The sequence below is a fragment of the Ranitomeya imitator genome, chromosome 4 (genome assembly GCF_032444005.1).
Source record: "Ranitomeya imitator isolate aRanImi1 chromosome 4, aRanImi1.pri, whole genome shotgun sequence".
Lineage (NCBI taxonomy): Eukaryota > Metazoa > Chordata > Amphibia > Anura > Dendrobatidae > Ranitomeya > Ranitomeya imitator.
The window spans coordinates 379241821-379519987 of NC_091285.1; the positions used below are offsets into that span (position 1 = coordinate 379241821).

Sequence of the window (278167 nt, forward strand, 5' to 3'; positions counted from 1 at the left end):
CACCCTTAGTCCCTTTAGCACACAGGCTGTACACCCCTAGTCCCCCCTTTAGAATGCAGGCTGTACACTCCTGGTCCCTTGTATCAGACTATTCACCCCTGGTCCCCCTTTTAGCACACAGGCTGTACACTCCTGGTCCCTTTAGCACACAGGCTGTACACTCCTGGTCCCTCCTTTAGCACGCAGGCTGTACACCCCTGGTCCCCCCCTTTTGCACACAGGCTGTACATTTCTGGTCCCCCCTTCAGCACACAGGCTGTACAGCCCTGGTCCCCCCTTTAGCACACAGGCTGTACACCCCTGGTCCCCCGTTTAGCACACAGGCTGTACACCCCTGGTCCCCCCCTTTAGCACACAGGCTGTACACCCCTGGTCCCCCCTTTTAGCACACAGGCTGTACACCCCTGGTCCCCCCTTTAGCACACAGGCTGTACACTCCTGGTCCCCCCTTTAGCACACAGGCTGTACACCCCTGGTCCCCTTTAGCACACAGGCTGTACACCCCTGGTCCCCCGTTTAGCACACAGGCTGTACACCCCTGGTCCCCCCCTTTAGCACACAGGCTGTACACCCCTGCTCCCCCCTTTAGCACACAGGCTGTACACCCCTGGTCCCCCCCTTTAGCACACAGGCTGTACACCCCTGGTCCCCCCTTTTGCACACAGGCTGTACACCCCTGGTCCCCCCCTTTAGCACACAGGCTGTACACCCCTGGTCCCCCCTTTAGCACACAGGCTGTACACTCCTGGTCCCCCCTTTAGCACACAGGCTGTACACTCCTGGTCCCCCCTTTAGCACACAGGCTGTACACTCCTGGTCCCCCCTTTAGCACACAGGCTGTACACCCCTGCTCCCCCCTTTAGCACACAGGCTGTACACCTCTGCTCCCCCCTTTAGCACACAGGCTGTACACCCCTGGTCCCCCCTTTAGCACACAGGCTGTACACCCCTGGTCCCCCCTTTAGCACACAGGCTGTACACCCCTGCTCCCCCCTTTAGCACACAGGCTGTACACCCCTGGTCCCCCCCTTTAGCACACAGGCTGTACACTCCTGCTCCCCCCTTTAGCACACAGGCTGTACACCCCTGGTCCCCCCTTTAGCACACAGGCTGTACACCCCTGGTCCCCCCTTTAGCACACAGGCTGTACACCCCTGGTCCCCCCTTTAGCACACAGGCTGTACACTCCTGGTCCCCCTTTAGCACACAGGCTGTACACCCCTGGTCCCCCCTTTAGCACACAGGCTGTACACTCCTGGTCCCCCCTTTAGCACACAGCCTGGCTGTACACTCCTGGTCCCCCCTTTAGCACACAGGCTGTACACTCCTGGTCCCCCCTTTAGCACACAGGCTGTACACTCCTGGTCCCCCCTTTAGCACACAGGCTGTACACTCCTGGTCCCCCCTTTAGCACACAGGCTGTACACTCCTGGTCCCCCCTTTAGCACACAGCCTGGCTGTACACTCCTGGTCCCCCCTTTAGCACACAGGCTGTACACTCCTGGTGCCCCCTCATTCTCAGCCATCTCGTCCCTCGCAGCACTCCCCTCTCCCTCCATAGAGTTCCTTGAGAAGTGAGCCCCGCCCCTTCCTGTGCAGTCACGTGAGCTGCGTCCCCCGCCTGTGTGTGTTCCTGCATCCTGGTATCTCGGAGCCTCCATCCTGCTCGCTAAGTGCCCGGACTGAAAACAGGAAGTGAGTATGAGGCCCGGCCCTATGACAGCAGTGATCTGAGCGTGTCCGGGCACAGTGCGGGCAGTGTGCCGCCATGTGCTGGTAGTGGCGCAGCTCCGAGGAGCCCGCTGCCGGCTCACCTGTACCGCACAGCTACCTGGCACTGTATATGCGGCCATGAGAAATGAAAGCTGCTACCTGCCACGGAGGGAAGGCGGCAGCTGCGTGTAGTGTGTGTGTGCCGGCCACCAGTGGTGCCGTGCAGGACGGGCCGGATCCTCCACAGCGCTGCGCTATTCCTCCTGACAGGAAAGTGACAATTGGGTGTTACCATTCTGCTGGTCAGAGGCGTGTCCCTGCGGATCCCAACACTGGCAGCGCTGATTGGTCAATGTGGGGGAACACGCCCCAAATAGTAACACCCAGCTGTCAATTGGCTGTAATAACAGAGGAAATACACAAGAGTTCTGTCAGGCATCGGACGTGTCAGGAGATGGTTCACCTGCCATGTAGCGGGCCTCGTCTCCCTAACATTTGCTGTAGGGGCCTCGTCTCCCTAACATTTGCTGTAGGGGCCTCGTCTCCCTAACATTTGCTGTAGGGGCCTCGTCTCCCTAACATTTGCTGTAGGGGCCTCGTCTCCCTAACATTTGCTGTAGGGGCCTCGTCTCCCTAACATTTGCTGTAGGGGCCTCGTCTCCCTAACATTTGCTGTAGGGGCCTCGTCTCCCTAACATTTGCTGTAGGGGCCTCGTCTCCCTAACATTTGCTGTAGGGGCCTCGTCTCCCTAACATTTGCTGTAGGGGCCTCGTCTCCCTAACATTTGCTGTAGGGGCCTCGTCTCCCTAACATTTGCCGTAGGGGCCTCGTCAACTAACATTTGCTGTAGGGGCCTCGTCTCCCTAACATTTGCTGTAGGGGCCTCGTCTCCCTAACATTTGCTGTAGGGGCCTCGTCAACTAACATTTGCTGTAGGGGCCTCGTCTCCCTAACATTTGCTGTAGGGGCCTCGTCTCCCTAACATTTGCTGTAGGGGCCTCGTCTCCCTAACATTTGCTGTAGGGGCCTCGTCTCCCTAACATTTGCTGTAGGGGCCTCGTCTCCCTAACATTTGCTGTAGGGGCCTCGTCTCCCTAACATTTGCTGTAGGGGCCTCGTCAACTAACATTTGCTGTAGGGGCCTCGTCGCCCTAACATTTGCTGTAGGGGCCTCGTCTCCCTAACATTTTACTGTAGGGGCCTCGTCTCCCTAACATTTGCTGTAGGGGCCTCGTCTCCCTAACATTTGCTTTAGGGGCCTCGTCTCCCTAACATTTGCTGTAGGGGCCTCGTCAACTAACATTTGCTGTAGGGGCCTCGTCGCCCTAACATTTGCTGTAGGGGTCTCGTCTCCCTAACATTTGCTGTAGGGGCCTCGTCTCCCTAACATTTGCTGTAGGGGCCTCGTCTCCCTAACATTTGCTGTAGGGGCCTCGTCTCCCTAACATTTGCTGTAGGGGCCTCGTCTCCCTAACATTTGCTGTAGGGGCCTCGTCTCCCTAACATTTGCTGTAGGGGCCTCGTCTCCCTAACATTTGCTGTAGGGGCCTCGTCTCCCTAACATTTGCTGTAGGGGCCTCGTCAACTAACATTTGCTGTAGGGGCCTCGTCAACTAACATTTGCTGCAGGGGGCCTCGTCTCCCTAACATTTGCTGTAGGGGCCTCGTCAACTAACATTTGCTGCAGGGGCCTCGTCAACTAACATTTGCTGCAGGGGGCCTCGTCTCCCTAACATTTGCTGTAGGGGCCTCGTCAACTAACATTTGCTGCAGGGGGCCTCGTCTCCCTAACATTTGCTGTAGGGGCCTCGTCAACTAACATTTGCTGTAGGAGCCTCTTCTCCCTAACATTTGCTGCAACGGGCCTCGTCTCCCTAACATTTGCTGTATGGGCCTCGTCTCCCTAACATTTGCTGTAGGGGCCTCTTCTCCCTAACATTTGCTGTAGGGGCCTCGTCTCCCTAACATTTGCTGTAGGGTCCTCGTCTCCCTAACATTTGCTGTAGGGTCCTCGTCTCCCTAACATTTGCTGTAGGGTCCTCGTCTCCCTAACATTTGCTGTAGGGTCCTCGTCTCCCTAACATTTGCTGCAGGGGGCCTCGTCTCCCTAACATTTGCTGTAGGAGCCTCTTCTCCCTAACATTTGCTGTAGGGGCCTCGTCTCCCTAACATTTGCTGTAGGGTCCTCGTCTCCCTAACATTTGCTGTAGGGTCCTCGTCTCCCTAACATTTGCTGTAGGGTCCTCGTCTCCCTAACATTTGCTGTAGGGTCCTCGTCTCCCTAACATTTGCTGTAGGGGCCTCGTCTCCCTAACATTTGCTGTAGGGGCCTCGTCTCCCTAACATTTGCTGTAGGGGCCTCGTCTCCCTAACATTTGCTGTAGGGGCCTCATCAACTAACATTTGCTGTAGGGGCCTCGTCAACTAACATTTGCTGTAGGAGCCTCTTCTCCCTAACATTTGCTGCAAGGGGCCTCGTCTCCCTAACATTTGCTGTAGGGGCCTCGTCTCCCTAACATTTGCTGTAGGAGCCTCTTCTCCCTAACATTTGCTGTAGGGGCCTAATCTCCCTAACATTTACTGTAGGGGCCTCGTCTCCCTAACATTTGCTGCAGGGGGCCTCGTCTCCCTAACATTTGCTGTAGGAGCCTCGTCTCCCTAACATTTACTGTAGGGGCCTCGTCTCCCTAACATTTGCAGAAGTGGGCCTGGTCTCCCTAACATTTGCTGTGGGAGAATGGTCTCCCTAACATTTGCAGCAGGGGCACTCCCTTATACACGTATGGCTGGGTTCCCCCATTATGTGTATGGTGCCCTGTCATCAGAGCTTGGTACCAGGGCTGTGGAGTTGGTGAGCCAAAGCGCCGACTCCTCAATTTCCCTGACCAGCTGTTTAAGGCCGGTTTCACAGTCTGTATATTTCCGGTACCTGAAAAAACGGTAGCAGAGATATCGGTGTGTGTTACGTGTGCCGCATGAGTAGCACATGGACAGCCGTCGGGGAAGAAGTGCTACAGTAATCGCTGTTCCCCAGTGGCTGGTGCTGAAGCCGGCTCTCATCATTCTCCCCTGCTCTGCCGGCAAGCAGAGGAGAATGATGTGTTATATTAACCGCCGGAGCTTTTTTCGTTTTTCGCTTCCCTCCTTCCCAGAGCCATAACTTTTTTATTTTTCCGTCAATATGCATGTGAGGGCTTATTTTTTTGTGGGATGAGTTGTACTTTTGAAGGACATTGGTTTTACCTGAAAGGTGACATCAACCCCACAAATATTACCCCTGTTGCCACCGCTACAGGGCAAGTGGGAAGAGTCGGGCAAAGCACCAGAAAAGGCGCATCTAATAGATGTGCCTTTTCTGAGCGGCTGCGGGCCGCGGTTTTTAGGCTGGGGGTGGCTATATAAATGGCCTCTTCAGAGTCTGAGAATAGCAGCTCCCAGCTGTGAGCTTTAGCAAGGCTGGTTGTCAAAAATGGGGGGACCCCACACTGTTTTTTTTTTAAATTATTTAATTAAAAAAACAGCATGGGGACCCCTCTATCCTTGATAACCAAAGAACCAGCAATACAGGTCTACGCTAATAGTGATGACCCTACTCTCCATATGAGGGAACAAATGCTCCCAATATCATACGGGTGTGAAAGTGAATCAAGGGCAAAAGATAGAAAAATACTAAGCCTCGATATTTAGAGGTGCTGGAAACGCTATACAGACCCGGCGAGACAAAATTGGTACGGCCTAAAGGAGTTGAGGGGAGCCTGTGTAGATGCCTGACGCGTGTCGCCACCTCTAATTATCGAGGCTTAGTACTTATCTATCTTTTGCCCTTGATTTACTTTCACACCCGTATGATATTGGGACCATTTGTTCCCTCATATGGAGAGTAGGGTCTGCACTTTTAGGGTAGACCTGTATTGCTGGTTCTTTTGGGGCGTTTCAATCTGGTTTATACTAATCTATTTTGCTACACTGTCCAGTAAGAGGATCTAGGCAGTATTATACTGTTGTATTTCTAAATGATTTTCTGTATTTATACTTATGGATATGTAATATAAGTCTCATGGGATAGTGTATTTTGTATGATACGCAATGATACCTTGTTAAAAACCTTTGTTATGTCTGCCTATTATGGCCTGTTGAGGGACAGCCTTAAGGTACCGTCACACTCAGCAACTTTGCAACGAGAACGACAACGATCCGTGACGTTGCAGCGTCCTGGATAGCGATCTCGTTGTGTTTGACACGCAGCAGCGATCTGGATCCCGCTGTGCCATCGCTGGTCGGAGCTAGAAGTCCAGAACTTTATTTGGTCGTCAGGTCGGCGTGTATCGTCATGTTTGACATCAAAAGCAACGATGCCACTAATGTTTTACATGGAGCTTACAAACAGCGAGAACGATAAGTGAGTCGCCGTTACGTCACTGGATCGCTCCTGCATCGTTCTGGAGTTGCTGTGTTTGACGTCTCTACAGCGACCTAAACATCGACGCTCCAGCGATCGGCTCGTTGTCTATATCGCTGCAGCGTCGCTGAGTGTGACGGTACCTTTAGGCTTTATTACAAGCTGCTTGGGTAGTTTACATGTCATGTCTATGACTTTCTAAATGTTTTTATTGGTATTTATCTGTTGTGTACTTAATAAAACCTTTTGTATTTCGTGGTGATCCTTGTTGTGGTCTTTAGCTTTTTCTATGTATTAATTATGAATGTTTCTTATTGACCTCGGGTGTATCCCCGTATGTATTTTGTGATGCCCTCCAGAAAACGTGTTGTTGTCCTATATCATCATTTTCCTCTGGTCGCCGGCAGAGTAGGGGAGAATGAGAACCGTCTTCAGCACCTGCCACCGGGGAACAGTGCTTACTGTATCGCTTCTTCCCCAGCGGCCGTTCATGTCCCACCGAGGACATCAAAATGTGTTCTCCGTGTGCTTGACGTTTTACTGTCTGTGCTGAAAAAGACGGACATGTCAGTATGTTTTGCCTACGGACACATGGTTCATGGAAACACACTGACGTGCATAGACCCATTCACTTGAGTGGGTGTACGTGTCTCTGGTACGTGTGAAAACTGTCACCACATGTACCGGAGATACGGACATGTGAAAGGAGCCTTAGTGATACATTTACTATGGTATAATGGTAACATCGGGCTTTTCATCACCATGTTGATACGATCCAGCTTTGTCCTGTTCATGCTAGCAGTTGTGAGATGAGTGCAGGCATTCCTTCCCAGTGCTTCTTTCTCCAAAATCCACCTTAAAAACGCCCAATAAAATGAATATAATGTACAGCAATCTCAACACATTGCTGCACGTTTCATCTCTTGCACCTTCTTCTAACTTCCTCAGGGTTTGGAAATCTCAAAGCGGTTATAATGAAGTGTAAACCTCTCCTGCCCGTCCTGCATCGGCACAACAGACAACTTCATCTAGTTCATCAGATTGTTTCCACTGAAAAAAAAAATACAATATGTAAACCTAGCGAATGTGTGGGCTATTTCTCTTCTTGTCATCTTATCACTGTTTTCGCCCTACTGACTAATAAAAAATATTTTTCTTTTACAGAGGATCTGTTTCCCAGACAAAAGTGGCCAGTTTTTGCATTTATTTTACACCCACTGCTCCCCTAAGTAATCAATTATTTATTTTTTTCTTTAAATACGCCATATGGTTGAAGAGATCTGGGCCTTTTTATTTAGTGCTCATTATTATGGTCTTTCCAAAGGGGTGTGGCTCACTGGGTAATTATGCGGAACTGCCCAAAGACACGCCCCCAGGGAGCTCTGTGAGCCACGCCCCCTTGCAAAGACCATAACATTTAGCAGTATATAAAAAAGCCCATATCTGTGGAACCGTATGGCGCATTTAAAAAATACAAAAAATGTAATAATCGGGGGAGAAACGGGAACAAAATAAAATGTTAAATGGCTTCTTTTGACATGGTTTGCCAATGAGATTAAACTTTTGTCAAAGTTGCAGATGAGCATGAATCAAGTAGAGGGTTGATGTATGGGGCTAACGTGTCCAATCTTAGGATCTGGCTTCTGTTACATGGCCGTCTGGTTCACAGTGGTCGTTATATCGGGGTGCGGAGTTACGAGTGCATTGTTCCTCACCATCTGACCTGTATTTTCCGGCAGGTTGAGTATGAGCACAGCTGAAGACGAGGCCGGAACAGTGAAAGTACCAAGCACCAGAAACGCTCTAACTCTCACCCAGGACCTTGATGGAAATTTAATCCTCCATTGTCCTCAAAATGGTACCAGGATTTCCCTATTACATTTATAATAGTTATTGCCGCCGGATAGAATGCAGAAACACAGTATATTTTAAGAAATGGCTTCAAAGATTAAAGGAAGTCTATTAGTGCCAAATTACATCAGAAAGTAAGTACAACTCCATGTAGAGCAGCATATATGCAGCGCAAAATAGCACCATCTCTGATGTAATATGCAAATTAGGTGCACTGTGCAATGTGGGCGGTCTGGATCACTGGCACCGGTCAAGTCAGTGCTGTCAGTCGGGAAGAGCTGTGCAAACATTGACTGAGGGTGGTTCTCGGGACCGCCCATGGTGCCCCCCACAGCTAATATGTATGTAACTTTGCCCTGATGGATTGCCTGTTACTCAGTGCAGACAGCAAGCTCCTCCATACCAATCCCACCAGATCACAGGCCGGTGGGCACTGCCAGGCATATACTAGTGTGACATTGAGGATTACTGAAGCTCCAGTCCCACCTCCGGTTTCAGCTATGTAAGGCTGTCATTTTCCTAACCAGAATAACCTCTCATGCATTTCCACTCACAGTCCCCACAAACAACACAATTGTTACAGCCCTGAAATTAAACTGAGCATTAGATTTTTGAGCATGGCAAAACTAAAGCTGGTGCCCTTGATGCCTGGTACTCTGAGAACATTACACAAGTGGTTGTGATTAGTGCTGAGCGTACGGGCTCAGATAAGGTGTTATCCAAGTGTCTGCAGCGCGCTCGAATAATATGTTCGCGGTCTCACGGCTGTTGGACACATGCAGGGATTTCCCGTTAGACAATCCATACATGTGTTGCAGCTGTTGAACAGCAGTGAGACCTGCAGCCGCGGGGACTCGAACATATTTTACGAGCACGCTGAAGACACTTGGTTAGCACCCGAGCATGCTTAGATAACACCTTATTCGAGCACGTTCGCTTATCGCTAGTTATGATATATTAGAGGTTACTTCCGACACATCTTATGATTCTCAGCTGAGCTGGCATACTCCAGTCCTGCTGTATACGCTTAGGGTATGGTGGAACAATCTGTATTACATGTGGCTATTCATTATAGGAAAATGTGTTTCTATCTGTCAGTCAGTCGATCTGTCCACGATATGTGTTGCTGTGTATATCTGTATCTATATTCTGTGCTTATGTCCATTCAGCATCAGAACAGGACCAGAGCTTCGAGGTGACCATGACTGCTACCACAAAGGTCACAGAAGATGACATCACTGCAGACTCCATAACCCAAATTCAGGTAATGCAAACTCCGGAATTATTGGTTCTTTGCAAAAATGTTTCAATAGCAGCACCATTTTCTGTTCTCTTTTGCTTATTGCTTAATCCCTTCTGTCAGTGACCAATTTTCATTTCCGTGCTTTATTTTCACTCCCCTTTTTCCATGATCTTTTTTTTTTGTATTTTGTCATTGACATTTGAAGCTCTTGTTTTTTTGGGGGGGATGAATTGTTTTGAATGACATCATTTAACCCCTTCGCCCCGCAGCCCATTTTCACCTTTCTGACCAATGTCAATGTATGAGGTAATAACTCTAAAACACTTCAATGGATCCCATTGATTATGAGATTATTTTCTCATGACATATTGTACTCTGTGATAGTGTTAACATTTCTGTGATGTGACTTGCGTTTATTTGTGAAAAAAACAGAAATTTGGAGAAAATTTTGCAATTTTCAAAATTTTAATTCTTATGCCCTTAAATCAGAGAGTCATATTGCACAAAACGTATCTAGATGTGTATTGAGCACCTTGAACCCACAGGTGCTTCACAAAAGTTTATAACGTAGAGCTGTGAAAATAAGAAAATAAAATCACATTTTTCCCAGATAAATCTTTTTTAGCTCCAAATTTTGCATTTTCATCAGGGTAACAGGAGAAAATGGACCCCAAAATTTGTTGCTCAATTTCTCCTGAGTTCACCTATAGCCCACATGTCATCGAAAACTACTTTTGAGGCACAGTGCGAAGCTCAGAAAGGAAGAAACGCCATACTTTGCGGGTTCTGTCTGAATCACATATTTCAGAGATTTACACAGAAACACCGGTGTAAGCGCTCAGCGCAGAGCGCAGGATAAATGTGTGCTGAGCCTTACTGCGATCTTTGGGAGGCAGAATGAAAAAAATCAGCAGCATGTGAAGAATTGGTTTTATTTATTTTTTACGCGGTATAAGAGATTAGGCGACTTTATTCTTCGGGTCGGTGCGATTACAGCAATGCCAGATTTATATCGGGTTTTCATGTTTGGCTGCTGTCACACATGAAAAGACCCTTTTTATTGCAAAAAATAGTTTTTGCATCACCATATGTTGAGAGCTATAATTTTTCAAGACATTTTTTGATAGCTTTCTATTCCGATTTTTTTGAGACAGAATGACAAAAAAAACTGCAATTCAGAAATGGCCTTTTTTTTTTTTATATACCATTCCGTGAAGGATCTTGTGGCTGGGGGTCTCCATGGAGACCATCAGGACAACACGATTGCATCTCCCACTCCCTGCGCGATGCTCCTCGATGTTGCTGTCACTAGTGACTGCGGCATCAGAGGGGTTAAATGCCTGTGATCGGTGCTAGGGAAGGGGTTAATTTACCATTTAAGAGGATTAAATTTGTGGTGTGTTAAAATGGTGAATAAATTCAATTCCATCTTTGTTTTTTTGGGTTTTGTTTTCATATTGTTCATTTTGAGATAAAAATATCTTGGCAACTTGATTCTCCATGTCAATACGATTATGGTGATACCAAACTTGTTTTTTTTTTGTTGTTTTGTTTTTATGTCAGTGCTGAAATTAAATTCAAAAATTTGAAAAAAATGTTTTTTGTCTGCATTTTCTGGGAACCATAAACTTATTTTTTTTATTTAATTTTTAGTGATGGAGCTGTGTGAGGCATTGTTCATTGGGGGATTAACTGCCATTTTTATTGATATTATTTTGGGACACATGTTTTTGATCACCTTATATTGCATTATTTTCATTATTTTGAGGAGGTGCACCAACTTAAAAATGCAATTCTGGCTGTTCAATTTTTTCGAAATGCGTTTACAAGTAAAACCGCATCCATACCGCATTTGGTTTCCTATCGTATATTAGATCCTCGGCAGCACAGGTTTTATTTCCACTTTCACCTCCAAGTTTGCTTACTGAATGAGAATGAGGTCAGTCATCGAGCTGTGGGTCTTGTCTGTGATTTCAGATCTACTGTTTCAAGGTCCATTTCTACATCCTAAAGTGTCCAGCCTGCATTTTCCAGCATAAAATTTGTTCACATTGCTGCTGAGGAGGAAAACAATATTGACAAAAATATATGGCAGGACATTTAGGGAATTTCTGATCAGCTGAGGGGCAGGTGTAGAGGACAGGTCAAAACCATTTTTGAATTCCACCAGAAAGGCTAGAATAAGGACTATCCACTGGTACTCTTAAGGTCCATTTATCTGCGCTGAGTGTTTTATATAACTATGATCTGGCCAACCCGTGGATTTCTAGGTTCATTAAGGCGCGCGTTGGATCTAGGCCTGCTTCCAATCCAAAGATGGCATCCTGGGATGTTAATCTGGTGATTAAGGCTCTAGCAAAGGCTTCAATTGAACCCATGGATTCAACATCTTTTAAGGTCCTTACAGTATATCTTCCTGACTATGACTTTGACTATGGCATGGAGAGTTAGTGACATTCAAGCTTTGTCTGTTAATCCTCTACACAGAACCTAGAAGATAGGGTAGTTCTGAAACCAGCCTATTTTCTCAGGATAGCTTCCAAGTTCCATAGAAGTCAGGAGATTGCCTTCCCTTCTTTCTGTGCTAATCCTGAAGATCCATAGGAAGAGATACCACACTTTAGATATAAGGAGATGTCTGAGAGTATATCTCAGCTGCAACAACCTGGCAAAGATGTAAGTATCTTTTGATGTCCTTTCAGGGTTCTAAAAAGGTATTAAAGCCCCTAAAAGCACGCTAGCTAGATGGAATAAAGAAATGATAGGGTAAGCTTATTCTGCAAATAATAGGGCAGTTCCAGGAGACGTGAAATCTCATATTCTACCAGGGTTATTTCAACCTCCTGGCCGGAGAAAGCAGTTGTCTCCGTCGAGCAAATATGTAACGCTGGTCTTCACTTTGCAACTTCTATAGACCCTACAGACTTGATTTGGTATCTTCTGCTGATGTTTCCTTTAGGAGAAGGGCTCTACAGGCTGTGGTCATGCCCCGAAGTTTAAAGTTTCTCTGTAAATCTCAGATGGTGCTGTCATGGGTGATCGGAAAAGACTAAATTACTTGTCGGAAATGAGATTTTCCAGAACCCATGACAGCACCCTTATATTCCCTCCGGTCACTGGTAATGGGTGGTCACTTTGTTTCCTTCATGGTGTTGGATTCACACAATGTTTAGAAGAAAAAAGTTTGCTGTTTTTTTAATGGTGTAAATAACTATTCCTGTCACTACTAATAGCGCTGTGAACCTGCAGATGTGGAGCTAGTCTGCAAGGTAACAGCGTTATGATGCTGTTCTGCGCCTGCTAGCAGCCGATCTTTATTCTCCCCACCAGCATTAAGTGTTCAGTCATAGGGATAGTGCCGGTTCAGTCACCGCTCTGAGTATATAGAGCGGTGTAACCACTCTCTCCGCAATGTAGAGCCAGTGTCAGTCAGGGCCGGGGGCGCGGACACAGGGGCCGCTTTGTATACTCAGAGCGTGGCTGAACCAGCACCGGCGCCGCCCCGTGACTAAATACCGAATGCTGGCGGGGAGAATAAAGTTCATTTTCTCTCCATTGCATTCAGGTGCTTGCAGGCGCCAGGCAGCATCATAACGCTGTGAGCCTGCAGATTAACCCCATACCTGCAGGTTAACAGCGTTATTCCTGGTGACAGGTTACCTTTAAGTGGTGTCCTCTCATGCTCCGGTGGAGAAGTCTTGCCTTTTTATTCTGTAGGTCTCCTGTCCTTGAATAGTGAGTCTCCTCTTTAAGGTGCTGCTGTCATGGCTTCTGGAAAATCCCATTACCAGCAAGTAATTTAGTCTGTCTTCTCCATGTTTTTGCTACCTGATTCTAATGTTGTAAAATACATGCATTAATATTTATTTTCACTACTCCAGACGTTTACATAAGATGTATAATTTCAAATTCATGTCACTGTGTCACAAAATATCTGAAGTGATTAAAATGGGTTTGATAAATATTCAACTTTCTTTCTTTTTTTTTCTAGATACTTCAAAACGAGCAGCTTGCTGACATCTCTCCTTCAGGTAATGATGAGGTGTCAGCAGTCAGTCGTGCCTGGTTCACCAGCAAAGAAGACAAAGATTCTCTCACCAACAAAGGTAGATCTCTGGTCTTGGTGTGAAATCATCATGGCCTTGTATTTGTCACATGATGAACTTTAAGAAAGTGATCTGGAGGTAAAACGTTTTGTGTTGCCTGGTGAAGATAATACCATCCATAAGCAGGATTCCCAGATGGAGTTTTATTTGCCTTTCATTTCAAGAGGTTGTCCACTACCCTGAACCAGTTACAGTATTTGCCATAAATGCTTAAGGATTATTCTCCTTTATAAGCCTATATACCTTCTCTGCCAAGATTCGTGTCTTCCTGCTTCTCTTCCTGTGCCCTAGTATCAGCATTGTTGTACTTCTTCTTCGGAATCCTCTGCTCCCTTTTTACTACATTTCCTCTCATTTCTTGCACTGGGCTGCAAGCCAGCAGTGAGCACAAACTTGTATCTCCCCATAAACCCTCCCAGTTTTCCCTCAGAGTCCAACACCGCATCAGCACAATCTCCTGTGTAGGACACTACTGGGAAAGACGCACCATTACACCAGCCATGACAATGAGGACTATTCCCTACTCTCCCTCACTGACATGGATGATGGGATGGACGAGGAGAGAGATCTCAATGTAAAGAATCTCTGCACTATTAGTATAATGATGGCAATTGCTTAATCCGCAATGCCATACACCACAACAACGTCTTAACGGACAATGCCATAGTCCAAAGACAACTGCTTCAAAGCAACCTGATTAAATTGCTATCAATTTTGGAAAATTTTCAAAGCATCTCATAGGAAAATGATGGCTGAATCACAGATTAAGTAATACAAATAAGATTGCTAAATAGAACAGAATAAAAATAGCATACTAAGGTGAGCGATGGGAAGTAAATTGCCCTCAGCATGTGTGTTATAAAAGTTCAATGTGTGTCCATATCATGAAAGACCTCTAGTAGTTTCTTCCGAGTTTCAGACAAAGCCGGCTAGAGGAGGAGACATCACCGTGGTGCAGGAAACAGGAATCTAACGGGAGGTTACTTATAAATAATCTTTATTTCTACACCTTTTTCTCACCTACTTAAATTAGTGTGCCAAGATTAGGTTCCATAACTTCATTTTGTTTTCCTTCTTGAATATAAGCTTTAAGGCTTCCAGTATTTTTAGTTGTTACTGGGGAACTCTTGGCAAATAAAATCAGCCACATTTTCGGTGCAAACTTTTACCTGTCAGTCCAAGTTATCATTCTTCTCCCATGGAGAAGTAAAGCTACTTCTTGGCCTTTCATCCACATCTCCAGGTTATTCTGGACCTTGCTTGGGGACAGTTTTATTGTCCAGGACATAGCTGCCGTACACAGAATGGTTTTGATGGCAGATATTAATCTCTCCTTTTTTAAGGTCACAGATGGAAGCAAGGCATGTGGTCTAAGGAGGAAATTTCACTTTTAATGAGCAACATCGAACGATACCTGAAGGTACTAGTAGTCGTTACTATGTATGTGTCACTGTACGAACACAAAACCAGCTAAACCTATTCATCCGTAATAAACCTGAATGTTTAGCTAATCAGCAATGGGCGCAACTACAACCAAGACAACTTTCTGCCATATTCTTGTCTTTTATACCTAAATGCGGTGTCTATCCCTTTTTTAATTTATAAAGGTCCCCATGTGCACTATAAGTAATAAAAAGCATACACTCGCCTAGTGATCTCGCACTCGTCTCCCCTCTTCTTCTCCCAATGTTGTCAGCCTGTGACCCCTGCAGCCAATCAGTGGTGGCAGCGGTGAGCAGGAAGTTTTCACTACCGGGGCACTATTTGACTGCAGTGTTCACTTGCCGACCACACCTGAGGAGGAATAGAAGAGACTGTCAGGGGAACCCGGGCAGTTAGACAGAGAATCAGCAGGTGAGTATGCCCTTTTTACTATTTTTACATCACACTTGAGCCCTTTGTAAAATAAAAATGGGTAGAAAAAAACACCGCTATAACTTTTTACATGCATTTACCACAAAGATGTCATGTTTGTTTCACTGATCAGTCTCATCATTTATATAGGCTCACGGTATTAAAGATGCAACTGAAATCATTTTTGAGATGTCCAAGGATGAGAGGAAAGATTTCTACCGGACAATAGCCTGGGGCTTGAACCGTCCTCTCTTTGCTGTGTATAGGAGAGTTCTTCGCATGTATGATGACAGGAACCATGTGGGAAAGTAAGGCAATTTTTGTATTGTAAGTATTTTCTTAGTAATGGACATGGTATCATTATTTGTTACATTATCTTACTATACATATATGGCTTGTTGTTTCATTGTGAAATGGGAAAAATAAGGATAAGTTCACGTGTTGTAAATCTGCCGTAGATCTTGCTGCAGATCAGCCATAAATTCTGCATCGATATACTGTAGTTACGGATTTGGTTGTTGAATCACCACTGATTTCAAACATACCACTCTGGAAGTGTAAGAGATTCACAAAAGAATGAACAGAACGTGGATTTGTAAAATCTCATCCATTTACCTTACTATAATACACTGTGGATCTTACCTGAGATCATAAGGTTAAATCTGCAGTCTGAATGAGCCATCATGCTGTTTTTTTTTTGACTAGGCAAATGTCTGATACTGTAGAGCAAAGTGTCCCTTGTAATTTCTGACACATAACCTCATCTCATGTCAGTGAGCTTTTACCTACAGTGTACTTTATGGCACTGAGTCACTATCGTATTGATGACCTATCCACGTTATTGGTCATCAATACCAGATGTTACCAGCTCCAGCAGTGTAGTGGCTGCTGACACTGATGAGCCAGAGCTGGTAACGGCTGATCAGTGGGGGCACCGGGTATGGCACCAGCACCAATCTGCTATCATTAGGATATCCAAGTTTTAGCATATAGGTTTATTTCATTATGCAACCATGTTCTAGCAGTATAGGATGATATATTATTAAAATTCTTTTATTTGGTAAATGGTATTCCCTGGAGTTTGACACTTTAGTTGTCATGCCGTCATCAGATTATGGGGTTATTTGGAGTGTTTCTTGTTTTGCAGATACACACATGCAGAAATTGAAAGACTGAGAGAGTAAGTAACCTAAGCTATACATTTTTAGATGTGAAGGGGTTGTCTGATTAAAAAAAAAACTATCATGTATCCATCGGATAGGTGATTACGTTTTGATCTGTGGGGGTTCAACCACTGGGACCCACACACCCACAAATTGACTTTTTTCGGCAGCCCCACAGATAATGGAATGCCGTTCGGGCATCCGACTCATCACACCTTTCTGAAACGGGTATAAAAATTCCCTGATCTGAATCTGAATTGTTTTAATTGGACAACTTTTTTAAGCTCAGAAATAAATTGTGCTGCTTTTTTGCCAATGAGCAGGTATTAGGCTTTCAGTAAATAAGGCATCTCATTTCCATTTCAATTTTCCAATGTACTATCAGTTTTGTTGCAAGCCACAACTGTGATAGTGTGCCGTAGCTGTGATACTGTGCTGTAGCTGTGATACTGTGCTGTAGCTGTGATAGTGTGCTGTAGCTGGGAAACTGTGCTGTAGCCAGGGCCGTATTTAGAGTTTCTGCTGCCCTAGGCACTTTTAGCGCTGCCTCCCCCTCTGGTGAGTATGACACTATCGGCAGTGACTTTGGGAAGAATCACTGATGTGAAAGTTGCCGTTTGCAGCAGATCGGGCAGTTTTTCTGCATCTGCCACGTAACGGATCACTTACGGCAACACTGCGTTTGGTTTCATTCATTCCTTATGGGATTCGCGGTACTTGATGTGATCTGGGAAATGCGGTGCCATACCTCCCAACTTTTGAAGGGAAAAAGGTCTAAAGGTTGCGGCAAATTTTAGGCCACGCCTCTGACCACACCCATTTCACAACTAATCACACCCATATCCAAGTCCCAACCACACCCATTTAGCACTGCTGATCACACTGTTTCATATACATTAAAACAAAAAAAAAATATGGCCACACAGTGCTTCATACTGTACAATGGCTATGCAGTGCTCCACATACTGTATAATGGCCCTACATGATGTTCCATACTGTATAATGGCCACACAGTGCTCCATACTGTATAATGGCCACGTCTGTCCTGTGTCCTTGTGTGTACCACATTGAGAATGGAGAAAAGAAAGAAGACCAAAGAACTGTCTGAGGACTTGAGAAACCAAATTGTGAGGAAGCATGAGCAATCTCAAGGCTACAAGTCCATCTCCAAAGACCTGAATGTTCCTGTGTCTACCATGCGCAGTGTCATCAAGAAGTTTAAAGCCCATGGCACTGTGGCTAACCTCCCTAGATGTGGACGGAAAAGAAAAATTGACAAGAGATTTCAACGCAAGATTGTGCGGATGTTGGATAAAGAACCTCGACTAACATCCAAACAAGTTCTAGCTGCCCTGCAGTCCGAGGGTACAACAGTGTCAACCCGTACTATCCGTCGGCGTCTGAATGAAAAGGGACTGTATGGTAGGAGACCCAGGAAGACCCCACTTCTTACCCCGAGACATAAAAAAGCCAGGCTGGAGTTTGCCAAAACTTACCTAAAAAAGCCTAAAACGTTTTGGAAGAATGTTCTCTGGTCAGATGAGACAAAAGTAGAGCTTTTTGGGCAAAGGCATCAACATAGAGTTTACAGGAGAAAAAAAAGAGGCATTCAAAGAGAAGAACACGGTCCCTACAGTCAAACATGGCGGAAGTTCCCTGATGTTTTGGGGGTGCTTTGCTGCCTCTGGCACTGGACTGCTTGACCGTGTGCATGGCAGTATGAAGTCTGAAGACTAACCAACAAATTTTGCAGCAGAATGTAGGGCCCAGTGTGAGAAAGCTGGGTCTCCCTCAAAGGTCATGGGTCTTCCAGCAGGACAATGACCCAAAACACACTTCAAAAAGCACTAGAAAATGGTTTGAGAGAAAGCACTGGAGACTTCTAAGGTGACCAGCAATGAGTCCAGACCTGAATCCCATAGAACACCTGTGGAGAGATCTAAAAATGGCAGTTTGGAGAAGGCGCCCTTCAAATATCAGGGACCTGGAGCAGTTTGCCAAAGAAGAATGGTCTAAAATTCCAGCAGAGCATTGGAAGCAACTCATTGATGGTTACCGGAAGTGGTTGGTCGTAGTTATTTTGGCTAAAGGTTGTGCAACCAAGTATTAGGCTGAGGGTGCCAATACTTTTGTCTGGCCCAATTTTGGAGTTTTGTGTGAAATGATCAATGTTTTGCTTTTTGCTTCATTCTCTTTTGTGTTTCTTCATTTAAGACAAATTAAATGAAGATAATAATACCAAAGAATTTGTGTTTGCAATCATTTTCAGGAAGAAACTGAGTATTATCTGACAGAATTGCAGGGGTGTCAATACTTTTGACCATGACTGTACTGAGCCCGAGTGACGGGCGAGACACCACATGTACTGAGCCCGAGTGACGGGCGAGACACCCCATGTACTGAGCCCGGGTGACACTGTAATATGTAAGTAACATCAGACTGTATTGTGGGGACCATTCACTTCTATGGGAGGGTGTTAAAGGGAACCTGTCACCCCCAAAATCGCGGGTGAGGTAAGCCCACCGGCATCAGGGGCTTATCTACAGCATTCTGGAATGCTGTAGATAAGCCCCCGATGTAACCTAAAAGATGAGAAAAAGACGTTATATTATACTCACCCAGGGGCGTTCCCGCTGTTGGTCCGGGTCCGGCGCCTCCCATCTTCATCAGATGACGTCCTCTTCTGGTCTTCACACCGCAGCTCCGGCGCAGGCGTACTTTGCTCTGCCCTGTTGAGGGCAGAGCAAAGTACAGCATTGTGCAGGCGCCGGGCCTCTCTGACCTTTCCCGGCACCTGCGCAATGCAGTACTTTACTCCGCCCTCAACAGGGCAGGCAAAGTACGCCTGCGCCGGAGCTGCGGCGTGAAGACCAGAAGAGGACGTCATCTGATGAAGATGGGAGGCGCCAGACCCGGACCAACAGTGGGAACGCTCCTGGGTGAGTATAATATAACGTCTTTTTTTCATGTTTTAGGATACATCAGGGGCTTATCTACAGCATTCCAGAATGCTGTAGATAAGCCCCTGATGCCGATGTGCCTACCTCACCCGCGATTTTGGCGGTGACAGGTTCCCTTTAAGGAGGAGGAGGAGGTGAGCTGTGACATCTCCTATTGTGACTGTTGGATCTGGTTGCCGGGGTCTACCTTCCTGTGGTTGTTACAAGTATCCTCCGCTCACCTTTCGGGGTGTTGCGCTCCTCGTCCACTTGTCTCAGGAGATTCGGTTGAACGCTCGGTCCGGCGCTGACATCCTGCAATATAATGGAAATGGCGGCTGAAGCTGCAGCACAAGGAGACACCGGAGAACGGCGGGGACAGAGCGCTCTGTAGCCGTGGACACGTGCAGTATAGCACGCGGCTGCCGATCATGTGACGCCTGCACTCACTTTCACCAGAGGAGCGGCGCTATAGGTCAGAATATCAGAGTAGAAGCCTCGCTGTCTGATCACCGGATATTTCCGCGGGAGGACGGCGCTGATCCGCGCGGGTGACACCGGCACAAGCGACTGCGGACACGGGATCTCCCAGTGTGGACGGGACTCCGCGGAGGATGGGGGTCGCCTGCCGTTATCTGCTCCATCTGCGCCCAACAGAGAAGACAAACATGTCCGATAACTCTACAGGACCGTGACAGCTGCAGAACATCGCCCCCCCCTCCCTCCCTCCCTCCCTGCAGAGCTTCATCGCCCTCCCTCCCTCCCTGCAGAGCTTCATCGCCCCCCCTCCCTCCCTGCAGAGCTTCATCGCCCCCCCTCCCTCCCTGCAGAGCTTCATCGCCCCCCCTCCCTCCCTGCAGAGCTTCATCGCCCCCCCTCCCTCCCTGCAGAGCTTCATCATCGCCCCCCTCCCTCCCTGCAGAGCTTCATCATCGCCCCCCCTCCCTCCCTGCAGAGCTTCATCATCGCCCCCCCCCCTCCCTGCAGAGCTTCATCATCGCCCCCCCTCCCTCCCTGCAGAGCTTCATCATCTCCCCCCCTCCCTCCCTGCAGAGCTTCATCATCGCCCCCCCTCCCTCCCTGCAGAGCTTCATCATCGCCCCCCTCCCTCCCTGCAGAGCTTCATCATCGCCCCCCCTCCCTCCCTGCAGAGCTTCATCATCGCCCCCCCTCCCTCCCTGCAGAGCTTCATCATCGCCCCCCCTCCCTCCCTCCCTGCAGAGCTTCATCATCGCCCCCCCTCCCTCCCTCCCTGCAGAGCTTCATCATCGCCCCCCCTCCCTCCCTCCCTGCAGAGCTTCATCATCGCCCCCCCTCCCTCCCTGCAGAGCTTCATCATCGCCCCCCCTCCCTCCCTGCAGAGCTTCATCGCCCCCCCTCCCTCTCTCCCTGCAGAGCTTCATCGCCCCCCCCTCCCTCCCTCCCTGCAGAGCTTCATCGCCCCCCCCTCCCTCCCTGCAGAGCTTCATCATCCCCCCCCTCCCTCCCTGCAGAGCTTCATCGCCCCCCCCCTCCCTCCCTGCAGAGCTTCATCGCCCCCCCCCTCCCTCCCTGCAGAGCTTCATCGCCCCCCCTCCCTCCCTCCCTGCAGAGCTTCATCGCCCCCTCTCCCTCCCTCCCTGCAGAGCTTCATCGCCCCCCCTCCCTGCAGAGCTTCATCGCCCCCCCTCCCTCCCTCCCTGCAGAGCTTCATCGCCCCCCCTCCCTCCCTCCCTGCAGAGCTTCATCGCCCCCCCTCCCTCCCTCCCTGCAGAGCTTCATCGCCCCCCCTCCCTCCCTCCCTGCAGAGCTTCATTGCCCCCCCTCCCTGCAGAGCTTCATCGCCCCCCCTCCCTGCAGAACATCGCCCCCGTCCGTCCTCATACTCACCTGTCACTCAGCTCAGCTGCCTGTCCCACACACTGCGCGCGCCGCAGCCGCCGACATCCCTCTGGCGCTCTGTCCCGCCGCAGTGCCTTCTTCCTGACTGAGTGAGCGGTCATGTGATACTGCTCAATAAGGTCATGAATATGCGCATATTCATGACCTTAATGACCGGTACCATGTGACCGCTCACTCAGGACGCGCTACAGACGGTGAGAACAGGCATCGCTGGAGGCTGGAGCAGGAGGTGAGTATCGTCTCTCTTCATGGAGGGTGGGTGGGATGCGGAGGCGGGGAGGGGCGCGGGGAGGGGAGGGGCGCGGGGAGGCAGGCGGGGGGGCGGGGTTTTGCGTCGGTCGCGTTTGTGACTTAAAAAAAAAATAAAAAAAAATCCTTGCCCAGGTGCCGCCCCCCCGCAATGTCGCCGCCCTAGGCACGTGCCCTCGAGTGCCTAGTGGCAAATACGGCCCTGGCTGTAGCTGTGATAGTGTGCTGTAGCTGTGATACTGTGCTGTAGCTGTGATAGTGTGCTGTAGCTGGGAAACTGTGCTGTAGCTGGGAAACTGTGCTGTAGCTGGGAAACTGTGCTGTAGCTGTGATACTGTGCTGTAGCTGTGATACTGTGCTGTAGCTGTGATAGTGTGCTATAGCTGGGAAACTGTGTTGTAGCTGTGATACTGTGCTGTAGCTGTAATACTGTGCTGTAGCTGTGATAGTGTGCTGTAGCTGGGAAACTGTGCTGTAGCTGGGAAACTGTGCCGTAGCTGTGATACTGTGCTGTAGCTGTGATACTGTGCTGTAGCTGTGATAGTGTGCTGTAGTTGGGAAACTGCTGTAGCTGTGATAGTGTGCTGTAGCTGGGAAACTGTGCCGTAGCTGTGATACTGTGCTGTAGTTGTGATACTGTGCTGTAGCTGTGATACTGTGCTGTAGCTGGGAAACTGTGCCGTAGCTGTGATACTGTGCTGTAGCTGTGATACTGTGCTGTAGCTGGGAAACTGTGCTGTAGCTGTGATACTGTGCTGTAGGGGTGATACTGTGCTGTAGCTGTGATACTGTGCTGTAGCTGGGAAACTGCCGTAGCTGTAATACTGTGCCGTAGCTGTGATACTGTGCTGTAGTGATACTGTGCTGTAGCTGTGATAGTGTGCTGTAGCTGGGAAACTGTCGTAGCTGTGATACTGTGCCGTAGCTGTGATAGTGTGCTGTAGCTGTGATAGTGTGCTGTAGCTGTGATAGTGTGCTGTAGCTGTGATACTGTGCTGTAGCTGTGATACTGTGCTGTAGCTGTGATACTGTGCTGTAGCTGTGATAGTGTGCTGTAGCTGGGAAACTGTGCCGTAGCTGTGATACTGTGCTGTAGCTGTGATAGTGTGCTGTAGCTGGGAAACTGTGCCTTAGCTGTGATACTGTGCTGTAGCTGTGATACTGTGCTGTAGCTGTGATACTGTGCTGTAGCTGTGATAGTGTGCTGTAGCTGTGATAGTGTGCCGTAGCTGGGAAACTGTGCCGTAGCTGTGATACTGTGCCGTAGCTGTGATACTGTGCCGTAGCTGTGATACTGTGCCGTAGCTGGGAAACTGTGCCGTAGCTGTGATACTGTGCCGTAGCTGTGATACTGTGCCGTAGCTGTGATACTGTGCCTTAGCTGTGATACTGTGCTGTAGCTGTGATACTGTGCTGTAGCTGTGATACTGTGCTGTAGCTGTGATAGTGTGCTGTAGCTGTGATAGTGTGCCGTAGCTGGGAAACTGTGCCGTAGCTGTGATACTGTGCCGTAGCTGTGATACTGTGCCGTAGCTGTGATACTGTGCGGTAGCTGTGATACTGTGCCGTAGCTGTGATACTGTGCTGTAGCTGTGATACTGTGCTGTAGCTGTGATACTGTGCTGTAGCTGTGATACTGTGTTGTAGCTGTGATACTGTGCTGTAGCTGTGATACTGTGCTGTAGCTGTGATAGTGTGCTGTAACTGTGATAGTGTGCTGTAGCTGTGATAGTGTGCTGTAGCTGTGATAGTGTGCTGTAGCTGTGATAGTGTGCTGTAGCTGTGATTAGTCCTGTATCTGTGTGCCCGTTACATGTCCAGGACAGACCTCCATCCTCTGAAAGTGAATACATTTATTCACTAAATCCATCTTGCTCCTTTGAGTTCACTAAATGGAGTAACTATAGGGGTTGGTGTTTTCAAACTTATTGCTATTCTAAATCTAATGACTCAACAATCAGTTTGTCCCCAGGCTGAGAAATGGGCAATGATACTATTCTTCTTTCTGCCTGCACAGCAATTATAGACTGGGTTGATCTTTTAGAGAAGGGGGGATGTGTGTGCATGGATAATTGGCCACCTCTGTGTCAAATGTAAATATGTGTGCAGTGATAATAACGGCTATAATAGCCATCCTTTGGTCACAGTATAGTAATAGATAACCAGCTGGTCACGGCTGTCCCAGTGCTGTAATCCTCAATGGCCAGCTGTGTAGCAGCCAATGTTTCATCTCTGCAGTGCCACCAAAAGAAGAGTCTAATAGTATGATTGCCTTTTATCTTATTCAGGCTTCGTGTGAAACATGGGAATGACTGGGCGACAATAGGAGCTGCTCTGGGTCGGAGTGCCTCATCTGTAAAGGATCGATGTCGACTAATGAAAGAAACCTGTAAAACAGGTGCAAGTCTTTGTCACTAAAAAGTTATCATTTCAGTTGGATTTATACTGGCCTTGCTTTTGAGTTGCATATATATATATATATATATATATATATATATATATATATATATATATATATATATATATATATATATATATATATATATATATATATATTATGTATTTTTATCTAAGCAGGCTTTAACAAAGTCCCTTTTTTCACAACCGGCTGTGTAGAATAAGATTTAAAGTATTGTTCCCAGTTATCGCCTATCCATAGAGGTCAAAACCCCACTGTCGGGATCACACTCAGTCGGAGCAGCCTTTGGAAGTGGGGAATCACCAGAAATAATACACAAGACACGTCTTGTATAGTGTATCACTGGGAAGTCTCTGAAGCACGCCTGCCTTCAAGGTGCTATCCCTTCTTTATATAGTTGTTTCAGTAGGTTTAGTGGTTATACAAGTTTTGCATGTTTAAACAAAGAGACAAAACAGGAAAGAAAGAAAAGAAAAGAAAACAGTTTCGTGGGCGGCAGTTTCACAACAAACAGTACAAAGGCAATTCCACAGACAAGAAAAACAGGATTTCATACTATAGCTAAAATGTCCTTGAATGGACAGGTCAATATTTATCACAAATTCTTTTTTTTTATTTTTGTTCATTGAGGTAATCATTTTTGTTCTGCTCTTCACAATCCCCCCTTTGACATATTCCATTCAAAACCTTGTCGATCATTTTAGTCATTCTTTTTGTGATATTACAAAAAAAAACTTTATATTCTCGCATCCATTACACAAAATTTATTTGTGCATACCGAGATACCCTTGAGTACAACCTTGAATAATACATATATAATTACAATAACCATAACTGTATGTATTAGGCTTTGCATAATCCCGGTAACCCACCCACCGATCCCTCTGAACCAATTGGCCGGGTTAAGAAAAGAAAAGGTATCTGACCACCAGCTATCCTTATTTTGGTCATTGTCTTTGTCATACTGATCCCTGAGTCGTTGTACGTCTTTTAATTTAAATCTCATACTCATAGTACTATTCGGGTCTATATAATGACAGCAGGTGGGTCCGATGATTTGACACATACCCCCTTGTGAGGCAGTTAGGTAATCCAATACCAGGGTATGTTGGTTAGTGACTATTATAAGCTGATTCTGTACAGCTATACTAGTATTTAATATGTCCAATATATCCCAAATCTGATCATCTAGATAATCCGTGGCTCTAACTAATTTATCCTACATTTGTGTTAACATAGGATAAATAAAAATGGTACTAGCAATTTTGTTGGGAATTCCCATTTGTACTATATGCGGCCTCCCCGAGGGACGTGGTGAGTTATCTGCAGCTCTTTTATACAGTGTGTGCTTGGGCACGGCTTGCATATTCACTTGTTTATTTGAAATTATGAAAGTAGCCGGGGTTAGGCGTCCTAATGTACAAGTACCCTTTATACCTACGGGAAGCCATTTATATGCTCCTTCTCCGCATATCCAAAATGTACCCTCAGGCAGATCCCACAAAGCTGAGTGCTGCAATACCAATCTGTGAGCCAAATCCACAAAACTAGATACATTCTGAAGCATACACCAAGAGGGTTTTTGTCCCAAGGGGCTACAGTACCCGGCTGCGGGATTCCCACATACATGCATTCCGTTGACGTACTCATTGGATTCATTACAAACCAGGTTCCCCGGCTTACTTGTACAACTGTCTGCATCACCTTGGGGGAACAACTCAGAATGTTCCCATTTTCTATTATGTATGTATCTTTCCAATACTGTAGGTTTGAAAGCATCAGAGGAAGGGGTGGTTGTACTGAAACTGAGCTGTAGATTTTCAGTGGGGACCTGTCCTAAATCAGTTAATCCAGTCTTATTCCTAGGTACCCATTTTCCTCCCTTGAATGCTAAATATTGTAAGTTGTCTATTTTTCCTGTAAGATTGCCCTGCCACCAAGGAAATTCTACCCATCCCACAATTGGTATGGCGATTGTAGTATTCCATAGTCTAGTATTGCCAGGTTGGTTGTTGGCCAGGTTGTCTGAACAATTAGGCCAAGCGAATATTTCTTCAGCTGACACGGGAACTGCTAGAAAAGGTATACTTGTGGCTGATACTGGTGAATGGGTACAGATCCAACAATCTGCCAGGGGTTGCGTATTATTTAACAAGTCATGCACTAATTTTCTATGATGTTGTACGAATCTATTGTTCAAAGGGGCTAGAGAATTCAGTCTTTCCCATGCCTCCGTTGAGGTTAACATTATTAACATCAATATCATGAGTCTTATACTGCTTTTTTGCAATGGCTTGCATGTACAGTGGGGCAAAAAAGTATTTAGTCAGTCAGCAATAGTGCAAGTTCCACCACTTAAAAAGATGAGAGGCGTCTGTAATTTACATCATAGGTAGACCTCAACTATGGGAGACAAACTGAGAAAAAAAAATCCAGAAAATCACATTGTCTGTTTTTTTAACATTTTATTTGCATATTATGGTGGAAAATAAGTATTTGGTCAGAAACAAACAATCAAGATTTCTGGCTCTCGCAGACCTGTAACTTCTTCTTTAAGAGTCTCCTCTTTCCTCCACTCATTACCTGTAGTAATGGCACCTGTTTAAACTTGTTATCAGTATAAAAAGACACCTGTGCACACCCTCAAACAGTCTGACTCCAAACTCCACTATGGTGAAGACCAAAGAGCTGTCAAAGGACACCAGAAACAAAATTGTAGCCCTGCACCAGGCTGGGAAGACTGAATCTGCAATAGCCAACCAGCTTGGAGTGAAGAAATCAACAGTGGGAGCAATAATTAGAAAATGGAAGACATACAAGACCACTGATAATCTCCCTCGATCTGGGGCTCCACGCAAAATCCCACCCCGTGGGGTCAGAATGATCACAAGAACGGTAAGCAAAAATCCCAGAACCACGCGGGGGGACCTAGTGAATGAACTGCAGAGAGCTGGGACCAATGTAACAAGGCCTACCATAAGTAACACACTACGCCACCATGGACTCAGATCCTGCAGTGCCAGACGTGTCCCACTGCTTAAGCCAGTACATGTCCGGGTCCGTCTGAAGTTTGCTAGAGAGCATTTGGATGATCCAGAGGAGTTTTGGGAGAATGTCCTATGGTCTGATGAAACCAAACTGGAACTGTTTGGTAGAAACACAACTTGTCGTGTTTGGAGGAAAAAGAATACTGAGTTGCATCCATCAAACACCATACCTACTGTAAAGCATGGTGGTGGAAACATCATGCTTTGGGGCTGTTTCTCTGCAAAGGGGCCAGGACGACTGATCCGGGTACATGAAAGAATGAATGGGGCCATGTATTGTGAGATTTTGAGTGCAAACCTCCTTCCATCAGGAAGGGCATTGAAGATGAAACGTGGCTGGGTCTTTCAACATGACAATGATCCAAAGCACACCGCCAGGGCAACGAAGCAGTGGCTTCGTAAGAAGCATTTCAAGGGCCTGGAGTGGCCTAGCCAGTCTCCAGATCTCAACCCTATAGAAAACCTTTGGAGGGAGTTGAAAGTCCGTGTTGCCAAGCGAAAAGCCAAAAACATCACTGCTCTAGAGGAGATCTGCATGGAGGAATGGGCCAACATACCAACAACAGTGTGTGGCAACCTTGTGAAGACTTACAGAAAACGTTTGACCTCTGTCATTGCCAACAAAGGATATATTACAAAGTATTGAGATGAAATTTTGTTTCTGACCAAATACTTATTTTCCACCATAATATGCAAATAAAATGTTAAAAAAAACAGACAATGTGATTTTCTGGATTTTTTTTTCTCAGTTTGTCTCCCATAGTTGAGGTCTACCTATGATGTAAATTACAGACGCCTCTCATCTTTTTAAGTGGTGGAACTTGCACTATTGCTGACTGACTAAATACTTTTTTGCCCCACTGTATCCATGATGCCTTTCCTTCAAGCTTGACTGCTGTTGGAGTTGTTAACAGGACTTGGAAAGGTCCGTCAAATCTCGGTTCCAGAGTCTTTCTGGTGTGTCTTTTCACGTAGACTTGATCACCAGGTTCCAACTTGTGGCCTCCTTCGAGATTTTCTGGATCTGGAAGGGAAGCAAAAACTTGCGAATGCACTTTAGTTAAACGTTTTTGTAATTCTTGTACATAAGCAGTTAAAGTCTCAGTATTCAACATCAGTTGTTGTGGAAAATAACAACCCAAATTTGCTGCTCTACCAAAAAGAATCTCATGTGGTGACAGCTTAGCCTTCCCCCTTGGGGTGTTTCGGATGGAATACAGGGCAAGTGGTAGACACTCGGTCCAAGGCTTTCCTGTTTCTGCCATGGCCTTCTGGATTTTTAATTTTATTGTCCCATTTAATCTTTCCACTTTACCTGAACTCTGTGGATGATATGGAGTGTGAAACTGGTTTTCTACTCCCAACATTTTCATAACATTCTGGAATATTTCCCCAGTAAAATGGGTACCCCTATCTGACTCGATCACCTCAGGCATGCCGTAACGGGGTATCAGTTCATGTGCTATTTTAATGGCAGTAGTTTTTGCTGAGGCTTTACGAACTGGATAAGCCTCTGGCCACCCTGAGAACATGTCCACACACACAAGCACATATTCGTATCCATTGTACCTAGGAAGTTGGATGTAGTCGATCTGGAGTCTTTGAAAGGGATACAGTGGTCTTACATGATGCTTGGTTGGGGTTTTAATGGCCTGACCTGGATTGTGTGCCAGGCATATAGCGCATGCAGCACACATGTTCCGAGCAAAATTACCAAAGCCTGGAGCCAACCACCTTTCTTTTACCTTGAGCGTCATACCATTTGCCGACACATGCGTGGGTAGGTGGAGGTCACTTGCCACTGCGGGGTACCAGGCTCTGGGTAAACACAACAAAGTTCCTTTTTTCCATAATCCTTGCTGATCTTCTGCCCCTTTTTTCTGCCACTGCCCTCGTTCTTCGTCGTCTACCTGTTTCTGAGCTTCCTTCAATCTTTCCTCATCATCTTCAGAGCTATCTAGTGTGTGGGCATGATGTAAGGGTTTACGTGCTGCCTGTTTTGCTGCCTTATCGGCTTTATCGTTACCCCTGGCTTCCTCGGTGTCGAGTCTCACATGTGCAGCTACCTTTATCACCGCTATTTCTTTAGTTTCTTGTGCTGCCTCCAGAATCTGTCTAATGAGGGAGGCATGTTTAACAGGTTGGCCTGAAGCAGTCATATAACCTCTGGCTCTCCATATTACGCCAAAATCGAAAATAATGCCATGTGCATATCTAGAATCAGTGTATATGTTTGCTGTCTGATCTTTGGCTATTTTTAGAGCTTCAACTAATGCCGTAAGTTCTGCTTCTTGTGCAGACTGATTAGCAGGGAGAGGTTCTGCTTTCAGCACTTCATGCTGAGTTACTACCGCATAACCTGTATGAAATTGTCCATTCATATCTGCATATCTACTGCCATCTATGAAAAGTTCAAATGTAGCATTACAGAGTGGCTTGTCACGTACATTACATAAGCCCTGAGTCTCTTGTTCCATTAATTGTACACAATCATGCATTGACTTTGATGGGTCAAAGGAGTTGGAGAGTGCAGTTTCAAAGGAGTTGGAGAGTGCAGTTTCCTCAGGTATGGTACCCCCCTCAGACTCTAAAGGGAGCAAAGACGCGAGATTAAGAGTCTGAATCCTGGCAAAGGAAATGTTGGGCGGCAGTAGTAGGGAACATTGGAGACGGAGGTGTCTGGCCATTGAAATATGTTTAGGTTGGACCTGGTTAAGAATGCCATGTACATCATGAGTGGTCTGAACTAGAAGTGGGTGATCAAGAACAATCTCAGAAGCTTTATCTAATAACAGTGAAATTGCGGCTACTACTCTTACACAAGAAGGTGCGGCTCTAGCTACAGGGTCCAGATGAGCTGATATGTATGCCACAGGTCTCTGTTTGTTTCCATGTTTTTGTGTGAGCACCCCTGTAGCATGTGAGGATATCTCAGCTGCCATCAATTGAAAAGGTTTAGTGTAGTCTGGGAGTCCCAAAGCCGGAGCTGATACCAGTGCTGTTTTCAAAGAGGAAAATGACTGTTTAGCCTCTTCACTGAGTGAATATGGTGTGTTGGCAATACAGTCATATAAAGGCTGCATGAGTTGACTTGCATGTATGATCCACTGTCTACAGTGTGAAACAATACCTAGGAAAGCACGCAGCTGTTTGTGATTCCTGGGTTCAAGCATGTTACATATGGCTTCCGTACGTTGAGGTGTGAGGTGTCTGATGCCCTGTGATATGCAGTGACCTAAAAACACGACTGTTTGTTGACAAGCCTGGAGTTTCTGTCTATTTACTTTACAGCCTTCTTGCGCTAGGAAAATTAAGAAATTAACAGTTGAGGTAACTGCCGTCTGTTCATCAGGGCAACAAATAAGTAAGTCATCTACATACTGTAGAATGACTACTCCTGGTTCTGGGATGAAATTTTTTAGCACGGTCTGCATTGCTTCAGAGTACAAAGTTGGTGAGTGTACCATACCTTGTGGCAATCTTGTCCATGCTAATTGTTTACCCTTGAATGTAAAGGCAAACAAATGCCAACAGTTCTTATGTAGTGGCACAGAAAAAAATGCGTTTGATAAGTCAATTACCGTAAAATATGCAGCAGTGCTGGGAATTTGAGACAGTAAGGTATGAGGATTCGGTACCACAGGGGTGACCGGTGCCAAAACCTTATTGATTTCCCGTAAGTCGTGCACCATGCGATATTTCACCATAGTTTCTTTGGAGGACACTTTCTTTTTAACAGGATATAAGGGTGTATTGGCGGGTGACCTGATTTCTACCAAAACACCTTGTAACACATAATCCTGAATTTGTTGAGAAATCGCCTGTTCTTGCTGGGCGCTGATGGGGTATTGCCTAAGCTGAGGTAATATGGTTCCCGGGGCAGTTTCTAACAGTATAGGAGCTACTGATAAAAATCCTACATCAGTGTCTCCTTTTGCCCATAGGCTGTCAGGAACCCGAGACAAGTCAATTTTTGCTTGTTGAGTGTAAATTTCGGGAAAATCCTCCATTGCCTGTATTCTAACATATGGTTCCAGAGTTTCTGCATCTTCAGGGATGGTCAGCATAACTGTGCCATCTTCTCTAAAATGGATGTTTGCATGCATTTTACTTAAGACATCAGTACCCAACAAGCAGGTAGGTGCACCTTTAGCAAATAAAAATTTGGATACAAAAGTTTTAGGGCCAAAGCTCACATTTAAAGGTTTTGTAAAGGGCAACGCCTGAATTTTACCATCATACCCTTCTGCATATGTAACCTTTGAGGATATGTTGTCAGGATATGGTAAAAAGTCCTGATTTAAAATGGAGGATGTTGCTCCCGTATCTATCAGAAAAGGTACATTTTTACCCTCAACTTCAACTTGTATTATTGGTCTTCTAGAAGGAAGAGAGACCTGCATAACTTTCAGTCATTCTGAGCTGTCTGTTTGATCAGGCACTGGGTTATTTATCCTATTTTTGGGTACAAAGGTTCCTGAATCTATATCTGTTTTTCTCTTCCTACATTCCCTTTGGAAATGTCCTGGCTTCTTACAGTAATGACAAGTAAACGTTTGATTAGCAGAGCCAGTATTAGCCTGTGCAATTCTTACTGGCTTAGAATTTTCTCTTAAGTCCATTTCTATCCCTACAGCTTTCTGTCTAGCCAGGTGTGGGTCTTCCAAGGTTCTCCAATCAGGGGTTGCGGCCTTAAGCTTTTCCTTCACTTTTGGAGACAATCCATCTATAAAGGTTTTTGTAACTAACCTCATCATTCCTGGAGCGGTTAGATCCATGCCTTCATCTCTGAAATTATTTTCTACACTTAGATAATATTCGTCTACTGATTGTCCAGATTTCTGAGCCACCACTCCCGTTGTTCCTCTCTGCCTCTGTCTCTCCCTCATGAAAACCATTAAGTGATCTACAAATTGTGTACCTGATTCTATCGTTTGTAAGGCACCATCTCCTGCTTGGGGCCTATGTACCTGTAGATTTGCTAATAGCTCCTGGAAGAGTCCAGGAGTCATTTTCATTCTACATAATTCTTCTCCATCTGCCCAAACTCCAGCGTGAGTCTGCATAATTTGCTGTATATATTGTGCAAATCTAACTGGACACTGGGTGGGATCTGGTGCGTTGTGCAAGAGAGACATGCCTTCAGCGGGGGACCAAGGGAAATATTGTCGAGTTTGGTGATATCTAGTTCCCATTACTCCGTCAGCACCAGGTTCCCTAAAGGGTCTTGGTACTACCCTAACAGGGGCAAGTACAGCGCCATGTCTAGGTGTACCACAGGCTAGGCAATCATTTCTCCAGTCTGGATTTTGTTGTCCACAGTGCGGACATACCCATCCTCCTGGTCCGGCTAAAATTTGAGGTGGTGTTTGGAGAAAAGATGGGGCATGTGGGTTAAGGTATGGGGGTGGGGTATTTTTAGATTCCACATTTTGTTTTTCTCCACAGCCTGTGGGTCTAATACACCACTTTTTACTCTGTTGATTATATGTCCATCCCTCATTTTCTGCTACCCTAGAGACATCAATCAATGCTTGGATCTGATCTATCCATTTCTTGTCTCTGATTATGCCTTTTTTCCTTTCCTGAATTCCTTCCCATAGTTTTCTACTAAAAGCTTCTGCCCTAGTAACTCCAAACTTACTAAAAATCTTTTTCAGCCCCTTAGTGGCATCTTCACCACTTCTCTCCTTTATGATAGTATAGATATCTAATTCTTCTGGTTCCGACTTTGTTTGCTTATTCCCCATTTTCTTATCCTGAGCTTTCTTGCCCTAGGTGGTGTTTGGGTATGAGAATACCTCGTTACCTTCTTCCTAAGGAGCTAGGATGTCTTTTTCTTGCCCTAGGTGGCGTTTTGGTATGAGAATACCTCGTTACCTTCTTCCTAAGGAGCTAGGATGTTTAAACTGTGTTGATGTAAGAAAATCCTGATTCCTACACCTATAGCAAACAACACAAATGCAACCAGACAGAAAAAGAACATACAACGTATCTTGTCCCAGGCTAATTTATCTGTCCTGGGCTTATACTATCACATACAACGTATTCTTGTCCCAGGCTAATTTATCTGTCCTGGGCTCATACTATCATACACTTATCCGTCACCAGGTTTTTGTCAAAGACAGGATCAGAGATTGAACATAGGCGCGGAGGTCTCCCCGAAAGGACGCAACCACGTTGCCCAGTGGGACAGTCACTTCTTCTGTTTCAACCCCCTGGGCGGCTTATAGGGCTATTCCCAACTTCCACACACCTTCTATTCACATTCACTCTCATTCAATGCCGTACTCCGTGAGGTGATCAATTCCTAAATAGTTCAAGAACCCGAGCTATAGGTATCCTCCTCTACTAGAACTACCCGCTAAAGAACACGACACAGAAAATCTTACGGACAGTGCAGGGCAGATATAAGAGATCTAACAGTGTCTCTTACCTGACCAGGTTTTTGTTCATCTGCCGTCCATTATCCCAGATTCTCTTTTCGTTCGTATTCTGCCGGTGTTCTTGAAGGAATACACAGACCTCGGGTCCCTGTTCAGGCGCCAGGAAATGTCGGGATCACACTCAGTCGGAGCAGCCTTTGGAAGTGGGGAATCACCAGAAATAATACACAAGACACGTCTTGTATAGTGTATCACTGGGAAGTCTCTGAAGCACGCCTGCCTTCAAGGTGCTATCCCTTCTTTATATAGTTGTTTCAGTAGGTTTAGTGGTTATACAAGTTTTGCATGTTTAAACAAAGAGACAAAACAGGAAAGAAAGAAAAGAAAAGAAAACAGTTTCGTGGGCGGCAGTTTCACAACAAACAGTACAAAGGCAATTCCACAGACAAGAAAAACAGGATTTCATACTATAGCTAAAATGTCCTTGAATGGACAGGTCAATATTTATCACAAATTCTTTTTTTTTATTTTTGTTCATTGAGGTAATCATTTTTGTTCTGCTCTTCACACCACCTTGCACATCAATGCCGTTTTAACTTTTGGGACCCCCACCAATTCCAAGAATAGGGCTCAGAAGTGTCCTATCGGACGTAAACGGACTGCCCTGCAAGCATGTCACCGCTTCATTCATCGTCTGTGAATGCCAAAGGAAACTGAGTTCATTTCAGAGCCATGTACTTGGGGTCCATTGGGGTACCAGCAGTTGCACTAATCAGTAAGTTATCGCCTATTCCATGAACAGGCTAAAATTAGCAATTTTAGGAATTATCCTGTAAAAAAAAGTAATATCCTGGCTACCTGCATCTGCCACTAGAGGGCGCTTGTGAATGTCCGGTGCTATTATTGAGGTTGGCGTACAGCGAGTGCAGTTGACTCCCTCTAGTGGCAGTTGCAGATGGCCTGGACCAGTGTTCCCCAACTCCGGTCCTCAAGAGCCACCAACAGATCATGTTTTCAGGATCTCCTTAGTATTGCACAGGTGATGGAATTATTGCCTGTGCAGGTGATGTAATTATCACCTGTGCAATACTAAGGAGATCCTGAAAACATGATCTGTTGGTGGCTCTTGAGGACCGGAGTTGGGGAACACTGGCCTGGACGTTGAGCATATTTTTCCTGTAAGTAGTGCAGCGATTCTGGCCACAGTGTGCTGTAAAAGCTGCTGTCACCCATGCCACCATGTATTATATACATATGATTCAGTCCGTTCTAATGGAAAATCCTTAGTGTGCAGTCAGAGAGACTGCAGCTATTACATTACTATCTACTGTAAAGCTATGACCAGTCAGTCTACAGTTGTCTGTCGTATCAGTACATATCAGAGAAAGGTTAGTAAAGTCTAGATGTTTCCTGCTGGAGATAAGTTGCAGCCTGTCAGCTCTCTGTGTCATGCCTATGTGTCCTACTGTCATATTGCCAGTCTGCAGACAACTTTGCCTTTGTCTCGGATGAGCCTTGATAACTTACTGGTATTTGGCTGATTGTCTCACAGACTTTCTTCATGGGTTTATGTATTTGGCTTTTAGGAAAATGGACTGATGAAGAAGAGCGACGTTTAACAGATGTTGTACATGAACTTACTGGCACAGAAAGTGGAGATATAGTTACACAGGGGGTCTCCTGGGCATCAGTGGCGGAACGAGTGGGGACACGTTCCGAGAAGCAATGCCGCTCTAAGTGGTTGAACTATTTGAATTGGAAACAAAGTGGTGGAACACAATGGACCAAAGGAGATGAAATTAACCTAATTTTAAGGTATGCTTGTATTGTGGAGAACTTTGGAAGAGTTGACACGTCATCTTCAAAGGACTTGCAGGGACTTTGCTTATTTTTACGTATGTGGACTTACTGGCAGATAGTTGCTAACTATGTGCTTTTACTGCCCTATGACGATCTCTCAGAGTGGTCACAGACCACTCCTGCTGCCAAGTGTTCCTGCTTCCTACAGGGCAGCTTCTTCTCTTCTGCTCTGTTATATCGATGAGGTGTCACTACCAATGTCATTCTGATGGACAACTGCCTTCTGTCAATCACCATGACGTTCCTTTCTGCTAAACATTGCTCACTTAGTAGCAGATTATGATAGAAGTGGGGCACACACTATCATTTGCGACCTTCAATTCCATCAGGAATTCTTTTACTGGTTTTCTCTATGTTCTCTACCTTTTCACATTTCTCTGCTGGATTATCAAATGCTGAATTAAAAAAAAATTAATACAATATTATAGATGGAGCTAAATTTGCAAATAGCAGTGGAGAATTCTCATTCTCTAGTGTTCTGTGAAAACTAACATTTTTATATATTGTTTTCATTATATTCCTCTCCTCTCAACTAGAATAGCAGAACTCGGCGTGTTGGACGAAAATGACATTAACTGGGATATATTGTCAGAAGGTTGGAGCAGTGTTCGATCTCCGCAGTGGCTCAGAAGTAAATGGTGGACTGTCAAACGGCAGATTGCAAACCACAAAGATGTGTCCTTTCCAGGTATAGAGATTTTATTAGTGATTTGCTTTCTGTTAAGTTACCTGATGACAATGTTTTCGACACTTTTTTTCCATAAAACCAGTAATATTGTGAATGCTTATTACTCTGATCCCATCCATTATACCATGTATATGCCACGGACAATGCTGACTGCGTTACCTACTTATAGGGCTCCTGATATGAAAGAGCCGGTATCTGCCTCGTTTAGGATATGTTATTATGACTGCAAATAAATTGCTCATTTGCCATAATATAATACAGTGCAGAAATGTGTTTAGGGAAAAATGGAAGATAATTTTAAAGGGAACCTGTCACCCCCAAAATGGAAGATGAGCTAAGCCCACCAGCATCAGTGGTTTATCTACAGCATTCTATAATGCTGTAGATAAGCCCCCGATGTAACCTGAAAGAGGAGAAAAAGAGGTTAGATTATACTCACCCAGGGGCGGTCCTGGTCTGGTTCTGTTCGGGTCCGATGGGAGTTGCGGTCCGGCGCCTCCCATCTTCATAGGATGATGTCCTCTTCTTGTATTCACGTTGCAGCTCCAGCACAGGCGTACTTTGTCTGCCCTGTTGCGCAGGTGCCAGGCCGCTCTGACCTTTTCTGGCGCCTGCGCACTGCAGTACTTTGCTCTGCCCACAACAGGGCAGACAAAGTAAGCCTGCGCCGGAGCTGCAGCGGGAAGACAAGAAGAGGACGTCATCTGATGAAGATGGGAGGCGCCGAACCCAGACCGCGACGCCCATCGGACCGGACCATAGCGGGAATGCCCCTGGGTGAGTATAATATAACCTTTATTTCTCATCTTTCAGGATACATCGGGGGCTTATCTACATCATTCCAGAATGCTGTAGATAAGCCCCTGATGCCGGTGGCCTTAGCTCACCGTCGAATTTGGGGGTGACAGGTTCCCTTTAAAGGGTTTCTAGTGTTCCAGTTTTCAAGTGTTCTAGGTACTGAAAACCCCATTCTTTACCGCTAATTAACCATTAGTATGAGTGAGCTGTTAGTGCTCCACAGCTCAGATGGCCGATTCCGTAACCTCTTTCTCACCACTTGCGGTCATTCAGGAACATTGCTATGGCATTTCTTTAAAGATTGATTTACAATAGTGGATTTATTTTTTTCAGTATTAATAAAAGGACTGAGGCAGTTGCATGAAAGCCAAACTACTCTCTTGGGAGTTCAGGAGCTAGAGAACAAAGCGGACATCGAGTCCCAGAGCGGATCCACCAGCGTGCAGCATGTACAGATCCGGGTGGCTCACTTGGAGGAGAGCCCAAACCTGCCCCAGAGTTCAATGGCTTCGTTACAGATCCCTGTACAGATCACGCACCTTTGTAAGCACCAGAGAATGTATTGCTGATAACACAAACTGCATCGTAATGTTAATATAATATAATTTTCTCACATTTATAGATATTGACCTCTTGGCGCAACCAGCTGTACGTTATGGTCAGGGTGCGTGGAGTGGGGTCAGGAGCTGTGCCCACTCCATATAGAGCAGATGTTGATTGTAATACACTTGCAGCATCTGGCAACCCACCCCCCATACAATATATAATTCATCTTTTTTCTCAAGATGCTGCTTAAACCACTTTATGTAAAAGCACTGCAGCCTTGCAGCACTGGGGTCCTGGGGTTCAAATCCCACCATGGGCAACATCTGTGAGAAGTTTGTATGTTCTCCCCGTATTTGCGTGGGTTTCCTCTGGGATCTCCGGTTTCCTCCCACATTCCAAAGACACACTGATAGGGAATCTAGATTGTGAGCCCCAATGGGGACAGTTCTGATAATGTCTGTAAGGCGATGTGGAATTAATGGCGCTATATGAATGAGTAAAATAAATAATGAAATAGGTCATCCCTAGTTTTCAGTCGTTCTCGGCTGGTAGTTACTTTCTCCTTTTATTCTAGCCTCGCCTGAATCCTCCTCTTCTAATGCTGACCCAGACATGCTATCAGCAGGAACACTGCAAACATTTGAGATCTTACCAGTAAGTAGGTGACTATATTTTTCGTAGCGCGATGTACGAGTAATTTCTCTCCAATATTATAATTACTAAAGAAAGCATAATATCAGTCCTCTATTTTTAATTGCTAACTCTGTATCTTCCCCCAAGTCCTTTTATTTACAGCCAAGTGGCACCTCAGGCACCTTCATCCTTCAGACAAGTTCTACCCAAAGTCTTCCATTAACGCTGACATCCAACCAAGGTGTGACCCTGACATCAAACACCTCGCCAGCATCACCAGAGCAGATTATTGTGCATGCCTTATCTGTGAGTACGGCCATTCAGATTCACTGCTTGTGTATGTTCTTTCCTTGCTTAAGTTGGTAGGGTATATCATAAGCATTAGTTGAGTTACTTTGGCAGGTTGTAACATTAGTTATGAAATCTTCAGTATGTATTGTGAGGGGGGGTGACACACTCAGCTGCTTTCCTAGGTAGATCCAGGAACCATTCTGATAGGGAATCACCTGCTGGTTTATTACGGATAACATAAACCTTGGCAGGGTTCAGCAAAATAAACAGAGCCTTGCTGGCATAAGATTAAAACAAACAAAACACAGTCCATATGAGTCCATACCTGCAGAGTTCACCTGTAGCTAACCCGCACAGTCCTGAGATCGTCCTGGAGCTATGTGGGAGTTCCTGCTCTCCCAAGAGTCACACCCAACGCTCATGTCCAGGTATTTAACATCCCATGTGATGGTCACATGACCTTGACCTCACACAGGTCCTGGCAGGACTCTGCGGGTGGAGAGATACTGTGGACCCCCTCTTACTGCTCCATGGAGGTCCACTAAAACTAGCCCATAACATTGGTTCCTTTTAACCTTCCAAGCACTTATCATGCTGGAGGCAAAAACACTCTGGTTTCACATCACTGACTGAAGTATGTGCAGTAATACGTATTTCCCTTCACATACTATGCTAGTGACTGTGTCACAATATATTATTTAGGACATCATCAGATTGGACAGGGCAATATGGAAGTAATTCATACATACAGTACATTGCCATTACGGGAAGCCATGGATCATGTTTGGTCCTGTACCGCCGTGTTTAGGACTACAAACATGGCAGGAAAGGTAATTAATTGTGAAACATCCCTATAGATTATCATTGTGAAGAAAAATCACAGCACAGAACATCGTTACCTTGTTCTGCATAGGGACGCCAAGAAGACTGTGCTTCACTACACAATGAAAATAGGGTGCTGACTCCTAGTAATAACCCCCAGTGATCCCATATAAGTTTGTCATGGTTTTTACCTTTCCTGCTTACCATTATCCACATCACTGCTTCCAGTTTGGTTACATCCCACGCTTTATCTGCACTTTCTTTCCATTTGAATCACAGTCTTCTGCATGCTGGTGATGTCCGCCAATCTGGGTACATCCTTAATAGCGCGTAAAAGGGGGTAGGAGTAGGGGGTCAAAAAACAGACAATGTGTAGAACTGCAGTGTGATCAGCACCGCGGCATCAGAGTTTGCAAGCACCGATAAGTCCTCTTGGAAGGAAAATGTTTTTTCCATCATTACTTGAGCTATAATCACTAGAGACATGTTGGTGAAATATTCATATACATGAATAAAAACACACTCACAGACACCGCACATGGTATCTCCTGTGCAACAGGCTGCTCTGCCCTCTCTCCTACACTGCTGCTGCTTTATTCAGTTACTTCCGCGGAGGTGCTTGAATAAATTAGTGCTTCAGGAAGTCATGGGCTGCCTCCCGCCTGGTGTCCACCAACATTTTTACCAGAGTGTCGCGGCACCAGGAGGTTAGGAAACGCAGGTCTATGGAATTGAACCAGCCAATGTGGCATAAATGAAAGCAAGATAAATTGTATAATCTGGGTGCCACACACATTTTAATTGGAAAGCAATGAACCAGAGTTTTGTTTCCCTGGTGCTGGACTTGTGTAATCTCTTATTAGCAGATGGATATGTAACCTACTTTTCTTGTATCCATGCACAGCCGGAAAACCTCCTAAATGCAAGTGACAATGTTACAGTCCACTGTCATACACCAGGGATTATAATTCGGACGCTGGCCTCTGATAACATCTCTTCACCCCTTGCTCAGACTGAGCTTTCTGTTGATCCTCACTTACAGCAAAATGACTTACACAGTGCGGAGAGATCTCTAAAAGCCGACTGCCTTCCCCAAGAGATGCACAACACAGACCTGACGGTCAGCCGGGACTCCTTATACTGCCCTGAGCAGTCCATAAATGTGGGCATCAGGGGTAATGTGAAACTGCTCCATCATCCTGGAACACATGCGGCGGACATGCCAAGTGCTGACCGAAGGACAGATGACACTCATATTGATGTGGCAGATAACTATGTCAAAGAAGTAAGGATGTTTTAAATGAAACCAGTTATTTCCAGTGGTTTGGGTTTTTATTCTGTCTGGAAAATAAAAATGTCTCTAGTTGTAGGGAACTTTGACAGCAACTTTGTGATAGCTAGAAGGAGAGTGATATGTTTATGTTTGCTATATTTGTCAATGTACTTATAACTATAGCAAGCAATCTGAGCTATAACATACAGGACGAGTCAAGAGTTTGGATACACCGGTTCATGGAATGGTTTTCCTTGCTCTTATTAGAATGTGCACATTGTAGATTAGGATTAAACTCAACAAAACCACAAAGAAACAAAACACGTATGGAACCTTGAGTGTGTGAAACCTTAGGTATCTCAATGTACTCCCCCGTTTACTCTGCTAACACTCTTGACATTCTCTCAAGGAACTTCATCGGGTAGTCACCTAGAATGGCTTCCAATGAGCAGGTATGCCTTATGGAGTGATCATCTGAGATCATCACTCGTCTTCAGGAAGTGTCTGCGGCTATCTGGATGGTTTTGCAGTGGCAGTGTTGGTACACAGTTCTATATACAACTGTTCTAAGCCAGAATATGGCAATAAACATTCAACTAAGTAAAGAGAAACAACAGTCCATCTTTACTTTTAAGAAATAAAGGTCAGTCAATCTGGAAAATTGCTAGAACGTAGCCAGAATTTCAGTCATAAAACTATTAATCGCTCTGATGAACCTGGCTGTCATGAGGACTGGGCTAAGAAAATAACACCAAAAATGACCACGGCTGCAGTGGATAAGTTCCTCAGAATTACTAGCCTCCAAAAACTCAAATTTACAGCATTCAGAAATAATGCATAGACATCAAGTAGCAGGCACATCTCAACATTAACTGTCCAGAGGAGAAATAGGGCTTAATGATCAGTGATCACATTACTGGAAATAAGCCCCTACTGAAGACTGCAAACAAGGAGATGCAACACCAAGGACTGAACATTAGAACAATGGAAATGTATAGAGAGGTCTAATGAATCAAAATTTTAGATTTTTGGTACCAACCACCATGTATTTGTAAGAAACTGAAAAGATGAATGCCAAGAGGGTGTAACGCTATCATCAGAGTAAAAGGAAACCTATTCTGTTTCTGTACTCCTTGTTTCCATGTGTTCCTTCGTGGTATTGCTGCCGTCAGTCTGAATCTAGAATGTGCACATTCTAATCAAAACAAGGAAGCATGGACAGGTGAGTCCAACACAGACAATTCATTTTAAAACCATTTAAAATACACTTAATTAAGTCAGAATTTCCTAAGACTAGTTCCCCAACCAGGACCCTACTAGCCAGTGCAGCTAAAAAATGCGTTTCTCTAGAGTCTAGAGTGACATATGTGCAGTACATGGCCTCTTTTGTTGGGCAAAGTTATCTTTCATACAGGATATTATTATTATTTATTTATATAGCATATTGATTCCATGCTGCTGTACATGAGAAAGGGGTTACATCAAAATACAAGTATCACTTACAGTAAATAAGATACTATCATTTTGTTATATACTTGTTAAATGCTGCAGTCACTTAACCATTTAACCGATTATTGTAGTGTACAGCAATAGTACTTACAATTGAAAATAGATGTGATCTTTGGAGACCAGTTGCAATGCGTGCCACTTTGAGTGGGTTGTGCAGGATAATAGAAGAACTGTGTAAGAATTGAAAATGTTGTAATGGACTTTGCGATTTTATGGCACCTCCTAATGTAGGTATTACCGGTGCTCTTTGTTAGAGCTGCCTTCCTCACAGACTGTCGAAAAATTCCAATTCCATACCTGTTTAGTTCCTTTCACAGCCCCGTTCTGGTAGGTCTTTGGCTCATCTGCAGCAGTCTTGGCACTTTGATCATTCAGATGACTGCAGCAATCAATAGATTTATCAGGTCACCTAAAGGAACTGGCGGGTGAGGTCAGTGATTGGCTGCAGCGGCCACATGAATGGTGGACAGGACAGCATTGCTGCAGAACTGGCAGGATCCACCAAAGCAGCAGCGATTGAATAGTATTTTACTATGTTAGTACATTTTCAGCTCTTAGGCTATGGTCACGTGTATTTTTGCTGTGTTTTTTTTTCCTGCAGCCAAAACCTGCTCTCTTGATAGTAAAACTGCTGCTTTGAAAAGGCCCATTTTTGCAGCAGTTTCAGCATGTTTTTTTGGGTGCAGATTACTAGTATGCTTTGTCTACAGTAATCTTTAATACAGTTACGGTAGTTTTATTCACCAAAAACACTTCAAAACTTTTGTGGCAATTTTTTTGTAGTATTTTTTCACTTTCACTGCTTTCTATGGGTCACAAAATGCTCAAAGAATTGACATGCTGCCGATTCCAAAACGCTGCAGTTCTCTAATTTAGTCAGGAATGGAAAAAAAAGTGTGTGCACTTTTATTAATTTGCATAAAAAAGCTGTATGTGAACATAGCCTTCATCTGGTTTTTAACACTTCTTTAAGAATCAGTGTCCCAGGAGGGAAATTTAATGTGAACATTTGTCATACTAGGGAAAAATTACCAATGTGCGATATATGTTGCAAAAAAAAAAAGAATGAAGGAAGTGTGAGCAGGCGCAAACTGCTGTGACCGCAGTAAATAGGAATTAAGCAGAGCAGCAGCACACAGTAAGAAGATACAAGTGCTTCTCAATAAATTAGAAAATCTTCAAAAAGTTAATTTATTTCAGTTCTTCAATACAAAAAATGAAGCTCATATATAGAGTCATTACAAACAGAGTGATCTATTTCAAGTGTTTATTTCTGTTAATGTTATTATTATTATTTATTATATGTTGATGTTGATAATGTAGATGATTATCGCTTACAACCAGTGAAAACCAAAAGTCATTACCTCAGTAAATTAGAATACCTTATAACACCTGCTTGAAAAATGATTTTAAAATCCAAAATGTTGGCCTACTGAAATGTAAGTTCAGTAAATGCACTCATTACTTGGTCGGGGCTCCTTTTGCATCAATTACTGCATCAATGCGGCGTGGCATGGAGACGATCAGCATGTGGCGCTGCTGAGGTGTTATGGAAGCCCAGGTTGCTTTGATAGCAGCCTTCAGCTTGTCTGCATTGTTGAGTCTGGTGTCTCTCATCTTCCTCTTGACAATACCCCATAGATTCTCTATGCGGTTGAGGTCAGGCGAGATTGCTGGCCAATCAAGCACAGTGAAGTGATACTGTTGTTTTTAAACCAGGTATTGGTACTTTTGGCAGTGTGGACAGGTGCCAAGTCCTGCTGGAGAATTAAATTTCCATCTCCAAAAAGCTTGTCGGCAGAGGGAAACATGAAGTGCTCTAAATTTTCCTGGTAGACAGCTGCACTGACTTTGGTCTTGATAAAACACAGTTTACCTATACCAGCAGATGACATGGCTCCCCAAACCATCACTGATTGTGGAAACTTCACACTAGACCTCAAGCAGCTTGGATTGTGTGCCCCTCCACTGTTCCTCCAGACTCTGGGACCTGGATTTCCAAATGAAATGCTAAATTTACTTTCTTCTGGAAACAACACCTTGGACCACTGAGCAACAGTCCAGTTCTTTTTCTCCTTGGCCCAGGTAAGACGCTTCTGGCGTTGTTTATTGGTCATGAGTTGCTTGACACAAGGAATGTGACACTTGTAGCCCATGTCCTGGAGACGTCTGTGTGTTGGCTCTTGAAGCAATGACTCCTGCAGCAAATTTTTGAATGGCCTTTTCTTAACAATCCTTTCAAGGCTCCGGTTATCCTGGTTGCTTGTGCACCTTTTTCTACTACACTTTTTCCTTCCACTCAACTTTCCATTAATATGCTTGGACACACCACTGTTATGGACCTGGTGGTTAGGAGCACCCGGAACGACCTGATGGTTAAACTCACACAGGACAAGCTCTGGGAAGTGGGAGCTCTGCCGACCGCAACCCCTAATCCTATCACACAACTAGAAATAGCCGTGGAGCGTACCTAACATGACCTACACGCCTCTTCACAGCCTAAGAGCTAACTAGCCCTAAAGATAGAAAATAAAGCCTACCTTGCCTCAGAGAAATTCCCCAAAGGAAAAGGCAGCCCCCCACATATATTGACTGTGAGTAAAGATGAAAGTCACAAACAAATGAAACCGGTTTCAGCAAAGGGAGGCCAGACTTACTAAACAGACTGAGGATAGGAAAGGTATCTTTGCGGTCAGCACAAAAACTACAAAAGACCACGCAGAGTGTGCAAAAAGACCTCCGCACCGACTCACGGTGCGGAGGTGCCACTCTGCATCCCAGAGCTTCCAGCTAGCTAGGCAAAATCATGATAACCAGCTGGACAAGGAAACAATGAACAAATAATAACTAGCAGGGACTTAGCTTCTGCTGGAGTAGACAGGTTACCAGAAAGATCCAAGAGCGAACTGAACCAGTACAAGAATATTGACAGCTGGCATGGAGTAACGATCTGAGTGGAGTTAAATGGAACAGCCAGCCAAAGAATAAACTACGTCACCTGTGGAAGGAACCTCAGAAGCAGCAGCTCCACTCACAGCCACCAGAGGGAGTCCATGGACAGAACTCGCCGAAGTACCATTCATGACCACAGGAGGGAGTTCGAAAACAGAATTCACAACGCACCACTCTGTGAACAGGCAGTTTCTTTAGCAATGACCTTTTGTGGCTTACCCTCCTTGTGGAGTGTGTCAATGAATGCCTTCTTGACATCTGTCAAGGCAGCAGTCTTCCTCATGATTGTGGAGCCTACTGAAACAGACTAAGGGACCTTTTTAAAAGCTCAGGAAGCCTTTGCAGGTCTTTTTTATTAATTTACTGAGATAATGACTTTTGAGGTTTTATTGGCTTTAAGCCATAATCATCAACATTAACAGAAATAAACACTGGAAATAGATCACTCTGTATCTAATGACTCTATATATTAATTTCACTTCTTGTATTGAAGAACTGAAATATATTACCTTTTTGATGATATTCTAATTTAGTGAGAAGCACTTGTATATGCAAAGGCATTTAGTAACCCCCAGGTGATTTTTAGTTTTTTTGTTTTTTTCCTCCTCCTTCGAAGAGCCATAACATTTTTTTTCCTTCCACATAGCTGTATGAGGACTTGTTTTTGTGCAAGAAAAGTTGTACTTTTGAATGACATCATTCAATTTATTGTGATGCTCTGAGAAGCAGGAAAAAAAATTCTAAGTGGATTAAAATTGCCAAAAAATAGTGGGTGGGTCTATTTACCATGTTCACTGTATGGTAAAACTGACCTTTCAATACAATTCTCCAGCTCAGTATGATTATGCAGATACCGATCGTGTATAGTTTTTGTTTTTTATTTAAAAGGTAGAAAAACAAAAACCCGAAAACTGCTTTTGTCACCATTTTCCAAGAATCGTAACTCTTTCAATTTCCAGGATACAGTGTTGTGAGGACTTATTTTTTGTCCACTGACCTGATGTGTTACCGATACCATTTGGGGTTAGATACAATGTATTGATCTCCTCATATTGCATTTTATTGCAATGTTGACGCTGCCAATAAACCCCCCATATATCTTGCTTTTTGACTTTTTCTCATCTCTCGCCTTTTATTGATCGGATTAATTTATTTTGTATTTTGATAGATTTACTTTTGTGAACACAGCAATACCAAATGTGTATTTTTTTATTTTTAATGGTGCAAAAGGGGGGGGGGGGGTGAATTGTCATGTCAAGTACGGAGGTCTTCAGTAGTCATGGCATTCCATTGGCGTCCCTCAATCACGTCACTGGTGGGCCAATGCCGGCGTGTGTGAAATTCTTATGTCAGAGATGTAACAGGTTATCAGTCATGGGCGGAACTGTGCTCCGCCCACGGCTGTTAGAGGCAGATGATGATGGCCGGGAAACATGGCAGCGATATGATGTACGTGAAGGGGTTAAGGATTGCGTTCGAAAGAATCAACTGTAAAGGGAGTCTGTCATAACAAGATGACTGTTCAAATCAAGATAGCCACTTGATTCAGGGCACCTTGATCTATCTAGGCCCTTATCTGGTGCTTATCAACCCCCCTGCTGAGAAAGGCTGGGTGTCGTAGGGATGATGATTTAATGGCACGGCAAATAATCTGCATTTCCTTTCTCTGTAGGATCTCAGGCACTCCTCCGTCGAAGAACACGTTGATGAGCCTACTATTGAAGGAACAGTGTTGATAGTCCCATCATGCCATGGTTATATACAAGCAGATGATATTGATGGAGAATCTGTGCTTCCACTTACCACACGAGCAGGTAGTGTTTGGCAGAACTTCTTCACCTTCAGGCCATGTTCACACGATCAGTATATGAAAGCCAAAACCAGGAGTGGGTGATAAATGCAGAAGTGGTGGCATGTTTCTATTATACTTTTCCTCTGATTGTTCCCCTCCTGGTGTTGGTTTACAAATATTAATGTAAAATACTGACCAAATACTGCTAGTGTGAACATGGCCTTCGATAATGGAAGCTATGTGAGATGTGAAGGAGCCGCCTTGTGCTCCTAAGTAACTCATGATTTATCTTTGATGCTGGCCGTATGTGATTTAGCATCTGTTAGTAAAACAGTGATAAAGTTTAATAGAAACACTCGCACTCATGCATTTGTGACCTACTGATATGAAATACTGACAGTGTGAACACGGCCAAACATGAAGACATTTCTGTCCAATTTCTCTCACTATGTTGCTGATTGATTAGGTCATAAAACTCAGTTGGACCAGAACATGATAAAGACAATAAACTGTAGCTGCTTTATGGCCTTTTCAATGAAGCCTGAAGGTCCTTTTAAGTGGACCAACCAGCGGCGGGCTATGACCACAGATTAGTAAACTTACCGGTTGGTGGTCATTTACTAGCCCATTTGCAAAGACTTAAGGTACTGTCACACTAGACGATATCGCTAGCGATCCGTGACGTTGCAGCGTCCTCGCTAGCGATATCGTCCAGTGTGACAGGCAGCAGCGATCAGGCCCCTGCTGGGAGATCGCTGGTCGGGGAAGAAAGTCCAGAACTTTGTTTCGTCGCTGGACTCCCCGTAGACATCGCTGAATCGGCGTGTGTGACACCGATTCAGCGATGTCTTCACTGGTAACCAGGGTAAACATCGGGTAACTAAGCGCAGGGCCGCGCTTAGTAACCCGATGTTTACCCTGGTTACCATCCTAAAAGTAAAAAAACAAACACTACATACAGTGGGGCAAAAAAGTATTTAGTCAGTCAGCAATAGTGCAAGTTCCACCATTTAAAAAGATGAGAGGCATCTGTAATTTACATCATAGGTAGACCTCAACTATGGGAGACAAACTGAGAAAAAAAAATCCAGAAAATCACATTGTCTGTTTTTTTAACATTTTATTTGCATATTATGGTGGAAAATAAGTATTTGGTCAGAAACAAAATTTCATCTCAATACTTTGTAATATATCCTTTGTTGGCAATGACAGAGGTCAAACGTTTTCTGTAAGTCTTCACAAGGTTGCCACACACTGTTGTTGGTATGTTGGCCCATTCCTCCATGCAGATCTCCTCTAGAGCAGTGATGTTTTTGGCTTTTGGCTTGGCAACACGGACTTTCAACTCCCTCCAAAGGTTTTCTATAGGGTTGAGATCTGGAGACTGGCTAGGCCACTCCAGGACCTTGAAATGCTTCTTACGAAGCCACTCCTTTGTTGCCCTGGCGGTGTGCTTTGGATCATTGTCATGTTGAAAGACCCAGCCACGTTTCATCTTCAATGCCCTTGCTGATGGAAGGAGGTTTGCACTCAAAATCTCACGATACATGGCCCCATTCATTCTTTCATGTACCCGGATCAGTCGTCCTGGCCCCTTTGCAGAGAAACAGCCCCAAAGCATGATGTTTCCACCACCATGCTTTACAGTAGGTATGGTGTTTGATGGATGCAACTCAGTATTCTTTTTCCTCCAAACACGACAAGTTGTGTTTCTACCAAACAGTTCCAGTTTGGTTTCATCAGACCATAGGACATTCTCCCAAAACTCCTCTGGATCATCCAAATGCACTCTAGCAAACTTCAGACGGGCCCGGACATGTACTGGCTTAAGTAGTGGGACACGTGTGGCACTGCAGGATCTGAGTTCATGGCGGCGTAGTGTGTTACTTATGGTAGGCCTTGTTACATTGGTCCCAGCTCTCTGCAGTTCATTCACTAGGTCCCCCCGCGTGGTTCTGGGATTTTTGCTCACCGTTCTTGTGATCATTCTGACCCCACGGGGTGGGATTTTGCGTGGAGCCCCAGATCGAGGGAGATTATCAGTGGTCTTGTATGTTTTCCATTTTCTAATTATTGCTCCCACTGTTGATTTCTTCACTCCAAGCTGGTTGGCTATTGCAGATTCAGTCTTCCCAACCTGGTGCAGGGCTACAATTTTGTTTCTGGTGTCCTTTGACAGCTCTTTGGTCTTCACCATAGTGGAGATTGGAGTCAGACTGTTTGAGGGTGTGCACAGGTGTCTTTTTATACTGATAACAAGTTTAAACAGGTGCCATTACTACAGGTAATGAGTGGAGGAAAGAGGAGACTCTTAAAGAAGAAGTTACAGGTCTGTGAGCGCCAGAAATCTTGATTGTTTGTTTCTGACCAAATACTTATTTTCCACCATAATATGCAAATAAAATGTTAAAAAAACAGACAATGTGATTTTCTGGATTTTTTTTCTCAGTTTGTCTCCCATAGTTGAGGTCTACCTATGATGTAAATTACAGACGCCTCTCATCTTTTTAAGTGGTGGAACTTGCACTATTGCTGACTGACTAAATACTTTTTTGCCCCACTGTACTTACCTACCGCTGTCTGTCCTCCAGCGCTGTGCTCTGCTCTCCTCCTGCTCTGGCTGTGAGCGTCGGTCAGCCGGAAAGCAGAGCGGTGACGTCACCGCTCTGCTTTCTGGCTGCCTGGCGCTCACAGCCAGACCAGAGAAGCAGAGCGCCGAGGACAGACAGCGGAAGGTAAGTATGTAGCGTTTGTTTTTTTACTTTTTAGGATGGTAACCAGGGTAAACATCGGGTTACTAAGCGCGGCCCTGCGCTTAGTTACCCGATGTTTACCCTGGTTACCGGGGACCTCGGGATCGTTGGTCGCTGGAGAGCTGTCTGTGTGACAGCTCTCCAGCGACCAAACAGCGACGCTGCAGCGATCCGGATCGTTGTCGGTATCGCTGCAGCGTCGCTATGTGTGACGGTACCTAAAGTGATGTGAACTAGTTTGCACAAAGGCTGCCATTGTTCTCAGCAGTGCAGATCCTGTGCTGCCGAGAACGATGATCTTTTGTGATTCACAGTGGATTAGTTCACTCGATTGTCTTGCTGTGTAAATGCTTTAGTCTATCTGCACACAGGCCATATTCCGTGTATTCTGCCGTAAAATACAGTACCAGCAAAATTTCACCTAAAATCTTTACAAAAAATTAGGAGATTTTCAATGTAGAATTTGACATGGAGTGCATCCTAACTTTAGCTCAGAAAGTCAGTCATATGTGGCGTTGCACCAAATATTGCACCTTTTCACAAATCTGAATGAGGCGAAAATATCTGGAAACACTAAACGCCCAAAAAGTGGAAAACAACAAAACCAGGCGCGAGCAGATATAGAATTGAAGAAAGCGCAAATAGAATAATCAATTGGGAGCCAACCAAAAAAAGGCACAAAGGTAGACATAAAACAGGTGAAAAGACAACGATACATCGGAGCCATGGTGCAGAATGTCCACTCCAGAATTGAGAGTTAAAAAGTCTCGCTGAGTACATTTTCATTACATAAGTTGCCCTGCGGTGCAAGCTTTCAGATTGGCAGCACTGTTAGTCTTTCTGTGAATTTTCATAGCCAATTTCACCATTTGTAATGCTCAGCTTGAACTCCACTACACAATCCTCATGTAACACCTAACCATTTTCCTTTCCACTAGATCCGATTTTGCAGCACCACAGGGACAACGTTCACCGAATCGACTCAGTAGATGGACCAGATTCTGATGACTCAAAAGATATTGAGGATTTATAACCCCCATGCATTCGTAGTGTCTGCTTTGACTTGCTGCACCCATTCCAACCTCACGCCTACATGTTCTAGTTGTTACAGTTTGCTATTGCACCAAATCTGTTATTTTACCACAGCAAAGTTTGCACTATTATCAAAAGCTTCTATTGTCACGGTCATGAAGTCCAGATGATAAGTGACACCTTCTCTCACAGTTTTCGGTTCACTAGTGGGGGGAGAAGAAAACGCTCGGTTTCTGGTAAATGACATTCCAGTGTTCTCTACAATGTTTCTTAAGCTTTATAATGTATCAAGAAATTCTTTACCAGATCCAGAATCTTTTTCTAGACCACTAATGTAGGAGGTGAAGCTAAGAGTGGAGCAAAGTCCTGGAAGCAATATTTAAAGAAGCAGTCTCATGAGTTTTTAATCATCATATTATATAGCTCTGTGTACTCACAATTGCTCATTTTTACTTTCTACCCAGCTAATTCTTATTTTTTCCTTTAGGTCTATGACATCACGTGATTACAAACGGACTAGCTGAATCCTTCTAAGCTCTGTGTAGAAACAAGAGGTCAATTTTCCCTGTAGGAGTCATAAGACACTGAAAAAGTCCCTAACAGCAGGGAGGAGACAGCAGTTGGGGCAAGAGTTGAAGATGGGAATGATAAAGGCAGGGACAAGAGACTTCCTGTTTCTACATAAAACGGAGAAAAAAGAAGAATTAGCTGGGTAGAAAGACAAAATGAGCAATTGTAAGTACACTGTGCTATATAATATGATAATTGCAATATATTAAGAGGATAAAAACTCTGGAGTACTTCTTTAATCTCATTCTTACATTTTAGTTTCAGGTGTCATTGAACATGGCTTACAGGGGCTGGTTCTCTACAATACTGTTTACAAAGGTGATGACGAAGTACAATACATCTGAAGAAGGCGCTAGGGACTGCCCTAGCTGATGGATGCCATTTTTAAACAAACAGGAAAACTACAACTAATCCTGTCCACAAGTCTGTCGTTCTTATGTGTTATATGGAACACAACCAGCAGGCTGACTGTAGGGCAAATGTGTTAATGGCACCATCGAGCCTGGAAGAAATGGCGTTATGACCCAGAAGCGGGGTGTAACAATCGGTGCTAATGTACATATTATCTGCTATTTATAGGTGTCCTGATAGTATTTATACAGAAAGTAGACTTTTCATTATAGAATCTTTATCAAAAACGAGCCCTGCTGCCTTACACATTTTCACGAGGAGCATTTTGGTTTCCCAGCAGTCACTGTAAAAAGATGTATAGAAATAAATTTACCCTTGCTGATCCAAATCTAACACAGAAGATAAACCAGTTACAAAAGATGCTAAAGTCTGTCTAATGTCTATTTTATGTGCAGCTTGTTGCCTTCAAGTATTCCCTGTTGTCTGCTATTTCAGGTGGAGTATAGTTTATTAGGGCTTTTTGGTCCGTGTGTGCAATGGATTGTTAGTCGGAGAGTGCACATGGGCGAATGTCCACTCAATCCCAGTCTGCATGGATGAAAAACCCAACAACTTACAGTATACTAGTGCATATGGATAGTAGGAAGCTCCTGCGTCCATCTGCGCTGCGGACGAGACTAGTCCAAGATCGCTCGGCATTACGTCTGAACCTCACGTAAGGCTTCATTCAGATCGATTCATGTATGAGTTTGGTCAGTAGTTTTTCATGGCTAGAAGCCATACCCATTGCAATCTATGGAGATTATCACATGAGGTTGGTTTTTTGGTTTTTTTTTTTTTGTAACAGTGGCCAGAAAAAAAAACTGATTCATGTCGGTTTTTGAATCAGAATTACCGATACAAGTCTGGGTTTGTGAGAAGTCACAGGTCGCACACATCGCCATCCTTGTGTGGTTTTATTTTTTCACATTGATAGGACTCATGCAGATGACCGTATTATTCGGACGAGTGCTATCCATTGTGTTGACAGATAGCACTCGACCCAATTTTACACGGTGGCTCAGTGGTTAGCTAGGTCGCACCAAGGACAACATCTGCAAGGAGTTTGTATGTTCTCCCGCAAGGAGTTTGTATGTTCTCCCCGTGTTTGTGTGGGTTTCCTCCGAGTTCTCCGGTTTCCTCCCATACTCCAAAGATATACTGGTGGGGAATCTAGATTGTGAGCTCCAATGGGGGCAGATATAACATTTGTAAAGCGCTGCGGAATAGGATGGCGCTTTATAAGCAAAGCATAATAATAACAATAATTCTTTGGGGCCATCCACTTTTCTAATTTTTTTTGTCCTCTGACATGGCCGGGCTAAGGGGAAAAAACATAAATTACTGCCTTCCTGAGTTTGAGCCGATATGCAGATCGCACTTGGCTGTGCAAGTCAATGAGTCCTTGGAAACCATCGGGCTGCACCTGGATAACATCTGAGGGTTGTCCGATTTCCACAGACTGACAGAATGGAGAACATTTTTTTTTTCTCCATCTTTTCCTCATTGGAGAGAATGGGAGCACAGTTTGTTCCGAGTGTGAGTCGCATAACTGACCAAATTATCTCGTATGAGAGAATACAGAATTGTCTGACCCTAGCCATAGGGAAGAGTCAGGCGGTTATGATCAGTTAAGGGGGAGCCGACGGCCTGTTCGAGCATTGTTTTCTGGTCCCCGTCCGAGTTATAAGGACGGCTGACTCTAGAGGTAGGAAAAGCTGTGCAATTTGTCTTTTTTTGGTATATGAGAAAAAGTATTACCGGTAATGGTAAAAACCGATACACTGATGACTTTTTTTTTTTATGTGTGAGAAAGATCACTGTGCAAACCCGGCCTTAGGCTAAGTACACATTTGCGTTCAGCAGCCCTGCATAGGGCTGCGTACTTTTTCCCTTCAGATCCGCACAGCTGTGCATGTGTCATGTGTACCTATCTTTAACATTGAAGCAAAAGAGTGGAGAAGCCAGCGCTGCCTATGGTTAAAACGCAATACATAAAGTGCAAATGCACATATTGATTTCTAACTGTATTTTCAAAATGAGACATTTAGCAAACAATTGATCAATTCTTTGAGCTACCCCGCCACTTCACGGCATTCTCATAATGGGGCAGTCCTACTCTACGTTTTTTATATTCGCTGTGCCATAAAGGCCTCCTAAACTAATTAAAAGCAAGACCACATTAAATGCAAGCTGTACCTAGGGCATTACTGAATCACTCCCATGGCGCCAGAGGGGCAAGCGAGGATAAAGGTCGACCAGGTCCAGGCATAGACATTTCAGGTCCAACCTCCACACTGCCCAGCCAGCACCACAGATAAAGGGTGAGACAGGCTGAGACACAGGTGCATAATTAAACAAAGCCTAGGGCAGGGCACAGCTGCTGTATGTGTGTACAGCAGCCTATCAATCACAAAAACACAGAAAGAATGGCGCACGTAACCTGGCACGCACGGCAACAGTGGTGGTCAGCCACGTACCAATATCAAAGCAAAAGAGGGGAGAAGCCAGCGACAGAGTGATAGACACTTTAAAAAAATTAGGCTGGCTGGTGAACCTTCAAAAGTCAAAACTAGAACCAACCAGGGTTCAGGAATTTTTGGGTCTCACCTTGGACTCAAGTTCTCAAATATGTCGCCTTCCAGTCCAGAAACGACAAAAGATACTACATCTAGTGTCAGAAGCTCACTCAAACCCTACCATGACTCTGAGGAAGGCGATGTCATTACTGGGGCCCCTCTCTGCTTGCATTCCAGCAGTTCAGTGGGCTCAACTCCACACAAGACCTCTCCAGTGGGACATTTTAAGGAACCAGAATTTGCTAAGGGGACGGTTAGAGGGTCGCATAACTCTTAAGTTTGCCTACTATTCATTCCCTAGCTTGGTGGCTAAATCCCAGCACCTATCAAAAGGGATTCCCTGGGTGATAAAGGTGTCTCAGATAGTTACCACAGACGCAAGTCCCACAGGGTGGGGGGCTTATCTGGACAACAGAGTCGCTCAGGGGGTATGGACAAGTCAGGAACTCGGGTCTTCCTCAAACCAAAAAGAGCTGAGGGCAGTAAATCATGCATTGCTATTATTCCTTGACAAATTACAAGGGCATCATGTCAGAGTATTTTCAGACAACAGAGTAGTAGTAGCCTACTTAAACCACTAGGTAGTGACCAGGTCTCAAACATTAATGAAAACCACCTCCGAAATTTTCAACTTTGTACAAACCAACTTTCTATCCTTATCGGCCCTACATATAAAAGGTGTAGAGAACCAGAAAGCGGACTTCCTGAGTTGTACCCAACTAAAACAAGGGGAATGGTCTCTAAATCAGGACATCTTCAACAAAATTACAGATCTGTGGGGAATCCCTGTAATAGACTTCTTCGCAAACATACACAACAGAAAAGTGGAAACTTTCTGCTCCCTAGATCCCAGGGGGAACCCTCAGGCTGTAGATGCATTCACAATTCCCTGGACACATACTCTTGCATATGCATTTCCTCCCACTATCCTCATTCCAGCAGTCCTGCGGAAAATCAGACAGCACAGATCCAGACTCATTCTAATAGCCCCCTTCTGGCCCAAAAGGGCCTGGTACTCCTGGTTGAGGATGCTATCGATCACTGATCCCAGGGTTCTTCCGGACCTCCTATCACATGGACTGGTGTTCCACCCTCAGTCAGAGAATCTCCACCTGACAGCGTAGAATTTGAGAGGTCACTATTGAGGGAAAGAGGGTTTTCTGACAAGCTAGTTTCTACACTAATGAAAAGTAGAAAACCTGTGACCACAAAAATATAAGGCAAAACCTGGAAGAAATTTTTGTCCTCCTCCGGGGTAAGGTTGAAAGACGGGGTCCCAGTTGCTGAAATATTAGAATTTCTACGAAAGGGGTTAGACCTAGGCCTTTCAGTTAGTACCTTCAAAGTACAGATAGCAGCTCTAGGAGCATTGTACTGTGAAAACATAGCGGCCAACCCTTGGGTAATACGGTTTGTCAGAGCAGCCGCAAGGTCTAAACCTGTAACTATACGTAGATTACCAACCTGGGATTTCAACTTAGGGTACCGTCACACACTGCCATTTCGATCGCTACGACGGTACGATTCGTGACGTTCCAGCGATATCGTTACGATATCGCTGTGTCTGACACGCAGCAGCGATCAGGGATCCTGCTGAGAATCGTACGTCGTAGCAGATCGTTTAGAACTTTCTTTCGTCGCTGGATCTCCCGCTGGCATCGCTAGATCGGTGTGTGTGACACCAATCTAGCGATGCGATCTAGCGATGCGTTCGCTTGTAACCAGGGTAAACATCGGGTTACTAAGCGCGGTCCTGCGCTTAGTAACCCGATGTTTACCCGGGTACCTCGGCATCGTTGGTCGCTGGAGAGCTGTCTGTGTGACAGCTCCCCAGCGACCACACTACGATTTACCTACGATCACGGCCAGGTCATATCGCTGGTCGTGATCGTAGGTAAATCGCATAGTGTGACGGTACCCTAAGTCTTGTCAGCTTTAACAGAATCCCCGTTTGAGCCTATAGAATCAGTACCCCTTAGGATTCTTTCACTTAAAACGGCCCTCTTGATAGCCCTGACATCGGCCCGCAGAATAATTGATCTCCAAGCCCTGTCTGCAAACCCTCCCTTTACACAAATCCTGGATGATAAGGTTATACTAAAAACAGACCCTGCCTATCTACCAAAAATTGCGTCCACATTCCATAGGTCTCAGGAAATAATCCTTCCTTCCTTCTGTCCAGACCCTAGAAATAAGAAAAATTCCACACACTAGATGTGAAAAGGTGTCTAGTTCAATATATTAAGGCCATGTTCACACAATGCGTTTTTTACTGCGGAACCGCCGCGATTTTGCTGCTGCAGGTCCGCAGCTGTTTTCCATGCAGGGTACAGTACAATGTACCCTATGGAAAACAGGAACCGCTGTGCACATGATGCGGAAATTCACTAAAAAAGCCGCGCTGAATAGCTGCGGTAAAAAAGAAGGACCATGTCACTTCTTTGTGCGGAACTGCAGCGGTTTTGCACCCATTGACCTCCATTGTGAGGGTCAAACCCGCAGTAAAACCCGCAGACGAAAAAAATATCTGCGGGTTTTCTGCGGTTTGTGGTGCAGAACCGCTGCAGCAGGAAGTGCGTGGGCGGAGTGTGGCTGTCCCCCCGTGCTCCAATCCCACCCCCCATGCTCCGATGCCACCCCCCGTGCTCCGACACCCCCCCCCCCCCCCCCCGTGACCTCATCTCCCCCCCTTATACTTACCGGGCCTCCCGGTGTCCGTCCGTCTTCTCCCTGGGCGCCGCCATCTTCCAAAATGGCGGGCGCATGCGCAGTGCGCCCGCCGAATCTGCCGGCCGGCAGATTCGTTCCAGGCACATTTTGATCACTGCGATAACCTCACAGTGATCAAAATAAAAAAAAAAGTAAATGACCCCCCCTTTATCACCCCCATAGGTAGTAACAATAATAAAATAAAGAATTCCCCCCCCCCACTACAGTTAGAAGTAGGGGTAGGGTTAGAGTATTTTCAGCCATTTTAACCCTAAAAAAACTTCCTAGAAACAGACTCTGCAGAGAAAACTACATAAAAAACCGCACTAAAAACCGCATCAAAAAACGCACCAAAAATACGGACCTGCGTTTTCTGCCAAGAGCTGCGGTTTTTAGTGCAGAAAAAACAGCAGGAAATCAGGAACGTGTGAACATGGCCTAAATCCACCCAGCAGCATAGGAAGGAAGGGTCTTTTTTTATCTGCTTCCAGGGACCCAGGAAAGGACTCAAGGCCTCTAAAGGCACTATAGCTCGATGGGTAACAGACGCAATAGCCTTGGCATACTCATCCACCGGGAACGCCGTTCCGCAGGGACTGAAGGCCCACTCTACAAGGGCTATGGCGACCTCCTGGGCCGAAAGGTCAGAGGTACCATTAGATCTAATTTGTAAGGCGGCCACCTGGTCATCACCTTCAACCTTTTTTAGACACTACCGCTTAGACCTAGCCTCTTCATCTGACCTAACCTTCGGAAGAAGGGTTCTGCAGGCTGTGGTCCCTCCCTAAGCAACAATCTCTGCAATTCTCTCTGGTAGTGCTGTCATGGGCGACTGAGAAAAGCGTAGTTACTTACCGATAACGGTGTTTCTCAGAGCCCATGACAGCACCTGCTTATTCCCCCCCCCCCCCCTCATCACTTGTGCGGTGAGCACATTCCTTGTATAAAATGTATTTTTTTTTTATATAGACACGGTGTTCACTTGCAATATCATAAAGTTGTATATTTTTTTGTTGTCGTCACTAACCTGGAGGACCTCCAATGCTCTGTAAACAAAATTGAAGCAGGGGAGATGTACCGCCCTTTTATCCTGTAGGTTTCCTGTCCCTGAAGGGCGGATCCCCTCTCTCTGGTAGTGCTGTCATGGGCTCTGAGAAACACCATTATCGGTGAGTAACTATGCTTTTTTGAAGAGCTAATACTGCACTCTAGCAGAGAGATCACATACGGTAATCCAATTAAAACGCTCCATTCATTAGATCAGAATACAAATCAATCAAATGGATTCCATTACCCCATAGAGACCAACAACAAAAAAATGGCCAGTATTTCTCGACGCGTTTCCCCACAGATTGGTTACTCAGGAGAACATACTGGTACATAAATCCCATAAAAAGGGGAGACTTATCTTGTCTAAAGATCATCAGAACAGCAGCGTATGGATAATGCCATTTACACGTGTCTGGAGCCGATATCCGCCATTATCGGCTCCAGACACATGTAAATGGCATTATCCATATGCATTTATTGAATAGGTAATGAAAATCTGAAACTCAAATACTTTATGCAGGAAAATAGAAAAACAACAAACACACCCACAGAACTTTTTAAAAAGTCCTAAGGATAAGTTCAAAACGCTGTGTTGTACATTAGAGGCACAGTAGATGGGATATATAGAAACCCCGTGCCCACTGTGCGTCTATGTAATGCGTAAACTCATTCGTGGTGCAGTATTACGAGCCGCAACATGTCAATGTCAAAATATGTTGCATCCAAAGTGCTGCTGATCATGGGAACGTAGCCTAAAGAGCAGATTCATAAGCTCTCTCCCATGATCCCCACCCTTCAAAGAAAAAAAGTTCTAAATGTTACTGAAAGTTTGATGTGGATTTTAAAGGAGACTGACTAGTTTTCGTTCAGTGGATCCACATATACCGTCAGTGATTGTCTCATATGCCAAAATAAATTTGCAAGGTGGCTCCTACCCATTACAATTTTAAGAACAGACAGCACACAGATGGCATGTGCTGTCTGAAACTTAATGTGGGTGATATTGATCTGTGACTCGGATCAGAAAAGGTACGTCTCTGATGTTTTTTTTTCCTTTACGTGGATGCAGTCTGCAAAATAATAATAAAAATAAAAAAAAGTGTGAACAGCCCCCCAGAATATAATTGGTACATGTTACAGTGGGGGAAATAAGTATTTGATCCCTTGCTGAATTTGTAAGTTTGCCCACTGACAAAGACATGAACAGTCTATAATTTTAAGGGTAGCTTAATTTTATCATTGAGAGATAGAATATCAAAAATAAAATCCAGAAAGTAACATTGTATAAATTATATATTTATTTGCATTTTGCAGTAAGAAATAAGTATCCCACTGGCAAACAAGACTTAATACTTGGTGGCAAAACCCTTGTTGGCAAGCACAGCAGTCAGACTTTTTTTTGTAGTTTAGGATGAGGTTTGCGCACGTGACAGGAGGAATTTTGGTCCACTCCTCTTTGCAGATCAACGCTAAATCATTAAGATTTTGAGGCTGTCGCTCCATTCCATAAGTTTTCTATGGGATTAAGGTCTGGAGACTGGCTAGGCCACTCCATGACCTTAATGTGCTTCTTTTTGAGCCACTCCATTGTTGCCTTGGCTGCAAGTTTTGAGTCATTGTTTTGCTGGAAGACCCAGTCAAGACCCATTTTTAATGTCCTGGCGGAGGGAAGGAGGTTGTCTCTCAGGATTTTACGGTACATGGCTCCAGCCATTCTCTCATTAATGCGGTGAAGTAGTCCTTGTGCCCTTAGCAGAGAAACACCCCCCAAAACAATGTTTCCACCTCCATGCTTTACAGTGGGGATGGTGTTCTTTGGGTCATAGGTAGCATTTCTCTTCCTCCAAACACATTGAGTTAATGCCAAAGACCTCAATTTGTCTCATATGACCACAGCACCTTCTCCCAATCACTCACAGAATCATCCAGGTGTTCATTGACAAACTTCCTATGGGCCTGCACATGTGCCTTCTTGAGCAGAACCACCTTGCGGGCACTGCAGGATTTTAAACCTTTAGGCTATGTGCACACTTTGCAGATTCCACTGCGGATTTTTCCGCAGCAGAATTCCTAAATCCGCAGTGAAAACCCGTCGCGGTTTTTACTGCGGATTTATCGCGTTTTTTACTGCGGTTTCTTCTGCGGATTTTCATCTGCAGTTTTCTATTGGAGCAGGTGAAAATCCGCAGAAAAGAAGTGACATGCTGCGGAATGTAATCCGCAGCGTTTCCGCGCGTTTTTTTCCGCAGCATGTGCACTGCGTTTTTTGTTTCCCATAGGTTTACATTGTTCTGTAAACTCATGGGAAACTGCTGCGGATCTGCAGCGGTCAAATCCGCTGCGGATCCGCAGCAAAATCCGCAAAGTGTGAATATAGCCTAACGGCGTAATGTGTTACCAATGGTTTTCTTGGTGACTGTGGTCCCAGCTGCCTTGAGTTCATTAACAAGTTCCCCCCCCTTGTAGTTTTAGGCTGATCTCTCACCTTCCTCATGATCAAGGATACCCCATGAGGTGAGATTTTGCATGGTGCCACAGATCGATGTCGATTGAGTCATTTTGTATTTCTTCCTATTGCACCAACAGTTGTCTCCTCACCCAGGGTCTTACTTATGGTTTTGTAGCCCATTCCAGCTTTGTGCCGGTCTATCATCTTGTCCCCGACACCCTTATAAAGCTCTTTGGTCTTGCCCATGTTGGAATGGTTAGAGGCTGACTGATTAATTGAGTCTGTGGACAGGAGTCTTTTATAAAGGTGACTATGTAAGACAGCTGTCTTTAATGCAAGTAACAAGTTGACTAGGAGCATCTAACTGGTCTGTAGGAGCCAGAACGGGGATCAAATACTTATTTCTCACTGCAAAATGCAAATACATTTATATAATGTGATTTTCTGGATTTTATATTCTCTCTCTCAATGTTAATTAAGCTACCCTTAAAATAATAGACTGTTCATGTCTTTGTCAGTGGGCACACTTACAAAATCCGCAAGGGATCAAATACTTATTTCCCCCACTGTATACAACCCCTCGCAAAAATTATGTAATCAAAAGCCTTGGAGGATGTTCTTTCAGTTGTTTCATTTTGTAGGGGAAAAAAAGCAAATCACAGACGTGGCACAAAACTAAAGTCATTTCAAATGGCAGCTTTCTGGCTTTAAGAAACACTAAAAGAAACAGTGGTAGTCAGTAATGGTTACTTATTTTAATCCAAGCAAAGGGTAAAAAATTATGGAATCACTCAATTATGAGGGGGAAAAAAAAAAATGGAATCACCCTGTAAATTTTCATTCCCAAAACTAACACCTGCATCAAATTAGATCTCCTCATTATTCTGCATCTAAAAAGGAGTGATCACTAGGGTTGAGCGAAACGGGTCGAAATTTTTCAAAAGTCGCCGACTTTTGGCAAGGTCGGGTTTCATGAAACCCGACCCGACTCCTGTGTGGGGTCGGCCATGAAGTCGGCGATCTTTTGAATCTAGAATCGGAATTCCGATACAGATTCCTGATATGTTTATATCGGGAATTGGTATTGGAATTCAGATTTAAGTGGAAAATAAAGAATAAAAATAAAAAATATCGCAATACTTACCCTCTGACGCGCCCTGGTACTAACCGGGAACCTTCCTTCCTTAGAATCAGCCTTCCAGGACCTTGCGGTGACGTCGCGGCTTGTGATTGGCCGCCCATGTGACCGCTCGCGCGACCAATCACAAACCGCGATGTCACCGAAGGTCCTGGAAGGGCTGATTCTTAGGAAGGAAGGCTGCCGGAAAGAAGCAGGGCGCGTCCGAGGGTGAGTATATACCTAATAGGAATATACTCACCCTCGGACGCGCCCTGCTTCTTTCCGGCAGCCTTCCTTCCTAAGAATCAGCCCTTCCAGGACCTTCGGTGACGTCGCGGCTTGTGATTGGTCGCGCGAGCGGTCACATGGGCGGCCAATCACAAGCCGCGACGTCACCGCAAGGTCCTGGAAGGCTGATTCTAAGGAAGGAAGGTTCCCGGTTAGTACCAGGGCGCGTCAGAGGGTAAGTATTGCGATATTTTTTATTTTTATTCTTTATTTTACACTAAAATATAGATCGCAGGGCCTGAAGGAGAGTTTCCGCTCCTTCAGACCCTGGGAACCATGGAAACCCAATGCATTGCATTGGTTTTCGAGTTTCGGCCGACCCCGACTTTTTTATAGGATCGGCCGATTTCACTCGACCCGACTTTTGAAAAAGTCGGGTTTCGTGAAACCCGACCCTATAAAAGTAAAGGTCGCTCAACCCTAGTGATCACAGCTTGGAGAGCTGTTGCACCAAGTGGACTGACATGAATCATGGCTCCAACACGAGATATGTCAAAGAAACAAAGGAGAGGATTATCAATCTCTTAAAAGGGTAAATCATCACGCAATGTTGCAAAAGATGTTAATTGTTCACAGTCAGCTGTGTCTAAAATCTGGACCAAATACAAACAACATGGGAAGGTTGTTAAAGGCAAACATACTGGTAGACCAAGGATGACATCAAAGAGTCAAGACTGGAAACTTAAAGCAATAGGTCTCCAAAACAGGCAATGCACAACTAAACAAATGAGGAAAGTATGGGTGAAAACTGGAGTCAACGTCTGAGACCAAACTGTAAGAAACTGCCTAAAGGAAATGGGATTTACATACCGAAAAGCTAAACGAAAGCCATCATTAACACCTAAACAGGAAAAAAAAAAAAAAAACACGTTACAATGGGCTAAGGAAATACAATCGTGGTCTGTGGATGACTGGATGAAAGTCATATTCAGTGATGAATCGCGAATCTGCATTGGGCAACGTGATGATTCTGGAACTTTTGTTTGGTGCCGTTCCAATGAGATCTATAAAGATGACTGCCTGAAGAGAACATGCAAATTTCCACAGTCATTGATGATATGGGGCTGCATGTCTGGTAAAGGCACTGGGGAGATGGCTGTCATTACATCTTCAATAAATGCACAAGTTTATGTTGATATTTTGGACACTTTTCTTATCCCATCAATTGAAAGGATGTTTGGGGATGATGAAATCTTTTTTCAAGATGATAATGCATCCTGCCACAGAGCAAAAACAGTGCAAACATTTCCTGAAAAAAGACACATAAGGTCAATGTCATGGCCTGCAACTAGTCCGGATCTGAATCCAATTGAAAATCTTTGGTGAAAGTTGAAGAAAATGGTCCATGACAAGGCTCCAACCTGCAAAGCTGATCTGGCAACAGCAATCAGAGAAAGTTTGAGCCAGATTGATGAAGAGTACTGTTTGACACTCATTATGTCCATGGCTCAGAGACTGCAAGCTGTTATAAAAGCCAGAGGTGGTGCAACAAATATTAGTAATGTGTTGGAGTGTTTTTTTTTTGTTTGTTTTTCATGATTCCAGAATTTTTCCCTCATAATTGAGTGATTCCATAATGTTTCCCCCTATGCCTGGTTAAAAAAAAAAAAAAAAAGTGTAACCATTACTGACTACATTTTTTGTTCTCGATTTCTTTAAGGGTATGTGTCCACGGGCCGTTATACATCTGGACTAGCTGCGGATTGAACGCTGCGTGGAGCTGCAGCGTCCAGATGTTACAGCATAGTAGAGGGGATTTTATGAAATCCCATCTCCACTATGCGTGGTAACACGCATCCGGCGGCCCTGCGATTCCGGACATGCGGCGCGTCTTTAGATCGCAGCATGTCCGTTTACCTTGCGGCGACGCTGCGCTGCCGCAAGGTAAATCACAGGGCCCTATGTGTGGGGTGCGATGATTCCAGATGTGTGCAATGAACACATCCGGCATCATTGCGTCTCCAGAAGGGGGCAGGGCTTTGGGCGGAGCGAGTTTTCCCACTCCATCCAAAGCGCCGGCCATCCTGAAGGTGGACACATACCCTTAGGCCGGCGTCACACTAGCGAGTTTTACGGACGTATGAGAGGTGCAGAAAATATGGATTGCACACGGTACAACGATTCTCTATGGCCCAGCTCCTATCTGCAGTATTTTACTGATCCGTATTGTACGGTGTTCTACGGCCGTAGAAAATCGCAGCATGCTGCATTTGTCACCGTATTGCGCAAAAAATACGCCAATGAAAGTCTATGGGGGCGAGAAAAATACGGATTACACACGGACCAACAGTGTGACTTGCGAGAAATACGCAGCGGTGTTCTAGCGAAAAGCCGGCAATTCAGTGCAGTGTACAGTAAAAATCACACTGACAGGTTAGAATAGAAGATACATACATACATTTAATGTATGTATGTATGTATGTATGTATGTATGTATGTATGTATGTATGTATGTATGTTTCATACAGCATTAGATAGCAGAAAAGCCGGTAATTGCCGGCTTTTGCTATCTCCTTCTGAAATCCGACATGATATGAGACATGGTTTACATACAGTAAACCATCTCATATCCCTTCTGTAATTACATATTTATGTTTAGTAATGGAAGAAGTGTCTGTATGTTAAATTTGGTGGCTCTATTAAAATAAAGGGTTAAATCGCGGAAAAAAAATTGGCGTGGGCTCCCGCTCAATTTTCTCCGCCAGAGTGGTAAAGCCAGTGACTGAGGGCAGATATTAATAGCCTGGAGAGGGACCATGGTTATTGGCCACCCCAGAAAAGGCACATCTGGAAGATGCGCCTATTCTGGCATTTGGCCACTCCCTTCCCACTCCCCTGTAGCAGTGGGATATGGGGTAATGAAGGATTAATGGCACCTTGCTATTGTAAGGTGACATTAAGCCAGATTAATAATGGAGAGGCGTCAATTATGACACCTATCCATTATTAATCCAATAGTATGAAATGGTTAAAAAAAAAAAAAACATTATTACATTACATTATGACATTCGGACCACTATTTTGGGGACTTTTCTGCCTATTACGGCCGTAAATAACGGATCGTATTTTCATACCCCGAGTGTGGCGCAGGCCTTAGTGTTTCTTAAAGCCAGAAAGCTACCATTTGAAATGACTTTAGTTTTGTGCCACGTCTGAGATCTGCCTTTTTTTTCCCCCTACAAAATGAAACAACTGAAAGAACATCCTCCAAGGCCGGTGATTACATAATTTTTGCAAGGGGTTGTATCTGTGAAAACCATGGATAGAACACATACATAATGAATGTCTAAATGGATTCTAAGAGTTACTATGGCTAAAATGGGTTGTCCAGACTTGGGACAAAGTTAGCAGTTACTCTCTGCACACACGGTCACGATTCCCGGGTACTCCCAGAGCGAGCGGGTTGTCATGTGACAGTATGCTTTAGATTTTTTGCAGAGAATTGAATAGACTACGAGACAAATTCATAAAAAGGTTTTATGCCAGAAATCTGGCATAATAGCTTTGAGAAGTCACAACATTTTAGGTGGAACTCAGTTTTGCAACTTTTCACATTTTACAAAATGGGCAGAGCTGGAGCGTGACACCATAAGTTGCCCAATTTGACAAGCTGTGGCGTACTCTACGCCAGAAGTCTCACTGACTCCAGTCCCTGACCACAGTGGCATAGTGGATGAGAGTGCATGCCCCTCATTAAATATCACACAAACTGACTAGCAACTCCAAACAGAATAAAAACAAGTGTCAACAGGTGCAAGCCGTTACAACTACACTCTATAGTATGCAAATATTGAATATAGGAGATTGAAAAGTACATTACTGCTATTGAAAATTTCATAACAGCTCAACCGCAGCAAGGTGTACCCCTTAGGTTTGGGTGGGCTCTCACGAATTGGCCAAAGGGGTACACCTTGATGCAGTTGATGAGCTGTCATGAAATGGCCATTCATTTTTAAGTGCATTTTCCATAGCAGTAATGCAGTTCCCCACATCGTATATTCAATATTTGCACATTATAGCATTTCCTACTGCAGCTCTATTTTCACGCCACTTGTTACACGCTCTAGATTCGTGAAGAACCAGAAGCATCGGACTCCAGCACGCCCCTTTCATTAAGACCAGAATAGACAACGGTGGTCTTAATATTTTTCACTCGTGTTTAACCCCTTCACCCCCGGAGCTTTTTCCGTTTTTTTTCATTTTCGTTTTTTGCTCCCCTCCTTCCCAGATCCATAACTTTTTTTATTTTTCCGTCAATATGGCCATGTGAGGGCCTATTTTTTGCGGGACGAGATGTACTTTTGAACGATACCACTGGTTTTACCATGCCATGTAACAGAAAACGGGAAAAAAATTCCAAGTGTGATGAAATTGCAAAAAAGTGCAATCTCACACTTGTTTTTTGTTTGGCTTTTTTGCTAGGTTCACCAAATGCTAAAACTGACCTGCCATTATGATTCTCCAGGTCATTACGAGTTCATAGACACCTAACATGTCTAGGTTATTTTTTAGCTAAGTGGTGAAAAAAAAAAAAAAAATGCGCGATTTTCCGATTCCCGTAGCGTCTCCAATTTTCATGATCTGGGGTCAGGTGAGGGCTTATTTTTTTGCGTGCCGAGCTGGCGTTTAAGGATACCATTTTGGTGTAGATATGTTCTTTTGATCGCCCGTTATTGCATTTTAATGCAATGTCGCGGCGACCAAAAAAAAACGTAATTTTGGCGTTTAGATTTTTTTTCTCCCTACTCCATTTAGCGGTCAGGTTAATCCTTTGTTTTTATTGATAGATCGGGCGATTCTGAACGCGGCAATACCAAATATGTGCATGTTTGATTTTTTTTAAATTGTTTTATTGTGATTGGGGCGAAAGGGGGGCGATTTGAACTTTTATATATTTTTTTATATTTTTAAACACTTTTTTTTTAAATTTTGGCATGCTTCAATAGCCTCCATAGGAGGCTAGAAGCATGCACTACACGATCGCCTCTGCTACATAGAGGTGAAGTACAGATCACCTCTATGTAGCAGAAATGCAGGTGTACTTTGAACGCCGACCACAGGGTGGCGCTCAAAGCAATCGGCCATCAACAACCATAGAGGTCTCAAGGAAACCTCTGGTTGTTATGGCAATGCACCGCTGACCCCCGATCATGTGACGGGGGTCAGCGGTGTGAGAACCCCCGGCCGCGCGGCTGGGAGCGCTAGTTAAATGCCGCTGTCAGCGCTTGACGGCGGCATTTAACTAGTTGCGCACACGTCAGCTGTACAAAACAGCTGACATGTCGCGGCTTTGAGGTGGGCCCACCTCAAAGCAGGGGATCTGCCAGCTGACGTACTATTCAGTCAGCTGGCAGAAAGGGGTTAAAGAAATCCATTTGCCTTGAAGTCACCCAACCCTTATCTGTTACCATGTGTATTTTATTTACATCCAATAAGCTACATGGTAGGTGCATGGACCAGTGATGAAGACGCTGCATCTAGTAATCAATATTGCTCCGAAGACTAATCTTGTAGTGATACAGTTAACCGATATCTTCCGCCCTTCCATATAGGCCCGGCTTTATGGCTAGTTTTGTTTTACAGTGTTCAGCATCACTCATAACTCATCCATCCAATGCAAAATGTACAGAAAGCAGGATTGACGTGGTCTTTGTCCAAACCCATGGTCACTTGATGCCTATACTGGTTGTAGCCCAGAATCATCATGTTGCCCCAGTTGCAGTCTAGCTTCAGTCTTGAGCACAATTCTTACTCTAGTTGATGCCTTTAAACTGTATACTAGTTTAAAAAAAAAAAAAAATAAATAAAAATTGATATACTTGAAGAGACCGGCATGACAATTTATTTATTTAAATTCTCATATTCAAAATGTCCTTTAGCTTCTAATATTACAATTTTGGTCATGTGACAGTACTTACTGACATCTGTTGCATAGTAAAAAAGGAACCATAATATAAGGAAAATAAAGGATATTTAACATTCTGCGTTCTCTCAATTTGTGCTAACCTAAACATAGAACAGAAAAGTGCCAGCCAGTGACTTGCCCCGAGTGCATCAATGGTTAAAAAAAAAAAAAAAAAAAAAAAAAAAGTTATGGCAGTAGCTCTCTTCCTTTCCTAAAAGGGATACGAAATGTCCATTTGTTCCACAGGTCTTCTCCGTGGCACTGCAGTAAACCATGCGTCCTACGAGTTGGCTGCTTCTTCCCCATGCTTCATTTCCCCACATCATGAAAGTATAGGTTGGCACATATACATAACATGACTATAGAAAATAATATATAATAGATCAGATTCCTGAACTTGGGTTCCAGGTCTCCTTGTCGATACCAAAAAATCTGTAACAGAGGACATTTAGTATTACAAATCAAGTCAATGTGGGTGATCTTGAAAAAGAACGTTAAATTATTTTTAAACAACAGACGTTCAGTAAAGCAATCATTAAGGCATGTCCACACATCCGACTTGCGCAGGTTTTGTCCACATGTCCTAAAGATGGGTTTCGTACTTGCCACTAACTGAGCCAAAGACTAACGGGAGCCTGTCAGCAGGTATTTGAGAGCAGCACGATTTAGGGGCGATGTGTCGCCTAGTGGGCTGCCTGTTGGTCATTAGCAGAAGATTATAACAAGGCCTACTTGTCTCATACTTGCTCTGTGCAACCCTGATCCCACCACTGATTGCCCAAGCAGTATACCCAGAAAGCTGCAGTGGTGTGGACGGGGTTATACAGAACTCAACATTCAGAGAACTGCTAGATCAGCAGGAGATGGAACTAAAGATTTTATCAAAACTGCCATAGGCAACCCAGTGACATTGCTAGAATCAGGATATTTGCCCCTACATCATGCTCCTCTCGGATTACACAGACCGATGACAGATTCCTTTTTAACAGAGTTGAAAACATGCAGCTTTGGACTCTGTTGAGTTTTTTGCCCATATTAATCCTTGAAGTTGGAACAGTAGCTCAGTCTCCTGCGTTATTGTTCCACTTCAAAACACAGATATAGGCACACAAAAAAACCCATCAGACTAGAATCCAATGTCACAAGTTTTGGACTGTAATGAAAGTCTACAGCTTTGTCAGGGGCACATCTAAATTCTGTTTTTCCAGGTTTAGGTGGAGCTCGAACACTTCACTGAAACGTGATGCAAGATTGGTTTTATGGGGTCTAAAAGTTTCTGTAGAACTTGGGCAGGTGTTAGGTGAACTAGTGTGTGTGTGTGTATGCTATGAATGAAGTGAAGAAGCAGCTGACAGACCGCTCTGTACCTCCATGGGGAACAATCAAACTGGGTGTTTGTTTATTTTAAATCTACATTAAACCCAAGAGCCTCACATTGTTAACCTTGTTGTGGCAGGCATTTTGTATGCAACCAGATTTCTAGGACTAAAATAGGGGCACAGATCGCCTACATACAGCCAAAAGAAGCTCATGAACTGGAACTTTCTTCTGCTCTAAGGCCTGAGCCACAAGGGCTTTCAGTGAAATCTGATGAAACATTCATTTCCATTGATCTCCTGTCATCTTCTGCTCAGAGATCTCTGAAGTAGCACAGTGCTCAGAAAGGCACTAGTGCTCTCCAAATGTAGCGGTCAATAGTGATGAGCGAGCATGCTCGTGTGCTAACGGACTGTCTTCAGCGTGCTCGAAAAATGTTGGGGTATGTGCAGACGATCAGGAACGGACAGCACTTTGGATGCAAAGCATGCTCTCAGCGTCCAAAGTGCTGCAGTCTATTGAACACAGGTGAATCCGCATGTGTTCACTGAAACGTGCGGAATCACCACGTCAAACACATTCTACGGGTGACATTTCTCTTAGAGATTAGAGTCTGGAAAGACGCGCTGCATGTCCATCTCCGTGGGTGAGCCGTAGGCGTCTATTGGGCATGGGATTTCTTAAAATGCCATCCACTATGCTGTAACATGTGGACATACCTTTAGAGTCCCCACTGCTGCATGTCTCGCGGCTCAGACAGGATTATTAGGCAATCCATGCATGTGTTGCGGCTGTCAAAGAGTCGCAGGGACTCAAACATATTATTGGAGCACGCCGAAGACACTCGGAAAGCACCTTATCAGAGCACGTTCGCTCATCACTAGTCAACAGTCCCCATCAGTGGAAGCAGAAGTTAGAGCAATATTTTTCATTAGAGAGAAAAAAAAAAAAAAGTCATGCAAAACATTGTGTATAATGTAGAACTCACCAGTACAAGACCAGTAACGGAACACAAGAATATGCAGACCGCAAAGAAGACATTCACTGGTTTTGGAGGTGGTTGAGGAAAAACAAAAGCACTGATAAAGGTTACCTGTAAGGTAGTAAGAGAAGAAGGATTAGATCCTGAACAGGTGCCCTAGTTCCTCCAGTCATTAGGAGCAGACAACACATGCAAGTACGGCAGGCTCAAGACAGTCCGCTCTAGCCAAGAAAAATGGTCCGAGGAGTTTGAGCAGAGTTTGATCAGCTTTTTTTTCAGATGTGGGAAAAAAAAAAAAAGGCGAAGATGTGCACGGCCCCATAGAACTCGTACCCATGATATTCTATCACGGGTAGCACTCGTCCGAGATAATAATCCGTTGTGTGCATAAGCCTTCAGAAGAGAAAGGAAAGGGGCAAAAAGGGGATTTGCATATTCCATGTCAATGCGAACGGTAATCCCATCAAAAATACTGAGAATATGACCACATAAAAGCCAATGTCGCGTGTACCAGGCCTGTATAATGGCTCAGAAGACCCCCTGACCGCTGTAGGTTACCAGACCCAGCACCCCATGTGCCACTGCAGGAGGCTTTTCTACTGCACCATCTTCTCTTTGAAGCCACACAATACAGAACTCTATGGCCACATTTAATCAAGCAGTTTTCAACAGAAAAGGGACATTAAATGTAGCAAATCTTCTAAGGAACTGTTTAAAATAAAGGGTTTTTTCCTTAACACACATGGATGTATGCCAGTCCCTGACCGGTGTCCATTTCTGTATTGGCGTTCCTGTGACATCATTGCAAGGGCCCGATCATTGCCAGGGTGACACGAGTTAGTCATGACAACAGCAGAGTCACCAGGCTGCACAGGGCATGGTCTAAGGGGCGCGTGCAGTAGTGACATGTATAAATCATTGCCATGCTTTACAACACCGATCAGACTGCTGAGAATGAAAGTCCTATAAAAGGAAATAAAAATAAATAAAAAAAAATCCTTCAGTGAACATTGATAGAAAAAAAAAATACAATGTGGTAAAAAACGATGCCTTTCATCATACTGCTGAGCAAAAAGTGTAATGAAATGCTATTACAAAAAAAACAAAACAAATGTAATTAAAAATGGTACAGTTGAAATCATCATCTTGTCTTCAAAAAAAACAAAAAACAAAAACAAGCCGACATACAGTTCCATCAGCAGAATTTAAAAAAAAAAAAGTTACAAAAAAAAAATTCTCTATAACGTAGATTGTGTAAAAGCATCAAAAACATGAATAACCATTATAAATGCAAACGAAATTGTAAAAAAAAAAAAAAAAAAAAAGGTAAATAAATTCCTGAATTGCTAGTTTTAGTTCATTCTGCATCCCAAAATAATCGGGATTGAAAGATTAAAAAAAAAAAAAAAAAAAAAAATTATTATGTGCCTGAAAATAATACCAATAAAAACGTCAACTCGTCCTGCAAAAACACCACATGACTGTCGGCAGAAATATGGCAAATTAGAGCTCAAATATGGCGATGCAAAATCTTGTTTTCGCAAAAAAATATATATATATATTTTTTAGTGTGCGATAGCAGCAAAACAAATATAAACCTGGTATCACTGTAATCACACAGACCTGAAGAATTAAGTCATGTAATAACTTCTGCTGCACGAGGAACAGTGTAAAAAAAAAAAAAAATAATAATAAAACCAGTTCTTCACCTGCTGCTCATTCTGCCTCCCAAAGATCGCAGTAAGGCTGAGCTCACATTTATCCTGCACTCTACACTGAGCGCTTACACCAGTTTCCATCTAAGGCCGGCGTCATACTAGCAAGTTTTATGGACGTATGAGAGGCGCAAAAACTATGCATTGCACACAGACCAATGATTCTCTATGGGGCAGCTCCTATCTGCCGTATATTTCTCTGCCGTATTTTACGGGTGTAGAAAATAGCAGCATGCTGTGTTTGTCAGCATATTGCGCAAAAAATGTGCCAATGAAAGTCAATGGGGGCGAGAAAAATACCTTAGATGAACTAGAGCGTGAGAAAATATTCAGAAAAATTCCCACGCTCGAGTTCATATGAGTTTATGCCAGCAGGGGGCGCAGCACTGCAAGTCTAGGTAGCTTCGTTCCCCTGCTTTCCATTCATTCCTCAGTTTTTACAGGCAGGGGCCAGGCTCCTGCTTGTAAAAAGTTTTAACCCCTTCAGATGGATTTACAGCGTGGGAGATGACTGACAGCGGAAAGGTATGGGATAGTTTTTTTATTTTTCCTTTTTTACAGAACGAGGGTCGTCATTTGGATTGAGAGTTTAATAAACTATTAGAACACCCTGTGTCTTTATTTCAATAAAATACGTTTTTCCTAATGTGTGTGTTTTATTAACCATTTCATACTATTGGATGAATAATGGATAGGTGTCATAATTGACACCTCTCCATTATTAACCTGGCTTAATGTCACCTTACAATAGCAAGATGACATTAACCCTTTATTACCCCATATCCCACCACTACACAGGAGTGGGAAGAGAGTGGCCAAGTGCCAGAATAGGCGCATCTTCCAGATGTGCCTTTTCTGGGTTGGCTGGGGGCAGATGTTTTTCGGCGGGGGGTGGGTCCTATAACCATGGTCCCTCTCTAGGCTATTAATATCTGCCCTCAGTCACTGGGTTTACCACGCTGGCGGAGAAAATTGCGCGAGAGCCCACGCCAATTTTTTCCGTGATTTAACCCTTTATTTTAACAGCTAGAGCCCCCAAATTTTGCACACAGACACTTGGGACATTATTAGTGAGGAATATGTTAAAAATGGGCAGCGCAGTGGTTAGCACTGCAGCCTTGCAGCACTGGAGTCCTGGGTTCGAACCCCACCAAGGACAACATGCAAAGATTTTGTATGTTCTCTCCATGTTTGCGTGGGTTTCCTCCGGTTTCCTCCCACATTCCAAAAGACATACTGGTTGGGAATTTAGATTGTGAGCCCCAACGGGGACAGTGATGATAATGTGTGCAACCTGTAAAGCGCTGCGGAATATGTTAGCGCTATATAAAAGATTATTATTATTATTATTATTAAAAATAAGGCATATGAAATGGTTTACTGTATGTAAACCATGTGTCATATCCTGTCGGGTTTGAGAAGGAGATAGCAATAGCCGGTAATTGAATTAACGGCATTTAAGCTATCTAGCGAGCCCATGGATCCATTGTATGTCAGTTTTGCAAGCCGGCGAGAAAGTCTCGCTGTACGGATGCCATACGGATTACATACCAAGGTTTACATGCGCAAAATACGCTGACACACCCTACCTACGGATGACATACGGATCACTATTTTGGGATCATTTCTGCGTATTACGCATGTAAAATACGGACCATATTTCCCTACGCTGAGTGTGACCCCGGCCTAAAGCTCTGAAATACACGATTCAGATGGAACCTCCGTTGGCAGATTTCCTGTTATTAAGCAGATGGAGGCACTGTGGACGCCACCTGGCCTATGATCCGGCAGTGTCCATCTTTTTACATGTGCATAAAAACACAGTCAGCCAGTTTTGTGCACCTCTGGGGGAAAAAAAAAAAAAAAAAGGTCAGTCAGAGTCCAGAGTAACTGCTTCCTCATTATGGCGAATGGATCCCTTAGGAGTTTCATCTGAATCGAGTCTCATCGGGGTTTCCATATAAATTTTTGAGTAAGTGGAGCGCCCCCAGACGCAGGGCCGCGGATTACTCGGTACCGGTCCTCTCTGGCTCAGTTCTGGGGTTGCCACGGTGGCTGGACCCGGTCCGTGACCCTGCTAAGGGGCGTCCAATAAAAGGGATGATGAAAGTCGGCTAAGGTTTCGTGACGCCACCTGTGGTATTTGGTCAGGTTGACGGACGCTGCTCGGGGTCCACTGGGGTGATGTGCTGGCAGCTAGATGGTATACCTTCCCACAGGTGAAGTGAGTCCCCAGGGCTTCCCAGTGGTGTAGGTGGCGATGGTGTGAGGTGCAGTCAATAACGAGGACACAGGGTTGCAGTCTCTTTACTGAAGACTTCAGGATCCTCAAGCCAGAGCACTGTTAACAGGGCTGTCTGAGACCGGCCGGTCCGAAGGCACATCCAGAGTTCCCTTTGCAGGTGGAAATCGTTGCCTACCACTAGCGCCTGTGTGTTGTAGTGCTTCCCTGCTGAGCATTTGGGATAGTCCTCACAACTTCTGTTCTCGTTCTCTCTCTCTCCGTCCCCCAAGTTTGTTATGGCTAGGACGCACCCGTTTGACGGGAAGGCTCGGAGCTATTCTGGGACCCTAGAGACGCCCCTCTCCACGGTTGCCCCCTATGTCTGCTTAGGTGATGTATGGTAGACAGCCAACCAATAATTAACTGTCCTGCGGTATTTGAAGTAAGGCATAAAGTCAGTTACTTCCTCGGTGTTCCGGTCACCGGCTACGCGCCTCAGTAGGATGTTGCCGTTCTCGGGGCACGACTCCTACTGGCTCTCCTTTGTGCTTGATCTCGTTTCTCACTGTCCACAATATCCTTCTCTTTGTGTCCTTTCTAAGGACACCGCCGCAAGGTAGTGCAGGCGCGGTTCCGTTGCTTTCTGTTCTTGTCGCGAAGTCTCTGCCAGGTTCCCACGCCTGACAGGGACCCCTCTGAAGTCTCCCCTGCAACACCCCCTGCCACGGAATGTTGCCTGGGCAAAACCCATTCAGCTTCTGTACTAACTTCCTATCCAACCCCTAGTTTTACCAGTGTGAGGAGTGGCCTAATAAATAGAACCTTTTGCTCCTCCTAGTGGCCAGAGCGTGAAGTGTAATGTGTGCTTGTGATACCTGGTCAGATGAACTCCTTTAGTGCCATCAGACGTACCATCACTCCCCTTAGTGGCAGAGCGATGTTACTGCAACAACCAGGTCTCTGGGGCGCTGCATAAGTGCTCGGCGTAGAGCGCTGGATAAATGTGATAAAAACATATTATGTAAAGATATTCCCAATAAAAGCAAGTTCCCACTCAGGTTTGTTATTTATTAACAGAAATATAGGAGGACTTCCCCATTACTTGTACCACAAAGGCTCGGAAAAGCACTATGGCTCCAACCCCTCAAAAGAAATTTAGCAAATTCTGAATTCCCAAATCCTAATGCCCCCTTCCTTCTGAGCCCCTCAGTGTCTAAACCACATTTAGCGTCCACGTTTGGCATTTCTGTAGAGATGAGAGCCCGTCTAATTTATGGGTGCATGTCCCCAGAAGAACAAGCTAGGCAGTACAACATTCTGGGCACTAGAATAGCAGATTGGCATTTTTTAGTCTGCTTCCATCTCCACTGTTGCATCTTCTAATTCTGAAAGAGGACATGAGGGGCAAAAATAGAGGCAGTGAGTGACATTAGCGCCACCCCACAGCTTCTACTACTGTCCTCAAAACAGACATCAGGGGGCGGAGCTGGTGTCACCCACTGTTTCTTTCACCGCCCCCTGATATCTTCTTCCACAGTTAGAAGCTTCCATGACAGATCAAAGCAGAGCGCTGCACTCACATCTCCCACAGATTCTATCGCCATGACCATGGATCCAGGACATCTTCAGAGGGCGTCGATGCAAAGAAACTTTAGTAAGTAACTGCAGCACTGTAGTCTGATGATGTCCTGTTACAGAAGTGGCGGAGGGGGCATAGATGCTGCAGGGAAGGGAGTGCAGCCCCAGCATCCTGTGACATTCTGTTTGAGACTCAAATGAAAACATTCTAGAAAAAGAACAAAAAAACAACAACAAAAAACACAACATTTAGGAATTAGAAGCATAGGGTATTGTGTACTAGAGTCAATTTCAAGAGTGGTTATAGTGTAAAGACAATTAGAGAGCATTTTAGGACGCTGTTAACTGAAAACCAGGACATGGAGGAAAGCTGTAATAGGCCTATCAAAAGTTCAGAGCCCAGCTAAGGGCTCATTCAGACGTCAGTGATTGTTCAGCAGTATTTGTATGCCAAAACCAGGAGTGTCTCCAAAACACATAATAGGTGTTAACCTTTCAATTATAGTTTATCTCCATAGGTTTCACTCCTGGTTTTAGCATACAAACACTAATCAAAAATAGCTGACGTCAAAAATGGGCCTAACAGGAAGAAGCCAGGCTCCCACAGAAAAAACGTGTGCACGTGCAAAAGACAAAAACACACACACACCACACTTAAGAGCCAAAGGGCAATTTATACCAGCATATCAGTACTTCTGGACATTTAGTTACGCAAACAATTTTGGAAGGTTTATTCTGCTATAAATCTAAACATTAATGTCAGACTATATCCATTTATAAAAATATAGTTCTTACCGATAACGGTATTTCTCTGAGCCCATGACGGCACCACGGAGAGAGGGGAACCGCCCACCAAGGACAGGAAACCTACGGATAAAAAGGCGGTACCACTCTCCTGCATCAGTTGTTTTACATAGAGAACGATGGGAGACTACTAAACATTTGTTAATTTTAACTGTTTATCATAACTAGATACCGCGTGACTTTAAAACTATGAGTAGACTATGGCATTATTTTGATGTGAGCACCCACAAGTGAAGGGAGGGAATGTACGGGTGCCGTCATGGGCTCAGAGAAATACCGTTATCGGTAAGAACTATATTTTTCTCTGATCGCCCATGACGGCACCACGGAGAGAATTGCATAGATAGTACATTCAGGGGGGGACCACCGCCTCCGGAACCCTTTTACCGAAAGTAAGGTCTGAAGAGAAGATTAGGTCCAATCTATAGTGCCTATAGAATGTGGATGGTGAGGACCAGGTAGCAGCTCTACATATCTGGTCAATGGAAGCTCCGGCCTTCTCCGCCCAGGAAGTCGCTACTGCCCTTGTTGAGTGAGCCTTAACCTCCCCGGGGACGGACATCCCACTTGCCGAGTATGAGAGACTGATGGCGTCCGTGATCCATCTTGCTATGGTGGCTTTAGATGCTTTTTTCCCCTTTCGGGGACCCTGGAAACACAAACAGAGAGGAATCCTCCCTACTCTCTCTAGTGACTTCTAGGTAATGTAAGAGACATCTTCTTACATCTAGTGTATGTAGTGTTTGTTCCTCCTTATTTTTAGGATTAGGACAGAAGGAGGGGAGAGATATCTCTTGAGACCTGTGAAATTTTGAAGCCACTTTCGGGAGATATGCTGGGTCTGTTTTTAAAATGACCCTATCCTCTAGGAATTGTGTGTAGTGAGGGTTAGCTGAGAGAGCCTGTAAATCGCTAACCCTACGGGCAGAAGTAAGGGCGACTAATAGAGCTGTTTTGAGAGATAGATTTTTTATTGTAGATAGTAATGGTTCAAATGGAGAACTAGTCAGGGCTTTAAGGACTAAGTTTAAGTCCCATTGAGGAACAACTTTTACTGGAAGAGGCCTTGATCTTCCTGCCGCCCTGATGAATCTAGAGACCCACCTATTTGAGGCTAAATCAAAATTGAATAGGGCTCCCAAAGCCGCCACGTGAACTTTTAGGGTGTTAGTGGCTAAACCCATCTCCAACCCGTTTTGTAGGAACTCTAATATGGAATTAAGGGGAATTTCTTTCCCTATTTTTGCACCTGATGACAAACTTTTTCCATATCTTGCCATATTGTTTTGTTGTAACAGGCTTCCTACTTTGTAACAGAGTTGAGATTAAGCCCGGAGAGAACCCCCTGCTTTCTAGTAATTTCCTTTCAAGAGCCAAGCTGTCAAGTGCAAGTTCTTGACCTGCGGATGACAGACTGGGCCCTGTGACAACAGATCTTGGAGGTCTGGTAATACCCAAGGGTCGGATATTGATAACTTCCTCATCCATGAGAACCAAGGTCTCTTCGGCCAGAACGGGGCAATTAAGATTACCAGCGCCCCGTCCTCCCGAATCTTCCTCAGCACTGCTGGAATCAGAATAAGAGGAGGGAAGGCATAGACCAGATGGTGACCCCAAGATATCAGGAAAGCGTCCACAGCTACTGGGTTCCCCAGGGGAGATAGGGAGCAAAAGGAGGTTACTTTTTTGTTTAGATGACTCGCAAAGAGATCTATTTTGGGAACACCCCATCTTTCTGTGATCTGGGTGAATATCGCCTGATTTTAGTTCCCATTCCCCCTGTTTTAGACTGGACCGGCTGAGGAAGTCTGCTTTGTAGTTGTCTACTCCCCTTATGTGTAGGCTTGTTAGGGATAAGAGGTTGCTCTCGGCTATTTGCAGGATTGAATTGGTCACTTCCATTAGATTTTTGGAACGGGTACCCCCCTGGTGATTTAGGTAAGATACTACCACCCGATTGTCCAACATTACTCTTACATGGTGAGAGTGAAGGACCCCCAAGAATTCCTGAAGGGCAAATTTTACTGCAAGGAGCTCCTTCATGTTGGAGGATTTGTTCACTGTAGACGGAGACCAAATGCCCTGGGTTACTAGGTCGCCCAGATGAGCCCCCCACCCTGAAGGGCTTGCGTCCGTAGTCAGGACTTTCGAGATCAGAATTACCCACGGGACTCCCTGGGAAAGATTTTCCTGCGATTTCCACCATGTCAGAGAGTGATTGGTGCGAGGACATAGAGTTAACTGCCCGTCTAAATGCCCTCCTAGATGGATTTGCTCCGACAATATCTGCCATTGAAGATCTCTTGAATGTAATTGGGCCCACTGGACTGCGGGGATGCAAGAGGTCATAGAGCCTAAGAGGGACATGGACTGACGGAGTGTTATGGAGGGGAGAGATTGGGTTCTCGATACTAAACTTTTTAGTTTTTGTATCTTGTTCTCCGGGAGCCGACATTCCATCTTTTTGGAGTCTAGAGTGAGAACCAGGTACTCCTGGACCTGAGAAGGCATTAGTCTGCATTTTCCTATGTTTATTAGCCAACCCAATTCCTTCAAAGAATGCATCACTATTGCCAGTTGATCCTCGCAATGTTGCGGGGAGGAGCCCATCACCAAGAAATCGTCCAGATATGGAACGATTAGGGTATTTTCTTCCCTGAGGTGAGCCATTACCTCTGCTATCAGCTTTGTGAAAACCCTCGGGGCTATGGCAAGACCAAATGGTAGGGCTGAAAATTGGAAGTGATTTAGGACTCCCCTGATGTGAACTGCCATCCTGAGGAATCTCTGGTGATCCTTGTGTATTGGGACGTGATAATATGCGTCCTTTAGGTCCAGGACCACCATGAAGCATTGGGGAAACAATATCTTGATAGATGATTTAATCGTTTCCATCTTGAATGCTTGAACCTCCAGGTAATCGTTTAGTTTCTTTAGATTTATAGTAGTCCTGAAGGAACCGTCTGGTTTCTTCCTCAGGAATAAAGGGGAATAGTACCCTTGCCCTCTTTCTTGTGGGGGAACCTCCAGGAGTACTCCCTTTTTTACTAACCCGATGACCTAGTTTTCCAGTGCCAGCTGTTCTTCTGCCGAAGATCTTATAGATGTCATCGTAAAAGAGGGACGGGGGCATCTTTTGAATGTCAGCCTCAGACCTGATTCTATAATGTTCAGAATCCATTGACTGGAGGTAATCTTTTTCCAGGCTGGAAGAAAGAGAGATAACCTCCCTCCCACCTGGGGCGAACCTTCATTGAGAAGGTTTCTTGTTATCACTGGGGTTTTTGTTAAAGATGAACCTCTTGTTTTTGTTCCTCTTATCCTCCCACTTTCCCTGGCCTCTCCCAGGGTTCTTGCGGAAAAACCTCTCGTTCCGAAAGGGCTTCCGGTAAGAGGGGAGACCTAGAGAGGGAAAGGACTTTTTCTGGTCCCCTGCTTTTTCCAAGATGTCGTCTAATGTGGAACCGAACAAAAACTCTCCTTCGCAGGGGATAGTACACAGTTTTGTTTTTGTTTGCAGATCGCCAGGCCAATTCTTAAGCCAGAGGGCACGCCTGGCCGCATTAGCAAACACTGCTGACCTGGCAGCTAATCTGATAGAGTCTGCCGAGGCGTCAGCCAGAAAAGCCGCCGCTCCCCTTATTACAGGTAATGTCTTCAGCATCGAGTCTCGGGAAGTTTTCCCCTTTAATTGACCCTCTAGTTGATTTAACCAGGGAGCGGGATGTGCAAGCTGCTGCCACTGCCGGTTTCAGGCCTCCTCCCGCTGACTCCCAAGAGCCCTTGAGGAAGGCGTCCGCCTTCTTGTCCATAGGGTCTTTTAGGACCCCCATGTCCTCAAACGGGAGAGCGAATTTCTTTGATGCTTTAGCTATTGCTACATCTAATTTGGGGGCTTTTTCCCAAAAGGAGCAGGATTCATCCTCGAAGGGGTATTTCCTTTTTGGAGTTAGGAGAGTCTTTTTCATGGGTTTTTTCCATTCCTTCTTAATTAACGCTGCAATTGCTTCATTAAGCGGGAAAGCTCTTCTCTTTTTTTGTTCTAAGCCCCCAAACATGATGTCTTGTGGTGACTTTTTAGGGTGGGAGTCTACTAATCCCATAGTACTCCTCACTGCCTTTATGAGGCCATCGGTGTCCTCTAGCGGGAAACAATTGTGACCTCCTGTGGAAGAAGTGGATGATGAAGATGAGGAGGAGGAGTCGGAGGATGCTGAACTCGCACTATCGCTGTCAGATTTAGAGACTGGGGACGGGGACCTGTGTCTGGTCCTTCTCCGTTTTTTTCCCCTTTTAAGGGATCTAAAGGTGTCTTCCACCTGCTCTTTAATCAGGTTTTTAAGATCTGTTGCAAACCCGGGCAGGCTTTCAGGATACAGTCTGCTGTATGCAGGAATTACATAGCTGCCTCTCCCATGCGGGTGGAAGATCCTCTTTACAGATGGCACAGGCTTTGTGCTTTGTTTTACCTACGCTTTTCCTCCCCTAAAAGAGACAAATAATAATCTTACTATCTAACTTTCACGAAGATCAACTTACCACCTCCAGGACCCATAAATACCAGTTGGGGATTCTCTGCCTCTGGCTTTTTCCCCGACGCCGTGCTGGACTCCTTGCTGTGTTGAGACCTTTGGCGTTCTTTGCTGGTGTCCTGGTGACCTTTCTGCTGTCGCCTTTTTTGCTGCTGCGGCGATGCTATAGGTGGAGGTGATTCAGGCAAGGGAGATGCCGGGTCGCTCATACTGCTGCTGGTCTGCTGTCACTGCCAATAACGCGTGCTGCGCTTGATGCTGCGACAACTGGTAGCTCCTAAGGCTCTTGCCGATATACTGCAGAGCCACTGGGAGGAAGTAAATCCTCCCTTTTAAAGCTCCCGCCGCTTTTTTTTTTTTCCCCCGCGCCTGCGCAGTAGCGCTCAGCCGACGGCGAGGAGCGTTGAACACCGGCGCCTGCGCAGACGCTTCTGCGGCGCCTTTGGAACGCCCAAGCGTCAGATCGGCGTCACCTGTGCAGTGGCGTCCAGACAACGGCGAGGAGCGCCGATGCCTGCGCAGTCGGGTTTCAGCGGCGCCTGCGCCGATCCAAGCCCCAGCGTCTCGCGAGACCAGCGCAACTCCGGGCATGCGCCGGACTCTCAAGATGGCCGCCCGGAGTGCAGATATGGCGCTGCTGACCGGCACCCCCGGTCCTATGCGGACCCTACCGCGCGGCTCTGCATACCCAATGGCATGCAGTGTGCAGGCTGACGCGTGCTAGGGGAGGGCCGCGCCGCACCTCCCGCAACCACAGAGGGACCCCCCTGGATGTTGCCGCTGCTGCATCTTACCTGGGGAGGTGACCGCGAACTCCTTGTCACTTCCCCCACTCACCCTAGAGGCCCACTAGCCCCCAGCGGTGGTGCTTCGGGTCACCACCCCAGCTGAGGCAGAGGGACCCCAGCTGCCTGAGTCGGACTGGTTGGCCCCGGAATTCCAACGTTGAACCGGTAAGTCCGTAGGTCTCCCATCAAGGACAGGAAACCAACTGATGCAGGAGAGTGGTACCGCCTTTTTATCCGTAGGTTTCCTGTCCTTGGTGGGCGGTTCCCCTCTCTCCGTGGTGCCGTCATGGGCGATCAGAGAAAAATAGAATTTCCTTCAAGTATAAAATACATCAGTGTATTTTTAGATTTTGTGCGAGTCTTAAAATAAAACCCCATACATCATCATATTTGGCAACCACAGAATTAGAATAAAGTTCTTACATAAGTTGAAAATAAAACTTTCCCAATCCCTGATGTTTTATCTGCTACAGATGTATCAGTTCTCCAAATGTTGAGCTCTACATAAGCCCGCCCATAGCTGTGTACGCTGTGCATAGGCAGACATCTGCCAGTCAGTGGTGGGGGCACAGTTAGACTACCTAGCACCAAGCAGTCCTTTAATGATAATCTCCTGCTGATAAATCAGTGATCGTATAAAAACTACAGCAAGAAGCACAGTTAGGCTATGTGCACACAATGCGGATTTTGCTGCGGGTCCGCAGCAGTTTCCCATGAGTTTACATTGACCTATGGGAAACCGAAAACGCTGTGCCCATGCTGCGAAAAAAAACGTGCAGAAACGCAGCGGTTTATATTCCCCAGCATGTCACTTCTTTGTGCAGAACACGCAGCGGTTTTACACCTGCTCCATAATAGGAATCCTCAGGTGTAAAACTGCAATGGAATCCGCACAAAAATCGCGATAAATCCGCAGGAAAAACGCTGTGTTTTTGCCCTGCGGATTTATTAAATCCGCTACAGAAAAATCCGCAGTGGACCATTCTACGTGTGCACATACCCTAAGTGAAATTGCTGGAATCGGGGTCTCGGTCTTCGCAAACTGCTGTCAGAATGGATAGCAAAGGGGAAAAAAAAAAAGAAAAAGAAAAAAAAAACCCCACACACCAACACACAACTTCACTGGACCCATTACACTATATTCACAGCCCAGGAACCTGTGACATTTTCCAAGTGTCCATTTTGTTGTATAAAGGAATACATCTTCTAGGTGTTTGCAGAAATTTTGGTTTTTAACCCCTTCACGACATGCGCCGTACTAGTACAGCGCATGTCGTATCTCCCCCTTTGATGTGGGCTCCGGCGCTGAGCCCACATTAAAGTCGCGACATGTCAGCTATTTTGTACAGCTGACATGTGCGCCCAATAGCGGCGGGTGAAATCGCGATTCACCCGCCGCTATTAACCTGTTAAATGCCGCTGTTAAACGCTGACAGTGGCATTTAACTACCGCTTCCGGCCGCGCGGAAATGAGCGCATCGCCGACCCCCGTCACATTATCGGGGGTCGGCAATGCATCAGGATGGTGAACATAGAGGTCCTTGAGACCAATATGGTTACTGATGCAGGCCTGCTGTGAGCGCCACCCTGTGGTCGGCGTTCATAGCAAGCCTGCAATTCAGCTACATAGCAGCGATCTGATGATAGCAGAGCCGATCAAGTGGTGCCAGCTTCTAGCCTCCCATGGAGGCTATTGAAGCATGGCAAAAGTAAAAAAAAAAAAAAAAAAAAAGTTTTGAAAAATAAATAATAAAAAAAAGTGTAAGTCACCCCCCTTCCGCCCCATCCAAAATAAAATTAAAAAAAAATAATTAAACCTACACATATTTGGTATCGCCGCGTTCAGAATCGCCCAATCAATAAAAATAAAAAAAACATTAACCTAATCACAAAACGGCGTAGCGAGAAAAAAAAATTAGAAACGCCAGAATTATGTTTTTTGGTCGCCGTGACATTGCATTAAAATGCAATACCGGGCGATCAAAAGAACATATCTGCACAAAAGTGGTATCATTAAAAACGTCAGCTCAGGATGCAAAAAATAAGCTTTCACCAGACCCCAGATCACGAAAAATGGAGATGCTACGAGTATCGGAAAATGGCGCATTTTTTTTATTAGCAAAGTTTGGAATTTTTTTTTTTCAACACTTAGATAAAAAATAACCTAGACATGTTAGGTGTCTATGAACTCGTAATGACCTGGAGAATCATAATGGCAGGTCAGTTTTAGCATTTAGTGAGCCTAGCAACAAAAAAAAAAAAAAAAGTGTGGGATTGCACTTTTTTTGCAATTTCACCGCACTTGGAATTTTTTTCCCGATTTCTAGTACAAGACATGCTAAAACCAATGGTGTCGTTCAAAATTACAACTCGTCCCGCAAAAAATAAGCCCTCACATGACCATATTGATGGAAAAAAAAAAAAAAAGTTATGGCTCTGGGAAGGAGGGGAACAAAAAACGAAAACACAAAAATGAAAAACGGCCGCGGCGGGAAGGGGTTAATCATTATGGCTTACTGGGGAATCACATATTACATTACTTATACAATTTATATACAGACACTTACCAGGACCAGCACTGACGTTAACCCACCAACAATGAGGTTGATGATTCGATCCTGAAAGTAGAGGACATGTCAATGAGTGACCTCCTGGTGGGATGTATGTGACCAGACTTACAGTATGAGAACTACACATTTGGCAGTTAGAAGATGCCGATCACCATACAGACTGGCAATAAGACGAGGAGGCTGTGCTGCATCGTAAGGCCAGGAGCAGGCGCTCCGCACCGAAGTGAGCGCAGAGCCACACATGGTCCACTACCTCTCTATTCCTAGTGGCAGAAGACGAGCCCCATACTCCACATAGGTGCAGGTCTAAAGAGGTGGAACCACATTTACCAGACATTTAAAGCATATTTTGGATATAACACAAGTTTCTGAGACGAGAATAACCATTTAGGGGGACCAAGCACTAAACTTGTGTTGCCGGCCCTCCAGCAATAGACCATGTTCACATGTTCAGTATTTGGCCAGTATTTTACCTCAGTATTTGAAAGCCAAAACCAGGAGGGGAACAATCAGAGAAAAAGTATAATAGAAACACGTCACCACTTCTGCATAACACTCACTGCCGATTTTGGCTGATAAATACTGAGGTAAAATACTGAATGTGTGCACGTGGCCTTAAGATCAGTGTGGTCTCACCAAGACTAGACTTATGCCATCAGTTACACCTTATTCAGATTTCCATTTTTTCCTCAGTTTCACACTTTTGTAGGCGGATGATCCAAACCAAAAGTGTGGAGACAGTTTGGCCGGAGTCACAGACCCCACTCATGAATGTGTCCGTGATGTGACCAGGCCCAGTACTGCAGCAGTGTCAGTGGGTTCTCCATTACAGACACGGGGGTGTAAATTCGGGACTTTTTTTTTTTCTTCCTTTAGAGAGGCGTGGTGATTGAAAAATCATAGTTCTGTTTTAATTTCTTTTCATGCCGTTTACAGTATGAAATTAATTTTATATATTTGTTTCCCCCCTCCTTTAAAAATGTACTTTATTTCTTTTTGTTCCCTTATGGGACCTGCGTTCATCTGATCACTTACTATACATTGCAATGCAATTATATTACAGTATATTGTGCAATCACCGAGCCCTGCAAAGCTTGGCCTGTGGTTGAGCACCAAAGGAGTGATAAAATGGCAGCAACAGTGGCCTCAAGTGGTGCCGGTGATCATATAGCGGGGCTCCTGGGGACAGCGTGTGCGTACCACTGCAACTGCTCCATACAAAGCGCTGCTGTTAGATTAACAATGGTATTGAAATGTTTCCCAGCAACGATAAGAGCCCAGAACTCATAAGTGCCGGCAATGTAGAAGCTTCTGGGCCCCCTTTATACGTCTGGTCGCTGCTGGTTTTTATAACCGCTGATTAGTGGCACAGTTGGATCCCACTAATCTGATATTGCTGACCGGTAATCAATATTGAGGGAGTGGAAAAGCCCATGCACCCAGTTGGGAACACAAATGAATAAATGGCATAAAAAGCAAGAAAACCTTCAGCTTCGATTTACTGTTGCGTCTCTGATTTTGGATGGAAATGATCCAATTTTCAGGATTATGCATCTCCATTTAGGGTTAAGTCAGGGCACATGATGCAAGGTTTGCAGGAACCATGATCAAATTCATTTCATGATTATTGTGTAAGTTGCAGAGAGGTCTCTCTCTATGTTACCGTACATGGAAAATTAATTTGACTGAGGATTTCTAAGAGAAGACAAGGGCTCTTCTAAAGAGACCCTGCCTAACCAACCAAGAATGCTTCAATTAAGCCCCTCCTAGCCCGGAAAGATGAATTTGCTTTATTCTTCTCGATTCATAGCAATTATGAAAAACATTTTGCTTGTTGACGATTGTTCAAGCTCCTCATTCTACAGAATACACCAACGCTTAGAATGGAGCAGCATGTGCGACCAGAACCTACGTTTATAGCTTCCTGGCTGCAGGAATTTAGCCATTATCTACTGGACAGGATAGAATTCATGTACAATGGGATCTCTCTATAAATTGGTTGTCCTAGACTAAAGCTGGCTACACACATTAGATGGCTGTTGGCCAAACAATGCAGACAACCATTTAAAAGGCCTGTCAGCCCAGAATGACACAACTAAGTATGCAGGGCCCATCATTTATATACAACTTCCCAGCCATCTCCACTCTCCTCTTTGATTGACAGCTCTGGCTTCATCGAGCCAAAGAAGGGAGGAGATAGATGGAAACCTAGCAGGTGGGATGGTGTATTCAATGTGATAGGCCCCGCCATGGAGCATCAAGCGTCTTTACTTAGTTTGAACAGTTATTCCGAGCCACTTTAAGCCAACTCTCTCATACACAGGAGCGCTCGCTTGGCCGAGCGCTCCCGTGCTCTCTAAGAGAAAGCCTCCGATTGACACGTTGACCTGTGGCTCATCTCCGGGAGAACAATGAGATCAGAAGTCCAAAATCGGACATGTCCAATGATTAGTTGGCCGGCTCCCTTATACAAATTAGACAATCTGCGGAACATGCCGATATCGTTGGGTTCAGCCAACATTAAACTAATGTGTAAGGGGGCCTTTAGACTATCAATAATAGACTGGTGGGGGAATCGAACACCCAGTAGCAGGGGCTACAAATAGCTGATCAATGTGTGCGCCAAGGGGGGACTAACCCACGTGGATCCGATATGGATAACCTATCCTAAGGGCAAGTCAGCAATATACAAGTCCTGAAAACCCCTGTAAGTGAAAACCGGAGTGGATCACAAAAGAAGAATAGGCGTAGAAAGAAATATCGCTCCTCAATTTTTGGATTATTCCTGGTTTGTGTTTAAAAATTCTGCAAGTGAATCGAACCAGCTGTAATATATCTCAGAACACAACACATATAGAAAACCAGACACCACGGCTGAAATTGCCTTACATGTAGGTGGCATACAGTAAATACTTTCAGTGCTCTCAAAAACAACAATACTCACGATGAAGTACCTACCCTTGCAGAGGTTTCCCCGAACAAAGGTCTGTTGTCCAGACCACCGGTGCCATAGGTCCTAGTGGTATAGTCGTCCATCACAAACGGAGTGTCTTCTTCAGTCATTAACTTAGTGTTTTAGTGTATTAAAGCATACACCCGGCACCTTCACAACATGGTAGAGGCTCGCTCATGAAGTGTGTCAACGGGAAGGTCCAGAGTTTCACTACTGGTTTAAGAATAATGCCTGGAATGTTCACTTCATGGCGATTGGTCTGAAAACAGAGAAGAGCAGTGAAAAGTCAAGTGCTGAAGTGAAGAGCTGAGTAATGAAAGGTGTGGAAGAGCAAACTAATGTGTCATCAGGAGTGCCACCATCGAACAAGGGGGACGCTACAGATTACTCCAAAGAAAAGTGAGAAGAAGAATTTCTAAGACCTTTGTGTTACTATATTGCCCCACAGCAGCGCACAGTATTTCTGTGAGTGACACCAGACTTGTAGCGCAAGACTGGACAACACCTTTAAAAAACAGTGATTCGAAACAAACAGATTTAATCCTAAAATGTCCAACTGACAACGAGCGAGGTCCGAAATGGGCTAGGCTGCGCTAGTCCCTGCTCTAATGAGTATGCGTCGATTGCAAGTTTCAAAGTATGCTCGGTATGATCTGGTCACTGTGCAATATTGAAAAAATTGGAATCCGGCTCAACAGGACTGGATTTCCCTTTTCTTTTTCAAAATAAATTATAGTGCATACAAAAGAAAAATGTACATGGTCGACATGACCCAGTCAATGCGTTTCGACTGCACTAGGCAGCCTTACTCATGATTAAGTTTGTTAGGCTACTTTCACACTATCGTTTTTTTGAATCCGTCGCAATCCGTCGTTTTGGGCAAAAAAAAAAAAAAAAAAAAAATGGATCCTGCAAATGTGCTCGCAAGATGCGTTTTTTGCTCAGAGACTTGTATTAGCAACAGATGGCCACACGCCGCGTCCGTCGTGCAACGGATCCGTCATGTTCTGGTGGACAGTCGTCACGTCCGCCATTTTCTAGCGTGCATGCGCGGCCGAAACCCCACCCCCTCCTTCCCAGACTTCAGAATGGGCAGCGGAAAAACTGCATCCGCTGCCCACGTCGTGCACAAATTTCACAACGTGCGTCGGACCCGTATCGACGCAAGTGTGAAAGTAGCCTTAATCGTATGTCTTTTTCTGAACTCTTCACAGCTTCTTTATGACGACAAAGTTAAGAGCAACATAAATGGAACCGGTCAGTAGAAAAACCGCCACTAACCTTCAGCTATGCGGTTAATCTGTAGGTTAATAGCGTTGGGCGGCCCTGCGCCCACACGTAGCCGAATGTAGCGGGGAGAAAACTAACTTTATTCTCCCTGGCAGCATTCTGGTTTCAGTCATAGAAGCGGATATGATGCCGGTTCATTCACTAGAGTTTCATCGGTATTTCATGCTGTGTTTGTTGTTTAGCTAGTTTAGATTTTTACAACTTGACTTTTTCAGATGTTTTACAGATTTATGAAATACAACTTTTTAAAAAGTTTCAAAATGTGTGCAACTACTCCAACCACCCCCCTCCAAAGTGGCTTCATTATATAGCAGGGTTTTTTTTTTCAGAACAATTCTTGTAACATTTTGTGAAACTTTTTTTTTTACTTTGCCCAAAATTTGTGAATTGCATGCGTCATTTTGATCATTTTAGCACAAAAATCATTGAAGAAAACCACAAGTGAAAAAACATGAAAGGTAAAAAACAAAAACAAATCAGGCCTATAGTCTTTTCAAAAACTTTCACATTTCTGTTTTTTTTTGTTGTTTTTTTCTCATAAGTGAAAAAATAAATAAATAATAAGGAATGATATCCAGGGAAAAAGTAACAAGTCACAGCATTGAATCATAAAACACGTTCGAGAACAATATGAGAATAGTAATAGTTCTAAACACAATACACATGGACTATGGAGGTCGCAGAAAAGTACGGTAAGTTAGGGAGTCCCACCTTACAAAAAATAAGCCGGATTACTCACCGGTAATGCTATTTTAGGGAGTCCACGACAGCACCCTACTGGAGAGAGGAATCCACCCCACAGGAACAGGAAACTACAGAAAGATAAAAGGGGGCGGTCCGCCTTTCCTCCTCAGTTTTGATTTCAGAGTACCCGGAGGACCGCCAGTATTAGGCAAATATCATTATTTAAACTTATTTGCTCTAGTTTTGGTAAGAGGAATTTTACTCATTACTATATACCATATTAACCTAGGGAGGGATGTGAGAGGGTGCTGTCGTGGACTCACTAAAAGAGCATTACCGGTGAGTAATCCGGCTTTTTACCCTTCGCCACAACAGCACCCTACAGGAGATTTTCCAGAGACCATCACCTAGGGAGGGACCACCGTGCTGAGGACAGTCCTGCCAAAGTCTAGGTCAGAAGTTGACGATAGGTCAAGCCTATAGTGGTTATAGAAAGTAGAAGGATTTGACCAAGTTGCCGCCTTACATATAGTTTCAATTGGGACGTCTCCTCTTTCGGCCTAGGAGGATGCCATAGCTCTGGTAGAGTGCGCTGTTATGCCTTCCGGAGGGTTTTCTTTCCTCGCGGAATAAGCCAGTCTGATAGACCAGGGTTCCCCAACTCCAGTCCTCAAGGCCCACCAACATGTCATGTTTTCAGGATTTCCTTAGTCTTGCCCAGGTAATAATTGCATCACCTGTGCAATGCAAAGGAAATCCTGAAAACATGACCTGTTGGTGGGCCTTGAGGACTGGAGTTGGGGACCCCTGTGATAGACTACCTGGTCCACCAGGATAAGGTGCTTTTTGCGACTCCATGCCCTTTCTTGTGACCCTGAAAGGATATGAACAGAGCCCTACACTGTCGCCAGCTACTGGTCCTTTCAATGTATTTTAAAACTACTCTCCTAACATCTAGAGTGTGATACTTCTGTTCTTCAGGAGTGGAGGGATTACTGAAGAAGGTGGGCAGGAGTATTTCTTGTGATCTGTGAAATTTCTTTGCTACCTTGGGAAGGTAGGAGGGGTCTGGTTTAAGAATCAATTTATCCTGAAAGGTCAGTAGGAAAGGTGGATCTATAGAAAGAGCTTGGATGTCACAGATTCTCCTAGCCGAAGTCAGTGCTACCAAGAGGGCTGTTTTGGGTGATGGGTATTTAATGGGTATTGAGTCTATTGGTTCAAACGGAGAGTCTGTTAGGGCTTGTAAAACTAAATTTAGATCCCAGGGTGGAATTCTAGGTATGATAACAGGATTTATCTGTTCGCAAGCTGTGACAAATCGGGACACCTATCTATTTCCCGCAATGTTATAGCCATAGAGGGCCCCTAGTGAACTTTTAACGTATTTACAGATAAACCTAGTTCCCTCCCTTTTTGAAGGAATTCCAAGATAGATTGTATTAGAATTTCTGATGTTTTGGGAGATGTATGGAATTGTAAGAATTTCTTCCATATTTTTGTATATATTTTTGTGGTAGACTGTTTTCTACTCTGAGGGAGTATGTCAATCAATCCCTCCGAGAACCCCCTTAATTTTAGCATTTGCCTTTTAAATTCCAGGCCTTCAGATGGAGATTGTCCACCTGAGGGTGGAAAAATGGTCCCTGGAAGAGAAGGTTGGGTATCGAAGGGAGGACCCAAGGGTCTGAGACCGACATTGTTTGTAGCCACGAGAACCATGGCCTCTTGGGCCAAAATGGAACTATCAGTATAATGCTCGCTCCATCTCTGATTTTCCATATGATCTGTGGTAATATTATCGGAGGGAAGGCGTATGCTAGAGTGAATTGCCAAGGGGCTTGGAGAGCGTCTAGAATGTCCGGATGATCTGCTAAAGATAGGGAGGCAAATTTCCGGACTTGTCTGTTTCTTCTTGTGGCGAAGAGATCTATTTGATGACGACCCCATAGGGATACTATCTCTTGGAAGACATGATGGTTTAGGCACCATTCCCTCTGCCTCAAGGTGTGTCGACTTAAAAAAAGTCTGCCTGCTGGTTCTTTTCCCCCCTTATGTGAAGCGCAGTAAGGGATAATAGATGTTTTTCTGCTAGGTCCAAGATTTTCCCAGCTGAAGACAGAGTCTCTGATCGAGTACCTCCTTGTCTGCTTAGATATGCCACTGTGGTGGTGTTGTCGGAAAGGATTCTGACGTCTTTTCCGCGAAGCTGTGGGAGAAAATGATATAAGGCGTATTTTACTGCATTTAATTCTTTAAGGTTAGATGAGTTGTGGCATTCTTCCATGTCCCATAACCCTTGGCAAAATTTACTTCCCACATGGGCGCCTCATCCGTGAGGACTGACATCAGTGGTTATAGTGTGAGATGGTGTTATTACCCATGGAACACCATTCATTAACCCCTTCCCGACCCATGACACCACGTAGGCGTCATGAAAGTCGGTGCCAATCCGACCCATGACGCCTATGTGGCGTCATGGAAAGATCGCGTCCCTGCAGATCCGGTGAAAGGGTTAACTCCCATTTCACCCGATCTGCAGGGACAGGGGGAGTGGTAGTTTAGCCCAGGGGGGGTGGCTTCACCCACTCGTGGCTACGATCGCTCTGATTGGCAGTTTCACTTTCAACAGCCAATCAGAGCGATTTGTAATATTTCACCTTTTATAACGGGTGAAATATTACAATCCAGCCATGGCCGATGCTGAAATATCATCGGCCATGGCTGGAAATACTAATGTGCCCCCACCCCACCCATCGCCCCCCCCCGATCTGGCCGGTACACTGCTCCGGCTCCCCTCCGTCCAGTGCTCCGCTCCCCCCCGTGCTCTTGTCCGCTCCCCCCGTGCTCCAATCACCCCCCCGTGCTCCAATCACCCCCCCGTGCACTCCGATCCACCCCCCACCCCCCCGTGCTCCGTTCCACCCCCCTGTGCTCCGTTCCAGCCCCCCCGTGCTCCGTTCCACACCTGCCGCGCTCCGATTCCCACCCACCATGCTCCGATCCCCCCCCCTGCTCCCCCCCCCACCCCATCATACTTACCGATCCTGCCGGGCTCCGTCCGTCTTCTCCCTGGGCGCCGCCATCTTCCAAAATGGCGGGCGCATGCGCAGTGCGCCCGCCGAATCTGCCGGCCGGCAGATTCATTCCAAAGTGCATTTTGATCACTGAGAAAGATTATATCTCAGTGATCAAAATAAAAAAAAATATATATAAATGACCGTCCCCCCCCCCCCCCCCCTTTTGTCACCCCCATAGGTAGGGACAATAAAAAAAATAAAGAAATTTTTTTTTTCCACTAATGTTAGAATGGGTTAGGGGTAGGGGTAGGGTTAGGGTTTCGGTATGTGCACACGTATTCTGGTCCTCTGCGGATTTTTCCGCTGCGGATTTGATAAATCCGCAGTGCTAAACCGCTGCGGATTTACCGCTTTTTTTTCTGCGCATTTCACTGCGGTTTTACAATTGCGATTTTCTATTGGAGCAGTTGTAAAACCGCTGCGGAATCCGCACAAAGAAGTGACATGCTGCGGAATGTAAACCGCTGCGTTTCCGTGCAGTTTTTCCGCAGCATGTGTACAGCGATTTTTGTTTCCCATAGGTTTACATTGAACTGTAAACTCATGGGAAACTGCTGCGGATCCGCAGCGTTTTCCGCAGCGTGTGCACATACCTTTAGAATTAGGCTATGTGCACACGGTGCGGATTTGGCTGCGGATTCGCAGCAGTGTTCCATCAGGTTTACAGTACCATGTAAACATATGAAAAACCAAATCCGCTGTGCCCATGGTGCGGAAAATACCGCGCGGAAACGCTGCGTTGTATTTTCCGCAGCATGTCAATTCTTTGTGCGGATTCCGCAGCATTTTACACCTGTTCCTCAATAGGAATCCGCAGGTGAAATCCGCACAAAAAACACTGGAAATCCGCGGAAAATCCGCAGGTAAAACGCAGTGCCTTTTACCCGCGGATTTTTCAAAAATGATGCTGAAAAATCTCACACGAATCCGCAACATGGGCACATGGCCTTAGGGTTAGGGTTGGAATTAGGGTTGTGATTAGGGTTATGGCTACAGTTGGGATTAGGGTTAAGGGTGTGGGGGGGGTTAGTGTTGGAAGTAGAATTGAGGGGTTTCCACTGTTTAGGCACATCAGGGGGTCTCCAAACGCAACATGGCGCCACCATTGATTCCAGCCAATCTCGTATTCAAAAAGTCAAATGGTGCTTCCTCAATTCCGAGCCCTGACGTGTGCCCAAACAGTGGTTTACCCCCACATATGGGGTACCAGCATACTCAGGATAAACTGCGCAACAATTACTGGGGTCCAGTTTCTCCTGTTACCCTTGTGAAAATAAAGAAATGCTTGCTAAAACATCATTTTTGAGGAAAGAAAAATGATTTATTATTTTCACGGCTCTGCATTATAAACTTCTGTGAAGCACTTGGGGGTTCAAAGTCCTCACCACACATCTAGATTAGGTCCTTTGGGGGTCTAGTTTCCAAAATGGGGTCATTTCTGGGGGATCTCCAATGTTTAGGCACACAGGGGCTCTCCAAACGTGACATGGTGTCCGCTAATGATTGGAGCTAATTTTCCATTTAAAAAGCCAAATGGCGTGCCATCCCTTCCGAGCCCTGCCGTGCGCCCAAACAGTGGTTTACCCCCACATATGGGGTATCAGCGTACTCAGGACAAACTGGACAACAATATTTGGGGTCCAATTTCTCCTATTATCCTTGGCAAAATAGGAAATTCCAGGCTAAAAAAATCATTTTTGAGGAAAGAAAGATTATTTTTTATTTTCATGGCTCTGCGTTATAAACTTCTGTGAAGCACCTGGGGGTTTAAAGTGCTCAATATGCATCTAGATAAGTTCCTTGGGGGGGTCTAGTTTCCAAAATGGGGTCACTTGTGGGGGAGCTCCAATGCATAGGCACACAGGGGCTCTCCAAACGCGACATGGTGTCCGCTAACAATTGGAGCTAATTTTCCATTCAAAAAGTCAAATGGCGCGCCTTCCCTTCCGAGCCCTGCCGTGTGCCCAAACAGTGGTTTACCCCCGCATATGAGGTATCGGCGTACTCGGGAGAAATTGCCCAACAAATTTTATGATCCATTTTATCCTATTGCCCATGTGAAAATGAAAAACTTGAGGCGAAAAGAATTTTTTTGTGAAAAAAGTACTTTTTCATTTTTACAGATCAATTTGTGAAGCACCTGAGGGTTTAAAGTGCTCACTAGGCATCTAAATAAGTTCCTTGGGAGGTCTAGTTTCCAAAATGGGGTCACTTGTGGGGGAGCGCCAATGTTTAGGCACACAGGAGCTCTCCAAACGCGACATGGTGTCCTCTAACGATGGAAATAATTTTTCATTCAAAAAGTCAAATGGCGCTCCTTCCCTTCCGAGCCTTACCATGTGCCCAAACAGTGGTTTACCCCCACATATGAGGTATCGGCGTACTCAGGACAAATTGGACAACAACTTTCGTGGTTCAGTTTCTCCTTTTACCATTGGGAAAATAAAAAAAAAATTGTTGCTAAAAGATAATTTTTTTTGACTAAAAAGTTAAATGTTCATTTTTTCCTTCCATGTTGCTTCTGCTGCTGTGAAGCACCTGAAGGGTTAATAAACTTCTTGAATGTGGTTTTGAGTACCTTGAGGGGTGCAGTTTTTAGAATGGTGTCACTTTTGGGTATTTTCAGCCATATAGACCCCTCAAACTGACTTCAAATGTGAGGTGGTCCCTAAAAAAAATGGTTTTGTAAATTTCGTTGTAAAAATGACAAATCGCTGGTCAAATTTTAACCCTTATAACTTCCTAACAAAAAAAAAATTTTCTTTCCAAAATTGTGCTGATGTAAAGTAAACATGTGGGAAATGTTATTTATTAACTATTTTGTGTCACATAACTCTCTGGTTTAACAGAATAAAAATTCAAAATGTGAAAATTTTCGCCAAATTTCCGTTTTTATCACAAATAAACGCAGAATTTATTGACCTAAATTTACCACTAACATGAAGCCCAATATGTCACGAAAAAACAATCTCAGAACCACTAGGATCCGTTGAAGCGTTCCCGAGTTATTACCTCATAAAGGGACACTGGTCAGAATTGCAAAAAACGGCAAGGTCTTTAAGGTCAAAATAGGCTGGGTCATGAAGGGGTTAAATGGTCAAAATCTAGCCACCACCTTAAGGAAGTTAAAACTTCCTGGGACAAAGTTATTTTTGCATTTAGGTGACCAAGTAGTCATCTTTCCTCTTGGAGGATTTGGTGTTGCAGTGTTCGGGTATGGTATTATGCCCATTGGACTGCAGGGGTACATAAGATAAGAGATCCCAGTAACGACATAGCTCTTCTTAGAGACATGTGTGGGTTATCCATCTCAGTTGTGACTTCATGTCTGATGAGTGATATTTTTACCTGAGGAAGAAGACTTTTTTGGGTTATAGAGTCTAGATGGAACCCCAGAAACGCTTGGAGTGACAGTGGAGTAAGTCTGGATTTGCTGATATTGATGATCCAACCTAGATCCTGTAGAGATGAAATTGCATGAGCTAGGCGGTCAGCACATTGAGTAACTGACTTTCCGATGACCAAAAAGTCATCCAGGTAGGGCACAAATAAAGGTCTCTTTTTGGCGAAGATAGGCCATCACCTCTAGAATTACTTTGGTGATGATCCTTGGCGCTGTAGAGAGGCCAAAGGGCATAGCTGCATACTGGAAATAACAAATCTTACCTTGATTGTCACCGCTACCCTGAAGAATTTCTGGTATCTGTCATGAATAGGGAGCTGGTAATAAGCATCTTTTAGATCAATGCCCCCCCATCATACAGTTTGGAAAAAGTAGCTTTATGGTGGATCTAATAGACTCCATTTTAAACGTATTATTTTTAAATAAATGAATTAAGCTTTTAGGGTATGTTCACACGTTCAGGATTTCCATCCTTTTTTTTTTCAGGACTGTTTTTTTAAAAAACTGCAGCTCTTGGCAGAAAACGCAGGTCCTTTTTTTGGTCCTTTTTTGTCCTTTTTTGATGCGTTTTTTGATCCTTTTTTTTATGCAGTTTTCTAACCCTAACCCTAACCCTAACCCTATTCTAACCTTAGTGAAAAAAAAAAAAAAAAAAATTCTTAATTTTTTTATTGTCCCTACCAATGGGGGTGACAAAGTGGGGGGGGGTGTCATTTACTATTTTTTTATTTTGATCACTGAGATATAACCTATCTCAGTGATCAAAATGCACTTTGGAGCGAATCTGCCGGCCGGCAGAGTCGGCGGGCGCACTGCGCATGCGCCCGCCATTTTGCAAGATGGCGGCGCCCAGGGAGAAGACGGCCGGCCGGACACCGGGATGCCGGGTAAGTATAAGGGGGGGAGATTAGGGCACGGGGGGGGGGGGGGGCATCGGAGCATGGGGGGCGGGATCGGAGCACGGGGGGCGGGATCGGAGCATGGGGGGGCAGCCACACTCCGCCCACGCACTTCCGCCCGCTCCCCCGCACTTCCTGCTGCAGCGGTTCTGCACATCAAATCGCAGTAAAACCCGCAGATATATTTTTGATCTGCGGGTTTTACTGCGGTTTTGACCTCACAATGGAGGTCTATGGGTGCAGAACCGCTGCGATTCAGGAAAAAGAAGTGACATGCTCCTTCTTTTTTGCCGCAGCTATTCTGCGCGGCTTTTTAAACGAAATTCCGGATCATGTGCACAGCAGTGACTGTTTTCCATAGGGTTACATTGTTATGTACCCTGCATGGAAAACAGCTGCGGAACCGCAGCGGCAAAACCGCTGCGGTTCCGCAGTAAAAAACGCACTGTGTGAACATGGCCTTAAGGTTTATGATTGTCCTGAATGAACCATCGGGTTTCGAAATCAAGAATAGGGGAGAATAAAATCCCCTACCTTCCTGTTCTTCAGGAACTTGGACTAAAACCCGTTTTGATAATAGGGTCTGAATTTCAACCTCAAGGGCCTTTTGTTGTATAGGCGAGCTGAGGGATGTTATTCCATCTCGGATTATATTTAAAATCCACATACTGGTTGTTATTTTTTCCCCCACTGAGTGGCGAAAAATTTTAGTCTGCCGCCTACTGGAATGGTTGTATCATCAGTAAGGCCATGTTCACACTTTGCGGCGTCCCTCTGCGGATTTGATAAATCTGCAGGGCAAAACAACTGCGGTTCTCCCTGCAGATTTATCGCGGTTTGTTCCGCGGTTTCCGCCTATACTATTGATGCTGCATATGCAGCAATATGCAGCATCAATAGTAATGTTAAAAATAATAAAAATTGGTTATACTCACCCTCTGACGTCCGGATCTCCTCGACGCTGCACCCGGCGGTCCGGTTCCAAAGATGCTGTGCGAGAAAGACCCTTCGTGACTTCACGGTCATGTGCATAGCAAATGTGGTGCCAATATTCAAAAAGGGCTCTAAAAGTGAACCTGGAAATTATAGGCCAGTAAGTCTAACCTCTATTGTTGGTAAAATATTTGAAGGGTTTCTGAGGGATGTTATTCTGGATTATCTCAATGAGAATAACTGTTTAACTCCATATCAGCATGGGTTTATGAGAAATCGCTCCTGTCAAACCAATCTAATCAGTTTTTATGAAGAGGTAAGCTATAGGCTGGACCATGGTGAGTCATTGGACGTGGTATATCTCGATTTTTCCAAAGCGTTTGATACCGTGCCGCACAAGAGGTTGGTACACAAAATGAGAATGCTTGGTCTGGGGGAAATTGTGTGTAAATGGGTTAGTAACTGGCTTAGTGATAGAAAGCAGAGGGTGGTTATAAATGGTATAGTCTCTAACTGGGTCGCTGTGACCAGTGGGGTACCGCAGGGGTCAGTATTGGGACCTGTTCTCTTCAACATATTCATTAATGATCTGGTAGAAGGTTTACACAGTAAAATATCGATATTTGCAGATGATACAAAACTATGTAAAGCAGTTAATACAAGAGAAGATAGTATTCTGCTACAGATGGATCTGGATAAGTTGGAAACTTGGGCTGAAAGGTGGCAGATGAGGTTTAACAATGATAAATGTAAGGTTATACACATGGGAAGAAGGAATCAATGTCACCATTACACACTGAATGGGAAACCACTGGGTAAATCTGACAGGGAGAAGGACTTGGGGATCCTAGTTAATGATAAACTTACCTGGAGCAGCCAGTGCCAGGCAGCAGCTGCCAAGGCAAACAGGATCATGGGGTGCATTAAAAGAGGTCTGGATACACATGATGAGAGCATTATACTGCCTCTGTACAAATCCCTAGTTAGACCGCACATGGAGTACTGTGTCCAGTTTTGGGCACCGGTGCTCAGGAAGGATATAATGGAACTAGAGAGAGTACAAAGGAGGGCAACAAAATTAATAAAGGGGATGGGAGAACTACAATACCCAGATAGATTAGCGAAATTAGGATTATTTAGTCTAGAAAAAAGACGACTGAGGGGCGATCTAATAACCATGTATAAGTATATAAGGGGACAATACAAATATCTCGCTGAGGATCTGTTTATACCAAGGAAGGTGACGGGCACAAGGGGGCATTCTTTGCGTCTGGAGGAGAGAAGGTTTTTCCACCAACATAGAAGAGGATTCTTTACTGTTAGGGCAGTGAGAATCTGGAATTGCTTGCCTGAGGAGGTGGTGATGGCGAACTCAGTCGAGGGGTTCAAGAGAGGCCTGGATGTCTTCCTGGAGCAGAACAATATTGTATCATACAATTATTAGGTTCTGTAGAAGGACGTAGATCTGGGGCTTTATTATGATGGAATATAGGCTGAACTGGATGGACAAATGTCTTTTTTCGGCCTTACTAACTATGTTACTATGTTACTATGTGACCGCGACGTCACCGCAGGTCCTGGTCGCACAGCAACTCTGACCGGACGGCCGCGTGCAGCGCTGAGACTTCAGAGGGTGAGTATATCATGATTTTTTTTTTTTATTCTGTCTTTCACCCCAAATATGGTTCCCAGGGCCAGGAGGAGAGTCTCCTCTCCTCCACCCCGGGTAGGAACCGCACATTAGCCGCTTACTTCCCGCAACGTGGGCATAGCCCCATGCGGGAAGTAAGCGGTTCAATGCATTCCTATGGGTGCAGAATCGCAGCGATTCTGCACAAAGAAGTGACATGCTGCGGGTTTTAAACCGCTGCGTTTCTGCGTGTTTTTTCCCGCAGCATGTGCACAGCGGTTTGCGGTTTCCATAGGGTTTACATGTAAATGGAAACGCTATGGAAACTGCTGCGGACCCGCAGCATCAAAATCGCGGCGGTTCCGCGGTAAAAAACGCAAAGTGTGAACCCAGCCTAATTGTTTTGGGGGGTTGGGTCTTCTGAACATGGTACCTCTCAGTTTGTCTTCTTTAGTGGCCCATGCCATTGACCTGTCCGTTTGCCTTCTCTTGCCGAATGGCCTTCTTTTAAAGGCTCTCCTATAAAAGGGAATAGAGGAGTCAGGAAAAGCTTTTTTCCTGTCTTTTGCCTTTTTGAGGATTTCATCTAAGGTTTTACCAAAGAGGAACTCACCCTCACATGGGATTGCGCATATCTTAGATTTTGACTGCGCGTCCCCTTTCCAAATTTTCATCCATAACGCCCGTCTGGCGTTATTTACGAGACCTGCAGGCCATAAAGGCTGCTGCGCCTCGTATTAAGGGGATAGCAGCCCGTAATTTTTCCCTTGAGATTTTATTTTCAATCTGTTGGTCTAGTTGGTCAATCCAGACGAGCATTGACCTGGCGTGTCCGTGTGCCGGTGCGTTTCTGTGGCACATCAGTGTGGCACACGTGTGCCCACTGGGTACCACACGCACCGTGCAGGAGACAGCGCTAAAGTTTAGCGCTGTCCCCTGCATCTGGTGCTGAAGCTGACATTCATATCTGCCCTGCAGCAGCGTTTGCTGTAGAGAAGATATGAATAATCGTGTTTAAAATAAAGTGGGAGGTGGAGCCGCATACTCATGACTAATCGGCGGCCCCACGTGACCGCTCATACAGTAGAAGGTGCGGCCAGGACAGGAAGCAGCGCCAGCAAGCGAGGGAGCCGGGTGAGTATTTTAAGAACAGCGGGCAGGCGCACAGGGGGTGGGCACATAGATCTTTATTTTAAACACGATTATTCATATCTTCTCTACAGCAAACGCTGCTGCAGGGAAGATATGAATGTCAGCTTCAGCACCAGTGGGGGGGGGACAGCGCTTACTGTAGCGCTGTCTCCTGCACGGCACACGGACAACGTCCGTGTGCGGTACGTGTTTTACACGGACCCATTGACTTTAATGGGTCCGTGTAATCCGTGCGCTCCCACGAACACCGACATGTCTCAGTGTTTGGCACACGGAGACACGGTCCGCAAAAAATCAATGACATCTGCACAGATGCATTGATTTTAATGTGTCTACGTGTGTCAGTGGCTCCGGTACGTGAGGAAACTGTCACCTCACGTACCGGAGCCACTGACGTGTGAAACCGGCCTTAGGGATTTTGGTCCACGTAAGTAGCTCATCGCCTCTAAATGGGTATTTCCGTTTTGACGCAGAGGGTAGAAAGCTTCTCTGATCTCCTTTTTCTCTCCGCTAAACCCGCAAACATTATGTCCTGTGTGGTTTGTGCACCCTTTGCCTCCTCACACCCCATAGTGTCTCTTATTGATTTCACTAAATTGTCCACACTATCTAGGGGAAAACATGAACGTCCCTCAAATGGATGATGATTGATGATGATGCTTCTGAGAGTACAGCTTGGTCACTATCGGAATCTGACGAAGGTGTTGGTATTTTAGATTTACTTTTGTGTGGCTTATCCTGGGACATAGCTTTTAACTCCTCTCTAATAATGTCACGTAAGTCCGTAATGGACACTGCTGCTCCCTGTGTTGTTTCCGTTATACAGTCCTTGCTGAGTTTTTTAGGGTATGAGTCAGGTAGGGGCTGGCTACATAAGGCGGATTCCTTATGTTTAGTCTTTTGTCGTTTTTTTAATCTGACCAGAATGAAACATAGCGAAAGAAGGAGAAGAAAAAAAAAAAAAAAAAATGGAGATGGTGTCAGCTTAATAGGCAGAGTTAAAAACTCACCCAGTGAAGCTATTAGTACCGGATCAGAAGGCTGAGGTCCTGTCATGGATCTGTCGCTTTTACGACCAGTTTCTGAGGATCCCCTGTTAGAGCGATCCTTGGCGGGGGGTACTGAGTCTGCTGCTGTAGGGTCCATGGAACCTGGGGATGACATTCTTGCATCGCCGAATTACAGTGGCTTACTGATTTAAATAGTGCGCCTTTTTTGCTGCCATTTTTTTTTGTTCTTTGCGGCACTGCGCATGAGCGAACCCACGCTTTCCCCCGCCGCTGATCTCAGCCTGGACGCCCCGGAAGTTCACGGTCTACTTCCGGGACAATCTGATTTATGGCGGTCGGCACATGCGCGGTCCGGGATTCTGGCACCAGACCGCAATTGGAACGCTGCCCTCACTCACCTGACTCCTGTCAGCCAGGGCTTCTCCCGCACCGCTGCCACCGCATCATGCAGATAATGCCGGGCGGCCTTTCCCGGACCCGGCCGTCTGCATGGTTTCCCAGACGAGGAGGGAGCCGTCTAACGGAACTCCCCTGATGCTGCTTCCAGGCTGCAGCCCGAGGATACTGCACAGGCGGCTTGCCTAGCCCAGGTATTTTTCCATAGTAAAGTCCTGTTGTTCCTGCAGGAACAGGAAACCTAAACTGAGGAGGAAAGGCGGACCGTCCCCTTTTATCTTTCTGTAGGTTTCCTATTCCTGTGGGGCGGATCCCTCTCTCCAGTAGGATGCTGTCGTGGTGAAGGGTAAAAAAATAAATAAATAATATTATTCCGAATTATGCACAGTGAATCATTCGGCTGATCCCAGCGTCAGTTACGCGACGTGTCTACAGGTAGAGGAAGCCGGTCACATTAAAGGGGTTTTCCCATGAACGAAAGTTAATTTTAAAAATTGTCTGTGTCTGACCGTGTACGAAGCATAACACATCTCCAGGGCAGGGGAGGAAGCAAAAGATAATACTGACATTACAGCAGGGGATCACAGAAAATACATATTTTGAGGTAAACTATTGTTTAAAAACAGTCAGTGAAATATTTTACCTGACAAAAGAAATCCTCTGTTGTAATGTCAGTATGGTCTTTTGCTTCCTCCCCTGCCCAGGAGAAGTGGTAGGCTGTGTATGGCGTATACAGTTTGTGTGTGTGTTTGTCTGCAACGGAAATCCCGCATCGCTGATTGGGCTTGACCAATCAGCGATATTGGGGCAGGAGTTAAACACCGTTTCACTTTTTACTATTGATGCTGCCTATGCAGCATCAATAGTAAAAACAGATAATGTTAAAAATACAAAAAAAAAAAAAACATCACATTCTCACCTTCGGCGCCTTTCCTGCTCCTCTCGACGCTCCGGTCCCAAGAATGCATTGCAGCAATGACTCGAGATGACGTAGCGGTATATTATATATATATTATATCTCTGATTAAAATCCATTTTAGTCCCATGTGTCCATTTTTCTCAAAAGTTACAAAATAAAGTTACCTGACATTTGCCACATTTTTCCTGTGAAATAATCCCGTTTTTTACTGTACCAGCAAAGTGAACGAGATTTCTTAAGCCTCACGCATGCGGCTTATTATTTTCCTTGCAGGTTTGAAGCAAATTTATGTTTTGTATTTTTTGCCTCTTGTATAAAAAAAAATAATAATTTTTTGCAGAACTATGCTTGACAGGAGGTACAACAGGCAAAAAGGTTCCCGAAGGATGGACGCTGGCGTACCTGCGGAATTTTTGAAGCAGAAGACGCTTCAGAAAAACACTAGCATTGTTTGTTTTTTGTTTTTTTACTACACACCTTTATATATAAAACAGTGAGAGACTGCCTAGCAGAAACAGCCTGAGAAATGGTCCAGCCACTTCTTTTAACCACTTTGCAGCTTTACAACGGTAAAACAGTTAGAAGAAGCTCAAACGAAGGCACATATGGGCAGCAAGTCGTTTTACATGGCAGCGCAGGCTCACCCCTTATTACGCACTGTCTCAGGCAGGTTACGGACTGGATCTGGATGAAAAAAAGAGGTGTCCACGATCAGGAATAGTAGTGTTTTGGATGCAGCGTTCTAATCACACGCTTGTTTGCCATATGTGAGGATTTACCGCATGTAATGCCATTCTACTGGTCAGCATCCGCTGCAGATAACTGACACGCCGCACCGCGGGTGACTTTATGCAGCATTACATAGCAGCACAGGGGGCACCGGATTTCTATATATCCCATCTACTCTGCTTCTAATGTACAACACAGGGCAGGGTGGTTGCGTCCAAAACGAAGCTATTGCTGATCGGGGGCACGTAGCCAAAATTATAAAGATAAATGCAATACCGGACAAGGCGCCCTGTGTACACTTCAGATCACAGAGTGGGCTAGAATGGAGGCGCAGAGGAACGGCTCACAGAAAGCCATCTTTACTGGGAACGACGCCCAAGATGGTCTACATCAGTGGTCCCCAACCTTTCTCACATTGAAAGCCACATTCAGCTCGGAGACCAGGCTGCAAGCCATATCTAGAGACCCCACACAAGTAGAGCCGTCTACAGCCCCGCATTATCGGTATAATGACAGCCAAAGCTTCCCCACAGATATCACACCTAGACCTGGGGGGCCACCTTACCCTCATTTGGTATTCCCGCACAAAACCATCAAGCAACCATCTATCTGGCACCATCATCTTATATACAGCTTAGCAGTTAAAGGGGTTGTCCAGCCTTAGGCTACAAGTCTGCAGACAGTAGAGACTTGTGAATCCTTGGCCACTGCGCACACTGTGGGTTTGACAGGTGCCGGGCACGTGACTTCAAGTATGTGAATTGCATATATGTGGTCACATGCCAACTAGATGGGCGCAGCCTCGCTCAGTGCCAGTGTATTGGCAGAGGCCGGATATAATCTAGTACTCTAGTTAGAATGTGGCTGGAAATAAACAAATCACATGATCGCTCCGTCCTGGCGCCGGAGAATCCTCACAGCGCACGACGCAAGGATTCACAAGTCTGCAGTCACATAGAGGATCTGTAACCCACGGCCGGACAAGGCCTGTGACTTCTCACCACCCCCAGACATGTGTATGTGGTAGAACTCACTAATGTCCCCATCTGGAGACCTGCTCCCGGCAGTTTGCTACACCTGATGCACCAAGCTGGGGACAGCCCACATGAGCCTGAGCCACAGGTCGGGGACCCCTAGACTGCGAGAACTGTGAACAGAAGATCATGGTCCTTGGTTTTTGCGTTTTATCTGATGGGGTGACAAGTGACCACATTGCAGAACGGTCTCCGGTCATGTGTGGGGTCCATCAGTTTGACCCCATGTACACCCACCAGCGGTGTCATTAGCACAGACGGTACGGAGCTTCCTCAAGGTCAGATTGGCACGTTAGCCCGATGCCATGGATGTTGCCCTGGGCAATGTACAGTAGGAGAGGTCTCCGGAGCCCCCAGTAAGCCGCCACCACAACCTAATCCCACCCTTCTTTTGTATGAAGGTGGCTGCCATATAAATAGTAATGGATGGAGACGCTGGTGGGACGTTACACCGCGGCAGCCGAGGTGCAGCATAGAGGACAGCCTATGGGGACCACAGCGAGAGAGGCGGCCAGTCAGGGTCCCACACCGAACCCCGGGGGAGACCCTCAGTGTACACAGCATCCGGTGGAGCATGCTGGGAACCCCTGGTCCATGGGACACCCACCCCAAATCCGCTCCTTCACTGCCACACCAAGCACAAGTCATCCACTCCGACTGTGGGCCCAATGGGGACAGCGATGTCTGCGGAATATGGAGGCCCTGTACAGGCAGAATATATATATATATATATAAATCAGACAGTGGATGACAGTGCCCCGCAGGCATACACCTGCAGACCCCAGATTCCTCACTGCATGCCTCGTCATCAGGCCGGAGGTAGGAAGCCATCGCCCAGCACCTGCTCAGTGCCAGTAGAAGCCCCTCACCCTCCAGCACCCCGGCGCTCCCAGGTCCATCCACACGTTACCTCTCGCATCCCGCCAGCCAGTAACGTGCCTCCAGGAGACGTCAGCCCCAACTTCAGCACATAGTTACCCGGACAACCGCGGCACACTGTTGTAACTGCAGCCCGGTGCCGAGGGTTTGCGCATGCGTATTTGAGCGTAGCTCCTCCTATTGGTGCTAATTTCTGTCTGCTGAGAGCACAGACACGCCCCCGGGTACGTCACGTGCCCGGCAGTGCCCTGCTAGACATGCTGTTTGTTTATGTTTAGCAGAGCTGACACGTTATTGGTTCCTGCTGGGGGCGCGCCTCTGATACGTGATCCCTCATTGGCTGCTCCGTCCATTAGTTAGAGTGAAATGCTTCATCATTATAACCCGTGCTCAGTAGTATAACAAGCTCTGGTGAGCGGAGCGCCGGATTTACTACTGCGGCCATGTAGCCAAGCGAGGGGAGTGTGGAGCTCAGGGTGTGTGTGTCATACTGACCTGTACGGTGTCAGTACGGTACTGCTGCCATGTAACCGAGCGAGGGGAGTGTGGAACTCAGGGTGTGTGTGTCATGGAAAGTAGGTCGATGACCTGTAGTTACCTTCATTCGCGGTGATGCGCCCTCTGCTGGTTGTCCTCATATGAACTCGAGCGTGGGAACTTTTCAGAATATTATCCCAGCCTCGAGGTCATATGAGGACAACCAGCAGTGGGCGCATCACCGCGAATGAAGGTAACTACAGGTCATCGACCTACTTTCCATTCATTAGCTGGGGTTTTACAGTCAGGAGCACAGCTGCATTATAGCAGAGCTCCTGCCTGTAAAAAAAATTAACCCCTTCAGATGGATTTACATAGTGGGACGCTACAGCTCAACGGAAGATATGTATATTGTTGTTTTTTTTATTTTTTCTTTGTTACAGAGCGAGGGTCTTCAGGTGGATTGAGAGAGCAATAAAATATTAAAACAACCTGTGTGTTTATTTCATTAAGACTTTAATAATGTGTGTGGTTTTTTTTAACCCTTTCATACAACTGGATTAATAATGGATAGGTGTCAGAATTGACGCCTCTCCATTATTATTCTGGCTTAATGTCACCTTACAATAGCAAGGTGACATTAACCCTTCATTACCCCATATCCCACCGCTACACGGGAATGGGAAGAGAGTGGCCAAGTGCCAGAATAGGCGCATCTTCCAGATGTGCCTTTTCTGGGGTGGCTGGGGGCAGATGTTTTTAGCCAGGGGGGGACCAATAACCGTGGACCCTCTCCAGGCTATTAATATCTGCCCTCAGTCACTGGCTTTACTACTCTGGTGGAGAAAATTGTGCGGGAGCCCACGCCAATTTTTTTCCGCCATTTAACCCTTTATTTTAATAGCTAGACAGCCCAAATTTTGCACATACACACTACTAACATTAGTAGTGTGGAATATGCAAAAAAAATGGGGATATGAGATGGTTTACAGTATGTAAACCAGGTCTCATATCATGTCGGGTTTAGGAAGGAGAAAGCAAAAGCCGGTAATTGAATTACCGGCTTTCTGCTATATCGCGCTGGATGAAATATTAATATATATACATATGTGACTCAAATATATATATATATATAATTTATTTATGATTTTTTTGAGAACATGGATCCATTGTATGTCCGTATGTCGGTTTTGCAAGCCTGCGAGAAAATCTCGCAGTACGGATGCCATACGGATTACATACGGAGGATGCCATGCGCAAAATACGCTGACACACCCTGCCTACGGAGGAGATACGGACCACTATTTTGGGGACTTTTCTGCGTATTATGGCCGTAAATTACGGACCGTATTTTTATACGCTGAGTGTGAGGCCGGCCTAAGAGTTTTTGCAGAGTCGAAAGTAAGTAAAGGGCGAATTCTAGAAATGTTTTTGAGATGCAGATAAGAGCGAGCCAGTGATCGGATGTCGGGGGTGAATGAAAGCTCAGAATCAAGTATGACCCCAAGGCAGCGGGCATGTTGCTTGGGATTAATGGTGGAACTGCACACAGAGATGACAAGACTTTCTACAAAATTGGAAAGTTGCTAAAGACCAAGGAACTGATTCATCAAGCAGTTTACTGTAGGTTCCTGGCATAAAATAGTCTGAAACGTTGCAAAAATGTGGTGACTTTTGGCGTTTTATTTTCACCAATCCTGGCCAGTTACAACATTTTTAAAAACAATCCATGGCCACGCATGAGCACACTCAACAAATTATCATAACGTAGCCACATAAAAGGGACAAATACTATGACAGAAACGACCTCCAGCCCTGGATTGGCATACAATTCTGGCAATGCTGTAGAGGAGCTGAAAGAGGTGCCAAATCCTATAAAACCCCAGACGATATGTTTACAAGATATCCAACTCATATCTTTGTTGGAGGCGTTGCTTCTAAGTTGGCCGGCTTTCCCATATTTAGTGACATTGTTCCTTAAAGGGGTTGTCCACTACTCAGACAACCCCTATGCTTCCCTCCGTAGAATAATAACAGCCATACTCACCTCTTGTTCCATACCAGCAGTGTTGGCACTAGCTCTCCTATGGCTCATTGACGCCAGTCTGGCTTCACTCTCCGCTCATTCGTATGTGATGGACATCTAGAGGAAGTGTGAGAGAGCAGCTCTCGCTTTCTCTGGATGTCTGATTTATCCGAATGAAAGTGAAGCCAGGGCAGAGTGGCGGTGTGGATTGGGTGACATCACAATGTGACGCAATACCCGGGAGGGCCGATGCCGACACCGCTGGCACAGAGCTGGAACTGGAGGTGAGTATAGGTGTTATTTTACAGGGATTGAGAAGGGGGTTGTCCAAGTAGTGGAAAACCCTTTTCATTAAATCCTTTTGGACCTTTGTTGAAAAAACAAGATCACAAAATCTGATTTTAAGGATTTATTAGAAATTACTGCACTCAGTAGACCTTCTCCCACTTAAAAACCATCCAGGGAGAAGCTTATTACACACGTGGCAGTTAAAGTGCATAGTGGAGGCCCCCCCATCACCACAAAAAAGGTCTGTCAATGTACATGAGATTCATAGACTGGAGGATTTCTGTAGCTGGTCCTGCAGAACCTATGGCCTCTTAAGACATGGATGCCTTGGCTGACCTATGCCTTTCACTACAATCAGTTTACCCTTTTGAGCTTTATTTTAGAGTTATGTAGTGCCATTCATTTCTGATGACATTTAGATAAAAAGCGGATGGACTTACGGTTCTGTGATATAATTTTTGTATTGTAATGAGATAATCTTTGGAAGTCTCCCCAGTTCCCTCCATCCATCCTTACTCATTTATCTTTGGAAATCCCCCACTTCCTTCCACCCCTACTCACTAGTTCCTATTTTTTACCCCTATATGCATTTGTTAGCTTTTAATTGCCCTTGTTTTATATTCATTATGCTCTGATTATTCTCTTGAGTCAACTGGAATGTTCTATTTGCTGCATATAATTATATAATCCAATGAAATGTGAATGCATTATGAGATGCACACCGCTTAATACTTATACTCTTATTTGGTAAATCTTAGTCCAGTGAACAAGTCACCCATCAAGACTGACGTTCAAAATGTTAGGTTTGATGAATCGGGGCTGAAGTTCCCATGTATGTTCTGCCTTAGGCCCCAACCATACGGGACTATTGTGGAGATTAAATCAAAGCACCATAGATGCTTTAAATTTGGTTCACAAAAACAAAGGAGAGGTCACAGGTTTTAGTTGTTATATCTATAATACACATAAAGGGTTTTTCCCAAACAGCAAGTTAGTATGGATAAATATGGTTCCAAAGATCCCCCACGCACAGTATCATGGCCTCCATGCAGCATGATGACCTGTCAGTATAATGGCTCCCGCTCACTATGATGCTCCCACATTGCCCACTCGGTATTATACCCCCATAGCACTCCACATAGTAACACAGCCACAGTATAATTACCTCTCGGTATTATGCTCAAACAGCCCCCACTGAGTATAATGGTCCCCAGAGATCCCCCATATGATAACTCAACATCCCTCCACTCAGTTTCATACCCCCAACAGTCCCCACTCAGTATGATGTCTCCACAACAGAGTATCATGGACTGCACATCCTCCCACACAGGGAAGGAAGCCTGTTGTGAATTCTGTGGCTGAGTTCACTTCTGTGGTCACAAGTGGTATTGCAGTCTCTGGGCTTCCTCCCTCAGGTGTTTTGGTGAGCTCGTTGGCTGCCTTGCTATTTAGCTCCACCTGAGTCTGTCTTCCTTGCTCCTTGTCAATGTTCCAGTGTTGGATCTGAGCTACTGCATCTTTCCTTGGGCCTGCTGCTCTGCTAGATAAGTGCTTCTAGTTGTTTTCTGTTTTTTCTGTCCAGCTTGTTATTATCTTTTGCTGGAAGCTCTGAGAAGCAAAGGGGTGCACCGCCGTGCTGTTAGTTCGGCACGGTGGGTCTTTTTGCCCCTTTGCGTGGTTTTCGTTTTAGGGTTTTTTGTAGACTGCATAGTTCTCTTTGCTATCCTCGCTCTGTCTAGAATATCGGGCCTCACTTTGCTGAATCTATTTCATTCCTACGTTTGTCTTTTCATCTTGCTAACAGTCATTATATGTGGGGGCTGCCTATTCCTTTGGGGTATTTCTCTGAGGTAAGTCAGGCTTGTATTTCTATCTTCAGGCTAGTCAGCTCCTCAGGCAGTGCCGAGTTGCATAGGTAGTTGATAGGCGCAATCCACTGCTGCTTCCAGTTGTGTGAGGATAGATCAGGTACTGCAGTCTACAGAGATTCCACGTCTCAGAGCTCGTCCTATTGTTTTTGGTTATTGCCAGATCTCTGTATGTGCGCTGATTACTGCACGCTGTGTTGCCTGATTGCCAGCCATAACAGTACAAGGAGCCACACCAATGATTCCCAATAGAGGGAAAAAAGAAATCCTGACATCATTTTTTTTTCTTAGCTCTGTCTTCAGTCTTTTTTTTCCCCTAGACATTAGAGTGCTTCAGGACACAGCTGTGGACATGGATATTCAGGCTCTGTGCTCCTCAATGGATAATCTCGTTGTAAATGTACAAAAGATTCAAGATACTATTGATCAGAAATCGATGCTAGAACCAAGAATTCCGATTCCTGATTTGTTTTTTGGTGACAGAACTATGTTCCTGAGCTTCAGAAATAATTGTAAGCTATTTTTGGCCTTGAAACCTCATTCTTCTGGTAATCCTATTCAACAGGTTTTGATTATTATTTCTTTTTTGCGCGGCGACCCACAGGACTGGGCGTTTTCTCTTGCACCAGGAGATTCTGCATTGAGTAATGTTGATGCATTTTTCCAGGCGCTGGGATTGCTTTACGATGAGCCTAATTCAGTGGATCAAGCTGAGAAAAATCTGCTGGCTTTATGCCAGGGTCAGGATGATGTAGAAGTATATTGTCAGAAATTTAGAAAATGGTCAGTACTCACTCTGTGGAATGAATCTGCACTAGCGGCTTTGTTCAGAAAGGGTCTCTCTGAAGCTCTTAAGGATGTAATGGTGGGATTTCCTATGCCTGCTGGTTTGAATGAGTCTATGTCCTTGGCCATTCAGATCGGTCGTCGCTTGCGCGAGCGTAAATCTGTGCACCATCTGGCGGTATTGTCTGAGAGTAAGCCTGAGCCTATGCAGTGCGACAGGACTATGACTAAAGTAGAACGGCACGAACACAGACGTCTGAACAGACTGTGTTTCTATTGTGGTGATTCTACTCATGCTATTTCTAATTGTCCTAAACGCACTAGGCGGTTCGATAGCTCTGCCGTTATTGGTACTGTACAGTCCAAATTCCTTTTGTCCATTACCTTAATGTGCTCTTTGTCATCATATTCTGTCATGGCGTTTGTGGATTCAGGCGCTGCCCTGAATCTGATGGATTTGGATTATGCTAAACGTTGTGGATTTTTCTTGGAGCCTTTGCGGTGTCCTATTCCGTTGAGAGGAATTGATGCTACACCTCTGGCCAAGAATAAGCCTCAGTACTGGGCCCAGCTGACCATGTGCATGGCTCCTGCACATCAGGAAGTTATTCGCTTTTTGGTACTGCATAATTTGCATGATGTGGTCGTGTTGGGGTTGCCATGGCTACAAACCCATAATCCAGTATTGGATTGGAACTCTATGTCGGTAACCAGCTGGGGTTGTCAGGGAGTACATGGTGATGTTCCATTTTTGTCTATTTCGTCATCCATTCCTTCTGACATCCCAGAGTTCTTGTCGGACTTTCAGGATGTATTTGAAGAGTCCAAGTCTGATGCCCTTCCTCCGCATAGGAATTGTGATTGTGCTATCGATTTGATTCCTGGTAGTAAATTCCCTAAGGGTCGTTTATTTAATTTGTCCGTACCTGAACACACCGCTATGCGCAGTTATGTGAAGGAGTCCCTGGAGAAGGGACATATTCGCCCATCGTCGTCACCATTGGGAGCAGGGTTCTTTTTTGTAGCCAAGAAGGATGGTTCGCTAAGACCGTGCATTGATTACCGCCTTCTTAATAAGATCACTGTTAAGTTTCAGTATCCCTTGCCATTGATTTCTGACTTGTTTGCTCGGATTAAGGGGGCTAGTTGGTTTACTAAGATTGATCTTCGTGGTGCGTATAATCTGGTGAGAATCAGGCAGGGAGATGAATGGAAAACGGCATTTAATACGCCCGAGGGTCATTTTGAGTATCTGGTGATGCCGTTCGGACTTGCCAATGCTCCATCTGTTTTTCAGTCTTTTATGCATGACATTTTCCGTGAGTATCTGGATAAATTCTTGATTGTTTACTTGGATGACATTTTGATCTTCTCAGATGATTGGGAGTCTCATGTGAAGCAAGTCAGAATGGTTTTCCAGGTACTGCGTGCTAATTCCTTGTTCGTGAAGGGATCAAAGTGTCTCTTCGGTGTGCAGAAAGTTTCATTTTTGGGGTTCATCTTTTCCCCTTCTACTATCGAGATGGATCCGGTTAAGGTTCAGGCCATCCAGGATTGGACTCAGCCGACATCTCTAAAAAGTTTGCAGAAATTCCTGGGCTTTGCTAATTTTTATCGTCGCTTCATCTGTAATTTTTCTAGCATTGCCAGACCATTGACCGATTTGACCAAGAAGGGTGCTGATTTGGTTAATTGGTCTTCTGCTGCCGTGGGGGCTTTTCAGGAGTTGAAGCGTCGTTTTTGCTGTGCCCCTGTGTTGTGTCAACCTGATGTTTCTCTTCCGTTCCAGGTCGAGGTTGATGCTTCTGAGATTGGTGCAGGGGCGGTTTTGTCACAGAGAGGTTCTGGTTGCTCAGTGTTCAAACCATGTGCTTTCTTTTCCAGGAAATTTTCTGCTGCTGAGCGTAATTATGATGTGGGCAACCGAGAGTTGCTGGCCATGAAGTGGGCATTCGAGGAGTGGCGTCATTGGCTTGAGGGTGCTAAGCATCGCGTGGTGGTTTTGACTGATCATAAGAACCTTACTTATCTTGAGTCTGCCAAGCGCTTGAATCCTAGACAGGCCCGTTGGTCGTTATTTTTTGCTCGTTTTGATTTTGTGATTTCATACCTTCCGGGCTCTAAAAATGTGAAGGCGGATGCTCTGTCTAGGAGTTTTGTGCCCGACTCTCCGGGGTTATCTGAGCCGGCGAGTATCCTCAAGGAAGGAGTCATTGTGTCTGCCATCTCCCCTGATTTGCGGAGAGTGTTGCAGAAATTTCAGGCTAATAAACCTGATCGTTGTCCGGCCGAGAAACTGTTCGTCCCTGATAGGTGGACTAGTAAAGTTATCTCTGAACTTCATTGTTCGGTGCTGGCCGGTCATCCAGGAATCTTTGGTACCAGGGAGTTGGTTGCTAGATCCTTCTGGTGGCCATCTCTGTCACGGGATGTGCGTGCTTTTGTGCAGTCCTGTGGAATTTGTGCTAGGGCTAAGCCCTGCTGTTCACGTGCCAGTGGGTTGCTTTTGCCCTTGCCGGTCCCGAAGAGGCCTTGGACACATATTTCGATGGATTTCATTTCTGACCTTCCCGTTTCTCAAAAGATGTCTGTCATTTGGGTGGTCTGTGATCGCTTTTCTAAAATGGTCCATCTGGTGCCCTTGGTTAAATTGCCTTCCTCCTCTGATTTGGTGCCTTTGTTCTTCCAGCATGTGGTTCGTTTACATGGCATTCCTGAGAATATTGTTTCTGACAGAGGTTCCCAGTTTGTCTCGAGGTTCTGGCGAGCCTTTTGTGGTAGGATGGGCATTGACCTATCTTTTTCCTCGGCCTTCCATCCTCAGACTAATGGCCAGACCGAACGAACCAATCAGACCTTGGAAACATATCTGAGATGTTTTGTTTCCGCTGACCAGGATGATTGGGTGTCATTTTTGCCGTTGGCTGAGTTCGCCCTTAATAATCGGGCCAGCTCGGCTACCTTGGTCTCTCCATTTTTCTGCAATTCTGGGTTCCATCCTCGTTTCTCTTCAGGACAGGTTGAGTCTTCGGACTGTCCTGGTGTGGATTATGTGGTGGACAGGTTGCAGCAGATCTGGACTCAGGTAGTGGACAATTTGACCTTGTCCCAGGAGAAGGCTCAGCTTTTCGCTAATCGCAGACGCCGTGTGGGACCCCGACTTCGTGTTGGGGATCTGGTTTGGTTATCTTCTCGTCATATACCTATGAAGGTTTCCTCTCCTAAATTTAAACCTCGTTTTATTGGTCCGTATAGGATTTCTGAGATTCTCAATCCGGTGTCTTTTCGTCTGACCCTCCCAGACTCCTTTTCCATACATAATGTATTCCATAGGTCGTTGTTGAGGAGATACGTGGCACCTATGGTTCCATCTGTGGAGCCTCCTGCCCCTGTTTTGGTGGAGGGGGAATTGGAGTATATTGTGGAGAAGATTTTGGATTCTCGTGTCTCTAGACGGAAACTCCAGTATCTGGTCAAATGGAAGGGTTATGCTCAGGAAGATAATTCCTGGGTTTTTGCCTCTGATGTCCATGCCCCAGATCTTGTTCGTGCCTTTCATGTGGCTCATCCTGGTCGGCCTGGGGGTTCTGGTGAGGGTTCGGTGACCCCTCCTCAAGGGGGGGGTACTGTTGTGAATTCTGTGGCTGAGTTCACTTCTGTGGTCACAAGTGGTATTGCAGTCTCTGGGCTTCCTCCCTCAGGTGTTTTGGTGAGCTCGTTGGCTGCCTTGCTATTTAGCTCCACCTGAGTCTGTCTTCCTTGCTCCTTGTCAATGTTCCAGTGTTGGATCTGAGCTACTGCATCTTTCCTTGGGCCTGCTGCTCTGCTAGATAAGTGCTTCTAGTTGTTTTCTGTTTTTTCTGTCCAGCTTGTTATTATCTTTTGCTGGAAGCTCTGAGAAGCAAAGGGGTGCACCGCCGTGCTGTTAGTTCGGCACGGTGGGTCTTTTTGCCCCTTTGCGTGGTTTTCGTTTTAGGGTTTTTTGTAGACTGCATAGTTCTCTTTGCTATCCTCGCTCTGTCTAGAATATCGGGCCTCACTTTGCTGAATCTATTTCATTCCTACGTTTGTCTTTTCATCTTGCTAACAGTCATTATATGTGGGGGCTGCCTATTCCTTTGGGGTATTTCTCTGAGGTAAGTCAGGCTTGTATTTCTATCTTCAGGCTAGTCAGCTCCTCAGGCAGTGCCGAGTTGCATAGGTAGTTGATAGGCGCAATCCACTGCTGCTTCCAGTTGTGTGAGGATAGATCAGGTACTGCAGTCTACAGAGATTCCACGTCTCAGAGCTCGTCCTATTGTTTTTGGTTATTGCCAGATCTCTGTATGTGCGCTGATTACTGCACGCTGTGTTGCCTGATTGCCAGCCATAACAGAAGCCCATGAGAAACGCGCGTTGGGGCTGAGTGGTCTGACTTCTCACAGGGAGTTACATGGGTAAGGATCTCTCCTATTGCACTATGTCATTTTTTCATTAGATCTAATTTGTCCCCTTCTAAATGCGGTGTTGAACTAGTGGCATTTTTGCCTTCATGCTGAATCATGCTCAGTATATAGTAGTTTATATACTGCCTTAGTTGTACTTATGTGGGATTACTATGATATTCTGATATGTACTATTGTGACAGTGTTTTTAGGAATTAGATCTCCTGGTACTTATGCAGTTTGTGCTTGCCTCAGATCTTTCATTGCTCGAGTCCTTCATGTTTAATTCCTTTTGTCCATATACAGTATATCTTGTAGTCATTTTGATCATGATGCAATGATATTGCTATTATTTAATAAAAGATTTTTGTAATTTTTAAAAAAACGGGTTTCATTGTACTCGCTGTCCTTTGTTTACATCCCCCCCACACAGTATGATGGCTCATCAGTATGATGCTCCCCAGCCCCCACTCAGTATGATGGCCCCTAACGTCCCCCAATATGGTGGCACCAAAGCCCCCAACTCAGTATAATACCTCAACAGCACTTCACACAGTATGATGGCCCCCATAGCGCCTCACTCAGTATAATGAGACCTACAACTAGTGACATTTAAAAAAGAAAAATAAACATTACTCACCTTGCCTCATTCTGTTCTATACAGGGGGAATCTCAGACTCACAGGAACAGGCAAAATGGTGGATCAGGGAGCAGATATGACTGAAATTGTGATGACCGGAGTAGAGGGCTCGGTGCAGAGCGGCCCAGACCCCACCACCGCCGCATGTTCTGCCGCTATGCATGATACACCCCTGATCATGGCTATGGAGTATACCTGTCATAATGAAGTCTTGCACACATACCTAAGATGTAATAAATGCATAAATAAACCAAGAAGAATAGATTAGGGCAATGCAAGGACATTTATTCAGTAGGCATACACTTTTACTTTATGGACTTCTTTATCTTCACATTCTCTGCTCTTGTTGTAGTAGTAAAATGTATTGTCTTTTCTTTGCAACTTTTTTACAAATCCAGTGTCCGGCCAGCGATCCACCTAAGAAAAGAAAAAATTACTTGTTTCTTATTATCAAATCTGGAGTGTCAGTGCCAATACAGTCTGTTTCTGAGAGGCAGTCCTGATATTCATTTTATGTCACGTTTGGTCTGCAATTACAAAAGATGGGGGACAACGAAAACAGGGTGGTGCAGTCACAGCAACATACCGAGCTGTCCTGCACTGACCGCATAGGTTACTATGGGATTCACCATTAATCTACTATATAATTGTCTAAGGGTCACTTCCGTCTGTCTGTCACGGATATTCATTGGTCGCGCCCTCTATCTGTCATGGAAATCCAAGTCGCTGATTGGTCGTGGGCGTTTTGCCACGACCAATCAGCGACGGGCACAGTCCGGGAAAAATGGCCGCTCCTTCCTCCCCGCAGTCAGTGCCCGGTCCATACTCCCCTCCAGTCAGCCCTCACACAGGGTTAATGCCAGCGTTACTGGAGCGCAATGTAATGCACTCCGGTAACGCAGCTATTAACCCTGTGTGACCAACTTTCTACTATTTATGCTGCGTTGCAAATAATAATAATAATAAAAAAAAAAAAAAGGTTATTCTCACCTTCCGAGGTTGCGCGCTATCTTCGGCAGTGCAAGCGGCAGGTTCCGGTGCCAAGGATGCTATGCGAGAAGGACCTGCCATGACGTCACGGTCATGTGACCGCAACGTCATCACAGGTCCTGCACTCATACCAACCCTGGGACCGGAAGCTACGGTCATGTGACCGCGACATCATCACAGGTCCTCCGCTCATACCAACCCCTTGGACCGGAAGCTGCCGCGTGCACTGCACACAGGCGCCAGGACTTCAAGGGGCCTTCAGAAGGTGAGTATATGTTTATTTTTTTATTTTAAGTCTTTTTTAACCACGCATATAGTGCCCACATTGCAATATACTACGTGGGCTGTGTTACATACTGCGAGAGCTCTGTTATACACTACGTAGCTGTGCAATACGCTATGTGACTGTGTTATATACTACGTGGGCTGTGCAATATACTACGTGGCTCTGCTATATACTACGTGGCTGACCAATATACTACGTGCCTGTGCAATACACTACGTGGCTGTGTTATATACTACGTAGCTCTGTTATATACTACGTCGGTTTGTTATATACTACGTCACTGTGCACTATAGTACGTAGCCTGTGCTATATACTACCTACATATTCTAGAATACCCGATACGTTAGAATCGGGCCACCATCTAGTGCATTATAAATATGTATGTACTGAAAATCTGATTATAAAGTGCAGCGTATTCGAAAACTGCAGATGATGCTTCGGAATTCTTACTGTGTGCAATGCACGCTGTCAGGATTCTCTTGTGCCAGTGAGTTGCATACATACAGTCACATGCCGAATATCCATGTGTGGCCTCACTCAATGAAATAGTCAGAATGTGGCCAGAAATATACAAATCACATATTTGTGCTGGCATGGCCGTCCTTTCTTGCCCCCCAGCAAGAATCCTAAAAATGTGCAGTGCATGTGCTGTGAGAATTCAGAAGCCTGCAGACAGAGTGACTAAAGACTTTCATCTCAAACCTGTACATACCCTGTAATTATAAAATGAAGCCCTGTAGGCAATCCCAACGTGTAATATCCTCACTGTCAGGATTCAGCTCTGCTTGCAGGTTCCAATAGTCATCACATGGCCAGGTCACTCATATGCGATTTCCATACTTAGTTTCATGCAACAACGAGCTTCTCTTCCTGATTCTCTCAGTTTTTCACTCAACATTGAGAGAATTAGGAAAAGCAGCTCGTCACCATGTGACTAAGGCTACTTTTACACTAGCGTCGGCCCGACGTACCGACGCACGTTGTGAAAGAAATGAACAACGGGGGCAGCGGATGCACTTTTACAATGCATCCGCTGCCCCATTGTAATGTCCGGGGAGGAGGGGGTGGAGTTTCGGCCACGCATGCGCGGTCGAAAATGGCGGACTCGACGCACAAAAAAAGTTACATGTAACGTTTTTTTGTACCAAGGGTCCGTCAAAACACGACGCATCCGTCGCACGACGGATGCGACGTGTGGCCATACGTCGCAATGCATCACTAATGCAAGTCTATGGAGAAAAAACGCATCCTGCGGGCACATTTGCAGGATGCGTTTTTTCTCCAAAATGATGCATTGCGATGTACGCTAAACAACACTAGTGTGAAAGTAGCCTAAGGCCGGGGTCACACTTGCGTGTGCAGCGCGAGTCTCTTGCATCAATACCCGGCACTGCCATCGGCACTCGGGACCGGAGCGTGCGGCTGCATATATTTCTATGTAGCTGAACGCTCCAGTCCGAACCTCCAGCACATGTGCAAGTTTGACACCGGCCTAAGTGTGAGAGTTGTATATGTGCTTGGGAGGGGGCAAACTGAATTCTTGTCATAAAACCTAGACACACCTCTGCGCTATCCTTTGCTCTCCACATGCATCATTAAATTTTACTGCCATTGGTTCACCAGTTGTCCTTCTTTGGAGCACTTTTAGCCGGTCCAAACCTTTGCATAGCTGGAAAAACCCAAGACCTGCTTGTGATGCTAATCACTACTCACGGACAGACCGTGAGGCAGGAGAGTCAGATGTTCTATGGTCAATACCAAGAAAGTACTTAGATAGCCAAGGGAAAAGATGAAGGCGTAAGTCAGGTCACAGTCCAGGGTCAATAACAAGAGATAGTGGAGCAAAATCCGGAGGACAAGACAAAGGGGATAGTCAGAACACGGTCCAAAGGGTCAGGCAGCAGATCAGAACTCAGAGTAACAGAATCAGGCTAACTCTCACCAAGAAGCACAAACTACATCTGGCAGGGATCAGGGGCAGATAGCTCAGTAAGTAGCTATGCGAATACCAGAATACTAAAGACCTGCAGAAAGTCCCGCACGCCCCAGTCACAGATAGGACAGCAGAGCTGTCAATCAAGGCATCAACAGCTCTGCAAGCCCATCACAGAACTGGACAACCAAGCTGTCAATCAAGACACAGACAGCTCAGCAAGACGGTTTCCACAGAACAGCATAGCAATCATTCACTGAGAGGAAAAATCGTGACACTGCTCTGTTGGAGATGTTCTGACCGAGGTATCTAGCCTTCACAATTTAGCTCAATGTGACTCAGATCTTTACACTTAGGCCGGGATCACACATGCGAGAAACACGTCCGTGTCTCGCATGTGAAATCCAAGCTCTGGCGCCGGCACTCCAGAGCGGAGCGTGCGGCCGCATAGCAACACATGGAGCTGCACGCTCCGCTCTGGAGTGCCGGCGCCAGAGCTTGGATTTCACATGCGAGACACGGACGTGTTTCTCGCATGTGTGATCCCGGCCTTACCCATGTTTCCTGATTCCAACACACTGACTTCAGGAATTGAATTTTATCTTGTTGGCTAATACATCCCACCCACAGACTGGTGCCGCTTCCCACCCAGACTGGTGCCGCTTCCCACCCACAGACTGGTGCCGCTTCCCACCCACAGACTGGTGCCTCTTCCCACCCACAGACTGGTGCCGCTTCCCACCCACAGACTGGCGCTACATCCCACCCACAGACTGGCGCCGCTTTCCACCCGCAGACTGGCGCCGCTTTCCACCCGCAGACTGGCGCCGCTTTCCACCCACAGACTGGCGCCACTTTCCACCCACAGACTGGTGCCGCTTCCCACCCACAGACTGGTGCCACTTCCCACCCACAGACTGGCGCCGCATCCCACCCACAGACTGGCGCTACATCCCACCCACAGACTGGTGCTACCAGGGCCGTATTTAGAGTTTATGCTGCCCTAGGCACTTTTCGTGCTGCCTCCCCCTTTGGTGAGTATGACAAATGCAAACACTGTCGGCAGTGATTTAGGCTACTTTCACATCAGCGATTTTTACCATTTGCGGCAGATCCAGCAGTTTTTCTGCATCTGCCACGTAACGCATCACTTACGGCAACACTGCTTTCGGCCTCATTCATTCCCTGTGGGACTTGCGGACATGTGCGGCACTTGCGGTTTTTCCGTGATCCGGTAAATGCTGTACTTGCAGGAACGGAAAAAAAATGCTGCTAGCAGTGTTTTTTTTTGTCTCGTCGTAAGTGCAAAACCGCAAGTGCACATGTTCGCAAGTCCCATAGGGAGCTACCTGTCTCGCCCTCTTCCTCTTTTGATACTGCAGTGTGATGGACAAGAAGTATGGTGTCTGTGTACTAACTGAACTATAAACTCTCCCCATACCATGTCCAGCAGACACTGTAGGATTACTATATGGACTTTATCATTCTATTACTGATTCTGTATAATAGCCACATATGATGCTCCATACTGTATAATGGCCACACAGTGCTCCATACTGTATAAAGGCAACACATGATGCTCCATACTGTATAATGGCTACACATGATGCTCCATACTGTATAACAGCCACATATGATGCTCCATGCATACTGTATAATGGCCCACCCCCCCCTCCCATCCTGTATGCATGGCTCGTCGGCTCCCTGCTCCCATCATGCATGGCTCATCTCTCCCCCCCCCCTCCCTGTATGCATGGCTCATCTCCCCCCCTCCTATCCTGTATGCATGGCTCATCTCCCCCTCCTCCCTGTATGCATGGCTCATCGGCTCCCATCATGCATGGCTCATCTCTCCCCACTCCCCCCTCCTGTGTGCATGGCTCATCTCCCCCCTCCTGTATGCATGGGTGGCTCATCTCCCCCTCCCTGTACGCAAGGGTGGCTCAGTCATCTCCCCCCTACCTGTATGCGTGACTCATCTCCCCCTCCCTGTATGCATGGGTGGCTCTGGCTCATCCCCCCCCCCTGTATGCATGGCTCATCAGCTCCCATCTTGCAGGGCTCATCTCTCCCCCCTGGCCCCCTCCATGCATGGCTCATCGGCTCCCCGCCGCTCCCATCTTGCAGGGCTCATCTCTCCCCCTTGGCCCCCTCCATGCATGGCTCATCTGCTCTCCACTGCTCATATCTTGCAGGGCTCATCTCTCCCCCCTGGACCCCTCCATGCATGGCTCATCTGCTCCCCGCTGCTCCCATCTTGCAGGGCTCATCTCTCCCCCCTGGCCCCCCTCCATGCATGGCTCATCTGCTCCCCGCTGCTCCCATCTTGCTGGGCTCATCTCTCCCCTTGGCCCCCTCCATGCATGGCTCATCTGCTCCCCGCTGCTCCCATCTTGCAGGGCTCATCTTTCCCCCCTGGCTCCCTCCATGCATGACTCATCTGCTCCCCGCTGCTCCCATCTTGCTGGGCTCATCTCTCCCCTTGGCCCCCTCCATGCATGGCTCATCTGCTCCCCGCTGCTCCCATCTTGCAGGGCTCATCTCTCCCCCTGGCCCCCTCCATGCATGACTCATCTGCTCCCATCTTACAGGGCTCATCTCTCCCCCCTGGCCCCCTCCATGCATGGCTCATCTGCTCCCCGCTGCTCCCATCTTGTAGGGCTCATCTCTCCCCTTGGACCCCTCCATGCATGGCTCATCTGCTCCCCGCTGCTCCCATCTTGTAGGGCTCATCTCTCCCCTTGGACCCCTCCATGCATGGCTCATCTGCTCCCTGCTGCTCCCATCTTGCAGGGCTCATCTCTCCGCCTGGCCCCTCCATACATGGCTCATCTCCTCCCATCTTGCAGGGCTCATCTCTCCCCCCTGGCCCCCTCCATGCATGGCTCATCGGCTCCCCGCCGCTCCCATCTTGTATGGCTCGGCTCCCCGTCCTCCTTCATCTTCCCCCCCCCCCCCGTCCTCCCTGGCTGTCATACAGTCATACTCACCTTTTCCACACCGCCCGCGCAGAACGAAATCCTCCACCTCTGTCCCGGCGGCCGGCGCAGCACCTTCTGCCCGCGTGAGCGGTCACGTGTTACTGGTATCGCTCATTAAGGTCATGAATATGCGTCCATATTCATCACCTTAATGAGTGGTACCACGTGACCGCTCACACAGTGTCATGATATGGTATGAAATATCATATAAGTAGTTTATCTTGTTAGCAGGCTGCGGGCTAAAAAGCGCCCCTTCCCTTTCACTCAGCCAAGAGCTGCCTTGCCAATGTACATGGGGGAAGAGCGTTTTATTGCCTAAAGGAATTTTTACGACCAGGTTAGAATCTTCCTCCAGCAAGAACTGGATTCTAAGTCTCTAGAACACATGGAAGTTCTTTGTTTTGTTTTTGTAAGATATTACGCCAACCGTTTACGTTAAGAACACGAAAATATATATTCTTAATCTCCCTCGGTGGATCTACCCATCCTTCTAAACACGGGCTTCTAACTCCATCTGGTAAAGAAGTAGGGATTTCTCTGCAAATATGTATCCCAGATAGGACATATTTGATCTCATTAGAATGCCCACGTTAATCCGAGATGAATGCTGGGTTTGTTATGACTATGACATGTTTTGTAGCGGAGTTATAGAAATTAGATATAGGTTAGGGTAAAATTAGTTAACTGAAGAGGTAGGAGGGACGAGGTTATCCAACCCCTTTCTGGGATGTTACAGGCCGCAGCTATAACTGTCTGCCCAGATCCCCAGCACAGTCTTCTTGTCGTTTTCCTGTAGAGCCCTGGGCACGTCCCATGAACTGGGACGTATGGAAGCTCCACTAGCCTGGGTGCCTGCAATGCTTTGAACATGTGAGTGTTATCTTTTCTCCTGTTCTAAACCGTACCCCAAGTCTCCTGAAGGGAATTACGCTGTTGTTTTTGGGTTAGCTTCGGACCCGTTTAATCGAAGCTGGTGGCAGCGACCGTGTGCAGGCTTTTGAGTGATGCTGTAGCGACTGCGGCGTTGATAATTATTGTTCCTGCCTGAGTGGGAGTAGTTTATCGCGTCGCTGCAGCGTGCCCAATACAGCCAGTACATAGCAGGCAGCCTTTCTGGCGACTAATTACCCCAGGTGCAGTACCACATCTGACCTGAGAGTAAGGGGGGCGCCAGAGAGCTGCAAGTTTTAAGTGGAACTGTAAGCGGGATATACATAAATCAATACAGTTCGTGGTATATTGCAGAGCAGTGGGATACCTAGAATAAGCCCCTGCTGTAAACTAAGAGGTCAATAGCCTTGTGTGTGTTTTTTCATCACATTGTGGAGTGGAGGGATAACTAAGATAAGCCCCCCTGCACATGTGATAGCCGTCTGTTGGCCTAAAGTCACCCCAACCCGTGACGTAGGGGTGACGGTCACGGTGTAAATCGTGACAAATTGGTGGCAAGGCGGTGGGATATTAGAGCATTAGTGATTTGGTTTGAGCAATCATTCCCCTCACTAAAAACTTGCAGAAAGTTCTTGCGAGGACTCTGCGCAAATAAGTTTGGAGAACGAACTCAGTGTTTTTTAGTCTTGAGACAATTGCGTACTGGTAATTATCCCCTCACTTTCTCTTCGTTTTTCTGTCCTATCTTTTATTTGGCAACCATGGTTGTGCTGGGAGAAGTCTTTTATGAGCAGCAGACCAGACACCCTTGTTGCCTTATGCAAGTCACAGCACATTGACTTTGCAAGCAAAAACAAAGCTCAACTGGTCGCAGATCTGGTGCAATGGGAAGCCGCTCTAGACCACTCTCAGAGCTCAGAGGCCGCAGAAGCCAGCACAAGCGAACATGGTGCTGCAGCAGAGGTCCATCCACTGAATGCTGGCCCTGTTAGCAATCCGGGCGAATTGGACCCCCACCTGCAGGCGGCCTTGAAAGAATTCCCCACTGACGACCATGAGGGACGTCGGCAGCTGATTCAGCAATACCAGGAGCGAGCCGAGCGAGAGGCCCAGGCCCAGCGAGCCGAGCGGGAGGCTGAGCGAGCCAAACTGGAGGCTGAGAGAGCCGAGAGCCAAGCCCAGCGAGCACATGAACTGGAGATGCTCCGGCAGGGGAGGATGCCCTCCACCGCTCAGAGACGTGAGCCCAGCAGCGCTCAGATACATAAGCCCTGGCCCGATCACTTTCCTGTTATGGAGAAGGACGGAGACTTGGACACTTTTCTGCGGGCCTTTGAGAAAGCCTGCAGACAGTACCGGCTGCCTACAGATGAATGGGCCCAATACCTGACACCAGGGCTGAGAGGCAAAGCTCTGGAGGCGTTTGCTGCCCTCCCTCAAGAACAAGATGGAGACTATGAGGCCATCAAGCAGGACCTGATAGCCAAGTACCAGCTTACACCCGAGGTGTACCGTAGAAAGTTCCGGACCCTCCAACGTGGCCCACACGACAGTTACAGTGATGTGGTGCATGGACTGGGGACCCACTTTGACCAGTGGACCCAAGGACTGTAAGTGACCACCTTTGCACAGCTGCGAGACCTGATGATCAAAGACCAGTTATTTCATCTTTGCTCAGCCGAGGTGCGACAGTTCGTGATGGACAGAGAACCCAAAGACGTGACGAAAGCAGCGCAGATTGCCGATGCCTATGAAGCCAACCGTAGATCGGAAGCGCGGAAGCCAGTCATCACCAGCTGGAGAGGGGGTAAGCCTGCATCAAACGCCAGTACCCCTGCCAGCCAACACACCAGAGGTCCTGGCCCTGTGGCCAACAACCAGACCAACCACCGAACCCCGCAAGTGTTACTTCTGCAATCGGCCTGGTCATCTCGGTCCCAACTGTCCAGACAAGCAGAAGAACCCCTCATCCAAGGCCCCAGGGCCTAATGCGGCCGTTCTTTTGATGGGTGGTGTGGTTGGGAGGATGTGTGACAACGTACAGCACGTCACTGTGGGAGGCCATGTTGCTACAGGCCTCAAGGACACCGGGGCTGAACGAACCCTCATCCGACCCGAACTGGCGGCCCCTGAAGAAATCATTCCGGGGAAAACCCTAACTGTCACTGGGATTGGGGGCATCAGCTGTCCCTTACCGATGGCCCGGGTTTATATTGATTGGGGTGCCGGGAGCGGGGTGAAGGAAGTGGGGCTGTCTGATAATTTGCCCACTGATGTTTTGTTGGGGACTGATTTGGGGAGGATGGTTGCATACTACGTCACTGACACCCCTCCCCAATCTACTAATGAGGGTAAAGTTAACCCTGATGATGATGATGATGATGATGGGAAATCGCATGTGTTACCTGACCATGCTTTATCTTGTAATGATGCACCTAATAACTTTTTGTTTCCTAGGATTGATGGTGAAAATATTGTACCTGTGCCAACTGAACCTGATAATGATTTTTCTGTGAAGGTTAATGTGTCCATAGGTACAGGCGTGCCCAGCCACGTCGCTCTGCGGAGTGAGACGGCTGAGGAACCCCTAACAGGGGCAAGTGTCGGTGCTACAGGAAATGGGGAGATGCATGGGAACTGTGAGGAAGGTGATGCCATGAAAGTGACCAGTGCCACCAAGGAAGGTAACTGGCCCATAAGTAGCACTGCCCCTGGAGTGTTGGGGGTGGATGGGGAGGTAGAGCCCATAGCAGCGCCGGCTGATGGGTCTGTAGAAACCCCCGGGGAGACAGCCTACGTAGCTGCTGTCACCCGCAGTCAGAGTGCCCGGAACGCAGAGAACTGTCTGCCTTCCGGACCCTGCTCAGTCATCACTGTGACTGAACCAGAGGTGGACCCAGAGCAAGTCCAAGAGGGTTCCTGTGGGGAAGGGACCCTGACGTCGCTTTTGGCTTCCCCTAGCCAGGAGTTTCAGGCCGCTCTGCACACAGATGCGAGCCTAGAGAGTTTGAGACAACTTGCCGGGACGCTCTTCTCCGAGACTGATAAGGAGAAGGTGTTCTAGGAACGAGGAAGGTTGTGCCGGGAGACAGTACCCGGGAATCACAAAAGGAGTGGTTGAGGGAAAGACAGCTGGTCGTCCCGCAGCAATTCCGGGGTGAGTTGTTGCGGATTGCCCATGAGATCCCGCTAGCTGGACACTTGGGGATCAGCAAAACTAAGGCCCGGCTGTCTCAACACTTCTATTGGCCTAAGATGGGGACAGATGTGTCAAACTACTGCCGCTCCTCTATCACTTGTCAAAGAGTGGGGAAGGCGGGGTCTGCTCTTAAGGCTCCCCTTATTCCTTTACCAGTGATAGAGGAGCCTTTCCAGAGGATCGCAGTGGACATTGTGGGCCCGCTGGCCGTCCCCAGCAGCTCTGGAAAGCGATATATCCTTACTGTGGTAGACTACGCTACCCGGTACCCAGAGGCAGTAGCTCTGCCGTCAACTAGGGCAGATAAGGTGGCGGATGCCCTGTTGGCCATCTTTTCACGTGTAGGATTTCCCAGGGAAATGCTTACTGATCAAGGGACCCAATTTATGTCTCGCCTAATGGAGGCTCTCTGTAAGAGAATGCAGGTGAAGCACCTGGTATCGAGTGCGTACCACCCACAGACCAATGGCTTGTGTGAACGCTTCAATGGTACCCTCAAACAGATGCTACGCATGCTGGTTGAGACTCAAGGGCGCGACTGGGGGCGGTGCCTCCCACACCTGCTGTTCGCTTACCGAGAGGTTCCGCAGGCCTCGACGGGGTTCTCTCCCTTCGAGCTCCTGTATGGCAGGCGAGTCCGGGGACCCCTTGGGTTGGTAAGAGAATCCTGGGAAGAGGAGCCGAACCCTTCTGAAGTGTCCATAGTGGAGTATATCATGCGCTTCCGTGACAAGATGCAGACCTTGACGCAGTTGGTGCATGACAACATGACGCAGGCTCAGGCTGACCAGAAGCACTGGTACGACCAGAACGCCCGAGAGCGGACCTACCACGTGGGTCAAAAGGTGTGGGTGCCTGTCCCCGTACAAACGGATAAGCTTCAGGCAGCCTGGGAGGGCCCATACATCGTCCACCAACAGCTCAACCCGGTCACTTACGTGGTCATGCTTGACCACGCTCTGGGTAGGCGAAAGGCCTTTCACGTCAACATGATGAAGGCTCATCACGAACGTGAACCTTTCGTCCTACCGGTCTGCAGCGTGCTCGAAGATGGGGAGGAAGACACCCTCCTGGACATGCTGGCCCAAGCCAAGGCCAATGGGTCCATCGAGGACGTGGAGGTAAGCGCCTCGTTAACTGAACCCCAGCGGTTGCAGCTGCAAACCACACTGGAACCCTTCCGGGTCATGTTCTCCAACCGACCTGGGAGGACTCAGTTAGAAGTCCACGAGGTGGACACCGGGAATCACGCCCCACTACGGCGAACACCCTATCGAATCTCTGACCAGGTGCAGCAGATCATGCGCCAAGAGATCGATGAGATGTTACAGCTGGGGGTGATTCGACGGTCAAAGAGCGCGTGGGCCTCACCTGTAGTTCTCGTGCCAAAGAAAGACCAGACCACCCGGTTCTGCGTGGACTACAGGGGGCTCAACACCATCACAGCCTCTGACGCGCACCCAATGCCGCGCATCGAGGAGCTGCTGGATAAGTTAGCTGGCGCAGATTACCTAACAATAATGGATCTGGGTAGAGGATACTGGAAGATTCCCCTGAGCCCCGAGGCGCAGGAGAAGTCCGCCTTTATCACGCCCTTCGGACTGTACAAGTCCACGGTCATGCCCTTCCGCATGAAGAATGCCCCTGCCACTTTCCAGCAGATGGTCAACCTCCTGCTTCAGGGACTGGAGAAGTACGCCGTGGCGTACTTGGATGACATTGCCATCTTCAGTTCCTCCTGGGAGGAACACCTGCAGCATCTCGAGGAGGTGCTCAGGCGAATTCACCAAGCAGGACTGACTATCAAGCCGGGAAAGTGCCAGATGGGCATGAGGGAGGTTCACTACCTGGGGCACCGGGTAGGCGGGAACACCCTGAAGCCAGAGCCGGAGAAAGTGGGCGCGATCGTGAACTGGCCCACTCCCGTGACCAAGAAACAAGTGATGTCCTTCTTGGGCACTGCAGGGTACTATAGGCGCTTCGTACAGCACTATAGTAGCCTGGCAAAACCTTTGACGGACCTGACCAGGAAGAAGCTACCCCACATTGTCAACTGGACAGATGGCTGTGAGGGGGCCTTCCAGGCGTTGAAAACCGCACTGTGCAACGCCCCTGTGTTGAAAGCAGTCGACAGCAGTCGACCGTTCTTGGTGCAGACCGACGCCAGCGAGTTTGGCCTTGGTGCTGTGCTCAGCCAGGTTGACTCGGAGGACCAAGAGCACCCCGTGTTATACCTGAGCCAGAAACTTTTGCCGAGGGAAGTGGCCTACTCCACCATCGAGAAGGAGTGCCTGGCCATAGTCTGGGCCCTGCAGCGCTTGCAGCCCTACTTGTACGGTCGCCCCTTCACTGTGGTGACCGACCACAACCCTCTGCGCTGGCTAAACGCCATGTGTGGAACCAACGGCAGGTTGCTACGCTGGAGCCTTGCCCTTCAGAAGTTTGACTTCACCATTGAACACAAAACGGGCAGAGAGCATGGGAATGCAGATGGACTGTCCCGCCAGGGTGAACACCCTGAGGTGAGCATGGAGGCATACCGTGGGGTTCTACCTCCCTAGCGCACACCAAAAGGGGGAGATGTCACGATATGGTATGAAATATCATATAAGTAGTTTCTCTTGTTAGCAGGCTGTGGGCTAAAAAGCCCCCCTTCCCTTTCACTCAGCCAAGAGCTGCCTTGCCAATGTACATGGGGGAAGAGCGTTTTATTGCCTAAAGGAATTTTTACGACCAGGTTAGAATCTTCCTCCAGCAAGAACTGGATTCTAAGTCTCTAGAACACATGGAAGTTCTTTCTTTTGTTTTTGTAAGATATTACGCCAACCGTTTACGTTAAGAACACGAAAATATATATTCTTAATCTCCCTCGGTGGATCTGCCCATCCCTCTAAACACGGGCTTCTAACTCCATCTGGTAAAGAAGTAGGGATTTCTCTGTAAATATGTATCCCAGATAGGACATATTTGATCTCATTAGAATGCCCACGTTAATCCGAGATGAATGCTGGGTTTGTTATGACTATGACATGTTTTGTAGCGGAGTTATAGAAATTAGATATAGGTTAGGGTAAAATTAGTTAACTGAAGAGGTAGGAGGGACGAGGTGATCCAACCCCTTTCTGGGATGTTACAGGCCACAGCTATAACTGTCTGCCCAGATCCCCAGCACAGTCTTCTTGTCTTTTTCCTGGAGAGCCCTGAGCACGTCCCATGAACTGGGACGTATGGAAGCTCCACTAGCCTGGGTGCCTGCAATGCTTTGAACATGTGAGTGTTATCTTTTCTCCTGTTCTAAACTGTACCCTAAGTCTCCTGAAGGGAATTACGCTACTGTTGTTTTTGGGTTAGCTTCGGACCCGTTTAATCGAAGCTGGTGGCAGCGACCGTGTGCAGGCTTTTGGGTGATGCTGTATCGCCTGCGGCGTTGATAATTATTGTTCCTGCCTGAGTGGGAGTAGTTTATCGCGTCGCTGCAGCGTGCCCAATACAGCCAGTACATAGCAGGCAGCCTGTCTGGCGACTAATTACCCCAGGTGCAGTACCACATCTGACCTGAGAGTAAGGGGACGCCAGAGAGCTGCAAGTTTTAAGTGCAACTGTAAGCGGGATATACATAAATCCCTACAGTTCGTGGTATATTGAAGAGCAGTGGGATACCTAGAATAAGCCCTTTCTGTAAACTAAGAGGTCAATAGCTTTGTGTGTGTTTTTTCATCACATTGTGAAGTGGAGGGATAACTAAGATAAGCCCCCCTGCACATGTGATAGCCGTCTGTTGGCCTAAAGTCAGCCCAAACCGTGATGTAGGGGTGACGGTCACGGTGTAAATCGTGACACACAGCACTAGCTGCCATCGCTGAGACAAGATCAGGCATCGCTGGAGTAGGTGAGTATGACTCATACAGTATGAGGTCTTCAGGGAGGCAAGTGGGCAGGCGGGCTGGGGGGGTGGGGTTTAAGGTGACCCCAGCCCGGACTTTATAAAAAAAAACCCTTGCTCAGGCGCCGCCCCCCACGCATTGTGCCACCCTAGGCACCTGCCCTCAAGTGCCTAGTGGCAAATATGGCCCTGGGTGCTATATCCCACCCCCAGACTGGTGCTATATCCCACCCCCAGACTGGTGCTATATCCCACCCCCAGACTGGTGCTATATCGCACCCCCAGACTGGCGCTATATCCCACCCACAGACTGGTGCTATATCCCACCCACAAACTGGTTACTGTGATCTGAGTGTCAGTTACTCCGGTAATCTGCCCTCATGTTTCTGGTGCTAGGTGAATAGTGTTTATACCCCAGTTTCAGCTTCATCTTCTAGAAGGCTGCATTCCCTCAGACCTGTGCCCAGCTCTCACCGTGTCCACTTGCTTGATATGTCTGTACTCCACTTCATCCCTGTAGCCAGCGGTTTGGAATCTGTACAGGTTTTCGATCTCATCCGACCACTTCTTGGCACGAGTCATTGATCTTGGTGTAACTTCAGAGCCAATGGTACCAGACTCTGCATCCGACATTGTACTGAGAGCTCCTGGACGGATTCAGTTATGTCAGGTTGATCTCTGAAGACAGAACGTGGGAAAAGCAGCTTTGCTGCACTTCACTTATTTTATGTATCAAGCAAGGAGGATTATCATGAAATACTGAGAAACATGAATTGTTATTATATCGTATCTATCCGAATATATACAAGAATGATTCTAGAGCAATGAAACTGCATTACTGCCATAGAAAATGGGGGAAAAAAGCGATATATAACGTATATATGAAATATTGATCTGCAAGATTGCTATGAAAAATACAGTAAAAAGGAAGGTACTTAGTGCATAGATTGGTTGTACCATGGGCAATGCAGTCACAAATCTTACAGGAATCAGGTTCTCTGCTCATCATGCTGCTATCAGATTAGGCTGCAAAAACCTGGCGATAAACTTCCTTTAAAGGGGTATTCCCAGAATGAATCTTGGACTTGGTTCCCAGACCACTCTGGGATGAGTAGAGGGGTGCTTGTTCCATTTATTGACTATGAAACTGCTGGAGAAAGTGAAGCTCAGCACTTGGCTATTTCCAGTGATCCCATAGACAGTGCATGGGGCAGATGTCAATTGGGGGGGTCCTAGGATGACTGGGGGGATGGTGGGGGTACTGAGATCACTGGGGGGAGGGGTCCTGGGATCACTGGGGGAGGGTCCTGGGATCTCTAGGGGAGGGTCCTGGGCTCACTGGGGGAGGGTCCTGGGATCTCTAGGGGAGGGTCCTGGGCTCACTGGGGGGGATCCTGGGCTCACTTGGGGAGGGTCCTGGGATCACTGGGGGAGGATCCTGGGATCACTGGGGGAGGATGCTGGGATCTCTGGGGGGAGGGTCCAGGGCTCACTGGGGGAGGATATTGGGATCACTGGGGGAGGATGCTGGGATCTCTGGGGGAGGGTCCAGGGCTCACTGGGGGAGGATCCTGGGATCCTGGGATCTCTGGGGGAGGGTCCTGGGCTCACTGGGGGAGAGTCCTGGGATCACTGGGGGAGGATCCTGGGATCACTGGGGGAGGATACTGGGATCTCTGGGGGAGGGTCCAGGGCTCACTGGGGGAGGATGCTGGGATCACTGGGGGAGGATCTTGGGCTCTCTGGGGGAGGATGCTGGGATCACTGGGGGAGGGTCCTGGGCTCACTGGGGGAGGATGCTGGGATCTCTGGGGGAGGGTCCAGGGCTCACTGGGGGAGGATCCTGGGCTCACTGGGGGAGGGTCCTGGGATCACTGGGGGAGGATCCTGGGCTCACTGGGGGAGGATGCTGGGATCTCTGGGGGAGGATGCTGGGATCACTGGGGGAGGATGCTGGGATCACTGGGGGAGGATCCTGGGCTCTCTGGGGGAGGATGCTGGGATCTCTGGGGGAGGATGCTGGGATCACTGGGGGAGGATGCTGGGATCACCGGGGGAGGGTCCTGGGCTCACTGGGGGAGGATGCTGGGATCTCTGGGGGAGGGTCCAGGGCTCACTGGGGGAGGATCCTGGGCTCACTGGGGGAGGGTCCTGGAATCACTGGGGGAGGATGCTGGGATCACTGGGGGAGGGTCCTGGGCTCACTGGGGGAGGATGCTGGGATCTCTGGGGGAGGGTCCTGGAATCACTGGGGGAGGGTCCTGGAATCACTGGGGGAGGATGCTGGGCTCTCTGGGGGAGGATCCTGGGATCTCTGGGGGAGGGTCCTGGGCTCACTGGGGGAGGGTCCTGGAATCACTGGGGGAGGGTCCTGGGATCACTGGGGGAGGGTCCTGGGATCACTGGGGGTCCCAGCCACAGTTCACTCTCGGCTGTGCGCTCAGGAAATGATAGTAGCGCCAGTCCCTGCAGATGGGTGGTGGTTATGGCCTTCATCCTGGTTAGAATGTTGGACCCCAGGGACCAGTACACACCTGTCATCCCTGCAGATAGGGAATAAGATGCGATTCTGGGAATAACCCATTGATACACTCACAGATGTCTTAATGGGAAAGTCACCGGGAGGGAGAAAGCCGTGTGCACCGCGGTTACATACCCAGACTCCCCTTCCCCTGGGGGGTCCTGAAAACACCGCTCGCCCTGCCCCCCGCACACACTACTGATGTAACACGGAGAGTAAGGCTGGCAGTCATTAAACTTTACTGTCCGGGAAGTGTTACCCCCGACCTACCGGCAAGCACCGATCAGCAGCAGTGGCAGCTCCGGTATCCTAGCAACAGCTGACGCGCTGTCTCAGTAGAAAAGGCCAAACCTGTTCACCCAAGGCTTGTGGGCGGAACCAGATGGTGTAGCTGGCCGATGTGACGTTCCCTGGGAGGAGCCGCACAGCGGAGACCACGCCCCCTGCTCTCTCGGCCAGAGAATACAGTGGCGCTCAAAGCTGATTGGTTGCTGAGTCCGCACAGCAACGCGGTGATTGGCTAGGCTTCAAATGATGGAGTAACATGCAGAACTGTGCGCAGCTTCTTCCGGTCATGCCCGGCTGCCTGCTCCGCGGCTGCTCCTGCCTGTGCTGATAACATGAGCTCCTTCCAGGGCCGGATGAAGGAATATCCCTCTGTTTCCATCGATAGGTTTGATAGAGAGAATCTCTCCGCCAAAGCGTATTTCCTGTCCCACTGCCACAAGGGTAAGCGGCGCCCACGGTGCTGTATGTGCCCTGCACACTGTCCTAGCACGGAATCCGCGCCCCTAGTGACCAGCAGGGGGAGCTGCCATCCCTGGAGTGTCTGACAGGCACGGTGCTTCCTCAGCAAGGACGGACTGTCTGGCGTAATAACATGACGGCCGTGATCGGACCCTGAGCTTATCTTACACTGTGTGATCGGACCCTGAGCTTATCCTTACAGTGTGTGATCGGACCCCGAGCTTATCTTACACTGTGTGATCGGACCCCGAGCTTATCTTACACTGTGTGTGACCGGACCCTGAGCTTATCTTACACTGTGTGTGACCGGACCCTGAGCTTATCTTACACTGCGTGATCGGATCCTGAGCTTCTTGCAGTGTGTGTGATCGGACCCTGAGCTTATCTTACACTGTGTGATCGGACCCTGAGCTTATCTTACACTGTGTGTGATCGGACCCCGAGCTTATCTTACACTGTGTGATCGGACCCCGAGCTTATCTTACACTGTGTGATCGGACCCTGAGCTTTACACTGTGTGATCGGACCCTGAGCTTATCTTACAGTGTGTGTGATCGGACCCCGAGCTTATCTTACACTGTGTGATCGGACCCTGAGCTTATCTTACACTGTGTGTGATCGGACCCCGAGCTTATCTTACACTGTGTGATCGGACCCTGAGCTTATCTTACACTGTGTGATCGGACCCCGAGCTTATCTTACACTGTGTGTGATCGGACCCTGAGCTTATCTTACACTGTGTGTGACCGGACCCTGAGCTTATCTTACACTGCGTGATCGGATCCTGAGCTTCTTGCAGTGTGTGTGAACGGACCCAGAGCTTATCTTACACTGTGTGATCGGACCCTGAGCTTATCTTACAGTGTGTGATCGGACCCTGAGCTTATCTTACACTGTGTGATCGGACCCTGAGCTTTACACTGTGTGATCGGACCCTGAGCTTATCTTACAGTGTGTGTGATCGGACCCCGAGCTTATCTTACACTGTGTGATCGGACCCTGAGCTTATCTTACACTGTGTGTGATCGGACCCCGAGCTTATCTTACACTGTGTGATCGGACCCTGAGCTTATCTTACACTGTGTGATCGGACCCTGAGCTTATCTTACACTGTGTGATCGGACCCTGAGCTTTACACTGTGTGATCGGACCCTGAGCTTATCTTACAGTGTGTGTGTGTGTGTGATCGGATCCCGAGCTTATCTTACACTGTGTGATCGGACCCTGAGCTTATCTTACACTGTGTGATCGGACCCTGAGCTTATCTTACACTGTGTGATCGGACCCTGAGCTTATCTTACACTGTGTGATCGGACCCTGAGCTTTACACTGTGTGATCGGACCCTGAGCTTATCTTACAGTGTGTGTGATCGGACCCTGAGCTTATCTTACAGTGTGTGTGATCGGACCCTGAGCTTATCTTACAGTGTGTGTGATCGGACCCCGAGCTTATCTTACACTGTGTGATCGGACCCTGAGCTTATCTTACACTGTGTGATCGGACCCTGAGCTTATCTTACACTGTGTGATCGGACCCTGAGCTTTACACTGTGTGATCGGACCCTGAGCTTATCTTACAGTGTGTGTGTGTGTGTGATCGGATCCCGAGCTTATCTTACACTGTGTGATCGGACCCTGAGCTTATCTTACACTGTGTGATCGGACCCTGAGCTTATCTTACACTGTGTGATCGGACCCTGAGCTTATCTTACACTGTGTGATCGGACCCTGAGCTTTACACTGTGTGATCGGACCCTGAGCTTATCTTACAGTGTGTGTGATCGGACCCTGAGCTTATCTTACAGTGTGTGTGATCGGACCCTGAGCTTATCTTACAGTGTGTGTGATCGGACCCTGAGCTTATCTTACAGTGTGTGTGATCGGACCCTGAGCTTATCTTACAGTGTGTGTGATCGGACCCTGAGCTTATCTTACAGTGTGTGTGATCGGACCCTGAGCTTATCTTACAGTGTGTGTGATCGGACCCTGAGCTTATCTTACAGTGTGTGTGATCGGACCCTGAGCTTATCTTACACTGTGTGTGATCGGACCCTGAGCTTATCTTACAGTGTGTGTGATCGGACCCTGAGCTTATCCTTACAGTGTGTGTGATCGGACCCTGAGCCTATCTTACACTGTGTGTGACCGGACCCTGAGCTTATCTTACAGTGTGTGATCGGACCCTGAGCTTATCTTACACTGTGTGATCGGACCCTGAGCTTATCTTACACTGTGTGTGAACGGACCCCGAGCTTATTACACTGTGTGATCGGACCCTGAGCTTATCTTACACTGTGTGTGATCGGACCCCGAGCTTCTCTTACACTGTGTGTGATCGGACCCTGAGCTTATCTTACACTGTGTGATCGGACCCCGAGCTTCTCTTACACTGTGTGTGATCGGACCCTGAGCTTATCTTACAGTGTGTGTGATCGGACCCTGAGCTTATCTTACACTGTGTGTGACCGGACCCTGAGCTTATCTTACAGTGTGTGATTGGACCCTGAGCTTATCTTACACTGCGTGATCGGATCCTGAGCTTCTTGCAGTGTGTGTGATCGGACCCAGAGCTTATCTTACAGTGTGTGATCGGACCCTGAGCTTATCTTACACTGTGTGATCGGACCCTGAGCTTATCTTACACTGTGTGTGAACGGACCCCGAGCTTATTACACTGTGTGATCGGACCCTGAGCTTATCTTACACTGTGTGTGATCGGACCCCGAGCTTCTCTTACACTGTGTGTGATCGGACCCTGAGCTTATCTTACACTGTGTGTGACCGGACCCTGAGCTTATCTTACACTGTGTGATCGGACCCTGAGCTTATCTTACACTGTGTGATCGGACCCTGAGCTTATCTTACACTGTGTGTGAACGGACCCCGAGCTTATTACACTGTGTGATCGGACCCTGAGCTTATCTTACACTGTGTGTGATCGGACCCAGAGCTTATCTTACACTGTGTGTGATCGGACCCTGAGCTTATCCTTACAGTGTGTGATCGGACCCCGAGCTTATCTTACACTGTGTGTGATCGGACCCTGAGCTTATCTTACAGTGTGTGTGATCGGACCCCGAGCTTATTACACTGTGTGATCGGACCCTGAGCTTATTACACTGTGTGATCGGATCCTGAGCTTATCTTAGTGTGTGTGATCGGACCCCGAGCTTATTACACTGTGTGATCGGACCCTGAGCTTATTACACTGTGTGATCGGATCCTGAGCTTATCTTAGTGTGTGTGATCGGACCCTGAGCTTATCTTACAGTGTGTGTGTGTGTGTGATCGGATCCCGAGCTTATCTTACACTGTGTGATCGGACCCTGAGCTTATCTTACACTGTGTGATCGGACCCTGAGCTTATCTTACACTGTGTGATCGGACCCTGAGCTTTACACTGTGTGATCGGACCCTGAGCTTATCTTACAGTGTGTGTGATCGGACCCTGAGCTTATCTTACAGTGTGTGTGATCGGACCCTGAGCTTATCTTACAGTGTGTGTGATCGGACCCTGAGCTTATCTTACAGTGTGTGTGATCGGACCCTGAGCTTATCTTACAGTGTGTGTGATCGGACCCTGAGCTTATCTTACAGTGTGTGTGATCGGACCCTGAGCTTATCTTACACTGTGTGTGATCGGACCCTGAGCTTATCTTACAGTGTGTGTGATCGGACCCTGAGCTTATCCTTACAGTGTGTGTGACCGGACCCTGAGCTTATCTTACAGTGTGTGATTGGACCCTGAGCTTATCTTACACTGCGTGATCGGATCCTGAGCTTCTTGCAGTGTGTGTGATCGGACCCAGAGCTTATCTTACACTGTGTGATCGGACCCTGAGCTTATCTTACAGTGTGTGTGATCGGACCCTGAGCTTATCTTACAGTGTGTGTGATCGGACCCTGAGCTTATCTTACACTGTGTGTGATCGGACCCCGAGCTTATCTTACACTGTGTGATCGGACCCCGAGCTTATCTTACACTGTGTGATCGGACCCTGAGCTTTACACTGTGTGATCGGACCCTGAGCTTATCTTACAGTGTGTGTGATCGGACCCCGAGCTTATCTTACACTGTGTGATCGGACCCTGAGCTTATCTTACACTGTGTGTGATCGGACCCCGAGCTTATCTTACACTGTGTGATCGGACCCTGAGCTTATCTTACACTGTGTGATCGGACCCCGAGCTTATCTTACACTGTGTGTGATCGGACCCTGAGCTTATCTTACACTGTGTGTGACCGGACCCTGAGCTTATCTTACACTGCGTGATCGGATCCTGAGCTTCTTGCAGTGTGTGTGAACGGACCCAGAGCTTATCTTACACTGTGTGATCGGACCCTGAGCTTATCTTACAGTGTGTGATCGGACCCTGAGCTTATCTTACACTGTGTGATCGGACCCTGAGCTTTACACTGTGTGATCGGACCCTGAGCTTATCTTACAGTGTGTGTGATCGGACCCCGAGCTTATCTTACACTGTGTGATCGGACCCTGAGCTTATCTTACACTGTGTGTGATCGGACCCCGAGCTTATCTTACACTGTGTGATCGGACCCTGAGCTTATCTTACACTGTGTGATCGGACCCTGAGCTTATCTTACACTGTGTGATCGGACCCTGAGCTTTACACTGTGTGATCGGACCCTGAGCTTATCTTACAGTGTGTGTGTGTGTGTGATCGGATCCCGAGCTTATCTTACACTGTGTGATCGGACCCTGAGCTTATCTTACACTGTGTGATCGGACCCTGAGCTTATCTTACACTGTGTGATCGGACCCTGAGCTTATCTTACACTGTGTGATCGGACCCTGAGCTTTACACTGTGTGATCGGACCCTGAGCTTATCTTACAGTGTGTGTGATCGGACCCTGAGCTTATCTTACAGTGTGTGTGATCGGACCCTGAGCTTATCTTACAGTGTGTGTGATCGGACCCCGAGCTTATCTTACACTGTGTGATCGGACCCTGAGCTTATCTTACACTGTGTGATCGGACCCTGAGCTTATCTTACACTGTGTGATCGGACCCTGAGCTTTACACTGTGTGATCGGACCCTGAGCTTATCTTACAGTGTGTGTGTGTGTGTGATCGGATCCCGAGCTTATCTTACACTGTGTGATCGGACCCTGAGCTTATCTTACACTGTGTGATCGGACCCTGAGCTTATCTTACACTGTGTGATCGGACCCTGAGCTTATCTTACACTGTGTGATCGGACCCTGAGCTTTACACTGTGTGATCGGACCCTGAGCTTATCTTACAGTGTGTGTGATCGGACCCTGAGCTTATCTTACAGTGTGTGTGATCGGACCCTGAGCTTATCTTACAGTGTGTGTGATCGGACCCTGAGCTTATCTTACAGTGTGTGTGATCGGACCCTGAGCTTATCTTACAGTGTGTGTGATCGGACCCTGAGCTTATCTTACACTGTGTGTGATCGGACCCTGAGCTTATCTTACAGTGTGTGTGATCGGACCCTGAGCTTATCCTTACAGTGTGTGTGATCGGACCCTGAGCCTATCTTACACTGTGTGTGACCGGACCCTGAGCTTATCTTACAGTGTGTGATCGGACCCTGAGCTTATCTTACACTGTGTGATCGGACCCTGAGCTTATCTTACACTGTGTGTGAACGGACCCCGAGCTTATTACACTGTGTGATCGGACCCTGAGCTTATCTTACACTGTGTGTGATCGGACCCCGAGCTTCTCTTACACTGTGTGTGATCGGACCCTGAGCTTATCTTACACTGTGTGATCGGACCCCGAGCTTCTCTTACACTGTGTGTGATCGGACCCTGAGCTTATCTTACAGTGTGTGTGATCGGACCCTGAGCTTATCTTACACTGTGTGTGACCGGACCCTGAGCTTATCTTACAGTGTGTGATTGGACCCTGAGCTTATCTTACACTGCGTGATCGGATCCTGAGCTTCTTGCAGTGTGTGTGATCGGACCCAGAGCTTATCTTACAGTGTGTGATCGGACCCTGAGCTTATCTTACACTGTGTGATCGGACCCTGAGCTTATCTTACACTGTGTGTGAACGGACCCCGAGCTTATTACACTGTGTGATCGGACCCTGAGCTTATCTTACACTGTGTGTGATCGGACCCCGAGCTTCTCTTACACTGTGTGTGATCGGACCCTGAGCTTATCTTACACTGTGTGTGACCGGACCCTGAGCTTATCTTACACTGTGTGATCGGACCCTGAGCTTATCTTACACTGTGTGATCGGACCCTGAGCTTATCTTACACTGTGTGTGAACGGACCCCGAGCTTATTACACTGTGTGATCGGACCCTGAGCTTATCTTACACTGTGTGTGATCGGACCCAGAGCTTATCTTACACTGTGTGTGATCGGACCCTGAGCTTATCCTTACAGTGTGTGATCGGACCCCGAGCTTATCTTACACTGTGTGTGATCGGACCCTGAGCTTATCTTACAGTGTGTGTGATCGGACCCCGAGCTTATTACACTGTGTGATCGGACCCTGAGCTTATTACACTGTGTGATCGGATCCTGAGCTTATCTTAGTGTGTGTGATCGGACCCCGAGCTTATTACACTGTGTGATCGGACCCTGAGCTTATTACACTGTGTGATCGGATCCTGAGCTTATCTTAGTGTGTGTGATCGGACCCTGAGCTTATCTTACAGTGTGTGTGTGTGTGTGATCGGATCCCGAGCTTATCTTACACTGTGTGATCGGACCCTGAGCTTATCTTACACTGTGTGATCGGACCCTGAGCTTATCTTACACTGTGTGATCGGACCCTGAGCTTTACACTGTGTGATCGGACCCTGAGCTTATCTTACAGTGTGTGTGATCGGACCCTGAGCTTATCTTACAGTGTGTGTGATCGGACCCTGAGCTTATCTTACAGTGTGTGTGATCGGACCCTGAGCTTATCTTACAGTGTGTGTGATCGGACCCTGAGCTTATCTTACAGTGTGTGTGATCGGACCCTGAGCTTATCTTACAGTGTGTGTGATCGGACCCTGAGCTTATCTTACACTGTGTGTGATCGGACCCTGAGCTTATCTTACAGTGTGTGTGATCGGACCCTGAGCTTATCCTTACAGTGTGTGTGACCGGACCCTGAGCTTATCTTACAGTGTGTGATTGGACCCTGAGCTTATCTTACACTGCGTGATCGGATCCTGAGCTTCTTGCAGTGTGTGTGATCGGACCCAGAGCTTATCTTACACTGTGTGATCGGACCCTGAGCTTATCTTACACTGTGTGTGAACGGACCCCGAGCTTATTACACTGTGTGATCGGACCCTGAGCTTATTACACTGTGTGATCGGATCCTGAGCTTATCTTAGTGTGTGTGATCGGACCCCGAGCTTATCTTACACTGTGTGATCGGACCCTGAGCTTATCTTACACTGTGTGATCGGACCCTGAGCTTATCTTACACTGTGTGATCGGACCCTGAGCTTATCTTACACTGTGTGATCGGACCCTGAGCTTTACACTGTGTGATCGGACCCTGAGCTTATCTTACAGTGTGTGTGATCGGACCCTGAGCTTATCTTACAGTGTGTGTGATCGGACCCTGAGCTTATCTTACACTGTGTGTGACCGGACCCTGAGCTTATCTTACAGTGTGTGTGATCGGACCCTGAGCTTATCTTACAGTGTGTGTGATCGGACCCTGAGCTTATCTTACAGTGTGTGTGATCGGACCCTGAGCTTATCTTACAGTGTGTGTGATCGGACCCTGAGCTTATCTTACACTGTGTGTGATCGGACCCTGAGCTTATCTTACAGTGTGTGTGATCGGACCCTGAGCTTATCCTTACAGTGTGTGTGATCGGACCCTGAGCTTATCTTACACTGTGTGTGATCGGACCCTGAGCTTATCTTACACTGTGTGTGATCGGACCCTGAGCTTATCTTACACTGTGTGTGATCGGACCCTGAGCTTATCCTTACAGTGTGTGTGATTGGACCCTGAGCTTATCTTACAGTGTGTGATTGGACCCTGAGCTTATCTTACACTGCGTGATCGGATCCTGAGCTTCTTGCAGTGTGTGTGAACGGACCCCGAGCTTATTACACTGTGTGATCGGACCCTGAGCTTATTACACTGTGTGATCGGATCCTGAGCTTATCTTAGTGTGTGTGATCGGACCCCGAGCTTATCTTACAGTGTGTGTGTGTGTGTGATCAGATCCCGAGCTTATCTTACAGTGTGTGTGATCGGACCCTGAGCTTATCCTTACAGTATGTGTGATTGGACCCTGAGCTTATCTTACACTGTGTGATCGGACCCTGAGCTTATCTTACACTGTGTGATCGGACCCTGAGCTTTACACTGTGTGATCGGACCCTGAGCTTATCTTACAGTGTGTGTGATCGGACCCTGAGCTTATCTTACAGTGTGTGTGATCGGACCCTGAGCTTATCTTACACTGTGTGTGACCGGACCCTGAGCTTATCTTACAGTGTGTGTGATCGGACCCTGAGCTTATCTTACAGTGTGTGTGATCGGACCCTGAGCTTATCTTACAGTGTGTGTGATCGGACCCTGAGCTTATCTTACACTGTGTGTGATCGGACCCTGAGCTTATCTTACAGTGTGTGTGATCGGACCCTGAGCTTATCTTACACTGTGTGTGATCGGACCCTGAGCTTATCTTACAGTGTGTGTGATCGGACCCTGAGCTTATCTTACAGTGTGTGTGATCGGACCCTGAGCTTATCCTTACAGTGTGTGTGATCGGACCCTGAGCTTATCTTACACTGTGTGTGATCGGACCCTGAGCTTATCTTACACTGTGTGTGATCGGACCCTGAGCTTATCTTACACTGTGTGTGATCGGACCCTGAGCTTATCCTTACAGTGTGTGTGATTGGACCCTGAGCTTATCTTACAGTGTGTGATTGGACCCTGAGCTTATCTTACACTGCGTGATCGGATCCTGAGCTTCTTGCAGTGTGTGTGAACGGACCCCGAGCTTATTACACTGTGTGATCGGACCCTGAGCTTATTACACTGTGTGATCGGATCCTGAGCTTATCTTAGTGTGTGTGATCGGACCCCGAGCTTATCTTACAGTGTGTGTGTGTGATCGGATCCCGAGCTTATCTTACAGTGTGTGTGATCGGACCCTGAGCTTATCCTTACAGTATGTGTGATTGGACCCTGAGCTTATCTTACACTGTGTGATCGGACCCTGAGCTTTACACTGTGTGATCGGACCCTGAGCTTATCTTACAGTGTGTGTGATCGGACCCCGAGCTTATCTTACACTGTGTGATCGGACCCTGAGCTTATCTTACACTGTGTGTGATTGGACCCCGAGCTTATCTTACACTGTGTGATCGGACCCTGAGCTTATCTTACACTGTGTGATCGGACCCTGAGCTTATCTTACACTGTGTGATCGGACCCTGAGCTTTACACTGTGTGATCGGACCCTGAGCTTATCTTACAGTGTGTGTGTGTGTGTGATCGGATCCCGAGCTTATCTTACACTGTGTGATCGGACCCTGAGCTTATCTTACACTGTGTGATCGGACCCTGAGCTTATCTTACACTGTGTGATCGGACCCTGAGCTTATCTTACACTGTGTGATCGGACCCTGAGCTTTACACTGTGTGATCGGACCCTGAGCTTATCTTACAGTGTGTGTGATCGGACCCTGAGCTTATCTTACAGTGTGTGTGATCGGACCCTGAGCTTATCTTACAGTGTGTGTGATCGGACCCCGAGCTTATCTTACACTGTGTGATCGGACCCTGAGCTTATCTTACACTGTGTGATCGGACCCTGAGCTTATCTTACACTGTGTGATCGGACCCTGAGCTTTACACTGTGTGATCGGACCCTGAGCTTATCTTACAGTGTGTGTGTGTGTGTGATCGGATCCCGAGCTTATCTTACACTGTGTGATCGGACCCTGAGCTTATCTTACACTGTGTGATCGGACCCTGAGCTTATCTTACACTGTGTGATCGGACCCTGAGCTTATCTTACACTGTGTGATCGGACCCTGAGCTTTACACTGTGTGATCGGACCCTGAGCTTATCTTACAGTGTGTGTGATCGGACCCTGAGCTTATCTTACAGTGTGTGTGATCGGACCCTGAGCTTATCTTACAGTGTGTGTGATCGGACCCTGAGCTTATCTTACAGTGTGTGTGATCGGACCCTGAGCTTATCTTACAGTGTGTGTGATCGGACCCTGAGCTTATCTTACACTGTGTGTGATCGGACCCTGAGCTTATCTTACAGTGTGTGTGATCGGACCCTGAGCTTATCCTTACAGTGTGTGTGATCGGACCCTGAGCCTATCTTACACTGTGTGTGACCGGACCCTGAGCTTATCTTACAGTGTGTGATCGGACCCTGAGCTTATCTTACACTGTGTGATCGGACCCTGAGCTTATCTTACACTGTGTGTGAACGGACCCCGAGCTTATTACACTGTGTGATCGGACCCTGAGCTTATCTTACACTGTGTGTGATCGGACCCCGAGCTTCTCTTACACTGTGTGTGATCGGACCCTGAGCTTATCTTACACTGTGTGATCGGACCCCGAGCTTCTCTTACACTGTGTGTGATCGGACCCTGAGCTTATCTTACAGTGTGTGTGATCGGACCCTGAGCTTATCTTACACTGTGTGTGACCGGACCCTGAGCTTATCTTACAGTGTGTGATTGGACCCTGAGCTTATCTTACACTGCGTGATCGGATCCTGAGCTTCTTGCAGTGTGTGTGATCGGACCCAGAGCTTATCTTACAGTGTGTGATCGGACCCTGAGCTTATCTTACACTGTGTGATCGGACCCTGAGCTTATCTTACACTGTGTGTGAACGGACCCCGAGCTTATTACACTGTGTGATCGGACCCTGAGCTTATCTTACACTGTGTGTGATCGGACCCCGAGCTTCTCTTACACTGTGTGTGATCGGACCCTGAGCTTATCTTACACTGTGTGTGACCGGACCCTGAGCTTATCTTACACTGTGTGATCGGACCCTGAGCTTATCTTACACTGTGTGATCGGACCCTGAGCTTATCTTACACTGTGTGTGAACGGACCCCGAGCTTATTACACTGTGTGATCGGACCCTGAGCTTATCTTACACTGTGTGTGATCGGACCCAGAGCTTATCTTACACTGTGTGTGATCGGACCCTGAGCTTATCCTTACAGTGTGTGATCGGACCCCGAGCTTATCTTACACTGTGTGTGATCGGACCCTGAGCTTATCTTACAGTGTGTGTGATCGGACCCCGAGCTTATTACACTGTGTGATCGGACCCTGAGCTTATTACACTGTGTGATCGGATCCTGAGCTTATCTTAGTGTGTGTGATCGGACCCCGAGCTTATTACACTGTGTGATCGGACCCTGAGCTTATTACACTGTGTGATCGGATCCTGAGCTTATCTTAGTGTGTGTGATCGGACCCTGAGCTTATCTTACAGTGTGTGTGTGTGTGTGATCGGATCCCGAGCTTATCTTACACTGTGTGATCGGACCCTGAGCTTATCTTACACTGTGTGATCGGACCCTGAGCTTATCTTACACTGTGTGATCGGACCCTGAGCTTATCTTACACTGTGTGATCGGACCCTGAGCTTTACACTGTGTGATCGGACCCTGAGCTTATCTTACAGTGTGTGTGATCGGACCCTGAGCTTATCTTACAGTGTGTGTGATCGGACCCTGAGCTTATCTTACAGTGTGTGTGATCGGACCCTGAGCTTATCTTACAGTGTGTGTGATCGGACCCTGAGCTTATCTTACAGTGTGTGTGATCGGACCCTGAGCTTATCTTACACTGTGTGTGATCGGACCCTGAGCTTATCTTACAGTGTGTGTGATCGGACCCTGAGCTTATCCTTACAGTGTGTGTGACCGGACCCTGAGCTTATCTTACAGTGTGTGATTGGACCCTGAGCTTATCTTACACTGCGTGATCGGATCCTGAGCTTCTTGCAGTGTGTGTGATCGGACCCAGAGCTTATCTTACACTGTGTGATCGGACCCTGAGCTTATCTTACACTGTGTGTGAACGGACCCCGAGCTTATTACACTGTGTGATCGGACCCTGAGCTTATTACACTGTGTGATCGGATCCTGAGCTTATCTTAGTGTGTGTGATCGGACCCCGAGCTTATCTTACACTGTGTGATCGGACCCTGAGCTTATCTTACACTGTGTGATCGGACCCTGAGCTTATCTTACACTGTGTGATCGGACCCTGAGCTTATCTTACACTGTGTGATCGGACCCTGAGCTTTACACTGTGTGATCGGACCCTGAGCTTATCTTACAGTGTGTGTGATCGGACCCTGAGCTTATCTTACAGTGTGTGTGATCGGACCCTGAGCTTATCTTACACTGTGTGTGACCGGACCCTGAGCTTATCTTACAGTGTGTGTGATCGGACCCTGAGCTTATCTTACAGTGTGTGTGATCGGACCCTGAGCTTATCTTACAGTGTGTGTGATCGGACCCTGAGCTTATCTTACAGTGTGTGTGATCGGACCCTGAGCTTATCTTACACTGTGTGTGATCGGACCCTGAGCTTATCTTACAGTGTGTGTGATCGGACCCTGAGCTTATCCTTACAGTGTGTGTGATCGGACCCTGAGCTTATCTTACACTGTGTGTGATCGGACCCTGAGCTTATCTTACACTGTGTGTGATCGGACCCTGAGCTTATCTTACACTGTGTGTGATCGGACCCTGAGCTTATCCTTACAGTGTGTGTGATTGGACCCTGAGCTTATCTTACAGTGTGTGATTGGACCCTGAGCTTATCTTACACTGCGTGATCGGATCCTGAGCTTCTTGCAGTGTGTGTGAACGGACCCCGAGCTTATTACACTGTGTGATCGGACCCTGAGCTTATTACACTGTGTGATCGGATCCTGAGCTTATCTTAGTGTGTGTGATCGGACCCCGAGCTTATCTTACAGTGTGTGTGTGTGTGTGATCAGATCCCGAGCTTATCTTACAGTGTGTGTGATCGGACCCTGAGCTTATCCTTACAGTATGTGTGATTGGACCCTGAGCTTATCTTACACTGTGTGATCGGACCCTGAGCTTATCTTACACTGTGTGATCGGACCCTGAGCTTTACACTGTGTGATCGGACCCTGAGCTTATCTTACAGTGTGTGTGATCGGACCCTGAGCTTATCTTACAGTGTGTGTGATCGGACCCTGAGCTTATCTTACACTGTGTGTGACCGGACCCTGAGCTTATCTTACAGTGTGTGTGATCGGACCCTGAGCTTATCTTACAGTGTGTGTGATCGGACCCTGAGCTTATCTTACAGTGTGTGTGATCGGACCCTGAGCTTATCTTACACTGTGTGTGATCGGACCCTGAGCTTATCTTACAGTGTGTGTGATCGGACCCTGAGCTTATCTTACACTGTGTGTGATCGGACCCTGAGCTTATCTTACAGTGTGTGTGATCGGACCCTGAGCTTATCTTACAGTGTGTGTGATCGGACCGTGAGCTTATCCTTACAGTGTGTGTGATCGGACCCTGAGCTTATCTTACACTGTGTGTGATCGGACCCTGAGCTTATCTTACACTGTGTGTGATCGGACCCTGAGCTTATCTTACACTGTGTGTGATCGGACCCTGAGCTTATCCTTACAGTGTGTGTGATTGGACCCTGAGCTTATCTTACAGTGTGTGATTGGACCCTGAGCTTATCTTACACTGCGTGATCGGATCCTGAGCTTCTTGCAGTGTGTGTGAACGGACCCCGAGCTTATTACACTGTGTGATCGGACCCTGAGCTTATTACACTGTGTGATCGGATCCTGAGCTTATCTTAGTGTGTGTGATCGGACCCCGAGCTTATCTTACAGTGTGTGTGTGTGATCGGATCCCGAGCTTATCTTACAGTGTGTGTGATCGGACCCTGAGCTTATCCTTACAGTATGTGTGATTGGACCCTGAGCTTATCTTACACTGTGTGATCGGACCCTGAGCTTATCTTACACTGTGTGATCGGACCCTGAGCTTATCTTACACTGTGTGATCGGACCCTGAGCTTTACACTGTGTGATCGGACCCTGAGCTTATCTTACAGTGTGTGTGATCGGACCCTGAGCTTATCTTACAGTGTGTGTGATCGGACCCTGAGCTTATCTTACACTGTGTGTGACCGGACCCTGAGCTTATCTTACAGTGTGTGTGATCGGACCCTGAGCTTATCTTACAGTGTGTGTGATCGGACCCTGAGCTTATCTTACAGTGTGTGTGATCGGACCCTGAGCTTATCCTTACAGTGTGTGTGATCGGACCCTGAGCTTATCTTACACTGTGTGTGATCGGACCCTGAGCTTATCTTACAGTGTGTGTGATCGGACCCTGAGCTTATCCTTACAGTGTGTGTGATCGGACCCTGAGCCTATCTTACACTGTGTGTGACCGGACCCTGAGCTTATCTTACAGTGTGTGATCGGACCCTGAGCTTATCTTACACTGTGTGATCGGACCCTGAGCTTATCTTACACTGTGTGTGAACGGACCCCGAGCTTATTACACTGTGTGATCGGACCCTGAGCTTATCTTACACTGTGTGTGATCGGACCCCGAGCTTCTCTTACACTGTGTGTGATCGGACCCTGAGCTTATCTTACACTGTGTGATCGGACCCCGAGCTTCTCTTACACTGTGTGTGATCGGACCCTGAGCTTATCTTACAGTGTGTGTGATCGGACCCTGAGCTTATCTTACACTGTGTGTGACCGGACCCTGAGCTTATCTTACAGTGTGTGATTGGACCCTGAGCTTATCTTACACTGCGTGATCGGATCCTGAGCTTCTTGCAGTGTGTGTGATCGGACCCAGAGCTTATCTTACAGTGTGTGATCGGACCCTGAGCTTATCTTACACTGTGTGATCGGACCCTGAGCTTATCTTACACTGTGTGTGAACGGACCCCGAGCTTATTACACTGTGTGATCGGACCCTGAGCTTATCTTACACTGTGTGTGATCGGACCCCGAGCTTCTCTTACACTGTGTGTGATCGGACCCTGAGCTTATCTTACACTGTGTGTGACCGGACCCTGAGCTTATCTTACACTGTGTGATCGGACCCTGAGCTTATCTTACACTGTGTGATCGGACCCTGAGCTTATCTTACACTGTGTGATCGGACCCTGAGCTTATCTTACACTGTGTGTGAACGGACCCCGAGCTTATTACACTGTGTGATCGGACCCTGAGCTTATCTTACACTGTGTGTGATCGGACCCAGAGCTTATCTTACACTGTGTGTGATCGGACCCTGAGCTTATCCTTACAGTGTGTGATCGGACCCCGAGCTTATCTTACACTGTGTGTGATCGGACCCTGAGCTTATCTTACAGTGTGTGTGATCGGACCCCGAGCTTATTACACTGTGTGATCGGACCCTGAGCTTATTACACTGTGTGATCGGATCCTGAGCTTATCTTAGTGTGTGTGATCGGACCCCGAGCTTATTACACTGTGTGATCGGACCCTGAGCTTATTACACTGTGTGATCGGATCCTGAGCTTATCTTAGTGTGTGTGATCGGACCCCGAGCTTATCTTACAGTGTGTGTGATCGGACCCTGAGCTTATCTTACAGTGTGTGTGATCGGACCCTGAGCTTATCTTACACTGTGTGTGATCGGACCCTGAGCTTATCTTACAGTGTGTGTGATCGGACCCTGAGCTTATCCTTACAGTGTGTGTGATCGGACCCTGAGCTTATCTTACACTGTGTGTGATCGGACCCTGAGCTTATCTTACACTGTGTGTGATCGGACCCTGAGCTTATCTTACACTGTGTGTGATCGGACCCTGAGCTTATCCTTACAGTGTGTGTGATTGGACCCTGAGCTTATCTTACAGTGTGTGATTGGACCCTGAGCTTATCTTACACTGCGTGATCGGATCCTGAGCTTCTTGCAGTGTGTGTGAACGGACCCCGAGCTTATTACACTGTGTGATCGGACCCTGAGCTTATTACACTGTGTGATCGGATCCTGAGCTTATCTTAGTGTGTGTGATCGGACCCCGAGCTTATCTTACAGTGTGTGTGTGTGTGTGTGATCAGATCCCGAGCTTATCTTACAGTGTGTGTGATCGGACCCTGAGCTTATCCTTACAGTATGTGTGATTGGACCCTGAGCTTATCTTACACTGTGTGATCGGACCCTGAGCTTATCTTACACTGTGTGATCGGACCCTGAGCTTTACACTGTGTGATCGGACCCTGAGCTTATCTTACAGTGTGTGTGATCGGACCCTGAGCTTATCTTACAGTGTGTGTGATCGGACCCTGAGCTTATCTTACACTGTGTGTGACCGGACCCTGAGCTTATCTTACAGTGTGTGTGATCGGACCCTGAGCTTATCTTACAGTGTGTGTGATCGGACCCTGAGCTTATCTTACAGTGTGTGTGATCGGACCCTGAGCTTATCTTACACTGTGTGTGATCGGACCCTGAGCTTATCTTACAGTGTGTGTGATCGGACCCTGAGCTTATCTTACACTGTGTGTGATCGGACCCTGAGCTTATCTTACAGTGTGTGTGATCGGACCCTGAGCTTATCTTACAGTGTGTGTGATCGGACCCTGAGCTTATCCTTACAGTGTGTGTGATCGGACCCTGAGCTTATCTTACACTGTGTGTGATCGGACCCTGAGCTTATCTTACACTGTGTGTGATCGGACCCTGAGCTTATCTTACACTGTGTGTGATCGGACCCTGAGCTTATCCTTACAGTGTGTGTGATTGGACCCTGAGCTTATCTTACAGTGTGTGATTGGACCCTGAGCTTATCTTACACTGCGTGATCGGATCCTGAGCTTCTTGCAGTGTGTGTGAACGGACCCCGAGCTTATTACACTGTGTGATCGGACCCTGAGCTTATTACACTGTGTGATCGGATCCTGAGCTTATCTTAGTGTGTGTGATCGGACCCCGAGCTTATCTTACAGTGTGTGTGTGTGATCGGATCCCGAGCTTATCTTACAGTGTGTGTGATCGGACCCTGAGCTTATCCTTACAGTATGTGTGATTGGACCCTGAGCTTATCTTACACTGTGTGATCGGACCCTGAGCTTATCTTACACTGTGTGATCGGACCCTGAGCTTATCTTACACTGTGTGATCGGACCCTGAGCTTTACACTGTGTGATCGGACCCTGAGCTTATCTTACAGTGTGTGTGATCGGACCCTGAGCTTATCTTACAGTGTGTGTGATCGGACCCTGAGCTTATCTTACACTGTGTGTGACCGGACCCTGAGCTTATCTTACAGTGTGTGTGATCGGACCCTGAGCTTATCTTACAGTGTGTGTGATCGGACCCTGAGCTTATCTTACAGTGTGTGTGATCGGACCCTGAGCTTATCCTTACAGTGTGTGTGATCGGACCCTGAGCTTATCTTACACTGTGTGTGATCGGACCCTGAGCTTATCCTTACAGTGTGTGTGATTGGACCCTGAGCTTATCTTACAGTGTGTGATTGGACCCTGAGCTTATCTTACACTGCGTGATCGGATCCTGAGCTTCTTGCAGTGTGTGTGAACGGACCCCGAGCTTATTACACTGTGTGATCGGACCCTGAGCTTATTACACTGTGTGATCGGATCCTGAGCTTATCTTAGTGTGTGTGATCGGACCCCGAGCTTATCTTACAGTGTGTGTGTGTGTGTGTGATCGGATCCCGAGCTTATCTTACAGTGTGTGTGATCGGACCCTGAGCTTATCCTTACAGTATGTGTGATTGGACCCTGAGCTTATCTTACAGTGTGTGATTGGACCCTGAGCTTATCTTACACTGCGTGATCGGATCCTGAGCTTCTTGCAGTGTGTGTGAACGGACCCCGAGCTTATTACACTGTGTGATCGGACCCTGAGCTTATTACACTGTGTGATCGGATCCTGAGCTTATCTTAGTGTGTGTGATCGGACCCCGAGCTTATCTTACAGTGTGTGTGTGATCGGATCCCGAGCTTATCTTACAGTGTGTGTGATCGGACCCTGAGCTTATCTTACAGTGTGTGTGATCGGACCCTGAGCTTATCTTACACTGTGTGTGATCGGACCCTGAGCTTATCTTACAGTGTGTGTGATCGGACCCTGAGCTTATCTTACAGTGTGTGTGATCGGACCCTGAGCTTATCCTTACAGTGTGTGTGATCGGACCCTGAGCTTATCTTACACTGTGTGTGATCGGACCCTGAGCTTATCTTACACTGTGTGTGATCGGACCCTGAGCTTATCTTACACTGTGTGTGATCGGACCCTGAGCTTATCCTTACAGTGTGTGTGATTGGACCCTGAGCTTATCTTACAGTGTGTGATTGGACCCTGAGCTTATCTTACACTGCGTGATCGGATCCTGAGCTTCTTGCAGTGTGTGTGAACGGACCCCGAGCTTATTACACTGTGTGATCGGACCCTGAGCTTATTACACTGTGTGATCGGATCCTGAGCTTATCTTAGTGTGTGTGATCGGACCCCGAGCTTATCTTACAGTGTGTGTGTGTGTGTGATCGGATCCCGAGCTTATCTTACAGTGTGTGTGATCGGACCCTGAGCTTATCCTTACAGTATGTGTGATTGGACCCTGAGCTTATCTTACACTGTGTGATCGGACCCTGAGCTTATCTTACACTGTGTGTGATCGGACCCTGAGCTTATCTTACACTGTGTGTGATCGGACCCTGAGCTTATCCTTACAGTGTGTGTGATTGGACCCTGAGCTTATCTTACAGTGTGTGATTGGACCCTGAGCTTATCTTACACTGCGTGATCGGATCCTGAGCTTCTTGCAGTGTGTGTGATCGGACCCAGAGCTTATCTTACACTGTGTGATCGGACCCTGAGCTTATCTTACACTGTGTGTGAACGGACCCCGAGCTTATTACACTGTGTGATCGGACCCTGAGCTTATTACACTGTGTGATCGGATCCTGAGCTTATCTTAGTGTGTGTGATCGGACCCCGAGCTTATCTTACAGTGTGTGTGTGTGTGTGATCGGATCCCGAGCTTATCTTACACTGTGTGATCGGACCCTGAGCTTATCTTACACTGTGTGATCGGACCCTGAGCTTATCTTACACTGTGTGATCGGACCCTGAGCTTATCTTACACTGTGTGATCGGACCCTGAGCTTTACACTGTGTGATCGGACCCTGAGCTTATCTTACAGTGTGTGTGATCGGACCCTGAGCTTATCTTACAGTGTGTGTGATCGGACCCTGAGCTTATCTTACACTGTGTGTGACCGGACCCTGAGCTTATCTTACAGTGTGTGTGATCGGACCCTGAGCTTATCTTACAGTGTGTGTGATCGGACCCTGAGCTTATCTTACAGTGTGTGTGATCGGACCCTGAGCTTATCTTACACTGTGTGTGATCGGACCCTGAGCTTATCTTACAGTGTGTGTGAACGGACCCCGAGCTTATCTTACACTGTGTGTGTGATCGGACCCAGAGCTTATCTTACACTGTGTGATCGGACCCTGAGCTTATCTTACACTGTGTGTGAACGGACCCCGAGCTTATTACACTGTGTGATCGGACCCTGAGCTTATTACACTGTGTGATCGGATCCTGAGCTTATCTTAGTGTGTGTGATCGGACCCCGAGCTTATCTTACAGTGTGTGTGTGTGTGTGATCGGATCCCGAGCTTATCTTACACTGTGTGATCGGACCCTGAGCTTATCTTACACTGTGTGATCGGACCCTGAGCTTATCTTACACTGTGTGATCGGACCCTGAGCTTATCTTACACTGTGTGATCGGACCCTGAGCTTATCTTACACTGTGTGATCGGACCCTGAGCTTTACACTGTGTGATCGGACCCTGAGCTTATCTTACAGTGTGTGTGATCGGACCCTGAGCTTATCTTACAGTGTGTGTGATCGGACCCTGAGCTTATCTTACACTGTGTGTGATCGGACCCTGAGCTTATCTTACAGTGTGTGTGATCGGACCCTGAGCTTATCTTACACTGTGTGTGATCGGACCCTGAGCTTATCTTACAGTGTGTGTGATCGGACCCTGAGCTTATCTTACAGTGTGTGTGATCGGACCCTGAGCTTATCCTTACAGTGTGTGTGATCGGACCCTGAGCTTATCTTACACTGTGTGTGATCGGACCCTGAGCTTATCTTACACTGTGTGTGATCGGACCCTGAGCTTATCTTACACTGTGTGTGATCGGACCCTGAGCTTATCCTTACAGTGTGTGTGATTGGACCCTGAGCTTATCTTACAGTGTGTGATTGGACCCTGAGCTTATCTTACACTGCGTGATCGGATCCTGAGCTTCTTGCAGTGTGTGTGAACGGACCCCGAGCTTATTACACTGTGTGATCGGACCCTGAGCTTATTACACTGTGTGATCGGATCCTGAGCTTATCTTAGTGTGTGTGATCGGACCCCGAGCTTATCTTACAGTGTGTGTGTGTGTGTGATCAGATCCCGAGCTTATCTTACAGTGTGTGTGATCGGACCCTGAGCTTATCCTTACAGTATGTGTGATTGGACCCTGAGCTTATCTTACACTGTGTGATCGGACCCTGAGCTTTACACTGTGTGATCGGACCCTGAGCTTATCTTACAGTGTGTGTGATCGGACCCTGAGCTTATCTTACAGTGTGTGTGATCGGACCCTGAGCTTATCTTACACTGTGTGTGACCGGACCCTGAGCTTATCTTACAGTGTGTGTGATCGGACCCTGAGCTTATCTTACAGTGTGTGTGATCGGACCCTGAGCTTATCTTACAGTGTGTGTGATCGGACCCTGAGCTTATCTTACACTGTGTGTGATCGGACCCTGAGCTTATCTTACAGTGTGTGTGATCGGACCCTGAGCTTATCTTACACTGTGTGTGATCGGACCCTGAGCTTATCTTACAGTGTGTGTGATCGGACCCTGAGCTTATCTTACAGTGTGTGTGATCGGACCCTGAGCTTATCTTACAGTGTGTGTGATCGGACCCTGAGCTTATCCTTACAGTGTGTGTGATCGGACCCTGAGCTTATCTTACACTGTGTGTGATCGGACCCTGAGCTTATCTTACACTGTGTGTGATCGGACCCTGAGCTTATCTTACACTGTGTGTGATCGGACCCTGAGCTTATCCTTACAGTGTGTGTGATTGGACCCTGAGCTTATCTTACACTGCGTGATCGGATCCTGAGCTTCTTGCAGTGTGTGTGAACGGACCCCGAGCTTATTACACTGTGTGATCGGACCCTGAGCTTATTACACTGTGTGATCGGATCCTGAGCTTATCTTAGTGTGTGTGATCGGACCCCGAGCTTATCTTACAGTGTGTGTGTGTGTGTGATCGGATCCCGAGCTTATCTTACAGTGTGTGTGATCGGACCCTGAGCTTATCCTTACAGTATGTGTGATTGGACCCTGAGCTTATCTTACACTGTGTGATCGGACCCTGAGCTTATCTTACACTGTGTGATCGGACCCTGAGCTTATCTTACACTGTGTGATCGGACCCTGAGCTTTACACTGTGTGATCGGACCCTGAGCTTATCTTACAGTGTGTGTGATCGGACCCTGAGCTTATCTTACAGTGTGTGTGATCGGACCCTGAGCTTATCTTACACTGTGTGTGACCGGACCCTGAGCTTATCTTACAGTGTGTGTGATCGGACCCTGAGCTTATCTTACACTGTGTGTGATCGGACCCTGAGCTTATCTTACAGTGTGTGTGATCGGACCCTGAGCTTATCTTACAGTGTGTGTGATCGGACCCTGAGCTTATCCTTACAGTGTGTGTGATCGGACCCTGAGCTTATCTTACACTGTGTGTGATCGGACCCTGAGCTTATCTTACACTGTGTGTGATCGGACCCTGAGCTTATCTTACACTGTGTGTGATCGGACCCTGAGCTTATCCTTACAGTGTGTGTGATTGGACCCTGAGCTTATCTTACAGTGTGTGATTGGACCCTGAGCTTATCTTACACTGCGTGATCGGATCCTGAGCTTCTTGCAGTGTGTGTGAACGGACCCCGAGCTTATTACACTGTGTGATCGGACCCTGAGCTTATTACACTGTGTGATCGGATCCTGAGCTTATCTTAGTGTGTGTGATCGGACCCCGAGCTTATCTTACAGTGTGTGTGTGTGTGTGATCGGATCCCGAGCTTATCTTACAGTGTGTGTGATCGGACCCTGAGCTTATCCTTACAGTATGTGTGATTGGACCCTGAGCTTATCTTACAGTGTGTGATTGGACCCTGAGCTTATCTTACACTGCGTGATCGGATCCTGAGCTTCTTGCAGTGTGTGTGAACGGACCCCGAGCTTATTACACTGTGTGATCGGACCCTGAGCTTATTACACTGTGTGATCGGATCCTGAGCTTATCTTAGTGTGTGTGATCGGACCCCGAGCTTATCTTACAGTGTGTGTGTGATCGGATCCCGAGCTTATCTTACAGTGTGTGTGATCGGACCCTGAGCTTATCTTACAGTGTGTGTGATCGGACCCTGAGCTTATCTTACACTGTGTGTGATCGGACCCTGAGCTTATCTTACAGTGTGTGTGATCGGACCCTGAGCTTATCTTACAGTGTGTGTGATCGGACCCTGAGCTTATCCTTACAGTGTGTGTGATCGGACCCTGAGCTTATCTTACACTGTGTGTGATCGGACCCTGAGCTTATCTTACACTGTGTGTGATCGGACCCTGAGCTTATCTTACACTGTGTGTGATCGGACCCTGAGCTTATCCTTACAGTGTGTGTGATTGGACCCTGAGCTTATCTTACAGTGTGTGATTGGACCCTGAGCTTATCTTACACTGCGTGATCGGATCCTGAGCTTCTTGCAGTGTGTGTGAACGGACCCCGAGCTTATTACACTGTGTGATCGGACCCTGAGCTTATTACACTGTGTGATCGGATCCTGAGCTTATCTTAGTGTGTGTGATCGGACCCCGAGCTTATCTTACAGTGTGTGTGTGTGTCTGATCGGATCCCGAGCTTATCTTACACTGTGTGATCGGACCCTGAGCTTATCTTACACTGTGTGTGAACGGACCCCGAGCTTATTACACTGTGTGATCGGACCCTGAGCTTATTACACTGTGTGATCGGATCCTGAGCTTATCTTAGTGTGTGTGATCGGACCCCGAGCTTATCTTACAGTGTGTGTGTGTGTGTGATCGGATCCCGAGCTTATCTTACACTGTGTGATCGGACCCTGAGCTTATCTTACACTGTGTGATCGGACCCTGAGCTTATCTTACACTGTGTGATCGGACCCTGAGCTTTACACTGTGTGATCGGACCCTGAGCTTATCTTACAGTGTGTGTGATCGGACCCTGAGCTTATCTTATAGTGTGTGTGATCGGACCCTGAGCTTATCTTACACTGTGTGTGACCGGACCCTGAGCTTATCTTACAGTGTGTGTGATCGGACCCTGAGCTTATCTTACAGTGTGTGTGATCGGACCCTGAGCTTATCTTACAGTGTGTGTGATCGGACCCTGAGCTGATCTTACACTGTGTGTGATCGGACCCTGAGCTTATCTTACAGTGTGTGTGAACGGACCCCGAGCTTATCTTACACTGTGTGTGATCGGACCCAGAGCTTATCTTACACTGTGTGATCGGACCCTGAGCTTATCTTACACTGTGTGTGAACGGACCCCGAGCTTATTACACTGTGTGATCGGACCCTGAGCTTATTACACTGTGTGATCGGACCCTGAGCTTATCTTACACTGTGTGATCGGACCCTGAGCTTATCTTACACTGTGTGATCGGACCCTGAGCTTATCTTACACTGTGTGATCGGACCCTGAGCTTTACACTGTGTGATCGGACCCTGAGCTTATCTTACAGTGTGTGTGATCGGACCCTGAGCTTATCTTACAGTGTGTGTGATCGGACCCTGAGCTTATCTTACACTGTGTGTGACCGGACCCTGAGCTTATCTTACAGTGTGTGTGATCGGACCCTGAGCTTATCTTACAGTGTGTGTGATCGGACCCTGAGCTTATCTTACAGTGTGTGTGATCGGACCCTGAGCTTATCTTACACTGTGTGTGATCGGACCCTGAGCTTCTCTTACAGTGTGTGTGATCGGACCCTGAGCTTATCTTACAGTGTGTGTGATCGGACCCTGAGCTTATCCTTACAGTGTGTGTGATCGGACCCTGAGCTTATCTTACACTGTGTGTGATCGGACCCTGAGCTTATCTTACACTGTGTGTGATCGGACCCTGAGCTTATCTTACACTGTGTGTGATCGGACCCTGAGCTTATCCTTACAGTGTGTGTGATTGGACCCTGAGCTTATCTTACACTGCGTGATCGGATCCTGAGCTTCTTGCAGTGTGTGTGAACGGACCCCGAGCTTATTACACTGTGTGATCGGACCCTGAGCTTATTACACTGTGTGATCGGATCCTGAGCTTATCTTAGTGTGTGTGATCGGACCCCGAGCTTATCTTACAGTGTGTGTGTGTGTGTGATCAGATCCCGAGCTTATCTTACAGTGTGTGTGATCGGACCCTGAGCTTATCCTTACAGTATGTGTGATTGGACCCTGAGCTTATCTTACACTGTGTGATCGGACCCTGAGCTTATCTTACACTGTGTGATCGGACCCTGAGCTTTACACTGTGTGATCGGACCCTGAGCTTATCTTACAGTGTGTGTGATCGGACCCTGAGCTTATCTTACAGTGTGTGTGATCGGACCCTGAGCTTATCTTACACTGTGTGTGACCGGACCCTGAGCTTATCTTACAGTGTGTGTGATCGGACCCTGAGCTTATCTTACAGTGTGTGTGATCGGACCCTGAGCTTATCTTACAGTGTGTGTGATCGGACCCTGAGCTTATCTTACAGTGTGTGTGATCGGACCCTGAGCTTATCTTACACTGTGTGTGATCGGACCCTGAGCTTATCTTACAGTGTGTGTGATCGGACCCTGAGCTTATCCTTACACTGTGTGTGATCGGACCCTGAGCTTATCTTACACTGTGTGTGATCGGACCCTGAGCTTATCTTACACTGTGTGTGATCGGACCCTGAGCTTATCCTTACAGTGTGTGTGATTGGACCCTGAGCTTATCTTACAGTGTGTGATTGGACCCTGAGCTTATCTTACACTGCGTGATCGGATCCTGAGCTTCTTGCAGTGTGTGTGAACGGACCCCGAGCTTATTACACTGTGTGATCGGACCCTGAGCTTATTACACTGTGTGATCGGATCCTGAGCTTATCTTGGTGTGTGTGATCGGACCCCGAGCTTATCTTACAGTGTGTGTGTGTGTGTGTGATCGGATCCCGAGCTTATCTTACAGTGTGTGTGATCGGACCCTGAGCTTATCCTTACAGTATGTGTGATTGGACCCTGAGCTTATCTTACACTGTGTGATCGGACCCTGAGCTTATCTTACACTGTGTGATCGGACCCTGAGCTTATCTTACTGTGTGATCGGACCTTGAGCTTATCTTACACTGTGTGATCGGACCCTGAGCTTATCTTACAGTGTGTGTGATCGGACCCCGAGCTTATCTTACACTGTGTGATCGGACCCTGAGCTTATCTTACAGTGTGTGTGATCAGACCCTGAGCTTATCTTACACTGCGTGATCGGATCCTGAGCTTCTTGCAGTGTGTGTGAACGGACCCCGAGCTTATTACACTGTGTGATCGGACCCTGAGCTTATTACACTGTGTGATCGGATCCTGAGCTTATCTTAGTGTGTGTGATCGGACCCCGAGCTTATCTTACAGTGTGTGTGTGTGTGTGTGTGTGTGATCGGATCCCGAGCTTATCTTACAGTGTGTGTGAGCGGATCCTGAGCTTATTGTAACAACTCTGCTGGCATCACAGCATGGCCTCTCATCTCTCACACTATCTTACCAACTGCTCCGGGTCATGTTGCGGTTTCTGTTTCTTGCCAGCTCCATATTCTGTGCCTCTGCCTGCTTCCTGGCTGTGTGTATAGGGGGTCGGTGCCTGAACTCTCTGGTTCTTATAGGAATCTGGTGCACCTGTCTAATCTGTTCCTGACCAATTACCAAGAGGCCTCCAGTATTTAGTGCAGCTCCACACAGTGGACTGGGCCTGTGCAATGTATTAGCTCAGTTTGTGCTTAGCTTCTGAGTTTCAGGCCTTGCTCTGTGTTACTCCCTCTCTAGTGGTCTTTCGGTATGGCCTTGCCTTGATCTTGTTGTCCCCCTCCAGGAGGCAGAATATCCTGGTCCCTGTGTATTTGTTTTTGTTCCTTGTCTTCTTCCATTACCTTGTCTTAACTTAGTCCTATCTCTGTCTCCTTGTCTGTGGCTTCCTTCCCTGCTGTGTCTTTCCTTGTGTTCTCAGTCTGCTTATGCTCCGCACTCTTGCGGCTCTGCCTGCTTTCTACCTTTGTAGCTTTGCCTCTGCTCCGCACTCCTGCGCTTCTGCTCCGTTCTACTCTGCTTAGCCTCTGCTGCTGCAGTAATCTCTTGCATTCCTTGCGGTTCTGCTCTGCTTAGCTTTTCTTGCTGCGCTATCTCTTGCTGCTCTTCCGCTCCTATCTGCAGCCTTGCACTTCTCTTCCTGTGTGAACAGGTCCCAACCTGTTCCTTGATACTTCATTCCTTTCTGCTTGTTTTCTTACCTGCACCTCCAGTGTGAACAGGTCCCTACCTGTTCCTTCATACACCACACCAACCAGTGTTCCTGCCGTCCCTGCCAGTCCTGTGTTTCTGCCAGCCCTGTGTTCTGTGTGTTCTCTGCTGTGCCTGCCAGCCCTGTGTTCTCTGCCATGCCTGCCAGCCCGTTGTTCTCTGCCGTGTCTCTGCCAGCCCTGTATCTCTGTCGTGCCAGCCTACTCGTCTGAGTTTCAGCCGTGCTCTTCTGCCAGTCCTGCCTGATGCCTTCATCTGTCCTAGTGTTCCTGTTCTCCAAGTGGGATCAGCAGCCACAGCCAGACACCACCCTGGAGTAGCACCTGGCAGCTGCCTGCCGCTCAAGCCTGACCTCACCATCAGAGGCTCCAGTGAAAACCCAGGCAGCTGTCATAGTCCCGCCTCTTCCAGGGTAGTATGGTTTGTGGGGCCACAAACCAGACTACCAGTAAGGGCATGAGTGTGACACTTATCTTACAGTGTGTGTGTGTGATCGGATCCTGAGCTTATCGTACAGTGTGTGTGATCGGATCCTGAGCTTATCGTACACTGTGTGTGATCACACCCCGAGCTTATCTTACACTGTGTGTTATTGGACCCCAAGCTTATCTTACAGTGTTTCTGTGATCGGACCCTGAACTTATCTTAGTGTGTGTGTGATCGGACCCCGAGCGTATCTTACTGTGTGTGTGTGTTTTGGACCCTGAGCGTATCTTACAGTGTGTGTGTTTGGACCCCGAGCGTATCTTACAGTGTGTGTGTGTGTGATCGGACCCCGAGCTTATGCCTTGTTTTGTAGTGATTTCAGTACTTCACAGCAGTACACTCATCCTTTGAAAAAGAACACAAAGTGTGACAAATTAGTATCATCACTTAAAGTGAACATGTCAGCAGCATTGTGCTTGGTAAACTACAGGCATTGTCAGGTCGGCAGTGTTTTACCTGGTTAAAATGATACCTGGGGTGAAGAAATCCATCTTGTAGTTGTTGTGTAATCAGTGGTAGAAGTTTTCAGTTAATGATATGCCCTAGCTCGGGGTGGGACTGTAGGCAGAGTCTTTTCTTCCTGCTCTAAGCTATAGAAACCAAGGAAAGACCTGTCCACAGGCCACCCTAAAGCCCCAACAGTCTGTCTCTATGATGAGGAACATGCTTGAGCTTCGGGCGGCCTGTGGGCAGGCCTCTCCTTGGTTTCTCTGGCTTACAGCAGGAAGATAAGACTCTGCCTGCAGCCGCCCTGAGCCAGGGCATATCATTAGCTGAAAACGTCTTACACCGATTACACAACAACCACAGGACGGATTTCTTCACCCCAGGTATCATCTTAATCATTGTAACAGCAGCAACATGACAATGTCTGTAGTTTACTTAGCAAAATCCTGCTGACAGTTCACTTTAAAGCAAACCTAACAGCTGATCCATGCTGCCCAATCTGTGGCTATCATGTGTCAGGCTCTGGCTATATGAACGCCGCCAAGTATGTTTGACTCTGAGATCGCACATCCATCTTCTGATATGTTGCCCATGGATTGGACAGCATGGGTCCGCTGTCCGGTTCTCTGTAATTTTTCCTGGCACACATCTGAAATTTTAAAGGGTAACTCTATAACACTTGAGAGAGATTTATCAATACACAGTGCTAAGATGGTACTGTCATGTTTTCTTTGGGAGGAGATTTTTCATAACTCCTTCTTGGAAAGAACATTGAAGTTGGCTTTCTGTCTGTACCGGTTACCCAACAGATGCAGTGTTATATCAGGGTAGATCCGACCTCCAGGAAGACCAATGGTCACTGCTCTATTCTCCTTTTACTAGCGGCAGTCCTGAGGATGGAGAGGGTTCTGGTGAGTGGTGACCACACCGCCAGTAGGACCCAGACTGATCTATAAATTATCACCTGTCTAGATGTCACCCATTGAAGTCATGTTCATTTTTTCCAACAGATGCACTTTTGGCTAAAGCGTTGTGTTCATGACTATAGCATTCTGCCTATACTGGAACGTGTCTGAAAACAAATCTTATGAACAAACAAAAACATGATAAATCTTAAGTTTCTGTTTTGTTTTCCTTCTTTTGTAGATCATATGAAAGGACTTCGAGCTCCTCTTTTAAAACGAAAACTGCAGTCGTGGTACGTGAAATACCTCCATGTAGACTGTATAGTCTGTGCCCTACATACCAAAAATGAAAGACGTATCACTAAGTTTCATGTATTATACCGATAGATTTCTTTGCCTTAGTGTTTATCCGTACGTGTGACAGATTTCAACTTTGTATGTTTCTCATTACACTTTGCACCAGGGGAAGATTTCTGTTCACAACAGTCTCTTACAGGTTTTGGTGGTACTGTCATTCATTGAGGAGACCAGTAGAAGATGGGATACAATTGTCAATGTTCCACTGAGAAAGCAAAAAAAAAATGACTGACTCCTAAAAGGCAGGAAAGAATTTAACTAGTTGGAGATAACCGTCCTATACGTCATTGTTCAACCCTTTGACAAGCCTTGCATTGTGACCAGGGATATTCACTTAAAGGGAACCTGTCAGAACAGAATGACTTCTCAAACCAAGCATAGGTTCTCGGTGCACACTTGCGTGGCCAAACACTTAAGCACTCCCTTCAAAGTTTTTATTCTCTTAATATATTGCAATCATCTTATATAGCTCTGTGTACTTACAATTGCTCATTTTGCCTTTCTACCCAGCTAATTGTTCTCTTTTCTCTGCTCTATGTAGAAACAGGAAGTCTCTCTTCCTAGCAAAAACAATTTCCCTTTTCAACTCCTGACCCCAGCTGCTCTGTAGCCCCCCTCCCCCGCCATAGATTTTTGCAATGATTTATGACTCAATCAGGGAAAATTGATCTCCTATTTCTACATAGAGCTTAGAAGGATTCAGTTAGTCTGTTTTTAGTAACGGGATGGCATAGACCTAATGGGAAAGAGGAAGAATTACCTGGGAAGAAAGGCAAAATGAGAAATTGTAAGTACACAGTGCTATATAATATGATGATTGCAATATACACTGCTCAAAAATATAAAGGGAACACTAAAATACCACATCCTAGATATCACTGACTGAAATATTCCAGTTGCAAATCTTTATTCATTACATAGTTGAATGAATTGAGAACAATAAAACATAAAAATGATCAATGTAAATCACAACTAATATCCCATGGAGGTCTGTATTTGGAATGATGCTCAAAATCAAAGTTGAAAATCAAATTACAGGCTGATCCAACGTCAGTGGAAATGCGTCAAGACAAATGCTCATTAGTGCCTGTATCACACTCACTCACTCACTCCTGATGAGTCTGCAGATGTTCTCTTGAAGAATCTCCTCCCAAACATGGATTAAAGCATCAGTTAACTCCTGGACAGTCTATGGTGCAACATGGCGGTGGATGCAACGAGACATGATGTCCAGATGTGCTTGATTGGATTCAAGTCTGGGGAACGGGCAGGCCAGTCCATAGCATCAATGCCTTCATCATGTACTAACTGCTGACACACTTCAGCCACATAAGGTCTAGCATTGTCATGTGTCAGAAGGAACACCGGGCCCAGTGCAACTACATATGGCCTCTTACGATGGGTCTGAAGATCTCATCCCTATACCTAATGGCAGTCAGGGTACCTCTGGCCAGCACATGGAGGGCTGTGCAGGCCTCCAAAGAAATCCCTCCTCACACCATTACTGACTCGTTATGCTGGAGGATGTTGCAGGCAGCAGAACGTTCTCCACGGAGTCTACAGTCTCTGTCACATCTGCTCAGTGGAAAGTTGTTCTCATCCGTGAAGAGCACAGGGCACCGATGTCGAATCTGCCAATCGCTCTGCACGGTGTTGAGCTGTAAGCTCAGCACCCACTTCTGGACATCGGGCCCTCATACCATCCTCATGGAGTCCACTTCTGACAGTTTGAGCAGACACATGGATGTTAGTGGCCTGCTGTAGGTCATTTTGTAGGGCTCTGGCACTGCTCCTCCTGTTCCTCCTTGCACAAAGGAGTAGGTAACGATCCTGCTGCTGGGTTGTTGCCCTCCTGCGCCCCCCCTGACGTCTACTGGTTTACTAGCATGTCTCCTGGTATCTGCTCCATGCTCTGGACACTATGCTGACAGACATAGCTACCCTTATTGCCACAGCTCGCATTGACGTGCCATCCTGGATGAGCTGTCCTACCTGAGGTACTTCTGTGGGTTGCTATAGTACCTCTAGTGTGAGAGTAATGACAAAATGCAAAAGTGATCAAAACAGCCAAAAAAGATGAGTAGAAAAATGGTCTGTGGTCACCCCCTGCAGAACCACTACTTTTATAGGGGTTGTCTTGCTAATTGCCTATCATTTCTACCTGTTGTCTATTCTATTTGCACAATAGCAGGAGATTTATTCACAATCTGTGTTGCTACATGGACAGGTTATCTTCACAGAAGTGTGATTGACTTGGAGTTACATTGTTTCGTTTAAGTGTTCCCTTTATTTTTTGAGCAGTGTATTAAGAGGATAAAAACTTTGATGGGAGGAGTGTTTCTTTAACTCGGACTATCTGAAAAATCACTGGTATTCACAGACACATTGGTTATTATTGGATGCATGTGCTGTCCATTGAGAATACAGATGCCTGAAAATATGGCTGTCTGAACCCAGCCTTACATCTGTCTGCAGAACGGGACTTGCTGTGGCTTAAAAGTGCATTATGTTCCTGGCCTAGGTAAGTTGGCACTGTGTAATTGACCACCTTGTTCAGTGGAGTCCCATGACTGTAGCCTCCTTGGTTGTAGCTGGTGGTCAATGGTCACATTTCCAGGAATTCACTTTTGTGCTCTGAGTTCATCGACGTCAATACTCTGTGTAGACGCGGCACATTGTCCTTTACACTGAATAATAAGAAATTATTTTGTATAATGGCCATAAGAATTAAAATTCTCTTTTACTTTCTATATTACAGCCTAAAAGTTTTCCTGTACTGTTCTCCAGTTACTAAGGAATTGCTGTTGACAAGTCCTAAGTATGCGTTTTGGGAAAAACGCATTGTAAGTGTTTATCCTTCAAGTAAAGCTTAAGTGCTACAAATATAACATCACTGCCATGTATTTAAGGCAAATGATACTAGGAAAACCCCTTGTATCCCCGAGTACTAGAGGTGGCCTTGATCGAATTAGCGTTAATCGGCTGCAAGTTCTGCACCCATCAAATAGCTGATTTTACTATGGGAGTTCATGGCCAGCCAGACGTTACACGTAGGGGAGATGTAGTGGTACATGGTGTTCATGCAGATCAGCGGTAATACCAAGACTGACAAAATAGGAGGACCCTAATATCTGTTTATTTTACTCGTTTATATAGCGCCATTAATTCCACAGTGCTTTACAGACATTATCATCACTGTCCCCATTGGGGCTCACAATCTAGAATCTTTATCAGTATGTCTTTGGAATGTGGGAGGAAACCAGAGAACCCGGAGGAAACCCACACAAACACAGAGAGAACATACAAACTCCTTGCAGATGTTGTCCTTGGTGGGATTTGGACCCCAGGACCCCAGTGCTGCAAGGCTGCAGTGCTAACCACTGAGCCACCGGACTGGTTTTCTATATTTGCTTCTAGTGGAGGGTCCCAGGTGGAGCTGGACACCTAGACAGGCATTGTTTTCATAGTACAACCATTTTGCTTGTCCTAAAGAAGACCTTGGAAGATATAGAGAGAATATATAAGCTACAGTTAGGTCCAGAAATATTTGGCCAGTGACCGAATCTTTGTGATTTGGGCTCTGCATGCTGCTAGTTTGAATTTAAAATGAAACAACTGAGATGCAATTAAAGTGTAGACTTTCAGGTTTAATTAAAAGGGTTGGAAAAAATATCCTGTGAAACGCTTAGGAATTGCAACCATTTTTCTACAAAGCCTCCTCATTTCAGGGGCTCAAAAGTGATTGGACAAATCTAACTTTATCATAAATAAAATGTTCATTTTTAATCCTTTTGTAGGAAATCCTTTGCAGGCAATGACTGCTTGATGTCTGGAAGCCATGGACATCACTAAATGCTGGGTTTCCTCCATTGTGATACTTTGCCAGGCCATTACTGCAGATGACTTCAGTTGTTGCTTGTTTGTGGGTATTTTTGCTTTAGATTTTGTCTTAAGCATGTGAAATGCATGCTCGGTTGGGTTGGTATCTGTGGTTGACTCTCAGAATATTCCACTTCTTTGCCCTAAAATTTTCCTGGGTAGCGTTCTCAGTATGTTTTGGGACATTTGTACTGTGAAGCACCATTCAATCAACTTTCTTGCATTTGATTGAATCTGAAATCTCCCTGTACTCTTCAGAATTCATCTCAATGCTTCTGTGTACAGTCAATCATCAATAAACACTAGTGACCCAGTGTCATTAGAAGCCATGCTTGCCCAGGCTATCACATGGCCTCCACCATGTTTTACAGAGGCTGTGGTATGCTTTGCGTCATGGACCATTCCAAGCCTTCTCCATACTTTCGTCTTCCCATCATTCTGGTACAGGTTGATTTTTTTTTTTTTTTTTTTTTAAGTTTCATCTGTCCAAAGAATGCTTTTCCAGAGCTGGGCTGGCTTCTTTAGATGTTGCCTCTCTATTTTTAAGGCTGATTAATGGTGTGCATCTTGTGCTGAAACCCCCCTCCCCCTGTATTTGCTCTCATTAAGTCTTCTCTTTATGGTAGAGTTAGATAATGAAGAGCCTACTTTCTGGAGACCATTTTTCACTTGGGTGGCGGCTGTGAAGGAGTTTTTCCTCAGCATGGTAAGGATTGTGATCATCCACCACTGTGGTCTCCTGTGGGCATTCAGGCCTTTTTGAATTCACAAATTCACCAGTGCCCTTTTTTCCAGAATGTACCAAACTGTTGATTTGGCCATTTCTAACATTTCTGCTATCTCTCTGATGTATTTCTTCATTTTTTTTTTTTCCTATTGATGGTTTATTTCTCATCCATTGAGAGAACCTTTGACCGCATGTTGTGGGTTCACAGCAACAGCTTCCAAATGCAAATGCTTCACTTGGAATCGGCTCCACACCTTTTACCTGCTTAATTGATGATGAATTAACTAGAGAATAGCCCATTTAAGAGTTTTTGTTTTTTTCACATAGTTGTCCAATTACTTTTGGTGCTTTTAAAATGAGGCAGCTACATAATTAAGACTTGTGATTACCCTTAAATTAATGCCTTGTTCAGTATGTGGTCATTGTTTTTAGATCGGTATTTGTAAGCCAAATTCAGGATTGGAGCAAAGGTATAATAGAAACACATGCACGCAGTCCTGGTTTTGGCTTACAAATACTGTAAAATACTGACCAAATACTAAGTGTGAACGTGACCTTAAACTGAGAATCTGCACTTTAAGCCCAAATTGATAATATAATTATATCTTGAATGTGCTTTGATAAACAGCTAAAATGCTGAAACTTGTCACTGTCCAAATATTTCTGGACCTAACTGTAAATACGGCATAGAATTAGCACCAGAATTTCTCATACGGTATTTTTCCTTTTATGATTTGTGTTCAGAGAGCAATTGAAGTGGACACGCCAACACAGATATCTTTGATCGATGAAGCTACCGATGATGTGAGTATCACTTTACCTGAATATTTTACGCTGGAAAATGTTTGCATGAAGAAATACAGAAATGCTACAATACCATCCTGCTTTTTCTATTTGGGCACCACTGAGACTTTATTGGCTGCCCAAGATCATTTCTGCAGTAGTCCTTAGAAATCTCAGAAATCATATAAAGCATTGTGCTGCATTTTTTTTTATGATACTTAAAGGATGTTTCTATCCTGGCTGAAGATTGTTCTGAAACAACAAACCGTTCTGTACTCCCCTTCATCTTGCTCTATCAGTGAGTCTCCATACCTGGCATAGGCTGTGACACTGACGTCCAATTGAAAGCTCAGCAGTCAGTCTGTGAGCTCAATTGTTCTGAAGGGGGCGTCCTGTCTACACTGGCAGAACCAGTCAGCACACTGAAAGGGTGATGCACTCCACAGCCAATTCCAGACACTGGGAACAACAGTAGAGACTGTTTGGTGGACCCGGGGAAGGTGAGTACAGCACACTTTGATATTTTATAACTAACTACTGCCAGGGTAGAAATTTCTGCTGCACATTCACTGTAGCCCCAATCGATGGGTTGGAAACTCCATTTACTTTCGTTTCTGATGTACATTACAGGGGAGTGTGAACATAGCTTTTAATTCCTTTTTTTCTGCTGATACAGGTGCTTCTGACAAAATTAGAATATCATCGAAACGTTAATTTATTTCCGTTCTTCAATACAAAAAGTGAAACTCCTACATTATAAAGTCATTACAGAGTGATCTATTTCAAGTGTTTATTTCTGTTAATCTTGATGATTATGGCTTACAACCAATTAAATCCCAAAAGTCATTATCTCAGTAAATTAGAATAATTAACAAAAACACCTGCAAAGGTTTCCTAAGCGTGAAAAAAGGTTCCTCCTTCTGTTTCAGTAGGCTTCACAATCATGGGGAAGACTGCTGACTGGTCCAGAAGGCAGTCATTGACACACTCCACAAGGAGGGTAAGCCACAAAAGGTCATTGCTAAAGAAGCTGGCTGTTCACAGAGTGCTGTATCCAAGCATATTAATGGAAAGTTGAGTGGAAGGGAAAAATGGTAGAAAAAGGTGCACAAGCCAAGGGATAACCGCAGCCTTGAAAGGATTGTTAAAAAAATGCCATTCAAAAATTTTGGGGAGATTCACAAACAGTGGCCTGCTGCTGGAGTCATTGCTTCAAAAGCCACCACACTCAGACATATCCAGGACATAGGCTACAAGTGTCACATTCCTTGTGTCAAGCCACTCATGACCAATAGACAATGCCAGAAGCGTCTTACCTGTGCCAAGAAGAATAGGAACTGGACTGTTGCTCAGTGGTCCAATGTGTTGTTTTCAGATGAAAGTAAATGTTGCATTTCATTTGGAAATCCAGGTCCCAGAGTCTGGAGGAAGAGTGGAGAGGCCACAATCCAAGCTGCTTGAGGTCTAGTGTGAAGTTTCCACAATCAGTGATGGTTTGGGGCACTATGTCATCTGCTGGTGTAGGTCCACTGTGTTTTATCAAGACCAAAGTCAGCCCAGCCGTCTACCAGGAAATTTTAGAGCACTTCTTGCTTCCCTCGGCCGACAAGCTTTTAGGAGATGGAAATTTTATTATCCAACAGGACTTGGCACCTGTCCACACTGCCAAAAGCACCAATACCTTTGTCACTATCCATGTTTGGATCTGTTGCAGATCTGGTTTCCCTCAGATTAAAACCTTTTTTCCCTTCAGGTCATCAGGGGTCAATGCAGTTTTTCTCCCGGTGGCCGCTGGTGTAATTGCATTGCTGCTTGTTCTGCTGATGTGGGTGGTGACCACTCCCACCTTCCTTTAAATGGTCACCTCGTGCATCAGCTGACTGTTGGTTATACAGGTCCTTTGGATTCCAACCTTGCTGGAATAGGAGCTTGCTGAGTGTTGTGGTTCTACAGCTGAATACTCTTTCATGGTGCCTACTCTGCTGTGCGGTGCATTGCAGCAGAGAAGGCTAAGTGTGGTGTTATTGTTTCTTTGTTGTTTGTAACTTTCCCAGTGTTGTATTAGTACAGCGGTGGGACCAGTGCTCTCACCTGCCAGTTCCCTACATAGGGATTAGAGCAGGGCAAGTGAGGGACAAGGTATCCTGGTCAGCGACGGGTTGAAAGAACCCGTATAGGGACGGTAGCAAGATCAGGGCACAGCCTCAGGAGAGTGCAGGAGGTGCCCATTCCCCGTTCCCTACCGACAGGGCCCACTGTTGTTAAAGTGTACCCTTGTGTGTTTCGCCGTTTTGTGACCGTCCTACCAGGTCGTGTCACACCAGGACAGTCACATCGTGACAACCTTGTTTAAAAACAGTGTGCTTGATTGGCCTGCAAACTCGCCTGACCTTAACCTCATAGAGAATCTATGGGGTATTGTTAAGAGGAAGATGAGACACCAGACCCAACAATGCAGATCAATGCTATCAAAGCAGCCTTGAAAGGATTGTTAAGAAAATGCCATTCAAAAACTTGGGGGAGATTCACAAGGAGTGGACTGCTGCTGGAGTCATTGCTTCAAGAGCCACCACATACAGACGCATCCAGGACATGGGCTTCAAGTGTTGCATTCTTTGTGTCAAGCCACTCATGACCAATAGACAACGCCAGAAGTGTCTTACCTTGGCCAAGGAGAAAAAAAATGAACTGTTGCTCAGTGGTCCAAGGTGTTGTTTCCAGATGAAAGTAAATTTAGCATTTCATTTGGAAATCCAGGTCCCAGAGTCTGGAGGAAGAGTGGAGAGGCACACAATCCAAGCTGCTTGAGGTCTAGTGGGAAGTTTCCACAAACCGTGATGGTTTGGGGAGCCCTGTCATCTGCTGGTGTAGGTCCACTGTGTTTTATCAAGACCAAAGTCAGTGCTGCCGTCTACCTGGAAAATTTAGAGCACTTCATGCTTCCCTGTGCCGACATGCTTTTTGGAGATGGAAATTTCATTCTCCAGCAGGACTTGGCACCTGTCCACACTGCCAAAAGTGCCAATACCTGGTTTGAAAACAACAGTATTACTGTGCTTGATTGGCCAGCAAACTCGCCTGACCTCAACCGCATAGAGACTCTATGGAGTATTGTCAAGAGGAAGATGAGAGACACCAGACCCAGCAATGCAGACGAGCTGAAGGCTGCTATCAAATCAACCTGGGCTTCCGTAACACCTCAGCAGTGCCACAGGCTGATCGCCTCCATGCCACGCCGCATTGATGCAGTAAATGATGCAAAAGGAGCCCCAACCAAGTATTGAGTGCATTTACTGAACATACATTTCAGTAGGCCTATATTTCGGATTTTAAAATGTAATGACTCTATATAATGAGTTTCACTTTTGTATTGAAGAACTGAAATCAATCAACTTTTTGATGATGATCTAATTTTGTGAGAAGCACCTGTGTTTTCATGTAAAATGTCTCTAGAACAGACCTGGGCAAAGTGCAGCCCGCGGGCCACATCCAACCCTCTAGCTGTCATAGTCCCGCCTGTGGGCAGAGATAGCCAAAGGGCTGAAACTGTGGCCCACGTGCCGCACCATGCCCTCCCCCCACCCGCCGTTACTCCATGTGCATCATTTGGATGCAGACAGCAGGGAAAACATTGGTGGAGGACAGGGCTGCCGGCCCCTTCTTCCACCCATCGGCATGTGAGATGGTTGACACGATTACTTCATTTTATCACGTCAGCTGTGCACTGGAGTCAGGAGCAGAGGCAGAGCGCTGGAGGAACGGGAGCGAGATGTGTATGTGGTGTTGTGGTTTTGTTTTGTTTTTCCGTGTGTGTCATGTTTGTATGTACATAGCAGCCTATGTGAGGGCACATGCTGTATACAGGAGGCTATGGGGGAGCTCATACGGTTTATAGAGGGATATCGGCAAGGGGTATTTTTCATCTCAAGGATTCTATCCCAATATATAGTACAATTATCTACAAATGTCTACAATTAGAAATGTGGTAGTTCTTTTGATTCGCTATGTCACTTAAACCATGTGCAGAACATTGCAGTAGCTTAGGTATCCATGATTACGACTACTCATGCAGTGTTAGTTAGTTGTTAGTGGTCGTAAGCTACTGCAGTGCCCTGCATATGGGGTAAGTGGAGTGGCGTATCAGAAGAATTATACTGCATTTCTAATTGGAAGTATTTGCTATTATTATTATTATTATTATTATTATTATTATTATTATTATTACACCCACTACATATTGGGATAGAATCTCTGAGATGATAATGCTCTTAATTCTGTTCAATATTAAGTGGTACAATATTAATATAAACTACCATAACTATAATTAACATGTTACTATTTATATTGAGCAGAATTTATTTCAGCCTATTCGCTCTGTCTCTGTGGCCCCTTGGGGAAAATTAATTGCCCACCCCTGCTCTAGAGTGTTGTCTGTGCATTTGTGTAAAAAGTGCATATGCCTTGGAATAAAAGTTATCACGTACACACTTCTCAGCACGTGAAACAGGGTGCGCCTGAAGGGGTTAATTTATCTCCTCGCATTTAAATTCTCTTCTAGGCTGTAAAGTGAGCATAAATCACATCTCGACACATTCAGTGCACCCCGATTTCTCAACACGCCGCCACCACTTTTCAAACACACGGAGTGGATGACTCCCCAAAATACAGCTCTGGCAAAAATTAAGAAACTGCCACATCAAAACCCTGTCATGGGCAGCCCAATCCCCAGACCTGAACCCCATTGAAAACCTCTGGGATGTAATCAAGAGGATGATGGATAGTCACAAGCCATCAAACATAGAAGAACTGCTTACATTTTTGTGCCAGAAGCAGTGTGAAAGACTGGTGGAAAGCATGGGAAGACGCATGAAAGCTGTGATTAAAGATCATGGTTATTCCACAAAATATTGATTTCTGAACTCCTTGCGGAATTAAAACATTAGTATTGTTGTTTCTAAATGATTATGAACTTGTTTTCTTTGCATTATTTGAGGTCTGACAGCACTGTTTTTTTTTTTTGTTTTTTGTTTGTTTTTTAATTTTGACCACTTCTCCTCTTCAGAAAAAAAAATACAAAATGTATTGCTTGGAAATTCGGAGACATATCTGTAGTTTATAGAATAAATGAAAAATTTACATTTTACTCAAATATACCTATAAAGAGAAAAGTCAGAGGAACATTTTGTAGCGGTCTCTTAATTTTTGCCAGAGCTGTATGTTACTGTCAGACTATCAAAAGGTCTCACATTCCCTGAAAGGCTATGGAATCTTTACAGCATACTAGGATAAAACTTATTAAAGACTACTAGAATACCCGCGGCTTCGCTCACAGAAAATGTGTTAAATTGTTGGTTATGGTAGTGGAGCGCCCCCAGACACAGGGCCACAGGTTACTTGGTACCGGTCCTTTCTGTCTCAGTTCTGGGGTTGTCACTGTGGCTGGACCCGGTCCGTGACCCTGCTAAGGGGCGTCCAATAAAGGGTGATGGTGCGTAGCGTGAGGAATAACGAGGACACAGGGTTCAGTTTCTTTACCTTTTACTGAAGGTTTCAGGATCCTCAATCCAGGGCACTTTCAACAGGGCTGTCTGAGACCGGCAGGTCCGATGGGCACATCCAGAGTTCCCTTTGCAGGTAGAAATCAGTGTCTACCCACTAGCGCCTGTGTGTTGTAGTGCTTCCCTGCTGAGCATTCAGGATAGTCCTCACAACTTCCGTTCTCGTTCGTTCTAGATCTTTCTCTTCTCCGTCCCCCAGGTATGTTATGGCTAGGACGCACCTTTATGACAGGTAGGCCTGGAGTTTTTCTGGAACCCTAGTGTCGCCCCTCTCCCACGATTGCCTCCTATGTCCTTCTTAGGTGTTGTATGGTAGACAGCCAACCTGTAATTAACTGTCCTGCCGCTGTTTAAAGTAATGCGTGGAGACTGTTACTTCTTCGGTGCTCCGGCCACCGACTATGCGCCTCAGTAAGATGTTGCCGTTCTCGGGGCACGACTCCTACTGGATCTCCTTTATGCTGATCTCTTTTCTCACTGTCCACAATATCCTTCCTTTCTTGTCTCTTTCTTAGGATACCGCCGCAAGGTAGTGCAAGTGCGGTTCCGTAACAATCTGTCCTTTCGGCTAGGTACCTGCCAGATTTCCCAGTTCTGACAGGTCCTCCCTGGACCTCTCCCAGGCTTTGTTCTGCCTAACTTCCTGTCCGACCCCTAGTTTTACCAATGTGAGAAGTGGCCCAATAAATAAGCCTTTTGCTCCCCCTGGTGGCCGGAGTGTGAAGTGTAGTGTGTGCTTGGTGATACCTGGTCAGTAGAACCACTTTAGTGCAGTCAGACGTACCATCACCCCCCTTAGTGGCAGAGCGACATTACTGCAACGACCAGATCTCTGGGGCGCTGCACTAGCTAAAGTAAAATTTTCAGTGTCACCTGAAGGAGCTCACATCTCAGTAAGGAAAACCGCCTCACAGGCAGACTTGTCTAGTTGCCCATAGCAACCAATCAGAGCTCAGCTTTCACTTTACATCAGCAGCTTCAGTAATGAAAGCTCCCTGTATAGTAAGCAATAATGACAATCTTACCAAGAGGCATTTTTCGCCTGACCAATATTGCTGCTTAGTAATGTTCGTCCGTGTGCATAGGGTGCATCTATCTGAGTGTTTGCATGCGTGTGTGGTCCTTGCGTGCGCGCATGTGTGTGTGTGTGTGTGTGGTATTTATGGGGTGGTGTTGTGGTATGTGTGTTGTGGCATTTGTGTGGTGTTGTGCTTGTGGGTTGGTGTATGTGTGCTGTCTGTGTGGTGTTTGTGAAATGTTTGTGTTGTGTGTGTGTGTGTGTGTGTGTGTGTGTGTGGGGGGGGGGGTGCGGCCCCTTTAGCAGCGACTCTTTGGCGCCATCGCTATAATCTGTCCCTGACAGTCACAACTGTTTTCCCCTCAGCACTTTTAGGCTATGTTCACACTTTGCAGATTTTTCCGCAGCAGAATTACAAAATCCGCAGTGAAAACCCGTCGCGGTTTTTACTGCGGATTTATCGCGGTTTTAACTGAGGTTTCTTCTGCGGATTTTCATCTGCAGTTTTCTATTGGAGCAGGTGAAAATCCGCAGAAAAGAAGTGACATGCTGCGGAATGTAATCCGCAGCGTTTCCGCGCGTTTTTTTTCCGCAGCATGTGCACTGCGTTTTTTGTTTCCCATAGGTTTACATTGTTCTGTAAACTCATGGGAAACTGCTGCGGATCCGCAGCGGTCAAATCTGCTGCGGATCCGCAGCAAAATCCGCAAAGTGTGAATATAGCCTTAATTTCACATTCACATTTCTCCATTATATGTATAGGGCCTAACTTCGGGGATGCTAGCGAGGTGTAACGTGCGCAGTATTCTGCTCCTGTGGGTGGAGAGGGGGCGTGCCAAATTTCACCTAAATGGGGCGAGAACTGTGGATTTGTATAGATTTTGAGTTTTGCACATATAGATATATAGAGATTTTAAGCTTTAATATAAAAATAAACAGTGCTTACCATAAAAGATATATAAAAATAAAACAAAACAAATATGGAAACTAGTTCTAAAATAAAAATGGAGAAATCACAGAAATACCTATCATTCTTCTGTTTCCTTGTGGGCAGGAGAAAATTAATTATGGATAACAGCAGCAGTATAGGCAGCGACCACATGTGAACAACTTTCTTTTGTGCCACTGAGACTTTTAGGCCATGTTCACACGTTGCGGTTCTTACCGCGGAACTGCGGTGATTTTGCCGCTGCGGGTCCGCTGCAGTTTCCATTGCGTTTACAGTAACATGTAAACCCTATGGAAACCAGAAACCGCTGTGCACATGCTGCGGGAAAAACCGCGCGGGAACGCAGCAGTTTACAACCCGCAGCATGTCACTTCTTTGTGCAGAATCGCAGCGATTCTGCACCCATAGGAATGCTTTGATCCGCTTACTTCCCGCATGGGGCTGTGCCCACCATGCGGGAAGTAAGCGGATAATGTGCGGTTGCTACCTGGGGTTGAGGAGAGGAGACTCTCCTCCAGGCCCTGGGAACCATATTTGTGTAAAAAAAAAAAAAAAAAGAATTATAATGATATACTCCCCTCCCAGCGCTGTACACGGCCGTCCGGTCTCAGGTTGCTATGCGAGCAGGACCTGTGGTGACGTCGTGGTCACATGACCGTGACGTCACAAAGGTCCTTCTCGCACAGCATCTTTGAAACCGGACCGCCGCCTGCAGCGCCGAGGAGATCGGGATGTCAGAGGGTGAGTGTATCATGATTTTATTATTTTTAACATTACTATTGATGCTGCATATGCAGCATCAATAGTAAAACAAGTGCAGGATTGAACCCGCAGGACAAACCGCGATAAATCTGCAGGGAGACACTGAACGCAGTGTGAACCCGGCCTTAGTTGAGGCCTTGCATTTTATATATATCCTGCATCTCCCCCACTCCTCTCTATACAGTCAATAGGGAATATTCTGCCTTGTTGCAAACCATCTGCTAGGTTTTTGATGCTAAGGGTCCAGGAGCCAAGGAGCTATGTTTGACACTCTTCAGTATTCTCCCTGGAGACCCCCTTCCCCCTTTGTGGATCTGAGTTCCTGCAATAAGAGTAGACATATTTAATATCCTGTTGTGTAGAAACAGTCGTGTGGATCAGGTTTAGCTAGTTATTTTACTGATATTCTATATGTTTTTTTTCCTTCACAGTCTGACCCTCCACGACAGTCACGGTCTCTCATGTGGCCCTATGGGAATATGAATTGCCCACCCCATGCTCTAGAGCAGGGGTCCCCAACTCCAGTCCTCAAGGCCCACCAACATGTCATGTTTTCAGGATTTCCTTAGTCTTGCCCAGGTAATAATTGCATCACCTGTGCAATGCAAAGGAAATCCTGAAAACATGACCTGTTGGTGGGCCTTGAGGACTGGAGTTGGGGACCCCTGCTCTAGAGCATTGTCTGTGCATTTGTGTAAAAAGTGAATGTGCCTTGGAGTAAAATGTTCATTTCTACCAGGTGCATGAGATTTTTTAGGCTAGATACAAGGATTAGCACTGTGTATATGAAGGCAGTAAGCGTCACTGTGTTACATGGATGCCAAGGCTTTAACTGTGTGTGTATACATTATATATTATATGTTCCTTTTCCAGAAAGAAGATGTTCTGATCACACTCTTGCCAGCGGGCCATTGTCCAGGTTCAGTAATGTAATATACACCATAATTATTACTACTTTGTGTCATGTGTGTAGACCACGTTGACCATGAAAGCATTGCTTTATGTTCTAATGTGTGTTAGAAAAATTACAGCTGATGGACAGGCAGTCGGCACATCATTTCTGATAATGTATAATACAGAGATTGCATGGGCATAGGCGTGGAGGCTGTGGGCATAGCGAGGCTTGGATATAATGTTAATCCTGTTTAACCATCTAGGTGCTACAGTCAATCGTGATCATGATATCTAAATGGTTAGACAGAGGTTGGAAGCTCTGTCACCCAATCGGCAAAGTGACCGATGGGTTATCATGGCAGCAGGGAGCCTAAAAAAAAGGTCACAGGTCTTCCATGTGTGTAAGCTTATTGGGCCCTATCAGGTTTCTTAAAACTTAATTTTATATAAAATCGCAATAAGGTACTTCAAAAATATAATTGAAAAAAATATATTGTGGAAAACTAGCGTCACATGAGCTCCTAAAAACAATGACAAAATGGTGGCATAAGACTCCTCTCCCAAAAAGAAGTCCTAATACAGCTACATTCACTGAAAAATGTGAAAAGTTATGGCACCTAAAAAATTCTATCTATAATCTGCCTGGGTTGTATGGCAGTCTGGTGGTGAGAATGCAGCTTTCTACCCTCTGTCAGTTGGGTTGGCGGTAAAAGCAGGAAGAGGCCCCAATGAGGAGGAACTAGCTACTTTTCAGCAAGGGAAACGTCCTCGTAGAGCCACAATAAACGGCTGCAGTTGCAGGTGTATCTAAGGTCTGCACAATATATTAATGACACGTTGAAAACTCAGAAACCTGGAGAACAGCCGTGTGGGTAATTCTGGAAGATCAGTTATTATCTGTAGGCTACACTGTAAACTGACATGTGAAAGATTGTGAATAGCCAGCAAGCAATCGCTGTCCGGAATGCCTGCCTGCTAGAGGCTGCACTGAGGCGCTATCCTCGGCCAGGCCTGCACATGCCTTAGTGTCTGCTTTATTATTATTTATTATTATAGCGCCATTTATTCCATGGAGCTTTACATGTGAGGAGGGGAATACATAATAAAAACAAGTACAATAATCTTAAACAATACAAGTCATGACTGGTACAGGAGGAGAGAGGACCCTGCCCGCGAAGGCTCACAATCTACAAGGGATGGGTGAGGATACAGTAGGTGAGGGCAGAGCTGGTCGTGCATCAGTGTGGTGAAATGAGGGTAGTACTTAGTCATGGTCCAAAGTGTTGGCACCCTTGTAATTGTTTAAAAAAAATGAGTATTTCTCCCAGAGAATTATTGCAATTACACATGTTATAAACATGTTTATTTCATTTCTGTGTATTGCGACAACACAAAACTGAAGGGAAAAAAGGCAAACTGGACATAATTTCACATAAAACATCAAAAATGGGCCAGACAAAAATTGTTGGCACCCTCAACTTAATCTTTGATTGCACACCCTTTGGAATAAATAACTAATCAATCACTTCCTATAACTATCAACAAGCTTCTCTCATCTCTCGTCTGGAATTTTTGACCACTCTTCTTTTACATACTGCCCCAGATCTCTCATATTTGAAGGGTGCCTTCTCCCAACAGCAATTTTAAGGTCTCTCCACAGGTGTTCAATATTTATTTTGTTGCATGTTTTTTTTCTTTTTAGGTTTTTGTTCCAAGGACAAAATGGCACTGTTCTCTATACTGGGGACTTCAGACTAGCAAAGGGAGAAGTGGCACGTATGGAGCTTTTGCATTCAGGAAGCAGGTATGTAACATATATATATATATATATATATATATATATATATATATATATATACATATATATATATATATATATATATATATATATACATATATATATATATGTATATAGTCTGGTTATATGCAATCCCTTGTGTGGTAAGGCTCGCCCGGTTGTGCATACGTTCCTGGATGTAGAAAATAGTTTTATAAGTGGGCACCATCACATAATATTATAATAGTACTTGTCTGGGATCACCACCATGCATGTAAAACAATCATAGTCACCATAGAGAAAAACAGGTACATGCACATAAATGTAGGATCACCACACAACGCAAAAATAATTTCCAAAAATATACCAATTTTATTTGACACCACAAAACACAGACAATACACACTTTTTTTAAAAACATTTAAAACTTGTTCCACATAGGACAAAGTCTGTTAGATCCAAGATATTACAAATGTTACATACATAAATACATAAATATATTGAAAATAACAATGCCCGACTAATGAATACCATTCTATATCGGAGAAGCCAATAATGTACTTCTAATCAAACCATGCACCTAGTTGTACATAAATATAAACTATACGATGTGGACTGGGGTGATCTAGAGGGGAGACCAATGCCCTAGGTGTGTCCTGCAAAGACGTATCTCAAAACATGGCATACATATTGCAATAGCAAAAGGAGTGTGTAGTAACGATATCGCATGCCCCAATAGGCCTAGCAATCCTCAGCATTATATGTACGTACATAGGTTGTATTATAGACTGCCCAGGGAAACAGATATCCAGCAATGTACTCCCCAAAGTCCAAAAAATGACAGGCTGGTCAAACAGTACCTAGCTAACATGCTAGTTATACTTCACCCTATACCGTCTCATAGTCCACTACTGTCCTCGTAGTCCTAAGTGCAAGGCATAGTTCGGGCAAAGTAACAGGACCCACGCGTTCCGACACACCCTGTGTCTTTCTCAAGGTGGTAATGACTGAAGTTTAGTGGTTGTGTCTATTTGTAGATACCTTAAATTGTAGATTTCTCTCAGCTGAGAGGTCCTGCCAGCGGCCGGCTGAAGGCTCATGACCTGACCCGGAAGTATGACTCATGGGTCATACATAATACTGCGCTTGCGCCGGGAGCCGTTTCCTTAGAAACGCTTAATACAAGTTCCTCACTGCACTCCCTGCGCAGGCGCATCCATTGTAGTGATATATGAGTGCAAATGCCGTGCGGGCCAACGTTAAATGCGTACGGCCATTATTGCCTTCCCATTCAGTGCTCGTACGCAGTTATGTATATACACTTTTCGTTACTTGTTATTAGTTGGTGCATGGGCAACATCTGCCCTATGACTCATATTCCACGCAGTCCCCTTAGGTGGTACTTCGCTCATATTGCGAGCTACCTGATTAGAGTACCCTTTGCCAATGTTATTATATGCGCATGCGCGGCCGTCAAAGTCCTCCATGGGCGCAAATATCGTAAGTACCAACGTAAAAAATGCACATAACAAGAGAACCCCCTTTACCTTCAATGCGCTTGCGCAGTCATAATGAATGGACACAGTACGCCCTACATCTTTCCATAGCTACGTGCACCAAATAAACAGTCACAATAATCATTGCGCTTGCGCCTTAGTGGGGAATACAGCATTCTACTGTGTGCCGATAAAGTCTTGTTCCAGAGGGAGGAATTAGCATGGATGTTATCAAAAAAATGTACAGCATGGCAACAGGCAGATACTGATTCATTCATTTAGACATATAACTGCTCTATGGATTCCCCATATTTAGACATATACAAACTTATAAATAACATCCTAAACCCAAACTATCCCTGACAAACTCAAGTTTGTCAAAACCGAAGTTGTGAGGGCGACTCCGCATATCAAGCGGGTACCCCCTGTCCAGATAAGGTTTAATACAGGTCCATCTATACCCTATCGGGGCACTTATAAATTGAATTGTAAGTGATCCTCACTCAAAAATAGTAGTTATGTAGAGGATACTAGCATTTAACCACATACAGTAGTGTCACGTACCCACCGTAGTGAGTTTCAGAGATAGACCCTCTGGACAAAAAAAAAAAACTCTATCCTCGTAAGTGCAATCCCATTGTCCCAAACATGGGGATGGTAGCCATAGAGCCCAAAATCCCATTAGTCATTCAGTTGTATTTTCTTCAAGGAGTCAATAGTTTGCAGTGATGGTAGGTCCTCCTTTCTTCCCCTACAATCCAAAGTTGTAGTTGAGCTATAGGGGGGAGAAACAAACAAATATGAACGACAAAAAGAAGAGGAAAGGATGATATGAGTATGGCAAAGTGCAGACATATCATATGATGAGCCCCCCAACTCCCCTCATAAAGCGGGTCATTTCTTCCTGTAAAAGCCCGAGTACAACAACTCCTCATTGAGGCCTTGTGGTACTATGCTATCCAGTTCATAGATCCATCTTACCTCACGGCGGAGTAGGTCCTCCACTGGATCCCCCCCTCTAATGTTAACATGGACCTGCTCCAGACCCATGACCCTTAGAGAATCTCCCGACCAAGCGTGCACTTCCAAAAAATGCTTAGCCACTGACGTAATCATCTTGCCCCTTGATCTATCCATCCTGGCAGTGGCTATGTTGGATAAGTGCTGCTGGGTCCTGCGTCGAAGTTCCTGCGTGGTCTGGCCTACATATATTTTATCGCAACCGCAAATCAGGGCGTAAACCAAATTCCGCGAACGACAATTGAAGTACGCCCTTGACTGCACCTGCGCCGACAGATTATGGGCCATCACCCCCCTACTTGCAATCATCCGTGGACAAATGGAGCAACTACCACAGGGAAAAGAACCCTTAACCGAGTGGCCAGTTTTAATTTTAGTGGTGGGGCGTCTAAAGTGACTGTTGGTCAAATGATCCTTTAGATTCCTTGCCCTCCTTGCCACCATCTTGGGTCTATCTCCAATAAACGGTCTCAATTTTGGCTCACTCTTTAAAATCCCCCAGTTGGCTTTTAAAATCTGATAGATGTCATTCCATTGATTATTATATTTAGTAATCAAGTTGATTTTATTTTGTTCAGTTCTTACCCTGGGTTTGAGGGCCTCCTCCCTAGTCTTAGTTCTTGAAAATTCAAAAGCTGCTGAGATGATTTTCCTAGGATATCCACGTTCACGGAACCGGTGGGTCAGCTGGCGGGATTCCATGCGGAAATCTGTGCGGGTACAGTTCCTCCTTAATCTGAGGAACTGTCCTTTTGGGATGCCCTTTCTCAGATGTGCCGGATGGAAACTTTCAAAATGCAGCATATTGTTGGTTGCTGTCTGTTTTACGGAATAGAGTGGTTACGATACGGTTCTGGTCCATAGACACCTTTAGATCCAGAAAATCAACTGAAACAGTAGAAAAAAATGATGTCAACTTAATGTTCCAGCAGTTGTTATTGAGCTCTTCTATGAAGGCTCCCAAATCATCGGTTGTACCAGACCAGATCATCAAGATGTCATCTATAAAACGTAACCATTTTACTACATGGATGGAATAGTTCCTGAGTTTCTGTACATGGGTCTCCTCCCACCAACCCATAAATAGGTTGGCGTACGAGGGAGCGCACTTTGCCCCCATGGCCGTACCTGAAACTTGTTTGTAGAAAGTTCTGTCGAATATGAAATAGTTCTTTTCTAGTATGAACCGGAGTAACTCCAAAATAAATACATCATGACCCCTGTCTCCAGTAGAATGTTTATCCAGAAAGTAGGAGGTTGTGATCATACCTTGCTTATGTTCAATATTCGTGTACAGCGCCTCCACGTCTAGAGTCACCAGAATTGCATTATCAGGTACCACCAGGGTTGCGCAAAGTTCTATAAGGTGTGACGAATCCCTTACATGAGAATCCAGGGTTTTCACCAGAGGCTGTAAAAAATAATCCACATATGAGCATGGTTTTTCATATAGACCCCCCAGCCCCGAGATGATAGGTCTACCTGGGGGTACACTGATGGACTTGTGTACTTTGGGTACCATGTAAAAAGTCGGGGTCACCGGGTGAGTTGTGGTTAGAAAATCCCGTTCCCTTTTGTTTATGATACCACAGGAGAAGGCTCTCCCCAATAATTTCTCAAGTTGTGTTTGGAAAATGGACGTAGGGTCCGATGGTAATTTCACATAGTGTTGTGTGTTATCCAGTTGACGCCTGGCTTCCTGGCAGTACATCTCCTTAGGCCACAACACTATGTTCCCTCCTTTTTCCGCCTCCTTGATTTCCAGTGTGTCATTGTTTTTCAGATTAGATAGTGCTACTCTTTCTTCTTTGGTTAGATTATTTTGACTATTTTGATCCAGTTTTAGTCTTTTTATATCTTGGCATGTGGTTTCAAAAAATACCTGGATAGCTGGACATGGTGAGAATTTTGGGGTTGCCTGAGATGGTAATCTACCACCAAACCTCTTCCTTCCCTGTGCACTTTCATTCTCCGTCAATAGGTCTAACAGGTCTCTAAATGTCTGTCTGTCCTGGTCTGGTAACTCATCAATAAGTGATGGCTGATGATACAAGATCTTAAACATTAGTTGTCGACAGAATAGGTACAGATCTTTGGTTAATTCAAATGTATCCAAACCCATCATTGGTGAGAAGGATAACCCCTTTGCCAACAGATCTGTCTCTACTTGTGATAGTTGATAAGTAGACAAATTGATGATACGCAATTTGTTGTCTTCATTACCAGATTCCACTATAGAGTGCTTTCCAGTAGGACAGCCCATAACAGGATTTAATAATGTTTCCGACTGCCGAAGCGTGTTTCTCGCTTCGAATTCGGAGACCAAGCCCTGAAATTGCGTGTTCTTTTGTTGCGGTTTTTTGGGTTTTCTACGCCCCCTTCTGCACCGCTTTCGCGGTCGCTTGTGTCTGTTGATAAAAAATCACTACTCATATTCGAGCCTGTCCCATTGTTATTCTCACCTCCCTCCCTTCTCTCATCCGTCCTTGCTCCTATATCGTATCTCCTCCTGTTACCCTGATGTGTCCATCTGTACATTCTCTGTTTATCCATATCCAATCTATCCCGCTGAAATTTATTTTTCTTCCCCCTAATTATATCACGCTCAAATTTGTCTATTAGTTCTTTTAGGTGGATTTTGAATGGTTCTACCTGGGTTTTAAGGTCAAATCTACCCAAATCTCCCTCTTTCTTTTTAATATCCTCACGGATTTTAGACAGTACTACATTATCTTGTTCAATCAGCATGTCAATTAGGATATAGGAGCATTTCTGTAGGCCCTGTTCCCATGTGACTCTAAATTCCTGGTCCACCTCCCAAGCTGGGAATATCTGGACTCTAAGTCCACAGGGTACCAGACCCAGTTTCTTATATTCAACCAAGCTAGTAATATTCCACCACACTTTGGTTAATCTCCTATGAAGGTCAATAAGCTCCAAAGTCAACTTTTGAAACTCATCATCATTTTTACCACCACCTGTACACGTCATGCCCTCAGCCGGGCTAAAAATATCCTTCATCTGCAACTGCCAGGCCGCCTACGTTCCTGGATGTATACCGCTATAGTCTATCTGATTCTCTAAGCATGGCCTCCTTTGTACAGTTTAGAGGTATGGCTGGTCTCCTACAATGTGTCGTCGTCTTGCACATGTACGTTCTTGTTTAACATGTACTATACGACAATGTAACCTAACCACCAGCATATAATTCTAATATTTGTTGGCAACTGTCGGCTGGGATTACTTGCTGTTTGATTGTATTTTTCAGTAGGTGATCCACTTAATTTAATTAGGAGTTTTAGTTTTATTATGTGATTAAAGTTGTTAATTGATGCTATAGTGGGAACATGTGAGTGCAGCGCTCTCTTACCGTCATACATCTGCAGAACTCTTCATCTGTGACAGGCACTCATGTCTCTTACAGCACAGATACCTACTGAATACAGGGACAGTGGAATATGGCCTGGTGGGTTATCCTTACAAGTGTGCCAGGGCAGCCATGGTTTAGCCAGAAGTGACCGTTCTGTAAATATTCTATATATTGTGAATAGATTTTAAAGTTGCTTTAAAAATAAGTAAAAAGAAATGCGGTAATAATGTTTTTACTGTGAACCTGCTGTAAGAGGATGTGTCTGTACATGTGTATTCCCACCAAAGACAGTCCTGGCCTGGTGCTCTACTACCATACTCATATTTGCCTTTTCCTTTCAGAGTGAAAGACATTGAAAGCGTTTATTTAGACACAACATTCTGCGACCCTAAATTTTTCCAGATTCCCAGTAGGGTAAGTCTTTGTTACTTGGGTACTGCAGTTTTGTATTGCCTTACCAGTTTAGGCTTGGAATTCTTGGTTCGATTCTTCGGTGCTTCAGTGTCGTACTATTTTCAAATTCTCTGCTTCTTGTCAGTAATTAGAAACTCTCTTGTTTTCATTCAAGGTTTGAAAAGCTGTGCAGATCTAGTACATCTCACAGCTGCGCACGTTTTTTTTTTTTCTCCTGTCCACATTAGTTTGCTACAGTGTATTGGACTGTATAAAATATTTGTTATGGCCAAAATGAGGGATATAAACTTCGAGCAGAGAATGAATGTGAGTCGCCCGCCAGGGCCATTGGGTACTCAGTACCGGGTCCAGTACTTAAAGGGGATGTCACGGTGGCTGAGACCTGGTCCATGGCCCTGGGCGCCCAATTAAAGGGAAAGTCTTTAAGGGGTTTTATGAAAAGTTTGTGTTCATGACGCCACCTGTGGTATTCAGTCAGTAGTAACCGACGCTGCTTAAAGGGGTCCTCTGGGGTGAAGTTATGGCAGCTAGATGGTATAACTTCCCACTGGTGAAGTAGGTCCCCAGGGCTCCCGGTGTGTAGGTGAAGATGGTGAGTGGTGCAGTAAAGAACTGAGGACACAGGTTTGCAGTCTCTTTACCTGGTTTACGGAAGACTTCAGGCAGCCACAGTTCAGGGCACAGGTACAGGCAGGGTCCGGCTGGCTTGGAAGCAAGTTCAGAGTCCCCTTTACCAGGTGGAGTTAGAAGCCGTTCTACTAGCGCGGTGGTGTTTTAGTCCCTTACTACTGGTGTCTGCTCTCTGCAGGGAGGTAGCCCAATCGCAGCTGTCCTCCCCAGTTGTTACTCGCCTGTACTTCGCTCTCCTGCACGCTCACTACAAATCTGTTCGTCTTTCTGTGTTGTCTTTGTCCTTCAGGAGCTGCAGCGCCCTCTTGGCTGCACGGCCCCTCAGTCCTTTATCTTTCTTCACTGTCTGCCAGGAGCTGCAGACCCCCACGTCTGCTCAGCTTTACTCCTCTCGTAGCAGCTCTGCCTAGCTGAAGTTCCTCGACAAGCTCCCTTCTGACAATCTCTCTCTCTATCTCTCTCTAGCACATCTTTCTGCTTCCTTCCCCTCTGTCTCTCTGACAGGAACTCACTACTTTTCCCTCCAGACCAGAATATATATATCTAGGGGAGTTCCCCTGAAAACCAGGTTCAGAGCTCCCCCTTCTGGCCTGGAGTGTGAACATGTTGTATGCTTGTGTTTACCTGGTGAAAGAGATCTTCCTTCGCTTCCAAGCGTGACATCACTTTCCCCGTGAGGAAAGCAATGCCACTGTGACAGCCAGGACCCTAGGACATCACAAATGTTCAAACCAAGTACAGGCGCTCTGTGCTTCACAGCGGGGCCGAACAATTATATACACCATACACCTTCCCACCTGCTTGGTTTCCATATATCTCTGCCCTTCTCTGATTGACAGCTCTGGCTTCATAGAGCCACAAAAGATAGGGTGGAAATAGATGGAAACCAAGCAGGTGGGAAGATGTATGGCATATATATGATTGGCCCCGCCGTGAAGCGCCTGTACTTGGTTTGAACAGTCATTCTGTGCTGGCAGTCCCTTTAAAAGAAAAAATATTAGAGAATTGTGGGACTTCATTATAAGCATAAAAAGAGAAACCGCACCTCCCATTAAAGGGAACCTATTATGTCAAAAACTCTATTAACCTGTAGGTTAATGGCATTCTGAAGCAGTGTGAACGCTACACTGAACGCCCGGCTACCAGGAAGGTATGAACTTGATTCATCCCAGCAGCCTCCAGCTTTCAGTCAGAGGCGTGGCTTTAGTCTCCGCTCAGTACATAGTGACGAGTGACTAACCACCTCCATTCACTGACAGATAGCAGGCTCAGCACTCGTCCAACGTACAGCCGGCTATCGGTCAGTGCTGGAACATGCTGGAAGAGGAGACTGAAGCCACACAGGCTGTGCGTCTATGACTGAAAGCCGGAGGCTACTTGGAGGAATAACGTTAATTTCTTCCCAGCAGTAGGGCTTTTAGTAAGGTGGCTGTATGGCTTCAGAATGCTATTAACCGGCAGGGTAACCCCCATCTGGAGGCGAATAGCGTTTATTCACATGACCGCTTCCCTTAAAGTAAATTTCTCTCTTACCTGTGTATTTCCACCAAATTATTTTGAAATGAGCAAAGGTAATAGATTATCCCAAAAGTAGTGTATTTTTTTTTTTTATAGAAAACTCTTTACCTACATACATTTGCAATACACTATATTCTAATATTGTGCGTTCCATGATTCATTGAACGTTGATTTAGTGGGGCCCTCTCATCCTTCCGAATCACCCTGTCTGGCTTTGTGTTCTGCTGGGGTTTGTCCCTTGCTCTGTGACATTAGCGGCAGTGTTCATTCACAGTAGTGAAAGTTTGCATATTAGATTTTTTTCTTTTCTACTTGTAAATATGGGTGATGGGTGAACTCAAACAGTAAAGATCAGCGTCCATACCAATACCTACTGTTCGGGCACGGACATCGAACACTGACCTCACTAGGAAGTCCATGTTACTGTTCGGGTTTGTCGCTGTCATGTGCATGACCGTGTGGCAAACACTGGATGTTCGGATGTGAATTGGGTCTGGGTACTGTTCTGGTACCTGAACCCGAACTTTTTGTAACTGTTCGGCCAAACCCAAACATCCAGTTGTCCGCCCATCTCTACTTTTAAATACAAAATTTTAGATAATTCCCCCTTGAACATCCAAAAATATTTTTCTTCACCTCACGCTCGGCTATGACTGTTACTTGCTGCATCTGGTGATAGCCAGAGATTCTGTGGGCAGACTGTGTGTGGTGTACGCTGCTCGTGCTCACACCGGCAAAGCTGTGGTTGCACAGGGAAAGGCGGATCTGCAATAGTGGTCCTCCCTACCAGGGCTGTGGAGTCAGTCACGGAGTCAGAATAAAATGGACCGACTCTTTAAATCTAGAATACATTGGGCACAGTAGTACAGTGCTGTATATGTTTTCATAAGAATTCTGGAAAGTTATGAAATGTCCTATAAATGGCTGCTCTGTTCCTGATCTAAGGATCCCGGCTTTTACCTGAGATTAATCTGTGCTGCACTTTATGCACATGCTTAATAGTGACCAGGGCTGTGGAGTCAGGGAATTTGAGGAGTCGGAGGTTTGGCTTTCCGGCTCCACAGCCCTGCTCATTACATATACTGGTGTGATGGTGACTTAACCAGTAATAATGAGGTATAAGACAGTGCCGCTCATTAGCTACGTGGCTTTGATTATTGATTGTACTAGATGGTGGCCCGATTCTAACGCATCGGGAATTCTAGAATATGCATGTCCACGTAGTATATTGCCCAGCCACATAGTATATTGCCCAGCCACGTAGTATATTGCCCAGCCACGTAGTATATTGCGCAGCCACGTAGTATATTGCCCAGTCACGTAGTATATTGCCCAGTCACGTAGTATATTGCCCAGTCACGTAGTATATTGCCCAGTCACGTAGTATATTGCCCAGTCACGTAGTATATTGCCCAGTCACGTAGTATATTGCCCAGTCACGTAGTATATTGCGCAGCCACGTAGTATATTGCGCAGCCACGTAGTATATTGCCCAGCCACGTAGTATAGTGCCCAGCCACGTAGTATATTGCCCAGCCACGCAGTATATTGCCCAGTCACGCAGTATATTGCCCAGTCACGCAGTATATTGCCCAGCCACGTAGTATATTGCCCAGCCACGTAGTATTTTGCCCAGCCACGTAGTATTTTGCCCAGCCACGCAGTATATTGCCCAGCCACGCAGTATATTGCCCAGCCACGCAGTATATTGCCCAGTCACGTATATTGCCCAGCGACGTAGTATATTGCCCAGCCCACGTAGTACGGTATATTGCCCAGTGACGTAGTATATTGCCCAGCACAGAGCCACGTAGTATAGAGACTTAAAAAAATAAATAAAATAAACATATACTCACCTATAGCCCGTTGAAGTCCTGCTATACTTACCCTCCGCCGCCTTTCTCTCTCCTCGCCAGGCTCCCGGGACCGGTCACCGCTCCATTGCAAGCGGCAGCTTCTGGTCCCGTCCCAGGGCTGGTGTGAGCAGGACCTATGATGACGTCGCGGTCACATGACCGTGACGTCACGGCAGGTCCTTGTCGCACACCAGCCCTGGGACCGGAAGCTGCCGCTTGCAATGGAGCGGTCCCGGGAGCGTGGCGAGGAGCGAGAAAGGCGGCGTAGGGTGAGTATAGCAGGTTTTTGTTTTTTTTATTATTTTTAACATGACATATTTTTACTATTGATGCCGCATACGCAGCATCAATAGTAAATAGTTGGGGACACACAGGGTTAATAGCAGCAGTACCCTGTGTGAGTGGAGGGGATTATGGAGCGGGTGCCGGGCAGTGAGTGCAGGGGAGGGACTAATCGGACTGTGCCCGTCGCTGATTGGTCGCGGCAGCTATGATAGGCAGCTGCCGAGACCAATCAGCGAACGAATAACCGTGACAGAAGGACAGACAGACGGAATTACCCCTTAGACAATCTATAATATAACGCTGGGAGCATCACTCTGTCCGAAGCCTTTATAGACTGCGCAGGCGCAAGCGCCGGCGCAGTCTGGGCCTCACAGAGTGACGCTCCCGGGAGATCGCGGTATGCGTTCACACTGAAAGAACACCGCGATCTCCAACAGAGAAGCAGGGACCGCCAGGAGGGTAAGTATCGGCCATATTCACCTGTCTTCCGTTCCACCGCTGAGCGCCTCCATCTTCCCGGTCTTCGGCCTGTGACCTTCAGTTCAGAGGGCGCGATGACGCGCTTAATGCGCGCCGGCGCCGCCCTCTGACTGAACAGTGACAGCCAGGAGACTGGAAGATGGCGGCGCCCAGCGGTGGAACGGAGGACAGGTGAATATAGTAACTGCTGGGGGGCCTGAGCTGGCGGCGATACCGGCACCTGACCCCCACAGCGCGCCGGTGTCCCCGCCTGCTCAGGCCCCCGGATGGGTGCAGCACATGACAGGATGGGGACGCAGGATGGGTGCAGCACATGACAGGATGGGGACACAGGATGGGTGCAGCACATGACAAGATGGGGATGCAGGATGGGGACGCAGGATGGGTGCAGCACATGACAGGATGGGGACGCAGGATGGGTGCAGAACATACCAGGATGGGGGCGCAGGATGGGTGCAGCACATGACAGGATGGGGACGCAGGATGGGTACAGCACATGACAGGATGGGGACGCAGGATGGGTGCAGCACATGACAGGATGGGGACGCAGGATGGGTGCAGCACATGACAGGATGGGGACGCAGGATGGGTGCAGCACATACCAGGATGGGGATGCAGGATGGGTGCAGCACATGACAGGATGGGGGCGCAGGATGGGTGCAGCACATGACAGGATGCGGACGCAGGATGGGTGCAGCACATGACAGGATGGGGGCGCAGGATGGGTGCAGCACATGACAGGATGGGGGCGCAGGATGGGTGCAGCACATGACAGGATGGGGACGCAGGATGGAGCAGCACATACCAGGATGGAGACCATATACCAATATAAATGCTCGCCACCCGGGCGTAGAACGGGTTCAATAGCTAGTTATGTATATAGATTTTGACCTAATATTTTTATTCATAGCCTAACATCTGGTCAGTGGAAATATCGTGTTAAAAAAAAAAAAAAAAGTTAAACTTGTTAAGTCCAAAACAAATCTTCTGTATAATTACTCACCGTTTATGTGACGTCACATCACTATGAAGCACCGGACAGTGTTTTATTTTTATTTTTTTGATTTACTTTAGGAAGAATGCTTGATTGGGATTGTGGAATTGGTGCGCAGCTGGATAACACTGAGCCCTTACCACGTTGTCTGGCTTAACTGCAAAGCTGCTTATGGATATGAATATCTATTCACAAACCTGAGTGAGGAATTTGGAGCAAAGGTAAGGTGAAGAATACATTGTAAGTGGCCCTCTCGCCATTGATTTATGCCTGAGCTCCATGTCTTGTCTGCTCAGTTCCTGCACCTTCTCGCACGTATTCTATTAGATATAGATGTATTCGATAGTGACATCTTTGTTTTGCATTCCATGCTGAGAACAGGTCAGGAATAATACATCGCCAATCTGAGCTTCGAACATAATACCTGTATACAGTTGCCCATTACAATCTTGTGCATGTGCTGTTGGGATTTTTAGCGGTCACGATGGGGGGGATGGAGACCCCTTGAATGTACTTAACGATGTATTTTGTACATTTCATCAGAACCACACATGTATTAACTCTTTGTTTCCAGGTTCATGTGAATAAGCTAGATATGTTCCGGAATATGCCTGAGATTCTCTGCCACATGACGACAGACAGGCGGACGCAGATACATGCGTGTCGACACCCCGTGGTAAGTGCATTGCTGTGGTTTTGAAAATGATTGTAATAATTGTTACCAGTTAGGATTTTTTCCTTTTTTTTTTTTATGCAGCGTATCTTTGGCTGTGTGCACCACAATCAAATCTATGCAATCCATGAGCTGAGGGGACTTCTACATTAGTGTACACCACTTTCTGGAAAAGCATAGTGGATCTATTTGGCCAAGTTCCCCTCCTGCTGAGGGATGCCAACTTGGGAAAGGGGCAGGCTCGGGGTAAAAATATAAAGACTCTGGTTCATCTGTGATCAGCTAACAAATTCATCAGAACTTACACCCCAAAAGAGGCGTATATTACAACCGGATTGTATGCCAGCCCCTGATTGGTATATGTTTCTGGTAAATATAACAAAAGAGAAAAAACGGCTGAAAGCCGCAGCCAGCTCACCGACCAGACCACCAGATGTAGAGCACGAGAGTCCGTCCTGACCAAGACGCCAAGCGAATGCAAATAGTAAAGATGAATGGAAACTCCAGCTCCAATAAAAGGTGAAAGTCTTTATTAATCCAAATTTAAAAATGGTAATCCAACGCACATAGTGAACAAGTGGATGAGAGCGATAGTGTCGGCTACGCGTTTCGATCCATAAGGATCTTACTCATGCCTTAGGAAAAACCGGATATAAAGGTCTAGATATACCTATCATAAGCCAATGACACAATTCTAATTGAACACGTGATAAATCCGGAAAGGTCCTAAACATATATAACAAAGACATATAACATATTTCAGCCGTTTTTTCTCTTTTGTTATATTTATCTTATATTATCTGACCTTGCCGTGGTCTCCTGACTTTTTGCTCATTTTTAGCACTTTTAGTGGACTTGTTGGGTGTCTGCTGTTTTCTATTTCTTTTGTTTTATTCTGCATTAACTACCATGTTATCTCAAGAGAGACTGGCTAAAGCAGCCCAGGTGCTTAGAAATACGGGCTCTGATTCAGCAGAAAGCAATGATTTTACCACACATTTAATTGAAGCCGAAAAACTCATGAAACTAGAAACAAGATTATGGTGGAATCATACCACCTTGCAAAATTATGTGGCAAAAGAAATGATTCCTTGTGGTTTGAGAATCAAAAAGATCTCGACAATTCCCTATTCTGATGAATTTAAAAAGGAGTGGAATCAGATTCTTTCCATCTGCTCACTAAATCTTATGAAACTGATCATAAAAAACGAACAAATGAAATTAGAGGAAACGCAAATTAACGTGGAGAAAATAAACAACACTCTGGAAGAATATAGAGCGTTACCACTTTTTGAGTCCTCTTTGAAACAACTGAAAGATAATGTGAGCACTTTGGAAAATGAAATTATGAACCGCAAAAGAAGAAAATTTGAGAGAGATCTTAACGACTACAAGACTGATAGTGTTTATGATTGGGGCAAATGGGAAAGAATGCATAAAACACCCAGACCCATTCTGAAAAAAAGTTATTCCCAAAATAAACCGACCGAAAGACCACAGGTGTTTTTTACATCAACAGAGCCGGAGTCTTCTGACACCAACGCAAGTACTTCTGATTTATCAGTTGTAAGTAATACTCGAGAATACAGAAAAAGACATACAAAAAACTCAAAAAACGCAAGAGAAGAGCTGGGAGAAAGCACAAGAAACCAGCAAGGAGTAACTACCCGATACAGAAGGAAATACAAACAGTAAATAATGACAATGTGATCAATTTATCTTCTCAACCTCTCACCAAAGATCAATTGGATGTATTCGCTTTGGGCTTGAATTTTGCACCTGATTCTGACTTTGATCTTTTTCTGACTATTCTGGACATTAATAAATTTATAAGAAACCTCACTATAAAAAGACATTTTTTCTTGGATAAGGATGCACCAAAACGGATAAATACAACTCCCATGGAACTGAATGAGTTTGAAGGTTTGGAATTTAAGGAACAAGTAGCATTAAATTGTTTATTAAGATTATCTAGAGATCAACAAGAAGAATCTATCATCAATAAATACAACTCTTCTGAAAATTTTACAACGAAAAATCCTTACTTCTACCCTCTGCAATCTCGAGTGGAATGTATGGATAAATTCCAGGAACTAATTGAAAAAGATCTAAAGAACCTTAAAGATGGCTGGAACAAGACTAATTGTAATAATTTATCCCGAAAACAACGGAGAGCACTTAACGAACTTAAAAATATGGAAAATATTATCATAAAAAAAAGTGACAAAGGAGGCCTCATCGTTATTCTTAATGAACAAGATTATAAAGATAAAATGTTTGATCTTTTGTCTGATACTTCAACTTATGAGAAACTTCCAAATAATCCAAGTAGTAATATTTATGCCAAAATTGCCAAAATCATAGAAGAGGGTCTTAGTCTATCAGTCATTGATAAAAAACAGGCCGACTATATATATGTACAATTTCCCAAATTACCCATTATGTATGGGCTACCCAAAGTACATAAAAGTGATGGCATACCAGCTATGTGTCCCATAGTGTCAGGCATTGGATCCATGACAGAACATTTATGTGAATGGGTGGATTCATTACTTAAACCTTTAGTTAGCAAATTACCAGGCTATATAAAAGATTCAAAAGAGGTTCTTAAGACACTGAGTAATTGGAGATGGAAACATAATTATACTTGGCTCAGCTGCGACGTGGTGTCTTTATACACTAGTATTCCACATAATATAGCTATGGAAGCACTACATTTCCATCTTACTGAGTCCGGGCAATTTTCCCAAGATCTTATTAATTTTACGTTGCAAGTTTCTGTTTTTCTTATGAAGAATAATATCTTTTCATTTGACAAACAAATTTATGTACAAAAGTCGGGAGTTCCGATGGGTGCGAAATATTCCCCTTCCTTAGCGAACCTAACCATGGCATATTGGGAACAGAGGTTCATTTATTCGGTTAATAACCCTTTTATGGACCACATCTCCTGGTATGGCAGATACATCGATGACACCCTCATAATTTGGGGGGGCGATGTGTCTGCCATACCGGGATTTGTGGATTATATTAATGCCAACGATTTGGGAATTAAATTCACTTTTGTTTCTGATCCACACAAAATTTCTTTTTTGGATCTTGAGCTATCTGGGCATGTGAATGAAATTATTGCCAGCAAGACATATGCTAAACCAATCAGTGGTAATGCTATTCTCCACGCTACTAGCAGCCACCCAGCCCACACAATTAAAGCGATACCTACTGGTGAATTTACAAGATTAAAACGTAACTGCAGCAGAGAGATTGATATGAATAATGAGTTTGAGAGCCTAAGAAATAGATTGAGAGCTCGAAAATATCCACAGTGGTCACTAGATAGAGCTAATGCTATAGTTGATAGAAAAACGAGAGAAAATTTGTTGGTCTCTGATAGGATCAACAATACGCATGCCAGTAAATATGAGAATAAGCCATATGTTTCCTTAAAATTCAGTCCCCAATTTAACTCTATTAGAGACATTATCAACAAAAGATTACCTATCTTACATGAGGATTCCACGCTGATGCATATTCTTAAGGATGGCGTTAGCGTGGTGTCCAGAAGAGCCCAAACCATAGGAGATTCCATCGCTCCTAGTGCTCCACCTGCGATCCACAAATCTGGTACTTGGCTTGATTATAAGGGTTTTTTTAGATGCGGCACTGTTGCGTGTAGCACTTGTGCACACGCACATTTGGGAAATACGTTTCAGAACTCCGAGAATACAAATAAATATAACATCAAAAGTTTTATTAATTGCCATTCTAGAAATGTGATCTATAAGATAGACTGTTTAGTCTGTGGAATTTCTTATGTAGGCTGTACTTTGAGAAAATTAAAAACACGGGTCACCGAACATTTGAGAGATGTTAATAAATTACATGTCCCTAATAGAAACATCTCTATGGTGTCTAAGCATTTTGGCACAGTGCATGGTGGGGATGTATCTAATCTTAGAGTACATGGTATTGAAATAGTATATCAAAAGAATCGTGGTGGGGATATGAAAAGACGCCTTTTAACTAGAGAGGCTTTTTGGATATATAATTTAAACACCCGTTTTCCCGCAGGTCTGAACAAAAGAAATGAAATATTATATCATTATTGTTAATGTTTTAATTGTTTTTTATTCAATTTGTGTACTATTTAGCCATATTGTTATATGTCTTTGTTATATATGTTTAGGACCTTTCCGGATTTATCACGTGTTCAATTAGAATTGTGTCATTGGCTTATGATAGGTATATCTAGACCTTTATATCCGGTTTTTCCTAAGGCATGAGTAAGATCCTTATGGATCGAAACGCGTAGCCGACACTATCGCTCTCATCCACTTGTTCACTATGTGCGTTGGATTACCATTTTTAAATTTGGATTAATAAAGACTTTCACCTTTTATTGGAGCTGGAGTTTCCATTCATCTTTACTATTTGCATATGTTTCTGGTGGTGGCATGTGGTAGTTGAGATATGTGCCAAATTAATTACAGAGGTGCATGTCTTTTAATGAATTTGGTCCATGTTACTCCAGCATCAAAAGTCAACCAAAAAGGTGAGATCTGCACATCAGCCCATTAGAAGCCTAGTTTCAGACATCCAGTATTCACGATCAGTGGTTAAACCCCTAGTTGGTCCATACTTTGGTTTAATGTGTGAGAATGGCATATGTAGGGGTTAAAAACTAATTTTTGTAAAGTGTATGTGTACATACTGCTCTTGGGGCTTCTATGGAGGGCACACTCAGCAGTAGACTAATGTAATATACGAGCAAATGTAGATATATATTTATAGTGGGTGGTGCAAAATACATGCTGCAAATGCCAGAAATATGACTGCACTGTCTGCTCCTAATTTTACAGTATACCTGGTGTATGTGGGATTTTGTGTCTCCTTAGCATTGGTACGACTGTCTCATCTTCACCACCTATAGCTAAGCCACCTTATCATTTTTCTACTCTCACATTTCTATATGCTTACCCGCACTTTTTAAGCATAAGAAATCTTACAACTTGGTGAATAGCGTTTTTTTATATGACCAACATAATAATTCATTAAAGAGGTTTGTTTTTTGGAGGGGCGTGTGAGGGGTTCCATCAAATATACTAATTTTTGTTTATTTGGAAGAATGAAGAATTTCTGAGGGGTAACAGACTGCCTTGTGGAATGTTCTTCTCTGACGGGGTCCCTTTGCGAATCATCAGTATTAAACCATCAACTATGTGGTTTGGTGAGAGGTCCAGGAAAACCAATGTCATTGTGAGGTCAGTGCTATTGCTTTTTTTTTGTAGTTTTATTAGTTTTTGCCTGATATTATTTCAGTCCATATACTAGCACCAGAAGATTGGATGGTTGGTTGAGCCTTTTAGGAATGGAAAAAGAAGCAGCCAAGGAACTTACAGGTCTTTTCTTCTTTTTGCCCATTTTCAGAATAACAAATTTTAGATCAGTTTAAGGAAATGTTTGACAATTCATGCTGCCCAGACCGTAGGTAGCATGAAACGCAGCCTGGCTGTATGATTGCAGCCCCGGTATAATATTTACTAAAACTCTCTGGTGTTTCAGAGATGCTACACATTAAAGACCAAAGCTGGTGAGCAGATTAGTCCTTCTCCGCCCCTGGATGGCTCTTTCCAGTGACACTGCAGGTGCCTGATGGTTCTCTCCCAAGCATTTATATAAGGAAAGACCTGTCAATCACCTGGAGCAGCGCTAGGAAGATATGGCTGAGGGCAACGGCCAGATTAGTCTGGCCTCTGGCTATGATCCCTGGGAGGATCTGCAAAGTACATAGAGAGGAAAGCAGACTGTCTTTCATTCCATATCTCGCACAGACAAAGCTTGTTTTAAGTTATTCTGGGGGCTTTTTCCCCCCTACCCCACTGTGTTTGCTACCTGCTTTGATTGGCCAATCTATTGCAGGAGAAAAAGTACACGCCCCCAGAGACAAATCTTTGGTAATGCTCAGTTCAACTAGAACTTAAATTATAAACTAAACTTTACAAGCGAATATCTCCAGAATGGATATGAGAAATGAAAAAAGATATTTCATTTAGCTTTGCAGCCACTATTCCATTATGTGGCCAGTTTAACGAGCAATAACTGGGTAAAGGTCTTTTTTATAGGGGTTCTCAGGCCCCAACAAACTTTACAGATGAGTGGATGTGTTCAAACTTATAAAATGAGATATACTCACCTGCTATCATTGCCATGAATCCAGCTCTGGCCACTCCTGTGGTCAGTGACTGTAATGGAAGTCATGATATCTCCCATTCTGCAATCACCTGACTGCTGAGGCCTGTGACTGGCTGCAGTTGTCAGATGACATTAATGGGACAACCAATCACTGGCCTCAGTGATCAGGGGACCAAATGAATGTAACATCATTGTACTGGCACAGACAGCCGGAGCGGCCTACACTGGATCAACAACAGTGACAGCAAATTAATGTCGAATTGAGTTATTTAACCCCTTAGTGACTGAGCCAATTTGCAGCTTAATGACCAGGCCAATTTTTACAATTCTGACCACTGTCATTTTATGAGGCTATAACTCTGGAGCACTTTATAGGATCCCGCTGATTCTGAGATTGTTTTTTTTTTCATGACATATTGTACTTCAGGATAGTGGTAACATTTCTTCAATGTTACTTGCGTTTATTTATGAAAAAAACGGAAATATGGTGAACATTTTTAACATTTTGCAATTTTCAACCTTCAGAGATATATGTCACACAAAATACTTAATAAATTACATTAACACTGTTTTTGGGCGCACGGCAGAACAGGGAAGGAGAGCCGTTTGATTTTTTTCAATGCAGAATTGGCTAGAATTGAGATTGGATGCCATGTTGCATTTGGAGAGCCCCTGATGTGCCTAAACAATGGAAACCCCCACAAGTGACACCATTTTTGAAACTAGACCCCTTAAGGATATTATCTAGATGTGTGGTGAGCACTTTGAACCCCCCAAGTGATTCACAGAAGTTTATAACGTAGAGCCGTAAAAATAAAAAATCATTTTCTTTCCCTCAAAAATGATTTTTTTAGCCCCCAATTTTCACAAGGGTACCAGGAGAAATTGGACCCCAAAATTGTCTAGTTTGTCCTGAGTACACTGATACCCCATATGTGGGGGGAACGACTGGGCACACGTCCGGGCTCGGAAGGGAAGCAGTGATGTTTTAAAATGCAGACTTTGATGAAATGGTCTGAGGGCATCATGTTCCATTTGCACAACACTTGATGTAAACAGTAGAAACCCCCAACAAGTGGCCCCATTTTGGAAACTAGACCCCCCCCCCCAAGGAGCTTATCTAGATGTGTGGTGAGCACTTTGAACCCCCAAGTGCTTCACAGGAATTTATAACGTAGAGCCGTGAAAATAAAGTCATATTTTTTCCACAAAAATGATCTTTTCACCCCCAAATTTTTACTTTCACAAGAGTAACAGAAGAAATTGGACCACAAAAGTTGTTGTTCAATTTGTCCTGAGTACGCGGATACCCCATATGTGGAGGAGGGGGGGGGAACCACTGTTTGGGCGCATGGCAGAGCTCGGAAGGGAAGTAGTGACGTTTTGGAATGCATACTTTGATGGAATGGTCTGCGGGCATCTTGTTGCCTTTGCAGAGCCCTTGATGTGCCTAAGAAGTAGGCACCCCCCACAAGTGACCCCATTTTGGAAACTAGACCCCAAGGACCAGTAGAAGCGCCACTGCAGCGTGAAACTGCTGTCGTCCATTCAACTCCTGCTCCCATCCTCTCGATGCCGATGTTTTAAAGTATTGGAATAAAGAAGTTTTTTTAACCGGTGAGTGCCATCCATTTTTTTTCAATTTTTGCATCTATTGTGGCTATTTTCTTTGGAGTGGCACCCCGGCTGACGGAGCACTTACTGCTGTATATATGCTTGCAGCATCAGTTCATGCAATTAAGTGTGCACTGAGTGGGCTTCCCCACTGTGCGGATTAATACTTTGTTGGTTTTATTTTCCCTAGGGTAACAGGATAAATTGGACCCCAAAAGTTGTTGTTCAATTTGTCCTGAGTACGCTGATGCCCCATATATGTGGGGGTAAACCACTGTTTGGGTGCACGGCAGAGCTCAGAGGGAAAGAGCACCATTTGACTTTTTGAACGCAAAATTGGTTGGAATCAAAGGTGGCGCCATGTCGCGTTTGGAGACCCCCGATGTACCTAAACAGTGGAAACCCCCCAATTCTAACTACAACCTTAACCCCAACACACCCTTAACCCTAATCCCAATCCTAACCATAACCCTAATCCCAACACCCCCCTAATCCTAACCATAACCACAAACCTATCCCTAATCCCAACCATAACCCTTACTTTAGCCCCAACCCTAACTTTAGCCCAACTCACTTTAGCCCAGCTGCAACCTTAATGGAAAAATGGAAATAATTTTATTTACATTTTATTATTGTTCCCTAACTAAGGGGGTGATAAAGGGGGGTTGTTTTACTATTTTTTTTATTTTTTTTTTGATCACTGTGATAGGGTCTATCACAGTGACCAAAATGAATCAATAGGAAAAATCTCCCTATTGCTAGGTGCCGGCTGGCAGATCTCGGCTGGCACATTGCACATGCGCCCACCATTTTCTCCCGGAAGAAGAAGGCGGAGGCCCAGGGGACTTCAGGGGGCCATGCGATGACAACGGAAGTACTGGGGGGGGGGGGATCGAGGACCCTATTTCTCTCTCTGATGTGCGATCGCATCAGAGGACAGCGAAATTAATTTGCAAATCACACCTTTGGAGAAAATCTGACTCTGGGGGGCACTATACACTTTTTTCCTCAGCTCTGGTAATTAACGGCGCTGTGGTTTAAGTACCTTTAACTGTCACCGTGAAAAGGCGCATCTGCAGTCGTTAAGGGGTTAAAAACTATTTTGTAATGTTTTGATTGGGGCTGGACCCTCAAGGGATAGGTTCACACATAGTTCAAGAAAATATTTTTGGTGGCTGAATATTCTTTGTTTTCTATACCTTAAAGGGAACCTGTCACCCCGAAAATCGGGGGTGAGGTAATCCCACCGGCATCAGGGGCTTATCTGCAGCATTCTATAATGCTGTAGATAAGCCCCCGATGTTACCTGAAAAAGGAGAAAAAGACGTTAGATTATACTCACCCAGGGGCGGTCCCGCTGCTGGTCAGGTCGGATGGGCGTCTCCGGTCCGCTGCGTCGCCTCCCATCTTCTTTCCATGACGTCCTCTTCTGATCTTCAGCCACGGCTCCGGCACAGGCGTACTTTGCTCTGCCCTGTTGAGGGCAGAGGATAGTACAGCAGTGCGCAGGCGCCGGAAAGGTCAGAGGCTCGGCGCCTGCGCACTGCAGTACTTTGTCTGCCCTCAACAGGGCAGAGCAAAGTACGCCTGCGCCGGAGCCGTGGCCGAAGATCAGAAGAGGACGTCATGGAAAGAAGATAGGAGGCGCCGCAGCGGACCGGAGACGCCCATCTGACCAGACCAGCAGCGGGACCGCCCCTGGGTGAGTATAATCTAACGTCTTTTTCTCCTTTTTCAGGTAACATCGGGGGCTTATCTACAGCATTATAGAATGCTGCAGATAAGCCCCTGATGCCGGTGGGATTACCTCACCCGCGATTTTCGGGGTGACAGGTTCCCTTTAATATTGAAATGCTCAATTGACTTTGATTGTGAATACAGTTGAGATATATGACAAAAGGGCACCTTTATCTGCTGGTGGTATACAGACACATTATACATAGATTTCAAGAGCATTTCCTTAACATATATTCTGAGAGTAAGGCTACGTTCACACGTTCAGTATTTGGTCAGTATTTTACCACAGTATCTGTCAGCCAAAACCAGGAGTGGGTGATAAATGCAGAAGTGGTGCCTATGTTTCTATTATACTTTTCCTCTAATTGTTCCACTCCTGGTTTTCGTTTACACATACTGATGTAAAATACTGACCAAATACTGCTCGTGTGAATGTGGCCTATAACCCAACCTTATTGTTTAGGTTTCTCATGAAGTGTGTGATCTGTTCATAATGGCAATGTACAGGATTATCTGTGCAACCCTACAATATAATAAGCTTTGGAGCTGGGGATCAGGACATAACATTAAACTGGTGGTGAATAAGTGCACATCCGCGTAATGGATCTGTATTTCCCACTTTCTCATTTAGTAAAGCAATGCTATATTAGCCTTGTGTAAGGATACGGGGTCACGCATCAAGTTTGATAAATTCTTGTTCTCCGTGTAAATCACTTGTCCTTTTTTTCTTACTAGAGCAGGAGACAGCTCCTATCGGGCATGCTTTTCCTTCCATTCATCATTTAGCGAGGTATGTTGATAAAGTTTCTCTTTTTAGCATTTTCCCTAAACATTCCAGTTTTACACGTGGCCTTGTCCTGTCTGGCTTTGTTCCTCTATTTGTGTCTTCCCTCATTAACCAATGTTTCCTACTATGACGGCAAATAAGTCTAGTAATGCCTCAGTATGGTAGCCAGAGGCGGGGGATTTATCAATGCTGTTATGCAATTTGTACGACTAGGTGACAACCCTTATATTAGTAACAATGATGACAAGTAAGCCACTTTAAAGGGAGCCTAAAAATGAAGGGGTGCACTACTTATTGGTATACAGACAATAACAAAGGGGTGCACTACCTAGTCTATGCATAGCAATATTAGACAACAAGAAAAAAGGTAGACTAATTTACGGTATGCACAACCACAATCTATAAAAGTATCAAAACACCTTTATTAACACCTCACAATATACATAAAAACATTTAAAACACAGTACAAAAATCAGTACAAAAGTCACACCCCAAAACACGAGCCCCCTATAATTGCAAATAATATTGTGTGTGTATATATATATATTGAACCCCGTGTACACAAAGATACCAACCCTACATGTAATCTATGTTGGGTCCAAAAACCCACAATCTATATATCACAAGTGAATGGATGTTTAAATATCCCTGGTTACTGAAAACCAATAAATAAATCTCCTTTAGGGTAAATGCAAAAAACCCAAGGGGAGGGAAATGTATGTAATCCAAGTGGATACAACCTGATTTATCGCTGATAGCAGAGTCAAGGTCCAAAGTCCCCTTTTCCTAAGGTCATTGTATAAGCAGGATAGACTGTAAGATTACACCGGAGATATATAGAACAGGGCTCCAAGAGATCAATTCCCTATCAAAGGGGGAAAGTCGGGTATAATAACCCCAAAGTAAGGGGGGGGGGGGGGTGAGGAAAGCAGGCCCCACGCGTATCTCTGCCGCAGCAGCTTCGTCAGGGAAAGTGGCCTGGAGGTGAATGTAGCCAGGTTAAACATCAAAGCAAATCAAATAATCACATACCGCTGTGTCCGAAACTGGATTACCAGGAGGGGAGAAAGGCGCCACGCCATTAGAACAGGCATGGTGGCGGAAGTAGACCTAGCGTCCATAATATGAAGTGCGCACATCGCTATTCCGGATAGGACCTCGTTGCGCATGCGCAGATATGGACGACAGAATCAACGGGGAGAGAACGGGATATAGAAGTAAAGATAGGGGACAGAATAACAAGCGCCTGTACCAGCCAGAGAAAAGAGGAGAAATAGAAGCGAGCAATATAGATGGCAATCGGAATGCGAGGAAGATTGTATATAAAAATCTATCCCTCCAACAGATGTATAAGGAGTGGAACCATATGGGAAAATGAGTTATAAATCCTAAAGGGGAAAGAAATCATTAATGAATTGAAGCATATGTGCATAAATAACTAAAAAGAGACATGCTCACAAAAATATATAAACATATAAATCAAAAACTAGAAGTATATGTATATATGACAATCATAAATAAACATAAAAATGTTTCATTCTGTCGTCCATATCTGCGCATGCGCAACGCTGTCCTATCTGGAATCGTGATGTGCGCACGCGCATTTCATATTATGGACGCTAGGTCTACTTCCGCCACCATGCCTGTACTAATGGCGCGGCGCCTTTCTCTCTCTCTATCTATCTATCTATCTATCTATCTATCTATCTATCTATCTATATATATATATATATCTATCAATAAATTAGATGAATGCCAAATTTATGCCGCTGGATAATACATTTTCGCCGCAACAATCAATCACCCTTATGCATCTACATTATTGTCAAAATTAAAAAGTTAAGGGTGTTCAGTGGGCATTTTTTTTTTTTTGCAATTACATTATTTCTAACTGGACCATTATTTCCTTACTAGATGGTGGCCCGATTCTAACGCATCGGGTATTCTAGAATATGCATGTCCACGTAGTATATTGCCCAGTCACGTAGTATATTGCCCAGTCACGTAGTATATTGCCCAGTCACGTAGTATATTGGCCAGCCACGTAGTATATTGGCCAGCCACGTAGTATATTGGCCAGCCACGTAGTATATTGGCCAGCCACGTAGTATATTGGCCAGCCACGTAGTATATTGGCCAGCCACGTAGTATATTGGCCAGCCACGTAGTATATTGGCCAGCCACGTAGTATATTGGCCAGCCACGTAGTATATTGGCCAGCCACGTAGTATATTGGCCAGCCACGTAGTATATTGGCCAGCCACGTAGTATATTGGCCAGCCACGTAGTATATTGGCCAGCCACGTAGTATATTTGCCAGCCACGTTGTATATTGCACAGAGCCAGGTAGTATATTGCCCAGTCACGTAGTATATTGCCCAGTCACGTAGTATATTGCACAGCGACGGACTATACAGCACAGAGCCACGTAGTATATTGCCCAGCCACGTAGTATATTGCCCAGCCAAGTAGTATATTGCCCAGCCACGTAGTATATTGCCCAGCCACGTAGTATATTGCCCAGCCATGTAGTATATTGCCCAGCCACGTAGTATATTGCCCAGTCACGTAGTATATTGGCCAGCCACGTAGTATATTGGCCAGCCACGTAGTATATTGGCCAGCCACGTAGTATATTGGCCAGCCACGTAGTATATTGGCCAGCCACGTAGTATATTGGCCAGCCACGTAGTATATTGGCCAGCCACGTAGTATATTGGCCAGCCACGTAGTATATTGGCCAGCCACGTAGTATATTGGCCAGCCACGTAGTATATTGCACAGAGCCACGTAGTATATTGCCCAGTCACGTAGTATATTGCCCAGTCACGTAGTATATTGCACAGCGACGGACTATACAGCACAGAGCCACGTAGTATATTGCCCAGCCACGTAGTATATTGCCCAGCCAAGTAGTATATTGCCCAGCCACGTAGTATATTGCCCAGCCACGTAGTATATTGCCCAGCCACGTAGTATATTGCCCAGTCACGTAGTATATTGGCCAGCCACGTAGTATATTGGCCAGCCACGTAGTATATTGGCCAGCCACGTAGTATATTGGCCAGCCACGTAGTATATTGGCCAGCCACGTAGTATATTGGCCAGCCACGTAGTATATTGGCCAGCCACGTAGTATATTGGCCAGCCACGTAGTATATTGCACAGAGCCACGTAGTATATTGCCCAGTCACGTAGTATATTGCCCAGTCACGTAGTATATTGCACAGCGACGGACTATACAGCACAGAGCCACGTAGTATATTGCCCAGTCACGTAGTATATTGCCCAGCGACGGACTATACAGCACAGAGCCACGTAGTATATTGCCCAGCCACGTAGTATATTGCCCAGCCACGTAGTATATTGCCCAGTCACGTAGTATATTGCACAGCGACGGACTATGCAGCACAGAGCCACGTAGTATATTGCCCAGTCACATAGTATATTGCCCAGCGACGGACTATACAGCACAGAGCCACGTAGTATATTGCACAGCCACGTAGTATATTGCACAGCCACGTAGTATATTGCACAGCCACGTAGTATATTGCCCAGTCACGTAGTATATTGCCCAGTCACGTAGTATATTGCACAGTGACGGACTATACAGCACAGAGCCACGTAGTATATTGCCCAGTCACGTAGTATATTGCCCAGCGACGGACTATACAGCACAGAGCCACGTAGTATATTGCACAGCCACGTAGTATATTGCACAGCGACGGACTATACAGCACAGAGCCATGTAGTATAGAGACTTAAAATAAAAAATAAACATATACTCACCTTCCGAAGGCCCGTTGAAGTCGCCGCCTTTCCCGCTCCTCGGGACGCTCCGGTGACCGCTCCATTGCAAGCGGCAGCTTCCGGTCCCAGGGCTGGTATGAGCGCAGGACCTGTGATGATGTCGCGGTCACATGACCGTGACATCATGGCAGGTCCTTGTCGCATACAATCCTTGCCAACGGAACATGCCGCTTGCATGGAGCGGTCACCGGAGCGTCCCGAGGAGCGGGAAAGGCGGCGGATGGTGAGTATAGCAGGTTTTTTGTTTTTTTTAACATGACATATTTTTACTATTGATGCTGCATAGGCAGCATCAATAGTACATAGTTGGGGACACACAGGGTTAATAGCAGCGGTAACGGAGTGTTACACCGCGGCCCGTTACCGCTGCCATTAACCCTGTGTGAGGGGTGACTGGAGGGGATTCTGGAGCGGGCACCGGGCACTGACTGCAGAGGAGGGACTAATCGGACTGTGCCCGTCGCTGATTGGTCGCGGCAGCCATGACAGGCAGCTGCCGAGACCAATCAGCGACGCTGGATTTCCGGGACAGAAAGATGGAAGTACCCCTTAGACAATTATATATATAGATAGGCGCCTAATATAAAAATATTGTATTCAACAACCTGATTTTCTTTTTTCTTCTGTTTAGATTAAAGACTTTTTGCATCACATAAAACCTATGAATGTGTATCCAAGTGTGATTCCAGTTGGGAGATCATTAGCATATGTTGAGGAAATGTGAGTAAAAAAAAAAAAAATATATATATATATATTTTTTTTTGTTTTTTAACCCCTTAGTGACAGAGCCAATTTGGTACTTAATGACCAGGCCAATTTTTGCAATTCTGACCACTGTCACTTTATGAGGTTATAACTCTGGAACGCTTCAACGGATCCCGCTGATTCTGAGATTGTTTTTTCGTGACATATTGTACTTCATGTTAGTGGTAACATTTCTTCGATATTACTTGCGATTATTTATGAAAAAAACGGAAATATGGCGAAAATTTTGCAATTTTCAAACTTTGTATTTTTATGCCCTTAAATCAGAGAGATATGTCATGAAAAATAGTTAATAAATAACATTTCCCACATGTCTACTTTACATCAGCACAATTTTGGAAACAAAATTTTTTTTTGTTAGGGAGTTATAAGGGTTAAAAGTTGACCAGCAATTTCTCATTTTTACAACACCATTTTTTTTTAGGGACCACATCACATTTGAAGTCATTTTGAGGGGTCTATATGATAGAAAATAATGAAGTGTGACACCATTCTAAAAACTACACCCCTCAAGGTTCTCAAAACCACATTCAAGAAGTTTATTAACCCTTTACGTGCTTCACAGGAACTGAAACAATGTGGAAGGAAAAAATGAACATTTAACTTTTTTTTGCAAACATCTTAATTCAGAACCATTTTTTTTATTTTCACAAGTGTAAAAACAGAAATGTAACCATAAATTTTATTATGCAATTTCTCCTGAATACGCCAATACCCCATATGTGGGGGTAAACCACTGTTTGGGCGCACCGCAGAGCTTGAAGGAGCGCCGTTTGACTTTTTCAATGCAGTTGGAATTGAGATCGGACACCATGTCACATTTAGAGAGCCCCTGATGTACCTAAACAGTGGAAACTCCCCACAAGTGACACCATTTTGGAAACTAGACCCCTTAAGGAACTTATCTAGATGTGTGGTGAGCACTTTGAACCCCCAAGTGCTTCACAGAAGTTTATAACGTAGAGCCGTGAAAATAAAAAATCGCTTTTGTTTACACAAAAATGATCTTTTCGCCCACAAATTTTTATTTTCACAAGGGTAACAGGAGAAATTAGACCACTAAAGTTGTTGTGCAATTTCTCCTGAGTACGTCGATACCCAATATGTGGGGGTAAACCACTGTTTGGGCGCACCGCAGAGCTTGGAAGAGAAAGAGTGCCGTTTTACTTTTTCAATGTAGAATTGGCTGGAATTGAGATCGGACGCCATGTCGCGTTTGGAGAGCCCCTGATGTGCCTAAACAGTAGAAATCCCCCACAAGTGACCCCATTTTGGAAACTAGACCCCCCATGGAACTTATCTAGATGTGTGGTGAGAACCTTGAATGCCCAAGTGCTTCACAGAAGTTTATAATGCAGAGCCGTGAAAATAAAAAATATTTTTTTTTTCCACAAAAAAGATTTTTTAGCCACCAAATTTTTATTTTCACAAGGGTAACAAGAGAAATTGGACCCCAAAAGTTGTTGTCCAATTTGTCCTGAGTATTTTGGTACCCCATATGTGGGGGTAAACCACTGTTTGGGCGCACGGCAGAGCTCGGAAGGAAGGAGCGCCGTTTTGGAATGCAGACTTTGATAGAATGGTCTGCGGGTATTATGTTGCGTTTGCAGAGCCCCTGATGTACCTAACCAGTAGAAACCCTCCACAAGTGACCCCATTTTGGAAACTAGACCCCCCAAGGAACTTATCTAGATGTGTGGTGAGAACTTTGAATGCCCAAGTGCTTCACAGAAGTTTAGAATGCAGAGTCGTGAAAATAAAAAATATTTTTTTCTCTATCGCCTTTCATTGGGGGACACAGGAACCATGGGGTGTATGCTGCTGCCACTAGGAGGCTGACACTATGCAAATAAAAAAAGTTAGCTCCTCCTCTGCAGTGTACACCCTACCGACAGGAAGTAGGATATTCAGTTTAGCTTAGTGTCAGTAGGAGGTGGACACGGGTCTTTCATTAGACCCTTATCTACCTCAATGTGCGTCGTTACCTTTCATGTTTTTCCGGAGGGATACAGGGTGAACACTCACACCTGTAGTCCCACTATGCGGACTATGAGTACGGCGTGTACTGCCACCCCGTATCCTCATAGATCCCTCTCCAGGACCAAGATCCTAGCACACAAGCGTGCTCAGAAGTCCGGTCCTGGCTCCGTCCCCCACCCACTCGCCCACCAGAGCCTGTCGGTCGGAGGAGACGAGGACGTCCATCGCCTCCGTGGACGTCTCATTCCTTCCAGGTTAGTACCGGCGTGGGATGTTTAGGTGAGTATTTTCCCTCCCCACCCTGTGGCTTCCCTGGATCCTAAAAAGGGGGTTCCTATTTGGGGAGTTTTCTGGTGCGGGTCGCATCTCTTTTCGGCCGCGCCACTTCCGTGGATGCGGCCTCCCTGTCCCCTGTTCCGGCGCGGCTGCCTTTGCGGACCGCCGCGCCGCTTCTTGTCCGGGCGCGCTGTCTGCGTGGCCTTGCTCAGGGGGGACATTTCCGCCTCGGGTCCTGTGGGCTTCCCAGCCCCGGCTTCAGCGCGGCCCTCGGTGGCTTCCCTGCTCCGGCCGCTGTGTGCGGCCGTTCATTTCCTTTCAGCGCGGCGGCTTTGCCGGCCGCCGCATCGCTTCGGCCCTCTGTGGCTTCCCTGCTCCGGCCGCTGTATGCGGCCGTTCGCTTCTTTTCGGCGCGGCGGCTTTGCCGGCCGCCGCGTCGCTGGTTGGGCCCCCTGCAGCTGTGTCCCTCTGGCCGCTTGCAGCGCCGCGCGTCCTCCCTCGGCGTGGCGGCTTGCCGGACCGCCGCGCCGCTTTGAACCTGCGGCTGCGCTGCTCCCGCCGCTGTGGGCGGCCGCTCGCCTGTCGCCTTCTGCGGCGCGCTGTTTGCCGCTTCGGCCCTTCCATGCCGGTCACCGATCGCTAATTTAGGCCCCGGCTTCTGCCTGGGCCTACTTCCGGTGCCGGACTCCGCCCCCTTTCTTCTCTCATCGGGCGGGCTTTTCTCCCGCCCGACATTTTCACTGCGGCCCGCCTTCTCTCCGCCCACCGGCACCATCTTGGGTCTCCTTTACATGCACCTCAATCTCAGGAGCCCATACCGCTGTCACATCCGCAGATCGAGTCCAATTTGCGGCAGGAGCCCACATCACCCTCCTGCCTAAAAGACGACTTCTTACCGGAGGCCCATCCTATCAAGCCGAACAGCGTCCTCCGGATCCCGTTTTTCGTCTACCGTGAGTAGCTCTGCTCTGCAGACTGACACTCCCCTTTGCCCCCAAACCCCCCTGCCCCCTAACCACTCGGGCAAAAAGGGGGCCATTCTCGTCTTCCTACTCCTGCAGCAACCCGATTGTGCCTACCGCCCAGGATCCCCCGGCCGATCCGCCCGAGAGTGATAACCCCATCCCAGGCTGGGCCTCCTCTCTGTCTCAATCGGTGGCCAATCTAACACGGGTGTCTCAACCCTGGTGTCCGTGCTGGATCGGTTACCCCTGCAGACCCCCGCAGTAGCCACCGGGTCGCTGGAAGCTCCGTCCGAGCCCTCCAAGGCTAGCTGCAAAAGGTCCAGACAGGAATGCCAGTCTGAGTCTTCTTCTCGACACTCGGTCCTCCTCTGCAGTCGGCGTCCTCCCGATCCTCCTTCCCTGAGTCAGGCGAGGCTTTCTATGATACGCCTTCGAAGGATAATTTGGGGCCGGTTTCGAACCAAATCGCTAACATGAGGGATATGGTTCAAAGCCTCATTGGAGCGACCAATCAGACCTGTGGCATCAAAGATTCCTCTACGAAACCCGCAGATCAGGCGGTTTCGTTTAGACTGTCTAAGCTACCTCTCAAGGTATTTGCTCCTCATCCTGAATTCAAGGAGCTTCTGTCCAAAGAAAGAGCGAATTCTACCAGAAGTTCGCAAAGAGACAAGCGTCTTGGAGTCTCATATCTCTTTCCTCCGGATCTCATTGCCAACGGGAATGAGAGGCGTTAGAGAACGACCTCTCCCCCTGTGGATCCGTCGGCTGCTAAACTTGCCACCAACACAGTCCTTACGCTGTCCGGTGGGCGGCTCTGAAAGATTCCATCGATAGGATCATGGAATCCTTCGTGAAGTCGGCTTTCAAAACTGCCGAATCATCCCAATGCCCAGCCTTGGCTTCCATTTGGGTTTCGAAGTCTGTATCCGAGGGGCTAAACAACTCCGTTGGGGCATTCAAGCTGGAGCTCCATCAGGCCGGCTGGCGGAACTTGCCACCCAGATTACTCACGCCGGGGAATATTTTGTTCCCTGGACGTCGCGTCTTCTGCCGCACAGGCGCCCAGTAATGTTGTTGCCAGCTGTCGCACTGTTTGGCTCAAGAGTCATCAAAGAAGTCCCTTACGAGCCTGCCTTTTAAAGGTTCACATCCTTTCGGTTCCAAGCTGGACCAAATTTATTAAGGACGCCACTGGCGGCACCAGTCCCCTTCTCCAGACCTCGCCTACTTTCCCTTTAGGCGGCTACTTCGGTCTTTTTGACTTTTTTCGTAGTTTTGCGGCATCAGATTCCTCTTCGCAGAGGCCACAGGCACGTTAAGAGAAGAAGGTATTCTTCGACTCACTCTTTTCTGGCGTGCCCGCTACTCCTAAGTTGGATTCTCCAGGTCCAGGACTGGAGGTTCCACCTAGGCATGACCCACGACCAGACCCCAGCCCGTTTCTCAGGCTGGGCAACCGTCTCCTGTTCCTCAGGGACGTCTGGGTCTCCTCAGTAGAGGGCGCTGGGCCAGGGCACTTGTATCCTCTAGATACAAATTCTTCATTTCACGGTCCTGGGATCGTTTTCTTCAAATCCCAACCTCCAAGAGACCCCGCTCTAGTCCCGGGTTTCTTTACGGCCATTGTTTCCCTCCTTAAATCTGGGGTAAACGTTCCCGTCCCAGAACAGGAACGGTTCAACGGTTCACAGGCTTCTCTTCGAATCTTTCTGTACTGACACAGGACAACAAGGTTCGTCCCAGTCCGGATCTCCATTTGCTGAACAGGAAGTTTCGTCGGAGACACTTCAGGATGATATTCCCTCGTTCAGTAATCACTTTCATGGAGGCTCAGGAATTTCGGTTTCAGGCTCCCGAAAGTCTATCCATCTTTCCCGACATTCTAACCGTTGCGGGTGGCTCGTCAACAGGAAGAAGTTCCGTCTTGTTCAGCGCCTCGTATCTCCGGGCATGTTCTTCGACACTTGTCGGACCAGAGTCTTCCTTCCCGAGGACAGGATATCCCTCCTTTGTCAGGAAGTTCGCTTGCTCCAGGGTTCTCGGCTCCCCTCCTTTCCGATGGGCCTTAAAGACCCTAAGGAGGTTTGGTTGCAACATCGGAAGCAATTTTCCCTTCGCCCGTTTCTTTCAAGACTTCTTCAGCAGGCTATTTTATCGCAGGGGACAGGTCTGTCTTCTCCCTGCATCGTCCGATCCGGCTTTCTCCCAGGTCAAATGGTTCCTCGACTTGTGGCCGAGGTCACTTCTCTTATCCCAGAGTAGATCCTTCACAGCATATCCTTCCTTCCAGTTCCCTGGCAGGTGGTGACGACGGACGCCTGTCCGCTCGCGGAGGCGCGGGGCTTTGTCTCCTGTTCTTTCAGGGTGGTTGGTCGGCGCAGGAACCCTCTGCCGATCAATGTCCTCGAGTTCCGGATCATCTTTCTGTCTTTCCTTCACTGGGTAAGGATTCTCAGCAGCCTGCCAATTCGAATCCAGACAGACAATGACACAGCTGTGGCATATGTCTACCACCAGCGGTGGACTCGGCGTTCGCTGGCCTCGGCCGAGATTCCAGGATCCTCCTTTGGACAGAGGCAACAGTCCTGGTGAGCTCCGCAGTGCATGTCCCCGGCGTGGACATTTAGGCCGCCGACTTCCTCGGCCGCGAGGGCCTCGCGGCAGGGGAATGGTACTTCAGGAGGTTTCCTATCGGATTACTTTTCTATGGGGGACTCCAGAGGTGGTCCTCATGGCGTCCCGATTGAACAGGAGGTCCCTCGGGTCGGCTCAGGGTCCCGTGTTTCTCTCACAGTGGGGTTGACGCTCTGGCCATTCCTCGGTCGCAGTTCGGGCTCCCCTATTGGTTTCCATGCCTTCCCTTGCTTTCCAAGCTGTCGAAAAAGATCAAGGCTGGATGGGTGCCGGTCATTCTGATCGTCCCGGATTGGCCCAGGAGGTCCTAGTTTGCAGACATCGTCAATCCTCTCGCGGACACCCCTGGTGTCTTCCAGGCGGACCCGATCTGCTGTCTCAGGGTTCGATTTTTCACCCGAATTATCGGTCGCCCAGTTTAACGGCGTGGCTGTGGACTCCACAGTTCTAAGAGCGTCCGGCCTTTCGGCCCAGATGGGTCACTGTATAGTCCAGGCTGGGAAGCCTTCGTCTTCTTTCAGGATCTACTATCGTACCTGGTAGGCTTACTTTCGTTGTTGCGAGTCCAACCGCTTTTCACCCATGTCCTTTTTCCCTGCCTTCCATTTGGTTTTCCTTCAGGCAGGACGGGATTCGGGCTTCGCTCTCAGTTCCCTATAGGGCCAGGTTCCTACGCTCTTCTTCCCTTTAAGAAGACGTTATCTTCTCAGCCACAGGTTAAGACCTCCCTTCAATGAGTGGCCCACGCTGTCCCTCCCGTACAGGGCCTCTGGATTCATGGGATTTAAAGGTTGGGTTGGTGGTGCTTAGGGGTTCCCCCCTTATAGCCTCTCAGGGAGTTTTCCCTGTCAGTTCTATCTCGGAAGGTGGCTTTTCCCAGGTCCATCTCTTCGATCCGCCGCGTTTTTGAGTTGGCGGCCATTTCTTGCCGACCTCCTTTCTTGATTTTAATCCAGGACAAGGTGGTCGCAGACCTCTGCCTTCCTTCCTTTCTCGAGGTGGTTTTCATCTTTCCACCTCAACGAGGACATCGTTATACCTTTCCTTTTGTCCAGCTCCGACTCTGGAGTGATCGTTGAACAGGCTGGGTCTCGTCAGGGCAGTGAGGATCTCCCTGGCTAGCACAGCCGCTTTCCGAAAGATGGATTCTCTTTTCGCCATCCCTGATGGCGTGCGTAGAGGCCTGCCGGCTTCCAAGGCGACTATTGCTCGCTCTATCAGAATGGCAAGTTTGGAAGCTTCCGGGTCAAGAACAAGAGTGCCTCCTGAGATAAGGCTCACTCTACCCGGGCAATCGGCGCTTCCAGTGCGGTATGCCACGGGGTTATCGCTGATGGCTTTGCAAGCGGCAACCTGATCTTCCATCCACACGTTTCGCCAAACTACGGCGGACTCCAGCCTGGGCAGAAGGATCCTGCAGGCAGCAGTGGTGAGTCCTCGGACCTGATGGAAGTCGGTTTTCCCCACCCCAGGGACTGCTTTGGGACGTCCCATGGTTCCTGTGTCCCCCAATGAAAGGCGATAGAGAAAACAGGATTTTTGGTTGCTTACCGTAAAATCTGTTTCTCGGAGCCTTCATTGGGGGACACAGCTCCCTCCCAAGTTGAACAGCTCTGTTTACTGTTTACGTTTGAGTTCTTTGAACACTCTTTGAGTGTTTGAAACTGTTAATCTATGGAGCGCCGTAGAATTTGTCGGCGCTATATAAATAAAGTTTATTATTATCATATTATTATTATTATAGTTCTCTTTTACACGTTGCTTCTCCTACTGCTTTCTCACTAACTGAATATCCTACTTCCTGTCGGTAGGGTGTACACTGCAGAGGAGCTAACTTTTTTTATTTGCATAGTGTCAGCCTCCTAGTGGCAGCAGCATACACCCCATGGTTCCTGTGTCCCCCAATGAAGGCTCCGAGAAACAGATTTTACGGTAAGCAACCAAAAATCCTGTTTTTTCCACAAAAAAGATATTGTAGCCCCCAAGTTTTTATTTTCACAAGGGTAACAGGAGAAATTGGACTGCAATAGTTGTTGTCCAATTTATCCCGAGTACGCTGATGCGCCATATGTGGGGGTAAACCACTGTTTGGGCGCACGGCAGAGCTCGGAAGGGAAGGAGCGCCTTTTTGGAATGCAGACTTTGATAGAATGGTCTGTGGGCATTATGTTGCGATTGCAGAGCCCCTGATGTACCTAAACTGTAGTAACCCCCCACAAGTGACCCCATTTTGGAAACTAGACCCCCCAAGGAACTTATCTAGATGTGTGGTGAGAACTTTGAATGCCCAAGTGCTTCACAGAAGTTTAGAATGCAGAGTCGTGAAAATAAAAAATATTTTTTTTTTTCACAAAAAAGATTTTGTAGCCCCCAAGTTTTTATTTTCACAAGGGTAACAAGAGAAATTGGACCCCAGAAGTTGTTGTCCAATTTATCCCGAGTACGCTGATGCCCCATATGTGGGGGTAACCCACTGTTTGGGCGCACGGCAGAGCTCAGAAGGGAGGGAGCACCATTTGACTTTTTGAGCGCAAAATTGGCTGTCGTGTTTGGAGACCCCCTGATGTACCTAAACAGTGGAAACCCCCCAATTCTAGCTCCAACCCTAACCCCAACACACCCCTAACCCTAATCCCAACCTCATCCATAATCCTAATCACTAACCCTAACCATAATCACAACCCTTACCCCAAAACAACCCTAATGTCAACCCTAACCATAACCCTAATCAAAACCCTAAATCCAACACACCCCTAATCCTAATCTCAACCCTAACCTCAAACCTAACCCTAATCCCAATACACCCCTAATCACAACCCTAACCTTAACCCTAATCCCAAACCTAACCCTAATCCCAAGCGTAACCCTAATGCCAACCCTAACCCTAATACGAACCCTAATCCAAACCCTAACCCTAATCCCAGCTCTAACCCTAACTTTAGCCCCAACCCTAGCCCTAACTTTAGCCCCAACCCTAACCCTAGGGCTACTTTCACACTTGCGTCGTTTGGCATTCTGTCGCAATCCGTCGTTTTGGACAAGAAACGGATCCTGCAAATGTGCCCGCAGGATGCGTTTTTTGCCCATAGACTTGTATTGCCGACGGATCGTGACGGATGGCCACACGTCGCGTCCGTCGTGCACTGGATCAGTTGTGTTTTGGCGGAGCGTCGGCACAAAAAAAGTTCAATGAAACGTTTTTTTGTACGTCGCATCTGCCATTTCTGACCGCACATGCGTGGCCGTAACTCCGCCCCCTCCTCCCCAGGACATAGATTGGGCAGCGGATGTGTTGAAAAACTACAGCTGCTGCCCACGTTGTGCACAATTTTCACAACGTGCGTCGGTATGTCGGGCCGACGCATTGCGACGGCCCCGTACCGACGTAAGTGTGAAAGAAGCCTAACCCTAAGTTTAGCCCCAACCCTAACCCTAAATTTAGCCCCAACCCTAACCCTAAATTTAGCCCCAACCCTAACCCTAAATTTAGCCCTAACCCTAGCCCTACCCCTAACCCTACCCCTACCCCTAACCCTAACCTAACCCTACCCCTAACCCTACCCCTAACCTAACCCTACCCCTAACCCTACCCCTAACCCTACCCCTAACCCTAACCCTAATTTTAGCCCCAACTGCTGTTCTCCTGCCGGCCGGCAGATGGAGACAGATGGCGGGCGCACTGGGCATGCGTCTGCCATGTTCTGCTGCCGGCGGCCAGGAGGAGCAGCAAGAGGATCCAGGGACCTAGGTGAGTATGCTAGGGTCCCCGAATCCCCCTATTTCTCTGTCCTCTGATGTGCGATCACATCAGAGGACAGAGAATTACACTTTACTTTTTTTTTTTTTTTTGCGGTCGCCGGTAAACAGTTAATTACCGGCGATCGCAAAACAGGGGTCGGTAATACCGACCCCGATCGTGCTCTTTGGGGTCTCGGCTACCCCCGGCAGCCGAGACCCCAAAGATTCTCCCGGTGCCGGCCGGCGGGCGCACTGCGCATGCGCCCGCCATTTTGAAGATGGCGGCGCCCACCGGGAGACACGAGGAGCATCGGGGGAGCTAGGTGAGTATTGGGGGGCCACCTGGGACCCCTTTTCTCTGTCCTCCGATGTGCGATCACATCGGAGGACAGAGAAATTAAAAAGAGATCGCTTTTTTTTTTTTTTTTTTTTTGCGATCGCCGGTAAACGGTTAATTACCGGCGATCGCAAATGCGGGGTGGGTTAAAAACCCCCCGAATCATGTTCTCTGGGGTCTCGGCTACCCTCGGCAGCCGAGACCCCGGAGAAAATCGGCCTCTGGGGGGCGCTATGGACTTTTTCCATAGCGCCGTTAATTAACGGCGCTGTGGTTTAAGTACCCTTAGCGGCCGCCGTTAAAAGGCGTATCGGCGGTCGCTAAGGGGTTAAAGATGTCTGAAAATGTGTCCGACAAGACAGTTCAGAGACCGTACTATTTTACAAAGGATGTCATGATTTGATGCCTGCTGTCTAAGAGTCTCCTGATGAAGCGAATGATGGAGGGGAAATGCGTAGCGACACTGCATGCAAGTCAGATTAGTAGAGCAGTGCTCTGATGAACACATGCTCATTGGAAGTAGTTTAGGATATGGATAACCTACCTATAGAACCTTTTTTTTCTGTCCCATTCCAGCCTGGATTATAGCCCTATATTTTTATCCATGTAGCTGGGTAATTTAGCTTTATGTCTCTAGATGTGGATTTACAGTTCTTCATGTTGATTTAAGATTGAGCCTGCATTTACTAAGAGACATAGAGGAATAATTCTCAGTGTGCGGTGGCGCCATTATTATTATTATTATACATTTGTATAATGCCATTTATTCCTTGGCGCTTTACATGTGAAAGGGGCAAATATAGACAAGTACAATAAACATGAGCAAAACAAGACACATAAGTACAGAAGGAGAGAGGACCCTGCCCGCGAGGGCTCACAGTCTACAGGGGATGGGTGAGGATGCAAAAGGAGAGGGTAGAGCTGGTCGTGTGGCAGTTCAGCAGACTAAGGATCACTGCAGGTTGTACGGTTGTTGGAAGAGGTGGGTCTTAAGGTTCTTTTTGAAGGTTTCCGTGGTAGGCGAGAGTCTGATGTGTTGGGGTAGAGAGTTCCAGAGTATGGGGGAAGCAAGGGAGAAGTCTTGTATGCGGTTGTGGGAAGAAGAGATAAGAGGGGAGTAGAGAAGGATATCTTGAGAGGATCGAAGCCTGCGTGTGAATAATTATCGGGAGACCATGTCACAGATGTATGGAGGAGACAGGTTGTGGATGGCTTTGTATGTCATAGTTAGGGTTTAGAACTGGAGCCTCTGGACAATAGGAAGCCAGTGAAGGGCTTGGCAGAGAGGAGAGGCTGGGGAATAACGGGGAGACAGGTGGATTAGTCGGGCAGCAGAGTGTAGGATGGATTGGAGTGGTGCCAGAGTGCTAGATGGGAGGCCAGAGAGTAGGAGGTTGCAGTAGTCGAGGAGAGAGATAAGGACGTGCACTAGCGTTTTTGTGGTTTCATGGTCAAGGAATGCACGGATCATATTCTTGAGTTTGAGTCGGCAGGAGGAGGCAAGGGCTTGGATATGTGGCTTGAAAGAGAGGGCAGAGTCGAGGATCACCCCGGGGCACCGAGAGTGTGGGGCTTGGGAAAGTGAGCAGCCATTGACATTGATGGATAGGTCTCGTGGAGGGTTAGAGTGAGATGGGGGAAAGATGATGAATTCTGTTTTGGCCATGTTCAGTTTTAGAAAGCGAGCAGAAAAGAAAGCTGAAATAGCAGACAGACAGTGTGGGAATTTGGTCAGTAAGGAAGTGAGATCAGGTCCAGAGAGGTAGATCTGCGTGTCATCGGCGTAGAGATGATATTGCAAACCGTGTGATTCTATGAGCTGTCCCAGGCCAAAGGTGTAGATGGAGAAGAGCAGGAGCCCTAGGACTGGGCCTTGGGGAACATCGACAGACAGGGGACAAGGTAAGGAGGTGGTGAGGGAGACACTGAATGTTCAGTCTGTGAGATATGACGAGATCCAGGATAGGGCCAAATCTGTGATGCCAAGAGATGAGAGAATCTGTAGCAGGAGGGAATGGTCGACAGTGTCGAAGGCAGAAGACAGGTCCAGGAGAAGAAGGACAGAGTAGTGTCGCTTGCTCTTCGTGGTTAGGCTAAGTTCACATTGCGTTAGTGCAGTCCGTTCAACGCATACGTTAAACGGACTGCGCTGACGTAAGTGCTGACTTTGCAAAGCGCTAGCGCAGATGGAGCATCTGCTAGCTCCATCTGCACTAGCGGTGACGGACCCAGAAACTCTGCAGCCTGCGTCTCAAGTCCGTCACTCAATGTCGGACGCATCACTAGCGCACGCCCATTGTGGGCGTGCGCTAGCGATGCGACCGACATTGCATTCAATGGTGCAGTTATTGGACTACGTTACACCGCGTTATGCCGCGGTGTAACATAGTCCGTTAAACGGAGACGCTGAACGCAATGTGAACCTAGCCTTAGTTGGTTGTTGGTGGCTTTAGTTAGGGCAGTTTCAGTTGAGTGGTGCGGTCGGAAGCCAGATTGTAACCGTTCAAAGAAGGGAGCAGGAGGAGAGGTGGGAGGACAGTTCAAGATGAACATGCTCTTCCAGTAGTTTTGAGGCATAAGGGAGAAGAGCTATCGGGCGATGGCTAGATACAGAGGATGGGTTGAGGGAGGGCTTTTTGAGGATGGGTGTGATCGAGGCATGCTTGAAGGATGAGGGGAAGACACCATTTGTAAATGAGAGGTTGAAGAGGTGTGTTAGGGTTGGGATGAAGACTGTGGCGAGGTTAGGGATGAGGTGCGACGGGAGCGGGTCAAGCGTGCAAGTGGTGAGATGTGATCTTGACAGGAGGGTGCAAAGCTGATCTTCTGTCATGGTGGAGAAGCTGGTTTTGGAGGAACAGGGCTGAGCAGCTAAGAGTGGCATTGTGGGCTGCGTGCCAAAGCTTTCTCTGATCGCATCAATTCTTCTGCTTAAAGAAGGAGGCAAAGTCTTCTGCAGAAATGAGAGGAGAGGGAGGAGGTGCTAGGGGATGGAGTAGAGAATTTGTGTTGAAAAGCTGCTTAGGTTTGTGAGACAGGGAGAATATGAGAGATGAGAAGTAAGTTTGTTTTGCGGCAGTGAGTGTGGACTTGAAGATGGTGACGGACTACTTGTATGCGATGAAGTGTTCGGCAGAGAAGGATTGCTTCCATCTCCGCTCAGCGACCTTGGAAGCCCGTCTCTGTTCTTTGGTCAGGCTGGTCAGCCAGGGCTGCCTGCTGATTGTACGAGTTTTGCTATGAGTGAGGGGGGCAGCTGAATCAAGTGTTGCTGTTATTGTGGTGTTATAAAAAGTGGCAGCAGCAGCATCTGTGTCATGAAGGGAAGCCATGTCTGTAAGAGGGAGAAAGTACTCCGAGAGTGATTGTAAATTTACACTTATCGTAGGGTGCCAACCTCCATGGCAAGGCAGCGATCTACCAAGGGATTTATAGGGACAGATGGACATCTTTAGTAATTATCTTTTGTGGGTTGCAAATCCATTTATGTGGTAGAAAGTCACTATTTGAACGTTACCAATTTTATATATGTAATGTTTATGCAATTTGGTTACCAATGGGGAGGGTATTTTTAATCCTTACTAATAAAGGATACATTTTAACCCCTTCATAATATGACGTAAACTTACATCTTACGTTGTGTGCCTGCCTTTGATTTGGGCTTGCATGCTGATTTAATCAGCCATCAAGTGCTTCTAAAAGGTAGTTAACATGTTAAATGCCACACTCAATCTCTGACAGAGGCTTTTAATATGCACTGGCAGAGAGCGCGTCGTTCCACGCTCCGATCGGCGCGCCTGTGAAGTGATCGTGGGTCGCCATGACTGACATTCATAGATCGTCATGTTTTCTGTCTAGCCCAAGCGATCAGACAATCGCAGCTTCAAGTCTCCTAAAGGGACTATTAAGTGCAGTAATAAAGATATATATATTTTTTTAAAATAAATAAAAAAAATAAGTTCAAATCACTCCCCTTTTGCCCCATTAAAACAATGAAAAATAAAACATACACATATTTGGTATCGCTGTGTAACAAGGGAAAAAAACATTTTTTCAGAATGAATGTTTTTTTGCCACCGCAACATTGGAATAAAATGTAATAAAAGGCGCTCAAAACATAAGCAGTCTTTTTTCTTATAAGTTTCCAGTTTATTTCTTTTTTTTTCACCACTTAAATAAAAAGAAAAAAAAAAAAATATATATATTGTAGCGCTTTTGTGCATTTATCTTGTGTCATGTGTCCTACAGCTTGAAGCCGTTTTGTAGATCTTATTCAGAAAGCACAGAAGTCAAGTACAAGCCACTGGGTAGCCTGAAAAGATCGAGAAACTTAAGTATCAATGCGACAGGTGAGGATGTTCATAGTAATGCATGTTTCTTGGAAGTTTTTTTTTTTTTTTTTTTTAAATATGATTTATTTTTTATTTAAAGGGGTTGCCCAAAACTGTGTTATTGACAGGCACCCCCAATGATCATCTGTTACCAGTCACTTCAATAAGAGCGGAGTACTTGGGAATGGCCAGAACACGATTGTATGAAGACTTGCTATTCCGGTCCCATACTGAATGTAAATGGTGTCAGAACTGAAAATGGTTGATCAGTTGGAAGTCCCCAGTGTCGGACACCACACGAATGTGACACCTCCGGATCTGTCACTGGCTTGGACAACCCCTTTAATGTTAATAGGAAAGAGAATAAAGTGAGACAAGTGAACTTATGTGATACATTATAGAGGAAGTTGGGGTGAGGTGGGGGGTGCCACCTAACCAATTTCTGCATGTCACACCCCCATTATATGCCCGTTTAGTATACGGCTGCTGCAGTCACACCCACGGATAAAAGGAAAGCTTAATCTGCAAATATATTGTGGAGTAAAAGGAGATGGATGTGTCTGGTGGAATGCGCTGCTGTTGTCAACCAGAAACGTCCATCTCCTTTTACTCCTCAATGTTAATCGGAAAGCACAGCTGCCGTTCTCTGAGAAATGATGCTGTTCGCTATGCATTTAAATTCTACTCTAATATATGTAGATCCACTCATGTGGGTTAATTATCTGTGCATGGAAAAGTTTTCTTTTGAGCCCTGACTATCAATCAATGGCCACAGCGCTAGCATTTCAGCCGATCACTAAAGTTAGCAGCTTTGCCGTTGAACGTATTGATTAGTTGCAGCGCTGTTCACGCGACATCAGTGCTGCAGCCGATTAACAGGGACCAGAGGAGCAGCGCTGGGGATCCGGGAGGGGGAATAAAATTTGGATTGTTGTGTTATACACACCTGATGGGCCAGCTCCTTTAGGGTGTTGGACCGTCTGTAGGGATTCTCTGGTTGTATGTGTATATTGGTGATCTTACATACACTTTTTTTGTAGTAAATAAATGACGTACATTCATATTTTGCAGATGAAGACTGTGCTGATGGATTATTTGATGATTATCCATTGAATTGTTTGAAGCACAGAATTCTAAAAGACGATAAATGGACATGGGAAAATGTGTCTGTAAGCTGCGGTGATAAGCCCTCCGCGATCTGCATGACTACCCCAGGGCCTATGGGTGCAATAGATGAATTCTTAGAGTGTGAGGAATCCAATGGAGAGGATGATGAGGAGGAGGAGGAGGAAGAAGCTGAGGACCTGAAATTGGTTAATACAGGTACAAGGGCACCATCACAATCCACAGATCACTATGAAATGAATAGAATACCGGAACAATTGCCAGCAACTACCACCATGGCAGAAAACATTTTGCCTCAATGGAATTTCTTCTTTAATTCACCCCCTGTTGAAGGAGACAACCCAGAAACTTCTGAGGATGAAAGGGAGAAAAATTCTCAGTCGCCAAAAATATTCAGTGACTCTGATGATTCAACTCATATATCGTCTGTAAACTCCTCCCAGTCGACCCACATCTCTGAGCAAGGTAGCCAAGGATGGGACAACCAGGCGGACACCGTGCTCCTGTCATCTCAAGAGAGAAGAGCTGCTGACCTGTACTGTATGACTGGAGGGGCTTCTCTGCTCACCGCTGGTACACTGCCTGGAGAAGCCAATCCACAAGGAGCACAAGGCGATGGCGAGAACGGAGAAAGGAGAGGAACAAGTCACACCAGAGACTGTAAGCGGAGCCTACAACCAGGGGATCAAGGAGCACGTCCTGCGGATGGCGGAGCAGATTCTCAGAGTTCTTCTGACTTTGAGATTCCATGCACGCCGGAAGCTGAGCAGCCGCATCCTGAGAAACTGCACCATCTGTATGAGCGCCTGGCTTCAGGGGAAGTGAACTTGTGCCTTCCGTGTAAGCCGTTCATTCCCTAGCCCTTCTAAGATTGACTATCACTTTATCATTCAGTACTGTTATTTCATCTCCAGCTGGGGAAAATGCTTATATGTGTGGGGCCAGACAATTCTCAAGGGTTTAGTTACTTTATAGTTTTTGTGCCTTAATTTCCTGTGAATATATAATCTAGTAATGACAACCACATTTGTTACATGAAAATAGTAAAATGAAGTGTATATTTCTGAAGCAAGGAGCAGCGCTCTACACAGGAGACTCGGATGTATACAGGTCCTTCTCAAAAAATTAGCATATAGTGTTAAATTTCATTATTTACCATAATGTAATGATTACAATTAAACTTTCATATATTATAGATTCATTATCCACCAACTGAAATTTGTCAGGTCTTTTATTGTTTTAATACTGATGATTTTGGCATACAGCTCCTGATAACCCAAAAAACCTGTCTCAATAAATTAGCATATCAAGAAAAGGTTCTCTAAACGACCTATTACCCTAATCTTCTGAATCAACTAATTAACTCTAAACACATGCAAAAGATACCTGAGGCTTTTATAAACTCCCTGCCTGGTTCATTACTCAAAACCCCCATCATGGGTAAGGGTACCGTCACACAGTGCAATTTTCATCGCTACGACGGTACGATCCGTGACGCTCCAGCGTCGTAACAATATCGCTCCAGCGTCGTAGACTGCTGTCACACTTTGCAATCTACGACGCTGGAGCGATAATTTCATGACGTATGTGCGATGTAGAAGCCGTTGGTTACTATGCGCACATCGTATACGATATATGTTACACCATGCAATCATGCCGCCACAGCGGGACACTAGACGACGAAAGAAAGTTTCAAACGATCTGCTACGACGTACGATTCTCAGCGGGGTCCCTGATCGCAGGAGCGTGTCAGACATTGCGATATCGCTCGAACGTCACAGATATATCGCTCGAACGTCACGAATCGTGCCGTCGTAGCGATCAAAATTTCACTGTGTGACGGTACCCTAAGACTAGCGACCTGACAGATGTCAAGAAGGCCATCATTGACACCCTCAAGCAAGAGGGTAAGACCCAGAAAGAAATTTCTCAACAAATAGGCTGTTCCCAGAGTGCTGTATCAAGGCACCTCAATGGTAAGTCTGTTGGAAGGAAACAATGTGGCAGAAAACGCTGTACAACGAGAAGAGGAGACCGGACCCTGAGGAAGATTGTGGAGAAGGACCGATTCCAGACCTTGGGGAACCTGAGGAAGAAGTGGACTGAGTCTGGTGTGGAAACATCCAGAGCCACCGTGCACAGGCGTGTGCAGGAAATGGGCTACAGGTGCCGCATTCCCCAGGTAAAGCCACTTTTGAGCTACAGAGAAGCAGCACTGGACTGTTGCTAAGTGGTCCCAAGTACTTTTTTCTGATGAAAGCAAATTTTGCATGTCATTCGGAAATCAAGGTGCCAGAGTCTGGAGGAAGACTGGGGAGAAGGAAATGCCAAAATGCCTGAAGTCCAGTGTCAAGTACCAACAGTCAGTGATGGTGTGGGGTGCCATGTCAGCTGCTGGTGTTGGTCCACTGTGTTTCATCAAGGGCAGGGTCAATGCAGCTAGCTATCAGGAGATTTTGGAGCACTTCATGCTTCCATCGGCTGAAATGCTTTATGGAGATGAAGATTTCATTTTTCAGCACGACCTGGCACCTGCTCACAGTGCCAAAACCACTGGTAAATGGTTTACTGACCATGGTTTTACTGTGCTCAATTGGCCTGCCAACTCTCCTGACCTGAACCCCATAGAGAATCTGTGGGATATTGTGAAGAGAAAGTTGAGAGACGCAAAACCCAACACTCTGGATGAGCTTAAGGCCGCTATTGAAGCATCCTGGGCCTCCATAACATCTCAGCAGTGTCACAGGCTGATTGCCTCCATGCCACGCCGCATTGAAGCAGTCATTTCTGCCAAAGGATTCCCGACCAAGTATTGAGTGCATAACTGAACGTTATTATTTGTTGGTTTTTTTGTTTGTTATTAAAAAACACTTTTATTTGATTGGATGGGTGAAATATGCTAATTTATTGAGACAGGTTTTTTGGGTTATCAGGAGTTGTATGCCAAAATCATCAGTATTAAAACAATAAAAGACCTGACAAATTTCAGTTGGTGGATAATGAATCTATAATATATGAAAGTTTAATTGTAATCATTACAATATGGTAAATAATGAAATTTAACACTATATGCTAATTTTTTGAGAAGGACCTGTACAAAGGTGTCCAATTATCTGCCACTGCTCGGGGAATACTGGATCAGCAAATAATTATTGTATAAGCAAACATTCACACAATGTTCCAATATATGTTCTGCGTCAGTTGCTCATAATCCTCCAGGGCTCAACTTCAGAAAGAAATTTCATCTCAGAGGCCAAAGAACTGACCATGCATGGTTATGATGGATACTCAAGTGCTTGGCTTGGCCTAGCACTGCCCTGATGGCCGCACTGTCCACTATGCACCTTTTTCACATGACCAGGACAGATTTCAATCCACAAGTAAACAATGACTTTTCCTATTGAATGACAGCAAGTGGAGATCCTGAAAACAGTCAGAGTGTGATGCAGTATATTCTATTCCAAATTTTGTAATTGCTAAAATCAGACTACGATGCTCATCCATTTCTGTTAATGTTTCTAGTAGAAAAAAGTTTACATACAAGGTGTGTATTTGAGGATTTTGCGCTTAGCAAAAATTGAGTGCGGGCCCCAATTCATCACAGCTTTTACGCCAGAAATCTGGTGTGAAAAGCTGCAGTTTTTGCACAGTGTAAGTTTTTACACTATTTTCGCCCAAATCCTACATACTGGCAAGATGGATGGGGATACAGCATCCCCCAGTAGTCCAATTCAAGATGAGCGGCAGCATTCTTTACACCACTAATCTTGCTTTAGTCTCAGATTTGTGGCAAGGGGCATGCGAAAGCTCTTAAAGAAGCTTTGAAAAGTTGCAAAATTTTTGCACAACTCAGAGTTGCTCAAAATGTTGCTATTCTTGGCATTTGTTTTCACATCAGTTTTGTCCTGCTACACCAAAATTTGAGACACTGAGACTTACTCCAAAAAGCATACTCTAGTCACTGACAGGAGTAAGATTTGTGGTGAGGAGTACACCACTTGTCACATACTCAGGATTTATTAAAGGAAAACTGTCACCAGCAAAAACACTAATAACCTACAAATTTGGGGTTAAGCTGCAGGTTAATAGCATGACTAACTTGCCCAGTGCCTGCGCATAGCCGAACGCTGCTGGGAGAAAATTTGCTTTATTCCCCCGAACAACATTTGTTTTCAGTAACAGCTGAGTCCCAGTACAGAGCCAGTGTCAGTCAGGGCTGAGGGCGCGCATACGGCGTCCACTCTGTATACTCAGAGTGGTAACTGAGCCAGCGCCGCCACCGTGACTGAAACTGCATGCTGTCGGGGGAATAAAGTTAAAGGGAATCTGTCACCCCAAAATTCACCTAAAAGCTAAGGCCATCGGCATCAGGGGATTATCTACAGCATTCTGTAATGCTGTAGATAAGCCCCCAATGTAACCTGAAAGATAAGAAAAACACGTTAGAAAAACACCCAGGTTCGGTCCGGTCCGATGGGCGTCACGGTTCAGCTCCAGCGCCTCCCATCTTCATACGATAACGTCGTCTTCTTTGCTTCCTGCCGCAGCTCCTGCGTAGGCGTACTTTAGGGCAATGTAAAGTACTGCAGTACGCAGGTGCTGGGCCTCTCTGATTTTTTTTCCGGAACCTGCGTACTGCAGTACTTTTGCTCTGCCCTCAACAGGGCAAATCAGTACGCCTGCGCTGGAGCCGCGGCAGGAAGCAAAGAAGACGTCATTGTATGAAGATGGGAGGCGCCGGACCTGGACCGTGATGCCCATCGGACCGGACCGCAGCGGGACCGCCCCTGGGTGAGTATAATACAACCTCTTTTTCTCATCTTTAAGATTACGTCGGGGGCTTATCTACAGCATTACAGAATGCTGTAGATAAGCCCCTGATTGCGGTGGCCTTGGCTTATTGGCGAATTTTGGGGTGACAGATTCCCTTTAATTTTCTCCCCTCAGCATTTGGCTACATGCAGGCGCCGGGCAGGCTAGGAACGCTATTAACCTGCAAGCATGCATAGTTTTGTAAATTTTGTTGGAAAAAATAAAAAATGCCGATTAAAAGTTTAATCCTTCTAACTTCTTAATAAAAAATGTTTGAAAAATTATACTGATGTGAAGTAGACATATGGTAAAGGTTATAGGTTATTTATTAACTATTTTGTGTGGCATAACTATTTGATATAACTGTTCCCCAATATGTGTTGTATATGTACTGAACTGCGTTCCCGCAAACCGCTGTAAGTATACTTCTCGACCGCGTGGGCTCACGCTGAGCGCCGCCGTGATCGAATGCAATTGTCAGCTCAAGCACTGATCGCAGATGTTTAACCCCTCTGATGCTGCTATCAAGTGACAGCAACATCAAGGAGCATCACAGAAGGAGTGAGCTCCCTGTCTGCTTCCATCAGAACAACGCGATGTGATCACGTTGTGCTGATGGTCTCCATGGTTACCGTGGGCCGCAAGATGGCCGAGGGGTCCTTCAGGGAAGATGCCCTGTGACACACGCCTCCTACCTGCTTGTCAGACACTGCTCTGATGCCCTGCAGTGCAGAAGCATTGCAGAGCATCAGATCAGCATGAAGATGATGTCCCAAACTGGGACAATATAAAAAAAAATGTAAAAAAAAAGCAATTGAAAAAATCGTAAAAATTAAAAAAAAAAAAAAGAAGAAATATTATTTGAATAAATAATTTATTTAAGAAAAACAAAAAAAGTACATATTTGGTATTGTCGCATCTGGAATGACCCGACTTATAAAATTGTCCCACCGATTAACCCCTTCAGTGAACACCGTAAAAAGAAAAAGTGGCAAAAAATATGCTTTATCATCATACTGCCATACAAAAACTGCAATAACAGAAACTTGATTCCAGCTCATCCACCTGGGGCCCAGACTCTGGCCTCGCCCTGGCCTCACATCAAGGAAAATAGAAAAAATTGGAGTCCAGCTCAACAGGGCTGGATTTTCCTTTTCTTTTCATTTTTCCATAGTGCATACAAAAGAAAAATGTACCGTACACGGTCGACATGACCCAGTCGACGCGTTTTGACTGCATTAGGCAGTCTTACTCATGACTCATGAGTAAGACTGCTTAGTGCCGTCGAAACACGTCGACTGGGTCATGTTGACCATGTACGGTACATTTTTCTTTTGTATGCACTAAAATTTCTTTTGAAAAAGAAAAGGAAAATCCAGTCCTGTTGAGCAGTTTTTTTCTAAAAACTGCAATAACACGCAATCAAAAAGACAAATTTAAATAAAAATGGAACCTCTGAAAACGTCATCATGTCTTTCACAAAGCAAGCCGTCATTCAACTGTCAGCAGAAAAGTAAAAAAGTTAGAGCCCTCAGAGTAACATGATGCAAAAATAATATTTTTTTTCTATAAAATTGTGTGAAAGCGGCAAAACATAAAAAACTAAATGGGTTATTGCTGTAATCGTACTAACTTGAAGAATAAAGCGGACTTATCAATTTTATCAAATGAGGAACGGCAAAAAAACAAAAAAACAATTCCTGAATTGCTGGTCTTTGTTCATTCTTCCTCCCAAAAATTGGAATAGAAAGCAATAAAAAAAATGTAATGTGACCGAAAATGGTACCAATACAAATGTCAACTCGTCCTGCGAGAAAACAAGCTGTCACGTGACTCTGTTGGCCAAAATATGGACAAATTATAGCTGTGTCAATATGGGGATGAAAAAACTAGTTTGTGCAATAAAAGCGTCTTTCAGTGTGTGACATTTGCCAAATATGAAAACCCAATATAAATCTGGTATCTCTGTAATCGCAGTGACCCAAAAAATAAAGTCGTCTAGCCACTTACACCACTTGAGGAACGGCATAAAAAATAAAACCAATTCTTTACTTGCTGTTGATTTGTTCTTTTGGCCCCCAAAGATCACATTTATCCTACGCTTAGTGCTTACACTGGGGTTTCGGTGTAATGCTCTGAAATACATGATTCAGACGAAATCCCCTAAAATGAGGCAGATGGAGGCACTGTGGTCACTGTAGGACCTGTGATCTTGCAGTGTGTCTTTTTAGGAGTGCATAGAAGCGCAGTCGACCAGTTTTATGCACTTCTGAAAAGAAGGACAACGCTGAACTGAGGCCAGACGAAGTCCAGTAACTCTATCTCATTATAATGAAAGGATTTCTTCTGTCACATCACTCGGAGATTTAGATGGAAACCTCAAAGTAAGTGCTCAGTGTAAAATGCTGGATAAATGTGATCCTAAATGTTATGTAAATGTTCCCAATAAAAGCTTCAACTCAATCCACACAAAAAGTCACCACTACGGCCCGTCATCTGTTAATAGAAATATAGAGGGCTTCAGTGTTACTGGTAGTACAAAGGCTCTCTAAAAGCTAAATGGCTCCTTGCCCCCATAAGAAATTCAGCAAATTCTGCACTCCCAAATGTCCCCCTCTCTTCTGAGCCCCAGTGTGTCTAAACCCCATTTAACATCCACATGTTTGGCATTCCTGAAGCGTTGAGAGCCCACCTAGTTTATGGGTGTGTGTCTCCAGAAGCTTGAGCTGGGTATAATGTACTGGTCACTATAATGTACTGAGCACTACAGAGTACAGGGCACTACAATGGCAGTTTGCAATTTTCACTCTGCAACATCCATGACTGCTTGTTTCTGGAAAACACCCATGGAGTCAAAATCGTCAATATACCTGTAGATAAATTGCCAGAGGGGTATAATGTACAAAATGGGGTTACTTAATTAAGGGATTCTGCTTTTCTAGCACTTAGGGGCTCTGTATGTGGAGTCTGCAAACTATTCTAGGAAAATCTGCGCTCAAGGAGTCAAATAGCGCTCCGTCCCTCCCGAGTCTCCCTCCCGAGTCTTGCCGTGTGGTTAAGCAGTCTTGTACACCGACATATGGATTAGTTCTACATTAAGCAAAAATTCTCGGGCAAATTTTGGTGCCATTTTTGCCCATTACGCAATATGAAAATGTAAAATCTGAGGCTAACAAAATCTTGGTGCTAAAAATGTAATTATTTTTTCTTCATTGCCTAATAGTATACAAGTCTGTGCCACACCTGTGATATGATAACCACACCACTAGATTAATTCATTGAGAGGTGTAATTTGTAAAATGGATTCAGTAATGGGAGGTTCTGCCGGTCTACCATCTCAGGGGCTCTACCAATGTAACATGGCACCCTCAAACCAGTCCAGATAAATCTGAACTTCAATATGCCGCTGCTTCTATTCTGAGCTTTGCACTGTGCCTCAAAAGTAATTTTCAACCACTTATGGGGTATCTGTGTACTCAGGAGAAATTGCACAACAAATTTTGGGGTCTATTTTCTCCTGTTACCCTTGTGAAAATGCTAAATTTGGGTTAAACAACTTTTTTATTTTTATGGCTCATTGATGTAAACTTCTGTGAAGCACCTGGGGTTCAAAGTTCTTACCACACAGCTAGAGTTCCTTGAGGGGTCTAGTTTCCAAAATGGTGTCACTTGTGAGGGGTTTCCACTCTTTCACATCAGGGGCTCTCCAAATCCATCATGGTATCCGCTAATTATTCCAGCAAATTTTGCATTCATAAAGTCAAATGGCGCTCCTTCCCTTCCAAGTCCTGCTGTGCACCAAAACAGTGGTTTTCCCCCACATATGGGGTATCTGTGTGCTCATCAGAAATTGCACAACAAATTTCGGGTCCATTTTCTCCTGTTAACCTTGTGATAGTAAAAAAAAAAATGGGTCTGAAAGATTTTTTGTGAAGAAAAAGTTAATGAAATGTGGAAGGAAAGAATAAACATTTAATTCCTGTGGAGTTTATTAAACTCCTTGAATGTCGTTTTGAGCACCTTGAGGGGTGCAGTTTTTAGAATGGTGTCACTTTTGGGTATTTTATACCATATACATTGCTCAGTCACTTCTAATGTGATATGGTCTCTAAAAAAAAAATGGTTTTGTAAATTTTGTTGTAAAAAATGAGAAATCGCTGGTCAACTTTTAACCCTTCTAACTTGACGTTGGGTTGCGGGCTTACTTACTTTATTTTGGCCAAAATATGAAGCCTCATATAGTGTATGTGTTTATCATATGCATACATTTTTTTGCACTATATCATATCCTTTTTTGCAGGATGTGGCCAGGCCTTTTTATGTTGGCTAGGTTTTTCTGGGGCGTCTGTCACTGTGTGCTGCATTATAGTGCTGGGCAGCCCGCCTGTTAATACAAGGGGCGTCATTAACCCCTTCCCGACCCATGACGCCACGTAGGCGTCATGAAAGTCGGTGCCAATCCGACCCATGACGCCTATGTGGCGTCATGGAAAGATCGCGTCCCTGCAGATCCGGTGAAAGGGTTAACTCCCATTTCACCCGATCTGCAGGGACAGGGGGAGTGGTAGTTTAGCCCAGGGGGGGGTGGCTTCACCCCCTCGTGGCTACGATCGCTCTGATTGGCTGTTGAAAGTGAAACTGCCAATCAGAGCGATTTGTAATATTTCACCTATTATAACTGGTGAAATATTACAATCCAGCCATGGCCGATGCTGCAATATCATCGGCCATGGCTGGAAATACTAATGTGCCCCCACCCCACCCCTCCGATCGCCCCCCCAGCCCCCCCGATCTGGCCGGTACACTGCTCCGGCTCCCCTCCGTCCAGTTCTCCGCTCCCCCCCGTGCTCTTGTCCGCTCCCCCCGTGCTCCAATCACTTCCCGTGCTCCAATCACCCCCCCTGCACTCCGATCCACCCCCCTGTGCTCCGTTCCAGCCCCCCCCCGTGCTCCGTTCCAGCCCCCCCATGCTCCGTTCCACGCCCCCCGTGCTCCGTTCCACGCCTGCCGCGCTCCGATTCCCCCCCCCCCCCCCCATCATACTTACCGATCCTGCCGGGGTCCCGTCCTTCTTCTCCCTGGGCGCCGCCATCTTCCAAAATGGCGGGCGCATGCGCAGTGCGCCCGCCGAATCTGCCGGCCGGCCAAAGTGCATTTTGATCACTGAGATAGATTATATCTCAGTGATCAAAATAAAAAAAATAATAAATGACCCCCCCCCCCCTTTGTCACCCCCATAGGTAGGGACAATAAAAAAATAAAGAAAATTTTTTTTTTTCCACTAATGTTAGAATAGGGTTAGGGGGGGGGGGGGGGCGTGGTTTGCCAAGGGACAGGAGTGGACGTGCCTGTGCAGGGCTCCTGCTAATCCCTTAATTGCTACTAATTTAGCCTACATATATCTGGACTATTCTATTCCTCAACACCTATAAACATGCCAGGATCAAGAGGGAAGAGGAAAATCGCTGGCACACCTAAGAATTCTCCCTCATTTGGGCAGAGAAGTACCCGGGAGAAAAACAATGGCGGCAGCAGCAGGCTTCCCCCTGGTGGGAAAGAAAGAAGTCCCGGGAGCCTAAGCAGTGGAACTAACAGCCGAAAACCAGCGGTCCTGCGGCACCAAAGTGCACAGAAAATCACCCAGACTGCAGCTCCGAGGTCCCCTGCCCCTGCACCAACTCTGACAAAGACTGCAGGTACATCGGTGGGAGGCAGAGGGACCGCTGAGACTTACAATGCAGCGACGCGGCGGAGGGATACGCTGGACGGCGCAGAGGTGCCGGCTTCGGGGATCCCGACGCCTGTCTAACCAGCGGCGCCGGGCAAATCAGAGACGCCGGGCGGTGAGGAGAGGAGAGGGAGCCGTGGATCCATATCAGCGACGCAAGCCACCGCGTCGCTATCGGAGCCAGGAGCGGAGAACGGGACGGAGCGACAGACCGGCGGCGGAGTGATCCCGCCGACGCAGCGCAGCTCATTGAGGTACGATGCGAAGGAGTTCGTACCCCGGAAGTGACAGGAGATGCCAGACGCCGGGAGCTGCAGCAGGGGACAGCGAATATACAGAGAAGCGGCGGGTCTCGCCTGCCGCATTGGCTTTCGAGGGAGAGTGCTTGGGGAAGCGATCGCCCCCCCAGAGTAGGGGGGGGAGGTTGATCCCCAATAAAAGCAACGCTGTTAAAGGTGAGACTGAGAGAGATAATCAAAGAGGGGGCAGGTTTGTGAGAGATGGGGCGGAGCCATATTCACAGCAGGGACTCAGCCTTGGTTGTGGCTCCCTCTCACCCCCACTACGGACTTTTGATAGGAAGGAGGCATTAGAAATAAAATCGAGTAACCAAATGAACACCACCAATGAGTGCCTATATGATAAGGAATACACCTCATTTGGTAAAATGGCTGAACATGCTGCTTTGCTGCCCAAATCACTTATTAAATCTTTCGCCATTGGGCTTGAAGAAAAACTTAAAGAACAGTCTATTTTTGATAACCCTTACTTGACCCCTGACCTCTCTATGACATCTTTGGTGGGGAGGGAGGCGCAATCAATCAGTCACACAGCGTCTTCAGCTTCCTCCGAACGTGATTATAAAGATCTTATGGATGACTGTGACAATGAGGGGTTAACAGATTTAGAGGGGTGCTCAGAGGAGTCCAGCGATATGGAGGACTTAAGTGGCTCAGATGACACATCAAAAACCTCATATGTGAGCGACATGGAGCAGGAGCAGCCTTGTACTGAGGTCCCTAATTATTCCCCAATTGATAAAATTGTGGCCTCTGACGAGTATCCCTCTATGAAATTCATGGTCAACCTGTGTAGGGCTCTTTTGTCATCTATGGAGCTAAAAGGAACTAGGTTATCTGAAAAAATATTCAAAAAACTATTCAGAGAAGTTTTCTCGCATTTTGGCGGTGCCCCATTCTCTATCGCCAACACGACCTCTGATGATTCCCCTAACATCCCGAATAAATCCTACTCTCCAAGCAAACACCAAGGGTTGGCGTCTTGCAATAATGCGGAGGGCGAGCCTGCACGTCCAGATCCCCTGGTCAATCTAAAAAACGATATAGACTCCTTCAGAGCCAAATTAACTGATTTTGAAAATTACAAAAGAAAAAACAACTTGAAAGTCCGCGGTATCCCGGAATCGGTGGGGAAATCCCAGCTAGAAAAATATATTTCCTCTATGATATCTTACATGCTCCCTGAAACTAAAGGTAAAAACCTAATCGTAAAAGCATTCAGGATACGGAGACCTCCCTTTCTCCCGCCTAATACTGCCGCGGATGTTATCGTCTCACTATACCCCAATTGGCTTAGAGACTCGTTGCTCGTCGCCGCAAGGGAGCCAAGGTTCCTCTCGTCTCACTATGGACACTTGACATTGTACAGGGATCTGTGCAAGGACACTATGCAAAAACGTAAAATGTTTCAGCTCGCCACCAATAGACTGCACCAGGCTGGAATGCAATATAACTGGCACCAGTTCTCTAACCTGAGATTCCTCTTCGCGGCAAAATGGCGTACTTTTACTTCTCCAGCAGAGGCGATGAACTTCCTAGATCGTGCGGGTATAGGACATCCCGGATCTTCTTCTGACCCTACTTCCAAAACCAAAATTAACTCCTGAATGTTTCTCTTCTCTTTGTATAGTCCAGGTCACAACATGTGATTGAACCGATCTTGTTGCCCAATTAGTATTGGACCATTATCGATGGTCCTACCTTGACAGGCTGTCATTTTTTCCCATCAGTTACGCTAATTCTGGTTACTAAATTTTTGCAATATTGATTAAGTGAGGCTACTTATTTTATTATGCAGCTTTATACATAATCTCAGCCGCTGGCCTACACTATTTTTAGTTAACCCGTATCCTACTGCTCCTTTAAAGTTGATATATTCATCTGTTATTACATAGTTTAGAGAGATACATATACTATTCTTGTCTATGCATATTTCATCTAACCTACTCTTAAGTGGTTCTCTTATGATACAGCTACCATGTTTAATTCTACTGAACTAATGTCTGCTTGTCTCCCCTATTGTATAGGGGTCCTTCCCTGGTCTCGTGTCCCTTCCCTCCCTTCCTCCCCTCCCTAGTTTACCCTTCCCGGTTAAATATAATTGTTAAAATCCAATAAAAATTATTTTGAAAAAAAAAAAAAAAAAAAGAATAGGGGTAGGGTTAGGGCTAGGGTTAGCGTTTCGGTATGTGCACACGTATTCTGGTCCTCTGCAAATTTTTCTGCTGCGGATTTGATAAATCCGCAGTGCTAAACCGCTGCGGATTTATGGCAGATTTACCGCGTTTTTTTTCTGCGCATTTCACTGCGGTTTTACAATTGCGATTTTCTATTGGAGCAGTTGTAAAACCGCTGCGGAATCCGCACAAAGAAGTGACATGCTGCGGAATGTAAACCGCTGCGTTTCCGTGCAGTTTTTCCGCAGCATGTGTACAGCGATTTTTGTTTCCCGTAGGTTTACATTGAACTGTAAACTCATGGGAAACTGCTGCGGATCTGCAGCGTTTTCCGCAGTGTGCACATACCTTTAGAATTAGGCTATGTGCACACGGTGCGGATTTGGCTGCGGATTGGCCGCTGCGGATTCGCAGCAGTGTTCCATCAGGTTTACAGTACCATGTAAACATATGAAAAACCAAATCCGCTGTGCCCATGGTGCGGAAAATACCACGCGGAAACGCTGCGTTGTATTTTCCGCAGCATGTCAATTCTTTGTGCGGATTCCGCAGCATTTTACACCTGTTCCTCAATAGGTATCCGCAGGTGAAATCCGCACAAAAAATGCTGGAAATCCGTGGTAAATCCGCAGGTAAAACGCAGTGTCTTTTACCCGCGGATTTTTCAAAAATGGTGCGGAAATATCTCACACGAATCCGCAACGTGGGCACATAGCCTTAGGGTTAGGGTTGGAATTAGGGTTGTGATTAGGGTTATGGCTACAGTTGGGATTAGGGTTAGGGGTGTGTTGGGGTTAGTGTTGGAAGTAGAATTGAGGGGTTACCACTGTTTAGGCACATCAGGGGTCTCCAAACGCAACATGGCACCACCATTGATTCCAGCCAATCTCGTATTCAAAAAGTCAAATGGTGCTCCCTCACTTCCGAGCCCTGACGTGTGCCCAAACAGTGGTTTACCCCCACATATGGGGTACCAGCATACTCAGGATAAACTGCGCAACAATTACTGGGGTCCAATTTCTCCTGTTACCCTTGTGAATCTAAAAAAATGCTTGCTAAAACATCATTTTTGAGGAAAGAAAAATTATTTTTTATTTTCACGTCTCTGCGTTGTAAACGTCTGTGAAGCACTTGGGGGTTCAAAGTGCTCACCTTACATCTAGATAAGTTCCTTGGGGAGTCTAGTTTCCAAAATGGGGTCACTTGTGGGGGGTTTCTACTGTTTAGGCACACCAGGGGCTCTGCAAACGCAATGTGACGCCCGCAGACCATTCCATCAAAGTCTGCATTTCAAAAGTCACTACTTCCCTTCTGAGCCCCGACGTGTGCCCAAACAGTGGTTTACCCCCACACATGGGGTATCAGAGTACTCAGGAGAAACTGGACAACAACTCTTGGGGTCCAATTTCTCCTGTAACCCTTGGGAAAATAAAAAATTCTGGGCTAAATATTTTTGAGGAAAGAAAACGTATTTATTATTTTCACGGCTCTGCATTATAAACTTCTATGACGCACTTGGGGGTTCAAAGTGCTCACCACACATCTAGATAAGTTCCTTTGGGGGTCTAGTTTCCAAAATGGGGTCACTTGTGGGGGGTTTCTACTGTTAAGCCACATCAGGGGCTTTGCAAACGCAACGTGACGCCCACAGAGCATTCCATCAAAGTCTGCATTTCAAAACGTCACTACTTCACTTCCGAGCCCCGGCATGTGCCCAAACAGTGATTTACCCCCACATATGGGGTATCGGCGTACTCAGGAGAAACTGGACAACAACTTTTGGGGTCAAATTTCTCCTGTTACCCTTGGTAAAATAAAAAATTGCAGGCTAAAAGATCATTTTTGAGAAAATAATTTTTTTTTTTTTTTTCATGGCTCTGCATTATAAACTTCTGTGAAGCACTTGGGGGTTCAAAGTCCTCACCACACATCTAGATTAGTTCCTTTGGGGGTCTAGTTTCCAAAATGGGGTCATTTCTGGGGGATCTCCAATGTTTAGGCACACAGGGGCTCTCCAAACGTGACATGGTGTCCGCTAATGATTGGAGCTAATTTTCCATTTAAAAAGCCAAATGGCGTGCCATCCCTTCCGAGCCCTGCCGTGCGCCCAAACAGTGGTTTACCCCCACATATGGGGTATCAGCGTACTCAGGACAAACTGGACAACAATATTTGGGGTCCAATTTCTCCTATTATCCTTGGCAAAATAGGAAATTCCAGGCTAAAAAATCATTTTTGAGGAAAGAAAAATTATTTTTTATTTTCATGGCTCTGCGTTATAAACTTCTGTGAAGCACCTGGGGGTTTAAAGTGCTCAATATGCATCTAGATAAGTTCCTTGGGGGGTCTAGTTTCCAAAATGGGGTCACTTGTGGGGGAGCTCCAATGTTTAGTCACACAGAGGCTCTCCAAACGCGACATGGTGTCCGCTAACAATTGGAGCTAATTTTCCATTCAAAAAGTCAAATGGCGCGCCTTCCCTTCCGAGCCCTGCCGAGTGCCCAAACAGTGGTTTACCCCCACATATGAGGTATCGGCGTACTCGGGAGAAATTGCCCAACAAATTTTATGATCCATTTTATCCTACTGCTCATGTGAAAATGAAAAAATTGAGGTGAAAATAATTTTTTTGTGAAAAAAAAGTACTTTTTCATTTTTACAGATCAATTTGTGAAGCACCTGAGGGTTTAAAGTGCTCACTAGGCATCTAAATAAGTTCCTTGGGGGGTCTAGTTTCCAAAATGGGGTCACTTGTGGGGGAGCGCCAATGTTTAGGCACACAGGAGCTATCCAAACGCGACATGGTGTCCTCTAACGATGGAAATAATTTTTCATTCAAAAAGTCAAATGGCGCTCCTTCCCTTCCGAGCCTTACCATGTGCCCAAACAGTGGTTTACCCCCACATGTGAGGTATTGGTGTACTCAGGAGAAATTGCCCAACACATTTTAGGATCCATTTTATCCTGTTGCCCATGTGAAAATGAAAAAATTGAGGCTAAAATAATTTTTTTGTGAAAAAAAAGTACTTTTTCATTTTTACGGATCAATTTGTGAAGCACTTGGGGGTTCAAAGTGCTCACTATGCATCTAGATAAGTTCCTTGGGGCGTCTAGTTTCCAAAATGGGGTCACTTGTGGGGGAGCTCCAATTTTTAGGCAAACGGGGGCTCTCCAAACGTGACATGGTGTCCGCTAAAGAGTGGAGCCAATTTTTGATTCAAAAAGTCAAATGGCGCTCCTTCCCTTCCAAGCCCTGCCGTGCGCCCAAACAGTGGTTTACCCCCACATATGAGGTATCAGCGTACTCAGGACAAATTGGACTTTCGTGGTTCAGTTTCTCCTTTTACCATTGGGAAAATAAAAAAATTGTTGCTAAAAGATAATTTTTGTGACTAAAAAGTTAAATGTTCATTTTTTCCTTCCATGTTGCTTCTGCTGCTGTAAAGCACCTGAAGGGTTAATAAACTTCTTGAATGTGGTTTTGAGTACCTTGAGGGGTGCAGTTTTTAGAATGGTGTCACTTTTGGGTATTTTCAGCCATATAGACCCCTCAAACTGACTTCAAATGTGAGGTGGTCCCTAAAAAAAATGGTTTTGTAAATTTCGTTGTAAAAATGAGAAATCGCTGGTCAAATTTTAACCCTTATAACTTCCTAACAAAAAAAAATTTTGTTTCCAAAATTGTGCTGATGTAAAGTAAACATGTGGGAAATGTTATTTATTAACTATTTTGTGTCACATATCTCTCTGGTTTAACAGAATAAAAATTCAAAATGTGAAAATTGCGAAATTTTCAAAATTTTCGCCAAATTTCCGTTTTTATCACAAATAAACGCAGAATTTATTGACCTAAATTTACCACTAACATGAAGCCCAATATGTCACGAAAAAACAATCTCAGAACCACTAGGATCCGTTGAAGCGTTCCTGAGTTATTACCTCATAAAGGGACACTGGTCAGAATTGCAAAAAACGGCAAGGTCTTTAAGGTCAAAATAGGCTGGGTCATGAAGGGGTTAATAGGTTGCATACCAGACACTGTGCACCACACTTATCAGTGTGACTGGCGTCCTATGTGAGTTATATCAATGTGCATTTTTTTCTACTAGGCAGCCAACTCCTGCAATGTTTGTTTGGGGTGGTTGCTTTTATCAAGTAGTTTGCACCTGTGCCGCTCCTAGCCTTTATCAGTGGAGGCCTGCTGCATCCTGCTAAGTGTGCATTTGTCATCAGACAGGGTTTTGGGAAGGCAGTATCTCATGGCATGTATTTTTTTTAACCCTTATAACTTCCTAACAAAAATATCTTTCAAAGATTGCCTTGCGCAGGCGTGTACTACGGAGGACAGAGAATGAACTTCAATCCAATATTGCGGCCAGCATGCAGCCAGCGGGTAAGGAAAGGGTGAATCAAACACCTGAAAACTCCGCCCATATGACCCAAAACCGGTCCTGCCAAATTCAGGTGACAGGTTCCCTTTAAGGGCAAAAAATCTAAGTTTGAAAATTGAAAAATGTTCACATTTGTTTTGTAAATTTTTGATATTTTCATATATAAGCACATTATTAACCAAAATTTACCACTAACATGAAGTACAACGGTGTCATGAAAAACAATCTCGCTAGCATATGTTGATGTTTGAGTTACTACCTCATAAAGGGTTAAGGTTTCTCCTTGTGGAGAGTGACATGCCAGATTTAGCACGCCAGTATGAGGAGACTTAAATGCCTTGCATGCTCTTCTGGGAAAATAAATATGAAAACCGTCTCTTTAGAGAAGAAGAGGACTTGAACTCTAGTGCCACTCATAGGAAGTAGCAATCCTATAAGTCAATATCAACCCTTTAACGTCTTGCAATATGACATAGCTTTTATCCTATCAGAATTTGCAGACATGGTGTTTCGGGCTATTGCTCCTCATCAGTGCAAAGTACATAGATCTGATTTGGCTAAGTCACAAGACTAAGACTTGTTAAAGTGTCAAGATTGACTTGTGGGATTGCTACTTCCAATAGGTGTCACTAGAGTTCCAACTCATCTTCCACTCTAAGGAGACAATTTGCATACCTCATAAAGTGACACTGGTTAGAATTAAAAAATTGGCCTAGTCAGGAAGGTGAAAACAGCCTGGGGATGAAGGGGTTAAACCAGATAGTTATAGCACCCAAAATAGATCATAAATGGAACTTCCCATATGTCTATTTTACATCACCATAGTTTTTGAAACATACATTTTTTTCCGTTGGGTTTTAAAGTGTATAAATTTCACTTTTTTTTTTTTTTTTTAAACCATTTCTTTTAGGGATTACCTCACATTTGAAGTGACTTTGAGGGGGCCTATGTGATAGAAAATACTGAAACATACACTATTTTAAAAACTGCACCCCTGAAAGTGCTGAAAAAAACATTCAATAAGTTTATTAACCCTTTAGGTGCATCATTAAAGCAATGTGGAAGGAAAACATTTTTATTTTTTCCCCCACAAATATATTGCTTTAGACCCCAAATTTTCATTTCCACAAGAGCAACAGGAATAAATGGACCCCCAAAATTTGATGTGCAATTTCTCCAGAGTACACAGATACCTCGTGTGGAGAAAAACTGCTGTTTGGGTGCATGACAGGGCTTGGAAAAAAAGCGCCATTTGACTTCTGCAGCTCAAAATTGGCTGGAATAGGTAGATGTTATGTGTGCAGAGCCCCTGATGTACCTAAATAGAGGTAACTACCCTACCCCAATTTTGAAAACTACACCCCTCAATCAATTTATCTTGGGGCATAATTATTATAATGCTTGTGGTTTTACTGGTGTATGAATTTATAATGTGATGGTATCTGCAAGTTGTACCAAGTATGTCAAGCTATAAAAGGGTGCTGTTTAAAAACAAAAAACAAAAACAAATTTTGTTTAAATCATGTTTATTGAGTGGAGCAAGAAGAATAAAAGTAAACGATACAATCTAGTATATCAGCAGGATACCAGGTAAAATTACATGTTAGTCAAGAAATGCATTACAACAACATCATGTATCTTGCACTTAACATTCTGAAAAATAATACTACTGATTGGTATTATAATATGTTGACAATAAAGAACAATTGAAGTGATTGATAACCTATATTAATTCTCATTGTGATTATTCAATAATCATAATACATATTCAAGCTAAAGGAGGGGTGGAAGACAAACAAAGAGATTAGGATAAGGAAGAGAATGGGGGGTAGAAAGAAGAGGAGAGGATTGGGTAGGGTAATGGGGTAGGTTGGGGAAAGGTGTGGCTATCATCCCATCCTATCGGTCAGGACGCGGACTAATGGATGATCTAGTGGTAAACGAGAGCGAGTCATGCACTACATCAGGTTTCAGAAATCCAGAGATCCAGGTCAGGGGTTTCCCTGAAAGCTATCCAGGGGGCCCATGTGATATAGGTTTTATCTACATTGCCTAGAGATTGATTTATTAACTGCTCCATCCTATAGATGTCATTGAGTTCCACTACAAACTCCGCACGTGAGGGAAATTTTTCTTGTTTCCAAAAGCGTGGAATCAAGTTCCTAACCGCAGTAAGAAAGTGTCTGAGGATGCTCTTTTTATCAAAAACAAATTTTAACAATTTCTCAAAATGTGGTACACAATTTGAAGCAATCCTCAATGAACAGCCCAGGTTTCACGATGATAAATTGTGTCCTTTTGGAGCATACTCTTAACCTTTTCTGTGTTTTTTCCCTTCCTTGTAGTTTGGGGAACCTCACCAGGAAAGATACCCTGGTACAATATGGGTGCCTTCAGTTTGAGAAGTACTTGGACCTTCAACTTCCTAACTGTCAAATAGTGATGAGCGAACATGATTGGATAAGGTGTTATTTGAGCATGCTTGTCTACTATCTGGGTGTCTTCGGCATGCTTAAATATGTTAGAGTTCCAGCATCTGCATGTCTCTTGGCTGTTCAACAGCCGCAACACGTGCATGGATTGCCTAACAGTCAGCGACTGATTGGACCACCCTCCCTCACTCCTCGTGTGAACAGGGGGTGTCTGGGTAAAACTGCCATTCTGACCTTACGTGTCCCCAGGGATGTGGAACATCATGTTCGTGAAAGTGAGGAGACCATACCTCATGATCCTTCTGACGGAAAAGTGATGTCAGGCGGGGTGCGGGTTCCTCACATGTGGTGGCATTCTGTGTGATCTCTCCAGTGTCATCCTTCAGAGGTGGCCTTTCTGATTTTTTTTTTTTTTTGCATGGTGATGCATACAACTATACCACTGGCAGAGAGGGTCTTGAAGAGTGGGATGCTGATGTAGGCCAACTCTCACACAATTTTCCCATTCTTTCCAAGGACACGGGGGCATCAAACCACGTGTTCCTCCATTCATAAACCCTAAGTCTGTTGGTGTACCCTTAGCTACTTGTATAGTTTAATTCCATACCTGGCCCTCTTACTAAGCAAGTATTGTCGGAATATTATCCTCCCTTTTGAAATTAGACATTTATCTATACATATGTAAATTTGGGGGTTTCTACCTCAGTAAATGTTCTGCTAAAGTAGTCAATTACTGGCCGAATTTTGTATAGACAATTAAAATTGGGATCATTTCCCATTATAATGCAAATGGATTGCTTCAAATCGAGTCCTTGTCATGGCCATACGGAAAACTGGCGTGTTGTATAAAATATCGCATGGGATTGCAGCTGATTCTTTGTGAGGCAAAACATTTCACTGCCTGAACAATGTTTTACCTTGAAAGAATCAGCCGTGTTCCTCTACTGTATTTTCTTGCCCAGGAGCTGTGGTATGATCAGACCATGTTCCTGTACGGTCAGACGCAGTCATTACACAGTACACAGCAGGGACACATTTATAAGATTAAATAAAATGTTCATGTGCTGAGATTGAAAAACACATCCAATTGTGGAAGTTATTAAAGATCTATTAATAGTAACTTCGCTAGTGAAAAAATACCCGTCTAAGTTTTGTCTTGTGAAATGCATCCTTGATGGGGTTGAGATATGGGGACTGAATCTGCCATTACAGAATATTCCACTTCTTTGCCTTATAAAGTCAATTTATTACAGAGGATGTGGTATGCTTTGGACTGTGCGCCTTTCCAAGCTATATCCATACACCAAACCCCGCCCTCCCCCCCCCCCCCCCCCCCCCAACATCATTCTGGTACAAGTTGATGATGAAATAAAATGAAAAGAATATTTTCAAAACAACTTGAATTATTCAGTTAAATATGAGCACCACATGCAGAAATACATGCACTTACATGGCTTGGCCTTCTAGCAATGCAGTTATTAACCCCTTAAGCCCCGAGGGTGGTTTGCACGTTAATGACCGGGCCAATTTTTACAATTCTGACCACTGTCCCTTTATGAGGTTATAACTCTGGAACTCTTCAACGGATCTTGGCGATTCTGACATTGTTTTCTTGTGACGTATTGTACTTCATGTTAGTGGTAAAATTTATTCGATATAACTTGCGTTTATTTGAGAAAAAAAACGGAAATTTTGCGAAAATTTTGAAAATTTTGCAAATTTGAATTTTTATACCCTTAAACCACAGAGATATGTCATGCAAAATACTTAATAAGTAACATTTCCCACATGTCTACTTTACATAAGCACAATTTTGGAACCAAATTTTTTTTTTTGTTAGGGAGTTATAAGGGTTAAAAGTTGACCAGCAATTTCTCATTTTTACACCATTTTTTTTTTTACGGACCACATCTCCTTTGAAGTCATTTTGAGGGGTCTATATGATAGAAAATACCCAAGTGTGACATCATTCTAAAAACTGCACCCCTCAAGGTGCTCAAAACCACATTCAAGAAGTTTATTAACCCTTCAGGTGTTTTACAGGAATTTTTGGAATGTTTAAATAAAAATGAACATTTAACTTTTTATCACACACAATTTAATTCAGCTCCAATTTGTTTTATTTTACCAAGGGTAAAAGGAGAAAATGGACCCCAAATGTTGTTGTACAATTTGTCCTGAGTACGTTAATACCCCATATGTGGGGATAAACCACTGTTTGGGCGCATGGCAGAGCTCGGAAGGAAAGGAGCGCCATTTAACTTTTCAATGCAAAATTGACTGGAATTGAGATGGGACGCCATGTTGCGTTTGGAGAGCCCCTGATGTGCCTAAACATTGAAACCCCCCACAAGTGACACCATTTTGGAAAGTAGACCCCTTAAGGAACTTATCTAGATGTGTGGTGAGCACTTTGACCCACCAAGTGCTTCATAGAAGTTTATAATGCAGAGCCGTAAAAATAAAAAATCATATTTTTTCACAAAAATGATCTTTTTGCCCCCAATTTTTTATTTTCCCAATGGTAAGAGAAGAAATTAGACCACAAAAGTTGTTGTGCAATTTGTCCTGAGTACGCTGATACCCCATATGTGGGTGCAAACCACTGTTTGGGCGCATGGCAGAGCTCGGAAGGGAAGGAGCACCATTTGACTTTTCAATGCAAAATTGACTGGAATTGAGATGGGACGCCATGTTGCGTTTGGAGAGCCCCTGATGTGCCTAAACATTGAAACCACCCACAAGTGACACCATTTTGGAAAGTAGACCCCCTAAGGAACTTATCTAGATGTGTTTTGAGAGCTTTGAGCCCCCAAGTGTTTCACTACAGTTTATAACGCAGAGCCGTGAAAATAAAAATTCTTTTTTTTTTCACAAAAATGATATTTTAGCCCCCAGTTTTGTATTTTCACAAGGGTAACAGGATAAATTGGACCCCAAAAGTTGTTGTCCAATTTGTCCTGAGTACGCTGCTACCCCATATGTGGGGGGAAACCACTGTTTGGGCGCATGGCAGAGCTCGGAAGGGAAGGAGCGCCATTTGGAATACAGACTTAGATGGATTGGTCTGCAGGCGTCACGTTGCATTTGCAGAGCCCCTGATGTACCCAAACAGTACAAACCCCCCACAAGTGACCCCATATTGGAAACTAGACCTCCCAAGGAACTTATCTAGATGTGTTGTGAGAACTTTGAACCCCCAAGTGTTTCACTGCAGTTTACAACGCAGAGCCGCGAAAATAAAAAAAATCTTATTTTTCCCACAAAAATGATTTTTAGCCCCCCACGTTTTTATTTTCCCAGGTATAACAAGAGAACTTGGACCCCAAAAGTTGTTGTCCAATTTGTCCTGAGTATGCTGATACCCCATATGTTGGGGTAAACCCCTGTTTGGGCGCACCGTAGAGCTCGGAAGGGAAGGAGCACTGTTTTACTTTTTCAACGCAGAATTGACTGGAATTGAGATTGGACTCCATGTCGCGTTTGGAGAGCCCCTGATGTGCCTGAACAGTGGAAACTCCCCAATTCTACCTGAAACCCTAATCCAACAACACCCCTAACCCTAATCCCAACGGTAACCCTAACCACACCCCTAACCCTGACACACCCCTAATTCTAATCCCAACCGTAAATATAATCCAAACCCTAACCCTAACTTTAGCCCCAACCCTAACCCTAACTTTAGCCCCAACCCCAACCCTAACTTTAGCTCCAACCCTAACCCCAACCCTAACCCTAGCCCCAACCCTAGCCCTAACCCTAGCCCTGATGGGAAAATGGAAATAAATACATTTTTTTTAATTTTATTATTTTTCCCTAACTAAGGGGGTGATGAAGGGGGGGTTTGATTTACTTTTATAGCATTTTTTATATCGGATTTTTTTGATTGGCAGCTGTCACACACTAAAAGACGCTTTTTTTTATAGCAAAAAGTTTTTGCGTCTCCACATTTTGAGACCTATAATTTTTCCATATTTTGGTCCACAGAGTCATCTGAGGTCTTGTTTTTTGCGGGACAAATTTACGTTTTTATTGGTAACATTTTTGGACACGTGACAGTTTTTGATCACTTTTTATTCCGATTTTTGTGAGGCAGAATGACCAAAAACCAGCTATTCATGAATTTCTTTTGGGGGAGGCGTTTATACCGTTCCGCGTTTGGTAAAATTGATAAAGCAGTTTTATTCGTCGGGTCAGTACGATTACAGCGATATCTCATTTATATCATTTTTTTTATGTTTTGGCGCTTTTATACGATAAAAGCTATTTTATAGAAAAAATAATTATTTTGGCATCGCTTTATTCTCAGGACTGTAACTTTTTTATTTTTTTGCTTATTATGCTTTGTGGCAGCTCGTTGTTTGCGGGACAAGATGACGTTTTCAGCGGTACCATGGTTATTTACATCCGTCTTTTTGATCGCGTGTTATTCCACTTTTTGTTCGGCGGTATGATAATAAAGCGTTGTTTTTTGGCTCGTTTTTTTTTTTTTTTTTCTTACGGTGTTCACTGAAGGGGTTAACTAGTGGGACAGTTTTATAGGTCGGGTCGTTACGGACGCGGCGGTGCTAAATATGTGTACTTTTATTGTTTTTTTGTTTGTTTTTTAGATAAAGAAATGTATTTATGGGAATAATAATTTTTTATTTATTTAGTAATTTTTTTTTTTTTTTTTATTTTTTTTTACACATGTGGAAATTTTTTTTTTTACTTTGTCCCAGAGGGGGACATCGCAGACCGCCGATCTTACAGTTTGCACAGCACTCTGTAAGATCGGCAATCTCACTCACATCGCTGCAGGCTTACAGAGCTGCAGCCTGCTCCTGACCCAGAAGTACTCCCTGCAGGACCCGGATGCAGCCCCGTGGCCATTTTGGATCCGGGGCCTGCAGGGAGAAGACGCTCGGTACAAGGTGAGCACATCACCTTGTACCGATCGTCTCAGGGAAGCACACAGGGAGCCCCTTCCCTGCGCGATGCTTCCCTGTACCATGTTTGATCGCGGTGTGCCGGGGGTTAATGTGCCGGGAGCGGTCCGTGACTGCTCCTGGCACATAGTGCCGGATGTCAGCTGCGATAGTCAGCTGACACCCGGCCGCGATCGGCTGCGCTCCCCCCGTGAGCGCGGCCGATCACTATGACGTACTATCCCGTCGGTGGGAATTAAGGCCCACCCCACCTCGACGGGATAGTACGTCATATGGGATTAAGGGGTTAATGGTTGTTGGAGGAATGCTTTGCCACTGGTTTTCAGACCAATATCTGGAGTGTGTAAGGCAAAAATAGAACTTTTCACGGAAGAGGATAGACCTCCATTCTAGCTGCCATTGCCATTCTATGCATGTTGGTTGCATTTGAGAGCAGTGGCATGAGGTCAATTGAACATGTAGCTGGACATTGGGCTTGCAGCCCCAATGTCGTGCAAATGCCTTATATTTCTCTTCCACATGGCCTCCCCAGCCTAGCTGACTTGCATCGGTTGTGACCACAACGCACAGGGAAAGAATCCATGGAACTCCTGTCTGTTGGTGTTCCGGAATGGTCCACCAACATAGGATTTCCTTATCGGGAGAGATAGGGCCATCACTTTGTCCAGCAACTGTTGACTTTTGTCCCAGGCGGATAGAACCGCACCTTGACGTTCCCGGGAGTGGAACGGACTCCACCTTACACAGAGAATACAAGATGTCATTAGACCCAAAAACTCTCATTGCTTCCCTGATGGAGCAGCGGCTTCTTGAGAACTGGTGAATTCTTTCTACCATGGCGTGTTGTTTTTCTTCTGGCAAGAAAGATGTTCTCAACCGGGAGTCTAGTAGGACCCCTAGACATTTCTTCCTGGACTCTGGGACAAGGTCGGATTTTTCCCAATTTATGACCCATCCCAGCTTCTGAAGTATGAAGATCGAGAACTGGCAATGGTGCCTGATCTGTTCTTCGCAGCTGTCCATTATCAGGAAGTCATCTAGATGGGGTACTATGATAATGTTGCATTTCCTTAGGTAGGCAACTACTTCTGCCACCAGCTTGGTGAATACCTTGGGTGCTGAGGCTAGGTCAAAGGGAAGACACCGGAACTGGTAGTCACGGACCCTCCCCTGGACCCTCCCAAGCAAACCTTGGGAATCTCTGGTAAGACGCGTAGACCGGCACATGATAGTATGCGTTCTTTAAATCTAGGGTACACATCACCATATCTGTCTATAAGAGAAACCGTAGACTTGGATTCCATCTTGAATTTCTTGTATCTGATCCATTTGTTTAAGGGACTGAGGTTTATTATCGTCCTGATCTCTCCTGAGGGTTTCTTTACTGAGTAGAGGTTGGAATAATGGCCCCTGCATTATTCCTGCTCGGAGACCGGAACTATTGCCCCGATCTTTAGTAAGTCCTGGATGTCTATCCACATGGGGGAGTCAGCTGAGTGAATTGGGAGTTCTTTATTTCAAACCTTTTTGGGAGTAGATGGGAGAACTCTATCTTGTAGCCCTGAGGGCCTATCTGCAGGATCCATAGATTTTGAGAGATCTCCTGCCAGCCCCCTAGGAACTGACCTAGCCATCCCCCTACTCTCATGGCATCATTTCCTGCCTGAGCCTCAACCAAAAATGGAGTTTCTACCCCCTCCCTTGGGGTAACTCCAGCTGCCTGTTTTCCCTTTATAGCCTGACTTCTGGCTAGGTTGGGGCCTATGAAAGGGTTGGTATTTCTTTGGTTTCTCCTCAGAGAACCTTCTTTTTGTCTGATGCCTTTTTTAGAATATCGTCCAGAACTAGCCCAAACACCTAATTACCCAAAAAGGGAATAGAACAAAGTTTATTTTTGGAATGCGTGTCCCTCTACCAAGTCTTTAACCAGATAGGCCTTCAGGCATCATTGGACAAAGATCCATTCCTGGGTGCTAACCGCACAGATTCTGCAGATGCGTCAGAGATGAAGCCAGTTGCTAGTTTTAGGAGTGGAAGGGATTTAAGGATGGTGTCCCTGGGAGTCTTAGATCTTAAATGTTCTTCTAAGTCATCGACTCATAAGTACATGGACCGTGCCACCGAGGTTGCCGCAATGTTGGCTCGGATTATGGTTGCCAAGGTTTCTCAAGTCCTCTTTAGGAGACAATCTGACTTCCGGTCCATGGGTTCCTTCACGCTCGAGGAATCTTCAAATGGGATGGAAGTTCTCTTCTCCACTTTGGCTACCGGGATGTCTATCTTGGGGATGTCTTCCCAGGCTTTGACGTCCTCTTGCTCGAAGGGCAGGCAAAGCTTAAAGTCCCTTGGGATGACTAGCCTTTTCTCCGCATCCCAGATCATAAAGCAAATGTGGGCGTTGACCAGGAACACTGTACTTCTCTGGGAATGCAATCCCCCCAAACATCTCATCCTGTACGGTGAGGGGTTTTGGGGTTTCCTCCACCTGCATGGTATCACGTACTGCCCTGAGTTCGTCCGTGTCCTCAGAGGTAAAAAGGTACCTCTTTCCTCCTTCTGGAGGGTCAGTAAAGAGTTCCCCTTCCTCTTGGTCAGATTCATCTGACATCTCATCTTCAGAGTACACTTCCGTTTCTCTTGGTCTTTTGCAGGACCCTCCTTGGGATTCAGATTGTGCAGCGTGAGGTTACATTATCCCGTAGATGGATGACTGGACCTCCTCACTAATTATGGACCTCATGTCAGACATCAAAGAGGTCTGTTCCTCACGGTGATCTTTGAAGTGTAGGGTTCACACAGGTGTTTTTGCCAGGACTCTGGTAGTTTAGTGCTACAGATAGCACATTTCTTGATTTTTCCCTTTCTTCTTGCTATTCTTCTTTGTGGTTGCAAAGACAGGTGTGTCCCCCCCCCCCCCCCAGAATACAGAGTATATGCCATGTGTTTCTAAGTGTAGGGTAAGGGCTAAGGGTGGTTGTTTGCTTTTTGTAAGAACAATTCACATGCCCCTGGCTTTGCTCCAAGCCACTGTCTGTCTTAGTGGGATCCTCCATGTTAGAATTACTGGTATGCAGTCCCAGCTTACAGTAGGGAAGCGCGCACCCACACACAGGCACCCTATTTATACGATACCCATGCAAGATGCAGGTCCTTGCCAGATCCTCTTCCTGTATTCCATCGTAAAAAACGCTGGAATGCATCCCGCGGCGGTGACCCGAAAGTTCTCTGCCTGGTCTGCAGCGATGATGCCGCCGTGGAATGCATGCCGGAGCGCACGACGGCTGTGACCCAGAAGTGCCCTGGCCGGTCTGCAGAGATGTAGCAGCCGGAAGTGCGCCTGCACGGCTTATAGCACGCCAGGCAGGGGGAAGCAGCTCATAACTCAGGAGCAGCACAGCACTGAGGTAGGCTGAAGGACCCCCCATTGGAAGATGTCAGCCACAGATCTCTTGGCAGCAGGAAGAGAAAGGCTGGGCCCCCCTTATCCATGCCGATCTGCCCTGTATGGCCAGGAATAGGAGCTTCCTCTCATCGTTCCTATCCTCAGTGGGACAGTAAAAACACTGAAGGGTGGAGATGGGAGGGTCATTTTAACCTCTCGTTTCCTGTCTTAATGAGGATACGAAGGACGTCCTCCATGGTGCTGTCAGGATTGGTGAACGTGAAATTAATTCTCAGCAAATTAGAATAATTAACAAAAACACCTGCAAAGGCTTCCTAAGTGTTTAAAAAGGTCCCTTAGTCGGTTTCGGTAGGCTCCACAATCATGGGGAAGGCTGTGCTTGACAGATGTCCAGAAGGCAGTCATTGACACACTCCACAAGGAGGGTAAGCCATAAAAGGTCATTGCTAAAGAAGCTGGCTGTTCAGAGTGCTGTTTCCACGCATATTAATGGAAAGTTGAGTAGAAGGAAAAAGTGTGGTAGAAAAAGGTGCACAAGCAACGGGGAAAACCAGAGCCTTGAATGGATTGTTAAGAAAACACCATTCAAAAATTTGGGGGAGATCCACAAGGAGTGGACTGCTACTCGAGTCATTGCTTCAAGAACCACCACACACAGATGTATCCAGGACATGGGCTACAAATGTCACATACCTTGTGTTAAGCCACTCATGACCAATAGACAACGCCAGAAACACCTGCACCGAGGAGAAAAAGAACTGAACTTCTGCTCAGTGGTCAAATGTGTTGCTTTCAGATGAAAGTAAATGTTGCATTTCATTTTGAAATCAAGGTCCCAGAGTCTGGAGGAAGAGTGGAGAGGCACACAATCCAAGTTGCTTCAGATCTAGTGTGAAGTTTCCACAATCAGTGATGGTTTGGGGAGCCGTGTCATCTGCTGGTGTAGGTCCACTGTGTTTTATCAAGACCAAAGTCAGTGCAGCCGTCTACCAGGAAAATTTAGAGTATCTCATGCTTCCCTCTGCCAACAAGCTTTGGAGATAGAAATTTCTATCTTCTTCTGGAAGCAGGACTTGGCACCTGTCCACACATCCAAAAGTACCAAATACCTGGTTTAAAAACACCTGGTTTAAAAACAACAGTATCACTGTGCTTGATTGGCCAGCAAACCCACCTGACCTTAACCCCATAGAGAATCTATGGAGTATTGTCAAGAGGAAGAGGAGCAACCTGGGCTTCCATAACACCTCAGCAGTGCCACAGGCTGATCGCCTCCATGTCATGCCGCATTGATACAGTAATTGATGCCAAAGGAGCCCGGATCATGTATTGAGTGCATTTACTGAACATACAATTCAGCAGGCCAACATTTCGGATTTTAAAATAATTTTTTGAAGCTGGTGTTATAAAGTATTCTAATTTACGGAGATAAAGAGTTTTAGGTTTTCATTGGCTGTAAGCCGTAATCATCACTAACAGAAAACACTTGAAATAGATCACTGTTTGTAGTGACTCTATATAACATGAGATTCACTTTTTGTATTGAAGAACTGAAATTAACTTTTTGATGATATTCTAATTTTGTGACAAGCACGTGTGTGTATGTGTGTATGTATGTATGTATGTATGTATGTATGTATGTATGTATGTATGTATGTATGTATGTATGTATATATATATATATATATATATATATATATATATATATATATACTCATTGCTATCTAATATAAACTGTTATGACCTGGTGGTAAGGACAATAATGGACCTAGTGGTTAAGAGTACACGGAATGACCTGATAGTTACTAATAATATAGGACGAGCTCTGAGACGTGGGAACTCTGCTGACCGCAATCCCTAATCCTATCACACACACTAGAAATAGCCGTGGATTGCTCCTAGCGCTCCCTATGCAACTCGACACAGCCTAAGAAACTAGCTAGCCCTAGAGATAGAAAAATAAAGCCTACCTTGCCTCAGAGAAATTCCCCAAAGGAAAAGCAGCCCCCCACATATAATGACTGAGTAAAGATGAAAATTACAAACACAGAGATGAAATAGATTTAGCACAGTGAGGCCTGACTTACTGAACAGACAGAGGATAGGAAAGGTAACTTTGCGGTCAGCACAAAAACCTACAAAAAGACCACGCAGAGGGCGCAAAAAGACCCTCCGCACCAACTCACGGTGCGGAGGCGCTCCCTCTGCGTCCCATAGCTTCCAGCAAGCAAGACAAAAATCAAAATAGCAAGCTGGACAGAAAAATAGCAAACCAGAGAAAAACAAGCAGGAACTTAGCTTCAGCTGGGAAGACAGGTCACAAGAACGATCCAGGAGAGAACTAGACCAATACTGGAACATTGACAGGTGGCATGGAGCAATGATCTAAGTGGAGTTAAATAGAGCAGCCAGCTAACGAATTAACCTCGTCACCTGTAGGAGGAAACTCAGAAGCCGAAGCTCCACTCACAACCACCAGAGGAAGCCCATGGACAGAACCAGTCGAAGTACCATTCATGACCACAGGAGGGAGCTTGACAACAGAATTCACAACAATAAACCTTGTGATATCTCTCTCTGTCCTTTATCAATCTGCCCATGTGTTCGTTGTTGATAACCAGTCCTACGATTTTGTCGATATTGTTTTTGTCGATCAGCTACTGCATCGTTGTCCGGATTTTCCTGCGGCCTGTGAGATGGACCTGGTGACTTTTCTTGGCTCATTTTGTTTGGGAGAATGCAGATGCAATTAAATGTACGTTTACCTTGGCAGAAGTGGTTGAATTACATAGAAAGGAAGTGCTGCTTGTGGTAATGTGGGGGGTGGAGCCTCATGTGGTAATGTGTGGGGACGCAGCCTCGTGTTGTACTGTGTGGGGACAGAGCCTCGTGTGGTAATGTGTGGGGACGCAGCCTCGTGTGGTAATGTGGGTGGCGGGATTATGTGAAGGGTGGGATTACGTGTGGTAATGTGGTGGGGGCGGGATTATGTGTGGTGGGGGGCGGGATTATGGGTGCTGATGTGGTGAACGGGCGAGATTATGTGTGGTGGGTGGGCGGGATTATGTGTGGTGATGGGGTGGGGGGGCAGGATTATGTGTGGTGATGGGGTGGGGGGTGGGATTGTGTGGTGATGGGGCGGGATTATGGGTGGTGATGGGGTGGGGGGCGGGATTATGGGTGGGGGGCGGGATTGCGGGTGGTGATGGGGTGGGGGGCGGGATTGTGTGTGGTGATGGGTTGGGAGGCGAGATTGTGTGTGGTGATGTGTTGGGGGGCGGGATTGTGTGTGGTGATGTGGTGGGAGGCGGAGCTACTGTGCAGGGGGCGGGATTAGCGAGTAATCATGATGCCTCTTATATATATAGATATCTGCAGCGTGAGTGTGAGCGGCAAAAGAACGGCTTTTTTCCAGCAGAGCCGCGGAGTAAGACAAGGCTGCAGCCTAAGCCCAACGCTCTTCAACATCTACATCAACGAGCTGGCTACCGCCCTGGAATCCTCCTCAGCACCAGGTCTCACCCTCCACGACGCCCAGGTGAAATTCCTGCTGTATGCAGATGACCTGCTGCTGCTGTCACCAACCGAGAAAGGCCTCCAGGACAACCTGAAAATCCTAGAGAAATTCAGCTCCACCTGGGCCCTACCGGTCAACCTAAAGAAAACCAACACCATGGTGTTCCAGAGGAGAAAGAGAAGATCAGACCAACACCCATCATTTATCCTCAACAACTGCGACCTCACAGGAACGGACAAATATACCTACCTGGGCCTAGAGATTCACCGGTCAGGGAACTTCAAACAAGCCATAGAGACCCTGAAAGACAAGGCCTGCAAAACCTTCTATGCCATCCGAAGGACACTCTACTATCTGAAGCCACCAGTGAGGGTCTGGCTAAAAATCTTCGACTCCATCATCGCCCCAATCCTCCTGTATGGCAGCGAAGTCTGGGGTCCTCACACCTACCCAGACTGGTCAAAGTGGGACTCCAGTCCAACAGAAATATTCCACCTGGAATTCTGCAAGCACCTTCTCCAGGTCCATCGGAGCACCTCCAACAGTGCTTGTCGGGCCGAGCTGGGCAGATTCCCTCTACACCTAACAGTTCTAAAGAGGGCGCTGTCATTCCGGGCTCACCTGCATAGGAGCAATCCAAGCTCCCACCACCATAAAGCCCTGATACATGAAGGTGAAACAGAAAAACCAGAACCCCCGAACAGCCCAGCCAAACCCAACCGGAGCAGAACACCAATCACAACAACCTGACAAAAGCCGGAATTAGGAAGATGGCAGATGAAGGCCAGGAGAGGTATGTCAGTGACTGGAAGAATGATATCATCAGCTCACAGAAACTGACCATGTACCGGAGCCTACAGAGAGACTACAGACTGGCCCCATATCTGGAGAAACTCCCGGACCCCAGAGACCGCCAGATCCTGAGCCGATATAGACTCAGTGCCCACAGTCTGGCCATCGAATGTGGCCGACACAGGCAGAGCTACAAGCCCAGGGAGGAAAGACTGTGCCAACACTGTGATCAGGAGGCCATAGAGGACGAAACCCACTTCCTGCTACACTGCTCCAAATACTCAGCAGTGAGGGACACTCACTTCAGGAGACTCTCACATCTCTTCCCAGACTTCATCACCATGAAGGAGGAAGAGAAAACCTATATCTTGCTGGGAGAAGAAGAGAGAGCGGTGGAGATAGCAGCGCGGTATGTGAGCGAATGTCATAGACTACGAGAAAGAGAACTATGATGCCATGGACTATAGCCCCCAACCTGGACCTGCCCCATCCACCTCCCCTATGCCATGGACTATAGCCCCCACCCTGGATCTGCCCCATCCATCTCCCCTATGCCATGGACTATAGCCCCCACCCTGGATCTGCCCCATCCACCTCCCCCCACAGCTCCTACCCAACATCCCCTCAGTCCCTATCCCTATTGCCTCTATACACTTGCTTTGGCAAAACTGATGTGTATTTGGTCCTGCCAATAAAGCTTCTTTGAATCTTGAATCTTGAATCTTGATATATATATCAGTACAGACCAAAAGTTTGGACACACCTCGTTTAAAAATCTTTCAGTAGTTTCATGACTATTAAAATTGTACATTCACACTGAAGGCATCAAAACTATGAATTAACACATGTGGAATCATATACTTAACAAAAAAGTGTAAAACAACTGAAAATATGTCTTATCTTCTAGGTTCTTCAAAGTAGCCACCTTTTGCTTTGATGACTGCTTTGCACACTCACTTTTGGCATTCTCTTGATAAGCTTCAAGAGGTAGTCACCAGAAATGGTCTTCCAACAATCTTGAAGGAGTTCCCAGAGATGCTTAGCACTTGTTGGCCGTTTTGCCTTCACTCTGCGGTCCAGCTCACCCCAAACCATCTCGATTGGGTTCAGGTCTGGTGATTGTGGAGGCCAGGTCATCTGGCGTAGCACCCCATCACTCTCCTTCTTGGTCAAATAGCCCTGACACAGCCTGGAGGTGTGTTTGGGGTCATTGTCCTGTTGAAAAATAAATGATGGTCCAGCTAAACGCAAACCGGATGGAATAGCATGCCACTGCAAGATGCTGTGGTAGCCATGCTGGTTCAGTATGCCTTCAATTTTGAATAAATCCCCAACAGTGTCACCAGCAAAGCACCCACACACATCACACCTCCTCCTCCATGCTTCACGGTGGGAACCAGGCATGTAGAGTCCATCCGTTCACCTTATCTGCATCACACAAAGACACAGTGGTTGGAACCAAAGATCTCAAATTTGGACTCATCAGACCAAAGCACAGATTTCCACTGGTCTAATGTCCATTCTTTGTGTTCTTTAACCCAAACAAGTCTCTTCTGCTTGTTGCCTGCCCTTAGCAGTGGTTTCCTAGCAGCTATTTTACCATGAAGGCCTGCTACACAAAGTCTCCTCTTAACAGTTGTTGTAGAGATGTGTCTGCTGCTAGAACTCTGTGTGGCATTGACCTGGTCTCTAATCTGAGCTGCTGTTAACCTGCGATTTCTGAGGCTGGTGACTTGGATAAACTTATCCTCAGAAGCAGAGGTGACTCTTGGTCTTCCTTTCCTAGGGCGGTCCTGTGAGCCAGTTTCTTTGTAGCGCTTGATGGTTTTTGCTACTGCACTTGGGGACACTTTCAAAGTTTTCCCAATTTTTCAGACTGACTGACCTTCATTTTTTAAAGTAATGATGGCCACTCGTTTTTCTTTACTTGGCTGCTTTTTTCTTGCCATAATACAAGTTCTAACAGTCTGTTCAGTAGAACTATCAGCTGTGTATCCACCAGCCTTCTGCTCAACACAACTGATGGTCCCAACCCCATTTATAAGGCAAGAAATCCCACTTATTAAACTTGACAGGGCACACCTGTGAAGTGAAAACCATTTCCCGTGACTACCACTTGAAGCTCATCAAGAGAATGCCAAGAGTGTGCAAAGCAGTCATCAAAGCAAAAGGTGGCTACTTTGAAGAACCTAGAATATAAGACATATTTTCAGTCGTTTCACACTTTTTTGTTAAGTATATAATTTCACATGTGTTAATTCATAGTTTTGATGCCTTCAGTGTGAATTTACAATTTTCATAGTCAGGAAAATACAGAAAAATCCTTAAATGAGGTGTGTCCAAACTTTTGCTCTGTGCTGTATTTATTTCTATTTTCCCATTAGGGTTAGGGTGGGGCTTAAGTTAGAGTTGGGGCTAGAGATGGGGTTAGGGCTTGGATAACATTTATGGTTGGGATAGGGTTAGGAGTGTGGTTAGGGTTATGGTTGGGATTACGGTTAGGGGTGTGGTTAGGGTTGGGATTAGGGGTATGGTTAGGGTTATGGTTGGGACTAGGGTTAGGGGTGTGTTCGGGTTAGGGTTGGAGTTAGAATTGGGGGGGTTTCCACTGTTTAGGCACATCAGGGGCTCTCCAAAGGCGACATGGCGTTCGATCTCAATTCCAGTCAATTCTGGGTTGAAAAAGCAAAACAGTGCTCCTTCCCTTCTGAGCTCTGCCGTGCACCCAAACAGTAGTTTTACACCCACATGTGGGGAATCGGCGCACTCAGGACAAGTTGCACAACAACTTTTGGGGTCCAATTTCTTCTGTTACCCTTGGGAAAATTAAAAATTGGGCTAAAAAAAAATCATTTTGTGAAAAAAATACCTTTACGGCTGTACATTATAAACTTCTGTGAAGCACTTGGGGTTCAAAGGGCTCACCACACATCTAGATAAGTTCCTTAAGGGGTCTACTTTCCAAAATGGTTACTTGTGGGGGGTTTCCACTGTTTAGGCACATCAGGGGCTCTCCAAACGCAACATGGCGTCCTATCTCAGTTCCAGCCATTTTTACATCGAAAAGTCAAACTATGCTCCTTCCCTTCCGAGCTCTGCCATGCTCCCAAACAGTGGTTTCCCCCCCACATATGGGGTATCATGCGTGCTCAGGAGAAGTTGTACAACAACTTTTGTGGTCCAATTTCTCCTGTTACCCTTGGCAAAATAAAACAAATTGGATCTGAAGTAATTTTTTTGTGAAAAAGTTAAATGTTTTTTTTTTTTTTTTTTTTAATTCCTGTGAAGCACTTGAAGGGTAAGGCTAGGTTCACACTGCGTTAGGACGATCCGTTTAACGGATCCGTTACTTAGCAGTACAAATACAACGTAACTGATCCGTTAACGCACCCATAGACTTACATTATCGTAACGCATCTTAACGCATGTCAAAATCGGCATGGGTTAGTGATTATGCGTTACTTTGTTACTGCATTTTCGGGTACGTTGGGTCTAACGCACAGCGAACGGAAGCGGTCGCTGTGCATAGACCTCTATTGCTAACTGTGGTGAAATATGTGTGTATATATATATATATATATATATATATATATATATATATATAATCTATATGTGTGTAGGGACATCTGTCTAGGGTTATATGGGTGACTAGTGATAATGTAGCATCTGTCCTGAAGGCCAGTCGCACCTAGGTGTTAATAGGTACTTCCTTGGGAAGAGTAGGAATTCTGTCTCCATATCTCACCAGGGGGTCTAGCTAGAGCCAAGAACAAAGGAACACTTGACACCTCCTAGTGCTTGGAGGGGAGATGTTAATTGCTTGAGGGTTAAGGTACCGTCACACTAAGCGACGCTGCAGCGATACCGACAACGATCCGGATCGCTGCAGCGTCGCTGTTTGGTCGCTGGAGAGCTGTCACACAGACCGCTCTCCAGCGACCAACGATGCCGGTAACCAGGGTAAACATCGGGTTACTAAGCGCAGGGCCGCGCTTAGTAACCAGATGTTTACCCTGTTTACCATCGTTAAAGTAAAAAAAAAAAAAACACTTCATACTTACCTACTGCTGTCTGTCCCCGGCGCTCTGCTTCCCTGCACTCACTGTGAGCACAGCGGCCGGAAAGCAGAGCGGTGACGTCACCGCTCTGCTTTCCGGCTGCCCGGCGCTCACAGCCAGAGCAGAGAAGCACAGCGCCGGGGACAGACAGCGGTAGGTAAGTATGTAGTGGTTGTTTTTTTTTACTTTTACGCTGGTAACCAGGGTAAACATCGGGTTACTAAGCGCGGCCCTGCTCTTAGTAACCCGATGTTTACCCTGGTTACCAGCGAAGACATCGCTGAATCGGCGTCACACACGCCGATTCAGCGATGTCAGCGGGAGAGCCAGCGACGAAATAAAGTCCTGGCCTTTCTGCCCCGACCAGCGATATCACAGCAGGGGCCTGATCGCTGCTGCCTGTCACACTGGACGATATCGCTAGCCAGGACGCTGCAACGTCACGGATCGCTAGCGATATCGTCCAGTGTGACGGTACCTTAAAGGTACCGTCACACATAACGATATCGTTAACGATATCGTTGCTTTTTGTGACGTAGCAACGATATCGTTAAGGAAATCGTTATGTGTGACAGCGACCAACGATCAGGCCCCTGCTGGGAGATCGTTGGTCGCTGAGGAAAGTCCAGAACTTTATTTCGTTGCTGGACTTCCCGCTGACATCGCTGGATCAGCGTGTGTGACACCGATCCAGCGATGTCTTCACTGGTAACCAGGGTAAACATCGGGTTACTAAGCGCAGGGCCGCGCTTAGTAACCCGATGTTTACCCTGGTTACCAGCGTAAACGTTAAAAAAACAAACACTACATACTTACCTTCAGCTGTCTGTCCCCGGCGCTGTGCTTCTCTGCACTCCTCCTGCATCCTGTGTCTGCGCCAGCCAGCCGGAAAGCACAGCGGTGACGTCACCGCTCTGCTTTCCGGCTGAGGCTCACAGTCAGTGCAGAGGAAAGCACAGCGCCGGGGGACAGACAGCGGAAGGTAAGTATGTAGTAATTGTTTTTTTAACGTTTACGCTGGTAACCAGGGTAAACATCGGGTTACTAAGCGTGGCCCTGCGCTTAGTAACCCGATGTTTACCCTGGTTACCGGGGACCTCGGGATCGTTGGTCGCTGGAGAGCTGTCTGTGTGACAGCTCTCCAGCGACCAAACAGCGACGCTGCAGCGATATCGACATCCTTGTCGGTATCGCTGCAGCGTCGCTTAGTGTGACGGTACCTTTAGCTATTCCTGGGAACCATTTCACAGGTGCCTCCAGAGGAAAATAATACAGTTAGGTCCATATATATTTGGACAGAGACAACATTTTTCTAATTTTGGTAATAGACATTACCACAATGAATTTTAAGCAAAACAATTCAGATGCAGTTGAAGTTCAGACTTTCAGCTTTCATTTAAGGGTATCCACATTAAAATTGGATGAAGGGTTTAGGAGTTTCAGCTCCTTAAGATGTGCCACCCTGTTTTTAAAGGGAACAAAAGTAATTGGACAGATTTGATAATTTTAAATAAAATGTTCATTTTTAGTACTTGGTTGAAAACCCTTTGTTGGGAATGACTGCCTGAAGTGTTGAACTCAAGAACATCACAGACGCTGTGTTTCCTCCTTTTTGATGCTCTGCCAGGCCTTCACTGCGGTGGTTTTCAGTTGCTGTTTGTTTGTGGGCCTTTCTGTCTGAAGTTTAGTCTTTAACAAGTGAAATGCATGCTCAATTGGGTTGAGATCAGGTGACTGACTTGGCCATTTAAGAATATTCCACTTCTTTGCTTTAATAAACTCCTGGGTTGCTTTGGCTTTATGTTTTGGATTATTGTCCATCTGTAGTATGAAACGACGACCAATCAGTTTTGCTGCATTTGGCTGGATCTGAGCACACAGTATGCGGCTCTGAATACCTCAGAATTCATTCGGCTGCTTCTGTCCTGTGTCACATCATCAATAAATACTAGTGACCCAGTGCCACTGGCAGCCATGAATGCCCAAGCCATCACACAGCCTCTGCTGTGTTTTACAGATGATGTGGTATGCTTTGGATCATGAGCTGTACCACGCCTTCGCCATACTTTTCTCTTTCCATCATTCTGCTAGAGGTTGATCTTTGTTTCATCTGTCCACAGAATGTTCTTCCAGAACTGTGCTAGCTTTTTTAGATGTTTTTTTAGCAAAGTCAAGTCTAGCCTTTTTATTCTTGTTGCTTATGAGTGGCTTGCACCGTGCAGTGAACCCTCTGTATTTACTTTCATGCAGTCTTCTCTTTATGGTAGATTTGGATATTGATACATCGACCTCCTGGAGAGTGTTGTTCACTTGGTTGGCTGTTGTGAAGGGGTTTCTCTTCACCATGGAGATTATTCTGCGATCATCCACCACTGTTGTCTTCCGTGGGCGCCCAGGTCTTTTTGCATTGATGAGTTCACCAGTGCTTTCTTTCTTTCTCAGGATGTACCAAACTGTAGATTTTGCCACTCCTAATATTGTAGCAATTTCTCGGATGGGTTTTTTCTGTTTTTGCAGCTTAAGGATGGCTTGTTTCACCTGCATGGAGAGCTTCTTTGACCGCATGTTTACTTCACAGCAAAACCTTCCAAATGCAAGCACCACACCTCAAATCAACTACAGGCCTTTTATCTGTTCAATTGAGAATGACCTAATGAAGGGATTGCCCACACCTGTCCATGAAATAGCCTTGGAGTCAATTGTCCAATTACTTTTGGTCCCTTTAAAAACAGGGTAGCACATGTTAAGGAGCTGAAACTCCTAAACCCTTTATCCAATTTTGATGTGGATACCCTCAAATGAAAGCTGAAAGTCTGAACTTCAACTGCATCTGAATTGTTTTGTTTTAAATTCATTGTGGTAATGTCTGTAACCAAAATTAGAAAAATGTCTCTGTCCAAATATATATGGACCTAACTGTATATATTCATTAGTAGCGCGGCCGTGGCCCAATCAAACAGGGAGCAGTTATGATATTGGCCTGGGGGGCCGGTCTAGAAACCTGACCTCAGACCAAAGTTATAAATTTAGGCTGCAGACAGAGAATTGTGTTCACATGTGAGGGCAGCCTGAGAAGCTGATGTGTTCCACCAACTCCATTCACCCCCCCCCCCCCCTCAGGGAGCAGAAAGCAGACTACAAGTTAGATGATTTCTGTAAGTTTTTCTCCTGTTTATTTTGACACTGTTTTGCATAAGTTGTATGTCTTTTTATTATCATATTTTTATACCTTTTTCTATTGTAAGCATTGAACCTTTTCCTATTAAAGTATAAAACTTTAAGTTGAACCTTGAATGTTCTAAAGAATCCATAGCCTAGAGGTGTGTGAGCCTTATGAGTGATAAACATATTTTTATTAGTTATTTCTGGGACTCATCGCCCGTGTACATGATGAGTGGTGGCAGCGTGTATGAGCGGGTGTGTGGCCTGGGTCGGTGGGTGATTTATGCTCCCATTACAGCATAGGACAGAGGTTGAATGCTGGACTGAGAGTGGGGAGATAGATTAACCCTTGTAGGCACAACCCCAAGTCACGTGAGAGCAGGCACGTGACGAATAAGTGACACCACGGAGAAGGGATCCGTGACACTAATGCATGCCAATGCAATGGTACTATGCGATAGCTCGATTGTAGTGAAAAAGCAATTTTGGGCATCAGCATAAGCGGATCCGTTAAACGACTGGCACTAACGCGATGTGAACCTAGCTTTAATAAACTTCTTGAACGTAGTTTTGAGCACCTTGAGGGGTGCAGTTTTTAGAATGATGTCACTTTTGGGCATTTTCTATCATATAGACCCCTCAAAGTGACTTCAAATGAGATGTGGTCCCTAAAAAAGATGGTGTTGTAAAAATGAGAAATCGCTGGTCAACTTTTAACCCTTATAACTTCCTAACAAAAAAAAATGTTGGTTCCAAAATTGTGCTGATGTAAAGTAGACATGTGAGAAATGTTATTTAAGTATTTTGTGTGACATATCTCTGTGATTTAAGGGTATGAAAATTCGAAGTTGGAAAATTGCAAAATTTTCAAAATTTTCACCAATTTTCCAATTTTTTTCACAAATAAACACAGGTAATGTCGAGGAAATTTTACCACTATCATGAGGTACAATATGTCACGAGAAAATAATGTCAGAATCACCGGGATCCGTGCAAGCGTTCCAGAGTTATAACCTCATAAAGGGACAGTGGTCAGAATTGTAAAAATTAGCCCTGTCATTAACATGCAAACCACCCCTTGGGGGTTAAACCCAATAAACAGGAAACCTATGACTGATAGCATGCAAAAAAAAGTTAAGATATGCAAAAATAGCAATTTTGGCATTGGTTTTATTTATTTTAATTTACGGCATTCAAGTGGTGTAAATGTAGTTGTATAGTACTGGTTGTTACCAATGAAGCAATACAAAAACATGGTTTATTTGTGAAAAATAAATTTTTTATTTTACAAAATATTGTTTTTTTTCCCCCTGCACCTAAAAACTTTATTTTATTCAATACTACTTAATCCTGCAATGAGACTTGAATATGTAATCATTACCGTACATTGATAAAATACACTACCTGTGGTGCAGTGCATTATTTAACCTGTCAATGTTTGTCCACATTCACACAACAGTTTTTTACGTTAGTATATAGAACCCAAAACCAAGGGTGGAAAAAAATTGGAGAAAAAGGTACCGTAATATAGATACATTTGCAGCACTTCATTTTTTTACCTACTCCCAACTTTAGCTTACAAATACTGGAGGTAAAATACAAATATTGCCATGTGAGCATAGCCTTAGACAAGGCGCATATATCCTCCAAGGGCAAAGCAAGCATGTTCACTTTTCAGGGGAAAGGCCGGTTTCACACGTCAGTGGCTCCGGTACGTGAGGGGTGGAGCCGCATATTCATTACTGGGAATGAGCGGCCCCACGTGACCGCTCATACAGTAGAAGGTGCGGCCAGGACAGCAAGCAGCGCCAGCCAGCGAGGGAGCCGGGTGAGTATTTTAAGAACAGCGGGCGGGCGCACAGGGGGTGGGACGGGGTTGGGCACATGGATATTTATTTTAAACACGAGAAACAATCAAAAAAATGAATATTCAGATATTCTCTACAGCAAACGCTGCTGCAGGGAAGATATGAATGGCGGCTTCAGCACCAGATGCAGGGGACAGCGCTAAACTTTAGCACTGTTTCCTGCACGGTGCGTGTGGTACCCAGTGGGCACACTTGTGGCACACGTGTGCCACAGAAACACACGGGCACGGATAATTCCGGTACCGATTTTTCCGGTACCGGAATTATCTGGACGTGTGAGACTGGCTAAAGATAGAGCATTTTCCCTCGTCAAACACCGCACCTGAGGTTAAAATAAGGAGATCGGAACTAGCGCCAGTCCCTGCACACGCTCAGCTATATATTACAGCCAAGCTACCCCTGCAGGTGGCAAAGGTTCTGTTCCTATGCCATCCCAGTGACATAACTATGTCCTAACGTGGTCACCAATACCCCCTTTAGGATGTAGTTTGCCGGGAGAGCAAATGTAAGTCAATCATTTTTCATCTTTGATACATAAATTTTGACCTTTATACAGTGCCCAATACAGACACAAATTGCACTGCTTTTCAAGCTTTAAAGGGAACGGGTCAGTTTATTAGTCTGTGAAACATAGTAACATAGTTAGTAAGGCCGAAAAAAGACATTTGTCCATCCAGTTCAGCCTATATTCCATCATAATAAATCCCCAGATCTACGTCCTTCTACAGAACCTAATAATTGTATGATACAATATTCTTCTGCTCCAGGAAGACATCCAGGCCTCTCTTGAACCCCTCGACTGAGTTCGCCATCACCACCTCAGGCAAGCAATTCCAGATTCTCACTGCCCTAACAGTAAAGAATCCTCTTCTATGTTGGTGGAAAAACCTTCTCTCCTCCAGACGCAAAGAATGCCCCCTTGTGCCCGTCACCTTACTTGGTATAAACAGATCCTCAGCGAGATATTTGTATTGTCCCCTTATATACTTATACATGGTTATTAGATCGCCCCTCAGTCGTCTTTTTTCTAGACTAAATAATCCTAATTTCGCTAATCTATCTGGGTATTGTAGTTCTCCCATCCCCTTTATTAATTTTGTTGCCCTCCTTTGTACTCTCCCTAGTTCCATTATATCCTTCCTGAGCACCGGAGCCCAAAACTGGACACAGTACTCCATGTGCGGTCTAACTAGGGATTTGTACAGAGGCAGTATAATGCTCTCATCATGTGTATCCAGACCTCTTTTAATGCACCCCATGATCCTGTTTGCCTTGGCAGCTGCTGCCTGGCACTGGCTGCTCCAGGTAAGTTTATCATTAACTAGGATCCCCAAGTCCTTCTCCCTGTCAGATTTACCCAGTGGTTTCCCATTCAGTGTGTAATGGTGATATTGATTCCTTCTTCCCATGTGTATAACCTTACATTTATCATTGTTAAACCTCATCTGCCACCTTTCAGCCCAAGTTTCCAACTTATCCAGATCCATCTGTAGCAGAATACTATCTTCTCTTGTATTAACTGCTTTACATAGTTTTGTATCATCTGCAAATATCGATATTTTACTGTGTAAACCTTCTACCAGATCATTAATGAATATGTTGAAGAGAACAGGTCCCAATACTGACCCCTGCGGTACCCCACTGGTCACAGCGACCCAGTTAGAGACTATACCATTTATAACCACCCTCTGCTATCACTTAGCCAGTTACTAACCCATTTACACACATTTTCCCCCAGACCAAGCATTCTCATTTTGTGTACCAACCTCTTGTGCGGCACGGTATCAAACGCTTTGGAAAAATCGAGATATACCACGTCCAATGACTCACCGTGGTCCAGCCTATAGCTTACCTCTTCATAAAAACTGATTAGATTGGTTTGACAGGAGCGATTTCTCATAAACCCATGCTGATATGGAGTTAAACAGTTATTCTCATTGAGATAATCCAGAATAACATCCCTCAGAAACCCTTCAAATATTTTACCAACAATAAAGGTTAGACTTACTGGCCTATAATTTCCAGGTTCACTTTTAGAGCCCTTTTTGAATATTGGCACCACATTTGCTATGCGCCAGTCCTGCGGAACAGACCCTGTCGCTATAGAGTCCCTAAAAATAAGAAATAATGGTTTATCTATTACATTACTTAGTTCTCTTAGTACTCGTGGGTGTATGCCATCCGGACCCGGAGATTTATCTATTTTAATCTTATTTAGCCGGTTTCGCACCTCTTCTTGGGTTAGATTGGTGACCCTTAATATAGGGTTTTCATTGTTTCTTGGGATTTCACCTAGCATTTCATTTTCCACCGTAAATACCGTGGAGAAGAAGATGTTTAATATGTTAGCTTTTTCCTCGTCATCTACAACCATTCTTTCCTCACTATTTTTTAAGGGGCCTACATTTTCAGTTTTTATTCTTTTACTATTGATATAACAATTCCACCACCTGTACTGTATTACAAAAATGTGTGAATCATCCTCCAACTCCCTCTGTATACCACCAAAAAATACCTTTTTTATTTTCACTGTTGTATGCTTTTTGATCCAGTCCATTGGGCATCATTTCCTCGACATCTGTGCTGCTTACTTTCTCCCAAAAGCCGCCCTCCAGCTTTCACGGATGTGGATGACATGTTCAGCATCATCCACATAGCCTAAAGATCACTCCTGTGCATTAACATTGTTGATTTGCGCATGTGCACTTTGCTCTGCCCTACTGTGGGCACACCTCGCAAAACATAACTGCGCCTGCACCAGGAAAACACCATTCCAGCTAATAAGCTCCAGTAAAAAGGAGTCGGAGTGATGTTTCCCGGACACATGCGCAGTTATGTTTCGTGCTCTGCCCACAGGAGGGCAGAGAAAGTGCACCTGCGTGAGCGGAAGATGCTAATGCACAGGCGCAAAATATTTCGGCTATGTGGATGACGGCTGGATGTGTCATCCACATCAAAGCCTGAGGACGGCTTTTGGTGGTAAGGAGGCAGCACAGACGCTGAGGACATGACGCGAATCGGACTGGACCAAAAGCATTTACATTCAGAATGGGAGAAAATAAAAAGGTATTTTTGTGGTATACAGGGGTATTAGGGGATGATGGATACAATTGTGTAATATAGTGCAGGCACTCTGAAAGGTGGTGGCATTGGTTCACACACTAAAAAACTGTTGACAGGTTCCCTTTAATGCCTACCAGAAGTAGTATACAGTAAGTACATTTCTTGACAAGAAAAGTGTCGTGCATTGGATTTTCAGATTTGTTTTTAAAAACTGGCATAAAAAGATGCTTTTAATTTAAAACGACAAATGAACAGTGCAAATGAGACCTAATCTATTATCTCCCTTAGCACAGGTTTTCCTGGAATAAGTTTATAAAAAAAATGTCCTCTTATTAAAACTGTCTAAATCTTAAGACAGTGGAAACAGACAAAACAGTCACCCATGCCCCATAGTCATAATGTGCCACATTTTCATTCAGCATGAGCCTCAGTGATAAATTTAGCACATCTAGTCAATTAACATAGGGATACTTAGAACAATTACAGTAAATCTGACCTGGTATTTTAACAAGTGAACTTATTACTAGTAAATACAACCTCACTTACCTACTGAAGCCAGATTCTAACCAAGGACACGCATGCCTCCTCCACCTGAAAACTCCATATAGGAAAGTGAAAAGGCCTGCGAGTGGTTCACAAGTAGGACGAAAATAGTTGCACTAACAATTATGTAAAACGGTCTTTATTTTAGAATATTTTATTTCCTAAAGGACATAAGAATTTCAAATCAAAAACCACTTTCAATGGGAAAAAAGACTTGTTATCCATCTCCCATCTATGTGTGATACAAAATGGCATGTCCTTGTGTTTGTCTGACCCACAATTTCTTTGTATTCAAGGATGTATATTGCTTACAGAAATGCAGCACAGCCATGGGCGTGGCCTGTGCGCCTACGTACGCTAATATCTTCTTTGGCTCCTTGGAGAGATTAATTTTTGGCGACGTGGGGGCGCAGGCCGCTGACCATGTGCTGTACTGGTTTAGATACATAGACGATATCTTTTTTTATGTGGGGAGGGACGGCACAGCAGCTCGAGACATTCATGAGTCCACTGAATTATAATTCTTTTAACATCAGGCTAACATACCAGTATGATTTCCATCGCATTGACCTTCTGAATGTCAGGTGGTAGATTGACAGTGGTCGGCATATCCAGACTGATGTCTTTAGAAAGTCAACTGCAGTTAAAGGGACTCTTGTCACCTGAATTTGGCGGGCTCTGTTAGGGTATGTGCACACGTATTCTAGATCCACTGTGGATTTTTCTGCAGCAGATTTAATAAATCCGCAGTGGAAAACCGGTTTTCCATAGGGGCAGCTGTAAAACCGCTGCAGAGTCCGCAGAAAGTGACATGCTGCGGAATGTAAACCGCTGCGTTTCCGCGCGTTTTTTTTCCGCAGCATGTGCACAGCGTTTTTTTGGTTTCCCATAGGTTTACATTGTACTGTAAACTCATGGGAAACTGCTGCGGACCCACAGCTGCAGAAACGCTGCGGATCCGCAGGCGCACTATGTCCCGGAACACAGCTAAATACTTCCAGGACATAGTGCGCCGGCGCATGCGCACTAATACTTTTCAGCTTTGCCCGCAGTTGGGCAAAGCATACTGCGCATGCGCAAGGCGAGATTGCATTGCGCACGTGTGTACTACGAAGGAAACCGAATCACATTCAAGACAATATTGCGGCCAGCGGGAAAGGAAGGGGTGCATGAAAGAACAGAAAACACCGCCCATCAGATTGTTTACAGAGCCCGCCAAATTCAGGTGACAGGTTCCCTTTAATGCCTTGCTTCATGCTGACTCAGCTCACATTCCAGCTACAATTACGGCCATCTCAGTCGGACAGTTCCTAAGGATGAGGATATGCTCTACTGAAGATAATTTTTTTTCTCTGTCTGCCGACCTTAAAGTACGCTTTGAAACACGTGGTTATAGTCGCATGAGCATCAGACGTGGCTATGACAGGGCCAGGAGGACACCACGAAAGGATCTCCTGTACACTACAAAAAATAGGAGGAAAGGGGGAGTAGAGTGGGGACAAAGTCAAAATGTCTCTCACATTGGTCCGTTTATGACTATATGTTGCAATAAATTTGACTAAGCACTGGTCAATATTGATGACAGAGCCCTTCCTGGGGCCTCCCCTGGGTGACTTGTCGTCCATGACAGCTAGGTCTCCAAATTTGGGTAACTTATTGGTTAGGAGCCACTATATCCCTCACATCACAAACCCATTTGGTACCAGGGGTCCACTTTTGGGGTGTTTTCGATGTGACCACTGCCTTGCGTGCGTGAATGTCCTACGGATCTCAACCTTTGATTAATCTGACAGATCTAAATTCCATATCAGACAGCATATCACATGTGGCACTACCAATGTCATATACTATGCCACGTGTGGATGCTCTCTGATATATATAGGACTAACATCTAGGGAGCTTCAGGTTCGTGTCCGGGAGCACGTCAGGGACATTCGAGCAGCAAGGACGGTGGCTGATCCCTCTGACTTGAAAATGATCCCCCACCACTTCAAACAATTTTACAATTGTGATGCGGGGTCTTTTCGGGTCAGGGGGATTGAGAGTATACATCTGGGAGCTAGGGGGTGGCAACTACAAAAAAAAACCTTAGCACGGCGTGAGGCTAGTTGGATCGTACGCCTTAACACTATGATGCCTAGGGGGTTGAAACGAATCTCTTAGTTTTTTTTCATTTCTGTGAGGTATTCCCTTAGTGTTATTAATGGTATTTCTCCTGCAATGAGCTACTTTTCTCATCCTTTTTTGACCGTATTTGTGGGCAATCCTTTTGGATCCTTTTTATTCTTGTTGGTTTTATTTTTTTCTGATTTAGCTTTATAATTTGTTGTTTATCTTTTCAGTTTTAATATTTACCTTCAAGTCACTGCTGACCTATTTCACACTGTATCATCTGTGGTTGGATTGGACCCTATATCATCTCAAGCGATATTTGAATTCATCAATCGAATATACAGGATTATTTTTTGTTATCCCGTGTACTTATTTATTGTATACTATGTTTCTTGATGAAATTTGAGATCTATATTTGTTACTTTTTAGTATGGTGGCACACTTATTAATCATTGGCTATATCCATCAGCTATTTATCATACTGGTGGCTGTCACAACTTAGTAGTGTCTCCAACACATCTCAGCGGTCGCGCGCATGCAGCTTGTAAATCTGCCTTCTTCTGTGTTGATGCAGTGTCTGTAGTGCCTCCCACACATGACCGGGGGATTTTCGGATTCTTCCTCCCCATGTGCAGTGATGTGTGACGCTGATTTCTAACAGGACCTGGCAATTGTCATGCGCATGCGCCAATGGAACCGTTTTCATTGGTTGAGACAGACCACGTGAGTACTATAAGAAGCGAAACGCACGTTGGGGGCTATTTTGGATCCAACCCAGTGTCTGCCGCCTGCCATATACTGGTAAGCGCTGCTCTTAATGTCCATTTGGCTCTTGCGGTGATATTTATTTGATTGGCGCAAATATCTCATTGAGCAGCTCTCTGCCTCTAGATGTACTGACCAAGCCGGCTACTCACACCGGGTGGTGTGCTCTTTATTTCATCCTTGTGCACTTTATTGATCTTGTACCTTTTGTATTTTACTGTTTAATGTATTGGTAACATAATAAAAGATAACTTTTTTTTATATCTATATACTCCCTTATTCTACTTCTTTGGCATTTAATATGGAGTTGGTGTTTTTTTTCTGGTTTTGGTTTCTTTTGCACTATTTAGTGCTAATTTCCCTATTTGACTAACATGTTACCTGGTGTCGTTGCAGTAAGCCAATAAAGGTATGTCCTTGTGTTTGTCTTTGTAGCAGAAAAATCTTCTACATACAATAGAGGTTGGCAAAAATGAAAATTAATGCTGCAAGAAATTGTCATTTTTTTGGTGTTTTTTCCCCCTAATTTATGACTGTGCAAAATTCCTGAAAGAATTGACACTGCAGATAAAAAAAAGGAGATTTCAGAAATCTCATGCACATTTTCTTTGCTGGTACTGTAAAACTCTGAGTTGTTTTTTTCGCAGGAAAAAAAATCATGGCAAAAGACCACAACACCTGAACAAGCACTTATAAGCAATCTAAGGAGAAATTAAGGATTTGTCTAGTAAGATGCGCCATGTAAGACATACATTTGGAGCAGCACATGACTGCCTGGTCCAGTTTTAATGAGAACCTATCACCTCCTGGAAAACTTGGAAGTAAAAGGAGGTCAAAATATTAAAAAAATTATAAATTTCTCTAATATATAATTAGACCTATACAATACTCTCGTGGGTGATTTCAAAGTTTTTTTTTATTTTAAAAACTTTTTTTATTTACTTTTCTCTGTATTTAATAGTCCCTTTAGGATCATTAAAACTGTGATCACCAATAGCTTATGCTATACATCAGCACCGATATGTATGGCAGTGATTACGATCTCCTACGCCTGTGTTTGGTGTTTATAGGCGTATCGCAATGACAGACCCCAGGCTATCATGACGATTAGGAATGACACGCTCCAGACTGGCATGTATTAAATCCCGCTTTCAGAGGGATTGAGCAGGTGAACAGTCGATGGCTGAGCACCGCTCCACCCATGGCTTTTAGGGTCACATGACTGCTTAATAAATTAGCTGCCATGTGTCGTAAAAAATGTGGGCTTGGCCTGCAAGCCCTCATTCAAAGGCAGGGACATGACATGATGTACGTTATGTCATGATGGGGGTTAAAATCTATGGGGATGTGTGTGTAAAAACAGCTGACACATGTTAGACAAAAATTGATGAACCTTGAAAGGGACTCTGAAGTGCAAAGTCTAACTGATAAATTAAAGAATTTAATAAAATAAGAAATCTACTTGGAAAAAAAAGCAAGCCATGGAAACAATTAGAATGATAGCTGAGGAAAATAAAAATGGTCTGCTCTCAGATCGTAAAACTCAAATGGATGTCTTAAACTCCCTCCTGAAACCTAAAGTACAGGCCCCCATCTCCAATCTTAGTGGTGAGGATCTGGCCACTTATTTTCTAGAAAAAAATCAACCACATCCATCAGGATATCTCAGCCCAATATCCTCAGTGCCTGGATCCCCTTCCCTGCTGCACCTCAAGCTCATTAGACATCTTTGAGCCTGTTTCAGAAGAAGTTTCCAAGCTCCTCACTTCTGCTCGGCCTACAACCTGCAATAGTGACCTCATTCCTTCACCTCTCCTGCAGTCTCTCTCACCAGTGGTCACCTCTCACCTGACTAAAATATTTAACCTCTCTTTCCTCAGGCATCTTTCCCTCATTTAAACATGCCATAATTACCCCTTTACTTAAAAAGCCATCCCTGGACCAGAACTGCACGGCTAACTACAGACCTGTCTCTAACCTTTCCTTCATCTCTAAACTCCTGGAACGCTTGGTCCACTCCCGTCTAATCCACTCTCGGATAACTCTCTTCTTGACCCCTTACAATCTGGTTTCCGCTCTTTACACTCCACTGAAACTGCCCTCACTAAAGTCTCTCATGATCTAATAACAGCTAAATCCAATAGGTCATTGCTCTCTGCCGATTCTCCTGGATCTATCTGCCACATTTGATACTATGGATCACCAGCTCCTTCTCACCATGCTCCGCTCCATAGGCCTCAAGGACACAGCCCTCTCCTGGTTCTCCTCCTACCTCTCTGACCGCTCTTTCACTGTATCTTTTGCCGGCTCCTCTTCCCGTCCCCTTACCATCTGGGTTCCGCAAGGCTCAGTCCTGGGCCCCCTCCTCTTCTCTCTATACACTTCTCTCTATACACTCAGCAGATTTGGGTTCCAGTACCATCTCTATGCTGACGACACCCAATTATACACTTCTTCCCCCGACATCACTCCTACCCCAATTCAAAATACCAAGGATTGTCTGTCTGCTGTCTCTAACGTCATGTCCTCCCTCTATCTGAAACTAAATCTCTCCAAAACGGAACTTCTTCTATTTCTCCCTTCTACTAACCTCACTCTACCCAACATCGAAATTACCCTGGAGGGTTCAACTATAACTCCCAAACAGCATGCCCGCTGTCTTGGGGTCATTTTCGACACCGAGCTTTCCTTTACTCTCTATATCCGATCACTCACTCGCTCCTGTCACCTGCATCTTAAAAACATCTCCAGAATCCGACCTTTTCTCACCTTTGAAACTGCTAAGACTCTTACTGTTGCTCTTATTCATTCTCGTCTGGACTACTGCAACTCTCTTCTGATCAGTCTCCCTCTTTCCAAACTTTCTCCTCTCCAATCCATCTTGAATGCGGCAGCCAGGGTCATATTTCTGTCCAGCTGCTTCACCGATGCCTCCATCTTGTACCAGTCATTACACTGGCTACCCATTCGCTACAGGGTTCAGTATAAACTCATCTCTCTCACCCACAAAGCTCTCCACAGTTCTGCACCGCCTTATATCTCCTCTCTCATCTCCGTCTATCGCCCTACACATGCCCTCCGTTCTACAAATGACCTAAGACTAACATCCCCCATAATCCGAACCTCGCACCTGTCTCCTAGACTTCTCTCGTGCTGCGTCAGCTCTCTGGAATGCACTTCCCCAGACGATCAGACTGATACCTAGCCACGACCTATTCAAGCGCGCTTTAAAAACCAATCTCTTCAAACAAGCCTACCACATCAACTACTCAGTAAACTAACTTTGTCCTGTTCCCTCCTTCCAAATATTATCTGCATGTGAATCTGCACCCTACTATTCATCTGTCTCCACACCCTCCATGCACACGATAACTTGACTATTGCACTTAAACACACGGGCTGATGACCGGATCATGCAGCTTTATATGAAAATCCCTATTATAATTGCCAGACCTGAAATAACAAGCACTTTTCACCTATTGTGTCCCCCCATTTCATTTTAGATTGTAAGCTTGCGAGCAGGGACCTCACCCCTAATGTCACTGTTTAAATCAGGGCTGTGAAGTCAAGAGTCGGTAGAAATGTACCGACTCCAGGTTTAAAAAAAAAATGTATTATTTCATAATTGAACTTTCATATGAATTTTATAAATGTTATTCATATATATGTTCTATCAAACTATGAACAACAGTGATAAGCAGTTCTGCTGGACACACACTGAACGATATCGCTAGCGATCTGTGACGTTGCAGCGTCCTGGCTAGTGATATTGTTCAGTTTGACACGCAGCAGCGATCAGGATCCTGCTGTGATGTCGTTGGTCGCTGCAGAAAGTCCAGCACTATTTCGTCGCTGGATTCCCTGCAGACATCGCTGAATCGACGTGTGTGATGCCGATTCAGCGATGTCTTCACTGGTAACCAGGGTAAACATCGGGTTACTAAGCGCAGGGCCGCGCTTAGTAACCCGATGTTTACCCTGGTTACCAGCATAAAAGTAAAAAAAAAAACAAACACTACATACTTACCTTCGCTGTCTGTCCCCGGCGCTGTGCTTCTCTGCACTGGCTGTGAGCGCCGGTCAGCTGGAAAGCACAGCGGTGACGTCACCGCTCTGCTTTCCGGCCGCTGTGCTCAGTCAGTGCAGGAAAGCAAAGCGCCGGGGACAGACAGCGAAGGTAAGTATGTAGTGTTTGTTTTTTTTACTTTTACGATGGTAACCAGGGTAAACATCTGGTTACTAAGCGCGGCCCTGCGCTTAGTAACCCGATGTTTACCCTGGTTACCGGCATCGTTGGTCGCTGGAGAACTGTCTGTGTGACAGCTCTCCAGCGACCAAACAGCGACGCTGCAGCAATCGACATCGTTGTCGGTATCGCTGCAGCGTCGCTTAGTGTGAAGGTACCTTAACTTCTTGTGTGTCACTGTTCTCCACTGCCCTTATCTAATCTTATACTTGGTTAACCTCATGCTGCCCCAACCCCCCTACTTACAATGTATGAAACTGAAAGTGAAAATGTGTTGCAAATTCTAAAGGTACCGTCACACTGGACGATATCGCTAGCGATCCGTGACGTTGCAGCGTCCTGGCTAGCGATATCGTCCAGTGTGACAGGCAGCAGCGATCAGGCCCCTGCTGTGATATCGCTGGTCGGGGCAGAAAGTCCAGAACTTTGTTTCGTCGCTGGACGTCCCGCTGACATCGCTGAATCGGCGTGTGTGACGCCGATTCAGCGGTCTTCGCTGGTAACCAGGGTAAACATCGGGTTACTAAGCGCAGGGCCGCGCTTAGTAACCCGATGTTTATCCTGGTTACCATCGTAAAAGTAAGAAACACAAACACTACATACTTACCTACCGCTGTCTGTCCCTGGCGCTGGGCTTCTCTGCTCTGGCTGTGAGCGCCGGGCAGCCGGAAAGCAGAGCGGTGACGTCACCGCTGTGCTTTCCGGCCGCTGTGCTCACAGTCAGTGCAGAGAAGCACAGCGCCGGGGACAGACAGCGGTAGGTAAGTATGTAGTGGTTGTTTTTTTTACTTTAGCGATGGTAACCAGGGTAAACATCGGGTTACTAAGCGCGCACCCTGCGCTTAGTAACCCGATGTTTACCCTGGTTACCGGCATCGTTGGTCGCTGGAGAACTGTCTGTGTGACAGCTCTCCAGCGACCAAACAGCGACGCTGCAGCAATCGACATCGTTGTCGGTATCGCTGCAGCGTCGCTTAGTGTGAAGGTACCTTAACTTCTTGTGTGTCACTGTTCTCCACTGCCCTTATCTAATCTTATACTTGGTTAACCTCATGCTGCCCCAACCCCCCTACTTACAATGTATGAAACTGAAAGTGAAAAGTTGGAAACTTGGGCTGAAAGGTGGCAGATGAGGTTTAACAATGATAAATGTAAGGTTATACACATGGGAAGAAGGAATCAATGTCACCATTACACACTGAATGGGAAACCACTGGGTAAATCTGACAGGGAGAAGGACTTGGGGATCCTAGTTAATGATAAACTTACCTGGAGCAGCCAGTGCCAGGCAGCAGCTGCCAAGGCAAACAGGATCATGGGGTGCATTAAAAGAGGTCTGGATACACATGATGAGAGCATTATACTGCCTCTGTACAAATCCCTAGTTAGACCGCACATGGAGTACTGTGTCCAGTTTTGGGCACCGGTGCTCAGGAAGGATATAATGGAACTAGAGAGAGTACAAAGGAGGGCAACAAAATTAATAAAGAGGATGGGAGAACTACAATACCCAGATAGATTAGCGAAATTAGGATTATTTAGTCTAGAAAAAAGACGACTGAGGGGCGATCTAATAACCATGTATAAGTATATAAGGGGACAATACAAATATCTCGCTGAGGATCTGTTTATACCAAGGAAGGTGACGGGCACAAGGGGGCATTCTTTGCGTCTGGAGGAGAGAAGGTTTTTCCACCAACATAGAAGAGGATTCTTTACTGTTAGGGCAGTGAGAATCTGGAATTGCTTGCCTGAGGAGGTGGTGATGGCGAACTCAGTCGAGGGGTTCAAGAGAGGCCTGGATGTCTTCCTGGAGCAGAACAATATTGTATCATACAATTATTAGGTTCTGTAGAAGGACGTAGATCTGGGGATTTATTATGATGGAATATAGGCTGAACTGGATGGACAAATGTCTTTTTTCGGCCTTACTAACTATGTTACTATGTTGCAAATTCTAAAGGTACCGTCACACTGGACGATATCGCTAGCGATCCGTGACGTTGCAGCGTCCTGGCTAGCGATATCGTCCAGTGTGACAGGCAGCAGCGATCAGGCCCCTGCTGTGATATCGCTGGTCGGGGCAGAAAGTCCAGAACTTTGTTTCGTCGCTGGACGTCCCGCTGACATCGGCGTGTGTGACGCCGATTCAGCGATGTCTTCGCTGGTAACCAGGGTAAACATCGGGTTACTAAGCGCAGGGCCGCGCTTAGTAACCCGATGTTTACCCTGGTTACCATCGTAAAAGTAAAAAAAACAAACACTACATACTTACCTACCGCTGTCTGTCCCTGGCGCTGGGCTTCTCTGCTCTGGCTGTGAGCGCCGGGCAGCCGGAAAGCAGAGCGGTGACGTCACCGCTGTGCTTTCCGGCCGCTGTGCTCACAGTCAGTGCAGAGAAGCACAGCGCCGGGGACAGACAGCGGTAGGTAAGTATGTAGTGGTTGTTTTTTTTACTTTAGCGATGGTAACCAGGGTAAACATCGGGTTACTAAGCGCGCACCCTGCGCTTAGTAACCCGATGTTTACCCTGGTTACCGGCATCGTTGGTCGCTGGAGAGCGGTCTGTGTGACAGCTCTCCAGCGACCAAACAGCGACGCTGCAGTGATCGACATCGTTGTCGGTATCGCTGCAGCGTCGCTTAGTGTGACGGTACCTTTAGTAGTAAAGCTTCTCCTCTAGACTAGATGTTTGGTGTGCGTCTTCCAAGCATCTCACAGCTGCCACTCAGAAGAAGACTGTAAGAAGTATTATCCATTCAACAAACTTTGCATCAGTTAACTGTGAGTACATGAGGATTGGAATAATAGAATTTAATTTAGAAAAATATTTGGATCACAAGGACTGTGCAAAGCGTTCCCGCATAGAAGAGTCATCCCCATCAAAGAACACAGCCAGTACATTTCAGCAGAATTTTTCATGTGCACTAAAAGAAATTGAGAAATTTGACCGTTCATCAAAAATAACAGTGCAACAAGCGATTCCTCTGTATCCTGACATTGTCAGAGATGTTGCCCGAGTGGTTACGGCTTTGCCACCAACCCAAGTTAGTGTAGAGAGGTTGTTCTCTGCTCTCAAAATAATTAGATCAGATTTGAGGGCATCCATGAAGGAGGATCTGACAGAGGCAATACTTTTTCTGAGGACAAATTTATAGATTTCTTCTTATTAACTGCATAACAGTGTTTATTGCATATTTACTTACAAGAGTTTAGAAAAGTTTATAAAAGTTATTTGCTATATTCTAATAAATATAGTTTTTGCTCTAACTGGTCTAATTACTTATATGATGGTGAGAAACTGAATAAACACGATGTTAATATTTGACAACAGTAAATTTATTGTTACGAATTGGCCATTTATGAAGGAGTCGGAACCTGATAAAATCCAGGAGTCAGAGTCGCAACCGTGGCTTACAGACTTCAAAGCCCTGGTTTAAATTGTCTTAACTTGTACTGAATTTATTGTCTACATGTCCCCGCTTAATTGTAAAGTGCTGCGGAATATGTTGGCGCTATATAAATAAAAATTATTATGTGTGAACGTAGCCCAATTCAGCGATAATAGCCCTGGTCACCAAAACCAGGGAGACTGGAGTTGACCTTTCCACGGTCTCACTATTTTGACAGCTGTGAGACTTCAAGCTTCTGAACTGGAAGATACCACTGGGAGGGGCGACTGGATGTTTAGAGCATGGAAACACTGGTTGTTATACAAGAATAAGGCCGGGGTCAGACCTAACGTATAAAAATATGGTCCGTTTTTTACGGCCAAGATACGCAGAAAAGTTCCTGAACAGTGATCCGTATTCAATGCGAGGATGCGATTTTTTTTCTCTCCAAAAAGTATGTGTGTCATCTGTATGGCGAGATTTTCTCACCGGCTTGCAAAATGGACATATAATGGATCCATGGGCTCAAATGTTCGTGAAAACATATATACAGTCTATATATATATACCGTATATATATTTTTTAAATACAGAGCTAGATAGCATAAAAGCCGGTAATTCAATTGTCAGCTTTTGCTATCTCCTTACGAAACCCGACAGGATATGAGACATGGTTTACATACAGTAATATTTTTACATATTCCTCACTAATAATGTTAGGTGTGTGGGTGTGTGTGTAAAATTTGGGAGCTCTAGGTGTTAAAATAAAGGGTTAAATCACAGAAAAACTGGTGTGAGCTCCCGCGCAATTTTCTCTGCCAGAGTGGGAAAGCCAGTAACTGAGGGCAGATATTAATAGCCTAGAGAGGGACCATGGTTATTCCCCCCCCCATCCCTCCCCGCTAAAAACATCTGCCCCCAGCCACCCCAGAAACGGCACATCTGTAACATGCGTCTATTCTGGGACTTAGACACTCTTCCCGCTCCCCTGTAGCGGTGGGATATGGGGTAATAAGTAGTGATGAGCGAGTGTACTCGTTGCTCGGGTTTTCCCGAGCACGCTCAGGTGACCTCCAAGTATTGATGACTGCTCGGAGATTGTTTTCATCGCGGCAGCTGAATGATTTACAGCTACTAGCCAGCCTGAGTACATGTGGGGGTTGCCTGGTTGCTAGGGTACGTGCACGTGACTGCAATTTCGCACATCTCGAAAAGCATTAAGCTACTTACTGGTAGCAGCATTTTTCGGAGGCCCATGACAGCACTACGAGAGAGGGGATCCGCCCTTCAGGAACAGGAAACCTACAGATACAAAAGGGCGGCACCTCTCCCCCTGCATCAGTTGTATATTAGAGCCTGAGAGGACTACCGCGGTTAGTAGCACACAAACATACATTATATACAGTTTATGTACAAAAATAATCCATCATATTGAACTATATACCACACGTGAGATCTATCTATCTCATTATATACATTATAGGAAGTGCAACCCCCACGTGAATAGGGAGGGAACTAAGGGTGCTGTCATGGGCCTCC

General features: G+C 45.8%; 4 protein-coding genes across 6 annotated transcripts; 2 read left to right on the forward strand and 2 right to left on the reverse strand.

The window, feature by feature from the left end:
• The first annotated feature begins 1601 nt into the window (after nt 1–1601).
• DMTF1 (cyclin D binding myb like transcription factor 1) lies at nt 1602–51542 on the forward strand. Of its 3 annotated transcripts, XR_011320752.1 has the most exons (18): nt 1602–1695; nt 7853–7971; nt 9134–9228; nt 13199–13313; nt 14657–14733; nt 15318–15475; nt 16315–16347; nt 23688–23797; nt 34838–35066; nt 35648–35799; nt 36931–37140; nt 37718–37797; nt 37924–38082; nt 39794–40174; nt 46296–46437; nt 50107–50436; nt 50688–50935; nt 51029–51542. XR_011320752.1 is itself a non-coding variant. In XM_069765168.1 (16 exons), the coding sequence occupies exons 2-16, from the start codon at nt 7860–7862 to the stop codon at nt 50199–50201; spliced, it is 2148 nt and encodes a 715-aa protein (XP_069621269.1). In that variant the 5' UTR covers nt 1602–1695; nt 7853–7859; the 3' UTR covers nt 50202–51542. The 3 variants fall into 3 exon arrangements, 1 of the variants encoding a protein (XP_069621269.1); XR_011320751.1 differs by having other exon boundaries at nt 1608–1695; nt 50107–50935; XM_069765168.1 differs by having other exon boundaries at nt 50107–51542.
• A 15639-nt stretch (nt 51543–67181) lies between these two features.
• TMEM243 (transmembrane protein 243) lies at nt 67182–104929 on the reverse strand. Its single transcript, XM_069765169.1, has 5 exons — nt 104793–104929; nt 86729–86982; nt 83768–83818; nt 69566–69670; nt 67182–67692 (listed from the first exon to the last, which is right to left on the reverse strand). The coding sequence occupies exons 2-5, from the start codon at nt 86831–86833 to the stop codon at nt 67570–67572; spliced, it is 384 nt and encodes a 127-aa protein (XP_069621270.1). The 5' UTR covers nt 86834–86982; nt 104793–104929; the 3' UTR covers nt 67182–67569.
• Nucleotides 104930–115534: 10605 nt separating this feature from the next.
• Nucleotides 115535–132363, reverse strand: MEIG1 (meiosis/spermiogenesis associated 1). Its single transcript, XM_069762051.1, has 3 exons — nt 132225–132363; nt 129908–130111; nt 115535–115687 (listed from the first exon to the last, which is right to left on the reverse strand). Exons 2-3 carry the CDS (start codon nt 130064–130066, stop codon nt 115559–115561), a joined length of 288 nt encoding a protein of 95 aa, XP_069618152.1. The 5' UTR covers nt 130067–130111; nt 132225–132363; the 3' UTR covers nt 115535–115558.
• A 129-nt stretch (nt 132364–132492) lies between these two features.
• On the forward strand, nt 132493–222044 carry DCLRE1C (DNA cross-link repair 1C). The gene is made up of 14 exons (XM_069765170.1): nt 132493–132683; nt 161449–161500; nt 164323–164407; nt 166915–166974; nt 176114–176169; nt 177837–177938; nt 184139–184211; nt 190055–190195; nt 190549–190650; nt 195772–195908; nt 200926–200980; nt 205419–205507; nt 219734–219834; nt 220888–222044. Exons 1-14 carry the CDS (start codon nt 132575–132577, stop codon nt 221799–221801), a joined length of 2076 nt encoding a protein of 691 aa, XP_069621271.1. The 5' UTR covers nt 132493–132574; the 3' UTR covers nt 221802–222044.
• Nucleotides 222045–278167: the final 56123 nt, after the last annotated feature.

Bases quoted from the DNA above. Each gene is read 5' to 3' on its own strand.
- DMTF1 (XM_069765168.1), top strand. From the start codon at position 7,860: ATGAGCACAGCTGAAGACGAGGCCGGAACAGTGAAAGTACCAAGCACC. The intron at 23,798-34,837 runs GTGCAAGTCTTT...TTTGGCTTTTAG, and splicing joins GAAAGAAACCTGTAAAACAG to GAAAATGGACTGATGAAGAA. The intron at 37,798-37,923 runs GTAAGTAGGTGA...TCTTCCCCCAAG, and splicing joins AAACATTTGAGATCTTACCA to TCCTTTTATTTACAGCCAAG.
- TMEM243 (XM_069765169.1), bottom strand. From the start codon at position 86,833: ATGACTGAAGAAGACACTCCGTTTGTGATGGACGACTATACCACTAGG. The intron at 83,819-86,728 runs GTAGGTACTTCA...CTCTACTTTCAG, and splicing joins TCGGGGAAACCTCTGCAAGG to GATCGAATCATCAACCTCAT. The intron at 69,671-83,767 runs GTAAGTGTCTGT...ACTACCTTACAG, and splicing joins TAACGTCAGTGCTGGTCCTG to GTAACCTTTATCAGTGCTTT.
- MEIG1 (XM_069762051.1), bottom strand. From the start codon at position 130,066: ATGTCGGATGCAGAGTCTGGTACCATTGGCTCTGAAGTTACACCAAGA. The intron at 115,688-129,907 runs GTGAGAGCTGGG...TTCTTTTCTTAG, and splicing joins ATATCAAGCAAGTGGACACG to GTGGATCGCTGGCCGGACAC.
- DCLRE1C (XM_069765170.1), top strand. From the start codon at position 132,575: ATGAGCTCCTTCCAGGGCCGGATGAAGGAATATCCCTCTGTTTCCATC. The intron at 132,684-161,448 runs GTAAGCGGCGCC...CTTCTTTTGTAG, and splicing joins CCTGTCCCACTGCCACAAGG to ATCATATGAAAGGACTTCGA. The intron at 195,909-200,925 runs GTCAGTGCTATT...TTTTCTTACTAG, and splicing joins AAAACCAATGTCATTGTGAG to AGCAGGAGACAGCTCCTATC.